The sequence below is a fragment of the Mytilus edulis genome, chromosome 11, assembly GCF_963676685.1.
Source record: "Mytilus edulis chromosome 11, xbMytEdul2.2, whole genome shotgun sequence".
NCBI lineage: Eukaryota > Metazoa > Mollusca > Bivalvia > Mytilida > Mytilidae > Mytilus > Mytilus edulis.
This window is the reverse complement of record NC_092354.1, coordinates 26,430,442-26,718,799: the sequence shown is the minus strand read 5'-3', so window position 1 is coordinate 26,718,799 and position 288,358 is coordinate 26,430,442. Positions and strand designations below refer to the sequence as shown.

Sequence of the window (288,358 nt, the reverse complement as noted above, 5' to 3'; positions counted from 1 at the left end):
ACAAATAAATAGGAGAAGATATTAGACAAAAAACACATGATTAAAAGATAACAAAAAACATCAGGTTAAACTTGATGCAATACATTTTCATCAATCATGATAATCTTAATTGATATTCAAATGAATTCGATTTTTAAAGAAATATTTTTTTTTAACAAATACAATTTCAGTTCAGTTAAAAGACCGTGCTTAGGTTGTAATATATTTACTGCCCACAATTAGCTTACCTGTGATAAATGTAAATATGGACAGTACTGTTCCGTTCATAAAACAATTATAAAAGACCAAAGCTATTGATGGTGATATTTATTTACATAAATATTAGTGGTTAGAATTTTATAAACTGATAACAAATATGAGCATTGTATAATTAAGCAGCTGATAATTCTTTTTAACAACGCGATAATGTAGCTGGTAAAACCCCTCCAGTCCTTTATATACCCACTGTCTATATATGTCTCTGATATATAATACCCATGTATAGCAGTAGTGAAGACTTGTATCATGTCTGGATTTGGGCAACTCATTATTACAGAATATTCAGTGAATATTCAATTATCAATAACTTGAATATATCTGCTAATGTCAGTAATTGGATAGTTTGTGCCAAGTTTCGGGAATCTAATTTGCATAAATCTACTGTTTATTGGATAAAAAATGTTAACTTTATATAATTCATTGTTATTGCAGCAAACTCTGAATTTGTGAGGCATACTAGGGCTAGCAGGTCAGTTTTGCTGGCTAATAGTTCTTCCAACAGGGTTAGTAAAATCATGCTACCAATTAGCCGTGGGCTAGTGAGCTAATACAAAATTTCTTAACCCCTGTTAACATTAAAGAATCCAAAATCATCAACAACGAGTACACGGACAGCGAGTGTGGAATCAACACACATGGACTGGTGTTAATGGAGATTCGTCAAGAACCTGACAGAAATGTATATCAATATAATTATGAAGTCCGTACTGTACTTCAATCAATTTTTGATTATTTCGACCTGTATTACATTGAATAATAATATGTTAACTTAATCTTAGCCGGTGGGAGAAAAACCATGTAGAAACCGATTCGTAAAAAAGTAATCACAATCCAAACATTGTACTCGGAGGTAATTCAACTCATAATGTCCCTTATTTATAATGCCAAAATCAAAAGATCTAACGAATGGACTTCATCTCTAGTACACACATAGAAGTTATTAAAACTTCACCTCTTCTTACTCTGAACGACTAATTTATTTCTGTTACCTGTGTGACGTTTCAAAAAATTATTGTCATTTTTGTCACAAAAATCCGGTTAATAAAACCTTTCTGTACAGTTACCACTCCTTGTTTATTGTGACCAATCAATTAACTAAAAAATGATTTATATCATAAATATTCTTGTTCAAACATATTAGCTTTACATGCACATTTATACAAAGATATATAGTGTATGTAATTTTACAGGCATCACCTGTAGAAAAGAAAGGAATCAGAGCTAGGGGAAAAGAAGTGCCCTTCAAGAAACGAAAATTGAGGGACCTTAAATGTGATATTGAAGTCTGCTTATGGCGTGACCTGGCACAGACAGTAGTAGCAAAGGTGATTGTGTAACTGTTCGCAATTTCATGGTGACTGACAACAAAAACAAACCCTTTCCAGCAATCATAAATAAAAATGCATCAGTAACAATTCAGGTAAGTACCATGGCATATATAAATATAACACATAGTGTATTAAAATAAAATAAAGCAACCACATGTCTCATCTGACACAAAGTTAAAATATATGAAAATATATATCCTACATATCTATTTAAATGTAGATTAACTATCAATATAAACAAAATCTTGTACAAATATCTTTATACCATGTCTACATAACATGATGCCCTGCAGTATACTAATGAAAACAATATAGACAATCTATAATCATGTATCAGGTCAAAAGCAGTTATCGCATAGTGAGCTGTAAAAGGCCCGTCAATGACTAATTCAAATGAGAAAACTTAAGGCATATTAATGTACAAAGTGATGAACAAAAAACAATATGTGACACAACAAAAGACATGCAATATGATTTACGGTCAGTCGACTTTTAATTATAATATCATGTTATATCAACGAGTGAAATGATTTTAAAATATCTTTAGATCGCAAATAGTACTCGAAATTGAACGGACCTCTTTCCACACGGAATTCGAATAATGATAGTTTGTAATCAGATTGACTGCTTATAATGCAAAAGACACATTAATAAACAGATTTTTAAAACGAACAATACACACTGATCGTTTCTTTATTTCCCAATGTAAATGAAAGGAACAAAAACCAATACATACCACAAAAAGTAGAGGAGAAATTTAAACATTTCCGTATCTATTTCTTGCAAAATGACCCCCAGCAAAGATTTGCGTAAGGAAAGATGAACCTCATGACTTGAAAGTCAGGCCTTAAAGCACTGCCTTAAAAACCATATTGATATCAGTGTTATGGTCAGTGTTAGGAAATATTTTGATAAATTCTGCGTTAATTATTACCCTAACCCAGATACAAATGAAATACTTCATACTAAACAATATATTTATCAAGTCAGATTTCTAGTATCAAAATTTTTAGTCAATCAACATCTTTATAAAACATAAGATGTGGGTTATAAGTGCATCTGCCAATGGGACAACTCTTCATGTAAGTCACAATTTGAATAAAGGTCAAAGAATAGCCTTCAACACTGAACCTACATGTAGCATGAATATGGCTTTAAAATAAGCATGTGACGTCCAATTTGCAGAGGTATATGTATGTTGTATTGATAAGAAGAAATGAAATTAAAGCTGCACATGGTTTTGTTTTATTTGTTATAATTGTATAGAGGTAATTCTTTAAAAAATATTGGTAAGTTGAATGCTGTGCTTGATATATATTATACCAGCTTTTTACCGTAAGATTAATCAACTTACACAACACAAGTGCATCCACCACTTCTGAAATGGCCCTCTGTTCCAACAATAACCCAGGGGTTGTAAGGGTTTTCTGACTGCCTTGTCTCGGGAACACATGCTGCTCTAACATAGAAATATTCAGTGTTGATGAGTCTGTGCAACACCTTTTTTAGCTCACCTGGCCCACAGGGCCAAGTGAGCTTTTCCCATCACTTTGCGTCCGGCGTCCGTCGTCGTTAACTTTTACAAAAATCTTCTCCTCTGAAACTACAGGGCCAAATTAAACCAAACTTGGCCACAATCATCATTGGGGTATCTAGTTTAAAAAATGTGTCCGGTGACCCGGCTTACCAACCAATATGGCCGCCATGGCTAAAAATAGAACATAGGGGTAAAATGCAGTTTTTGGCTTATAACTCAAAAACCAAAGTATTTAGAGCAAATCTGACATAGGGTAAAATTGTTTATCCGGTCAAGATCTATCTACCCTGAAATTTTCAGATTTAGGCCATTCCGTAAGTCGGGGGAAAATTGCTGACCACATTAACGAGATTGACAAGATGCTCGCCGGTGATAAGGATACCATGGTCCGATCCATAATAAGAGAAAATGGGAAGGCACCGTGCCTGATACTTTATTCAGATTCTCAACTAGAAGATCTCAAACACCTGTGTTGTTCCGGGCTACCGATCATTGGAGTAGACAAGACCTTCAACCTCTGTGATATGCATGTGACAGTGACTTGTTACAAGCAGATGGCCGTTGTGATGGAGAAGACCAAAGAACCGCCGATATTTATGGGTCCGATTTATATACACGACAACAGCGACTTCGACATCTTTAGCAATTTCTTCAATCATCTTAGAGTGAAATTAATTGACGCCGAAACGGAACAACTATTTTTTGGTACGGACGAAGAACCAGGAGTAGTAAAATCGATGAAAACAACATTCCCCGAATCTGGTCACATCCTGTGTATTCGACATTTAAAAGGTAATATAAAGCAGATAATGATAGATGATGGAATCGACAAGAAAGATAAGAGAGTCCGTACTAGACAGCATCTTCGGTGACCAAGGATTAGTTCGTTCCGATGATGACATTTGTTTCGATGTGAAGTGTGAACAAATTCAGGAACGAACAAAGGAACTGTTAGCTTCGTTCCACCGATATTTCTCCAATCGTGCAGCACGTACAATTCGTGAGTTATGGGAGGGACCGACACCACCAGGTTACTTTGACCAAGGCTGGACCAACAATAACAGCGAATCACTGAACCATGTGCTGAAATCAGCCAAAAACTGGCAATCAAAACCGTTACTAGACTTGATAGTGACCATTCAGGAAATCGTCGAAGCACAATGCAAGGACTTGCAGCGTGCTTTGGTGTCCAGGGGCCAGTACCGTGTGGCTGATTCACATAAACATTTTGGGATAACAGCAACTTCAGGGGTGAATAAAACTGTACCAGAAAGAGAAAGATTGACCAAGAGATTCAAGAGCTACATTCCTCCAGATAAGCGTGTAATTACATCAACAGATGGCAGGATGAATGTCATAAAGCCGAGAGCATTGGGCAAGAAAATCGGCCAACGCAAAAGAAAGATCAACGAGAGAACAACAACCTTCAAAAAGAAAAAGGACTGATTGGGTATTTAATACTATACATGTATTACATTATTATTACAGCAGTGGGTAAATTGTGATTTAAATTGTTTAAAAGAAGTTGTGTTATCTAATTGTATTTTATTTATACTGCAATTACTTTGTTTGATTAATTCTGTTTTACTTATTGGTAAGTATATTGTGTGCTCAAACTGTTCATTTGAATTCTGTTTTTTAACCATTGCATGTTGATAACTTACTTTTGTTTTCTTTCTTCTTCAGATGTTCATTATTGTGTTCATTTTTCTATATTGTTCATGTTCAATTTCATTGTGTACATTTCTTATGTAGTTATACTGGTAAGTACATGTTTACGTTACAACCAATGCAGGTTCTATTATCTTTTTTCAATTATTTTAGTGTTTAAGTAAGTATACAGTTTTGTTTATGCAATTGAGTTGTATTGTGTTTAACGCATTTTTCTTTTCTTGTTTCCCATTGCTGTTTTATACACTTGATACATAATGCATGCATAGTATTGTTGCGCAAGTTTTCAGATTGAACTGGGTGAATATATTTTTTAACAATTCTAAATAAAGTATTTTCGCGGACTATAACAGATAAGACCGTGCCTTGTGCAGGATATCTTAGTAGTTATAATTTTTTTACAATAAATTCTAAATAAAGTATTTTCACGGACTGGCAAGGCTATTTTTTTTTTTTATCTGGGACGCCTTCCAACAAAAGGAAGGCAACCGCTAAAACAATTTAATAGCCTTACCAGACATCGTCCTAGAAAAAAATTAAAATAGCCTTGCCAGACGTCATTAATTATTTGGACATCTATGAAATTGATTCAATTTGGCCCAGCAGTTTCAGAGTAGAAGATTTTTGTAAAAGTTAACAACAACGACGACGGACGCCGGACGCAAAGTGATGGGAAAAGCTCACTTGGCCCTTCGGGCCAGGTGAGCTAAAAATTACATTTATTTCAGAATATTTTTGCTTGATTCTGGGAACGGAAATCCACCTAAGCAGGCAATAACTGTGGGAGTTCTGAATGACATTTTTACATTGAAAAAAAAAACACAGTAAAGATATTTATAGAACTTCAAATCGCCAAGGTATAAATATTTATTGATAGTTTTCGCATTTATTATCATATGTCACATTAATATATGAATATGTTTTATGATAAATATCGCGGGAAACAAATGAAAGGACAAACCATGAAAACCGTCTCCTAATTTTTAAGATCATATAACAAAGACATTATCAGGGAGAGTTTTATTACATTGTGATATTTTGTCTTCAAATCAGATTTTTTTTTTTAAAAAGAACCCCCTTTGAATGAATTTGTAAAGAGTTGTGTAGACATTGTTCAGATTTTTTCCTTCACTTCTTGTTACAGAAAAAGAATACTTGGTCCAGCTTAATAACTGTCATTAGTGATTGATGCCTGCGTTTCCAGCTATATAGTACTTCCATAATGTTTTCATTGTCTTCCAGTTGTTAATAATTTGAGTTTGGGTTTTTTTTACCCATTTTTTTTGTGCATTATTTCTTGTGTATTTTATTGTGGTTCTTTGTTGAATTGACGCAATTGTTTTTCTCCTAGTCGTAGTTCTAGTAACAATTTCTTTCCAAATGAAATCTAAAGAATTGAAAGAAATCGGTAATGAAGTCTTTATTCTTCGTAAGATGCCTTCAATTTAAGCACTTAGCCTGCAATCGCTTAAATATTCAGATTTAAGATGCATAAGGAAGGAGAATCAATAGAGAAGACAAGCCTGTGATTGATGATTGTCTAGTTTGCATAGACTATTAAAAGGCAGTTGTTAATAGTTTCTCTGTTGTGTATATAATAATGCGTTATCATAATGTTATACCCAAGTTTTTAAAGAATTCCATTGATAAATTTAGCAATTATAATAGTTGTTTAATTTTATATATTTTATAAACTATAACCGAGGCTTAATCAGAATGCAGAATACCTACTATAAAGCTTTTGAAATAAACATTTGTTTCCAAAAAATAAACGAGTGTGGACTTTTTTTCCATCAGAACATACAGTTTGTAGTTTATACATTCAACTACAATGTTTTGTAAAAACAGAATTTTATATTACTTAGACAAAAGCTTATGCATTAGGAATATATATAGTTATCAAAGTATCGGGATTATAATTGTGTACGCCAGACGTGCGTTTCGTCTACACAAGACTGATCAGTGACGCTCGTATCAAAATATTTAGAAAAATATAACATCTGATAAAACATTTAGAGTTTTAATTTAATAACTGATTTTATAACAGCAAAATGCAATAAATACATGCAAGACAAATATTTTGAAGTTACAAGCATGCCATGCATATTTTCAGACGATAAAAACGGCAGACAGATGTTAAGTGTACAACAAGATAACTTTACACATTTTAATGTGTCGTTGGTAACTTCTGTATCCTTTTGTTAATTAATAATCAATAGCACAAACTACCTAATACAGAATTTGTCCAGTGAGTGGGGAAAACTGGAGGAGATAGACAAGATTGTTGTTGGGGAAGGCGTACAAAAAATACCTGCAATTTTTAAGTTTCCACCATTATACATATGAAAAAGCCTGCAACATATTTGTTTACCATTTACATAAATGAAGATTGTTTTACACTGTAGTATTATTATTCCGTTAACCGTGTTCCTTATAAAACAACTGATCAATTTATTTGTAGAATTACTTGTAGACAGAAATGTTTCAATCAGATAATTGCAGATCTATCATGTCTGAAAATATACATTTTGCTGCTGTAATAATTGACTATAACAACAATTTGAAATATTCTTGATACGTATGTCAATGTAGGTCAAGTGTCGTATATAAAAGTGTTTTTATGTTACCCGATCGACAATGTCGGGTGACATATTGCTTTTCCTCTGTTTCTTTTTCTGTATTATGATTAATATACTTCCACCTATTTTGTACGGCAGTTTTTCTCGGAGCCATGTAACCAATCTTAATGATAGTTAAGAAAAATGAGGAACACAAACTTTCGAGTTGCAGTAGGTCTTAAAACCAATAAAAATGGCTGCCGTTACCATGGAAACAGAACAAATGTAAAAAAAATCCAGTTTTTTAATTTTGGTGAGTTATTTGGAGATGCTTTAACTTAGAATATTTTGATACAATGAAGGTGCCCAATATATACTGGTTTTTGGATGATTTTGACAATCATTGGAACTAGCATGTTGCCATGGAAACTACACATGTTACACCAAAAATTTCCAATATATCAAAATGCTCCAAACTTAACAAAACTTCACAGTAACGATGAGCAACATTGGTAGATGTGTAATTTGGAGTTGGAATTTAAAAATGTCTGCTGTTACCATGGAAACAATGCAAAAATGATGGTTAAAATGCTTCAAAAACCTTAAAGTGGCATTTACTTTCTTAAAATGGCAGGTCGAATCCATTGAAACTTCGATGGTATGTTTCCTCTCATGTACCAATGCGGCATCTGTCATTAAAATTTTGGAATGATCACTGTTACCATAGAAACCAGCCAAAATGTCAAAAATTTCAAAATGCTACACAATTGATCAAACACAATATGATTGTTGACTGGAGAGTGCACTAGACTTTAGAAGTTGGAATTTCCAAAATGGCCACCGTTGCCATGGAAACTGGAAAAGAGTCAAATAGTTCCATAATGCTCCAAACTTAATATTATTGTTAGCTGGCATGTAAAGATGAGATTTTTGACTCTGAAATTTTCAAAATGGCTGTCGTTGCCATGGAAACAGCAGAAATGTGAAACTTTTTACAATACTCTAAATGCACTGAAAATTTACAGAAAGAAATATAACGCAATGCATTGATCAGTTGGAAGGCAAACGCCTGAATCTGACAGATAGAGGTCAATTTGTCGACAAAAAAAGAACCCGTATGTAAAATGTTTAAGCCAAAAACAGCGCCACCTATATTTTTTTCTACAGCATCTTTGAGAACGATGTCCCATTCTGCAGTAAATTAAAACATTAAATTAACTAAAACATAGAAAAGTAAGTTTTAAACACAAATTGAAAGATATATTAGCAGATGACTGTTTATGCATGATACACTGGCAATGTGCGCAATGTCCTTTAATCCAAGACTGAAAATTATTTTGTTTCCTACGTCAAGATGGCGGATTTCAATGTTTACATTTTTTCACCTATTTATAATCTGACACAAATTCGTATCCAATCATTTATTAGCAATTGTATTATTGATCTTTGAAGTTCATCCAATTACATTTGCCGTTAGAAAGTGGCTACATGTTATCAGCCGTCGTTACAAAGTAGCCATGTGTTTTGTGGGGATACCTTGGGAATGTTGTGTATTCAAAAGTTACGGTAAAAACCAATGTTATCTTCCTTATATTTCCATGCATACACAATTTATAACAGCAAATCCATTCTTAACAGACCCCATAAGGTAAACGTATATATTTAACTGTCTGCTTGAGCAAAAATTTGTGAAAATAAGCCTGATGGGTCGTTTTGAATTCAAGCACAGCAGACAAACACGTGGTAGATTGTTTATGTTTGACAGTTTGTTTACCTGAATTACACGTTGGTGTTACTATAAACTTACCAATAACCTTTATCGTGTTGTACTTTCAAGAGTTATATAATAAATCTTACCCAAGAAATACGTCTAGGTATGTGCAGGGACTTCCTTTACTTGGTCCTTAACTAATGAGGGTGTAATGATACATTACAGCATTTTTTGCATTTTATATATATTTATGTACATGTACATTTTATGTACACAAAGAACAATAAAGTAAATGAACGTACATGGGTTTAATTCCCACCCTAGGTATACATTTTGACTCTCATAAAAGGTTGGAACAAATAGAGCAGATAGCAATTGACAAAAATGTAATGCTAAAATGCTGATTGACGGGGTCAAATCATCAACATCATTTTTTCTAGTATACAGCAGCTCCTCTGATATTAATAGGCATGTTTATTTGAAAGAAAAAGTAAGTAGCAGCACAATATAGCATTTATACTAGTTATATGAAATTTAGGCATTAGCATAGTAAAACATATTTTTTTAGGAAGACAGCCTAAACAGCATCCAGCTTTGCAAATGTGAACCAGAAGCTGTAACACTGGTGACGTACAGACTTTGGCCGTCAACCACAAAGTTTCCTAAACTGGCATTTGATATGGGACTACTGAAGTGGTTATATGGACTTCTCATAGAGAGCCATGTGTCTTGCAAAGGTTTTTGTGAGGCTTTGAAATTTAGAAGTTCTAAATATTAGAGAAATTATGTCAACTTTCAGGTTTGTTTTTAAACGTGTACCGCTTTTTACTCTATGATACCGGATCTTGACTTGACAATGGTGAAACGTGGACAGGAAACATATACATAAAATCTGTGTACATCTACAAAGCTCAATTGAGTGAAGAGGCTCTTTCTACGTTATTACTTCAACAAAACACTTAAAATGAATGTAAGATACAGGTTTCAATGATAATTTTAGCATTTTTGAAGAAATGTGGGATGCACAATAAAATTTTCCATCTTCGTACATGAGCACACATATTCTAGCTATAGTTCATACAACATAGTTTTTGATTTAAAACGTTTCTTAAATTTACATCAAATCATGATAAATAAAAATGTATTTCTTATTATTTAAATCTTTTAGATTAAATTACTTAGATACAAATCACTAAAATTTAGGAAAATAATTTGAATAAACCAATCAATCTATACAATGTCTGGTTGTTGCGGTACTGAAAATAGTTTACCTGAACAGGTGGATTTCAGCTGTCCAACAACTTATTAGCCTTGATTAAAATTAGAAAGTATTGAATTAAGGGTTGTTTTGATAGAAATTAATCAACATGTTACTTTTGTTTAAAAACTTTAATATTGTGTTATTTTTAGGTATCAGACATCTACAAATCTTTAATAGCAGAGACTGTCAATGAATTCATGAATTTCTTTCAAAGAACTGTGAATTTCCAGAGAACCTTGATAACGGAACTGAATGTCCAGCTTGTTTTTCAGTAACCCAAAGGGTGACTGGGGTATAGAAATATGTTCACTTGGTTTTCTCCCGACCGGCAATAAAACGCTTGCCGAAGTGGGGCGTCCGTTTGGCTGTGCGGGATGTATCAAGTTCGCAGTCACGTCCGGTCAGAACGGGGACGTTAAATCCGAAGCCTCGTGTAAAGAGAGTGCCACGCTTTTGCAAGTTAAGAACCCATGCAACAACTCTTTTAGGGGTCCGTAGGTGGCCTCTTGCAAGTCAAAATTTCTGTTCCTATCCAATATACCCTCAGTTTCCAGTGGCAGTCCAAATTTCCCCCGACAGGCATCGGATTTATCGTCCCCCTTCTGACCGGACGGGACTGCGGACTTGATACATCGCGCACTGCCAGACGGACGCCCATAATTCACCAAGTGGACAGAGTGTATACCACTACCGTCTCAAACGGCTGAAGTGACGGCTCAGGCTTCCATCAATGAGTTTTTTTTCTCAAGATTTGGCTATACGTTCCAGCTATTTTCAGATCAGGGAAGTAACTTTGAGAGCACACTCTTTAAAGCAGTATGTGATTTGCTGCAAATTCAAAAGGCTAGAACGACCCCTTACCGTCCTCAGTCCAATGGACAAGTTGAGAGACAGAACCGCAGTCTCATGGATGCAGTAAGTTGATTCACAACAAGAAAACTGGGATCAACACATTGCTCAACTAGGGGGAGCCATGAGATCTAGTGTCAACAGGAGTACAGGGTACACACCAAACAAGCTCATGCTAGGCATGGAGACCAACCAGCCAGCAGACCTTATGTTCGGCAGTCAAAGCGAAAAAAAGTATGAGGGTGCTGATAGTTATATCATAGACCTAGAAAAAGCTACCAAAAGTGCACACACCATTGCTCGTGATAAGCTTAAGACCTCCCAAGAGAAAATGAAAAGAGACTATGACCTTAGGGTTTTAGAAAAATCATACCAGCCGGGGGATCTTGTCTATGTTTTGGACACTGCTCAGATTAAGGGTAAATGTAAGAAATTAGGGTCACTATGGAAAGTGCCAGGTATCATAATTAGTAAGGTTACCTGGTATGTGTACAAGGTAAAACTCCAACGGTGGTTTTCATTACTAACCATGACAGACTCGAGCCATGTGGGGATAGGAAGATTCCTGCTTGGTTAGAAACATGTAGGGACCAATTCAAAAAAGGTGCTGATGTCTTGGCAGGCAATACGACCAAGCCTACTTCGCCTCAGTACTGTGTGTGTCGAGGCCCAGACACGGGTGAGACAATGGTCCAATGCGATAACTGTAGGGAATGGTTCCACTTAACCTGTATAGGTATGTCCATCCAAGAGGCAAATGAAATAGATCCCTACAATTGCCCAAACTGTCAACTTGTCTGTCCTACTCCACCCTCAAAAGATAAAAGAGGAGGAGAAAACGAGTAGGTTACCACATTGTTTAAATAGTCAGTTTAATTAGTGTGTATTAAATACGTAAATTGTCAGTTTAACTAATGTTTGTTTATTTTTTTCATATTTTTCAGAATGTCTGATTCTGAGTCCTTCAGGTCGTGCTCCAGCGAGGGCAGGGATGAGGAGAGTAGAGATTATGGTGATTCAGCCCTTTGATTTGTCCTTATTGGATCAAGCCACCCACAGGAGAAGGGTCAGGATGGGAGAACCTGGCCAGGAAGGACCTGTGGTGGATTCTACAGTATTGCTGGAAGAAGATAGCGTTGAAAATATATATCAACTATATGTATGTACCAATCAGAATGGAAATATGTTCAAACATTAGCGGAGATATTTTGGAAACGTTGGAATAGGGAATATCTGCAAACATTACAATAAAGACAAAAGTGAAAAAGGAAGTGACAAATTTGGAACAGGGCGACATTATTCTTATGCGAGAAAAAGACATGGTTGGGACCGAATGGCCAATTGGAACAATATTAAGAACATTCGCCAGCGAAAATGACAATCTTATAAGGAAATAGAAAGTTATTAAACAAGGAAAACCAGTTATTTATATTCGTCCGATAACAGAGATTGTGAAGCTATTGTCTGAGTGATACTATTGGACAATATTTAAACTGTTGATATGTACATTGACTTTATTAGTGACATTTTAGATAGTAGTTACAAACATGTGCCTTAAATTTAAGTCGTCTAGTTAATTTTCTTTTTTGATTTTTGTTAACGAAGTTTTTTAGCTCTTACTTGAAGTCTTAAGAATCTTTTTTGTTTAAAACCTAGGGCGATATTATTATATCAGACGGGGAGTGTGATGTCACCAGAACCATTTTTTTAATATACTTATTTTTGATGATTCAAATTTCCCTCATTTTTGCACGTGCTTTTACTGTAAAACACGAATTATTTCTGATTTTTTTCATTGAGATTCCTACGTGGCATTGTGAAGAAAGGTTGTGTTTCGCTTTCGATATTTTCGACATTCGTGCAATCTTTGGTAAACTACAGTGTGAGTTAATTTTTATGTTATTTTATTTTATAACTTTAAGCAAATATTTCATATGAATATTAGGCACAATCCTTCCCGTTAGGGGTTAAGTATCATACCATCATGACATATATGAGAAGAACATAACCCGTGTCATGCCAACAACTGGTATTTGAATAAATGTGTTTAGTTCCGATGCAAGTACTCTGTAAGTGAATCAATATTAACGCCAAAATATGCAATCTTTACTGACCTGACAACAGAATCGTTACTACATACCTTTCTGACTAAATATCAAACAATAATTTCTATGCACTCAACATCAGGGCGGCATGATAAGAGTAAAGAAGGAGATCATTTAAGGGCAATCACTCCAATGAAGAATGGCAATCTTCATATTAAAACCTTTTTTTTTTCAATACATTTACCCTTAGTGGTAAAGCATTAAGTGTTAAACTATAGCTGCATTACCACATGTTTATGGTTTTGATACTTTTTATAAATTTTAATAACTTAGCTGTGGCATGTTTTGCATGACTTTTCATGACTTCTCCTTTTTTCTTAATTTAGGTGGAATATTGTTGTTCATGGTGGTATTGATGGCTACAGTCGCCTTGTTACTGTTTTACATGCGAGCAATAATAACCAGCCAACCACAGAGTTATGATCTTTTTATAGAGGCCACTACACAACATGGAGTTCCTTCCCGTATCAGAGTGGATCATGGTGGTGAAAATGTAGATATTTGCACATTCATGGAAGGTTGTCGTGGTACGAATAGAGGAAGTGTAATAAAAGGCAAAAAAGCCCATAACCAAGGAATTCAAAGATTAAGGGTTGATCGTTAAGAGTCTGTATCTAATGAATACTATGATTTATTTTCATATATGGAAGATATGTACATGTTAGAAAAATAACAAATAATAGCTCTAGATGCAAGACAAAATCGATTATGCCTTGTGACCTCCATATTTATGTAAAAGGAAAAATAGTATTAAAAAACAATATCCAGAAAGATGCTACATTCAGATTTTGTCCAGATTCGAAATGCTTGAAAAATATTCCAACATGGAGCAACTTAAAGGCATTCGCTGGTGCATTTGTGGAATCAAAAGGAAAAGTATCCGAAAACGACATTTCAAAAATATCTTCAGAAGGCAGCAGAATCCTAATCAAATTTGTGTAAACAATAACCTTAGATTTCGTTTGTAATTGGATAGTCATTATTTTTATAAAACCAAATGGCTGAAGGAAATCAAGTTTCAATTTTTTTTCTTAGAAGTTCATGTTTAGTCCTATGCCTCATGTTTAGAATGAGTGGTTTCTTGTCAAATACATGTAGACTACAATTCTATTTAATGAAATTTCAATTTGATTAACAGGGGCATACTAATCCCTGTCGACTGCAGTGTTGCTTTATTTATTGTAAATAACACCTTCATCGGAATAAGTGTGTTCATTCATTTCACTTGTGCATTAGAAAGCATGTCTAAAATGCTTTTGACGGGACACAGTAATCCTCTTTCTATGAGGTTGAGGATACTCATCATTGATGCTTAACAATCCATAGTTATATATAATATGTTACTCAACTAAAATCCAAACTCATGGTAACGCTATTAATTTTTCTTCAGCAATTATATACATTTTCAATCACTTTGATGACTGCAGAGTTTGTCACGAAAAAGTACAACAGATATCACCCGCTTTCATTTCATTATTTTCTTAATATTTGATTGATTTGATTTATAAATCTCTTAAAATTAAATACAACAACACAATTAAATTGAATACAAATGACAAAAGTACCAAATAGATCATAATCATGTGATAGAACAAGATAAGAGAAGAGCTTTTGTACAAACAGTCAATGAGTGTGGGTAAGTTAAACATGTTACATAGGTTCAATCAATTGAGGATCCTCACAGGAAATGTCTTAAATATAATCAAATTTTCAATTGATATATACAATTGTATGGAAGTCATAACTTACAAAACCAGATAAGAATATGTTAACGGTTTTAAATCCTCAATGTATGAAGTGAAGAGGAACCTGAAGTAACTACAAATAACACTATACATGTCATAAGTTAACCTATTCTTATGTATGATTGTCTACTATTTTTTTTCTTCAGACAAACTGTTCAGCTGCTTTTGTGATGTTTTGTTAACACTGGCCATATATGTTATATCAAACGGCGTATATGTGGCTTAGACTTCACCCCACATCTTAGATTTAGGACATGAAGAATTTAATATGCAAAAGTTCAAGGGACATTTTGATGGTCATATCCGTATAAGTGTAAGATCTTTATACAGCACTGAACACCTTTAACATCAGCTTCAAAAATTTAAAACTTTGGGGTAAAGGAGGAGGTTAAATGTGTCACAATAAATCAATAAAGTGTTAGATTAACCGTTATGACAGTTTTTACTAGTTTTTGCTAATTGCATCTTTAGGCTTCATGTTGCGTAATGAGTGCAATGTAACTGTGGCAAAGGAACAATATGTTGAAAAGTATAAGGACAACCATCTTTACGATTGTGGTTTAGTGGTCAATCCTGGATTTAGTTTTCTTGGTGCTACACCTGATGGAAAATTGTGCTCAAATGGTACCACAGAAATTATAGAAATAAAATGCCCGTATGCTGTTAGAGACCTCTACATTGAAGAGGCAGTTGTCACAGCTATATGGAGCCAACGCAGATATTGCGGCACCATCGTTACAGAGAAATATTATTGAGGGTCAGGACATTAATTTAGGAGCTCTCGTCATTCCTAATTTTGAAACTCCTCTAACCCATCAATAATAGCCGATGGGTTGCACGTAAACATGGCCAACAAACCCGATCCTAGATTAAATAGGCACTTTTTCATCCAAGCTTTATGAAATTCAAAAGTATAATATGTAATGCATATCCAGACCGTAGGGAGGAACTAGATGCTTACGAAGATAACATAATCAACATCCATAACTTATATGGCCTTACATTTTATGATTACCATAAAATATTTTCCGCTAAAGCAGCAGCTCTCTTGAGAGAGAAACAGGTTAAAGTTGATTGGAGTCTCCGCGACCGTGATATCCTTTCATTGATTACAGCAGGATCCCCAGTAAATGTGTGTGCCTTGCCAATATGACATGGTGGCAACGGTTTAAAAAAAAATGAATTACTAGTTTACCGGACAATTCTTTGCTAGAAACGTGGACCAAATGGACCCAACGATTTGCTAGCTTCAGATCAGTTTCGGGTTTGAAGGAAAGAGCAGGAAACAGGTTAACTCTTTAATCTACACAAAAGGGTCCGGAAGCAGATGATATTTTTGCATCATTTGATATTTCTGAGAAAAAGGGAATTGAATCCATCAAGAAGTAAAAATGATAATTTAGAATCTTAGAAAACTGAAGTAAAATCATCAGTCGGTGACAAACGTTTACGGAATCTCTCAGAACAAGAAAGCCAACCCATGAACAATTTAAAGATCCGTGATGATATTGTCATTAAGCAAGCCGACACAAAAAGTGCAGATGTTCTGATGATTACAACGATATCATATTGACGATATATTGGATGATTATTTAATGAACCCTTTTAGGAGAATCACCGTATATCAATTGGAGTTTAGGAACATCCCTGCTAAATCACAACTTTCCAGATACAAGTGAATCGTTTCGTTTTGAATACAATCAAGTGCCGACTACAAATACACTATTAAAACAAAAGCTACCGAAAAAAGATTTGAAAACTACTAACAGTGAATGGTCATCCATGAGATCAGACCATGTGTATTGGATTAAAGCAGCATAATATATTCAGATGATAGATGGTTTCACTCGCAATGGTAGGTTAAAGTAGAATTTAAATTATTTTGAAATATCTCTACACTGTGTACATCATGCGGTTTTTTTTACGTTCAATGTCACCTAGGGATGACAGAGACTGAGAGAGAGACTACAATTGTGTTTATTTGGCCTTGCTTTGAAAACAAAGTACCATGTTGTTCATGAAAGTTTGTACCTAACCAGTAGCATTAATAGTATGTTAGACATGTTAGAAACATGTAGTTGTGTAAATATTTTAAAAGTGATACATGTAAATGTATTATATCAAATACTATATGTTGATAATTTCATCCTGTTGAAGGGCAACATTATCCCCAGATAATTAACTGGATGCCATGTTATAGCAAATGTTGCTTGAAGTGGTGTTAAATACCCCCCCCCCCCCCCCCCCTAAAAAAAGTAACAAAACAAAACTGACCTATCATTAACTTTATTGACTCTTAACATTAAACTTAACTATATATGTTTTTATTCTAATTTTACAGCTACATCATTCAGATCCAGGATAGTTAATCAACTCAGATCAACATATTCAACAATTTCAGAAGATGAAGATGTTTACAGTTGTGATTATGAGGACATCAGGGAGGTCAGTAATGACTCTGGATTCCTGAAACCTGAGCCTATAACAAGTTTATCACCTGCAAGTGACGTCATTAAAAAGTGTTACTCAAGTCTCTCCAAAGATTAGATGTTGGAAAATCAACAGAATATGTTAAACAATTCTTTCAGTAGAATTCTGAGATTTATAAGAAAACTTTGCTTAACTCATTAATACAAGAGGACAACTTATTAGACATCTACCACATATTTGATAGTAGTGATTACATTACGGCAATGTCAGAGAAATGAGATGGTACTCACAAACTTTGATAAAATATCAAGTTCAGACAAACTTTGTCTTCTAGACACACTTTTAATCAATTGTGAAATGAAGTATATTAACAAGTAAATACAAAATATTTTTGTCACTATGCTTGGAAACAATAACAGAACATATTTTGATGAGAAACTTTCTTTTCGGTATCAAAAGGGTTTTATCCTGTAACACATTTTCCCTCCTGTAATGTAGCACTTTTATTAATTATTGTCAAGCTTGTGATCTTAGAACAAAAAAGTATTCTATGTTTGCCACTACATGTGCTTTGATGTCATGTCATAAATGGTGTTGTGTTTCAGATATTAAATTTTTGACAAGTTTGAATAGGACAGTTTGTTTTTTCAATAATGTTTGTCTTGAAATAACTTTTCAAAGGCATTTTCATAACCATAGACAACTTTTGACATTTGTCTTATCTGAATATGAACAATGGAATTTTGAAGAAATTAACAATATATTCAGACATGTATAAATGTATTACATGAAGGACAGAAAGTCAGAGGACACAAGTCACAATTCATTTTTTCCGATTATTATCTTTGAATAAAAACCGCCTATTTCTACAAAATATTTTTGTATTTTTCTTGAACTAATATCTATAAACCAACTTCGTAAACAAAATTTTTCAAAAAAATATCAAAGGATTCTCAAATAATTGTTTTGTTAACACTGGCCATATATGTTATATCAAACGGCGTATATGTGGCTTAGACTTCACCCCACATCTTAGATTTAGGACATGAAGAATTTAATATGCAAAAGTTCAAGGGACATTTTGATGGTCATATCCGTATAAGTGTAAGATCTTTATACAGCACTGAACACCTTTAACATCAGCTTCAAAAATTTAAAACTTTGGGGTAAAGGAGGAGGTTAAATGTGTCACAATAAATCAATAAAGTGTTAGGAAAGACCCACAATTACCGTTATGACAGTTTTTACTAGTTTTTGCTAATTGCATCTTTAGGCTTCATGTTGCGTAATGAGTGCAATGTAACTGTGGCAAAGGAACAATATGTTGAAAAGTATAAGGACAACCATCTTTACGATTGTGGTTTAGTGGTCAATCCTGGATTTAGTTTTCTTGGTGCTACACCTGATGGAAAATTGTGCTCAAATGGTACCACAGAAATTATAGAAATAAAATGCCCGTATGCTGTTAGAGACCTCTACATTGAAGAGGCAGTTGTCACAGCTATATGGAGCCAACGCAGATATTGCGGCACCATCGTTACAGAGAAATATTATTGAGGGTCAGGACATTAATTTTGGAGCTCTCGTCATTCCTAATTTTGAAACTCCTCTAACCCATCAATAATAGCCGATGGGTTGCACGTAAACATGGCCAACAAACCCGATCCTAGATTAAATAGGCACTTTTTCATCCAAGCTTTATGAAATTCAAAAGTATAATATGTAATGCATATCCAGACCTTAGGGAGGAACTAGATGCTTACGAAGATAACATAATCAACATCCATAACTTATATGGCCTTACATTTTATGATTACCATAAAATATTTTCCGCTAAAGCAGCAGCTCTCTTGAGAGAGAAACAGGTTAAAGTTGATTGGAGTCTCCGCGACCGTGATATCCTTTCATTGATTACAGCAGGATCCCCAGTAAATGTGTGTGCCTTGCCAATATGACATGGTGGCAACGGTTTAAAAAAAAAATGAATTACTAGTTTACCGGACAATTCTTTGCTAGAAACGTGGACCAAATGGACCCAACGATTTGATAGCTTCAGATCAGTTTCGGGTGTGAAGGAAAGAGCAGGAAACAGGTTAACTCTTTAATCTACACAAAAGGGTCCGGAAGCAGATGATATTTTTGCATCATTTGATATTTCTGAGAAAAAGGGAATTGAATCCATCAAGAAGTAAAAATGATAATTTAGAATCTTAGAAAACTGAAGTAAAATCATCAGTCGGTGACAAACGTTTACGGAATCTCTCAGAACAAGAAAGCCAACCCATGAACAATTTAAAGATCCGTGATGATATTGTCATTAAGCAAGCCGACACAAAAAGTGCAGATGTTCTGATGATTACAACGATATCATATTGACGATATATTGGATGATTATTTAATGAACCCTTTTAGGAGAATCACCGTATATCAATTGGAGTTTAGGAACATCCCTGCTAAATCACAACTTTCCAGATACAAGTGAATCGTTTCGTTTTGAATACAATCAAGTGCCGACTACAAATACACTATTAAAACAAAAGCTACCGAAAAAAAGATTTGAAAACTACTAACAGTTAATGGTCAGACCATGTGTATTGGATTAAAGCAGCATAATATATTCAGATGATAGATGGTTTCACTCGCAATGGTAGGTTAAAGTAGAATTTAAATTATTTTGAAATATCTCTACACTGTGTACATCATGCGGGTTTTTTTACGTTCAATGTCACCTAGGGATGACAGACTGAGAGAGAGACTACAATTGTGTTTATTTGGCCTTGCTTTGAAAACAAAGTACCATGTTGTTCATGAAAGTTTGTACCTAACCAGTAGCATATATAGTATGTTAGACATGTTAGAAACATGTAGTTGTGTAAATATTTTAAAAGTGATACATGTAAATGTATTATATCAAATACTATATGTTGATAATTTCATCCTGTTGAAGGGCAACATTATCCCCAGATAATTAACTGGATGCCATGTTATAGCAAATGTTGCTTGAAGTGGTGTTAAATACCCCCCCCCCCCTAAAAAAAATTAAAGTAACAAAACAAAACTGACCTATCATTAACTTTATTGACTCTTAACATTAAACTTAACTATATATGTTTTTATTCTAATTTTACAGCTACATCATTCAGATCCAGGATAGTTAATCAACTCAGATCAACATATTCAACAATTTCAGAAGATGAAGATGTTTACAGTTGTGATTATGAGGACATCAGGGAGGTCAGTAATGACTCTGGATTCCTGAAACCTGAGCCTATAACAAGTTTATCACCTGCAAGTGACGTCATTAAAAAGTGTTACTCAAGTCTCTCCAAAGATTAGATGTTGGAAAATCAACAGAATATGTTAAACAATTCTTTCAGTAGAATTCTGAGATTTATAAGAAAACTTTGCTTAACTCATTAATACAAGAGGACAACTTATTAGACATCTACCACATATTTGATAGTAGTGATTACATTACGGCAATGTCAGAGAAATGAGATGGTACTCACAAACTTTGATAAAATATCAAGTTCAGACAAACTTTGTCTTCTAGACACACTTTTAATCAATTGTGAAATGAAGTATATTAACAAGTAAATACAAAATATTTTTGTCACTATGCTTGAAAACAATAACAGAACATTTTGATGAGAAACTTTCTTTTCAGTATCAAAAGGGTTTTATCCTGTAACACATTTTCCCTCCTGTAATGTAGCACTTTTATTAATTATTGTCAAGCTTGTGATCTTAGAACAAAAAAGTATTCTATGTTTGCCACTACATGTGCTTTGATGTCATGTCATAAATGGTGTTGTGTTTCAGATATTAAATTTTTGACAAGTTTGAATAGGACAGTTTGTTTTTTCAATAATGTTTGTCTTGAAATAACTTTTCAAAGGCATTTTCATAACCATAGACAACTTTTGACATTTGTCTTATCTGAATATGAACAATGGAATTTTGAAGAAATTAACAATATATTCAGACATGTATAAATGTATTACATGAAGGACAGAAAGTCAGAGGACACAAGTCACAATTCATTTATTCCGATTATTATCTTTGAATAAAAACCGCCTATTTCTACAAAATATTTTTGTATTTTTCTTGAACTAATATCTATAAACCAACTTCGTAAACAAAATTTTTCAAAAAAATATCAAAGGATTCTCAAATAATTGTTAATTAACCAACTTCAAAGTAGCTTGGCACAAAAATGGCTTCGTGGTGCCAAAAAAATATATCTTTTGCATGATAAAAAGTAAATAAATCTTGATTTTTCAAGTATAATGATACATTTCCTTACCTAAAATATGAAGATGTGAATAAATATTTAAAGACATTTCTCTTGTATATATACAATTATCAATAATTTATTTGTGACTTTTTGTCTACCAAATTTGTGACTTACTGCCCTGCCCTGTGACTTCTTATCCGTTTACCTTTTTTTTTTTAACCTGATCAGTTTTGATTAATTGTCAACTAATTCTTGGTACAACACTTTTTTTTAAAGCAAAAATATTTATGGTTTTGTATTTTACAAATGTTTAGAGTTACCATGTCATCAATAAAAGTTCAACCAAACAAATAAATGTTTTCTTCCTTATTAATTTGAATTTTGACTGTTTTTGAAAATTACTCATAACTGGATCTCTTCATACTGAAAGCAACAAGTATATTTTCCATAACCTTTTGAAAACTATTGGTAAGTAACCAAGTGCAACGATCAGCAACTTTTCAGTTTATTTTCGATTTATGATTGATTGATTGTTGGTTGCTTAACGTCCAGTGGCAAATATTTCATGCATATTCAGGACGAGAACAAGTTCACAATAAATACAATAGGTAGGTTGTTGTAATAGAGGCCATCTAGGATGATGGTCGGGGAAATTTGGACTGCCACAGGAAAATGAGGGTATATTGGATAGGGACAGAAATTTTGCCTTGCAACAGGCCACCTACGGACCCCTCAAAGAGTTGTTGCAAGGGTTCTTAACGTGCAAAGAGCGTGGCACTCTCTTTACACGAGGCATCGGATTTAACGTCCCCTTCTGACGGACGTGACTGCGAACTTGATACATCCCGCACAGCCAAACGGACGCCCCACTTCGGCAAGCGTTTTACTGCCGGTCGGGAGAAGACCAAGTGACCATATTTCTATACCCCAGTCACCCTTGGGGTTTAGATTTATGAGTTTGACTGTCCCTTTGGTATCTTTCGACCCTCTTTTAAGGATAAATTTCAATAAAATTTTTAAGCTGTCAAATAGCAAACTCACTTTCACCGACAAGAAATCTTCATGATGTTGGATGTTTAAGTAAGTAAATTCTTTGTTATGAGTGAATGCGGCAAAAATATCAGCAACTTTTAAAACTTTAGGGACGTGTCTCTAACGATCGTCTTTTAAGATGATCGTGTTAAAATATCTGACGAATGCAAGCAAGTTAAATAGAAGACACGAAGTGACTATTTTTTGTTTTTTTACGTCACACAGGTAATGGAAAATAATTTTGTAGTTTACAGTATGAAGAAATGCATACAACCTGTGTCGGAAGTATATACTAGAAGTTATATCGCACAGCCACTATGGGTAAATGAACTAGTTAATAGCATTCAACATTGAAAAATCAAATATTGTATTTTATTTACGTGTACTTTTTGTTTTAAACATATCGGTTCCTTGTTTCAGACATGCACTTAAATATGCTAACATTGTTGGATACAGACCTCGGGTTATGGGTCAAGGGGAAAACTGCATGGCTCCCCCTTTCTACCACTTTCTAAGAGTGCAGGCAGTGATTAAAGATAAAGCACTAAAATGTGTACACGAATCAATGCTACATTTTTGATGCGTTTTGTTATTTGATTTTGCCATGTGATTATGGACTTTCCGAATTCATTTTCCTCTGAGTTCAATATTTTTGTGATTTAACTTTTTTCTTTCTTTTCCAAGGTCATGTACATAATGATTAAAGAAATGTGAGTTATGAAAGTGGACAAAAATTTACTTTTCAAATAAATAATAAGTTGACCGCAAAATAATACTATTGTGATGTGTTTATTTCATAATAATAGCATGATTCTTGTTTAATTCAGCAGTTAGTCACAGCTTTGATATTTTATAACGTTATATACATGTATTGTTTTATTCTTTATCGATGAGAGAAATTCACAGGAAATCTTCATTTGGCTTGAAATGCTTATGAGTAGAAACAGAGCAGATGTCTAATTGAAACCAAAACGTCCTCCAATAAATCCAAAATATTGGTCAGATGGATCCTTATAGCCCAAACACAGCAACTTGGAATAACTTGTCTGTTCCCAGCTCCAAGATATCCATGGAACATATTAGCGGTATGCAGTATGCCTGTGGCACCTATTGTAGTCATGGTCTGGACTACCAACCTCCAGAACACAAAGGGTCCAAAACAACACTGAAAATCATAAAAAAATTAAAAAAATGAATACGTGGAAATTGTAAACATATTTGTTTGACTCTTAACTTAACGAATGGGAAATTAATATAATTTGAATTTAAATTCCTTTCCAAAAATGTATGTAATGTTGTTAATGTAAAATGTCTATCATGCTAAAGAAAAATGACCCCTTTTGTAGCCTCTTTTTATGCTTTTATACTGTGGTTCCCATCCACTATATATATATACATCATATTCAGAAAAGCTTTATTCTTTGTAATCGAATTTATCTGTCAATAAGGCCAATTGTAGTTGGAGCATTATCAACACCTACTTACTTTTAAAGTAAATATGTCAAGAATCATATTCAGAAAAGCTTTATTCTTTGCAATCGAATTTATCTGTCAATAAGGCCACTTGTAGTTGGAGCATTATCAACACCTACTTACGTTTAAAGTAAATATGTCAAGAAATTTGAACCCTATTGCCTTTGTGGTGATGCTTTTAATCAACTGTCTTCTGTTCAACCTTACAGACTCATCAGTTGTGCTTTCATTCTAAGATTCTTGAGAAATATTGTCTTCAGCATGTTGAACATCCAAATGTTTTATACTGATAGCTCTTTCTTGTAAAATTTGTGACACTTGTGTAACAAAATGGTTGTCTTCATTTGAAAGGTTATCAATGTTCTGGACCGGCTCATTGTAATACTCATCTTCTCCTCCAGATTGCTCATCGCTAGATGAAGGTTCTTCAACATACCTTCCCTAAAAACATACCCAGATAAATATATATAGAAATCAATTAATGCTGATATACACCTAATATTTATATTTATGGATATCTGTGAAACCGGTAGGAAACCTTTTTTGAACAATTTGATGTTTTAATAGACAACATGTGAATATTCATATTAAATATAAATACTTTATGCATTTTCAGCCTTTTAAGTGCAAAAATCAACCTTTCAGTTACTAGAGCAGCCCCCCCCCCCCCCCCCCCCCTTTAAAAGTTCTGGATCCGCCACTGTTATGTAAAAGATTTAATGACTGGAGAATTTCAGAAAAGGTATCAAAAGTTCACATGAATAATTTGAGCGCTTTAATATCTGTACTATATTACGAACATTCATTACTATATAAATAAAGTGTATTTACTTACAATTCTAAGTTTACTAATTGATCCATGGTGGTCATTGATATAGTATACAGACCCTCTCTATTTAATAATCTGTGACTGCCGTGGATAGTAAACTTGAAAATACACTTTATTCTTAGTATACATGTATGTTCAAAATATACAGAAAAACGCAAACCGGAAGTCTAATCTGACTTAAAATTTCGTCCAATGACGGGACAATATCCGGAGGCCTTTTTTCTCCCAAAATAACTCAATCTGAATAATCATATGAATGGGTGACAAATGCGACTATGCACTGTACCTATAGGACACGGAGGCGTGTTGATTAATTTATTGTGGAAAGAAGAGAAGCGACACACAAAATGAGGTCCAGGTGAAGGTGATCTTTTAGCCAACCAAAGTATTATTTCCACCAACAAATGATAAAAAAAATCAAATGATAGCAGCTGCTCCATTATTAATTGCATAAAAAGTCTTTCAACAAGGCTGAGACATGGACACTGAGACAACAACTGTTATCCATACTATCAAAGGATTAAAGCTTTGATGAAGTGTCCATGCTCCTCCCAGGCTTGACTAATATCGGTAATATATGTCACGGTATCATGAAGAATCTGAAGGATGTGGGATGCCTATATTAGTCAAGGATACCAAAAAACAGAAGATTGATGAAGGAACTTTGGAAAACTTTAAAGGCTTTATTACATCAAGTCACATTGTTAACGATCCCCCATTTGGTGAAAAAACTTTAAAACTTTCCACTGGAGAAATCATAAAAACTCCAAATGTCATCCGAGCCATTGCTCTATCTAGCATAATTCGACAATACAAACAGTACTGTAAGGAAGAAAACATTGTGTCCCTTGGTAAAAAAATTAACACTTTAAATAATTTTGAATACGGTTAAGTGTGACTTAGAATATCAATGTGCCTGTACATCCGTCCATTTCACCAGGTGTCAAGGTGTCTGTATGTCTGTCCGTTATAAAGTTATATAGTTTTTATAAAATGCTGTTAAATGAAATACTTTTTACAGTACTTTACTATTAATGGCCTTACTAACAGGTTTTTGTTTCTAACCAGTTTTTACTGTGGCATGAATGTACTATAAACACATTATGTTAATTTAAAATATATAATAAAATGGCTATTTTTCAGGGTAAAAGAAAAAGTTGGCCAAACTTTCATTAAAAAAAGACTGATATGACCTTCACCCATGGGTAAAAAGTATTGTCAACCATCTTTACTGGACTGCTGCCTCTTCCACAGGACAGGACCAGGTTGTCATTGTTGTTAAGTGGTATTCCATTCTGAACCACATTATAAATGTACATGATGGGCATGGTGATGAATTTCCAGCATGTCAGCATGGGCCTTTAAAGGGCAGACAGAGGCACAAGAAATGGCTTAAACCAGGTTCTGATGATTCTCAATAACGATTTGTAAAATTAAGGGCATTCAACACAAGAGCCTTGATTCATTTTTGTTTTCATGACATTTTTATATGTAATATGTGGCTATTCTCAGCTGTTTATATGCCCCGGCCGTAAGGGAAGGACATTACGTTTGCCCTATTCTGTCTACACTCCAAAATTGGTTTCAGTTTTCAGTTTGCTTCACCGATTGTTATAAAACTCATACAAATTGCTTTTGACACCAAAACACAGATTAAATTTGAATTTTGGTGGGAGTCACTAAGTAGACAAAGGAAGAATTCACCTTTAATGAAATGTCCTGATACACCAAGAACCAAAACAAACAAATTATTACGGAATTGGAACACAGAAAATAGAAAAATGAAGGGAAGTAGACGAAATAGACGAAAAATGAAAAACAAGGCAAAGAAAACTCTTATGTTTCAACTTTCGTTGAGTGATGAACTGAAGACAAAATATGGTCGAGCTAAAAGACAGCAACAGAAGTATCTAGCAGAGTTGACACAGGGAAGACTGCTTAAGAAATATAAGTTAATAGACAAAGCAAGAGAAGAACTTAAAATGAAAGCAGGTACAACTCGTTTTAAGAAAGGGTCCTTGTCATACAGACTCGAACCGAAATTTTTTCAATTCTATGAAAGAGACGACACCAGCAAGATAACACCTGGTATGAAGGACACTGTGACTAAACATGGTGTGAAAAAACAAAGGAGAATATTAAATGACACTGTAGAAAAGTTACATGAGAAAATCCTGATTGAAAATACAAACATAACTCTAAGCTACACAACATTTAGTCGACTTAGACCATTCTGGGTTCAACCCCCAAAAGAATCTGATAGGGACACCTATGGTTGTAAGAAACACGAGAACATGCAGTTTCTTGTAGACTCACTATTCAAATTACAACATGTCGAGTCGAAATCTCTTTCTGATCTGATAAACACTTTCAGTTGTGACATAAAATATTTGGATTGCATGTATGGAAAATGTGAGAAATGCAAAGAAATAAATATCATTACAAACGATCAGGGAGACAATAATGCGGAAACATCCTGGCTGCAATTGAAAACAAAGAAGGAGAAAAGAAATATTAAAGGTGACGAGAAAGATAATGGGCCTAAACGATCAATGTTTTACAGTAAAATAAAGCATAATGAAATATGCGTTTACGTTGTAGTGGCTTTGATGCCGCCACTATTATATACGTAGCTAATTAAATTATATATTTCAGTCAAATTGCTTTATAAAATAATTTTTTAAAATGAACGAAAGAAAACATTTTCATTTTTGTATCGTTTAGAGCTGGCATTTTACTCACTATCAGTTGCAGTATCGCTTGCTTTTGTGCACATAAAAAATGTAGAAGAGCAAACATAAACCGAAATGGCGACAAGTTGAACGTGGTGCAAAAATTAGCCTAGATGTGTCCATAAATAGTGGAAGTGATGAACAAAATGCGGAAGTCGAAGACCTAGAAATGGCAGGTTTCTTGATATCGGAAATGAAATCTGATTGCTGTTGATAATTCAAGTGATGCGGTGCAAGATATGATTCAGGAGAATCGATAAAGCAAGGACAATACAAAATATTTATCAATTCCTGCAAATAAATCACGAATCAAGAATTCATTCAAGTGTAACAAGTGTACATATTGAATAAAATAGTGGATTGAACCAATCTGAAACTAAAACATTTCTCTAACAAAAGTCAAGAAGAAACGGTATTATTTGAGCACCAGTGTAAAGTTGTTGAAATGCATATACCATACCGTTCCTTAAATTCTCTTCAGATAGAATTATTGTAAAACTCGAGTTCATATTTTCAAAAAAATAAATGAAATTGTCCAGAACTTTTTTTATTATCGTGATATGCAAACAAATAACAACATAAATTTCTCCTCTTTAATGTAACACAATGTTCTAACATGTTTACTTATTTTTTTGTGATTTGTTCAAACAGTGTTGTCAATAATGTGAGTGGCATTTTAAACGTCTGTCATAGAGTGAGAGGTTTAATTGGCTAAATTAATTTAATCATGTAAACGATTGATTGATTGTTGGTTGCTTAACGTCCAGTGGCAAATATTCCATGCATATTCAGGACGAGAACAAGTTAACAATAAACACAATAGGTAGGTTGTTATAATAGAGGATGGTGGTCGGGGAAATTTGGACTGCCACATCATGTAAACGAAAAATAATTTTAACGTTAGTGGTGCGGAATGTTAAGCCTTGGGTGACTAAAGCAACTTGAGCAAAATTATCAAAGAGTTTCCAGGTAAATAAAAAAAACACATTTTTTAGTTGATTAACTCAAAATTCTCACTAGCTTTTCAGCTATTTAACGTATCGATCGCTACATTAAAGACCTGTTGATGACCCTCTGCTGTTGTTTTGTATTTGGTCGGGTTGTTGTCTCTTTGACACATTCCCCATTTCCATTCTCAATTTTATTGTCGTAACATAAATTATCGTCAAGCTTGGTAATCCAATTGCAACGTATCGACATGACAGTATGTTCTTACTAGAACTAGGATGACAGATTGAATGAAAAACAATTTTGTCGTTGTGAATACGACGGAAAGCATGTCAGCTCTGAGTCATAGAGACATCCTTTCTCTTGAATATAATTAAACAATGTCTTATCTTAAACTGTCAAGTGAGTGTAATTAAATTTACTGTAATATTCCAAGCTTAATCAATTATAAGAATATAACAGAAATTACGTTTAACATTAATTAACCAAGTAAACTATAACAAAAAAAACCTATCAAAATCGAATGTCTATTTCCTGAATTCACAAACTACAGTACATTCAAGTCATAACAAAACCGATGTATTTTGTTGGTCTCTATTTCGGCGTATCATTTGTCCATTTTCTTTTCTAAAGTCTAAATGCAACCAAACTTGACCACTATCATCAATAGGGTATTTAGTTTAAGAATGTGTCTGATGACCCTGACTATCAACACACATGGCCGACATGTTTAAAATTTAAAAATAGGGGATAAAATGCAGTTAACACATCATATGGTGCCTCTAGTTTTACAACATAGGAAGAAGGTTGCTTTTGCCATCACGCAATGAAAAGCAATTGTTTCGTGAATATTTATAAACATTTTGGGTACTAGTATTTTTGATTCAGCGTGATTTTTAATAGTTCATATTGATATTGAATAATGATTCGAAATATAGTTTCGCTTAAAGTGGCCACTCTAATACCCACCAAACAAATTATGTAGATTCTGACAATGAAAGTGATTAAAAATGATATATATTCAATACAGAATCTAGGGCAGCACTAGGTCAAATAACATATTAATTCAAATTGCAGAAGAGCTATTACACACAAAATGCCGAATAAAACTTGTTTATTTCATCGTCTCTGGGGTTGTCAAACGTCACTGTGTACTAGTAGTTCGCACACATAAAAACGCCATTCTACTTATAGCAGGAAATTTAAAAGCCAATAAGAAGTACAACGTTGCTCATTATTTATATTATTATTTCATAATTATTATTTCATAATGATCGACCAAGGAAGGACCTCACATCAGAAATCTATTAAAGCACTGTCTCCTCTTTTTTTCTCTCAGTGGTCTTCTATTAGGAGGTCGCTGGAATTGATAATAATTGTGATTGCATCTTAATAGCTTTTCAAGCATTTGTATGAACATATATACAACATTCTTGTTTGTCTTTAATGTATTTCATTGTATTTAAAATGTATAATTGATTGTTTGTATTGCAGACCCTTATGGGTGTAATTTTGGTAATAAAGATTATTTAGTAATAAAGGAAATATAAGTGTTGCTGTTTAAGTAGAGGTAAAGATATATCTCAAGTAGTACGATAATTGGACCTTTAAATCAACGGGGAATGGTATTGGTACAGTCATTGAGACGTGTGATGAATATTCGCAAGAAAACAAAATCAAAAGAATGTATGGGCAGTACTTAGAATCAGAAGTCCAGATCCATGTATAAATGTTTCTGAGGATCATTATGATCCAACAAAAACTCAGAACATGCCTCTTTCACAACAATAGAGAAGATTTACTCCAAAATACTAGTAAATTTGATTTAAAATTTGTACCAATAACTCCCCCTTGACCCGACTGCTAAATATTATAAGTGAATTATTTTAGTCTCTGCACAAGAATTCTTTAGAAATTATATGTTTGATGAACAGTAGACGTCAAAAATTAATGTAGAACAATATATCTCTCTACCTATAATTTGTCAGCATAGTGAATGTTGTCTCCTATTTATCATGATCTTTAACATGTATACTATGACTGAAGACTTGTATTGAGTTTCCACCTTGATAGAAATTGTACCATGAAGAATACTCATTTACTTGGTGTGGTATAGGTAGGACTTTTGTCCTCTAAAAGATTTCGACTTCGAGCGTAGAAGGACGCCACGTATCAATGTGTAAGGTTCTATCTACACTGTTACCTCTACCTTTGGGTGTTATTAAATGTTTATAATATTTTGGCCCTCAGGAAGTTATTTTAATTTTGTCGTTGCTAGTACTCAAGCAGATTAATTTTACAAGTAAACAGTTTTTTTGTTGCTGATAGACTGCAATAAATGTGTGGGTATACTGATATAAGACATGCAGCACTCTCGTGCTCATGCTAAGAAATGGCACTAAACGTGCACCTGCAAGCAGGTAAAATATCCGTCGGTTTTCGATTTAATAATTTTAGCGTACTACCAATGACAAAATCACCTTATTGTTATCTGATTGACTTTGACACCGACACATCCTTCGCTCTCTGGATAAGCACAACCCAACCAAAATCGTTGCAATTTAAACATCTACTAAACTCCGACGTCATAAGGCTGGATCCATTATTCTGCTTGGAAAGTGTCGGATACAATGAAAGTGTCAAAATCACGCAGGTAAATATTAAATAATTGTGTCGTTGGTAGTACGCAAATGTTTATTAGTAAACGACAAAAAATATTCAGTTTTCACAGGTAACAGGCTTTTAATCTGTTACGCTCGACGCGTGTTTTGTCTACTTTAAATTGATTGATTGTTGGTTGTTTCTTAACGTCCAGTGGCAAATATTTCATGCAAATTCAGGACGAGAACATGTTAATAAATACAATAGATAGGTCTTGTCTAAATAGAGGCCATTTGGGATAAGGCCTAAAACAAAATATTGTGTGTTTCCCCAATCCCGACCGACTTATTGAATATTGTAATTTCTCTGAAAATGTTTTTGAGACTAATTTGTGAGCTGATATTTCCTGAATGCTTTTTCGACACCTTGAACTCAAAATCCATGTTTTAGTTTGATTTGATCTAAATTTCGGCCGATTTTATATCTATTTAAGCTTCCCTGAAGTTAATTCAAAGATATGTCCTAGCAAAAATATATTACACATTAACACTAAAAACAGAAATTTATCAGTGGTCACCGATGCTATCAATATATATTGCATAAAGAAAGCATGTTCATTTTATTATTTGAAGACTACACTCAATTTGATTGAAATCTCCATGTATATACCATAGTTGACCTATATTTACCTTTTCAGTGACCCAGCTGTTGTTGTAAGAGTGGCAATATCTCCGTAGGTTATATCCGTCCCATATACTTTAGCTATAAAGTAATAGGACCAGGTTGCAAATGGTACTCCCAAATTTTATCTATCTTAACGGCAGCTGAAAAAAAATATTGCTTTCATTACAACAATAAAAAAAAAAGTAAACATCAAAAGAGCATGGCTCCCACACCTAGGATATCAGTAAAACAATGAATAACATGGTAGATATTCATGACAAAAAATCTCTTTTTTGCTGATCTTTAAGTTTGTTTTGTTGATATCTATCTTCTTTAAGTTTGCTGAAGAAACAAAAGAGGCCAAACAAATTATCTTTTAAGGACAAAGAGTTGGTTGTATAAAGAGTCGCATTCTACTAAATTGGACTTGTTTGTAGATCTTGCGTAAGTATTTCTATTGCATTACAGTGAGCAATTCTCCTTTGTTGCCTTTCGTTCAATCTAATTCCTCTCAACTGCAATTTGATGTCACTTTGAGCCACTTTCTTTTCTCATGATCTATCTTTCTTTGTAAGAATGCGTATACTGGCGGATAACGAATTCAGAATTGAGATTGGGTGATCGTGCAAAAATTATAGAGGGATATCCAAACTCATGGATCCAAAATAAACTGACACCGCCATGGCTAAATCATGTTCAACAGACAAATTATAGTACACAATACACACCATAGAAAAATAAAGCCCATATAAGGACTCCTTAAGATAAATATCAGATAGTACTTTTTTCTATTTAGATCAAAATTCTGAAGTTAAAACCACCAATAATCGAGATTTTTTTTTCATTTCCAGTTAATCGGTTCTCGTCTTCACATATATTCAGCCCAAATATTGTTAATGACAACTAAAGCCTTCACAAAATCAACATAATATAGTGTGTTCTTCTTTTTATTTAAATCAAATTTTAAAAATATAAACAATCAACAACGTCTATACAGGTAGTGTGTTTCAATGTGATTTTTTTATAAACTGTGTAAAACTATGTGCTTTTATTTATTCAATAATACCACAACTTTATATTTTCTTAACTATGTATGAATATTTTGTTTTTACCTCCTTTGTTATTTTACCCATTATCGTCGATTATTTTAACAGCCTCAATAAGTCTTTTTACCTCTGAGTTAGTATCATCACTAACAGTGACAGCACTTGTCAAGGACACCACAGTTGACCTGTTTATGACAATTATGTTGTCTGCCTTTTGAATGAAGTGTCTCAGCATGACGCTGTTGTCAAGTTTTAGCATTGACACTTTGGCACTGTCATAGCAGATGGCTGTTATGAATCCGGTACAATCTGCTACAGCAATCTTGGGGAGTTCTTTTCCGTCCCATCTCTCTGGTACAACATTCACCCTGATTGGTACATGGTATGGGGTGTTACCAGGCAATTTCATTAACTGTATTTAAACAATGATATAGAATCAAACGGACATGGTGAGTTACGAGGTCCATCCTTCTTTTCTTCAACTTGTTATTAATGCAAACGACCTTCTGATATGTCTTCATATACCGAGTTGTTATTGTCATCCCAGTCGCTATCACTCTCAATCGCCTCTAGCTTGAATGTTCTTACTTCTATATTCTCTGCCATCTTTGGAAACCAACGAGGGTCTGTTGTTTCAGATTCTGATGACTCAATATTCTCAAACTGAGACAGTACTTTTTATACGACCACAAACATTTTTGGTTGTATATTGGTATCACGTTGGCGTCGTCGTCGTCGTCCGAATACTTTAAGTTTTCGCACTCTAACTTTTGGGAGTTTTGGTTCCAACTGTTTAGGAATAAGGGGCCAAAAAAGGGCCCAAATAAGCATTATTTTCGCACAATAACTTTAGTATAAGTAAGTAGAAAGCAATGACATTTAAACACAAGGTTTATGACCACAAAAGGAAGGTTGGGATTGATTTTGGGAGTTGAGGTCCCTACAGTTTAGGAATTAGGGGCCAAATAAGCATTATTCTTGGTTTTCGCACCATAACGTTAGTATAAGTAAATAGAAATCTATGAAATTTAAACACAAGGTTTATGACCTTAAAAGGTAGGTTGGGTTTGATTTTGGGAGTTTTGGTCCCAACAGTTTAAGAATAAGGGGCCCAAAGGCCCAAAAGGCATCCTTAACAATGCATGTACGCTCCTTTTGAATGATTTGCTCGTACGTCCATATTGGTAATTTAGATTGTGAAACTGACTTGAGAATCAGTTCGTTCACCACAACGTCACCAGTGGTTTCACCATAGCCAATATCTTTTACAAAAATCTTCTAAAACTACTGGCCCAAATTAAACCAAACTTGGCCACAACCATCATTAGGGTATCTTGTTTAACAAAATGTGTGGCATGACCCGCCCAACCAACCAAGATGGCCGCGATGGTTAAACATAGAACATAGTGGTAAAATGTAGATTTTGGCTTATAACTCTGAAACCAAAGCACTTTTATCCAGATTAGAAAAATTGTATGTGTTTCCTTCAAGTGAAAACACCACTATCAATATGCTTTACTCGCAAAATTATTTATATATACAGATGGGTGCAGTCCTAACCTGTACAGCAAGTTAACTTGATAACCAGGCACAACTTTTTGGAATTTTGAATCCTCAATGCAAATTGATATTTAATCTTCAATAATTGGTTCCCTTTATTATGCTCGCAAACATTAATTAATGTCTCCTGCTGTTTAGGCAGGTTAGGAGACTGTTTTGGACATATTATCCACTTTCTTGACTGCCTGAAAAATGTTGTCGCCCACCTAAAATATCTTAAAGTCAATCAGTCACTTGATATTTGGTCCGGAGGATCCACTAGTACATTTGTACGCATACCAATCTATTATACTTCATTATTGCATTCCCCCATATTCGATTGACTAAAATCAATGCAACACCATTTTCCCAGACATTGACATAACATTCGCTAGATTCTTTTATACATATGGAGGGTCAGCATGTGTACTCCGGATTGAGGTATGTCTCTATCCTTATTGTCCACTGTCCCGTTTTCTGGGAAAGATATGGGGCTAGTCTCAATGAATAGAAACTCGCAGATTTCTTGTTAATTATGGTGATTATAGGTTGTTGTCAGGGGTGGATTTCGTTGGTTTCAGCTTGAAACTTTAATTTCTCGCTATTTTACCACACAATAGTTCGAGATATCTACATTGTACCCCCTTTATAAGAATATTTAAATAATTTTAACTCAATTTGTTTTCGATCAATGGGGAAAAAAAACTAACCATGGACCAGGTGTTTGTAAACCAGGAAAGAAAAGATTTTTAAGGCCAATAGAATTTTTAATGACTTGCATGAGATTAAGATTAGCACTTAGACATGAAAATCTTGCAGACATTTTTCGTGTGTCTGAATCTACTGTATCTAGAATAATGAACACCTGGATAATTTGTTTTATATAATCATTGCTTGACACTGATCGATTGGCCAACACGTGAACAAATTGTGTGTTTTGGCAAACCAACTTCATTGAAAGCACAGTGGTTTACTTGGTCTGAGAATAAACATTCAAACACTTTAAAAGTATTGATTGGTCTTGCACCAAATGGAATGGTGACATTTGTGTCTAGACTATGGGGTGGAAATGTGTCAGATCGACATATTTCTCATCATGACGGATTTTTACCGAAGTTATAACTTGGAGATGTTGTCATGGCAGACAAAGGTTTCACAATAGATTATTTGTTACCAGCTGATATTGCTTTACATGTGCCACCTAGAGTATCAACCAAGTGTCAAATGTCCCCCAAAGACTTTTTTAAAACTACAAATATTGCATCCGCAAGGATAGTTGTTGAAATGAAAATGGAACAAATTAAGAACTTTAACATTTTGAATTCTGGCAATCTATTAATTGAAGCCCATTTATCAGATCAAATTGTACTAATATGCACTACTTTGACCAATTTGTTACCTCCACTTCTGAAGTGAAAATATTTAAAGGGGTATAGTAAAGCCCATTTGTTGGTACATTGTAATTTTCTTTATAGCTCGTGAGGATTTTTTCTTTCAATTTTAGTTGTTAAACATTATCAGAACATGACAAAAATCCCTTTTTCACATTTATGAAATATGATAAGAGATTAACTTTAAGTGTCCAGAAGCAAAAATTCAATATTTTATTTTATAATATCCAAAATGCCAAGTTAATGCATGCATGCGATGATGTATAGAATTATCAACAATCCAAATTATCATGCTTAAAGATTTTCACTGTTTTGATAAGAGAAAATTATTTAGTCTTTAATTTTATTCTGTTTCTTAAAAATGATTGACAACATGGAAGTGTTTCTTTTTGTACAGAAAATGAGCTTTACTATTAAATTGATGTTTTCGTTTATATTTGAGATGAAACTTTGTTATATCCATGTGTATCATGTAAAATGATGTATATTTGCTATGTATTCATGTTAAAAGTTTTTTTACTGGTTTTTCTTAATTATTGAAGGCTGTACAATGACCTAGTCTATAGTTATAAACTTTTAAGTCATTTGAAGTCTGGTGAAAATATATACAAAGATTTTTATAGTTTGTTCTTATGTTGTACTGTTATACCACTGTCCTAGGTTAGGGGGAGGGTTGGGATCCCGCGTACATGTTTAACCCCGCCACATTATGTATGTATGTGCCTGTCCCAAGTCAGGAGCCTGTAATTCAGTGGTTGTCATTTCGTGGCCTTTTATAGCTGAATATGCAGTATGGGCTGTGCTCTTTGTTGAAGGCCGTACGATGACCTATCGTTGTTAATTTCTGTGTTATTTTGGTCTCTTGTGGAGAGTTCTTTTTTAAATGATGAAAAAAGACTCTGAACCTTCATGACTTATCATGAATAAGTCATGAAGGTTCAATCAAACATTGAAGGTAAAAAGACGACTTAGGTTTAATATTCTAATAAAGAGACTTTCCTCTCCTTACTCTTCTTGTAAAAAGTTCTGGAACAATTCCACTTACATAGAAGTTTTTTAATTGGGTAACATTTCATCCCAAAGAGTTTGTGAAAAGTTTATTCTTTGAACATTAATCTCTTTCTTTGTCCAAACAACAAAATCTGCCCAATCTAGTTCATACAGTGCTAGTTGACCTTGTACTTGATACATATAATTGTGATTTTCATCAAGATAAAGCTTAAAGTCTCTCTCTGTACAAAATAATTTTTTGTCCTTGCCACATTCAAAGGGAATCATATTTCTGCAAGGTTGGTCATTAACATCAGAGCCATAAGGACACTTCACTTCAACAATGCCAGTTCCACACTTAGAACATACCACTAGTCTATCCACGAGTCGTTTGTTTAAGTGTAACATATTTGTTTTTCGTTCATTTTTTCACATAAATACGGCCGTTAGTTTTCACGTTTGATTTGTTTTCCATTGTCATATCGGGGCCTTTTATAGCCGACTATGCGGTATGGGCTTTACTCATTGTTAAAGGCTGTAGGGTGACCTATAGTTGTTAATATATATATTCCATATATATTGTAGGACACGCGCGTGTTCAGATCATTTGTTCCATGAACGCCTGTTTTCATCAGCGAGTAAGATGATCTTCGCGCCAGACTTATTCTTTCATCAACATTCATCATATTTTCATTTTTGGAAGATCTTGTTAATCCAAGATGAGTAGCTTGATCTGATGTTGTTATTTCCATGTTCCCTAGTTCCCATGCTGATAATGTCTCTTTTCCACTCACACTAGACTGTATCATTATTGCATGATTAAACCGCTTGCATTTGAGTATAAATATCAAGATCAGTTTGATATTTCACGTGCAGGCAAGGCTTATGCAGTAGAAGGTTCCATGATGCTTTCTGTTAACGTCTGTTCTAGGTTGCATTTCTGTAAATATTGACAATGCAATTTCTCATAGGAACTCCTTTTATGGCTAAAACTGTACCACTTTTACTATGAAAAAAATCTTATCCTAGAATTGAAAGTTCATATGCACCACAATTTTTTTCAAAGGTAAAAATATAGGGCTGTGCGGCATATTTTCAACGTTTACATGCCCTGAACTTCTCAGAGTTAAAACTTACACTAATTTTCTTAACTACCTCTACCTCGAATGAAAGGTTACCGCATATTTCAATGTAAACAATATGCACGTGTTTATTTACTGGTAACATTCCCAAGTTCTGTCTCTGCGATATGGAACACAGAAAGCATAACTGGGAACCAGTATGTAAACAAAATTAATTTTCTATTAATATTCAAGTACTCCCCAAAAGAGGCGTGTTTTGAGAAACAGCTGTATTTACATGGGGGTTAAAGTATTTTTCAGGTTAAGATCTATCTGCCCTGAAATTTTCAGATGAATCAGACAACCCGTTGTTAGGTTGCTGCCCCTGAATTGGTAATTTTATGGAAATTTTGCTGATTTTGGTTATTATCTTGAATATTATTATAGATAGAGATAAACTGTTAACAGCAAAAATGTTCAGCAAAGTAAGATCTACAAATAAGTCAACATGATCAAAATGGTCAATTGACCCCCTAAGGAGTTATTGCCGTTTATAGTCAATTTTTTACAATTTTTTGGTAAATCTTGGTAATCTTTTAGAAAAATCTTCTCTGAAACTACTGGGCCGAATTAAACCAAACTTAGCCACAATCATCATTGGGGTATCTAGTTTCAAATTTGTGTCCGGTGACCCGGCATACCAGTCAAGATGGCCGCCACGGCTAAAAATAGAACATAGGGGTAAAATGCAGTTTTTGGCTTATAACTCAAAAACCAAAGCATTTACAGCAAACCTGACAAAGGGGTAAAATTGTTTATCAGGTCAAGATCTATCTGAATTGGTAATTTTATGGAAATTTTGCTGTTTGGGGTTATTATCTTGAATATTATTATAGATAGAGATAAACTGTAAACAGCAAAAATGTTCAGCAAAGTCAGATCTACAAATAAGTCAACATGACCACAATGGTCAATTGACCCCCTAGGGAGTTATTGCCCTTTTAAGTCATTTTTTAACAATTTTCATAAAATTTGTAAATTTTCACCAACATTTTCCACAGAATCTATTGGACCAAGTTCATTATAGATAGAGATAATTGTAAGTACCAAGAATGTTTAGAAAAGTAAGATCTAAAAACACATTCCCATCACCATAAATCCATCTGTGTCCTTTGTTTAATATTCACATAGACCAAGGTGAGCGACACAGGCTCTTTGGAGCCTCTAGTTAAAACATGGAATTATTATTGAATGCTTCCAAGCCAGAGGAAGATCTTGTGAGAACCAAATTCTGTTATATAATAAAAGAAGTACACCAAGTGATTTATTACTAAAACTTTTAAACATATCTTTACCAGGATATGTATCTGATGTATCAGCAATAGCATCCTGTAATTCACTAAGGGTAAATGGTTCATTATAACTCTTGGAGTTTTCTGAAAAATATTGTTTCAAGTTTTCAGCGTCTTTAAGACGCAATATGTTCTTTATGTGATATAAATTCTTCTGAATAGTTACTTGAACTTCTTACATTGGCAAATGCTTCAGCTAATATATTAGCCTTTTCTTTAGTAGATTCATATATTTTATTTTGATAAATCAAAGAAGCCAAACTTAGAGAATTAATTATATTCCATACTTGCCCTATATTATTATTATTATTCATACATAAACAATTGCATATATACTCATATACATATATAACTTATGAGTTTAACTGTCCCTTGTGGTAACAACAATAGAATCCCACCTGATGTAGCAATCAATACATGAAAAGTTGTAAATGAAGGTAGTGCATGCATCTTAATGGAAACCCTACAAAGGTGTAATGAAGTTATTAAAACATTTAACGCTTCAATATTTTGTTATTAATTAAAATATATTGAAAATGACCACTTTTTATAAATTATGAATATGAGTTATTTTACTATCTCGGTGTCGTCCCCTGGGGCTTTCCTCCTCTCTCTTCTCTTCCCTCTTCTCCTCGGCAGTCCAACTTCTTGTGTTGCCTCCAGCACTCTCATCACTAATGCTCCCTGCAAATACAAAAATAGAAGATTTGGGCTGACTCTAGCACTCTCGTCACTGTGCATCACTAATGTTCCCTGCAAATACAAAGAATAGAACATTTTGAGGGCCAAATATTCTGACATCTGGTCTCGTGTAACTAGCTGCCTTTCTATGTTTAGCCTTTGACTAATCTATGTACAATAACCTCCTTATGGACCTCTATTCTAAACACCTCTTACGGGCTGACCTCCGAAGTCCAGTAGAGCTCAGACTAGCTTGCGTTGGGTCTGGTTTACAAACAGGGTATCCCGTACACCTAGGCAGTCGTCTTTTGCCATTGAAGCCACCCTAGAACTTGCAACCCATCTACCCCACGGCATCCCATCCTTTGTACATTTCGTCATGTTATTGTATATTTTACTGGTAAAGCAGCGACATGTTCTAAAATACAAGTACTCCACTGCTCAGGAAGACATTCTATGTGCTGATGCTTCTTAAAACATTTTATTACTTCTTCCGTATTCTTTATTTTTTCGAAGCAAGCATCTTCCTCTACACTGGTGTTCAACAAATCTAAAAAAAAATCACGCGTCTGCTGTATTAAACTCTGGTATCTTTGATAAGTATTTACGCAACTACTATGGAATGTTTATGCCTCGAGGGATCACCAGCCCAGTAGTTGAGGTTTGGCTGCAACAAGTGGTGGTGTGCTGATAGGATTTATTTCATTCCGACTTCTAAGAAGTGAGTCAACGGTTCTCTTGTGACAGCAGGTGAACTTCCACCATTTTCCTCATCATCACTGTCGTGTTTATCTGCTCCTGAAAATAATGTGAAAGAAAATACACAGATCTGTAAAACAACTGGAAAAAGTAAATAGTGCTGCATATATATTTATTGCATCCCAACTTTTTTGCTTTATTGTATTTAGTACATTTTATGTGTGACCAAATTTTTGCAGATATTCAGAAAATTATTCTCGTCTTTATTTCTGTTGAAAAAAAGAATTGTGAACCGACCATTGTTATGTGCAATCCAGTATCAGAATTAGCTTGCTTAATTTCAATAAGCTCTGTTAGCTTATTTTCCATGGACTTCCTGCATTCTTAAAAAAAAGTAATTAGTTCAAACTGATTAAACTACATTGTACATGACTTGTAACTATGTAATGTTCTTTAACATGTTTAAGGGAGCTATTTAACTGACGAACAGACTCACAGACAAGAAAACATAATGCTTCATCTACTACATTTACTAGGTGGGGCATAATAAAATATAAATACAATGTTTTTGTTGTTTAAATGTTTGTTAAAATTATTCCGTCCTCATGTTAGCACTCTCCCACAGTGGAACAAATTATACAATAAATTATTGTCAGTTATCTCTGTGTAAATTTAGCTGAACTAATAAAGATAAATACATGTATATAATGTTACATTGTACATTTAAAGGTACATGTAATTAATGTAACTTGTTTTGTAGTTGAATTCCTTTCATTTTGACTGTACATATCAGTGTGAATCAAATAATTATGATTACTTTGTACAGTGAAGGATAAAACTCGACTGTATGTAGGATTATTGAACAGATATATCATGTTATGGAGGGGTATTTGCGAAAAATACCAGTCGAGGGACTGTGATATTTCCCAAGCCATAACATGATATATCTGTTTAATTACAACAAATAGATTTTGATTGAAACGGTCTATACAGAAAAGGGAAATCATAGTACCGTGGTAATTAAACATGTTCTAATATATGCGTTAGTGCTGTGATTTTTTTATATCTATGTGTAAACGTCATTGTTTTTCCATCATTAAATTGTTCATTTGTATAGACGTCTTTTATTTCATAAACAGTAATATATAATGTCTTAACAAATATTGAAAGGGAATGTTTTAATTTGAATCATGACCATTATATATTTATTTTTGAAAAGTTTTTGGAGAAAAAAAATATTTGTTTTTGTCCCGGAGAAAAAAAAAATTGTTTGTTTTACCCTCAGCTGTCACTATATGTAATGCTAAAATTGAAAGAAAAAAAAATGTTTTTGACTTTTCGTCAAGTCCAGGAAAAAAATCCATAATCGGTGTAAATGAGTTATTATATATAATTCAAAGAGTTGTATTCAAAATGATGGCTATATATCTGATTTTTTTGTAATAGAGAGGGGGTACGGTACGACAAGGGGATACATTGTCTCCCTATCTTTTTATTTTATGTTTGGAACTGCTTAGTGCATCAATAAAATATAACAACAACATTAATGGTATTAAGATTAAAAATTCTGAATTTTTACTCAGCCAGTATGCTGATGATTCGACTTAGATCCTAGAAGATAGTGAATAATCTCTTAATAGACTTATTTTACTCATGCTCTGGTTTGAAAGACTAATTTCGCTATTAATCAATAGAAAACAGTAATTCTGACATATAATATTATCCACTTTAATGATACTAATTTCACACATATATATATATATATATCTCACAAGAAACTTATATTTATTGATTGTTGGTTGGTTGCTTAACGTTCAGTGGCAAATAGTTCATACATATTCAGGACGAGAACAAGTTCACAATATACTATAGGTAGATCTTGTCATAATAGAGGCCATCTGGAATGATGGTCGGGGAAATTTCGACTGCCACTAGAAAATGAAGGTATATTGGATAAGGACAGAAATTTTGCCTTGCAACAGGTCACCTACGGACCCCTCAAAGAGTTGTTGCAAGGGTTCTTAACGTGCAAAGAGCGTGACACTCTCCTTACACGAGGCATCGGATTTAACGTCCCCAATCTGACCGGACGTGACTGCGAACTTGATACATCCCGCACAGCCAAACGGACGCCCCACTTCAGCAAGCGGTTTACTGCCGGTCGGAAGAAGACCAAGTGACCATATTTCTATTCCCCAGTCAACCTTGGGGGCTGAAACTTATATATTTAACGTATATTCAAGAAACAAATTATTTTGACTGTCTATGTTCTTTTATAGCTCGGCATTTTGTCCCTATGTCGCTGTCCATAGCTTTAACAACCTCTGTCCAATCGCAGTTATTCCATGCTGACAAAGGCATTAAAATAAAATTTTCATTTCAAAATGAATATGTTGTTAATGTGTAAATAAACCGTTTTTGGGGGAATCTTTTGTAATTCATGTGATACTTTAGTTTGCTGCTCAGAATGTAAATGTTTAGTTTGCTGCTCAGAATGTAAATGTAAAGTTATATTGGCTGATCCAGAACTTTTTCAGAAATTAAAAAAAAAAACATTTTTTTTCAAATTTGAGTTGTTTTTCAACTAAGAGGCAGTAGCTACGGTTTTCAAAATAAAAAAAAATTCACCAAAAATACGATTTTCTACGCTACTGGTACTTTAACAGCTTGAATATAAATTTTAAAAGACATTAATATTAAGGTAGTACTATATTTCAAAGCTTGACCAACAGGGGTCTTTCAAAACATCATTGCAGTTCATTATTTTAGCTCACCTGACCTGAAAGGTCAAGTGAGCTTTTCTCATCACTTGGCGTCCGTCGTCCTGCGTCTGTCGTCCGTCGTCCGTAAACTTTTACAAAAATCTTCTCCTCTGAAACTACTGGGCCAAATTCTACCAAACTTGGCCACAATCATCCTTGGGGTATCTAGTTTAAAAAATGTGTGGCGTGACCCGTCAAACCAACCAAGATGGCCGCCATGGCTAAAAATAGAACATAGGGGTAAAATGCAGTTTTTGGCTAATAACTCAAAAACCAAAGCATTTAGAGCAAATCTGACATGGGTAAAATGGTTGATCAGGTCAAAATCTATCTGCCTTGAAATTTTCAGACGAATAGGACAACCTGTTGTTGGGTTGCTGCCTGTGAAATGGTTATTTTAAGGAAATTTTGCAGTTTTTGGTTATTATCTTGAATACTATTATAGATAGAGATAAACTGTAAACAGCAATAATGTTCAGCAAAGTAAGACCTACAAATAAGTCAACATGACCAAAATTGTCAGTTGACCCCTTAAGGAGTTATTGCCCTTTATAGTCAATTTTTAACAACTTTTCGTCATTTTTTGTAACTTTTCTAAAAATCTTCTTCTCCAAAACTACTTTGCCAAATTTAACCAAACTTGGCCACAATTATCATTGTGGTTTATAGTTTAAAAAATGTGTCCGATGACCCAGCCTGTCAAACAAAATGGCCGACATGGCTAAAATTAGAACATAGTGGTAAAATGCAGTATTTGCTTTATATCTTTGAAACTAAGACATTTAGGGCAAATCTTTCAAGATTTAAATGTCCATCAGAATAAGATATATCCCCTCACAAATTTTGAGTTGAATCGGACAACCTGTTGTTGGGTTGCTGCCCTAAAATTGGTGATTTTAAGGAAATTTTGCAGTTTTTGGTTATTATCTTGAATACTATTATAGATAGAGATAAACTGTAAACAGCAATAATGTTCAGCAAAGTAAGATCTACAAATAAGTCAGCATGATCAAAATTGTTAGAGGACCCCTTAAGGAGTTATTGCCCTTTATAGTCAATATTGAACAACTTTTCGTCATTTTTGTAACTTGTATAAAAATCTTTTCTAAAACGACTTGGCCAAATTTAACCAAACTTGGCCACAATCATAATACTAGGGTATCTATTTTAAAAAAAAGTGTCTAATGACCCCGCCTACCAACGAAGATGGCCGACATCAGTAAACACATTAACAGGTGAGCGACACAGGCTCTTGAGAGCCTCTAGTTTTTAATTCAGATGGATCATACACCCCATTCATGACAAGCTTCAAACTGTGCGGTTTTGTTTTACCCCTGAAAAACTCTGTTGGCCAGCCACTTTGCCGCTACATATATCAAATGGTCATCTTTCAATTTAATAAATCCCTGTTTTCTTGACTCTGCTATTGCCTGAAATCACAAAAAAAACTTTGAAATTTTAATGTGGATGAAAACAATTAATAATGAAAGCATTTATACTTAATAATTGTATGATCTATAAATTGACTGATGCAAGAAAACAAATCATGATGTCCCTGATTGGTATTTTCAGAAGTTTTTTCTATATAAATTGATTTTGAATAAAAAAAGCATATTAACCATATCAATTGTCATTTTCCGTGATTAAAACAACTCTGCAGAAAAAGACTAGAATAGAAGTACATACACAGAAGACCTACATCTTTGTTTCAGTATACTTGATATGATTCGGTTGGTAATATTATATTTTTGGCAGCCCACCTTTTCGCTGATGAAGGGAATATGTCAGTGGGTACAAATGATTCTTGTAGATCATGAAAACTACTTTTAAAACAAATTAAAAGCCGGGTATAGAAATAACACATTATTAATTGTTTATGCTGCCGAAGCATTTTCTAAGATTTATTTATTTCATAAGGAATCTCGCTTTAGGTTAAACAGTTCTTTTAAAAGGCAAAGCCTATATTATTTTCATCAATATTGAATTATATACAAATAATCATTATTACACTTTCACAGATATAATAATGTTCAGTGGCAAATATTTTATACGATATATGATTAACATAAAAAATAAAGTGAATAAATTTGCCAACCAATTGTTAGCCTGCTTTTGATTTATCGAACCTTTCTTTTAACTGGAGACATGTTTCATTTATAATATGTACACTGTATGTTTTTTTAGTAGCACACATACTTTTCATTTCAGTAATTATATTTTTACATGGTAATATTCCTTTTTCATCTTTTGAATACGTTTTCAAATTTTTAACTTATATTGGATAATTTGTACTAGCAATTTATTTTAGACTTTTTTGGCTATTTATTTTACCAACTTTATTCAGTATAATTTTTTACTCGTTTTTTCATTTTGATTCCTTGATATATATATTCCACTTTTTTGAAAAAATTTCCACATTATTAATCCTTTTAGCTAGAAAAGTTTTAACACTTAAATATTTATTTTGTGGGTTCATGTTTTATATTTTTATCACTGTCTGTGTGTATATTTCGTTTAACATGTGATGTAAAGCGCTTTGAGTAATATTGTTTTAGATTTAGCGCTATAGGAAAATTGTAATAATAATAATAAAATGCTAACAGAATTTTTTACGGTCACTCTAAAATGAGGGTACTAGTATATTGGACAGGGGCAGAAATTTTACCTTGCAACATGTCACAATTAAGTTAATTATTGGCAATATTAATTATATGGAAAACAAAAGGGCCTGGAGTGGTGTAATTTTTAATCTACACCATTGTCCTATATTAGCTAAATATAAAGTTGAATTCTTTGATTTATCGTTTTACCCGATGACGGCTGACAAATTAGACCTCGTTATTTTAGTATTTTAGATACTTCTATTATTAATTGTTATCATCCACATTAAAACTTCAAAGCTTTATGTTGTTTTTTTTGTGATTTTAGGCAAAAGTCTAAAGTCATGAAAAAATCCATAGGGAATTTGTTTAATTCACAAATGGCCATTCGATATATATGTATGAAAAGCGGCTGGCCAACACACAGAGTTAAAACAAAACCGCACTGTTTGAAGCTGGTCTTAAATGGGTTTTATGAACCATCTGACTTAAAGAACTTAAGTGCAATGATGCTGTTTAATCCACTTGTTAATACCTTTCATAGGGTTAATGTAGTTGTTTTTCACATAAATATGAGCTACTTGTTAGGTTAGATTTTAATTATGCAAATGGGCGGTTTGCATTTGACCGTGTTGATTATAAAAATGGATTCTGCATAATAAAAATGATTTTTTTTCACAACGATAACACAATATTGAACATCCAAATATCGTCCGATCGTATTTACAAAATACATCATATTCTTGAAATTTTTTTTTTTAAAAAACAGTAGCAACTGCCTCTAAGGTGAAAAACGGGGTGGGAAGGGTTGGAAGCTTTTGAGGGTCAAATTTGGTTGGTTATATAGACTAAGTTAGAAAAACTGTCGCCATATAGCCTTCAATTGATTGATTGATTGATTGTTGGTTGCTTAACGTCCAGTGGCAAATATTTCATGCATATTCAGGACGAGAACAAGTTCACAATAAATACAAAAGGTAGGTTGTTGTAATAGAGGCCATCTAGGATGATGGTCGGGGAAATTTGGACTGCCACTGGAACATGAGGGTATATTGGATAGGGACAGAAATTTTGCCTAGCAACAGGCCACCTACGGACACACAATAAATTAATCATCATGCCTCTGTGTCCTATAGGTAACATGTATAGTCGCATTTGTCATCCATTCTTATGATCATTTATGAATTTTGGTCATTTGTTATATGAGCAAATACATTGCTTGGCAAATCGTCACCATTGGTCATTTTTAGGTTTCTTATACCTGTCATTTACTGAATTTATTGTTTCGTTGTATTGTCAGTATGCTGTCAGAAGTCCTGGAGCGAAAGCACAGGCCGAACCCTCTCTACCAGTAACGTAAACGGCTGAGCTAGCGGGGTATAATGTCATGAGACAGATTATGAATGAAAAATACGTTTACACACGAAAACCCATTTACGTTGCAATATAAGTACGTCTGAGTCAGTGACAACCCTACAACAGATGTATCCATCCGATCCCCATCAATGATGGTGATACATGGCTGTGTACATAATGTATATACAACTCGTCTAAACATCAACCCAACAATGTTAGATCTGTAAATTTACAGATCTAACATTGTTGGGTTGATGTTTAGACGATTTGTATATATATATATAGTCGTGTGGTCTAGCGGGTACGGCTGCAGTGCAGGCGATTTAGTGTCACGATATCACAGTAGCATGGGTTCGAATCCCGGCGAGGGAAGAACCAAAAATTTGCGAAAGCAAATTTACAGATCTAACATTGTTGGGTTGATGTTTAGACGAGTTGTATATACATTATGTACACAGCCATGTATCACCATCATTGATGGCGATCCGATGGATACATCTGTTGTAGAGTTGTCACTGACTCAGACGTACTTATAAATATAATTATTTTCTGTGACTGTATATTACATTAATTTGTAGGATCCTTCACTATAGATAATTTAGCTGATCTGTAACAATAACATCTTCATGCCTTATATATCATGTACTGTAGTACGCCGCTAGATTAAAACTGACGAGGAAAGGTAACACACGGCCAGCGAAAGCTCTTTTTTTGAGAGCCCAGGTGGTCGTGTGATCTAGCGGGACGGCTGCAGTGCAGGCGATTTGGTGTCGCGATTTCACAGTAGCATGGGTTCGAATCCCGGCGAGGAAGAACCAAAAATTTGCGAAAGCAAATTTACAGATCTAACATTGTTGGGTTGATGTTTAGACGAGTTGTATATATATATAATATATATCTATGTCACTAATTTTAAGTCATATCGAACAGTTACATGCACATCCAAAGCTTGTGGTTTCTGGTTGAGATGATTGGTTCCTGGTTTATCTTATATTCTAACTTGCTTCCCCAAAATGCATTATACAGCTATTAATTTAATTTGCACGTGAATGATAACCCTAAATTAAACAGATTATCATATCATTATGTATATCTCTTTCATATTCATTTGTTAAAATTTACTGTTTGCAATAGCATGAATTGTTCTATATAATAAGGATGTTCTTATCCCGGGCATAAAAACAATGCCGTATTTAGCAAAACCTTTTCAACTTTTGATCTTCAGTGCTGTACAACTTTGTACCTTTTTCACTTTCGAACTTTTATATCTGGGCGTTATGTATTCGGGTTTAGTTTTCTGTAATTAGTTAATACTTCAGTTTCTTTATGTATATCTCTTTCATATTCATTTGATAAAATTTACTGTTTGCAATAGCATGAATTGTTCTATATAATAAGAATGTTCTTATCCCGGGCATAAAAACAATGCCGTATTTGGCGAAACCTTTTCAACTTTTGATCTCCAGTGCTGTACAACTTTGTACTTTTTTCACTTTCGATCTTTTATATCTGGGCGTCACTTGTAAGTCCTGTGTGGACAAGGCGCGTTTTTGGCGTATTGAATTTTAAACCTGATGCTTTTTGTTATCTATTAATCATGTTTTTCTTTGTCTAATATGTTCTCCTATTTCCCTTGGGGTGGCTATATTTAGAGGGGGATATGACCTTTAATGGGACCCTGGGATTTCTGGTATGACCATTTCTGGATACAAGAATTTTTTTTTTTTCGAATTTTGGGATGTCGGGATTAAGTTTATTTAAATTTCGGGACCTCGGGATTTAGTGTCTTAGGCAGCGCAGCAACCATTTGATTTTCTGGGGGGGGGGGGGGGGGGGCTATGGTTTTTTTTGTTTCCAGTTTTAGGAGAAAAAAATAATTTGTTTTTGATTCTGAGAAAAAAAAATGTTTGTTTCACCCTCAGCTGTCACTATATGTAATGCTAAAATTGAAAGAAAAAAATTGTTTTCGACTTGTCGCAGGCGAAAAAAAAAGTTTGTACAGAAAAAAAAACCATAGCCCCCCCCCCCCCCCCAGAAAATCAAATGGTTGCTGCCTTAAAGCCAAGGATTTTGCTACCCTCCCTCATAAGAGATTAATATTGATGAGCTCAAGTGGGAAATTAGTTTGATTTTTATCTGTAGTGTTAACGTTTTTAACACCTGTGTAGTAAAAACTTGGAGCCTTTAGGTAATTATTGACCTTGTATTGATAATATATATACATGACAGCACAAATTTCTGTTCTTTAATTAACACTTTAAGTGATTCCATTTAAATTTTGAGATCCCTTTATTTCTGTATAATTGTGATTTTTTTTTATAATATCACATTATAGTCCTGAATTCATGTTATTGCCTTCCAATGCCTAAAGTCATTTCCGAATTGATTTTCGTATAAGTTCAGTATTTTTGTGATTTTACTTTTTTCTCTAACTTAACTTATATATTCATAACATGTTCAGAACGAGGCTATGTTCGGTCACTAAAGCAAACAATATGGCGGCAAATGACAACGAAAAACTTACAGAGCATACTTCTGACTTGTTTACTGGCCATCAATTTAAGCTTTGTCGAGTCTATTGTAAAATCAGGAAGTAGGAGTCAGGGAGACAAAGAAATATCAAAGGGATATAAGTATTTTAGCGAGAAATACATATTTAATATTTCAGGTATTTGTGAAAAAAGTTTAAAGTTTATTGATGGGTTCTTTGAGCCAGAAGAGTTTATTTATTTATCTGCATCCAAGGCGGTTGCCACAATGCCAGTCATGAAAGCCATTAGATGTAAGTGAATAATCTGCAAGATTATAATTGCAACTTCTTTAAACAACGGAACCAATTGACATTCGTTTTGCCACGGCACCTACACAATCACAAGGACCCTTAACTTGACCTGCTTCGAAGTACTGCCAGCTAGCAGGAACGTTGAACAGTGATGCATGTTCAGCTACTACATTAAAGATATATCTGTTTCGGTATTGGGATGTCGGGCTGTCAGATATATAGTGTACACATGACATATTAGGAACAAGCTCATGTAGTTTAGGAAGCAATGACCGTAGAAAGGCTAACACTGCTGCTGCTGTATGGGATAGTTCATCTGAAATCATAGCAAATGATTTGTGTTCTATTTTGCCGTTTTCAATATTTCGAAAGTAGACAACAATAGGATGTATAGTGACAACTATAGTCTAGATAGGTCAATTTTACACCATTGTATGGCATGCCGAAAAACCATTGTAAAATGATAATTATTGCTTGAAAATGCCAGTATCCCCTTGGATTCAAAACTGACTACTTGTTCTTTTACCCCCAAGGCTGACCGGGGAAACGAAATATGGTCACTTGAATAAAACTGTTAAAACAATGGGTGATGTCAGTCTTTATCATTAATAAATATATGAGAAAAATAAAAACATAATTCAGAGTTGACATGTTTTATACACATAACGGATTGAAGTATATTTCCTTAATTATATGAATTAATGAATTAACTTATCTGACATAAAGTAAGAATTCTCTCTGGTTAAGGCATGTAAACACATGGATGTAGCTAATTGATATTTGAGCTAACGGAAATGTTTCTATGTTTTGTTTGCTTTCGTAATGCCAGTAAATTTTGCACTACCAAGATGAAAATGTTTAATGTTTTCATAAGCTGTTTTGGTGGGAAAACCAAACATTTACCCAAAGAGCATGTGCACTATGACACGTAAGTGTGTATTATAGATGATTTCGAGTAAGCGACAATATGTTTGGCTGAACTATACAATAAATATATATAATTTTTACTCAATTTTTTTTTAACTCTCTTTTTTGCCTTTGTTGTGTGTAGGGGTAACTTCACCATTTGGAACTCTTGGTTTAATAGCTTCCTTGTGAGCAGCAACCCTCTTTCAAGAAAATCATAGGAAATGCAAGCACGGGAATATCGTATCAATTGAGAGATATATACCCCGTATGCAGGTGCTGATGGAAGGTTGCTACTTCGAAAAGGAAAGTTCATAATTGGAAAGCTGCAATCATCTCTTTTGATCTAAAATTTGAATTAAATGTGCTGAAATATACAGTTGGTTTGAATATATGTCACGGTGACAATATTGTTACAATGTTAAACAATATTTTACCAAGTATAATATATGTGTTTTAATGAAAAACAGTAATAATTTTAAGTTATTTAAAATTGAATACCAAAATTTCCAGATTTACAGTAATAAACATGTTGTAATTATGGTTCATTTAAAATTTGTACACAATTAGGAAACTCAGACTGAAGTTTCAAATTAAACTTTGTTTTTTCAAGATAAAAACTTCTTTAGCTAATTTCAAATTTTCTTGTTCTAGTTTTATTCTCTTGGTTTCTTCACGTAACCTTTCGTTGTCCAAAATTAAGTTTTCCTCTTCCAACTCTGCCAAAGTCCTCCTTCCCCTTTTTACGTTTCCTATTGACATGACATATAAAACATATACAGGTTGTTATGAAGTTATACAAATGTACATTCTTTTTGTATTTGATGCTGAATCTGCTTTGTGAGCTGTGTCATAAAATTAGTAAATATCAAACCTTCTTATAAAAAATAGCTGAATCCATTTAAAGACATCAAGAAAATTAATTTGTATTTATTTAATTATGCCCTATATGCAAGTTACAATTGTGCAACGAGGTTGTTAAATTTAGAAAGAGTTAGTTCCCCTTTGAGATCAGTGTTGGTATAGTTTGCAAAAGTCTATAATTAACCTTTTATTAGGTCATAGATATTATAACAAGAGAGTTGCGAAAATGCAAACAAAATTCTGAAGCATGCTGTGTTTGCACTGACAAATCGACATTTTTCCGTATGTAAATCCTGTGCCAAGACCCTATCCAGACTATGAGCGAATTCCAGACCTTTACTATTGACCTTTTGAAAAAACAGTAATACTGTAAGTAAATCTTATAACTATCAGCCACGTGTTCAGTTGAAAAAAATATCTTTTCTATTGAAGAAGGTATATCAGTGAGGGATGGTGACCAAATTGAAGAATTATCATAGAGGTGCATATGGCCCATAATATATGTGATAGAATAAGTTAAGCATATGGCTGTCCTTAAACTCATGAAATAAAAAAAGACAGCTAGCTACTGAGGACCAAAAAAACAACAAGACTCTACTAAAACTGGCCATGCTGTATTTTACCCTTTTCTTAAGTTCCATTAAAGGAATATCATCTTCACCAGAGGAAGATTCGCGTTCGTTTTTATACCTTCATATCAATTTGTCACGAGTTTGCTCTACCCCTTCCATAGAAGAATTTTCGCTATGACTTTCATTTTCTGACTCTTTATCAGATGATTCGGGTGGTACAACATGAGTAGTTTTTCTTAACTGTTTATCTTTGTCAGCTTGACCTAATTTCGGAATAGTCCACTCATTTACGGGTGCAGGTTTAAGATGTTGGGCGTGCACTTTGGTGGTAGTTCCGTTTAGTGGATTTTTATGCCCCACCTACGATAGTAGAGGGGCATTATGTTTTCTGGTCTGTGCGTCCGTTCGTCCGTCCGTCCGTCTGTCCCGCTCCAGGTTAAAGTTTTTGGTCAAGGTAGTTTTGCCCCACCTACGATAGTAGAGGGGCATTATGTTTTCTGGTCTGTGCGTCCGTTCATCCGTCCGTCTGTCCCGCTCCAGGTTAAAGTTTTTGGTCAAGGTAGTTTTTGATGAAGTTGAAGTCCAATCGACTTCAAACTTAGTACACATGTTCCCTATGATATGATCTTTCTAATTTTAATGCCAAATTAGAGTTTTTACCTCAATTTCACGGTCCACTGAACATGGGAAATGATAGTGCGAGTGGGGCATTCGTGTACTGAGGACACATTCTTGTTAATGATAAAACTGACCGGTGACCTTTGTTCAATTATCCTATAAAATGGTTTCCATTTACTGTCTAACTTACTTTTACGGACCGAGGTGATTTCGATAAAATACAGCTTGCCCTACTTTAAATTCAATATCGCGTCTCGACTTATCCGCGTGTTCCTTTTGTTTTCTTTTTGACTTTTTCATATTTTTGTGAACCATGTTAAAAGATTTATGTTGCTGCTCTAATAAAATTTTATGGGGATCGTCACCTGCGTACTTCCGTCTTGGACGCAAAATATTATCGACGGGAAGTACAGGATCTCTGTTGCATAAAAGAAAGAAAGGAGAGAAGTCAGACGACTCGTTTTTGTTAAATCTAATTGCGGCTAACGTTTGATTTAGATAAACGTCCCATGTTGAGGTATCGTCTTGTATTTTCTGTGCTAGAATGCTACCAAAATCGATGTAATCTTTCATCTTTGCCATTGGACCCTGGTGAATAAAATGATGTAGTCACATGGCTTATATTAAGTTCTTGTAAAGTTTCGCGAACCATATAACTTGTGTGTTCACCCCCATTATCTGTCAATATTTGTAAAGGAAAACTATGTTTTGGAATTATTTCTTCTAATAATAAATGAACTACATTTTCAGCGCACTGATCAGGAACAGCAAAACATTCTGGGTATCCGCTATAAAGGTCAATAAAACTTATGATATATTTATTTGCCGACAATGACCTTGGGTATGGACCGGACAAGTCAATTGCAATTTCTACAAATGGAAATGGTGGTATATCAGTTTCCTGGAGCTTTGGTTTCGCATGATAGGAGCTCCGTTTTTGTCACGTTATACAAGAGTTTACATATTCATGGAGTTCTTTGTATAATTTTGGCCAAAAATATTTACCCTTAATAGCGTCATACGTTTTGTCAACACCCAAATGATCTTGACCGTGATATTGTTTCACTACTTCGTCTCTTAATTGTAAAGGGACATACAACCTTAACACAGGTTCAGTATCTGCTTTAGAGATATAATTTACAACAAATCTATGGCTTCCATGAATTATTTCGATTCTAATAGGACAAATACGATCATTAAAAAACTGAAGCGATGATGGGTACACCGTGTGTGTGGCTGTTCTATTTTACCCACTGTTCGATCAATGTAAAACAAATCTAATAAACCTGCATGAATGATTTCTTAACTAACCGCTAGAAAAAAAAATGTGATTACTTTTTTTTACTTCTCAGTAAACCCAACATTTGCAATTTTAAATTTACATTTTTTATCGTAAGCTACCGTCAAATTCACTGTTGACATGTTGTAACCAAGGAGCCGCCATGTTGACTTGCTGAAATCAGTAAATGTGCGAATAATGCAATAGAACAGAAAACAAGCAACACCTACCTCAATACTTTATTTTAATGCAATTGTATCCGAGGTTGGAAGGTAAACGCAATAGAAAAACCTTCAGCTTTGACGTTTTCATTCGTATGACGTCATGTTTTGAAATGACGTTAATGCGCAAAAATCATTACTGGAATTTCGCGGAATTTTAATTTGTTTTGTTTTTGTCCATTTTTACGTTAAAATTCTTTTTGTTATGCATCAGAATCAGAATAAATGTTCTGTAGGGTTTTATTCAATTGTAATTGTTAACACATCGAAATCCACAACCGTTTACACATAGGTTACGATACATGTGGATTTATGTGGGAGGCATATTTAAACAGCCATGTGTGTAGATCTTGGAGTCTGCGCTAAGTATAGATATATCGAGAATTTCATCACGGTGTTGTTTACAAAGCGAAAGACGCACGTCATATTAGAATACATTATTTCATCTATCAGTATATACTTATTTTCAACTGATTTCGAGGCTTTGCCAGTTTTCATTTGGCTAATTATCAAAGCCAATTCTTTGTCGAGTGATTGCTCATATTCATGTCGTAACCCGAAACCACAAAATCTTTAAGGGTCAAAGTATCTGACTCTTTGTAACTACAACTTGCAAATTTCTTTGGGTCAATTTCGTTAGAATTAATGATGTTAATTTCGTAAGCCTTGTCACTAATGTCTATTTCAATGTCTTCGTCGTCTGTCTTTTTACTGTCTGATTCTTTAACTTCTACCCGGTTAGGTCTTCTAGAGAGATAGTCCGCGATAGTGTTTTCTGTCCCAGCCAACCATTCAATTTTACAGTTATACCCTGTTATGCCTAATGCCCATAGTTGAATCTTTTTATTCTGCATAGGGGATTCTAAAATATACTTTAATGGTTTGTGATCGGTCTTAATTGTAAATTCTGCGTTATGCAGATAATGGTGTAATTTTTGAAGTGCATAATGAATGCTAAATGCTTCTTTTTCAATAGTTGACCAACGCTTCTGGGTGTCACTTAATTTGTGTGACAAGAAATAGATTGGTTTTTCATTTTTAACCCCATACAAAACTTCCTCATTATCGTTACACGGTTGAGTCAAACAAGCACCGATTGTGTCGTCTGAGGCGTCCGTGTAAAGCATGTACCGCTTTGTCAAATCTGGGTTTTGCTAACAACGGAATAACTGTCAAACTATCATTAAGATATTCAAAAGCTCTTTGACATTCGTCTGTCCAGTTTAACTTTGCATATTTTTTCGTTAGTTCAACCAAAGGGATCGATATTTTCGAGAAATTTGGGACGAACCGACGATAATAACTAAGCATACCGATAAAACTTCTGACCTCTTTGACATAAATTGGTGCGGGCAACGATCTTATCGTTTCCACCTTTAACGTATCCGGTTTAATTCCATTTCCGGTTGTTTTAAAACCTAAATAATTAGTTTCATTTTTCAAAAATTGACATTTCTTTAGTTTTAATTTAAGCCCGTGTTTTCTAAGGCGGTCAAATACTTGTTGAATGTGGGAAAGGTGTTCATCTAAAGTACTTGAATATATCAAAATGTCATCAATGTACGCTACCGCGAAAGGTAACCCTTCGAGAACGATTTCCATTAATCGCGAAAAAACTGCTGGAGAATTTTGAAGACCAAATGGCATTACATTATACTCGAAAAGGCCTCTAAAGCAACCGAATGCCGTTTTCTCACGGTCCTTATCGGACATCAACACCTGCCAAAATCCTGATTTCATATCGAGCGATGTCATGTATTTGGCTTTATCTAATAAAGCAAGAATGTCATCGATTACTGGTAGAGGATAGCTCATACTTTTCGTAATATTGTTCAACTTTCTAAAGTCTGTGCAAAAGCTATTAGTGTTATTTTTCTTTTTTACTATGACTATTGGTGAGCACCAACTACTTTTTGACCTTTTAATTATACCGGCTTCCAACATTTCATCAATTTTCTTATTAACAATGGACCTTTTATGCAACGGTGTACGATAAGGTTTTAATTTAATTGGCTCATGGTTTCCTGTTTCTATTTCCATTTTAACTGTTTCAGTATGCCCCAATTCAGAGTCTTTTAAAGCAAATACATCCCTATTTTTACTTAACAATGTGTCTACTATTTCCTTGTGTTCAGGGGGAACATTTACTTCTGTTTCAACTTCCTTTTCTAGGTTAGCATTTTTAATCTCTTTTTCAAAACTGACTAAATTTTCTTCAAGAATTGAACCTATCCTAGCAACTGCTGTTCCTCGTTTAAATTAAAAAGTTTTGTTGGTACTATTTACTAAATGAACCGGTATTTTATATAAACATTGAATTTTCGCTACCGCTACTGGTTCTGAACTTAAACTTCCCTTATCCAAAGAGGAAATTTGGTATAACGCCCAATCTCATATAAGTCATGCAATGGGATATATTAAATGCACAAGAAATAAAACCTCAATAGATAGAAACTGTATTCGTTTTTATTTTTGAAATATATTGAATTTTAAAATTGTAAAATATCTTGATCAATCTCAACTACTTTTAAAGATACGAATATCCAAAGACAAGCGCTTTCTGCTAAACTTTTATCATCAGATTCCTCAATAACAACGAAATAACTCACAAGGATGCATTTTTTTCTTTTAAAACAATGAAAAAATGCCTAGCCAATTTCTGATTTTTAAACTTGTATATGTATAGAACTGATCTAAATTGATGACAATGGTAAGCTATGATGTTTATAAAAGTGAAATTTATGAGTTTAATGGATAATTATTTGATTAAATTTGTATTTTTAGATTTTAAAACAAACCTTATATGCCATTATCTGTACACAACTGGTTTAACAGCACAATATAAGATTTTTAACATTATTAAGTTCGGTTATAAACCTCTATCTGATATAAATATAATGTATGCATATTTTAAATATATTTTACTTAAATGATAATCAATAAGTAATCAATGATATTGTTACGGAGGAATTCAGTTTAATCAAGATTTTTGAAAGTGAAATAATATGACATCGTTGTTGTTATATATATGTATTATTGAACATCAAAGATGATGAAGTTCATAAATGTATTTGATGTTTCATGTTTGATAATATCCACTCATTTATTCACACATCAATTTCTGTTACGGAGGAATCTCATATTATTTTTAGCACAAATAATTCATGTCAGTCATATATATTTGCAAGTATACAATAGCAACGTTATAAATTTTCATACTAATAAACATGGACAAACAAAGAAATTTAATAATTGTAAACAATTTGTCAGAAAAAGCAATTTAAATTCATTGTTCTGTTACGGAGGAATTTTCAAGAAAAAGTCTTTCAATTTTAATAACCGTGTCCGGTGAAAGAGAGAAAGCACGTCCACTTTTCCCTATAGGTGATGGTTCGTCTACTGTACAAATAATCTGACTAGAAAAATCCCACATAATGTCTGACTTCGTTGGATGCTTGAAACTATATGCTCCCCGAAGTTTGGTTTTTGTTAAGAAGGATATGTTGTAATCGCCTTCATCAATGTCAATATCAATGACTTGCCCAATATACCAGTCTTTTTGATATACTGCTGCAATCCAGTCACCATTGTGGTTTTGTACATTTGTTGGTTCTGTTTGGACATTTTGTTCAACTGCCGCTGGTGCTGACACAGACTTGATTTCATGTTGTTGCCAACCTCCGCAAACACAATTTGGGCACAACTTGCCATCTACAAAGAATTCCTCGCAAAAGCAGGACTTTTCCCTTGTAATTATAGTAGATTCATTATGTCCAAAAACTGCATGCAACAACATTGTGCCTTTAATAGGTTTTAGTTCAGTAGCTTTAATGTCTATATCAGCTTGAGCAATTGAATCCTTCCCAACCCACATATAATTGATTGATGATTCAGACCGTGAAGCCCATGCAAAAAAGGACTTGGCATCTTGAATGACATGTTTGTCCCTTTTAACTGCATTGTCCGCCATTCGTTTTGCCACGGCACCTACACAATCACAAGGACCCTTAACTTGACCTGCTTCGAAGTACTGCCAGCTAGCAGGAACGTTGAACAGTGATGCATGTTCAGCTACTACATTAAAGATATATCTGTTTCGGTATTGGGATGTCGGGCTGTCAGATATATAGTGTACACATGACATATTAGGAACAAGCTCATGTAGTTTAGGAAGCAATGACCGTAGAAAGGCTAACACTGCTGCTGCTGTATGGGATAGTTCATCTGAAATCATAGCAAATGATTTGTGTTCTATTTTGCCGTTTTCAATATTTCGAAAGTAGACAACAATAGGATGTATAGTGACCATGGTTTTGTTCCAGTATGCTGATTGTACTTCGTCGTATGTGGTACAGGTGTAGTTTTCAGCAAAATCAAGTTGCGCTAATACATGGCCATTTGGCAAATTTCCTTCATTTTGCGTATCTCATCGTATTGATTAGTAACCATGTCAACGTGTTGCCTAAAGATATCAGCACACTTGACTAATTCTTTCTTGAACTCATTAGCTTCAAGCTCAACATTTACCAATCCTATCCTTTTTCGTCCGTCACCAATATCAATTCTCTGCCATTTACTAAACCCTATTTTCTCTTTGTCCAGATCATCAACTATCCTTAGAAGATCTTCATTTGAATTTCTGTAATAACACTTGTCTAGTGCTCTGTCACTTTTACCAAGAGTTTCATTCAGTCCTTTGCTTGTCATCGGGGCCATATTTTGATGCTTTATGCATAAGCACGATCTTTTTGTAGTGAACGAAACTGGCATAATATTACTTGGACGACATCTGTAGAAGGTAGCTCTACTGACCTTGAATGTCTGGTTTTGCAAACGGAACTTATCATATAAATTGTCTATATAATCATTAAGTATTCGTTTTGGATTTTGTTGGTCATTAACTTTTTTGACGTACTTCTTATTCGGCATGGTGGTACTATTATCACTGCGTTCTAAAAATTCGATGATTGCGATCTGATATTTTCCTTGCTATTTAGTGATCTTTTACGTTGATAGTTTTCTTTTATCTTCAGTTTGGCCATTCCTGCTAAAGTATTCCTGGTCAGTCCTGTTTCTTGAGCTGTGCTACTTAACATTCTATATTTTTTCAGGTAACAGACACTGCTAACTGAATAAATTGAACTTTTGGGCTTTGCTTTGAACTTGTACATTTGGTTAGTTTCTTTTAATTCATTTGTCATTGTATGATACAATACTAGTTTTCTTCTAACTTTATTAGCACTGGTCTTCTTTGAGATTAATTCCTGGATATCTTTGTTAGCCTTGCTTCTCTGTGTCTCTTAGTTTCCTGTTTATCCTCTGCTGCTTTCTAGTAAGTGCTTGAAATTTTCTTTTCAGTTTCAAATTTTCTTCTTCTAAACGCTGTAATGCATTAGTCTTTTCCAACAAATTTTTCTTTCTCCTAGATTTACTGCCATTTGCCTTAGCAGGAAAACTTAGTTTAAGCACCAATACTTCCTGATTTGAATTTTGCTTAAGTCACAGGCCTTAAAACATATAATTGAAAACAGATTTCTTAACCAACTCCACTATACAGGACAACCTTCTTTAATAAGTTCGGGTTATCAGATGACCACATAATCCAACAAAACACAAGTCATAATGGCACAAGAGTTCATAAACGACATTAATTAATTTACATTATAAATCAAATTTTCTATGAAAAAAATGTTTTTAAATTTTTACACCCTTGAGCCTTCTGAAAGTCACATGAAACATCAAAATAAAATAAAAAAAGCAATAACCTTCAAATAATAATATCAATAGTCTTGTCTATGATTTAGATGCGTTAACTATGATGGCAGTTAACAATTAGGAGCATCCATATCCAGGATTTCATTCCAAAGCCAAAGAGGTATTTATGTACATATATTTTATTATGGTCATGTATAACTACCGTTCTCATAACTTTCATAAAGCAATTTTAATCGTCCCCCCTTCAAACAAATCTTCATGTTTATCTGGGAGTTAACCTATCACTCCCCCCCCCCCCCAAAAAAAAGACTATATTTGTATTATAATATTCAAGTTTTGCAAACTGTATATATTTAAAAGAGGGACGAAAGATACCAAAGGGACAGTCAAACTCATAAATCTAAAACAAACTGACAACGCCATGGCTAAACATGAAAAAGACAAACAGAAAAACAATAGTACACATGACAAAACATAGAAAACTAAAGAATAAACACGAACCCCACCAAAACCTAGGGGTGATCTCAGGTGCTCCGGAAGGGTAAGCAGATCCTGCTCCACATGTGGCACCCGTCGTGTTGCTTATGTGATTACAAATCCGGTAAATAGTCTAATTCGGTAGGTCACATTCATGAAAGGGAAGGGGATTGTAGTTACGACGTAAGGAATATATATCTGATATCATTTGTGAAACGGTTATTCCATAACGGTCAACCAACTCGTGATGGCGTCCGTAAAATTTACGAAGGGATGATTTCAACTTCACCATTTGGAACTCTTGGTTTAATAGCTTCCTTGTGAGCAGTAACCCTCTATCAAGAAAATCATGATAGGAAACGCAAGCACGGGAATATCGTATCAATTGGGAGATATATACCCCGTATGCAGGTGCTGCTGGAATGTTGCTACTTAGAAATTGAAAGTTCACAATTGGAAAGCTGAAATCATCTCTTTTGTCGTAAAGTTTTGTTTTCAACCGACCCTCATTGTCAATTTCTAGATGAAAGTCAAGATATGAAGCCGACTTAACTTTATCTGTAGTATCCTTTATCTCCAATTCGATGGGATAGATGCGTTCCACATAGTCACCAAATTTTGAATTGTTTAGTGAAAGAACGTCATCTATATAGCGGAAAGTAGAGTTAAAGGATATTGCTAACTTCTTATCTTTCTTCCTAAGAAGTTCCTGCATGAAGTCAGCCTCATAATAATAAAGAAACAAGTCGGCAAGTAGAGGGGCACAGTTTGTTCCCATTGGGATGCCGACAGTCTGTTGAAAAACACGTCCTCCGAACGTTACAAATATGTTGTCAATCAAGAAATCAAGCATCTTGATAATATCGGTTTCAGAGAATTTTTTGTTTGAATCAGAGTGATTCTTTACAAAGTATGATTTATCCCTCCCTAAGACAAGATACTTGTATCTACGTTGGCCATTCTTTTTTATGAAGCAAAGTAATACCAACTCTTTTAATTTGCCTTTTAGTTTGGAATGTGGAATACTTGTATAAAGAGTAGAAAAGTCAAATGTTTTAATACTGTTTCAAATGTTTTAAATGATAGCAATTTCAATAATTACATAATATGCAGAGGGATAATAATCGCAATAGCTTATACATGTTATACTTCCATGTTGTAGTCTGAAATGGCAAATACGCAATTATAAATACACTGAATAATTTCTAAATATACAGCAGAACTCAATAATCGCATGATAAAAATGTCAAATGCCAATCTGACATAATACTCTATCAATACTCCTGATAATTGCAGACAATAGACATCAACAAGATTACGAAGATATTTATGTCCAAACTAGTAGATATGTCAGAAGAAGTAAGACAGACCATCAAAGAAAGCATGCATAAGTCCTATGAAACACTAAGTGCAGCTTTATCGCCCAAAAAACATATGTCGGCCAAATGACTGGGACAGTAGCAAGAATATTAGATCTGACAAAATTATAAAGTGTAAATAATAACAATCAATATGTGGTTTATAAGATTTCTGCCATAGGTTCTACTAACTAAAAAAAGAATGTTTAGTTGTCGTTTGTTTTAGATCGTAGGCAAACTTTGAAAACCGTTTCAATGAATAAAGATGCTTCTAAACTTATAAGTTGATTGATTGATTGCTTAACGTCCAGTGGCAAATATTTCATGCATATTCAGGACGAGCACTATGGTAAGAAGATGAATTACGGGCTCCTGACTTGGGACAGGCACATACATAAATAATGTGGCGGGGTTATATAAGCCATTCGAGTACCAAGATTGAAATATTTCACACTACGTATGATAAATGTATTTTTCAGCTACCTGTGTGACGTCAATAAAAATAATTTGTAGGGATTGAAAGAAAAATGTGCAACATATTTTCGAACATGTTGGCTCTTTAAATTTCAAGGAGGTGAGATTCTCGGGGTTTTACCTCAAAATCTATAGGAAATCTGTGGCACTAAGAACATCATTCCCTTCATTTTTATACCGCTTTATTTATGATTTGATGTGTGATGATTTGCGGTCACATGGCCCTTTTCCATCCTGGGATTCACTAAAATCATAGGAAATTAAACCATTTCCTAACTGCTGATGCAGTGTTATAATACACCTTATCGCTATTTAGTCCATTCCGGGAAAAACAGTCATTTATACAACTTCCTGTTTAGGTCACCGGCCGAAAAATGGAGGTCAACAGAATGGAGCTGAGGGAGAAAAAACTTTAGAAAGTGATCATCAAAAACTTTGATATAGTATGATTCACTTTTTTCGAAATTAAAATTGAAGGAAAAAAATACTTTGTCTCAAGTATTTACAGTAGTTTAAACAGGTCACATTAAAAAGTATCATGCATGGTGAATTGTTTAAACAGTTTCCCAGATAACTTCAACTGGATGAAAAGGTAATTTTAGAACTTATCCGGAATGGAATAAATAGCGATTAGGTGTATTGCATTGCTGCTCTTGTAGCAGCCAGCATTATCAGACCAGAAATGAAACTTGATAGCTTTAGGATGTAATTCAGCAAGCAAATCTTTGGTTACATCTTCTAACACTGCTGATGTTGTAGCTGAATCCTGTGAAGCAGGTGTATAAAAAATATGCACATATGTTGTACTTGTCTTCACCTTTCATATATAAGCAACACTTATATGCCAATTTAAGGGCATACGATACAGTTACAGGAGAGGATATGTGGTTGCTAACGTAATTTGTTATTTTCGCGACGTCAAACTGTGACATATCGGGAAAAGATGCATTTTTCGACTGATTTTTATCATTCAAACTGATTTAATTTGAAAACGAGTTCATGAACCCCTATTTTTCAAAACGGCATTTGGTTTCATTTTACAGGGAGATTATGTGACCAAAATTTTATAAAACTGTAAATAGAGGATTTTTTTAAATTGTGATAAACATGCGGTAAAAAATTATGTTTTTTCCTCAATTCATGAACATTTGATAAATATGAGTTATTTCTGAATAAAAAATTGCACATTTTTTAAGATATTTATAAAATACAGAAATGACCGATTATTTAACAAAAAACAATTTGTTTTTATCTTTTATAACAAAAAAGTTATGTCTTTCTTTCGAAAAAGAAATTACGGCCACAAATCTGAATTTCGAGCAAATATACAAAATTTCGACCTCATTTTACTCGAAAAGTAGCTCATGAAGGTATATTTTTATTACATATTTTATTTAATCAGGTAAAAAATAGGCTATATGCAAATTTTCATGAACTTGTAAATACAGGATCAAAACTGTATCGTATGCCGTTAAGCCACGCTTGGCAAACCAATCAGTTTGTCCTTCTCTATACCTCCGTGGCAGAAATTTCATAGCCCAATCAGCAATAATAAGGCACTCATTATCATCCATGTCCGAAAGAATATTGGTTCTTGCTCTATTCTGGTTTCGGGATCGGATTAAGTGCATTTTCCACTCTGAAACAGCCTTTTCAACCTGTAAAAAGCAGGGCAAAAAAGATAACAATAAAATAGTAGCAGGTGTCCCTCATGTATAAATTAATTTTAGTCAATGACCCAAATAAATGTTAACAATAAAGCTGAAACAATCCTCTCTTTTTGTGCAATGCAAATACTACCTAACATGCCTCAATGACAAAATATAATTCCTATATCACTATATCACTTCATCAGTGGAGATGTGGACCTATAAAAGAACTGCACCATAATTATTTCACTCACAAAAATTACAACTTAAAGGAGCTAATGCGTGAAGATTACTTGATTTTTTTTCACATAGTCAATTTTTAACTATTTTTCGTAAATCTTAGTTAACTTTTACAAAAAAATTCCCCTCTGAAACTACTGGGCCAAATTTTACCAAACATAGCCAGCATCATTATTAGGCTATCTAGTTTAAAAATTGTGTTTTGTGACCGGGCAAACCAACCAAGATGGCCGCTACGGCTAAAAATAGAAAATAGGGGTAAAATGCATTTTTTGGCTTATAACTCAAAAAGCAAAGCATTTAGAACAAATTTGACGAGGGGTTAAATTGTGTATTTGGTCAAGATCTATCTGCCATCAAGTTTTGAGATGAATCGGACAACTCGTTGTTAGGTTGCTGCCCCTAAATTGGTAATTTTAAGGAAATTTTGCTGTTTTGGGTCATTATCTTGAATATTATTATAGATAGAGATAAACTGTAAACAGCAATAAGGTACAGCAATTTAAGACTAAAAAGTAAGTCAAAATGGTCAATTGACGCCCTAAGAAGTTATTGTCCTTTATAATCAATTTTTAACCTGCTGGTGGACGTTTCGTCCCCGAGGGTATCACCAACCCAGTAGTCATCACTTCGGTGTTGACATGAATATCAATTATATGGTCATTTTTATAAATTTTCTGTTTACAAAACTTTGAATTTTTCGAAAAACTAAGGATTTTCTTACCCCAGGAGTAGATTACCTTAGCCGTATTTGGCACAACTATTTGGAATTTTGGGTCCTCAATACTCTTCGACTTTGTATTTGTTTGGCTTTTTAACTATTTTGATCTGAGCGTCACTCATGGGTGTTATGAAGACGAAACGCGCGTCTAGCGTATACAATTATTATTATTTAACAATTTTCATAAAATCTGTAAATTTTTACTAACATTTTCCACTGAAACTACCTTGACAAGTTCATTATAGATAGAGATAATTGTAAGCAGCAAGAATGGTCTGTAAAGTAAGATGTATAAACACATCACAATCACCAAAACACAATTTTGTCATGAACTGTCTGCTTCCTTTGTTTCACATATACCAAGGTGAGCGACACAGGCTCTTTAGAGCCTTTAGTTTTTTTTAAATCGAAAGTCTTGTTTTTATGCAAAAAATTAAAAAGTGAACCCATTGTCCAACTCATCGTCAACTACTTCCAGCAATCTTCCTTTTTACTCCAACTCCCCTTTCTTAAACTCTTGTTTAGTAAAAACACCATAGCCTTGGTTCGACAATGCTTTGAAGTTGTAATTGTGGCAGTTTATTTAGGCGGATAGTCGAGTTGTTATTTTCCCTAAAGTGTTGCTACTGCCAACCAAGTATATCGTAGAAAAAAACCTACACTGACTTGGTTCAACAGAGCTCTGATGATATCATTATGGGAAAAATAACAAACATAGCTGACATAGACTGAATCAAAAAGTTGAGACGAACAAATATCAACTGTTCCAACGTTTAAAATGTTGGGACGAACGTAATACAGCTGCCACAACTTTTGAAAAGACTATAAAAAAAATTCTTTTGTCTGTGACAACCCCGTAAATACACTCATAGATATCATGACTAAATTGGTATATAACAAACAGTACGTGGCTGATTCTGAAACCGTTGTGAGCTGGGTAGGCATGATCCGCAGGGTAACATAAACGGACAGACATACTGGGATTTGGTAGATATAGGAAGATGTGGTGTGAGTGCCAATGAGACAACTCTCCATCCAAATAACAATTTAAAAATTAAACCATTATAGGTTAAAGTACGGCCTTCAACACGGAGCCATGGCTCACACCGAACAACAAGCTATAAAGGGCCCCAAAATTACTAGTGTTAAACCATTCAAACGGGAAAACCAACGGTCTAATCTATATAAACAAAACGAGAAACACGTATATATTACATAAACAAACGACAACTACTGTACATCAGATTCCTGACTTAGGACAGGTGCAAACATTGGTGCCTAGAAACATTGTAATTCCTTATTTTGTTAGTCCCCTCCTTTTGTGTCGACATGGTCAAGACCCTCGTGCATGGACGACAACACAGAGCAAGAATTGTAACTGAGTACATAGAGGAAAAAGCCATTTACCCTATATTTTGGTCTTTCATGTCTCCATACATAAACCCGATCGAGCATGTCTTGGATGCCATTGGCAGGAATTTCGCAGAAAATTTACTTTCACAAAACCTTGTCGATTTAAAAGTTGCTATGACAGACCTGATTTTCTTCCGTTTTTTAGCAGAATTCCGATTTCTGGCTTTGAATTCCGTTTATTTATTTATCACGGTAAAACCGGATATTTTTCCGCTCTTCTTCGAATCCGATAAAAATTATATAAAACTTCCAAAAAGCGGAAATAAGCTCATTTTTGATTGGCCTATGTTTTAATAAAAAGACGAAAGATGAAAGATGGTTTCCCGTGTTGTACTTCAGCAGTTCAGAGGGACTCATACAATTTGGAAGTTGACATATATATCTATATAAAAACAAATCTGCTTTACGTGACAATCCTGGACATCAATCTCTTCACTTGAACTTTAAGCGCGAAATAACGCAGGTAGGTTAATGCTGTAGTGTGGTAATAAGTCAAATTTTTAGTAAAAAAAACGACGGAAATTGAATTTTGCCTTTTCTACTCATGGATAGCAATGGAATGAAAAAATAAGAACAGTCTTGCGATACAGCATTGAAACTTTAATTTGCGGCTGTACTTTTGCGTGTTTATCGCAAATGCAAACACGTACTTGTGCCCACATCTTAAACAGCCTGGCGCACCCCGAAGACCTACACGAAACTTATAAAAAAAAGTTGGGGTTTGTTCATTTAAGTCTCATCTTTCATATGCTTGCTGTTTCTTCGTTAAATTCGAACAGATACGTTTATTATATACAAAAACAAACTGAAGTTGTACCAAAAAAGCAGTAAACATTGAAGTTGTTGAATATTTGCAATGCCTATCGCAAAGATTTAAAATTAGAAACAGCTACATTATTAATTATCATCATCATTAGAAGGGGTGTGCAAAGTTTTAAAAAGGTAACCGAACATTAACGGGGTGCGCCAATGCGTTTTTATACGCGAATCACACAAAAATCCATGTTTGTACACAAATAAAACATTCAATTGATCAAGACTATTTGGATTATTTCCCTTGATGAAGTAAATACGCCATGTTTTTCAAAACTACGATTTTCTTTTATAAATGCTGATATGTCATTTATTTGCTTGCAGATTAATGTTTATGACAAATGGTATCGGGCATTCTGGATACCTTGCTATCCTGCATCCATGAAGACTAAAAATATTGACATGTTCATCGGGTATCTTGATTTGAGAAAAAAAAGGGGGGGTATGTCTTTATAATTATTAAGAAAAACAGCATAAAAGTTCATTTACGAGGGTTCGATTCCCTCCCTAAGCTATATTAATGTTTTGATATGCTGGTGCAAAGTTGGCAGATTGCTTAGTGGCCACACATGAACTTTTATGATGTAATATTTAAAAATTATTTAAACTTTTATGATATATTATTTAGAAAGATTTCTGATATTTACAAGCTCTTTAGCTTATAAAATATTGAAACAAATCAAGATTTCCATTATTTATACATGTCTTTTTAGAATTCTCCACCAAATCCACATGCAATGTCCATTGTTTTCTTTCATTCTAGATACCCACCTTTATAAATATGTTCTTTTTATCCTACCTGTTGCTGTGAAAATCAAAACACCCTGCATGGTCCACTTGTAAATTCTCTCCATATATAGTAAGCTAGTGATTCACTTGTACTTTGCAATAGCAGATATTTGACATTTAGTATTGGAATCATATACCCTTCTGACAGTTTTTTTTTTTATTTTCACTTCCAACACATCATGAAATTGAATACACTCCTTGATAATTAAACCAAATATTTTTCTGACATCTCACTAGGAGTCTTCATAATCTCAGTTACTCATTTGAGTTACTTCTACATAATAATATCCTACTTCTACTATTCCATTTTCTGTTGTCAACATGCCAATACACAATAATAAAAGAAGATGTGTACCCAAGAAAATCCAATATCTTTTGAAGCTTTCTTTCCAAAAAAGTGTGATTAAGATTCCAACACTACCATATTTTTATCGTGTCTTTGGTACTTTTTGTTTCAAATGATGTTTGCCAACTTCTAAGTTTTACTATCAAATGTATTGTATGGAAAATTTAACAAAACATTTTTATTTATCATTTGCACAAGAAGAATGAAACTGCATGGTTTTGAAATAAATACAAAACTGCAAAATATTTTGTCACAATTTTTCGTTCACAGACAAGACTACCAATCTATCAATATAGACCCTTAAACAATGTAAAGTGTTCATGTAAAGTTCTGTTTAAATGTTGTGTCAGTTCATGTTGCACTTCTTTAATGCTGCTTTTTTTTAAGTTTTTTTTTATAATTTTTATTTTTTAATTTTGACCATTTTTGTTTCACAATTGTAGTATAAGAGTCCTGAATGGTTCACATTGTTTTTTTTCCTCCTCCAAAATATACTGTCAAATTGATGTTTCCTAGCCTCTAAATTCTTGTTTAACGATATAAAATACACGAAGAATGCCATTGATCAGTTTTATTTTTATTTCTGTGAGAATGCACAACATTCTATAAACAAATAAAAATAGCTGAAATCATCATGGAGGACACAACATATTTTAAAACTTGACACAATGTTTCAACAATCTTTTGACAAATAACCTGCAATCATGAATATGTGTAACTATGCTAAGGTGATCTTGGCTAGATCAACCAAAGACCCAGATAATCTGAAATGGTGGAACAATAAGCAAGTTGAAAATTCCAAAGAAAACTCAATTTACACAACAGTGCTTAATCACAGTAAAAACCTAAATATATTTCAAAGATATAACAATTATCATGTTATAATGAACAAATACCCCAAAATGTATATACCATTAGCCAAGTTCAAATCTAGAGTCCCTCGGGTGCAAACTTATCTTACAAAGACAAAATATTGGAAAAATTGTAACAAATCAGGAGAAAAAACTCGCTTTATTGAACAATATAACCTGAAAAACTGGTGTAAACTCAGTGAAATTGAAAGAAAAGGTCATCAGCAACAAGATTGCAATAATTGTAAATCCGATGCCTTCCACACGTCTCTGCATGCTGCCAGTGCACCACAAACAACAAATGATATCGACCAATTATGCACTCAACTTACAACAGTTTGCAACACTTCAAAAAACTAACAATGATGGCAAAATGATTAAAGTAGTGAACACAATTGTCCCGTACATAGAAAAGAAAACTGGAACTAATTTTACAGACGTAATTTGCAAAAATTATAAACTAACACCAATGTTGACTTCAGGAGAAAAAGATAAAGAAATAAAATCTTACCTATCAAAACAAAAAGAAGAAATGTCTAACCTACTAAATGCAGATAATAAAATTTAAAACTTTCTAGCATCATCAAAATCATATAGTGAATATGAAAGAGAAAGATTGGGAACTTTTTTTAATAGTAAGTCCAAAGCAAAACAAAACCTAGCTAAAAGATTCAGAGAAGAGACCAAAACAAAAACAGAAAAAGTAAAGGAAAGATAAACAATTATGAATTCGACAAGAAGAAATTATATTAATGAAATCAAATCACTTTCTGTAAATCAAACATAAACTGGACCGAATAATCAAGAAAATATGAGGTCAAAAACTCTTATCATAAATTTCCACTCAATGGAGGTCAGGTTTTACACCTATTTGCAAAATCTGAAGGAGTTGAAGTTAACAAATTTAATGATACAAAAAGAAAAAGCGGCAGGGATTACTTCAGGCGAGTTCGTAGGGCTAAACACATATATTATGTAAACGTCTATCAACACCAAGACCAGCCAAACAACTTAAGAAGTAAGGGAACTATTACAGACTGGCGACTTGGATATAGGTGTTGCAGTTGCTCCTAAAGTCTTTAAATCAAATAATATAACAACCACTGGTGAATTGCTAGAAAAGATTGTGACAGTTTATGGCAGAAAATTTCCCCTACAACAGTTATGTAAGAAGCTGACAAGCGAACAGTCTGAAATGGGTTTTTTTTCAGGGCGTCTGCCAACATCATCCATCGTCATTTGAAATTAGGGCACGACCATTCTGGCATCTAAAGTAGGCCATACTTTTTGATAATGGTAAAAATTAAAATCGCATTCAAGTCTAAAATGACAAAATCGCAATAATAAATGCACGCAATAATTTCTGAATTTACAGTAATGGTTTCCTGTTTGTTCGATGAAAAATACCCGGATCAAAAAGCTTTTGATGTACAAAGCATTGTTGAAAAGCCAAAGCTCTACATATTTGGTCAGTCAAAGAGTACCGATTCTGACCAGATGTCATACAGTACTACAAGGGTGGAGGACCTTAAAGATCTAAGCACTCCATCAATTGCACCCGATGGTTTAAAGGTTAGTGACATAGTTATGATTTTCACTGGGGACAATCCTGCCCGACAATTTGAGTGTGGACAGCAAAGGGGAGGCAATAACCGATGTATCTGTGGCTTAGCTGCAGTGAACCACTCAAATTTTGAAGCGGCTTTTATCCAGAAAACTCAATCTTTACAGCAACGTCTTGATCTTTTTAAAGCTGGTACTCTCTGGAAAACTTTCGACATGCAGAACAACATCAACCCCTTTGTAAATTTAACAAAGGAAACCCTTACTGATGAGCTAGATTACAGAAACCTTGATATTTACAACTTAAAAAAACCTGAACTGAAAACACTTCTTACAGAGACACTTCATGGAATACAGAGACCACCTGCCATGTCCCAATTTTGACAATACATGTACCACCTAGCTAGCTCACTTCACTAATATGAATTACGAAAAATGGTCTTGTTGATGCTGACATTCTGACAATCTGCAACAGCCTTGTAGAAATCATTATTTGTTATAGTCGTTCAAATGAAAGGACACCGTAGCAGGTTTTAAGATTATATAACCAATGCTTTCTCTTTGCCATTTTGATCAAATATGTCATCATCAACCCTTAAAAACTAACAAAAGGTAGATGCTATGGCTCACACTTCCACAGATTCACAGTTTATTTTCTTGAATGTATCGACTCTGTAGTTAAGGCTGGAAGATGAGGAAAATGTTTAGTTTTTCGAGCTTTTGAAGCTATTATATTTTTGACGCTCTCATTTGCCTGTGAAGACCCTTATTTGGATAATTTGTCCGACTGTGCTACCATTTGCTTTATAAATAGCTTTGCTAAGTCTGATTTAAGTGATGCGGAAGATAAATCTTTTCCATTAGGAAGGTTTTAGTGGTTTTGTTTGTTTTCAAATATCCACACCAATTTTCAGTGTAGTATTTCTTGTCACCATACATATGGTTGACTGTGGCATGGAAACCTTTTCAATTACTTCAGGATTACCAATATTCTGTTCCAATACATATAACACATTCTGTACTATTGATTCTGCAACCATCCCTGACAACTCTCTATGCTTTGACTTAAAATCATTTACTTTTTTTATTACATTGTGTTTTAAATGGTTTTTGTCACTGATTTTGACCATTGTGTAATTTGGCATTAATACTTTTGCCCTGTCAAAACCAGTTGAGTCGTCATCACCTACAACCTGTGAATATACTATGTCGTTGTCAACCAGTACTTTTAAGCTTTTCTACCATTATATCTGGCACCATACCCTAAAAAAAATGCAAGAAAGTATACCGGAAATTGTCTCTCTTGATTATATTTATTCAAACAAGACAAAACACCTATGGACAAATAATATGAAGAAATGTATCCATAATCTGGTTTTCTAATGTTTAACATATTTTAATGTACCCATTACATTCCTTTTGTAAACTTCCCCCTAACATCATAAAGGTACACCATTACACCATACACTGTTGCACCATACACCTTGTACCATTACACCATTGCAAACTTATATATAAAATTAAGACTTCCTTGATCATGGTCATATAAACCATACAGATCAAATACATATACATGTATTTGTAAATAAATTACGCATAAAGCTTTGCTTATACTATATATTAAGCCGTGATCTGCCTTTCTGTAGAGGCTGTGGCCTCCGTCAATAAATAACGATATTGGTTTCACTGCTTTTATTATTACGTGTTTCGGTTTTAAAAATGTAGCGTAAATTTTTAAAAAAAATTGGTTTTCAGATAAAAACGACAAACAATGCAAAAAACGTAAGTAATTAGATCATATAAACTATTCATATATAATCATGAAAGCGATATTGGTGTACAGTTAACCGGTCAAGGCACACTTTGAAAATCGAGTATACTCGGTTTTGCGAGTTTACGATCCCGTCGTGCAATAACTAATTATGCTTATGACCAGCGTAATATAAATAATATAAAACCAAGAATAATGCTTATTTGGACCCTTTTTTGGCCCCTAATTTCTAAACTGTTGGGACCAAAACTCGCAAAATCGATCCCAACCTTCCTTTTGTAGTCATAAACCTTGTGTCAAAATTTCAGTTTTCGTCCCTGAGGGTATCACCATCCCAGTAGTTAACACTGCGGTCTTGACATGCATATCAATAATATGGTCGTTTTAATAAATTTCCTATTCACAAAACTTATATTTTTATAAATTTTCTGTTTATTAAACTTTGAATTTTTCGAAAAACTAAGGATTGTCTTATCCCAGGCATAGATTACCTTAGCTGTATTTGTCACAACTTTTGGGAATATTGGATCCTCAATGCTCTTTAACTTTGTACTAGTTTGGCTTTAAACATATTTGTATATGAGCGTCACTGATGAGTCTTGTGTAGACGAAAGGCGCGTCTGGCGAACTAAATTATAATCCTGGTACCTTTGATAACTATATATTCTATTGACTTATTCTAAAAGTACTACAAGAAAGAAAATGCCCTTTTTGCATGACACTCCGTAAATTTTAAGGACACCATCACGAATCGGTGGATCCATACGATGTGACTTTAACCAAACTAGCTAAAACATTTTTACCACATGGTAGATTGTGGTTTGTCATTATGTCGTCCAATCTTTTAATTACAAAACGTGACTTATTCCCGATTGTGACTGTTTTGCTGAATGTGAATTCGCATTACTATAAGACGTGTTTCTGTACTTATTTATCCCAAATTCATGTAGTTAAGTTTAAATGTTTAATGTTATATTTGTAATTCTCATCGGATTTTGTCAAATGTGTTGACCTCTTTTTATTGTATTAAGGTGTTACGGATAGAAAAACTAATCACCGCACTTATTAATTATATTTAATTTTGTACGATTATTTACGTTTGAAGTTGGATTCATAACAAACTGGACATATATTTATATTACAGTTAATTGCTATTAATAAGTATTGCAATATGCATTTTCGTTTAATGTAATATCAGTATTTAGTTCTTATATGATCTGTGACGTCATTTTTAGGTATATTGATCATTTCATACATGTTACTGTCAATTTGACATTTTTTTGATAATTGTATTTGATGTAACCTTACATCGGTCAATTATTCAAGGCAATTTTATAATATGTATTGACATTTGATGTTACCTAAAATCGGTCATTTGATTATGACAAATTTATTATATGTATTGTTAATTGTATTTGATGTTACCTTAAATCGATCATATGTTCAAGATGTTTTCTAAGATGTATTGACAATTGTATTTGAAGTCAACTTGAACTAACGAAATCTTTATTTTAAAATTGTAATATTTTTTAGTAATTGTTTAATAATTGTACATAATGTAACAGTAAACCTTTTTTTGGTATATAGATCATTTTCATGCATTTTACTGTAAATTTGACATTTTTTTCAGAATTGTAGTTGATGTACAGTACTTGCAACCTTAGGCGTTACTGTTTGACTTGAACTTGACTGATCGGTGAATGATCGGTGACGGATGTTTGACTGATCGATGAGTGATCGGTGATCGGTGACCCATAGGATCCGTCAAATAAGTCAAATAACCTATGTGAGAGTTACCCTGACAACTGTCACCGATCGATCAGTCAATTAAATTTATGCACGGATCGGACGGATACGTATATATTTAAAATTCTTATGTAAACTGAACTCGACAGTGTTTACAAACGATGAACGCGGACCTCTACGAAGACACCTTAATTTACACGTTAATTTGTAATAAAATTAGTTGCAATAAAAAAGTGAAAATAGTATAACAGAATAATATGCTTAGAGCGTTAAATTGTTTGTGTTGATTACTAGTTTTGTATTATATATTGTTAACATCAGAGACATATAATACATAATTGTATTATATGACTCTGTTAACATCAACTTATTCCTACGAAAATGGTTATTATTGACCGCCATTGGATTTTTGAACTTTTTATAGTTTCGAATAGGTTGTTTTTTCGTGAAATTAAAAGAATGTCAAAGAAATAATATTAAATTTTTTTCGCATTGTTTAGAATAACCAAAATTATTCTTCTTTTTATCAAAAATGATACTTTTTTATTTTAAATCAGTTATTTTTACCATCTTGAGACAAGTCTTCTAATCAGAATTGAGATATAATGAGAATTAAAATACTTAAACTTTTATTTTTGTGGAATAAGAATGCAGTTATTGATTTATTTTGATACATATTATTAACCGTCATATGATTTGAGTACTTTTTGTACATCAAGATTGGCTGTTCTTCATAAAATATGCTTACTTTAAGGAAAAAGATACTAAATTTTTGTACGCGTTGCCTAAAATGCAAATATTTCTTCATTTTACTGAAAATTATTGACCGCCATTAAATTTTTGTACTTTTTATAGTTTAGAATAGTTTTTTTTCATAAAATTAAAAAAATGTCAGAGAAGTCATACTAAAGTTTTATTCGCATTGTTTCAAATAACCAAAATTATTCTTCTTTTTATTAAAAATGATACTATTTAATTTGAAATCAGTTATTTTACCATCTTGAGACAAGTCTTCAAATCAGAATTGAGATATAATGAGAATTAAAATACTTAAACTTTTATTTTTGTGGAATAAGAATGCAGTTATTGATTTATTTTGATACAAATTATTAACCGTCATATGATTAGAGTACTCTTTGTACATCAAGATTGGCTGTTCTTCATAAAATATGCTTACTTTAAGGAAAAAGATACTAAATTTTTATACGCGTTGCCTAAAATGCAAATATTTCTTCATTTTACTGAAAATTATTGACCGCCATTAAATTTTTGTACTTTTTATAGTTTAGAATAGTTTTTTTTCATAAAATTAAAAGAACATCAGAAAAATCATACTAAAATTTTGTTCACATTGTTTTAAATAACCAAAATTATTCTTCTTTTTATCAAAAATGATACTATTTAATTTAAAATCAGTTATTTTTACCATCTTGAGACAAGTCTTCTAATCAGAATTGAGATATAATGAGAATTAAAATACTTAAACTTTTATTTTTGTGGAATAAGAATGCAGTAATTGATTTATTTTGATACACGTTATTTACTGTCATATGATTTGAGTACTTTTTGTACATAAAGATTGGCTGTTCTTCATTAAATATGCTTACTTTAAGGAAAAAGATGCTAAATTTTTGTACGCGTAGCCTAAAATGCAAATATTTCTTCATTTTACTGAAAATTATTGACCGCCATTAAATTTCTGTACTTTTTATAGTTTAGAATAGTTTTTTTTCATAAAATTAAAAGAATATCAGAAAAATCATACTTAAATTTTGTTCGCATTGTTTAAAATAACCAAAATTATTCTTCTTTTTATCAAAAATGATACTATTTAATTTGAAATCAGTTATTTTTACCATTTTGAGATGAGTCTTCTAATCAGAATTGAGATATAATGAGAATCAAAATACTTAAACTTTTATTTTTGTGGAATAAGAGTGCAGTTATTGATTTATTTTGATACAAATTATTAACCATCATTTGATTTCAGTACTTTTTGTACATCAAGATTAGCTGTTCTTCATTAAATATGCTTACTTTAAGGAAAATGATATTAAATTTTTGTACGCGTTGCCTTAAATGCAAATATTTCTTCATTTTACTGAAAATTATTGACCGCCATTAAATTTTTGTACTTTTTATAGTTTAGAATAGTTTTTTTCATAAAATTAAAAAAATGTCAGAGAAGTCATACTGAAGTTTTATTCGCATTGTTTCAAATAACCAAAATTATTCTTCTTTTTATTAAAAATGATACTATTTAATTTAAAATCAGTTATTTTTACCATCTTGAGACAAGTCTTCTAATCAGAATTGAGATATAATGAGAATTAAAATACTTAAACTTTTATTTTTGTGGAATAAGAATGCAGATATTGATTTATTTTGATAGACATTATTAACTGGCATATGATTTGAGTACTTTTTGTACATCCAGATTGGCTGTTCTTCATAAAATATGCTTACTTTAAGGAAAAAGATACTAAATTTTTGTATGCGTTGCCTAAAATGCAAATATTTCTTCATTTTACTGAAAATTATTGACCGCCATTGGATTTTTGTACTTTTTATAGTGTAGAATAGTTCCTTTTCATAAAATTAAAAGAATGTCCAAGAAATCATACTAAAATTTTATTCGCATTGTTTAAAATAACCAAAATTATTCTTCTTTTTATTAAAAATGATACTATTTTATTTGAAATCAGTTATTTTACCATCTTGAGACAAGTCTGCTGATTAGAATTGAGATATAATGAGACTTGAAATACTTAAACTTTTATTTTTGTGGAATAAGAATGCAGTTATTGCTTTATCATGATATAAATTATTAACCGCCATATGATTTCATTACTTTTTGTTCATCAGGATTGGTTGTTCTTCATAAATTATGTTTACTCTAAGGAAAAAGATATTATTTTTTTGTACGCGTTGCCAAAAATGCAAATATTTCTTCTCATATTGGAAAATATTATAATTTCAATTGCAATCAGTTGTTATAAATGATTTTCATATGTTTTTTGTAGAAAATGTGAATTATTCAAGAATAAATCTGCCTAAAATTATTTCTTTCTTTTTAAGGAATATATTTATGTTTACCACCATTGGATTTTTGTACTTTTTATTGTTTAGGAGTAGTTATTTTTTTATTAAGGTAAAAAAGACTATAAAAAAAAATGTAATGTTGTTTGCATTGTTTAAAATTATTCATATTTCTTGTTAAAAAAACAGCATTTATTTTTGTAATTAGTTATTTTAAAGGCTTCGATTGTGACGAGAATATAGAAAGTCCATGATTATGATAAGTTTGTTTTTTTAAAGAATTTTATGATGATAAGGATACAAAAACTTTAAATATTGAAAAAATAGACTACATTTTTCAATAACTGATCCTTTCATTTTGTTTTTCCCGAGTATGTTCGGAAAATAATAAAATCAATTTCGCGATGTAGACACTCGCCGGGTTTGAAAATATATAACCTAAATAAAACGAAAAAGACCATTCTTTAATGATGATATTTTAATTTAGGTTTTATCTGTACATTTCTTTTCATTTCAATTCATAAAACTTTGCTAAATAATTAATAAATAAAATGTATCATTGAACGTTCGATTTTCACGAGTAGCCATTTTAATTAAATTAAACGAAACTAAGATTCCGTAATTTGTATTAGTTCATCATGTGACGTATTAAAGTTCAATCCGTCATCAAGGTCGATCGGTACTATCCGTCCGATCAGTACGATCAGTCAATTACTTTTACTATAAGTCTGACGGATTGCTGACGTCAGTTTGACGCGAACTTGACTGATCGGTGACTGATCGATGACCGCTGATTGATCGCTGAAATAGTAACGCCTAAGGTTGCAAGTACTGTAACCTTCATCGGTCAATTGATCAAGATATTTTCATAATATGTATTGACATTTGATGTTACCTAAAATGGGTCATTAGATCAAGATAAATTTATATTTAGTAATAATTGTATTTGATGTTACCTTAAATCGGTCATTTGATTAAGACAAATATATTATATGTATTGATAATTGTATTTGATGTTACCTTTAATCGGTCATATGATAAGGATGTTTTCTAAGATGTATTGACAATTGTATTTGAATACAACTTGAACCAACGAAACTTTTATTATAAAAATGTAATTTTTTCAGTAATTGTATAATAATTTTTCATAATGTAACAGCAAACCTGTTTTTGGTATATTGATCATTTTCATGCATTTTACTGTAAATTTGACATTTTTTTGGATAATTGTTTATGATGTTAACTTAAATCGGTCAGTTGATCAAGACAAATTTATTATATGTTTTGATAATTGTATTTGATGTTATCTTAAAACGGTCATATGATCAAGATGTTTTCTAAGATGTATTGACAATTGTATTTGAAGTCAACTTGAACAAACGAAACCTTGTTTATAAAATTGTAACATTTTTTAGTAATTTTATAATAATTATACATAATGTAACAGCAAACCTGTTTTTGGTATATTGATCATGTTCGTGCATTTTACTGTTCAGTTCACATTTTTTTATAATTGTTTTTGATGTAACCTTTATCGGTCAATTTATCAAGATAATTTTATTATATGTATTGATAAGTGTATTTGATATTACCTTTAATCGGTCATATGATCAAGATGTTTTCTAAGATGTATTGATAATTGTATAAAAAAAAATACTTGAAGTCAACTTGAACCAACGAAACCTTTATTATAAAATTGTAATAATTTTTAGTAATTGTATAATAATTATACATAATGTAACAGCAAACGTGTTTTTGGTATATTGATCATTTTCGTGCATTTTACCGTAAATTAGACATTTTTTTTATAACTGTATTTAATGTAACCTTCATCGGTCAATTGATCAAGATAATTTTATAATAAGTATTGACATTTGATGTTACCTAAAATCGGTCATTTGGTCAAGACAAACTATTATATGTATTGATAATTGTATTTGATGTTACCTGAAATCGGTCATTTGATCAAGACAAATTTATTATATGTATTGATAATTGTATTTGATGTTACCTTAAATTAGTCATATGATCAAGATGTTTTCTATGATGTATTGACAATTGTATAAAAAAATACTTGAAGTCAACATGAACCAACGAAACCTTTATTATAAAATTGTAATAATTTTTAGTAATTGTATACTAATTATACATAATGTAACAGCAAACCTGTTTTTGGTATATTGATCATTTTCATGCATTTTACTGTAAATTTGACATTTTCTTTGATAATTGATTAGAATGTTAACTTTAATCTGTCATTTGATCAAGACAAATTTATTTCATGTATTGATAATTGTATTTGATGGTACTACCTTTAATCGGTCATATGATCAATATGTTTTCTAAGATGTATAGACAATTGTATTTGAAGTCGACTTGGACCAACGAAACCTTTACTTTAAAAATGTAATATTTTTCAGTAGTTGTATAATAATTGTACATAATGTAACAGCAAACTTGTTTTGGTATAATGGTCATTGTCATGCATTTTACTGTAAATTTGACATTTTTTTCAAAATTTTATTGGATGTAACCTTCATCGGACAATTGATCAAGATAATTTGATAATATGTATTGACATTTGATGTTACCTTAAATCGGTCATTTGATCAAGACAAATTTATTACATGTATTGATAATTGCATTTGATGTCAACTTGAACCAACGAAACCTTTATTATAAAATTGTAATATTTTTTAGTAATTGTATACTATTTATACATAATGTAACAGTAAACCTGTTTTTGGTATATTGGTGATTTTCATGCATTTTACTGTAAATTTGACATTTTTTTCTCATAATTATATTTGATTTAACCGTCATCGGTCAATTGATTAAAATAATTTGATAATATGTATTGACATTTGATGTTACCTTAAATCGGTCATTTGATCAAGACAAATTTATTATATTTATTGATAATTGTATTTGATGTTACCTGAAATCGGTCATTTGATGAAGACAAATTTATTATATTTATTGATAATAGTATATGATGTTACCTTTAATCGGTCATATGATCTAGATGTTTTCTAGGATGTATTGACAATTGTATTTGAAGTCAACTTGAACCAACAAAATCTTAATTATAAAATTGTAATATTTTTTAGTAATTGTATACTATTTATACATAATGTTATAGCAAACCTGTTTTTGGTATATTGATCATTTTCATGCAATTTACTGTAAATTTGACATCATTTTTTATAGTCATATGATCAAGATGTTTTCTATGATGTATTGACAATTGTATAAAAAAATACTTGAAGTCAACATGAACCAACGAAACCTTTATTATAAAATTGTAATAATTTTTAGTAATTGTATACTAATTATACATAATGTAACAGCAAACCTGTTTTTGGTATATTGATCATTTTCATGCATTTTACTGTAAATTTGACATTTTCTTTGATAATTGATTAGAATGTTAACTTTAATCTGTCATTTGATCAAGACAAATTTATTTCATGTATTGATAATTGTATTTGATGTTACTACCTTTAATCGGTCATATGATCAATATGTTTTCTTAGATGTATTGACAATTGTATTTGAAGTCGACTTGAACCAACGGAACCTTTAAAATAAAAATGTAATATTTTTCAGTAATTGTTTAATAATTGTACACAATGTAGCAGCAAACCTGTTTTTGGTATATTGGTCATTTTCATCCATTTTACTGTAAATTTGACATTTTTTTCATAATTGTATTTGATGTAACCTTCATTGTTACCCAAAATCGGTCATTTGATCAAGACAAATATATGTATTGATAATTGTATTTGATGTTACCTTAAATCGTTCATTTGATCAAGACAAATTTGTTATATATATTGATAATTGTATATGATGTTACCTTTTATCGGTCATATGATCAAGATGTTTTCTAAGATGTATTGACCATTGTATTTGAAGTTAACTTGAACCAACGAAACCTCTATTATAAAAATGTAATATTTTTCAGTAATTGTATAATAATTGTACATAATGTAACAGCAAACCTGTTTTTTGTATATTGGTGATTTTCATGCATTTTACTGTAAATTTGACATTTTCTTTTCTTATAATTGTATTTGATGTAACCTTCATCGGTCAATTGATCAAGATAATTTGATAATATGCATTGACATTTGATGTTACCTTAAATCGGTCATTTGATCAAGACAAATTTATTATATTTATTGATAATTGTATTTGATGTTACCTTTAATCGGTCATTTGATCAAGACAAATTTATTATATTTATTGATAATTGTATTTGATGTTACCTTTAATCGGTCATTTGATCAAGACAAATTTATTATATTTATTGATAATTGTATATGATGTTATTTTTAAATGGTTATATGACCAAGATGTTTTCTAAGATGTATTGACAATTGTATTTGAAGTCAACTTGAACCAACGAAACCTTTATTATAAAATTGTAATATTTTTTAGTATTTGTATACTAATTATACATAATGTAACAGCAAACCTGTTTTTGGTATATTGATCATTTTCATGCATTTTACTGTAAATTTGACATTTTTTTTCATAATTGTATTTGATGTAACCTTCATCGGTCAATTGATCAGGTTAATTTGATAATATGTATTGACATGTGATGTTACCTTAAATCGGTCATTTGATCAAGACAAATTTATTATATGTATTGATAATTGTATGTGATGTTACCTTTAATTGGTCATTTGATCAAGATGTTTTCTAAGATGTATTGACAATTGTATTTGACGTCAACTTGAACCAACGAAACCTTTATTATAAAAATGTAATATTTTCAATAATTGTGTAATAATTGTACATAATGTAACAAAAAACCCGTTTTTGGTATATTGATCATTTTCATGCATTTTACTGTAAATTTGACATTTTTTTGGATAATTGTGTATGATGTTAACTTTATTCGGTCAATTGATCAGGACAAATGTATTATTTGTATTGATAAGTGTATTTGATGTTACCTTAAATCGGTCATATGATCAAGATGTTTTCTAAGATGTATTGACAATTGTATTAAAAGTCAACTTGAACCAACGAAACCTTTATTATAAAATTGTAATATTTTTTAGTAATTGTATAATAAGTAGACATAATGTAACAGCAAACCTGTTTTTGGTATATTGATAATTTTCGTGCATTTTACTGTAAATTTGACATTTTTTTATAATTGTATTTGATGTAACCTTCATCGGTCAATTGATCAAGATAATTTTATAATATGTATTGACATTTTAATTTACCTAAAATCGGTTTTTTGATCAAGACAAATTTATTATATGTATTGATAATTGCATTTCTGATGTTACCTTAAATCGGTCATTTGATCAAGACAAATTTATTACATGTATAGATAGTTGTATTCGATGTTAACTTAAATCGGTCATATGATCAAGATGTTTTCTAAGATGTATTGACAATTATATTTGAAGTCAACTTGAACCAACGGAACCTTCATTATAAAATTGTAATATTTTTCAGTAATTGTATAATAATGGTATATAATGTAACAGCAAACCTGTTTTTGGTCTATTGATCATTCTCATGCATTTTACTGTAAATTTGACCTTTTTTTGGATAGTTGTTTTTGATGTTAACTTAAATCTGTCAATTGAAAAAGACTAATTTATTATATGTATTGATAATTGTATTTGATGTTACCTTAAATCGGTCATTTGATCAAGATTTTATTACATGTATTGATAATTGTATTTGATGTCAACTTGAACCAACGAAACCTTTATTATAAAAATGTAATATTTTTCAGTAATTGTATAATAATTGTACATAATGAAACAGCAAACCTGTTTTTGGTATATTGATCATTTTCATGCATTTAACTGTAAATTTGACATTTTTTGGGATAATTGTATATGGTGTTAACTTAAATCGGTCAATTGATCGAGACAAATTTATAGTATGTATTGATAATTGTATTTGATGTTACCTTAAATCGGTCAAATGATCAAGATGTTTTCTAAGATGTATTGACAATTGTATTTGAAGTCAACTTGAACCAACGAAACCTTTATTATAAAATTGTAATATTTTTTAGTAATTGTATACTAATTATACATAACCTTTTTTTGGTATATTGATCATTTTCATGCATTTTACTGTAAATTTGACATTTTTTTGGATAATTGTTTAGAATGTTAACTTTAATCGGTCAATTGATCAAGACAAATTTATTATATATATTGATAATTGTATTTGATGTTACTTTTAATCGGTCATATGATCCAGATGTTTTCTAAGATGTATAGAGAATTGTATCAGAAGTCGATTTGAACCAACGAAACCTTTAATATAAAAATGTAATATTTTTCAGTAATTGTTTAATAATTGTACACAATGAAGCAGCAAACCTGTTTTGGTATATTGGTCATTTTCCTGCATTTTGCTGTAAATTTGACATTTTTTATCATAATTGTATTTGATGTAACCTTCATTGGTCAATTGATCAACATAATTTGATAATATGTATTGACATTTGATGTTACCTAAAATCGGTCATTTGATCAAGACAAACTTATTATATGTATTGATAATTGTATTTGATGTTACCTTAAATCGGTCATTTGATCAAGACAAATTTGTTATATGTATTGATAATTGTATATGATGTTACCTTTTATCGGTCATATAATCAAGATGTTTTCTAAGATGTATTGACAATTGTATTTGAAGTCAACTTGAACCAACGAAACCTTTATTATAAAAATGTAATATTTTTCAGTAATTGTATAATAATTGTACATAATGTAACAGCAAACCTGTTTTTGGTATATTGGTGATTTTCATGCATTTTACTGTAAATTTGACATCATTTTTTTCATAATTGTATTTGATGTAACTTTCATCGGTCAATTGATCAAGATAATTTGATAATATGTATTGACATTTCATGTTACCTTAAATCGGTCATTTGATCAAGACAAATTTATTATATGTATTGATAATTGTAAATGATGTTACCTTTTATCTGTCATATGATCAAGATGTTTTCTAAGATGTATTGACAATTGTATTTGAAGTCAACTTGAACCAACGAAACCTTTATTATAAAAATGTAATATTTTTCAGTAATTGTATAATAATTGTACATAATGTAACAGCAAACCTGTTTTTTGTATATTGGTGATTTTCATGCATTTTACTGTAAATTTAACATTTTCTTTTCTCATAATTGTATTTGATGTAACCTTCATCGGTCAATTGATCAAGATAATTTGATAATATGCATTGACATTTGATGTTACCTTAAATCGGTCATTTGATCAAGACAAATTTATTATATTTATTGATAATTGTATTTGATGTTACCTTTAATCGGTCATTTGATCAAGACAAATTTATTATATTTATTGATAATTGTATTTGATGTTACCTTTAATCGGTCATTTGATCAAGACAAATTTATTATATTTATTGATAATTGTATTTGATGTTACCTTTAATCGGTCATATGATCCAGATGTTTTCTAGATGTATAGACAATTGTATCTGAGGTCGATTTGAACCAACGAAACCTTTAATATAAAAATGTAATGTTTTTCAGTAATTATTTAATAATTGTACACAATGTAGCAGCAAACCTGTTTTTGGTATATTAGTCATTTTCATGCATTTTGCTGTAAATTTGACATTTTTGTCATAATTGTATTTGATGTAACCTTCATTGGTCAATTGATCAAGATAATTTGATAATGTGTATTGACATTTGATGTTACCTAAAATCGGTCATTTGATTAAGACAAATTTATTATATGTATTGATAATTGTATTTGATGTTACCTTAAATCGTTCATTTGATCAAGACAAATTTGTTATATGTATTGATAATTGTATATGATGTAACCTTTCATCGGTCATATGATCAAGATGTTTTCTAAGATGTATTGACAATTGTATTTGAAGTCAACTTGAACCAACGAAACCTTTATTATAAAAATGTAATATTTTTCAGTAATTGTACAATAATTGTACATAATGTAACAACAAACCTGTTTTTGGTATATTGCTGATTTTCATGCATTTTACTGTAAATTTGACATTTTTTTTTCTCATAATTGTATTTGATGTAACCTTCATCGGTCAATTGATCAAGATAATTTGATATGTATTGACATTTCATGTTACCTTAAATCGGTCATTTGATCAAGACAAATTTATTATATGTATTGATAATTGTATTTGATGTTACCTTTAATCGGTCATATGATCCAGATGTTTTCTAAGATGTTTATTTATCAACGAAACTGTAAATTTGACCTTTTTTGGATAGTTGTAATTGATGTTAACTTAAATCTGTCAATTGAAAAAGACAAATTTATTATATGTATTGATAATTGTATTTGATGTTACCTTAAATCGGTCATTTGATCAAGACAAATTTATTACATGTATTGATAATTGCATTTGAAGTCAACTTGAATCAACGAAACCTTTTTTATAAAATTGTAAAATGTTTTAGTAATTGTATAATAATTATACATAATGTGACAATAGACCTTTTTTTTGGTATATTGATCATTTTCATACATTTTAGTGTAAATTTGACATTTTTTTATAATTGTAATTGATGTAACCTTCAGCGGTCAATTGATCAAGATAATTTTATAATATTTTTTGACATTTTATGTTATCAAAAATCGGTCATTTGATCAAGACAAATTTATTATATGTATTGATAATTGTATTTGATGTTACCTTTAATCGGTCATATGATCAAGACAAATTTATTACATGTATTGATAATTGCATTTGAAGTCAACTTGAACCAACGAAACCTTTATTATAAAAATGTGATATTTTTCAGTAATTGTATAATAATTGTACATAGTGTAATAGCAAACCTGTTTTTGGTATATTGATCATTTTCATGCATTTTACTGTAAATTTGACATTTTTTTATGATGTTAACTTAAATCGGTCATTTGATCAAGACAAATTTATTATATGCATTATACTGTAAATTTGACATTTTTTGGGATAATTGTATATGATGTTAACTTAAATCGGTCAATAGATCATGACAAATGTAATATTTGTATTGATAATTGTATTTGATGTTACCTTAAATCGGTCGAATGATCAAGATGTTTTCTAAGATGTATTGACAATTGTATTTGAAGTCAACTTGAACCAACGAAAGCTTTATTATAAAATTGTAATATTTTTTTAATAATTGTATAATAATTATACATTATTTAACAGCAAACCTGTTTTTTTGATATATTGATCATTTTCATGCATTTTACTATAAATTTGACATTTTTTTATAATTGTATTTGATGTAACCTTCATTGGTCAATTGATCAAGATAATTTCATAATATGTATTGACATTTGATGTTACATGAAATCGGTTATTTGATCAAGACAAATTTATTATATGTATTGATATTTGTAATTGATGTTACCTTAAATCGGTCATTTGACCAAGACAAATTTATTACATTTATTGATAATTGTATTTGATGTTAACTTAAATCCGTCAAATGATCAAGATGTATTCTAAGATGTATTGACAATTATATTTGAAGTCAACTTGAACCAACGAAACCTTTATTATAAAATTGTAATATTTTTCAGTAATTGTATAATAATTGTACATAATGTAACAGCAAACCTGTTTTTGGTCTATTGATCATTTTCATGCATTTTACTGTAAATTTGACCTTTTTTTGGATAGTTGTTTTTGGTGTTAGCTTAAATCTGTCAATTGAAAAAGACAAATCTATTATATGTATTGATAATTGTATTTGATGTTACCTTAAATCGGTCATTTGATCAAGACAAATTTATTACATGTATTGATAATTGCATTAGATGTCAACTTGAACCAACGTAACCTTTATTATCAAATTGTAATATGTTTTAGTAATGGTATTATTATTATACATAATGTGACAAAAGACCTTTTTTTGGTATATTGATCATTTTCATGCATTTTACTGTAAATTTGACATTTTTTTATGATATTAACTTAAATCGGTCATTTGATCAAGACACACAAATTTATTATATGCATTTTACTGTAAATTTGACATTTTTTTGGATAATTGTATATGATGTTAACTTAAATCGGTCAATAGATCATGACAAATGTAATATTTGTATTGATAATTGTATTTGATATTACCTTAAATCGGTCATATAATCAAGATGTTTTCTAAGATGTATTGACAATTGTATTTGAAGTCAACTTGAACCAACGAAAGCTTTATTATAAAATTGTAATATTTTTTAGTAATTGTATAATAATTATACATAATGTAACAGCAAACCTGTTTTTGGTATACTGATCATTTTCGTGCATTTTACTGTAAATTTGACATTTTTTTATTAACGGTATTTAGTGTAACCTTCATCGGTATATTGATCAAGATAATTTTATAATATGTATTGACATTTGACGTTACCTAAAATCGGTCATTTGATCAAGACAAATTTATTATATGTATTGATAATTGTATTTTTGATGTAACCTTAAATCGGTCATTTGATCAAGACAAATGTATTATATGTATTGATAATTGTAATTGATGTTACCTTAAATCGATCATTTAATCAAGACAAATGTATTATATGTATTGATATTTGTAATTGATGTTACCTTAAATCGGTCATTTGATCAAGACAAATTTATTACATTTATTGATAATTGTATTTGATGTTAACTTAAATTGGTCATATGATAAGGATGTTTTCTAAGATGTATTGACAATTATATTTGAAGTCAATTTTGAACCAACGAAACCTTTATTATAAAATTGTAATATTTTTCAGTAATTGTATAATAAATATACATAATTTAACAGCAAACCCGTTTTTTTTGGTATATTGATCATTTTCATGCATTTTACTATAAATTTGGCATTTTTCTATAATTGTATTTGATGTAACCTTCATTGGTCAATTGACCAAGATAATTTCATAATATGTATTGACATTTGATGTTACCTAAAATCGGTTATTTGATCAAGACAAATGTATTATATGTATTGATATTTGTAATTCATGTTACCTTAAATCGGTCATTTGATCAAGACAAATTTATTACATGTATTGATAATTGCATTTGATGTCAACTTGAACCAACGAAACCTTTATTATAAAATTTAATATGTTTTAGTAATTGTATAATAATTATACATAATGTGACGTAGACCTTTTTTTGGTATTTTGATCATTTTCATACATTTTAGTGTAAATTTGACATTTTTTTATAATTGTATTTGATGTAACCTTCAGCGGTCAATTGATCAAGATAATTTTATAATATGTTTTGACATTTGTAAAATCGGTCATTTGATCAAGACAAATTTATTATATGTATCGATAATTGTATTTGATGTTACCTTTAATCGGTCATATGATCAAGACAAATTTATTACATGTATTGATAATTGCATTTGAAGTCAACTTGAACCAACGAAACCTTTATTACAAAAATTTAATATTTTTCAGTAATTGTATAACAATTGTACATAGTGTAACAGCAAATAAAGGCAACAGTAGTATACCGCTGTTCAAACCTGTTTTTGGTATATTGATCATTTTCATGCATTTTACTGTAAATTTGACATTTTTTTGGATAATTGTTTATGATGTTAACTTAAATCGGTCATTTGATCAAGACAAATTTATTATATGCATTTTACTGTAAATTTGACATTTTTTTGGATAGTTGTTTTTGATGTTAACTTAAATCTGTCAATTGAAAAAGACAAATTTATTATATGTATTGATAATTGTATTTGATGTTACCTAAAATCGGTCATTTGATCAAGACAAATGTATTACATGTTTTGATAATTGCATTTGATGTCAACTTGAACCAACGAAACCTTTATTATAAAATTGTAATATGTTTTAGGAATTGTATAATAATTAAACATAATGTAACAATAGACCTTTTTTTGGTATATTGATCATTTTCATTTATTTTAATGTAAATTTGACATTTTTATATAATTGTATTTGATGTAACCTTCAGCGGTCAATTGATCAAGATAATTTTATATGTTTTGACATTTGATGTTACCTAAAATCGGTCATTTGATCAAGACAAATTTATTATATGTATTGATAATTGTATTTGATGTTACCTTTAATCGGTCATATGATCAAGATGTTTTCTGAAGTGTATTGACAATTGTATTTGAAGTCAACTTGAACCAACGAAACCTTTATTATAAAAATGTAATATTTTTCAGTAATTGTATAATAATAGTACATAGTGTAACAGCAAACCTGTTTTTGGTATATTGATCATTTTCATGCATTTAACTGTAAATTTGACATTTTTTTGGATAATTGTTTATGATGTTAACTTAAATCGGTCAATTGATCAAGACAAATTTATTATATGTATTGATAATTGTATTTGATGTTACCTTAAATCGGTCAAATGATCAAGATGTTTTCTAAGATGTATTGACAATTGTATTTGAAGTCAACTTGAACCAACGAAACCTTTATTATAAAATTGTAATATTTTTTAGTAATTGTATACTAATTATACATAACCTGTTTTTGGTATATTGATCATTTTCATGCATTTTACTGTAAATTTGACATTTTTTTGGATAATTGTTTAGAATGTTAACTTTAATCGGTCAATTGATCAAGACAAATTTATTATATATATTGATAATTGTATTTGATGTTACTTTTAATCGGTCATATGATCCAGATGTTTTCTAAGATGTATAGAGAATTGTATCAGAAGTCGATTTGAACCAACGAAACCTTTAATATAAAAATGTAATATTTTTCAGTAATTGTTTAATAATTGTACACAATGAAGCAGCAAACCTGTTTTTGGTATATTGGTCATTTTCATGCATTTTGCTGTAAATTTGACATTTTTTATCATAATTGTATTTGATGTAACCTTCATTGGTCAATTGATCAACATAATTTGATAATATGTATTGACATTTGATGTTACCTAAAATCGGTCATTTGATCAAGACAAACTTATTATATGTATTGATATATGTATTTGATGTTACCTTAAATCGTTCATTTGATCAAGACAAATTTGTTATATGTATTGATAATTGTATATGATGTTACCTTTTATCGGTCATATGATCAAGATGTTTTCTAAGATGTATTGACAATTGTATTTGAAGTCAACTTGAACCAACGAAACCTTTATTATAAAAATGTAATATTTTTCAGTAATTGTATAATAATTGTACATAATGTAACAGCAAACCTGTTTTTGGTATATTGGTGATTTTCATGCATTTTACTGTAAATTTGACATCATTTTTTTCATAATTGTATTTGATGTAACTTTCATCGGTCAATTGATCAAGATAATTTGATAATATGTATTGACATTTCATGTTACCTTAAATCGGTCATTTGATCAAGACAAATTTATTATATGTATTGATAATTGTAAATGATGTTACCTTTTATCTGTCATATGATCAAGATGTTTTCTAAGATGTATTGACAATTGTATTTGAAGTCAACTTGAACCAACGAAACCTTTATTATAAAAATGTAATATTTTTCAGTAATTGTATAATAATTGTACATAATGTAACAGCAAACCTGTTTTTTGTATATTGGTGATTTTCATGCATTTTACTGTAAATTTAACATTTTCTTTTCTCATAATTGTATTTGATGTAACCTTCATCGGTCAATTGATCAAGATAATTTGATAATATGCATTGACATTTGATGTCACCTTAAATCGGTCATTTGATCAAGACAAATTTATTATATTTATTGATAATTGTATTTGATGTTACCTTTAATCGGTCATTTGATCAAGACAAATTTATTATATTTATTGATAATTGTATTTGATGTCACCTTTAATCGGTCATATGATCCAGATGTTTTCTAGATGTATAGACAATTGTATCTGAGGTCGATTTGAACCAACGAAACCTTTAATATAAAAATGTAATGTTTTTCAGTAATTATTTAATAATTGTACACAATGTAGCAGCAAACCTGTTTTTGGTATATTAGTCATTTTCATGCATTTTGCTGTAAATTTGACATTTTTTTCATAATTGTATTTGATGTAACCTTCATTGGTCAATTGATCAAGATAATTTGATAATGTGTATTGACATTTGATGTTACCTAAAATCGGTCATTTGATTAAGACAAATTTATTATATGTATTGATAATTGTATTTGATGTTACCTTAAATCGTTCATTTGATCAAGACAAATTTGTTATATGTATTGATAATTGTATGTGATGTAACCTTTCATCGGTCATATGATCAAGATGTTTTCTAAGATGTATTGACAATTGTATTTGAAGTCAACTTGAACCAACGAAACCTTTATTATAAAAATGTAATATTTTTCAGTAATTGTATAATAATTGTACATAATGTAACAGTAAACCTTTTTTTGGTATATTGATCATTTTCATGCATTTTACTGTAAATTTGACATTTTTTTTATAATTGTATACATGTATGATGTTAACTTAAATCGGTCAATTGATCAAGATACATTTATTATATGTATTGATAATTGTATTTGATGTAACCTTAAATCGGTCATATGATCTAGATGTTTTCTAAGATGTATTGACGATTATATTTAAAGTCAACTTGAACCAACGAAACCTTCATTATAAAATTCTAATTTTTTTCAGTAATTGTATAATAATTGTACATAATGTAACAGTAAACCTTTTTTTGGTATGTTGATCATTTTCGTGCATTTTACTGTAAATTTGACATTTTTTTATAATTGTATTTGATGTAACCTTCATCGGTAAATTGATCAAAATAATTTTACAATATGTATTGACATTTGATGTTACCTAAAATCGGTCATTTGATCAAGACAAATTTATTATATGTATTGATAATTGTATTTGATGTTACCTTTAATCGGTCATATGATCAAAATGTTGTCTAAGATATATTGACAATTGTATTCGAAGTCAACTTGAACCAACGAAACTTTTTTTAATAAAATTGTAATATTCTTCAGTAATTGTAATATAGTCACACATAATGTAACAGCAAACCTGTTTTGGTATATTGATCATTTCCATGCATTTTACTGTAAATTTGACATTTTTTTTACAGTTGTATTTGATGTTATCATAAATCGGTCATTTGATCAAGGCACATTTATTATATGTATTGATAATTGTATTTGATGTTAACTTAAATCGGTCATATCATCAAGATGTTTTTTAAGATATATTGACAATTATATTTTATGTCAACTTGAACCAACGAAACCTTCATTATAAAATTGTAATATTTTTCAGTAATTGTATAATAATTGTACATAATGTAACAGTTAACCTTTTTTTTAGTATAATGATTTTTTTCATGCATTTTACTGTAAATTTGACATTTTTTTTATAATTGTATTTGATGTAACCTTCATCGGTCAATCGGTCAATCGATGAAGATAATTTTATAATATGTATTGACATTTGATGTTACCTAAAATCGGTCATTTGATCAAGACAAATTTATTATATGTATTGATAATTGTATTTGAGGTTAACTTAAATCAGTCATCTAATCAAGATGTTTTCTAAGATGTATTGAAAATTGTATTTGAAGTCAACTTGAACCAACGAAACCTTTATTATAAAATTGAAATATTTTTTTAGTAATTGTGTAATAATTATACATAATGTAACAGCAAACCTGTTTTTGGTATATTGATCATTATCGTGCATTTTTCTGTAAATTTGACATCTTTTTATAATTGTATACATGTATGATGTTAACTTAAATCGGTCTATTGATCAAGACACATTTATTATATGTAGTGATAATTGTATTTGATGAAACCTTAAATCGGTCATGTGATCTAGATGTTTTCTAAGATGCATTGACGATTATATTTAAAGTCAACTTGAACCAACGAAACCTTCATTATAAAATTCTAATATTTTTTAGTAATTGTATAATAATTGTACATAATGTAACAGTAAACCTTTTTTTGGTACATTGATCATTTTCATGCATTTTACTGTAAATTTGACATTTGTTTTATAATTGTATTTGATGTAACCTTCATCGGTAAATTGATCAAGATAATGTTACAATATGTATTGACATTTGATGTTACCTAAAATCGGTCATTTGATCAAGACAAATTTATTATATGTATTGATAATTGTATTTGATGTTACCTTTAATCGGTCATATGATCTAGATGTGTTCTAAGATGTATTGACGATTATATTTAAAGTCAACTTGAACCAACGAAACCTTCATTATAAAATTCTAATATTTTTCAGTAATTGTATACTAATTGTACATAATGTAACAGTAAACCTTTTTTTGGTATATTGATCATTTTCATGCATTTTACTGTAAATTTGACATCTTTTTATAATTGTATTTGATGTAACCTTCATCGGTCAATTGATCAAGATAATTTTATAATATGTATTGACATTTGATGTTACCTAAAATCGGTCATTTGATCAAGACAAATTTATTATATGTATTGATAATTGTATTTGATGTTACCTTTAATCGGTCATATGATCTAGATGTTTTCTAAGATGTATTGACGATTATATTTAAAGTCAACTTGAACCAACGAAACCTTTATTATAAAATTCTAATATTTTTCAGTAATTGTATAATAATTGTACATAATATAACAGTAAACCTTTTTTGGTATATTGATAATTTTCGTGCATTTTACTGTAAATTTGACATTTTTTTTGATAATTGTATACATGTATGATGTTAACTTAAATCGATCAATTGATCAAGACACATTTATTATATGTATTGATAATTGTATTTGATGTAACCTTAAATTGGTCATATGATCTAGATGTTTTCTAAGATGTATTGACGATTATATTTAAAGTCAACTTGAACCAACGAAACCTTCATTATAAAATTCTAATATTTTTCAGTAATTGTATAATAATTGTACATAATGTTACAGTAAACCTTTCTTTAGTATATTGATTTTTTTCATGCATTTTACTGTAAATTTGACATTTTTTTTATAATTGTATTTGATGTAACCTTCATCGGTCAATCGGTCAATCGATGAAGATAATTTTATAATATTTATTGACATTTGATGTTAACTAAAATCGGTCATTTGATCAAGACAAATTTATTATATGTATTGATAATTGTATTTGATGTTACCTTAAATCGGTCATTTGATCAAGGCAAATTATTATATGTATTGATAATTGTATTTGATGTTACCTTTAATCGGTCATATGATCAAGATAATTTCGAAGATGTATTGACAATTGTATTTGAAGTCCACTTGAACCAACGAAACCTTCATTATAAAATTGTAATATTTTGCAGTAATTGTATAATTGTACATAATGTAACAGTAAACCTTCTTTTTAGTATAATGATTTTTTTCATGCATTTTACTGTAAATGTGACATTTTTTTTATAATTGTATTTGATGTAACCTTCATCGGTCAATCGGTCAATCGATGAAGATAATTTTATAATATGTATTGACATTTGATGTTACCTTAAATCGGTCATTTGATCAAGACAAATTTATTATATGTATTGATAATTGTATTTGATGTTAACTTAAATCAGTCATCTAATGAAGATGTTTTCTAAGATGTATTGAAAATTGTATTTGAAGTCAACTTGAACCAACGAAACCTTTATTATAAAATTGTAATATTTTTCAGTAATTGTATAATAATAGTACATAATGTTACAGTAAACCTTTTTTTAGTATATTGATTTTTTTCATGCATTTTACTGTAAATTTGACATTTTTTTTATAATTGTATTTGATGTAACCTTCATCGGTCAATCGGTCAATCAATGAAGATAATTTTATAATATGTATTGACATTTGATGTTACCTAAAATCGGTCATTTGATCAAGACAAATTTATTATATGTATTGATAATTGTATTTGAGGTTAACTTAAATCAGTCATCTAATCAAGATGTTTTCTAAGGTGTATTGAAAATTGTATTTGAAGTCAACTTGAACCAACGAAACCTTTATTATAAAATTGAAATATTTTTTTAGTAATTGTGTAATAATTATACATAATGTAACAGCAAACCTGTTTTTGGTATATTGATCATTTTCATGCATTTTACTGTAAATTTGACATCTTTTTATAATTGTATTTGATGTAACCTTCATCGGTCAATTGATCAAGATAATTTTATATGTATTGACATTTGATGTTACCTAAAATCGGTCATTTGATCAAGACAAATCTATTATATGTATTGATAATTGTATTTGATGTAACCTTAAATCGGTCATATGATCTAGATGTTTTCTAAGATGTATTGACGATTATATTTAAAGTCAACTTGAACCAACGAAACCTTCATTATAAAATTCTAATATTTTTCAATAATTGTATAATAATTGTACATAAAATGTAACAGTAAACCTTTTTTTGGTATATTGATCATTTTCATGCATTTTACTGTAAATTTGACATTTTTTTTGATAATTGTATACATGTATGATGTTAACTTAAATCGGTCTATTGATCAAGACACATTTATTATATGTATTGATAATTGTATTTGATGTAACCTTAAATCGGTCATATGATCTAGATGTTTTCTAAGATGTATTGACGATTATATTTAAAGTCAACTTGAACCAACGAAACCTTCATTATAAAATTCTAATATTTTTCAGTAATTGTATAATAATTGTACATAATGTTACAGTAAACCTTTCTTTAGTATATTGATTTTTTTCATGCATTTTACTGTAAATTTGACATTTTTTTTATAATTGTATTTGATGTAACCTTCATCGGTCAATCGGTCAATCGATGAAGATAATTTTATAATATTTATTGACATTTGATGTTAACTAAAATCGGTCATTTGATCAAGACAAATTTATTATATGTATTGATAATTGTATTTGATGTTACCTTAAATCGGTCATTTGATCAAGGCAAATTATTATATGTATTGATAATTGTATTTGATGTTACCTTTAATCGGTCATATGATCAAGATAATTTCGAAGATGTATTGACAATTGTATTTGAAGTCCACTTGAACCAACGAAACCTTCATTATAAAATTGTAATATTTTGCAGTAATTGTATAATTGTACATAATGTAACAGTAAACCTTCTTTTTAGTATAATGATTTTTTTCATGCATTTTACTGTAAATGTGACATTTTTTTTATAATTGTATTTGATGTAACCTTCATCGGTCAATCGGTCAATCGATGAAGATAATTTTATAATATGTATTGACATTTGATGTTACCTTAAATCGGTCATTTGATCAAGACAAATTTATTATATGTATTGATAATTGTATTTGATGTTAACTTAAATCAGTCATCTAATCAAGATGTTTTCTAAGATGTATTGAAAATTGTATTTGAAGTCAACTTGAACCAACGAAACCTTTATTATAAAATTGTAATATTTTTCAGTAATTGTATAATAATAGTACATAATGTTACAGTAAACCTTTTTTTAGTATATTGATTTTTTTCATGCATTTTACTGTAAATTTGACATTTTTTTTATAATTGTATTTGATGTAACCTTCATCGGTCAATCGGTCAATCGATGAAGATAATTTTATAATATTTATTGACATTTGATGTTAACTAAAATCGGTCATTTGATCAAGACAAATTTATTATATGTATTGATAATTGTATTTGATGTTACCTTAAATCGGTCATTTGATCAAGGCAAATTATTATATGTATTGATAATTGTAGTTGATGTTACCTTTAATCGGTCATATGATCAAGATAATTTCGAAGATGTATTGACAATTGTATTTGAAGTCCACTTGAACCAACGAAACCTTCATTATAAAATTGTAATATTTTGCAGTAATTGTATAATTGTACATAATGTAACAGTAAACCTTCTTTTTAGTATAATGATTTTTTTCATGCATTTTACTGTAAATGTGACATTTTTTTTATAATTGTATTTGATGTAACCTTCATCGGTCAATCGGTCAATCGATGAAGATAATTTTATAATATGTATTGACATTTGATGTTACCTTAAATCGGTCATTTGATCAAGACAAATTTATTATATGTATTGATAATTGTATTTGATGTTAACTTAAATCAGTCATCTAATCAAGATGTTTTCTAAGATGTATTGAAAATTGTATTTGAAGTCAACTTGAACCAACGAAACCTTTATTATAAAATTGTAATATTTTTCAGTAATTGTATAATAATAGTACATAATGTTACAGTAAACCTTTTTTTAGTATATTGATTTTTTTCATGCATTTTACTGTAAATTTGACATTTTTTTTATAATTGTATTTGATGTAACCTTCATCGGTCAATCGGTCAATCAATGAAGATAATTTTATAATATGTATTGACATTTGATGTTACCTAAAATCGGTCATTTGATCAAGACAAATTTATTATATGTATTGATAATTGTATTTGAGGTTAACTTAAATCAGTCATCTAATCAAGATGTTTTCTAAGGTGTATTGAAAATTGTATTTGAAGTCAACTTGAACCAACGAAACCTTTATTATAAAATTGAAATATTTTTTTAGTAATTGTGTAATAATTATACATAATGTAACAGCAAACCTGTTTTTGGTATATTGATCATTTTCATGCATTTTACTGTAAATTTGACATCTTTTTATAATTGTATTTGATGTAACCTTCATCGGTCAATTGATCAAGATAATTTTATATGTATTGACATTTGATGTTACCTAAAATCGGTCATTTGATCAAGACAAATCTATTATATGTATTAATAATTGTATTTGATGTAACCTTAAATCGGTCATATGATCTAGATGTTTTCTAAGATGTATTGACGATTATATTTAAAGTCAACTTGAACCAACGAAACCTTCATTATAAAATTCTAATATTTTTCAATAATTGTATAATAATTGTACATAAAATGTAACAGTAAACCTTTTTTTGGTATATTGATCATTTTCATGCATTTTACTGTAAATTTGACATTTTTTTTGATAATTGTATACATGTATGATGTTAACTTAAATCGGTCTATTGATCAAGACACATTTATTATATGTATTGATAATTGTATTTGATGTAACCTTAAATCGGTCATATGATCTAGATGTTTTCTAAGATGTATTGACGATTATATTTAAAGTCAACTTGAACCAACGAAACCTTCATTATAAAATTCTAATATTTTTCAGTAATTGTATAATAATTGTACATAATGTTACAGTAAACCTTTCTTTAGTATATTGATTTTTTTCATGCATTTTACTGTAAATTTGACATTTTTTTTATAATTGTATTTGATGTAACCTTCATCGGTCAATCGGTCAATCGATGAAGATAATTTTATAATATTTATTGACATTTGATGTTAACTAAAATCGGTCATTTGATCAAGACAAATTTATTATATGTATTGATAATTGTATTTGATGTTACCTTAAATCGGTCATTTGATCAAGGCAAATTATTATATGTATTGATAATTGTATTTGATGTTACCTTTAATCGGTCATATGATCAAGATAATTTCGAAGATGTATTGACAATTGTATTTGAAGTCCACTTGAACCAACGAAACCTTCATTATAAAATTGTAATATTTTGCAGTAATTGTATAATTGTACATAATGTAACAGTAAACCTTCTTTTTAGTATAATGATTTTTTTCATGCATTTTACTGTAAATGTGACATTTTTTTTATAATTGTATTTGATGTAACCTTCATCGGTCAATCGGTCAATCGATGAAGATAATTTTATAATATGTATTGACATTTGATGTTACCTTAAATCGGTCATTTGATCAAGACAAATTTATTATATGTATTGATAATTGTATTTGATGTTAACTTAAATCAGTCATCTAATCAAGATGTTTTCTAAGATGTATTGAAAATTGTATTTGAAGTCAACTTGAACCAACGAAACCTTTATTATAAAATTGTAATATTTTTCAGTAATTGTATAATAATAGTACATAATGTTACAGTAAACCTTTTTTTAGTATATTGATTTTTTTCATGCATTTTACTGTAAATTTGACATTTTTTTTATAATTGTATTTGATGTAACCTTCATCGGTCAATCGGTCAATCAATGAAGATAATTTTATAATATGTATTGACATTTGATGTTACCTAAAATCGGTCATTTGATCAAGACAAATTTATTATATGTATTGATAATTGTATTTGATGTTACCTTTAATCGGTCATATGATCTAGATGTGTTCTAAGATGTATTGACGATTATATTTAAAGTCAACTTGAACCAACGAAACCTTCATTATAAAATTCTAATATTTTTCAGTAATTGTATACTAATTGTACATAATGTAACAGTAAACCTTTTTTTGGTATATTGATCATTTTCATGCATTTTACTGTAAATTTGACATCTTTTTATAATTGTATTTGATGTAACCTTCATCGGTCAATTGATCAAGATAATTTTATAATATGTATTGACATTTGATGTTACCTAAAATCGGTCATTTGATCAAGACAAATTTATTATATGTATTGATAATTGTATTTGATGTTACCTTTAATCGGTCATATGATCTAGATGTTTTCTAAGATGTATTGACGATTATATTTAAAGTCAACTTGAACCAACGAAACCTTTATTATAAAATTCTAATATTTTTCAGTAATTGTATAATAATTGTACATAATATAACAGTAAACCTTTTTTGGTATATTGATAATTTTCGTGCATTTTACTGTAAATTTGACATTTTTTTTGATAATTGTATACATGTATGATGTTAACTTAAATCGATCAATTGATCAAGACACATTTATTATATGTATTGATAATTGTATTTGATGTAACCTTAAATCGGTCATATGATCTAGATGTTTTCTAAGATGTATTGACGATTATATTTAAAGTCAACTTGAACCAACGAAACCTTCATTATAAAATTCTAATATTTTTCAGTAATTGTATAATAATTGTACATAATGTTACAGTAAACCTTTCTTTAGTATATTGATTTTTTTCATGCATTTTACTGTAAATTTGACATTTTTTTTATAATTGTATTTGATGTAACCTTCATCGGTCAATCGGTCAATCGATGAAGATAATTTTATAATATTTATTGACATTTGATGTTAACTAAAATCGGTCATTTGATCAAGACAAATTTATTATATGTATTGATAATTGTATTTGATGTTACCTTAAATCGGTCATTTGATCAAGGCAAATTATTATATGTATTGATAATTGTATTTGATGTTACCTTTAATCGGTCATATGATCAAGATAATTTCGAAGATGTATTGACAATTGTATTTGAAGTCCACTTGAACCAACGAAACCTTCATTATAAAATTGTAATATTTTGCAGTAATTGTATAATTGTACATAATGTAACAGTAAACCTTCTTTTTAGTATAATGATTTTTTTCATGCATTTTACTGTAAATGTGACATTTTTTTTATAATTGTATTTGATGTAACCTTCATCGGTCAATCGGTCAATCGATGAAGATAATTTTATAATATGTATTGACATTTGATGTTACCTTAAATCGGTCATTTGATCAAGACAAATTTATTATATGTATTGATAATTGTATTTGATGTTAACTTAAATCAGTCATCTAATCAAGATGTTTTCTAAGATGTATTGAAAATTGTATTTGAAGTCAACTTGAACCAACGAAACCTTTATTATAAAATTGTAATATTTTTCAGTAATTGTATAATAATAGTACATAATGTTACAGTAAACCTTTTTTTAGTATATTGATTTTTTTCATGCATTTTACTGTAAATTTGACATTTTTTTTATAATTGTATTTGATGTAACCTTCATCGGTCAATCGGTCAATCAATGAAGATAATTTTATAATATGTATTGACATTTGATGTTACCTAAAATCGGTCATTTGATCAAGACAAATTTATTATATGTATTGATAATTGTATTTGAGGTTAACTTAAATCAGTCATCTAATCAAGATGTTTTCTAAGGTGTATTGAAAATTGTATTTGAAGTCAACTTGAACCAACGAAACCTTTATTATAAAATTGAAATATTTTTTTAGTAATTGTGTAATAATTATACATAATGTAACAGCAAACCTGTTTTTGGTATATTGATCATTTTCATGCATTTTACTGTAAATTTGACATCTTTTTATAATTGTATTTGATGTAACCTTCATCGGTCAATTGATCAAGATAATTTTATATGTATTGACATTTGATGTAACCTAAAATCGGTCATTTGATCAAGACAAATCTATTATATGTATTGATAATTGTATTTGATGTAACCTTAAATCGGTCATATGATCTAGATGTTTTCTAAGATGTATTGACGATTATATTTAAAGTCAACTTGAACCAACGAAACCTTCATTATAAAATTCTAATATTTTTCAATAATTGTATAATAATTGTACATAAAATGTAACAGTAAACCTTTTTTTGGTATATTGATCATTTTCATGCATTTTACTGTAAATTTGACATTTTTTTTGATAATTGTATACATGTATGATGTTAACTTAAATCGGTCTATTGATCAAGACACATTTATTATATGTATTGATAATTGTATTTGATGTAACCTTAAATCGGTCATATGATCTAGATGTTTTCTAAGATGTATTGACGATTATATTTAAAGTCAACTTGAACCAACGAAACCTTCATTATAAAATTCTAATATTTTTCAGTAATTGTATAATAATTGTACATAATATAACAGTAAACCTTTTTTTGGTATATTGATCATTTTCGTGCATTTTACTGTAAATTTGACATTTTTTTTGATAATTGTATACATGTATGATGTTAACTTAAATCGGTCTATTGATCAAGACACATTTATTATATGTATTGATAATTGTATTTGATGTAACCTTAAATCGGTCATATGATCTAGATGTTTTCTAAGATGTATTGACGATTATATTTAAAGTCAACTTGAACCAACGAAACCTTCATTATAAAATTCTAATATTTTTCAGTAATTGTATAATAATTGTACATAATGTAACAGTAAACCTTTTTTTGGTATATTGATCATTTTCATGCATTTTACTGTAAATTTGACATTTGTTTTATAATTGTATTTGATGTAACCTTCATCGGTAAATTGATCAAGATAATTTTACAATATGTATTGACATTTGATGTTACCTAAAATCGGTCATTTGATCAAGACAAATTTATTATATGTATTGATAATTGTATTTGATGTTACCTTTAATCGGTCATATGATCTAGATGTTTTATAAGATGTATTGACGATTATATTTAAAGTCAACTTGAACCAACGAAACCTTCATTATAAAATTGTAATATTTTTCAGTAATTGTATAATAATTGTACATAATGTTACAGTAAACCTTTTTTTGGTATATTGATCATTTTCATGCATTTTACTGTAAATTTGACATTTTTTTATAATTGTATTTGATGTAACCTTCATCGGTAAATTGATCAAAATAATTTTACAATATGTATTGACATTTGATGTTACCTAAAATCGGTCATTTGATCAAGACAAATTTATTATATGTATTGATAATTGTATTTGATGTTACCTTTAATCGGTCATATGATCAAAATGTTGTCCAAGATATATTGACAATTGTATTCGAAGTCAACTTGAACCAACGAAACTTTTTTTTAATAAAATTGTAATATTTTTCAGTAATTGTAATATAGTCACACATAATGTAACAGCAAACCTGTTTTTGGTATATTGATCATTTCCATGCATTTTACTGTAAATTTGACATTTTTTTGACAGTTGTATTTGATGTTATCATAAATCGGTCATTTGATCAAGGCACATTTATTATATGTATTGATAATTGTATTTGATGTTAACTTAAATCGGTAATATCATCAAGATGTTTTTTAAGATGTATTGACAATTATATTTTAAGTCAACTTGAACCAACGAAACCTTCATTATAAAATTGTAATATTTTTCAGTAATTGTATAATAATTGTACATAATGTTACAGTAAACCTTTCTTTAGTATATTGATTTTTTTTCATGCATTTTACTGTAAATTTGACATTTTTTATACTTGTATTTGGTGTAACCTTCATTGGTCAATCGGTCAATCGATGAAGATAATTTTATAATATGTATTGACATTTGATGTTACCTAAAATCGGTCATTTGATGAAGACAAATTTATTATATGTATTGATTATTGTATTTGATGTTACCTTAAATCGGTCATTTGATCAAGACAAATTTATTATATGTATTGATAATTGTATTTGAGGTTAACTTAAATCAGTCATCTAATCAAGATGTTTTCTAAGATGTAGGGCCAATAAACGGGCGCAAGACATTTGAGCGAAACAATTAAATTAAATGCACAAAATTATTTACATTGGTAACACAAAAAATGAGATGTAGTTTTTTCATTGTTGAAGGTCTATAACTGCTTCCATCTCGATGATCAATTTTATCAACATCTGGCCTTGCGGTCATAAAACTTTCAAGCACGATTTTTGTACTCAGCCTCAAGAATCAACCAATCAAAATGCTGGATTTCATGTTTCGAGCATGATTTTTGTGATCCGAGCACTGAGCAAAGTTTTATGACTTCAACCCCTGATATTTTGAAATAAATTAAAGACTATTAATAAAAAAGAGCCTGATTTACTTCAAAAGAATGACTTTGAAAAAAGGAAAAAAAATACTAAATTAAGAGTAAGTGACCATATTTTGGAAATTGAAAGGGGTAGATACAAAAAAATTAAAAGGGAAGAACTTTTATTTCAACATTGATGTCCAAATAAAATAGATGATGAAGAACATTTTTTATTTACATGTATTAAAAATAAAGATTTGAGACTTCAGTTTTTGCAGAAAGTTAGAAATATATATTCTGATATAGATAATATGGTAAATCAGTTTTATGTTTTTCGTGTCCGTCAATTATGCAGTATACGGCTTCATTTGTTAAAAAGTTATGGTCACTGAGGAGGGAGGACTCAACAACTGCATGATAGATACTTGTATGCATATAATGTTTTGTTCTTTTGTTGTTATTTTTGTATGATGTATTGTGTTGATTTATATATGCCTTTAACCCCATTGGGGTATAATGTGCATTTATTCAATAAACTAAACATTAACGAAGAAAAAGAATTCATTATACACACAATTTTACAATATATTTACAGACAAAAGACTACAAAACTAGATTAAGGACAGACGAGAAAGCATCTATTATCATAAAGCCACAATCATGAAGCTGATGAACAACATATTAAACGCCATATCCTCCTATTAACAGGAGCTAAACGTAAAGTTGACGATGATATCTCACAAAGACTTCTTAAATCATACGCTCAGATTTACAGAATATGGATGAAAAAAATTGGTGGTCTGCCAATCGTACCCAATTTATGTTTTATGTCATCAGAAAATTTGAAGTCACGTTTTAAAGCAAGTAACACATCGCTTTGCTCATAATGGCAGATCCACTTTCTCTATCAAGTCCAAATCAAGTATTTTTGTGATATTACTTTTTTTCCACCACTCGAATACAGTATAGGGATTTGTAATTAAGTGTTAACAGTTTAAAATGTGTTGCGAATGATATTAACCAAGTTTATTTTTAAATTGAAGATGTTTAATAAAAGATGTTGATAGATTTTTAAACAGTAATTTTATATCTGTTTTTTTCTGATTCAAAGCTAGACCGTTTTAATAATTTGCAAATATTCGAAAAACTTGTCGAGTCAAATATAATATAAAGACGGTGTGAAAAATGGCCTGATGGCTCATAATCTCATTGAAAACCCAATGAATCCAGATGAGATTCTATGTTCTGCTAAATCCGTATTCCTTCCAGAGAAATATCTGTTTGGTGATATTAAACTAATGTTCAGTTAAGTTTTAAACCATGTTAAACTTTTTAAAGCTATCAATCACTGAAACTGAACATGGCAGTGATTCACTCGTCATAAAACTGCCCAAACCAAAAAAACAAAACAATAAACAAGCAAGATGTTAGCGATTTTGGAGAAAGTACTAAGAAGACAGTTTATCAGGCGGATGATGAGCTTGAAAGAGGTGAACCAGTACTGCCACCTAACAGTAATTCTGACTATGAAGAATATAATTCTGCAGTTGATGTTTTCGCAGGTTATTCATGAAGAGTGTTTATAACAAACAACAGAAGAGGAAGATAGAAACACAGCAAAAAAAGTACAAGGGTATGTCAAATTTGTTGGGGCAGATCCTTTTAGCATAATTTGCTACACAGAGGAACAAAAACGATGAATGAAAAGTAAAAAAAAAATGGACCTTTGGTGTTTTATTTAGATGCTACTGGGAAAGTAGTTTGAAAAATCCAGAACCAAACAATAAAACTATGCAGCTTGTGTTAGCGGAAATGATTACAAATTAACATACAATTGTGTCAAATGCCTTGGAGATTGGTTATGCCACATGTTTTAGGTAGGCTTGTTCTTCCAGATCGTGTGGAATGCGGAATAATCTGCTTTGGCTGTGGCCAAATATCAAGCAGTTCTTGAATACAACCCCCAAGGGTGACTGGGGTATAGAAATATGGTCATTTGGTCTACTCCCGACCGGCAGTAAAACGCTTGCCAAAGTGGGACGTCCGTTTGGCTGTGCGGGATGTATCAAGATTGCAGTCACGTTCGGTCAGAAGGGGGACGTTAAATCCGATGCCTCGTGTAAAGAGTGTGTCACGCTCTTTGCACGTTAAGAACCCTTGCCACAACTCTTTTGAGGGGCCCGTGGTGGCCTGTTGCAAGGCAAAATTTCTGTTCCTATCCAATATACTTTTATTTTCCAGTGGCAGTCCAAATTTCCCCGACCATCATCCCAAACGGTCTCTATTGTATCAACATACCTATTGTATTTATTGTGAACGTGTTCTCGTCCTGAATATGCATGAAATATTTGCCACTGGACGTTAAGCAACCAACAATCAATCAATCGATCAATCAATTGAATTCGTGGCCAAAATATCAAGCAGTTCTTGAATGAGGAGTTTGTTAAGCCGAGAAAACAAAAACCAAGAAAGGAACGACACTTGTATATATCATTTATGCTGCAGCCATATACTCAGTTTGAAATGATGTGTCTGAATTAACTAAATACAAGGAGCTGGACAAATTCCTATTTACTGTTTTGCTTTGCTGCAAAGGGCAAAAAAAAAAACAATTCAAGAATATTCTGACATGTATCACACAGACAAAAAGGGAAGAAGTAATTTCGTATACTGATCTAAATACTGATATTTAAATTGAAAGTTAAAATGGTGTTTGTGATATGTGTTTATGTGTTCAAATAAAAGGATACGCGGTTAACATCAATTATACAGAAAACAACAAATTTGACTAAGATTAACATTACAGGGAGTACTGCACAGTCGTTTACTTTATTGTTTATCTCCTTCGCCCGAAGTCCATATCTCAGATACTATAAGCAATAGGGCTTGTATATTTGGTATATGGAAGGACTGTAAGGTGTACACATCCAACTGGCAGGTGTCATCTGACCTTGACCTCCTTTTCATGGTTCAGTGGTTATAGTTAAGTTTTTGTGTTTTGGTGTGTTTTTCTCATACTAAATGCAACAGGTCTACTATATTTGTTGTATGGAATGATTGTAAGGTGTACATGTCTAGCGGGCAGATGTCATGTGACCTTGACCTCATTTTCATGGTTCAGTGGTCAAAGTTAAGTTTTTGAGTTTTGGTCTTTTATCTAATACTATATGCCATATGTCAACTATATTTGGTGTATGGAAATACTTTATGATCTTTATGTCAGTCACGCAGGTTTTATTTGACCGTGACCTCATTTTCACGGTTCATTGCACAGTATTAAGTTTTTGTGTTTTGGTCTATTTTTCTTCAACTATAAGTAATAGGTCAACTATATATGTTGTATAGAAGCATTGTTAGCTGTACATGTCTGCCTGGCATGGTTCATCTGACCTTGACCTCATTTTCAAGGTTCACTGGTCTTTGTTTAGTTATCTTGATTAATGTTAAGTTTATGTGACAGTTGTAATAAAGCTTTATACTTAGGCCTATCAACATAATATCAATGATTAGTAAAGAAGGCGAGACATTTCAGCGTGTGCACTCTTGTTTTACTTATATACATGTACTATGTAACAGTCTAGTATAATGATTTGGCAAACCGCGGCATTGTTCTTGCAGCTGCACTTTTTGGTCTATGCCGTTGACTTGGCTTACGAGCTAGACGCCTCACATTGGGAATGACGAGGTTCCCATTTGACGAGGAAATCATTTTGTCTGTTAAGGTCTTGTGCGCTTTTACAACCTTCTTGTTTGTGTACACATAAGTTTGTTACATATGTAGGACCTAGGTTAAATTTTCTAGCAATGCCAAGTATGGAATCAGGATCGTGTTCGGAATGCAGTTTCATGTCTTGCATCTGCATTTGACTAGCATATTATAGACGGCGGCATGTTATTTTTATGAGTATAAATAACTTCTGCTACAAAATCATGCTTATTGACCATTGCCAAGTCTTCCCAAACCTTATGACAATATGTCATCTGGTGCAAAGGCTGTTGATTGTGTGGCAGTCTTTCAGTCTTTCTAGGGTTAGTCATGGGAGATAATGTGTCTCGAGACTGCTGTCTGATCAATTAAATCTTATTGCTGTTTGTCTCTTTAGAGAATGGGTACTTATAGTCCGGCGGCTACAAGCATATTTCAGACGAATTGTGCACATCCTGTTACAAGCATGAAATTTGACATAGACCTTCCTCAACTATTACTATTTTATTTCAGATAGGGAGGCATTTGAAAAAAAGGTCTCACTTCCGGTAAAATCCAAAATGGCGGACGTCATACTTAAATCAGCCCAATATCGAAGGCTAGCGTATAAAAATGTGTTATTGTCATGCTACTATCAAAATATTTGGTACAGACCTTTGTTTTTTACTACTTTTGGATAAATTAAATAGATTAGATGTCTTCAGAAACCCCACTTCCGGTTAAAATCCAATATGGCTGACATTGTACTTAAATAAGCTTATTTTTTAGGAAGGGTAACTGAAATGTGTTTTAACGTATTGCTACTATCATTACATTGTGTATGAACCTTTCTTTGGTGTTTCTGATGGATACAATGCATAAGACATATGTCTTCAAAACCCTTACTTCCGGTTATATCCAAAATAGCGGACAGAGAAATATCAATTTTTTATTCAAATTTTCATTTTTTTCAATATGTAAAGAAATGATTTTGTTTTGTGCTGGTCATTAAACTTTTGGCTTAAAGTTATCCTCAAAACCACTTATTCTAGCATGTTGTAAATATTTAGATATAAAGTTGACACTTCCGGTTAAAAATATGACGTAAATTTCAAAGATGAGTCCTCAATCTATTTCTTCGATTTAGAGTTTTGGATAGATTAATTAAAACAAAATAAAATCACTATAGTACTAAAAAATATTTAAAATTATTACTATTTGGCCAAGAATACATGTTTATTCACAGTCACCATGACATGCACACATCGCAGTGCACGGGATACCCGATTTTCCACATTAAAAATGACCGCGGAATCCTTTCTTACATCCACAATGTATAAGCTTTTGACAAAATGATGAGGCCTCAAAAAGAGTTTTTCAAAAGTTATCCTCTTTGTCCCCGCCTGGAGTGGGTAGCATAAGAGCCAATCCCAAGCTCGTTTTCCTAAACACCTGCCTAAGTATATTGCATTATTTACATGCTGGAAAAGACTAGACCAAGTTGAGGGAATAGCCTCGAAAAGCCGTCCCTGTTGCGCAAATAGTTATTTTCTTGCTTCGTTAACCATGTTATACCCATCTGCTAAGTTTGTGCGATCTTACAGTAAAACCCCGGTGATTTAGTCTGATTAATCATCATTCTTTTTGTTAAAGTCACATCTTCAAATGCAATCAATGTCTCCCACATAGTCTTTTTCCCCCTTTCAAGCAAAGAGAGAACCATATCACAACAGGTAAAGACACGGATAACAATAAGTGTTTCAGATCACTCAGATCACTCATTGCCTAGTGCATTTGAAAGGCCATTGATAGATATTAAGTCTTTTGCCCTCCCAAACACAACGTCTACCCCTATGTCACGGAATAGCGAAACAGTAGTGACAACATCATCATTAACGACTGTTCGAATCATGACTCGTTTAAGTGTGTGTTTCACTGCATCAGACACATGCACCATGATTTTAGTGTCTGCCTCTAAATGTGAACTTGGTGCTGAACTTAAAATATATTACGTGGTGGATAAGATAGAATATCCTGACCATTTGTTGCTATAACTACCATACGTATCCAAGACTTCATCCACTCGTAATTCAGTTTCAAGGTATTTTATTTAGGTAAGGACATAATACCCAATTAGCATACTCAGTGGGCCGCAATTCACAATCGGAGAGCTGATTTCCAACATTTACAAAGACTGTGGTATTGTTTCTCACATCTTTATAAATTCTGCAAAAACACATATTTTCTTGCCTTGTTAACCTAATCTGTTTTTTTTTTTATCTTCCAACAAAACCAAGTATAGTTTTCAATGACATTAAACATCAAATCCATATGGTGATGTTGGCTGGTCAGTCATCATTCTAAATGCTATAGTCACATCTTCAAACTCCATTAATGTCACCAACGCAGTTCCTTTTCCAGCGAACGTGTTATCTTTTAATGCCTAGTGCATTTGAAAGGTCATTGATTGATATATATCTTATACTTTTCCCCTTCTAAATGCAAAACAAAGTTTGTCTGCCCTATGTCACGGAATAGCAAAACAGCAATGACATCAGTATCGACTGTTTGAGTCATGACTCAGTTAAGTCTATGTTTCACTGCATCAGACACATCTATCGTGATTCTAGTGTCAGTCTCTTCGTGTAAACATGGTGCTAAACTTGAAACATCATCAAGTGGTGGATAACACTAAACATCCTGAGCATTTGTTGCTTCAACTACTTTGTACTCAAAATTGTGAATGAAAACTTAAAAGTTCTTTCTTACTGTCGTCATCTCTCAGAAAACTTTCCCATCTTTGCGGATGTTTTTAATCCTGGGTTCGTCTGTGTATTCCATTTCCCCTAAATGTTGCCCTTGCTTCTTTTAGCAGCTTTCAAACTACTAGTATTTCGCTATTCCGTGACAAAGGGGCAGACGAACTATTGATTGTATTTGGGGAGGCAAAAATCTTTGGATAAAATCTATCAATGGCCTTTCAAATGCACTAGGCAATGAGTGATCACACACTTTTATTTCTGACCCATACCTTATGACGGGTTGTGATACTTTTCTCTCTTTGCATGTGGTGGTGACTGTGAATAAGCATGTATTCTTGGCCAAATAGAAGTAGTTTTAAATATTTTTTAGTACTATAGTGATTTCATTTTGTTTAAATCAATCTATCCAAAACTCTACATCGAAGAAATAGATTGAGAACTCATCTTTGAAATTTACGTCATATTTTTAACCGGAAGTGTCAATTTTATATCTTAGCATTTACAACATACTAGAATAAGTGGTTTTGGGGATAACTTAAAGCCAAAAGTTTAATGACCAGCACAAAATAAAATCATTTTCTTTACATTTTGAAAAAAGTTGAAAATTTGAATAAAAAATTGATATTTCTCTGTCCGCCATTTTGGATACTTCCGGAAGTAAGGGTTTTTAAGACATATGTCTTATACATTGTCTCAATCAGAAGCACCAAAGAAAGGTTCATACACAATGTAATTATAGTAGCAATACGTTAAAACACATTTCAATTACCCTCCCTAAAAAATAAGCTTATTTAAGTACAATGTCCGCCATATTGGATTTTAACCGGAAGTGGGGTTTCTGAAGACATCTAATCTATTTAATTTATCCAAAAGTAGTAAAACACAAAGGTCTGTACCAAATATTATGATAGTAGCATGATAATAGGACATTTTTACACGCTAGCCTTCGATATTGGGCTGATTTAAGTATAACGTCCGCCATTTTGGATTTTACCGGAAGTGAGACATTTTTTTCAAATGCCTCCCTATCTGAAATAAAAGAGTAATAGTTGAGGAAGGTCTATGCCAAATTTCATGCTTGTAACAGGATGAGCACATTTTTTTACAAAGCCGCCGGACTATTAATGATGTATTTGACTATATTTTGTTGATCTGGCTCATTGATATCTATTAGGTCCGGTATACTGTTAGTCAGATTAAGAATGACACTGATATTCCCATCATTCTGTCTTCTTAACATTTCTGTATCTAACAGTTCTTCTCACTTTTTTTCAATTGTAGATGTTGACTCTAGTATGTCTGGTGTCTGGGTAGACATTTCTTTTGTTCCTTTACTAAGCTGACTAAAAATAATAGATGGTTGTGTCTGTGTCTTGGTTGTTGCACACGTTTTTTTTAGTTTATTGGCGTCAGATGGTATTTCTGCTGATGTTGTGTTTGGTGTTGGCTGTTCTTTCATCGCCTGTGAATAGTAGGATAGGAATTCCTGGGTGTTGTTGAAGAGCAGAACATCGTCTGTTTGAATAAAAGCAGAGGTTTGATTGGTATTTTTCACTTGGTTTGCAACTATATCTGTTTGGTCAACTGTCAAGTCTTTAGTGAAACATGGTTTTCTTTTTGGTTCAATAACTTATCCAGGTGTTTCACCACTACCTTGGTACAGTACCGTTATTTTTCTTCCATTTGTTCCCTGAAAAAAATATAACTGATTAGTTTTGTGTTGTTTTCAATTTTTCACATCACTGGGTCAATACCTCTGCTGGTGGTGCATATCAATAAACATTAAAAAGTAACATAACTGAAAAACGGAATAAGTGATGCTATTTGAACTTAATCTGAGTTTTGTGGTAATACAAATTGTTTACAAGTTTCATAATATTTGGTTACGACAAATTTAAATCAAGAATGGAAACAAAAAATTCAACAATTTTTCAATGTAACTCTAACTTTTTTTTACATCATCTAATTGGTGAGACAAATAAAGAAAATGTTATTTTTCAAAAAAATTCTATGGAGTGATTTGTGTGATTTATACAGGAAACCGAAAAATCTAGAAGAAAAACAAGGCTGTTCTACCTCAGGCATAGGCTTGATTTGGCAAACTTTCAGGAATTTTGATCCTAAATGCTCTTCAACTTTTAATTGGCTGTTTTTACCTTTTTTGATTCGAGCGTCATTGATGAGACGTTTGTAGACGAATCGCGCGTCTTGTGTATATACAAAATTTATTTTTACATTTTACACCAGAAAGGTGGAAAGACATAATTATATGCATGTAGATAAGATGTAAGAGCAGAAACTTTACAAGCGATTTAAATTCGTGACCTCTTAAAATTGTTTGTGATTCAAGATTCCAAATTATAAAGCCGGTTCTTTGATTTCGAAAACCTACGGCATAGTATTGGTTGAATATTTATCTTTTTCACGTAAATTTAAAAAAGGAGCAAGTTGATTAATCAGATGTGCATGTAAAATTCTTTGAAAACTACTGTTTATATTCGTTATATATTCTTATAACCTAAGAACACAAACAGTATCAAGGTCTATATAGAGAATGACTACAGTGTAAAGGTTAATTATTCTTAATAGAACAAATACTTGCATACTAATATTACAGTTTTCCCTTAAACCGACGTTATTACATGTTTGCAATTTGTAAACTATATTGCCTATCACAAGACAAGAAAAACCTAATCAATAATGAGTGCAAACAATTATTACCGAATGCACATGTTGAAGGCATACTGGTAACACTACTCATAAATGAGTGCAAAAAATTAAATACTTACCCACACTGTAAGTCGTCAGGAATATCAGAAGATTGATTGATTGATTGATTGCTTAACGTCCAGTGGCAAATATTTCATGCATATTCAGGACGAGAACAAGTTCACAATAAATACAATAGGTAGGTTGATATGATAGAGGCCATCTGGGATGATGGTTGGGGAAATTTAGACTGCCACTGGGAAATGAGGGTATCTTGGATAGGGACAGAAATTTTGCCTTGCAACAGGCCACCTACGGACCCCTCAAAAGAGTTGTTGCAAGGGTTCTTAACGTGCAAAGAGCGTGGCATTCTCTTTACACGAGGCATCGGATTTAACGTCCCCCTTCTGACCGGACGTGACTGCGAACTTGATACATCCCGCACAGCCAAAACGGACGCCCCATTTCGGCAAGCGTTTTACTGCCGGTGCACATGTTGCAGGCATACTGGTAACACTACTCATAAATGAGTGCAAAAAATTAAATACTTACCCACACTGTAAGTAGTCAGGAATATCAGAAGATGGATCAAAACAAAAATTAAATAATTTTATAGAAAATCCACAGCCTTTATCCTTGTTCTATCATATTTGACAATTTAATAACCGATAGATATAGGATTATTGCATGCAATGGTTTCATAAAAAGAAGTTTATTAATGTAGTTATTGGTTAGAACAAATAAAAATATGGACCAAATCGAGTACACCTTTTAGGGTGCGCTTGACTTTAGTTACTCTGCACGAGGTATTTTGAAATTTACAGGTTGGTTACAATTATTGGAAAAAATAAACACTAGCACATCATAGAAAAGCAAGTAAGTAATCTATGTTATAAATTTTATAACAAAAATCACTTTATTAGAGGCTTTGGATTTTCTATAAAAATATTGGTATATGTGCCACAAATTACTCTTTTTCTATTAAATGCAATGCAACAGTAAAGAATAATGCTTTGCATCAAGTTTCCCCCTAGTATACAAAGAAAGAGACTAGTCAGATTATTAAGCATCTTAAGCAAGAAGTTGTTAACAACAATGTAGAATTTGCAAAGTTTTTAATGAAGAAACATTCCTTTTAGTTTTGGAATGAGAAGTGACCTTAAGAGGCATAATAGAAAATTCCATATTGAGGAAAATAAAGTACATCAAGAAGTTCCAGCAGAAAAGTAAAAAATACTTGTAAAAATTCCTGAATATTCTGACATTTTGGATGATGAGATTGACTGGGATGATAACAATAACATTACTAGTGATTATAAGTTTCCTGATAGAAATGGCAACGGAGACGCAACTACAAACCTGATAATTATGTAACATTAGAAAAAGAAACCTTCAACTTAGATGGCTTTTGTGTAGTAGACGATGAAGAATCAACAGACATAAACCCTTTATTTAGTAGTAGAGGGAGACGTGAAAACAGTAACGCTAACATTGATAAAGACTGAACAGAAATTATAGGACGGCTCTGTCCAGGTCAAAATGGAAATGAGATTGAATGGGATGATGACAATAACATTACTAGTGATAATATTTTTCCAGGTCAAAATGGAAACGTGTGTTGGCTACACAGAGAATGTTGACAAAAATAATTAAATGTGCCGGATATTGTAACAGAAGTTACTAATTTAATCAATGATGTTGAAGATTCCAACAACAATGTACCTTAGATGTTTTATAATCTTTAATTTACAATTGATCTTGGAATAGATAATCCAATTCATCAAAGGTTTTTATATAGAACGATGTGATTAATCACCTATATTTTATTCGTCAATGTGTGTTTCTGGAATAAGAATTCCACAGTCCTGGAAAGGAGGTATTGTTGCGTATTTAATTTTATTGACATCCAGTCGGTGCCCAAGAGATCCGTCCATGAATCCGACGAGAATTGGTATATAAAGGGTATATGAAGGCCGGGAATATCGTTTAGAGAGGGTCAGAGAGCGAACATTTGTAGAGAAAGGATTACATCTAGTGCTATAGAGAGTAACGATTCGCAATGACATTATTTGGATAATTTAAGTAACTATACGAGGTTGATGAATATATTAGTTTAGTAGAGGATATGTGCGGGTAATAACATTACTGACAATCATTTGATGTATATTTTGATTTTTGTGATTTTAGTTATAGAACATATCAACTATTTATTTTGTTTGACTCTATTCTGCCTTGCCCATAAAGGTTCACGTTACACATATATATTTAACTTTTTAGAACAGTAATTACACTTTTTTGTACTGTTGCCTTACGGTGGGACATAAGCATATAAAGAAATGAAACTCGTTAATTCTTTGGTTGAAATAAATAGCTATAACAGGACAATCAGTTAAAAGAAGTTATCATTGTGAAAAGTCTATAAACCTTCTGTACATGATTTCTGTATTAAAATTACTCCAGTATTAGAGAAAACATCACCCATTAACAGCACCTGCATCTACATGCTTGCGGGTGACATTGGGACCCTTTCCTGCTGGACATTCACACTTAGAATTAACTGGGCTGCCATACTGGTCAAGTTTGATGTGATAGTTGTAAATTACCTGTAAATAAAAAACATCACCAGGACGGCACATCCTAAGTTCCGGGTGAACTTATTTTCTCAAACTATTAAACTTTCGAGGGAAGTTCTACCTGCGATTTCGGTAAAATGCGTTCAAAGACATCCCAAAGAGCCTCCATCGCATTGCCCTGCATTGCTGTTTTGATAGTTGTTGTTTTAATTTCTTCAATCAATAGTTTCATCACATTGCCTGTAAGAACGTGACATCTTGAATATTTAAAACATTTTTAATTTCATATATGGGTTAGTAGGTACAACATAAAACATTTTATTTATTTACACGTAATATATTTGCCTGTGGGAGGTTCTGGTGCATCAACTATAGGGGTAACTCCATCCATTGTTAAATCTAAATCCACTATCATCTGAATATCATCATCGTCTTCATTGTCATTTTCATATTCCAAATGGACCTGCAGGATGTAGCTATTATAGTACATAAACAAGTATTCTTGCGTATGATCAATGAATTACAAAAATACATGAGATATTTTTTATGGTATATATTTAAAATAGTTAATAACTGTCTCGTTTTATTAATAAAAAAATGTCTAATGGTTATATATTTATATTATGTTCAATTGAGATTGATTGATTGATGGTTGGTTAACGTCCAGTGGCAAATATTTCATGCATATTCAGGACGAGAACAAGTTAACAATAAATACAATAGGTAGGTTGTTATAATAGAGGATGATGGTCGGGGAAATTTGGACTGCCACTGGAAAATGAGGGTGTATTGGATAGAGACAGAAATTTTGCCCTGCAACAGGCCACCTACGGACCCCTCGAAGAGTTGTTGCAAGGGTTCTTAACGTGCAAAGAGCGTGGCACTCTCTTTACACGAGACATCGGATTTAACGTCCCCCTTCTGACCGGACGTGGCTGCGAACTTGATACATCCCGCACAGCCAAACGGACGCCCCACTTCGGCAAGGGTTTTACTGCCGGTCGGGAGAAGACCAAGTGACCATATTTCTATACCCTAGTCACCCTTGGGGGTTGTTCAATTGAGATAAAAAAAAGTTGAGGTTGTATAGTCATTCCAGCCTTTCAATATTTACTGTCGAGTCTTCGGTGAATGTTTATTATCCAATGTGGTTGTCTCACCGTTTGTAAATCGTGTTGTCGGTTATCAATTATCAATCGTTGTTTTAAATCTTTTCTAGTAGGTGTAGAGTTTTTTGATAAGTTGGCAAGACGATACAGTTGGAAATGTTAACGTTGAATGTCTAAGTACAGCTCAAGACGATGTTAAATTTTGCGAGTGTTCTTTTTCGCCCCTTATCCCCTTTCCTCTCATGTATGTATATTAAGGTAACCCCAATTTCATTTTTCCACTTCATCAAGCTATTGTCATATTCTTGTCTCAGTGCCTCTATTCTGGCAACAGTTGTCTTGTGGCTCAGGGAAAGCCCCAGATGGTTAATATCTCTGAAAAGCTGAATAAAGAGACAGCAATATAATTGCAGTACTTAATAAATGTTAGTATCGGATATAAGATCACAACAGGGTTAATAGGTAAACTAAGTGTTGGACTATGTTTTAAATCTGTGATATTTTAGTTTCGCAATATATTGAATAGAGTAGGCCTTTCATGATTAACGTAAGGAGTCATCTGTACTTTCTTTTTTCCCGTCATTCGAAGTATGGTAGATATTTTTGTATATTAAGCATGTATACTATATCTCCGTATGTATAATAACATGAAAAAAATCGTTAAAAGCATATAGTATATAATAAACCATTCTACTATTGTTTCAGTTTATCAGAGATTTCGAGAATGCACTCTATGCTTTTGCTACTCAATATGCATCATGATGGTTAAAACTTCAAATGTTTTATACTTACTAAACAAACATACTGATTGTGAAATACCATGACGCCACAGATGAATGGAGTTCATACTTTGGAACCTTTGAAAGCTTCTGGGGTATCTTTTATGAAAATTGAGAGAGAAGGCGGTCCCTACTGCAGCTGCTTTTTCTCTTAAAAAAACACGAAGTCGTCTTCATTATTTGATTCACGAATGTTAAACCACTTATAGGAATAAAGCTTAATCAATAAAGTAAAAAAAAGTTTGAAAAAATACTAATGTAGTATATTGAACTGATACAAATTGTTGGTTGTAATTGTTATTTATTTTTAGTTTTATTATGTCCATTGTAATGAAATATCAACTTTGAAAACGGTTTGATTCTTGTTTATTTTGTCTAAGAAAACTGATTGTCTGTTTACTTTTAAGCGCATAACATACACTTAGAATTTGAAAAACGCAATACTAAATGTTGACCTTCTGATTGTGTCGTCTTTAATACCAAAACTCCCCTTTATCAAAACAAACATACTTTGTGCCATTTCTTTGATTTCTGTAAGTGCGATCAACCAACTGAAAGCCTTCAAACTGTCAACAGTTGGCATCAGACCATTACCACCTCATCTTTTCTGTTACACATATATTTAATATCCTTGTTAATCTCTGCCATCAAAACTGCTTTAGCTGCTTTACATTTTTTTTATTAAGTTTCTAACGAGTTTATTATGCTTATAGTTCTTTAGCAGTGCTATGTCTTTTCTAGAATTTGATACACCAAAAAAAGAAAAAAAGAAAGATTGGATGTTAACGCATTAATCTTTTTCGTTTATTGATTTGTGCATAATGCCAGCCATTCGTTTGGGTAGCTTGCCTGCCATTAGGTTATAGAAAGTACTTTCCTTTAAGAGTAGACTTCTTTCGTTCTTATGTTGCACTGTTATACCACTGTCCCAGGTTAGGGGTTCGGGTTGGGATCCCGCTAACATGTTTAACCCCGCCACATTATTTATGTATGTGCCTGTCCCATGTCAGGAGCCTGTTATTCAGTGGTTGTCGTATGTTTATGTGTTTTTCGTTCATTTTTTTACATAAATAAGGCCGTTAGTTTCCTTTTTTGAATTGTTTAACGTTGTGTTACCGGGCCTTTTATAGCTGACTATGCGGAATGGGCTTTGCTCATTGTTGAAGGCCGTACGGTGACCTATAGTTGATAATGTTTTGTCATTTTGGTCTTTTTATGGGTAGTTGGTCTCATTGTCATTCATACCACATCTTTTTTATATAGTCCGACTGATAACCAATCGATCTGTTTACAGGACTAGGCTGATTTAATAGAAGGGTCGTATACCTAACCCTATAATAACTTCATTGTTCAGCTAACATACAAGCTAACCACAGATATTAATATTGCTTACACATTCTATAATCGGCTGTAATATTCTTTTACATTACGGTTTTGGATATTAGTAGTTATCAAATGTACCAGGATTATAATTTAGTACGCCAGATGCGCGTTTCGTATATATAAGACTCATCAGTGACGCTCATATCGGAATATTTTACAGAAGTAATACTAAATTACAATTGAGATATAAATTAAATTAAAATATTTCAAGGTGTGAAGGCTTGTCCTAGTTCAAGGGGAAAAGATTCAAACAAAACTATTGGCACTTGTCAATCTGTTTAGGCTTGATAGTGCTTACTTTAATAAAATATAACAAATATGTCCTAGTTCAAAGGGCAATTATTCAAAGAAAAATATTAGTACTGTCTTAGTTCAATGGGAAATATTTCAAACAAAAGTATTGGTACTTGTCAAGGTGTGTAGGCTTGGTAATGCTTACTATAATAATAAAGTATAACAAAAATGTCCTAGTTCAAAGGGCAATAATTCAAACAAAACAATTGGTGCTGTGCTAAAATTCAACCTTGATTGAGGTTATTTTGATTTACAACTATGATAAAAATTCAAATAAAATCTGTCAACATTTGTACGCTTAAAAGAACTTACAATATAAAAAATAATGAAATTTCAGAGGTCAAAGGGAAATAACTCTAGCAAAATTATTGATACAGTGCTGAAATTCAAACTTGACAGAGGTTAAATCAGAATAAAAAAAAACATCAACCCTGATCAGATATTGTCGTCAAATCTGTTTTCTTCTTTAGATTTTGGTTCCTGTTTTTGTTGTCGTTTGAACAACCATTTTCTGTTTGGAAATCTAATTTTACCTTTCATTTCAGCAATCTGGTGTATAACTGAAGACGTTTCTGCTTGTTGTGTAGATAGTTGTTTTACACTAACATCGGAAAAAAATTAACAAATAATCCTTTTTCATATTTAATACTACACTTGAACATCAACATATATATTAAGAATAATACATTGATAATTTGAAATTGCTTTTATAGTCCAAAATAAAACCGGTTGCATGATATTCACATGAAATGCCTAATAATTTTACATTATAATACAATTACCGGAATCAAATTCACAAAAGGACGGAAAAATATCTAAAGACAATTAGAGGAGTAAAAAACAATATAGCGGAGATTAATAAATCCATAAAGTCCATAAATTTCATTACTTAAGTTTTCGCTATTCGCGACACTCCCAACCACTCATGTTACTCGAAATGTTCAAAATAGTCAGTTAACCACATCATATGTGCTCCCTGTTTCCTCTTCATTTATATAGTTGGTTCTTTTCCTCATGAATATCATTATTGTCTGTACATCAGTTTCTGATCGTCCAACGGTAGTGTCTTCACACAACTCTCCATCACTTACTGTGATGACACTAATGTTGTCCTTCTGGTCATTTGCGTCCGTCTCCATATTGTTGATTGTTCTTCTTTTGATGATTAACTATCAGATTCTTTTAGTAGTTACCAATTATTGTCATCTTGTGATTCGTTGTTGTTTACGTCTGGAATAATGTTATCTATATCAAATTTTTGTAAAGTATCACTAAAATCAAGTTCTTCAATCAGGTAAAAAATGGTGTCATCCTCACTAATATCTTCGTAATTGGAAGATAATACACACTGCTCCTTTGATGATTCACTATCTTTACCAGGATTCAAATCTTTTAATGCGATACGACCGAAATCAAATCGCACAAACAAAAGATCAGGAGGGTTATCTATTTTAGTTAAAAATGAAATTTAATCAATTTGATCCCAATGATGATTGTGGTCACGTTTTGTTAAATTTAGCCCAGAAGTTAGAAGTTTTTGTAAAAGTTAACGACAACGGACGATGGACGCCAAGTTTTGGGCCAGGTGAGCTTAAAATAGAAAAAGTCTATTCAATAGGACTGTAGTTTCTGATAGCATTTTCTTGTCTAAGTCAGTATAACTTAAGTTGCTACTAAACCTTGATTTCTCTTGAGCTAATAAAGATGTACCTTCTGACCAAAGTAAGCTTTGACTTTCAAAAATGTCTAGAATGTCATTTGTACTTAAATTATCACTACTAGCTATAGATGTTTCATTACCTTTCTCATTAGCTTTGCAGAAATTACTGCAGTTTTTGTGATTGCCAAATATGTGATGAACTGAATTTCTTATGTCATGTGCCAAAAGTTATATAGCTGCAGATCGATTAGACTCCTTGGACCTCATTCTAATAGCACATCTAACTGCGCTAACAATCTTTACTCTGGTTGTCTTGGTTAGCTTGTTTTGACCCTTATAGATTGAATTGTCATTTACCAGTTTTTCCAAATTTGAACGTTAACATTTGCAAGCATGATTTGATTGTTCCATTTTTGTCACAAATTTACCCCAAACAGGTACCTCTTCCTGAATTTTCGCATATACTGAGGAATCTCCATCTGCTATTAACTGCATATATCGCAAACCATGTACCTTTTCCGCCTGCTTGAATCCTTCAACTAATATGTCGCTTTCCATAGCCTGACTGAAAGCTGACCAATTCTTAAAACATACCTGTTCTGGTGGTTCAGTTTGAGTATTTAATGCCCTGCTGCAGATATAAGAGTATTTGTTTCGGACACCTATACATAACATTTTGCCAGTTTGTTTTCCAACTATAATTGCTACCCCACCTGAAGCATTATACGTGTGTTTGTGGGACCTTTTACTCCACCCACCATCAGCGATTACAGTTATGCTGGGTACACCTTCATTATAGTTGTTATTTTCAATGGCAATACGCCTTTCTTCTGCACCTGCTGCTAGCATTTCTTCCTCTAATACAGTATGCCACATCTGACCTATTTCTTCTTCAATACTACAGAATGTAGCTTTTCTCAAACCTTTAAAAAAAATATAAGCTTTGGATTTTACATATTTTGGACACGAGCATCACTGAAGAGACATTATTTGTCGAAATGCGCATCTGGTGCAGAAAAATTGGTACCGTTAATGTTATTACTACCACTGGGTCGATGCCTCTGCTGGTGGACTGTTAGTCCCCGAGGGTATCACCAGCCCAGTAGCCAGTACTCCGGTACTGGCATGAAAATACGGATTTTTTGTGTTATTAAATTTGCTGTTACAAAATGTTAAAAAATATTATAAATTAAGGAATGTATCTCCCTCGTGCAAAGCTCTGATTCCTTTCAAGGATTTGGCTATACTTTTTTGGAACTTTTGGATTATAGCTCTACATCTTTTATATAAGCTTTGGATTTTACATATTTTGGACACGAGCATCACTGAAGAGACATTATTTGTCGAAATGCGCATCTGGTGCAGAAAAATTGGTACCGTTAATGTTATTACTACCACTGGGTCGATGCCTCTGCTGGTGGACTGTTAGTCCCCGAGGGTATCACCAGCCCAGTAGCCAGTACTCCGGTACTGGCATGAAAATACGGATTTTTTGTGTTATTAAATTTGCTGTTACAAAATGTTAAAAAATATTATAAATTAAGGAATGTATCTCCCTCGTGCAAAGCTCTGATTCCTTTCAAGGATTTGGCTATACTTTTTTGGAACTTTTGGATTATAGCTCTACATCTTTTATATAAGCTTTGGATTTTACATATTTTGGACACCAGCATCACTGAAGAGACATTATTTGTCGAAATGCGCATCTGGTGCAGAAAAATTGGTACCGTTAATGTTATTACTACCACTGGGTCGATGCCTCTGCTGGTGGACTGTTAGTCCCCGAGGGTATCACCAGCCCAGTACTCCGGTACTGGCATGAAAATACGGATTTTTTGTGTTATTAAATTTGCTGTTACAAAATGTTAAAAAATATTATAAATTAAGGAATGTTAAATTAAGGAATGTATCTCCCTCGTGCAAAGCTCTGATTCCTTTCAAGGATTTGGCTATACTTTTTTGGAACTTTTGGATTATAGCTCTACATCTTTTATATAAGCTTTGGATTTTACATATTTTGGACACGAGCATCACTGAAGAGACATTATTTGTCGAAATGCGCATCTGGTGCAGAAAAATTGGTACCGTTAATGTTATTTTTCTCAAACCCGGTGAGTTCATCGTCCCTAACAGCTCATTTAAATGAGATGCCCCATTACCAGTGACCATACTTCCCCACAAAGCTCTTACATTAACATCAAAGATTTTATTTCTGTTAAATCTGTGTATGGTGAAATACCTTTTAATGTAATTTCAACAGCACGTTCACATGATATTGAATGCATTGTAACTTGTGAAATGAATGACTGCATTTGTTGAAGATCAATTAATCGGTAACCATTCTGTGTTGGTAGTTTTTTTCTTTTTCAAAATTGGTTTCAAATAATTTGCATCCCTATATACAATATCATATTCAGAATCAAAACATGGTTTGTGTTTTGCTTTATTGATTTTATAGTTCAATTTGAATCTCGAAATGCAAATTGTAAGTCTGTTTCTGGCTCTACCGTTCAATTTTCTGTTGCTGTTACATGTGAATGAGAACATAGGTCTACCCTTTTTTACAGTACATTTCCCTTTTCTGATACATGTTCTTTTATAACGATGACCACCACCTCCTAAACCAAACTTATTGGTTCTGTTTTGATACTTCATGTCAGTTATAATATATACTTCTAATCTTATTCTTGTAAATAACGTATTTACTTGTGTGTTTAGGACTTTTACATGTGTAAGACTTTTATGACAGATGAGGCCATCCATACATTGTATGATGTTTACATACATGTTTGGAAACAGAAATACAGACTTTAAAGTTGAAATTCTGACTATACTTACCTTTGTAAAAGTGTTTAAAGCAAAATATGCCTTTAAATTCACAAAATAAATTAGTTAAAAAGTTACCTTAGCACCGGAAGTTTTCCCTCATCAACCCGTTGCATGCGATTGTATTTTACTTATTTTCATCAAAACCACTTACCCGATCTATATACAACTTCCGGAAGTAAATGCGTAATAGTATAGTTCTTAAAGAAATATTTTTATATTTTATCTTGTTTCAAAAATTCATGTATCATTTTCGTTAAACAACAATTTAGAAGAATTCAGTATGTGTTTTTTTTCGAAAAACAATGAAAATTAAATGAGATATCAATACCGCGTAGTAATTTATCAATCAGACCGGGAAAGACAAAATGTAAACACTACGAACATGCTCAAGACAAATATTTTTTTTATACTTTGTAAGTAAAACTTTAATGGAATAGTCAGAAGTTCCTGCTGGACATGATTGCCATGAACTGTTTGTGAAAAATTATCAAAAATAACCCATTTCGATTCGAAGGGATGATTTCAACTTCACCATTTGGAACTCTTGGTTTAATAGCTTCCTTGTGAGCAGTAACCCTCTATCAAGAAAATCATGATAGGAAATGCAAGCACGGGAATATCGTATCAATTGGGAGATATATATGTATGCAGGTGCTGCTGGAATTTTGCTACTTAGAAATGGAAAGTTCACAATTGGAAAGCTGAAATGTGTTGGAATCAAAGAGGCTTTAAAGATGTTATTTTATTATTTTTAGCGCAATACAAGAAAAACATAGTTATTGGTCATAACATCAAATCGTATGACATTCCAGTGCTATTTTGTGCTTTAAACAATTGTTCATTTTCCATTCAAAGATTTTTAGACACGCTACAACTATTTAAACCCTTAATACCTAGATTAAACTCATATTCACAATCAAATTTGTACAATACAGTATTAAATGAAACGCATGACGGTCATGATTCAATGGAATACGTTGTCCCTTTGGTCAACGTTGAGGCTACTGGGCTGGTGATACCCTCGGGGATTAATAGTCCACCAGCAGAGGCATCGACCCAGTGGTAGTAATAAAATTAACGGTACCAATTTTCTTGCACCGGATGCGCATGTCGATGGAGTTCTATATATTCTTTCATTATTTTTTCAGGATTTAATATTATTATTGTGAAGAATTTTATCAGAGGAAGCTACATGTCTCATAGATATATAAAGAAAAGAAAATCACAGTTAACTTATATTGTTCATAAAGATGGAAAGAGTCAAAAGATGACACAATCGTTTAAACGTGAATCTCCGGGTATTTCGTGAAACTACAGAAAATATTGATTTAATTATCGATGGTGTCCAAATACAAGTACAGGAGGAGAATGCCAGAAGTTGGTCTGCACAATTAGAAAAAGTACCTTCATGCGACCAAAAAAGTAAGATATCCCCTATTACCAGTAACCAATCCAAATAATTTAGTTTTTCATATATGTATACATAGATATAGTAAGATGTGGTATGAGTGCCAATGAGACAAATCTCCATCCAAGTAACAATTTATCAAAGATAAACCATTATACATGTAGGCCTAGGTATGGCCTTCAACATATTAATGTTGTACCCAAACAATTTTGATGTATTTTTACAATGTACATGTATATCACAGGTTTATATCAGCAATTTATTGAATAAATTTTGAAAATCACTGCTGATCATTTATTTAAGAGAGTTATGCCTCTTGGAAACGTTATTTTAAAACAATTGCATCATAAGGGCACTCATTTCTACAATCCTTGCAAATTTTTTATGAAACTCGCATGAATATTATAAAAAAAAAACAAAGATACGAGTTTTATTTGCGGATACTTCATGGAAATTCTCAGCGACAAACATGAAAGTTGCATGTTTTTTTTTTAAACTGCATTTCTTAATTAGTAAATATAACTGTTTGTTTTAAAATATAAAATATTTGGTCTGTTTTTCTCTTATTAAAGGTGTACTGTGCAATACATAGTTCATGAATATAGATTATTGATACAGCTTTTTCAATGTAAATCTTCATCTTCAATTTACACATATATTTTATTCCATTCACATGTCAATCCCCTATAGTGAATTCATTGCCCTATCAATTTTTCCTTATTTCTTTGTAGGGTTGAAAGCTTTAGACCAGAGTTTATGAAGTTGGGTGAATTAACATGCCTTTTTGAAACAGCAGGACATCTTGCTCTTACAGCCACCGCTACACCGAAGGCACTCAAGGAATTATAAGTAATATTGAACAATAGGGAAACAACTCTTATTATCAGCAATCCAGATCGTCCTAACATATTTCTAGAGGTAAGGAGAAGACTCCCAAATATCCGGAAAGTTGACAAATTGGATGAACTGATCAAACCAATAGCTGAACAACTATATGAGCAGCAAAGCGATTTTCCTCTAACTGTTGTATATGTTGAAAATTTGGAGAGTCTTGGATATTATTTCCGCTATTTGGAGTATGAACTTAAGGAAAATGGGTAAATGGAGTAAATATTCCTGAAAATAGACAGCTTTGACTATCAAGAAACTATGAAGCAACATATTGTGAAGGACCTTTGTCAGAGAAAACCTATATTAAGACTGGTCCTAGCAACAGTTACCCACGGCTTGGAACTAAATGCACCCTCTATTAAGAGAATCATTCATTGCCGACCACCAACAATATGGGAGAATTATTTGCAGGAAATAGGACGAGCTGGTCGTAATGGTGAAAACGCTGAGGCTATTATGTATTTTTACAATAGTGATTTATCAAAAGCACGTGCTGGGTTAACAAGTTCTGTTGTTCAATATTGTAAAAATGAAAATAACTGCTTCAGGAAACTTTTGGTAAAATACTTTGGATTTGAGGATGTATTATATGCTGGTGACAAGAACAGATGTTGCTCATTCTGCAGCTTAAGCAATTGAGTTAGAACAAAGAAAAGACCTTGATTAGCACATGTTACTGTAAATAAATATATGGTATGAGTGCCAGTGACACATTTTCAATCTTTGTTAATATTCAAGTAGTTTCCTGAAGCAGCAACATTATATTATTGTTTCCACATTTGATTTAATCAGGGACTATCTTTACTATAAATAGGACTTGTCTCTGTTGATTTTAATCAATTCACAACACCGCCCCTTGAGAGCTAGCACCTAACAATACACTTAGTTTCATACATGTATCTCTGGTATACATGTAAGATGCTTGTAGTTATTTGCATATTTTACAGTAACGTTACATTGTTGTTACATAATTATTATTATTTGTTAATATGAAATCTGAATAATAGCTATTTACGATGACAAAAAAAATTAAGATTTTAAAAGAATGATGGATTATTAAAATTAGACGTATCCTTTTGAAGAACGTGACGCCCCAGTTGTGTAATACAGTTCACATATCAAACAAGATGGAGAGTACTGAAAATTCAACAAAAAATACCTCTAAGATCAGAGATCAATATTTAAAAAACAATCAGAAATCTTTTGAAAGATAGCATTTTGCAAATGACAAAATGTATCAAATTTCATATAAACGATTGTTTGTTAAACTTGAGCATATATACATGTAGTTATAATATAAAGAAAACACGAAAATGTGGAATGATTTATAAAGTCATGTGACATCAGCTATGGAGGAGATAAGTCTAATAATTTGTATAGATATCGTTAGATGTTCCAGTCCCATTTGTATATAAAGTCCTTGGTTTAATTCAGAAATTGATTAATATACATGTATATTACACTTAAACAAAATCTCTTATTTCAGAATGATATATTAACAAATGTTTTTATGTCTACTCTGATGTATTGAGTGCTTTTATTTGTTAAAAAACATTTAAGGCTCATCACTATCTTCTTCATCTTCATCTCCTTCATTTTGTAATGGTGGAAGGTCTCTTTTCAGTCGATTGATTGTTCTTGTAACACTGGTTTCAAATTCAGTTCGATTAAAGGAAAATGGTGATTTCTTGACATCCTCGAAACAGTACAATTGACGACCTGTTTGTTTTACCATGGTTTCAAAGGTGCAAGTTCTTTAATAATTTGCTTAACATCGTCTTCAACAGATCTTTTTTTATGTCTAGTTTTTTAATCAATCACACCTAGCACAGTATCTACATTTTCACAAATTTATTTCACAACAGGTGCTGCTTTTGATATTTTTATAATTGAATTTTCTATTTTGTTTGACCCTAAACCCCTGTTCAAGTCTTTTAGTACCATTACTTGATTTTCATTTTGCAGGTGAGCTGCTTTGTTCTCCCCTTTTCTACCAGTTATGTTGACAAAGGAACTTGCTCTCACCTTCAATGCCATTTTAAATGACAGCATGATCCCTGTTTTCAAAATGTAGTCGATGCATTCTGTCATGTATTTGGTCGTGTTGCTTACGCGATAACAACGCTGGTAAATAGTCTCAACACAGTAGGTCACATTCATAAAAGGGAAAGGGATGGCAGTTCACTTGTGAAACGGTTATGCTCTAACGGTCAACCAACTCGTGATGGCGTCCGTAAAATTTACGAAGGGATATCATCTTCACCATTTGGAACTCTTGGTTCGATTGCTTTCGTACGAGCAGCAACTCTTTATCAAGACAAATCATAATAGGAAATGCAAGCATGGGAATATCGTATCTATTGGGAGATATATACCCCGTATTTTGCATTTATTGATTCTGGAATCTCACAAGATTGTTTTCTACTTCTGTTTGCTGAAATTTGGTGAATCAAATTTAAATGGTTTCTACAAATGTTTGTTTTAACAATATCATCATGAGGATTGGAGTCACAATGTATAAGCCCTAGCTCTGCAAAAAGTTGTGTTTTAGTCTGTATATTGAAACTGTTCAAATTAAATGTTATTTCCGTATCACAATTGATTGCTGCAAATTTCATAAAGAAAGTACATTTACTCATAATGTATAATTAAAACATGTTTTAGTTGTTGACAAAGTGGAAAGCTTTAATCATCTATTTTGTAGTAAAGTTTTCAAGCGAACCTCGGTGTGTTTTACCACGGATTGTCCCTTTATATCGCTCAGGATAAAATATTTGTCATAAAGGGCCAACCCGTGGTAGAATCACGATATATTCAAGCCTGCATGAATTATCTCTTAATTTTAGCATGGTTTTATGTATTATGTGTCCTGTATGCATCTACCATTACATTGCGATGTCTGTGATGTGAAAAAGGACAATCATATAATATATTAATTTCCGAGGAAAATTCATAACGGAAAGTCCCTAATCAAATGAAAATATCAGATGATAAAGCACTCTTATTAAGAACCCTTGCAACAACTCTTTGTGGGGTCCGTAGGTAGGTGCATTGTTGCAACATGAAACATGATGGTGGAGAAATTAAATGCTTGTTTAACTCAATTTCAACAAAGAAATCTTCCAACAAGCAAATTATTTGCACCTCTAATTTATGGTGGTTGCTCCAAACTTCAGAAACAAATATGCGCGCATTGTTCTGGCTGTGATATTCTGTTCTCTGGCAACAAGAACACTTTCCATAACATCAAGTCTCTCCCTGATTGCTTAAAAAATAAACATGAATGTTTCTTTTCTGATCTCACCATTCGTATGATGTGTACTCAAATAATCCTTGTTTATGCAGTCTGGTATTCCTTTGCACAGAAAACAGTTCATCCAAGTTTGTTTTTTTAAATTTATTTCATCTGGAAATTTATCTTAAGATGTAAGAGAACTCAACTATGTGTACATCTTATATAAATCATCTGCCACAAGAGATATATCTGCTCTTGTAATAACATCTTTAGGCAAACCGGTTTCAAATTCGAATTTAACATCTAGAAATGGCACTGAATTATAAAATGTTTTGAGTTTCTGCTCTGAATTTCCGTTTTTCAGGGAAACATGAAGATGTTCACGATCAGTGGCTTATAGCTATTGATGCAATGCATTTGTCTTATTTACATTATATTTTACAGTTCTTTGTACAAATGGGCGGCTTGGAATGAACAGCTTTCTAGAGTGTCTCAACGAATCATCGAAGCTTAAACCCTTTCCTCTGGATCATAATGACTTGTTTCCATATTCATGGTTCTGCTGTCTAATTCCGTACTAACAAACATGCGTGAGCCATTCTATGCATATTTCATTTATTCTGCCACATTGTGTGGATTTTTCTCGTTTTCTGTTTGTAACCCTATGCCACACTTTGCATAATCAGATAAATTGTTTTTGCTTTTTGCTAAATCATTTATAAAGTCGAGTGGCTTTCAGTGCCCATCTCTAGGCTGTTCTATTTTGTACTTCAATGACATAAGCAGGAGTTGTATGACAATACCTACCTTTTGTATTTATTTTTCTTCCAAAGGGTGACTGGGGTATAGAAATATGGTCACTTGGTCTTCTCCCGACCGGCAGTAAAACGCTTGCTACGTCCGGTCAGAAGGGGGACGTTAAATCCGATGCCTCGTGTAAAGATAGTGTCACGCTCTTTGCACGTTAAGAACCCTTGCAACAACTCTTTGAGGGGTCCGTAGGTGGCCTGTTGCAAGGCAAAATTTCTGTCCCCATCCAATATACCCTCCTTTACCGGTGGCAGTCCAAATTTCTCCGACCATCAACCAAGATGGCCTCTATTGTATCAACCTACCTATTGTTTTTATTGTGAACTTGTTCTCGTCCTGAATATGCAGGAAATATTTGCCACTGGACGTTAAGCAAACAATAATCAATCAATCTTTATTGTTAACTTGTTCTCGTACTGAATATGCATGAAATATGTGCACTGAACGTTTAACAACTAACAACTAATCAACTTATTTACACAAAGCTGCACTTTTATAAATTTGGGATGCTTTTCAGCAATTATAACACACTTGTCAACTAAGTGATGCTACTGAAGCTCTTAAAATGTGCATCTGTTTCACATAAATTCAAAACAGTACCGGACCAACAGCGGTTTTAACTTTAGGGTTTGCCCTTTCAAAGGTATGAAAGTCAACATCGATTGAACAAGCATTGATACTTCAGCTGATAAGAGTTAAGACTGTAATTTTATTAAAAATAAATGATTGATTGTTGGTTGTTTAACGCCGCAATAGGCCAAAATACATTAAGTGTTTCCGGTTTCACGACCCTACCTCCGTTTCCGACACCGACCCTAAACTTTTTATTGATGAGATAGAAATAAAAAATAAAAAAACACGGATTTTTCGGTCTTTCCGGGTCCTATTATTCATTTAGAATATTATCGATCCTCAAAGCGTTTGATAGTGTACTGGTCGTCAGATATGCTAAATGTGAACATATGGAGGCTAAAAATATTATGACATCAATAACCGACAATTATAGTATGATAAACCTTTTTAGGGAAGACCATGATGCAGGACCTTTGGGCGAAAAGAAACACAAAGTTGACATATTTTGTTGTGAAAAACGCCTTGTTGAATGTTATTCAGACTTGTGAACAGGATGCAACAAAAACGGCAATCAATACCTTTGAAGTAATGATGGCTGGGGCAAAACAATGTGTATCCAGAAAGAGAAAAGGGTAGGTTCAAAAGAAAAAAAGCTTTCCCCAGTAGGCAGATATGGTGAAAGATTCATGTTCATTTATAAATGAATCTGCCCCAGCACCATGCCAACTTTTATTCTTTTAACATTTCTCTGGCTGGTCCCAAATAAAACAATCATTTGATATAAAGATACAAGAAAAGGGAAAAAATCATGTCATATTTATATCTGCACATCATGTGTGGCAAGTATTTTTTATAAGAAATTACAAGGACCACTGCTCTGACACACATGTTCCTAATCCAAATTATTATTTTTCTGGGTCCCAGAAAAAAAAATAGCATTGCCAGACGTCATAATTATTCAGAATAACATGTTCGTTATTAGCCTGAAGAGAGGGCAGCTTTTGGTTTTTATCTTGAATATTATTATAAAGAAAGATAAACTGTGAATAGCAATAACGTACAGCAAATTAAGAGCTACAAATAAGTTCACTTGGTCAAAGTGGTCAATTGACTCCTTAATCCAAGAGGCCCCAAGGGTGACTGGGGTATAGAAATATGGATGGAAACAGGAAATCCGATTTGTATTTTTTAAACAAATTTTCTGTTTTACAATATTGTATGAAATAATTTATGAAATAATGTGGTATATGCTCGACTCACTGTTGAAGGCCTGAAATATATTACTCAAACGCTTTCTTCATTTAATAAATATTTTGAAAATGAACCACAGCAAAACGATCTCTGCCCTGAAACTACTATAACAGTGTGTTATGATAGTTCCAGCTCTGCTTAAACAGGTCATATATGAACTTAGTGTGGGTGCATCATGTAGTAAAAATGTATTATCTTATAGATTGATTGATTGATTGTTGGTTGCTTTACGCCGCATTAGCACAAAAAGGCTATATCGCGGCGAGAGCTTATTCGAATATTTTTACAATGTAAAGCATATTTTTAAAATATGACATGTTGTAAAAATGTATTATGTTCTTCTCATATATGTTATGATGGTATGATACTAAACCCCTAACGGGAAGGATTGTGCCTGATGTTCATATGATGAAATCATAATCTTTCAGTCAGTTTAGTTGAAGTCTGGAGCTGGCATGTCAGTTAACTGCTAGTAGTATTTATGTATTATTGTCATTTTGTTTAGTTTCTTTGGTTACATCTTCTGACATCAGACTCGGATTTCTCTTGAACTGAATTTTAATGTGCGTATTGTTATGCGTTTACTTTACTACATTGGTTAGAGGTATAGGGGGAGGGTTGAGATCTCACAAACATGTTTAACCCCGCCGCATTTTTGCGCCTGTCCCAAGTCAGGAGCCTCTGGCCTTTGTTAGTCTTGTATTATTTTAATTTTAGTTTCTTGTGTACAATTTGGAAATTAGTAAGGCGTTCATTATCACTGGACTAGTATATATTTGTTTAGGGGCCAGCTGAAGGACGCCTCCGGGTGCGGGAATTTCTCGCTACATTGAAGACCTGTTGGTGACCCTCTGCTGTTGTTTTTTATTTGGGCGGGTTGTTGTCTCTTTGACACATTCCCCATTTCCATTCTCAATTTTATTATCTTATTGGTTTTGTTTTGTTCAGTGATGCATTGCTTCACGTCTTCATACTTGTGAAAAATACACCATAAACAACAAAATAAAGTGTTCCAGTTCCATACCTGTCTATTGGGCAAAAGCATGTCCGTCGTCGTCTGTCATCACATTATGGCACGCTTGCAAGAAATAATAAACAGTATAAAGATTCGTGTCCAAAACACATTTAAAGATGTGTCCGACCATTTAAATAATAAAAATGGTTCCAACGACAAAGAACGCTACGAAATATTAGATTCAATTTTCTGTTCTACCGGACTTATCACAGCCCAAGATCAAGAAGAGTTGAATGAAAAAGCAACAAACATCTCTGCCGGTTATCCAAACTTCAACACATACTTTCAAACAAAAACAATTATTTCAGTCAATTATTAATATGAACAAGAAATAAAACACCGACATAAGACATAATGCTCTGGTGACAAATTTATTATTTACAATAAATAATTACAAAATACCCTTGGGAAAATACTTCATTCATTCTGAAACAAAAAAATAATAAAATTTCTTAATTTATTCATAGTATCCGACTTGACCAAACTTGTCGATTAAACACAACGGATAGTAGGATTCCCGTGTAATCAGTTATGTTATTTGACAACGTGTCAAACGGTTCATTGATTTTTAGCATATCAAAGGAAAACAGGCATGTGTCTAAATAATGTTGAATATTTCGTTTTTTTTTATAATTATTTCTCTAAAAAAAATGCACAAAATATCAAATTCTACCATAATATGAAAGCAATTACATGTACAACACCCCATCTAGTCTTTAATTGCATGTTTTAATAAAAGTGTTTAAACGCACCCGACAATCTTCTTCTTCTGATATACAGTTACAGCTTCTTTATTATTGAAGATTACGAACTGTTGCATGCGCGGAGTATATGATTAAAAAATATGAACAAAAATTTATCTTTAACTTAGTAGAATACTTGGTGATATTTACATGAAAGAAAACAACAAGTGATTAAAAAATATGTACATTGTTATTTATAGAATTAAATTATGTTGTGGAGAACAGTTGGTGTCAACTGATCTCTGTAAATTTCAATGGTTTGACTTGCTACCACAACTTGTGGCAACATGTTCCATTGAATGATTGTTTGCGGAAAGAATGACCATTTGTAGCTGTCTTTAGAGGTGGATATTTGCCGAAATGTTTGAGTATGTAATTTTCTTGTTCTAGTATCTGATGGTATGAGGACTAGTGATGGGATTGCAATGAGTCCATGGATGACCTTGTAGAACATGATAAGTCTGGTTTTGAGGCGGCGCTCACTGAGTGAGGGCCATTGTAGTTCATTTAACATGGATGTAACACTACTGGTGTTGTGGTAATTGTTACATACATATCGGGCCGCACGCCTCTGTACCATTTCTAGCTTATTTTTATAATCTGCTGTGTGTGGATCCCATAGACTACAGGCATATTCAAGTTTTGGTCTCACTATTGATTGGTAAGCACGGGATTTGATACTGGAGTTAGAAATTTTTAATTTTCGCCTAAGAAAGCCAAGAGATTTATTTGCATTTGATACGATGTTGTTGTAGTGAATGTTCCATTTTAAGTTAGACTGTAGGGTTACGCCAAGATATTTTGCACCAAGACTAGCCGTGACAGGGGACAAGACATAGACAGGGAGACTGAAAATGACACGAGAAAAGCCATAAAGAGGCAGACTGACAGTGGAACTCTCCGTATACGAGGCATAGGATTTAACGTCCCCATTCTGACCGGACGTGACTGCGAACTTGACACATTCCACACAGCCAGACGAACGACCTACTTCGGCAAACGTTTAACTTCCGGTCGGGAGAAAACCAAGAAACCATTTTTGCTTTTCAATGTTTAATGCTAGCTAGCTCAATTTCCGTGCGACAAAAACAATTCTAGTATACTCTTCTATTAACACTGCTTTTTATGATCGTTTAATAGCTACACATCTCCATACTTAAAACGACAATATTTTTTCCAATTACCTGTGTGACGCGAAAAAAAAATTGTCATTTCATGTTGTGTATAAACTACTGACATAAATAATTATGTTGAGTAGATTTACACGACCAACATGAAAGACAATTTTAAGTTCCGTTAAGGATTATGTACCCTTCTGTTGTTTCTGGAAATGTTATAGAAAATGCATAGCCTTTATCCTTGTGCTCTCATAATTGGCAATTTGATGACTGATAGATATAGGATTTAATAGTGCATGCAGTGCTAGCATTGATTTCCTAAAAATAAGTTTATTAATGTAGTTATTGGTTATAACAAATAAAAATATGGACTAAATCAAGTACATCTTTTAGGGTGCAATCGACTTTAGTGACTCAGCACGAGGTATTTTTCAATTTACAGGTTGGTTAGAACTTTTTGTAGAAAATGAACACTAGCACATCATAGAAAATCAAGTGAGTAACTTATGTTTCAAATTTTTTAACAAAAATCTTTGTATTAAAGGCTGTGGATTTTCTATAAAAATCTTGGTTTATTTACCACAAAGTACTCTTTTTCTAGTAAATGCAATGAAACAATAAATAATAATGCTTTGCATCAAGTTTCCCCTTGGTATATGTACTAAATGACCTATCTCTATTATTCTTTTTATCTGTAGTTTTGATACAATTGAAGTTTGAAAAATTCGTACTAAAATGGCTACAGAAGGGTACTTAAACCTTCATTGGAGGATTATACCTTTTTAAATCATAAATATATAACTTAAAGTAAATTACCATCTAAAAAGACAAGGAGTTAATGTTTAAGATTCATTAATTGAGTAGATGACATCATATTCTTTGAGAAAAATTTGGTTAGGAGACAAGAGGTGATCCTTTAAGGCTAAAATAGCCGTATTTTCACCTCAAAATTTACTCTGAGTACAGACAAACCTGCGCATCTGTAAAAGAATTCAGGCAAAGCATGCCCTAGATAAATGAATTTTCAGTATGTTTTATGTTTTAGAAAAATTAAAACTTGCCAGGATTTCGACGTGCACTTTTTTTTATTCCTCCAGAAGGTGCCAAAATAAACTAAGTGGGGAAACAGGTTTGAGAACTTCCCCACTCGTAAAAATGAAAGTGAGCATTTTTAATTGACATGGACATTAGATGGACAATAGTTGGTTATTTAAACTGTGTACCTAAGTTAACTGACATGCCAATATAACTGATTGAAAGATTGTCTTTCATCATATAAATATCAGGTACAAACCCTACCGTTGGGGGTTTAGTATCATTCTGTCAAAAAATATTTGAGAAGATTACATAACCCGTGTCATGTCAACAACTGTTTAAAAATAATGTGCTTAGTTACCCCATAAGTGAATCTACATCAAAGCCAAAATATGCAATATTTAATGACCTGACAACAGTCTCGTAACTATATCCCCTCTTAATAAGTCTGTTTAAAGGTTTTGTAAGCTTTTGAGGTGAATACTGACATTTTGTGCTTTGTAGAGAATAATACTTTAAAAGATTATATATGAAATACCTGAACGTATAAGATGTCTGCATGTTGAGTTATATTTACGAATTATTTCCTCATGCCGATGATAAAATTTAGTAAATGTTATGACTAGTTTGTGATGTCGAAAACCCTGGTGTAATAATTTTCTTAAGAATTACTAATTTAAAGCCGCAAATACATGTTTACTTACAATCACCAACTCATGCAGTGTTTCTCAGCAAACTGAAATAAAAAAAAATAGAATGTTTAAACACGGTTTTGATTCAAATGTCATTAATTTAACAAAAATAAATATCTTATATCTACTTAATTTCCTGCACATTCAATTGTTAACAAGTGTTTTGGTGCTGAGTCCAACTTATATCAATTTATTATTATATACGAGAAAAATACATACAGAAAAATATTTATTGTTGAATAAATCTAAAACAGTTCACAATAAATGATTCTAAATGTGTTTAGTTAATATGCAGTTGAATTGTCTCCTCTTAAATTGAGCATAGTTTGACACGACATCATACATGGTAAAACTGCATTTACCATTAAACAATAAAGTCCACAACTGGACCCATCCAGTTGTTTTGAATGGTCTCGGATATGTAGTGTCCAGTTTATGTGTCCATATTCAGGATACAGCAATTCCAGTTGTCTTATTTATTTTCTAAAAATAATATAAAAACAAGTTGAATTTCTAGTACATGGCTTAAAACTTGACACTCTTTTACTTAGTTTTTTTATATAGTACCTTTTGACAAATAAAAGTAAAAAAATATATGGAATTAAAATATATTCTTAATTGATTTTATTATGTAATTAAGACAATGTCTTCCAGGAAATATTTGTAATGGTTTTACAGATAACCTTAATTTATAAAATGAACCTACCTCTTAGTTTCTCCTAGTGGATTTAGAAAAATGCTCTTCAGTTGTGGTTCAACAATCTAAAATTTAATATAAATTCTGGTTTGGGTATTTGTAATTTTGTATTGTGAAAGTGTGATAAGCAGTTGATACTCTGCATTAACCAATTGAGTCAGGTAGTGTATAAAAAGATAATTTGTTAGCTTCCAAAATGTTATAGACGGCTTTTTTTTACTTATTATAAAAAGTAAAAATTATGATGTGATTGCCAATGAGTAATTTTTTCTAAAGAGACCAACTGACAGAGAATATATCAACCATAGGTCACTGTACAGCCTTAAACAATGAGGAAAGAATGAATAGGGGAGCATAGTTGTAAATACTTTTTGTAAACATTATTTTCAGATAAATGTAAGCAGATTGAACCTCTGTTTTACATTATCAGTTAAATAATTTACAATTGTTTCATTCCAACAGTTCAAGAACACTCTGTGTCATGGTTCTGTATGACTGATTAAATAAACACTGTTCTTTTCTCTTCTAGTCTGTCCATATAAGCATTTGATAATTTGAATTATTATAACATCCATCATTAAGTTAGTCAGAAATTAAGACTGGCTTGTTTATTAAGGCCTCTTGGTGTTTATTTCAATTAACTCTTTTGCTTTAACTCATAATATAACATCTAAATTCTTACCAGCAAATTCCAGTGTCCACGTTGACGATATGCGCCCATGATAACGTCATATGGTTCAAACTTGTTCTGAAATTATACAATTTTTTTTTAATCAACAACAAAAACTTATAAGTAAAACTACATGCAAACTTATGACTCCCCTGTTTTTTATATCTTAGTGGACATGTTGAATTATTTCCAAACGGTTGTTTTTTTACAGTTTGAGTTTTCAGGTAATGTCAAATGTTGTTATCTAATCCAGAGTAAACTAGTTATATCTAGTATATTGTAAATACAAAATCAAAAAACTTTTCTAATTATGAAAAAATAAAATAAACTCTTATTCAAATATTTGTAAATTACCAGCTGGTAAATATCCGGAAAAGTAATAAATACAAAATGTGGAAACGTATATTTTAACTTATAAAGAAACTAAAAAATACCCTAAATCCCTATCGTTGCCATGGTTACCAGCAGTGTAAGGGCTTCGAACTTCAATGACTTTTATATGAGGTCAACCTGAACATGTCAGCAAAGTTTCATCAAATTCAAGCAACTTTGCATGGAGCGCCGTCCGTCAGAGGAAATTTTGCCGTTTTTGCTATTATCTTGAATACTACTATAGATAGATATAAACTGTAAACAGCAATAATGTTCAGCAAAGTAAGATCTACAAATAAGTTACGTGATCAAAATTGTCAAGTGACTTCTAAAGGAGTTCTTGACCTTGAAAGTATTTTTTACAATTTTTACCAAAATTTTTGTAATCTTTTACAACAATCTACTCATCTGAAACTACTGTGACCCAGCCAACCAACCAAGATGGCCACCATGGCTTAAAATAGTACATAGAGGTAAAATATAGATTTTGGCTTATTACTCTGAAACCAACGCATTTAGAGCAAATCTGACAAGAGGATAAATTTGTTAATCAAGTCTATATATATCTGCACTTAAATTTTCAGATGAATCGGACAACGGGTTGTTGAGTTGCTGCCCCTATTTGTAATTTATAAAGACATGTTGCTGTTTTTGGTTATTATCTTGAATATTATTATAGATTGAGATACTAAATAAGTCCACATGACCAAAAAGGTCAGTTGATCCCTTGAGGAGTTATTGCCCTTTATCATGTTTATAGTCAATTTTTAACAATTTTCAAAAATTTGGTATTTTTTTGTAAATTTTTACAAATTATATTCCTCTGTAACTAAAGGGCCAAGTTAATTATAGATAGAGAATATTGCAAGTAGCAAGAATGTTCATTTGAGTAAGATCTACAAACACATCACCAACATCAAAACACAATTTTGCCATGACTCTATCTGTATCTTTTGTTTAATACATTAGCACAAAAACTAAGGTGAGAGACACAGGCTCTTAAGAGTCTATAATTTAAATAATGCATATATCATGTATATTAACATTTAAGTTTTGCTGGAAAGTTGAAGTACATCATCTGAATTTATAGTATTATTCCATAAATTATATAAAGTAGTCCTATGATTTATAGTATCTGAGATATGAACTCATACCACATCTTCTTATTTATTATGATACGAAAAAGTCATCAGTACCTTTTTATCTGTATCAAAAATGGTCTTTGACCATATCTAGTTCTTCAGTGAGGTCCTTGTTTTTTTTCTCCATACTTGATAGGCTGTCTGTCAGATTCTTTATTTGATTCTTCATGCTCTCATTTTGAGTTAATTCCGCTGTGTATTTATTTGCAAGCTCCCGATTATTTTTTTCTAGGTTATCGTGCCTTAATTTCATGTTTTCAGTTGCCATTTCATCTTGCTTTATTTTCTTTTTCAGTTCCAACATTTCTGTTATCAATTATCCCTTAAAATGAAAATAAATAATACATATAAGATATTGTGACTTTTGTCCTCTTTTAGAAAATAACCTACTTATTAAATAAGTAGCACTCAATTGATACTTCCCAAACATAGTTTTAAATAAAACTATTTATCTCCCATAGACCATTGATAGTTCGGAACAGAATAGTATTCCTCGTTTTAGTTGTAAATATTGAGTGTTAAAGGAAAAATCTCTATTGCTAAAAAGAATTTTTTAAAGACTTTGACCTATGGATGAAAATTTGTGGTTATAATGGTATATTGTATTTAATTGTTTGCATGTAAAAAATGAGTGCGTACATTTTTGTCAAATTTTAAATAATTACCGCAGTACGTCATCTTCCGTTAGAGGTGTATTGTCCTTTAGGTTTTTTAATAGAAGTAGATACGGCCATATTTGATAAGTTTATTATATAATTGAAAATGGGGAATATGTCTAAAAGACAAACAGCCCAACGGAAGTGCAGAAAACAGCCGAAGTCCACCAAAGGGTCTTCGACACAGCAGGGTTATTATTGGGTTATATCATGGATGATTCACTATATATATAATATGGTACTATCAACATGATCAAAAGAAAAATATATTAAACAGCTATTAGACTAGAAAAGGTCCGACAAACATGTAAAAGATGATGTAAACAAATCATGAAAAGGGGGAAATTTAAACTGACAAGTAAGTACTAACGAATTGAATATACATATTTCTGATTCAAGTGACAAAAATTGTTTAGAATCCAAATTTGTGTTGTTAATAGCATTCCGTTTGTCCACTTCTTTTTTTTTTTTTATCGAGAACTGGTTGCTTATACAGATTACAATGGCTTGACCCTCTGAAAAATTGAGTTTTATAACCATTATAACCAGGTGGTATAAAGTTGCTCGAGAACTGTTTGCTTATACGAATTCCAATGGCTTAACCCTCTGAAAAATTGAGTTTTTAAAATTAACTGCTATTTACTGACATGGTTTAAGCTTTTCCTTTATTTATCGATCTAATAATTGTGTCATCAACACAAAAATTCATTTAACAATTTAAATATCATCTTCATCTAATTCCTCGTCACTGTCCTTTTCTATATAAATACTGTTCAAATCATTAGTTTGAAACTGCTCAATTTCCTGAAATATTGTTGTCATTTCTTCTTCGGTTGGTAAATTTAAGGATCTTGACAATTCAGTATTCAATTTATCCTGAACTATTATTGGTACAATAGAAACATCTGTAACAGTGTGTTCAAACAATGTGAAACATGAATGAAAAAGAGTTTCAATATTAAAATGTTTCACAAACAGGTAATTAATTTTGCCTAAATGGAACCGGTTTCCTTCTATAGGTAAAAGATTGTCGATTGCGTCAATAATTTCCTTACTCTGTTTACTTAAATAAAGTAACTATTTTTTTTACTTCAATGTCAATATTATTACTTTCTTCTTCTGCATGGTCAATCAAACATTTGGACTGAACAGCTTTTTGTTGGTTTTCAGATATATTTCTCGATTCCAACTGATCATATGTTTCTGATTCAAGTGACAAAAATTGTTTAGAATCCAAATTTGTGTTGTTAATAGCATTCAGTTTGTCCACTTCTTTTTTTATCTTTAGAAAGTTGCTCGAGAACTGTTTGCTTATACGGATTCCAATGGCTTGACCCTCTGAAAAATTGTTAACAAATTGTTTATTGGCTCTCAGAAAAAAGAACATAACACTGATAAAAATAATGGTAACATGTGATTTATGTGTCAAGTAAAACAGTAAATAGAGAGGTGTACAGAAAAATATTTGAGAACAATTCGCAATGAAAAGCATGGTTATATGACACTTGATTCTGAATTTTGAGGGACTCATTTGTAGTTTGAGAAAAATGCAATAAAAAATTCCTATATGGCTATTTACAAATAGTTTTTGAGAAGTAAACCTTAAAATATAACACATTGTATGGCTTGACGTATAAAGCTTGTATCAAAAACTCTTAGAAAGCCATACATAATTACAGAAAAAAATGTTAATTCATTGAAAATTGAATTGAAATTAAAAATTTGACTCTATGGGTGATAATTGAGTTTTGAATTGTCTACCGTTGGTACCATGTAAGTTTAAATGGATCAGCTCTTATGAATATAATACTTGTTATACATTTTCATAGCTGCATATTTCTCCATCAAGCTAGACAAATATTGCCGGTCAGTTGCAAGTTCCTTTACTTTGACTAAACATGCGCTTTTTCTCTTTGACTGAGCTGATTCTAAAAGCACTTGTCCTTGATCTGAAGTAAGCTGAAGCTGGGTGAAATTTTTTTTTTTTTTTCAACTTTGAACAATCTGATATTAGCCTAGAAAAGAAGACATTATAATAGAACAAAAGAATGTTGTTTTGAAGTGGGGTTAAAATTGAAAACTTATCTATACCTTTATATATGTTATGTATTATCATAAAATACAACTTCCATTTCAATATTAAGGATGAACACGAAAACCGTCTAAAATTTAATTAAAACGCTAGAATTGTGAAGACTTTAAGGTGCCAGAACCCGATATATGTTCATTGTATAGTCAAAAATAGCCCATATGTATGTAGCAGAAGCACTCTACTGTTAAATAAATAACTTAAAGTTTACATTTTATCAGTTTTGTAAAACTGCAATATTTTGAGGCCAAAAGGGCTCTTACTAGACCTACTCCTTTTACATACAGTTATGCATTCTGGTCAAATGTCGTTTTAGAGAAGGCAACACACACTACTGGACGAAAAAACGTCTGTCCATACCAGTAACAGTCGTTCTAAGACTGATTATGTTTGTTAAAGTTGTAACAGTTGTTAAATTTCACTGCTGCAGTTTTTTTGTAACTGTCCCAACTTTAAAAGTGTTTGTCTACAACATAAATCGACTGTAACAACGCAAGAAATAACTGTCACCGTTATTAAAGGACTGATACAACTATTTCAAAGTTGTAACAGTTGATTTACAACTGTCCCAACTCGAAAAACGTTGCAACAGTCATAAATAAACTGATTAAACGCCTAAAGGGTTGTCACAGTCGTAATAAAACTGATGCAACCATTTGAAAGTTGTAACAGTCATTTAATTACTGTACCAACACGGAAAACGTTGAAACAGTCATAAATAAACTGTTTAAACGCAGAAAAAGTTGTAACAGTTAAAATATGATAGCTACAACCATTGTATAGGCATAGCTAATTTATAAGCGTAGCAACTTTCAAACATTGATCTTCATGTACACTTAAAAGTCACGGATACAAAATGTCTAACAGTCAGGGATATAGGTGCAATTATTTGTAAAAAAAAATTTACTGTGTGAAATATAAGGTTGTGACAAAGAGAAACAACTATCACTCCAATGTAATACATTAATTTTAGATAGATATTGATTTAAAAAAAAAGTATTTTGAAATATTTGCCGCTGAACACATTTTTGTATTCCTCGGTTATTTAGTGAATGTGCTGAATTTATATATTTTTTTAACACTTCCTCGCCCATATCTCTGCGAACCAATAAAATCGGAACCAGCACTAGATACCTGCAATTTCACTAGATAAAAGATATATCTACTAACAGAAAAATCGAAAAACGTTACCCAATATATTTGTTACCAAATGTATCTTTATAACTGAATTAAAAGTTGACAATTTTCATATCATCTAAATAACAATTTAATTATTTTTCTATTAACTTAGTTAGGTGTAAAATCATTCATGCATACACGGTTGTTTTCAATACCCGTAGTTTTACGAATCACATCACTTCATAATAACGCTGAATATACATGATATACTTTAAACCTAGCCGGGAACTCCTAATACACGCACTTGTCAAACTTATCCCCACATAAAACTGCTTTATATTTTCTTGAGGGCTTATTTCACACACTATTTTTTTTTTTTTGGGGGGGGGGGGGGGGGCTACATTTCTTGTAAAATTATAAATATTGCCGTATAATCATTTTGATTTCTATACATGTAAAAAAAAATCAGACATTTAACACATCTTTTGCAGCTATGGAAAACAAATCTTAAATCTATCTGAATTTAATTTATTTTATTTTACCGTATTTTATTTTTGAATAGGTCGTCAATATTAACTCGACTTTGTATTGTACATTGTACGGAATGGTATATTTGAAGTTCAATTGTAATTGATACACATGATACAGGTAAATAGCACGTCAGCATTCATGATTGAGGTAAACAAATATTATCACTCGCGAGAAAAATTCATATTTTTACCGGATTTTTCGCAAAGAATTTACCATACATTATTTATGTAAATACTAGTAGATGGACGTACTGTTCAAGACCCGACAAAATAACTAGCGCAAGTGAAAGTTCAAATGTTCAAAACATGAAAACTCGCATTGTTTAAGACGGGGAAATCAAATCTTAATTCTTTCATTTTTTTCACATCACTTTTTAGAACTTGATGTATTCTTTAGACTCCGGTCTTATAAAATTCTAAAGACTGACATCGGATTCTCTTGTGTGGTTTCAGTTGATCAGATGTACTAACGTTTATCCAAAATATTTTCCCATTTCAATTGTTCAAATTCAAATTATTTAATCCCATAAATGCTTGTACAATAATGACATATTATTCAATCAGTAAAGAAAACTAACAATGTTACTAGATAGATAATTATGTACAGACAATATTTTGGGTCCCTTTATATTTTTTTGTTCGGTGTGAGCCGAGGCTCCATGTTGAAGGCCAAGGAGCGGATCCAGCCATTTTAAAAAGGAGTTGTTACTAACCCAGGACAAAGGGGGGTTCCAATTACATGTACCCATTCAAATGCCTTGATCGTCCAAAAAAGGGGGGTTCAAACCCCTGGACCCATCCCCCCCCCCCCCTGGATCCGCGCCTGAGGCTATACATTGACCTATAATGGTTTAGTGCGTTATACATGTATGACTTTATAATGCTTATTGTGTTTATGGAAAACAATGGGAAAATGTTGCTTAACATCTTGGGATATATATTAAGAAGGCATTTATTCAAAAGCAGATAGAATTGATTTGTAGAAAAACATGAATATTAAAGGGCAGATGATCAACTATTATAGTACAAGTCTTTGATTAACCACAATATTATATTTGTCATCACTTACGTATCAATGTTGCTTTTGTATACATGGTATAAAAATCCAACTTGGGTTTCTCATCTGAACTTGTTTACACGGTGTTACATTATCTAATATAGCTAGGCCTGTTATAGGTTTTTCATTATCACACTTATGGGGAACTGATTTTGCTCATTGTTGAAGGATGTACAGTTACTAACAATTACATCACTTCACTTGAAGTTCCTCCATCGTTCAATTTTCATCCATGGAGATCCCCGTCTTGGTTTACGGTTGATGGTTGTCTTATTGAAATTCATACCACATCTCCTTATCCTGGTTATCATACAGTATACATGTTATACCAATGTCCCAGGTTAGTGGGAGGGTTGGGAACTCGCTAACATGTTTAACCCCGCCACATTATGTATGTATGTGCCTGTCCCAAGTCAGTAGCCTGTAATTCAGTGGTTGTCGTTTGTTTATGTGTTACATATTTGTTTTTCGTTCATTTTTTTAAATAAGGCCGTTAGTTTTCTCGTTTGAATTGTTTAACATTGTCTTATCAGGGCCTTTTATAGCCGACTATGTGGTATGGGCTTTCCTCATTGTTGAAGGCCGTACGGTTACCTTAAATTGAATGTTTGTGTCATTATGGTCTTTTGTGGATAGTTGTCTCATTGGCAATCATACCACATCTTCTTTTTTTATATGTTATACAAGACTAAAATACCTAGTATTATCAAATGAATTATAACAATTGTTAATAGTTGTCAGATTTTTGTTATCAAAAAGCAGCTACTGTACATGTGTATAATCAAGATGTAGACATGATCACTGGTGTCAGATGTAAACAAGAGTGACTGCAAATGCTGAAATGTCATCTCTGCTTTGCCTACATGTATGAAGGTTTTACTACATGTACAAGTATCACATAAACTTTCAATTTTCATTAACTTTTGAAAATGAAGTTGCAGTCAAATTAACCATGCCAGACAGCTAGATGATGTACACCCTACAAACTGACATTCCATACCCATGATACCCAAAATTTAGTGATTTATACTGTCTGTGAAATAGACTTACATGTAACATTCTTAACATCCAAACCATGAAAACTAACTTATGAATATCCAATAATATGCCAAAAATAGTGATCCTATACATGTCATGCATGTACATGTAGTATAAATACTGTAGCATCTGAGAAACATTTGGAAATACATGTAGATCAAACCACAAAAACTAAGCATTGTTCAATGAACCATGACATTTTCATTGGGGTCAAAGTCTGATGCAAGTCTTGCAATTAGACATATTCACCTTACACTCATTTCATAAACCAAATATAGTTGACCTACTTTTCCTACTGCTTGTAGTATTTTTAAACATGTGTGAGAAACAAACTTGACAAATTACATGTAACTGAAGTAACCTTAATCACTGATCCATGAAATGAAGTCAGGATCAGGCCAACCCTGCCTGACAGACACTGAGACATGTACACCTTTCAAGATACCATAACAATTAATCCAGTAACTCAATTAATATACATACGTTATACATTTAAGACTTCAAGTGTATTTCACTGTGACTGTTCAAACAGTAATATTTTTTTGTAAACAGTTACATGTACATGTAGTGTACCATGAAAACTAGGTGAAGTGCAATGAACAAATCAATAAAAGAAACTTCATAACATTTTAAAGGAAGTATCCAGGCATTTCAGCTTCTAAAATGTATCTGGTGAAGCTTAAATACAAAACGGTACGCTGTAGCCACTGCCAGATTGTAATACATATTTCTTGGCTTGCTTGCATGTACTTCAACTTTTGTTGCAGGAGGGATAAGAAAATTATACTTTAATGTACGTGCATGGTTTATTTGTTTCAAAAACCATGAACACTTGGCCACAAACATGACTAATCATGCTAATTAAGATTTTTATTTAATTCTAATTCAGACTTTAATAATTTAAGTACAGCAAGCAGTCATTTGACTCTAAACAATTGACACGGACTGCACCAGACCCTCATAGTTGGTTAAGATCTTTTTACACACCCTGGACATGCTGGCGGTAGTTAACAATTGCAATGCCAACATAAACTTCAGATGTTATATACATGTACTGTTTTGTTAATTTCACTGAAACTAGAAATTCACATTATCCATATTGTTATTATATTAAAATGACTGATTATCCACTAATTAAAAGTATTCATGAATTCAGATATGATGCACTATTATTAGTAGTATTCACTGAAACTATGCATTTTCATTATTCCAAATTGCTATTTCAAATGAATAGTTATCCTGGGTATTCATGGAATTCAGAAATAATGTACATGTATGATTGCACTATTAATATTCACTGCAACTACGAAATATTGTTATTCCAAATTCACAATTGATCATGATAATCCAAGGTAATTAGTCCTCCTTTAATACAATTTTCTTCTTGTCCAATTTAATCAGAACATCACATTATCATCATGGAATAATGCTGCACGCCATATTCATAATTTCCAAAAACAATAGATAACTAGCATTAAATAATGAATTAATCCATTGTTTCACAATTTGCAGCTATACAGCGACTCAGTGACATCTATATTTTCTATTCATCAAAATGCACATGTACTAGCAGGTGTCATATTCTATTAAAGTGGGAATCATGGTCAAACCAATACATATTCAGTATGATTCTACAAAATAAAATATACATCATGTACATTTAGACTGAAGTACAGTAAATGTTTAACTAATAATAAATATATAATACTACATGTATATACATTGTGCAATAATAAGAAAGTTAATTACAATAACTGTATTTACCTAGATAAAACTAGCACTTCTCATTTGATTGACCAAAAAATTCTAGCACTAATACAATTCTATTTTCAAGTCCCTATTAACAAGAAAAATTAATCTTTTAAGGGGGTCTAAATTCTATATAGTGTTGTCTTTTTTCCTGCATTAATGATTTGTTAAGGGTGATTGTGTACTTTCATTGAAGGGTTACTGTCTCATTGAGGCTCGCACCATACTTTTTTTCATCAACTCTTTAAAGTCAGACATCATGGACATAGTTATTCCTCTCTAAAACACAACAGGTTATTTCTTTTGTTTATTTTAATTATGTTTATGATTTAATATGAAATATATTGATACTACAAACATGACAAAGAAAAGTTTAAGGAACGAAAAAATAAAATAAATAAATGCCCTGTTACTATATACATGTAGATGATATTGACTTTACATTTGTCCAGTGCATATAATGAATAAACCTTTGTGATGTAAAAATATTGTTCCAAGACTTAACCATCCCAGTTAATGTTTTAAATCCTTGAGTTAAATAATTTTTACATCTTTTGTGTTACCCTGAATACTTTTTACTTATTCATTTGTTATAACAGCTTGCATTAAATAATGCTTTGCAGCTCACTTTTCTATTTAATTTAGTTATTTACCCAATTTTATTTTAATATATCAATATTCAGATTACTTTTAAAATTTGCATTTTAATATCCAAAATAATATATATCCTGCTGTTTCATATTTTTCTTAAATTATAATTTGTTTTGAAAAAGTTATCAAAATTTTGAAGAGGACAATTTTAATCATGATAATTTGTGAACATTGTTATAAAATTGTATCATTATACCAATGACAGATTAAATATCATCCCCCAGGGCAATAAACTATTGTGTCTTTATTTGTATATTAGCTAGATCATGTATATAAGAATTTCTGATTATTACCTATCGCATATCCAGTGTTAACATCCTGATTATTACCTATTTTAATGTCACATTTGCATGGTCATATTCAGTAAATACAAATATTTTAATTGTTAATTTTGAATTTGAATTAAAAAAAATTGTTTTAGACTAAATTAGTAGATACAACACATGTGCAGTTAACACAGTAAATTTTATGAGAACATACTGGATAATACTATATCTATAAAAAATACTTTAAAAAAGTTTATACCATGTTAACATAAAAAAATATGCATACAGATAGATTTTTTTGTTATGTTTTCCTGACATATTGAATGTTTACATAAAATAATTATCATGATTATGTAAAAAATGCAAAAAATCTGCAGTCGTATGTGAATGCACATGATCAAAGGAGATGTGGGATATATCAATGATGCATCAACCCAACAGTTTAATAGGCAACAATAAAGTAACCAAAACACAATTGAATGCGTGTCGAAAAATATATATGACTTATGATTAGAAGGTCCTTAATCATTGCGGAATAAATATAATGACCATTGAAAGTTACTACTTGTAAGTTAGATAACATGTATGGCACAAATGAATTTTGAAAAACAATGCTAACAGGGCACAATTTATATAAAAATTTCACATGAAAATATATAGTTTGGGTTCAAAGTATTAACAAATTATAGTGATTTAATATAAATTCTATGTTCAATCTAAAAAGAATAAAATTATGATGCTAGCTTTGCTCTTTTAATATGTGTTTTTTAAACAATGAAGTACATGATAAAACAATTACTAATTAAATTAGCACAATTTGTTTAATCAACTGTGTTTAAATGGCAACTGTTTATGACTCTGTGTCTTGTTTCAGGAACATTAATTTAATACTATTGTTTTATTTTGATGATTAATGCTATTTAAAACCATTTTTAAAATATTTATTCACTTTCAATGCCTGGCATATGCATGCTATTATCAAATATATCAATGTTTTGTTGTCCATGATTTGAGAATTATTTAAAATCTAAATGAAAATGGACACTTGCTAAATAAGTCACTATTTAATCTTAAAGTTAATAATTTTCTTAACATTTTATGATCAAATCATATGTGTTTGTACTATGCATGTTTTTTTGATCGAAATCGTGACGTCACAATGCATTCTAAATAGAACAAAAACTATCAGCTGTTAAAGCAAAACTAGGGAAATACTAGTAATCCAGCATAAGCATGATAAGAAACACATTTATATGGATACGTACATGAAAAGATCGGTTGGTTGTTGGTTATAAAATGTCCAGTGACAAGTATTTCATGCAATTTTATGACCCGAGTTATCAATACATTAACAAAAATTTTGTACACTACATGATGTATAGGTCAGCATGGTCAGTGGCAGATCCAGAACTTTTCATAAGGGACAGGGCCCCTGACTGCCCTTAGGGGCACGGATCCAGTCATGCTTGAGTGATTCCCTATATAATCGACCAAATTATTCCCACAAAAAAGGGGAAGATATAGAGTAACCTTTTATGTTTTCCACTCAGGGTGATGTATGCAAAATAATTAAGGGAATAAATGACATACACATGATAATAGGGGGGGGGGACGGTGTCCTTCATGACTTTCAATGATTTATTATGAAGCACAACTTTAACATTGAAGCTTAAAGGTGGCTCAAAGCTTATATTTTCCCTGGAACATGCAACTGTGCACGAGTGTGGTAATATAGAACGTCGATTCATAGCTATATATAGCCTATCGGAGTATCTCAATATAGATTCCGTAGGATCAGTGGCGGATCCAGCCATTCTAAAAAGGGGGTCCAACCCAGAACGAAACAGGGGGAGGGGGGGGGGGTCCAACTATATGTCCCCATTTAAATGCATTGAGCGGCCAAAACAAAGGAGGTTCGAACCCTTGGAACCACCCCCCTTTTGGATCCGTCAATGAGAACACATTGTAAGGTCTGTAAGCCGACAAATGTGCACATTTTCCCCTTCAAAATTATGAATCCATGATTATTCGATAAACATGCTTTAAAATATTGATAATTTCTACTCACCGATTGTATTTTCCAGCTCAGATTATTGAACATGTGGTCTTAACATCTGTAGTTACCTGTGTAAAAATATAGTTTGCCGACCTGAGGTCCCGTTTTTTTGTTTTTTTGCCGACAAAAAATTAAAGTGGGTAAATCGTTTCCGGTGAAGAATTGCTTTCCGTTTTTAATGAAACTTAACAGATTTTACTAATTATTTTTTTAATCATCGGAAATGTCCCTCTTGGTGTAATTCGAATTAAAACGGGTTTATTATGCTGTACAATATTGGTAACTTAGTCATAATCTTTAAATTATTTCAGGTACACCCTTGTACATTTTTCTATTGCGCAGAATTTATCAAATATGAATTTGAATGAATCCAATATCATCTTCTCATTCTTCTGCAATAATATTAAAACTCTATTTTAAACGAAAGCTTCTGGTTTTTAAAACCAGTTATGAACGAAAATGTTATAAAACAGATATTATAAAATAAAAAGTAAGGATATCAAAAGGATTATTTAAAGTCAAACGCACATGACTGTCAAAAATGAACGGACAATATGCTACGGCAATAAATGGAAAACGACAAAAGACAAACAACGATCGCAAAATAGGTGAATAAACAGCAAAACAAGTTTACAATCGCACAATAGACGATAATAGTATAAGTAATGGACTATTTCACAACAAAATCAAATCTTGAGAGCCGGGTGCGACGTGATTTTTTTTTTACACTGATGGACTACCGTTACGCTAAAATATTTGTTTTAAAACATTTACCGACTGTATCAACCTATGAAGTGTTTGTTTTAAACATTTACGACTGTGTCAACCTTTTATAAGTTGTAATAAACATTTAATGACTGTGCCAACCTTTAGAAATTTGTAACAAACATTTAACGACTGTCCCAACTCTAAAAACGTTGTGACAAACATTTTTTGACTGCATCAACGTCTGAAAAGTTGACACAAACAAATTTTAACTGTCCCAACTATTAAAAGGTTGGGACGGACATTATGCAACTGCCACAACTATTAGAAAGACTGTAATAAATAGATTTTGACTGTGACAACACCGTAAACCACTGCAACAGTTCTGAAATGACTGATGGTAGCATTTTTTGACTTTCACAACCCGTAGAAAAGTTAGAGACAGACATAAATGAACTGTTGCAACGAAATATGACAGATTTGACAGTCATTACTTGTCTTTTACAGACTAAGACAGTCGTACAACGACTGTTACTGGTATGGACAGTTGTTTTTTCGTTCAGTAGTGACATTTGCTTTCCAAAACACTCTTTCGGAACACAATAATTTTTTGAATCGATGTGCAGTGTTCTTGAAATTCCTCCTTCAACTTCTTCAGACATGACTTCAAATCGTCTCCACTGGTACTTCTGGTCCATACTTGCCACAACCGTTCAATGTTCAACCTCTGCGGTCGAATAAAGCCGCGCCCTGCGGAGCATCTGGTTATCTCTCTATGTTTTCTTTTTTTCTTGTTATCACGTCTTTTGTTCGCTCTAAATTATACTTTTAAACATCACATTCCTCGGATGGCATTGACAATCAGCAGAGATAATTGGTATGTCCTATTAAAGATAGGTGTGTCTTTAGATTTTGATATATAAATAAGAAATCATTTTATCCCTCATGGGGTAGTTTATAAGGAATCAAGGAACCATTATGATACATTTTATAACAAACAATAGCTATTGTAACATAAATCGGATTTTTTCCTTTGATGTTTTTATGAAATAATTTGCTTAAAAAGTGTGGTGAGGGAAAACCATGGTATATTATATGCAAATTTATGTTGTACCATACTTTGCTAATTCTTCAGCCATGGTATAACATATTCATTTTCATGTTATTCCATGGCTGAAGCTCCACCTTTCTTTTTTTTTTTTAAATGTATCCGCCTCTAAAATATTTAGGAAACTGTAAAACATACTAAAAGGTCAAGATCTTCATTTGTTTTCATTTTATAAGAAAAAGCAATAAATTATGTGTACCACATTTCAAAAAACCCTTTTCAAACTATATAGAATTGTTACGAATTTCCTTAATTTTGGAAACAATTACTAAATGTTTCTTCTTTCAGTTTTGAAAAAAATTAAATGTAAAACTATCATTTCCTTTGCGAAAATTCAATTAAATTTCGATTTAAAAAGGAGGGTATCTGTACAAAAAGGAATAAATATCGGCTACAAATATCTGTGAAAAACATGATAAGGGGACGTACACTATCTACGCCCCTAGATCCGCCAATGTTAAAATATTGTTTTATCATTAAAATTGTGTTTTAATAAATAATCTAATAAAATAACGGAAGAAAAGCATTTTTCAATTAGATGAAAATTCTGTAAAATATGATTAATTAGTATGATACATTGAAAACAAAAATAAAACAATTCTTACCGTCATTAGAATAATTATTTAATCCTTGTCGCTGGAATCCGACATTTTTGTTAACCTGTTACCTCAGTCTGATGAAATTATGAAATTACCTGTGCCTACAATCATACACGGTGTGCAAAACTAAAAAAAACAATCGGGAAAATTTTCTTTACTTTCTGCAAATTCAGGGGTTCTATTTCATGAAATATACAGACGATCATACACGAAGCGCAAAAGTGACTTGCGCGAACTTCCATTTCATTGGATAAAAATGTAACGTGATCAATTTCCAATATTAGTTGAAGGTCTTGAAGCTGTCAATCATTTTAATTATATTACAAATTTTATATACCATGTGTCTTACTCATTAACATATTTAAACAAACTCATCCTTCGGATTCGTTTGTTTAAATATGTTAACTCGTAAAAACCATGGTATATATAGTACATGTAGTAATAGGGGTTTCAAGTCACGAGACCTTTATCGGTAATCGATAGACATTTTGACAGAAAAAATACAAATTTAAATCCCTTTTAAAAGTTATTTCTCATTTTAATTGATTATTGTATACAATTATATAAAATCGACTCATGTTTGATACTGCTTAAAGATTTTGTACCATATAATTACCTGATGCACTGTTCTCTCGTGTCGTCGTAGAGCATCTCTTGACTTGTAGGTTTTTGTGCATATTCCACACCCTAGTTGGTTTTCTGTGTGAAACAATCTTTTATGTCTTGAAAGACCTGATCCGGATTTAAATTCCTTTTTACAGATATTAACACAAATGTAAGTCTGAAATATTAAAACAAAGGATTTAAAATATATGATCACATTTTTAGGGGACAATTATAAATATAATAATTATATTAAATACGATAAAAAGTGACAATAATTTTTTTATTTTATTAATATTCCTGAAATTGCTTCATATTTGGTTATTTTTTTTTTCACAGAATGATTTTTAAAAATATAGGTAAAAAAAAAAGAAATTCGTCTCCTCATGTTAGCATCAAATGTACATGTTTACAGAGGTTGGTAAAGGGTTATTTTCGTGCACCTTTTGTTTTTTTCACGTTCAACGTGTTTTTAGCTTATGCCATCACTTCACTGGTGGTAAGCGGATGGTCGTAACTAAAAGTTATGACCATCCGGAGATGGGAGACAATTCTAGGGATAAGTTTTTCTTTTCCGATTTTCGTGAACTAAAAGGTTCATTTGAACCAAACCGCTTGTCTCGTACATACTATTCGGCAGTCCGGTGATATTAAAACCAAATTTGATGCATTAAATCATTCCAATTTTCGTAAAATAGTCATTCAAAAATTCAAGCATGATGGTCGTAACTTTAAATGTGTGATGGTCGTATCTTCAACTATAGTATTTCGGATGATGGTCGTAACTTTGAAAGATGATCATAACTCGAGTATTTAGACAAATGTATTTTAATTGTAAAGGTAATAGACTCAGATGTAATATATGATTTGCTTCAAACAATATTATTTGCTACTCTGGTAATGATATGCAGAAATTAAGCTAGAGAGATTTTAAACATACACATTTCTGATGGATTTCAAACGCTCATCATTTTGGAGCAACAGTGAAAACTAATCAACTCGCATTAAGCCAAAAAGTATGTTAGGGTTGAGAATTAATAAAAAAAATTGCTGTACGTTAAGGCATGAAATTATTAAATGTACGTGTATTCCCTTATATTTGTTTTTAGTGTTTTTTTATTTACGACTTTTTTTTTATCTGCAATCATGTCGGGAGATGAAATTATTAAACGTACAATTCTGAACAATCATCTTTAAATCATCTATTGCAGTTCTTATAAGTCTTTGAGTCTTTGATTACTCTTTGGCTTTAAATTGTTATTGTCTTATACACTATTGGCCTTCAAATATTCGTCTTTTGGTCGTTCATGAGGAAATAGAATCCACTAAAGCACTTCTGAGTCAGGGTTGAGTTCAATATCGTAGCTGCTACGTAGTGCTACGTAGATTTTGACTATTGAACATGTAGCTATAGACTAATTGTTACATAGATATTGATAGCGGCTACGTAGTTGCTACGATTTTGAACTCAACCCAGGATTTCATTACGTGTTGTCGTTATTTGTTATCGATTACATAACGATTATATATTGCTGTATATCATTGATATGAGTTCTCAGTATTGGTACGGAATGAAAACATAATCCATGGTGTCGCAATGAACAGTGTGTTAACCTCGAAAGAAGGAATATTGTTGATATATATTTTACACTGCACTTGCACTGAATTTAAGAGTAAAATAAAATACTAGTTTGTAGCCAGGCTTAAGCTTGTATCCAGCATAATGTTACAAGGACTTAGGTGAAACTAAATGTACTGCGGCAACTATTACATACAAATCCTGGTATGCAGGTTGAAAATCATGTGTAAGTTAAATGTTTACATTGTATGAATGGCTACAAGCTACTCATGGACTTCGTCATTGAACATTACTGTGCACCTGATTATCAGCTTGATTTCACCAAACAACAATAAGACGTCTAAGCATCCAGGCTAAAAAAAAAGCGTATGTTCTTTAACTCAGGTACGGACCTGCGAATTCGCGGGTATGCTCTAGTCTCGATAACGACCTTCATAACCTATCAATATTCTAAGCTTATTTTGACTCCTTATTAATGCCCTTTCGACTTCTTAAATTGAAGATTTAAAAAAAAAACTAGTAGGTACATCATCAAAAAGTTTATGTTTTCAATAGATGCGAATTCCAAAGAAAAAAAATCAGGATACTGTTATTTCATGTGATGTCCAATTTGTAAAAAAATGCCTTTTCTTAAACTCATTTATTTGTAATTAAAACAATTATTTGATACATTTCGTGCTTTTTATTTCTAACTAAGAATTATCATAACCAGAGCTGTGTTTCTTGTTTTAAAATGAATTCTCCACTTTTGAGAAATTTACATTGTTAATGAAATTAACCGCTTACATTTATTCAACTATTTGCCTCTTTGTTAATTTTATACATATTTTCAGAATATATGACTGTTCATGCATTTCATTATGTATTGTTTCGTTCGATTCGTTCTATTTTTTTTTTTTTTTTACAGGTATTCCTCTCTCCATTTAGTTTTTATTATTTGGTTAAAACAACTTCACAAATATATAATATGATATATGATATATTCATATAACAAAAGACACGTTTAGAACTCTTGACTGGTTTGGTCAAGCACAATATTTGAAAACTTTTAAATTTTTGAATTGATAAGTGTTACAAGAATTGAAATTGCTTTATTTTACATTGTATGTAAAAAATGAAAAAAAAAATCTTCAGAAACGCATCATATAAAATACTAGTATGCAGATAATAAAAGACACGTTTAAAATTCTCGACTTGCCTTATTCGGTCTTAATTAAAACAGAGTTACGACCATCACAAATTTACGTTACGACCATCCTCAATATTATTGTTTTTTTAGTTATGACCATCATGCTTGAATTTTTGAATGACTATTTTACGAAAATTGGAATGTTTTAATGCATCAAATTTGGTTTTAATATCACCGGAGTGCCGAATAGTATGTACGAGACAAGCGGTTTGGTTCAAATGAACCTTTTAGTGCACGAAAATCGGAAAAGAAAAACTTATCTCTAGAGTTGTCTCCCATCCGCTTACCACCAGTGATCACTTGGCGTCTGTCGTCGTAAACTATTTCACGAATCTACTCCTCTGAAACTAGGCCAAATACTTCCAAACTTTAATTGAATGTTCCTTAGGGTATCTAGTTTATAAATTGTATCCGAAGTTATGATCTATCAACAAACATGGTCGCCATTGCTAAAAATAGAACATAGGGGTCAAATGCAGTTTTTGGCATATATCTCAAAAACGAAAGCATTTAGAGCAAATCTGACATGGGATAAAAATGTTCATTAGGTCAAGATATATCAGCCCTGAAATTTTCAGATGAATCAAACAACCCATTGTTGGGTTGCTGCCACTTAGTTGGTAATTTTAAGGAAATTTTGCAGTTTTTGGACATTATCTTGAATATTATCATAGATAAAGATAAACGGTACACAGCAAAAATGATCAGCAAAGTAAGATCTACAAAAAAGTTAATATGAAAAAGATTGTCAATTGACCCCTTAAGGGGTTATTCTCCTTTAATGACAATTTTTCACAATTTGTTCATCATATTTGCTAACTTTAAAAAATCTTCTCCCCTAAACCTACTCAACCAAATTCAACCAAACTTCAACTGAATGATCAGGAGGGCGTATAAAATAAAGTTTGTGTTTTATTTTCTATTTCGTCAAAAAAACATGGCCGTCATGGCTAAAAATAGAACACAGGGTAAAATGCAGTTTTTGGCTTATATCTCAAAAACTCCAGCATTTAGAGCAAATAAGACAAGAAGTTAAAGTATTTATGAGGTCAAGCTCTACCTTTCCTTAACTTTTCAGCCGAATTGGGTAACTGATTTTTCAAGTATAATGCCCCTGAATATCTTGAATATTATTATATACAGATAAAAAAAATGGAAAACAACACGTTTTATAATTTATTGCGTCCGAAGCGCTTTTCTGGATTTACCTCCATCAGGAACGCTCAAAGCCAAACATTTGAAATCCGAAGATGTATAAGTACCGAAAATCGTTGAAGAGCTATATGTAAAAAATACCAACAATATATAGCCAAATCAGATAAACTGTTAAACGCCTTCTTTCTTGAACGACAGTGTAGAGAAAAGAAATTTCAAGATTTTTAGTGAAAAAAAAATAGAGCGTACTTTTTTTCATGTCTATGCTGTTACCAACCATTTTGATTAATTACACTAACAGTATGGTTGTAAAAAGTGCAATAACGTGTTAGAAACCAAATTCACAATAGAAAACCATAATCACTTCACCAAAGGAAGTAGTTATTTCACAGCAATCAAAAACGAAAAAAATTGTCTATCCTGTTATGTCTATCCTGTTACTATGGTTGCTATGGTTACAGTAACAGGATAGACAATTATAGACAAAACATGTAGGTGTAAAACGAATGAAATATTTCATTGTTTGAACTCATCTTAAGGTTATAACGTCTTAATCTTCCCAATTAAGCATTTGCAGGTGCAATACTGATATCGGTAAGCCAAGCATAAGACAGAGAATGGTTCGTTTGGATGTTGGGTTACCGTCTGTACCAGAAAACCTGCAGCATTTACATTTACGATAGATGTAAATGTATATATAAATACACTTCATATTTGTGCGAGGTCCCCAACAATTCATCTATCTTGACTGTGGTCTTCATCAGTAAATTAATTGTCTGTGATTTTATTGGAAATAATGTATACATGTATGTTTTCAATTCAAGAATAGTTACATGGTCTTATTTTTATATTGATGCATTATTTATGAACAGATGAAAATATATCATCCCTTTTATGTTTAAAAAAGTTATTATTCATGAAAATGTTATCCTTTGGTTGAACAATGTCTTCCAGCAGTGAGTTATATGTTATATACATGTATGTTCTCCATATTTGTTAAATGATAGCTGGCTATTTGTAGTGTCTGTTTAATTTTATAGCAGAAAAAATACACACCCTCAAATTTAAAACACTTTGTTTCTGTTGTCAAGTGTAATTTAATATTTATATTTCATATACCTAAACAGTTAATTAAGTGGAAGATTTTTTGAACTGTGATGTCATGAATGTATATTTCTATGAAGTTTGTGATCTATTTTTGTCGGTGTATTTTTTCTTCTTCTGTATACTGCTAATACATGGAGTTATTGTTATCCTATTTGACTGCTCATATACATGTAAATGTATATGTATATACATATTATTTTAAAGCAATAAATTTTATCTCTTCATATGTCATATATTTTTTAAAAGTTCAATTTGATATGAAAAAAAAAAAAAATACATTTGGTACATAATAACATTATAATAACTGTGGACTATTTATCGACACTGTTCTAAGATTAGTCCTATGAGATATTGTTAGGACAGAAATTATGATATAGTTAAGATCGACTTACAACATTTCTCAGCATGATGCATATCGAAGCTATCTGAGGATTGTTTTAGCTGGGATGTCCCAAGTATTGGCGTAAAAGAAAATAGCAAATAATAAAAAAAAGTATTGTATCAAATTCAACCAAAAATTTTAATTATTAGATTTAAATAAAAAGTTATAAATAAAGATCTAAACTCTTTAAAACAAAATATAAGTAAAAACATATGACTACGTTAGAATTGAACAAAATAATTGTAAATAGTTAAAATGAAATATATAATCGGTAAAATCATTTTATGTTTTGAGGGACCTGAATTCGAAACGTCACGGTTTCGTACTTAAAAGATCATAGAAAAATCTCGTGCATCTTTCATATACATACTGAATACTTCAACTATTTTAGTGAGGCAGAGATCAACATTTTACGTATAATTTAAAAGTAGTAGGTATGTTGATCTTATTTCACTGCGAACATTTTTTTTTTCGACGCTATCTATCGAACTTATAATTACCAATTTAATGTAATGAGAAAATTGTTATTCAGAATATTTGTTTTTTCATCTGTTGACCATATTTTTTTTCCACAAGCTGGAGGTAAGAATACTAGTTTTGTTTAAATCAAAAACATAACCTCTATTGGACTTGAATGAATGGTTCATTGGAGGTATTTGTGGTATACCTAAAGTAACTAAAGTATTAAATAGTGATGAAATTGCTTCTGTACAGATCACACCAAAAACATTTTATGATGATGAGCTCTTTGTTATCGAGCTGCAATGAAAACAGAAGAAATGAACGAGTAAATCATTGGATTCAACATGAACATGAGCAAGACCAATTTAAAATGCAGGCAACGGTCAATTCCTCAAAAATAAAATAAGAAAGAGTCCGAATAGTCGTTTAAAAGCAAGCGTTGAATTGGTTATGTTCGTCATCGAATATCCTTATATGGACATTCGTTTTGCTAGACGTGCATCAATGAGATGAAATTTGAAAAACAATAGGCAGGACAGGAGTTTTGAGTAAAAAAAAAGGCAGGATCAGACACTTTGCCAAAAAAAAAGGCAGGATGACAATTTAGGTAAAAAAAAGTCAGGATAAACTAATAAAAGAAAAAGGCAGGACCGAATAGAGTGAAAAATAAAAATGCAGGACAAATTTTTTCATCCTAGCCCCCCGTCATAAAAATCAAATGGTAGCTCCCTAATGATAGAATTGTTACTGTACAGAAACCAGCAAAACTATATAATGATCATAATCTCTTTGTTAACAGTAATTAAAGCAGCAGACATCTATAAATCTTTCTGATTGAATTTAGGAAGTAACCGATTTAATAAAAATGCAGGCAATAGTAAATTATTCTAGTTCAAAAATTAGCATTATCGCAAACGACGCCAATATGAAAGGAATCTGACATTGAATTAGTTATGTTCATCGAATCTCCTCATAAGGACACTCGCTATGCAAGTTGTTGTATATCTTTCGTTTGAGTTATCATTGACTCTCTTAATTCATTGACCCCCAAGGGTGACTAGGGAATAAAAATATGGTCACTTGGTCTTCTTCCGACCGGCAGTAACACGCTTGCCGAAGTGGGGCGTCCGTTTGGCTGTGCGGGATGTATCAAGTCGGTCTCTATTTGAGAGATTATTTAGTTTTTGCTATTCTATTAATAGCAGTATCTATCTGAGAGATTATTATATGTTGTTCTATTTGGTTTTATCAATCTATTTGAAAGATGATTATTACTGGGTTTTTTTACAAAAACAAGACACACCAGTCCTTTACTTCCTATGTTATAGCGTTGAAATAGATCCTGTACTGTGTGATAAATAATTAAGTATTGGTATTTTATCCGTCACATATTTGTATCAAATCGCTTGCACGTGCTTACAGGATCTCGTATGCTGATTTGTTGATTCTATATACATCACAGATACATGCACGCATATTTTTGACCTCACCTAACTCTTAAAATAGTCCAGGAGTGCCCGTTGTTTTCTTCTTCTGTCTCATTGGCAATTACATCACATCTTTTTTTATATGTAACATACCACTTTCACATTCTATTTTTCTAGGGTATATATCCACCTGATCTCCTACTGCAAATCTCATCTTCTCCAGTCTCCACTTTTACCATCCTCTTCCTGATTAGGTTGTAATGGAGAACTTAACTCCTGGTCAGAATTAAATCGGACAACAAACCATTTGATGAAAATAAATATAGTATATATATTGTCAAAACACACACATCCAAGAGTGACTACAATTAAAAAACGTGGATGATAACTTTGTAAAATAAAACTAAGAATAGAAATGGGGAATGTGTCAAAGAGACAACAACCCGACCATAGAAAAAAAACAGCAGAAGGCCTCTAACAGGTCTTCAATGTAGCGAGAAATTCCCGCACCCGGAGGCGTCCTTCAGCTGGCCCTTAAACTTCTCTACATCTCCTGTATCGTTTTTCAATTCTTCTTTACTGCTTGGTTTTAGCGCTGCCTCTTCATATTTTTCAACCCACTTTTCTTTGATTTCTTGCACTTGGTTATTGAGTTTAGCAATGTTTTTTTCCCGTTTTTAATCTTTGTGCAGGCTTCCTTTCATATCTGCTCGCTATTAGTTGGCATTTTTTTGGAATGCTCCGTTGCTGCTTGTAACATAGTTTCCCGGAAACTGGTTCTGATGCTTTTATTGAAGTCTTGAATTTTGTCTCGAAAGTAAAGTTCAGTATCACTAGATCCTAGTTGTGGAATGAATGGTGCTTTTTTGGGATTCTTGCATAGTCTGGCATTTCGTCTCCTGTAAAGCGTGTGAAGTCCCTTATCAATGTGACGGTGTTGTGTCTTCTCGATAGCTGTTGTCAGCATTCATTTCAAAGTGTGCAACCCAAAAACGGTTGGCGCTGTGGCGCACCCAAATATGGTCAAGCCCCGCCCCCTTATCTAAACGTACTCTCCGGCTGACCTAATATGGTCAGCATTCAAACTTCAGATAAGACTAGGACGACACAACATGACTCATAAGTCCATTCATATTGACCAAAAGAAAGAATTATATATTTCAAAATACAATAGCAAAGCAGTCAAAACATAAGTGTCCTTACAAACAACGGTATATTGCTGGGTCTTCCAAGTGCTCCACGAAACCTCTTTCTAAATTATTAACATCTATTTTATCAGCAATCAAAGACGGGCTTCAAAGTTATTGTGAAACTGCCTATTCTAGAGGTGGCGTGAATCAGATGTGGATACTTAAAAATTCCAAAAATCTTTTAGAGTACATACAATCTAACTCTCTTTCATATTGTAACAGTATTAAAACATTTGACTTTTCTACTCTTTATACAAGTATTCTTCATTCCAAACTAAAAGACAAATTGAAAGAGTTGGTATTACTTTGTTTCATAAAAAAGAATGGCCAACGTAGATACAAGTATCTTGTCTTAGGGAGTGATAAATCATACTTTGTAAAGAATCACTCTGATTCAAACAAAAAATTCTCTGAAACAGATATTATCAAGATGCTTGATTTCTTGATTGACAACATATTTGTAACGTTCGAAGGACGTTTTTTTCAACAGACTGTCGGCATCCCAATGGGAACAAACTGTGCCCCTCTACTTGCCGACTTGTTTCTTTATTATTATGAGGCTGACTTCATGCAGAAACTTCTTAGGAAGAAAGATAAGAAGTTAGCAATATCCTTTAACTCTACTTTCCACTATATAGATGACGTTCTTTCACTAAACAATTCAAAATTCGGTGACTATGTGGAACGCATCTATCCCATCGAATTGGAGATAAAGGATACTACAGATACAGTTAAGTCGGCTTCATATCTTGACTTACATTTAGAAATTGACAATGAGGGTCGGTTGAAAACAAAACTTTACGACAAAAGAGATGATTTCAGCTTTCCAATTGTGAACTTTCCATTTCTAAGTAGCAACATTCCAGCAGCACCTGCATACGGGGTATATATCTCCCAATTGATACGATATTCCCGTGCTTGCGTTTCCTATCATGATTTTCTTGATAGAGGGTTACTGCTCACAAGGAAGCTATTAAACCAAGAGTTCCAAATGGTGAAGTTGAAATCATCCCTTTGTAAATTTTACGGACGCCATCACGAGTTGGTTGACCGTTATGGAATAACCGTTTCACAAATAATATCGGATATGTTCCTTACGTCGTAACTACAATCCCCTTCCCTTTCATGAATGTGACCTACCGAATTAGACTATTTACCGGATTTGTAATCACATAAGCAACACGACGGGTGCCACATGTGGAGCAGGATCTGCTTACCCTTCCGGAGCACCTGAGATCACCCCTACCCTAGTTTTTGGTGGGGTTCGTGTTGTTTATTCTTTAGTTTTCTATGTTGTGTCATGTGTACTATTGTTTTTCTGTTTGTCTTTTTCATTTTTATCCATGGCGTTGTCAGTTTGTTTTAGATTTATGAGTTTGACTGTCCCTTTGGTATCTTTCGTCCCTCTTTTCTGATTCCTTTCTTTGAGTTTGCAAATAAAAAGCATTTTTTTCTTCGAAATTGAGTGATACATTCGCAAACTGAGATTTAAGATCTTTAGAAAAAGTTTTTTTATTTTTGTTTTTGTCTTGTGAGTTTTGAAGCTTTGATAACATTATTGCCAATTTCAATTTTCCCTGTCTGTGTTCAAACCCACTCAACAAATCTGTTATTTCTGTATTAAAATTGGTTTCACTTAACTTGTTAACTTGAGCGATTTCTAGCTGTATATTTTCTTATTTGTCCTCCGACCCCCAAGGGTGATTGGGGAATAGAAAAAAGTAAAATCACAAAAATACTGGTCACTTGGTCTTCTCCCGACCGGCAGTAAAACGCTTGCCGAAGGGGGGCGTCCGTTTGGCTGTGCGGGATGTATCAAGTGGCAGTCACGTCCGGTCAGAATGGGGACGTTAAATCCAATGTCTCGTGTAGAGAGAGTGCCACGCTCTTTGCACATTAAGAACCCTTGCAACAACTCTTTGAGGGATCCGTAGGTGGTCTGTTGCAAGGCAAAATTTCTGTCCCTATCCAATAATCCCTTATTTTTCAGTGGCATTCCAAATTTCCCCGACCATCATCCCAGATGGCCTCTATTGTGACAAGACCTACCTATTGTATTTCTTGTAAACTTGTTCTCATCCTGAATATGCATGAAATATTTCACATGGACGTTAAGCAACCAACAATCAATCAATCTTATTTGTCCTCGAGATTTTGAACTATATATTCGACATCTTTTTTGTCATATTCTTCTTTTGTACCGGTAAGTTTGGACGAATCATCTTCTAACATGGATGTCTGAATTTTTTCTTCCTCTCTATGAACCATGTCCAGAACACCATCAGAAAAGGTAGATTCGATATCATCATTAATGTAAGCGTTTAACTTCTTATTCATTAACGTTATGTCAAGTTCGGCTACAAGAGGGACTTGTAGGTTGTTTGATATCAATGGCATTCCCATTTGTTTGCATTCAGAAGCAGACTTCGTACAGGGTTTACAATCAATAATAGTGACTATCGTCAACAAAATAATTATCAACACGAAAAACAAAAACTTTCCCGTCACCTTAGGGAACATATATTTATTCTAGTGAGCTTCCCCCAAGCATGCTCGGGGGATGCCTGGAGCCTTTTAGAGAAGCTTCTTCCATTAAGAAGCGATCAAAATCCAATAAATGTCAATCAAAAAGCAAATCAACTGTGAGTTTACTATTAAGAGCTTTTATAAGAGCTTTTATAAGCTCATAAAAAAGCTTGTTATTTATAGTATTAAGTAAACATAAGCTGCATATGAATTGTTTTGAAATTGCAAATGTTCATTTTTACAAAGAATATTTTATGATTCGTACACTCCAAAATGTAATGCTAGTGCACAATCAAGTTATATTTATTACAAAAACAAAGATTTGATAACTAATTCAATAAGTTTAAAATGCGCTTTTATTGTTACATGCAAGTAGAATTTTTTTATAATAGTTTTTATATTCTTTAATCATTTCATGTATATATATACCATTTAATAATGTTTTGATTAGTTATGAAGTAGCAGCTGATTTTACATTTAACACATCTAAACCACATAAGCAATAAAAGTAATTCATCAACTAGCTGCGATGCATACAGGATTGAACTTTGCTTGACCGCAGTAAATGATCGAGATACAATTTAAGTAAACTGTTTACCTAGACATGTATTAATTCATGTCAAAAATTAGCAGACGATGATTTGATCAAAGATCACAACAGGATAAATTTGTAAAAGTTACTTGCAATTAAAAATAGTGTGCAAACGATCTCTACTCTATTTAATACTAATTAAAAGATTGTTATAGTTCTAACAATTTAACTTAACATATGGCCTTCTCGACAATCATACATATAAATAAATAATCATATTAGAATGGAATTAAATTAGGGAAAATGCTAGAAAACAAATTGTTTGATAACGAAATATTTTAAACATTTCTTATAAGTAGATAATGAAGAAGAAGCAAATACAAATGTAAACTGCAGTATGTGAATTTGATAGAGAGTAGACGTCACCCATAAAAAACAAAATAAACAGCTGCGCCAAGAGCGCATGATACGCCCGTAGTCTTGTGAAAAACCGTAATAAATGTGTTTGGCATAACACGGGGTTGTACAAGATGTCATGCTTAATATATCCAGACTCATTCCTTATTCCAGCTCAATAGGAAGTTTTAAAATATAAGATGTATATGGAAACCAGTCGCAACATAAACGTGTTAAGTTTTAAGCAATAGAGATACGGCACGAAATTTGAAAAAAAACACCCCCTTTTTTACCAAAAAAAATTATGACATACATTAATCCTTTAAATTTGTAGCCAGGACTCATTAAACAGGTATACCCCGGGGTCAATGTGATTATGATATTGTGTATATAACAAGAGTCTTATGATAACATGCCACTTTGTTAATTAGCTTAATTTATACAAAGTTTGAAGGAAATCGATATTGAACAAAGATTGTACAGTAAGTTCACAAATTTTTGGTCAAAACATTTTTACGATTTCCAAGCGGGGGGGTTTTCCCGAACCCCCCTAAATCCGCTAGTGATACATGTGCCTGTCCCAAGTCAGGAGCCTGTAAATCAGTGGTTGTCGTTTGATGCTGTGTTACATATTATTTGTTTTTCGTTCATATTTTTGTACATTAATTAAGCCGTTAGTTTTCTCATTTGAATTGTTTTACATTTGTCATTTCAGGCCTTTTATAGCTGACTATATATGCGGTATGGGCTTGGCTCATTGTTGAAGGCCGTTCGGTGACCTATAGTTGTTAATTTCTGTGTCATTTGGTCTCTAGTGAAGAGTTGTCTCATTGGCAATTACACCAAATCTTCTTTTTTATACAAACTGCTTTTTTTTTTTTTTTTTCAATGGTTAATAAAAAACTGATATTCATGTTCATATTCATTGTTTATTTCCAAGATACAATCATAGCATATACATGTTCATTTTTTAACTTCAGCTTTTTCATATCACATGCAGTTCTATAATAATACATGTTGTACAGCTTACCTATATTCTTCACAATTAACTTTTAAACTCCATGTACAAACCATTAGATTAATCAATATATTTCTTGTAAATTTGTATTTGGGTAGCAGGTTGCAAAAACCATTTTTACAACATTTCACCATCAAAATTACTTTTTAATATTCTGTACTCTATAGAGAAGATACAATCTAACCAGTTGTCATTTTAATACATACTGATTATAATTAGTAACACCAAGATATTATGGTTGATGCAAAGTTATATATTTCTAATAATTAAGGGGGTCTTTCAGGAATCTGACCTTATCATATGGTGAAGCATGATAAATGAAGGATATCTGATTACATTTAATGGCTTCTTGGTGTTAAAGATAAAAACATGTGGACAGTGCTTTACATTTTATTAATGGGATAATTTGCCAGTTTTATGACTACTGACCTCAACTGACCTCCACTGATGTTAATGATATTAGTGATAAGAAATGGTTTTTAAATAGGGACATTGAAAAGTTTTACATTATAAACATTTGACAATTTATAAAAAAACAAAACTGCAAAATCAGAAATTAATGCAATGTTTTTATCATTGTGAAAATTGCAACATCACAAAAAAATAGCAGCATTATTGAAAATTAACATTTTCTGAAATCACTATTTGCTTCAATGTTTGTTGTCAGTAAGAAATTTTCACAAAATTTTATAAATTTATGTTAGTATTTATTTGATATTTATACCCTTGAATCATTTCAAGAGCAGTTCCATCAAATACAATGTATAATGGCATAATAATGCAGACATATAGCAGAGATTTTCACATTCAAAAAACTTGAAAAAATTACAGTAAAAAGTGGTCAAATTTACAGTACAATGTGGAAAAATTAAAAATACACTGACGGCAGGTTAAGTGTATATTTTATATAAATATTTTAAAATTATGGTTCATTTAAGATTTCATCTAATACAATTAACCAGAAAGTGGCTAAATCAACTGAAAAATATTAAAAAATTGTCTTGATCAAATGACCGATTTAAGGTAACATCATATCATTACCTTAAATTGACCATATTTTATAGATAATTGTATATAATGTAAAACCGAACCTGCCATCGGTTAATTGATAATTATTCGACATTTTACTGTAAATTTGACCACTTTTTTAATAATTGTATTTGATGTTACCTAAAATCGGTCATTTGTTTCAGATAATTTTCTTAAATGTATTTACAGTTGTATAAGATGTAAACTTATTAGTGATTCAACCACTTTTTGGACAGTTGTATTAGTTGTTAAGTTTGACCAACGAGACCTTACTGAAAATTCTACAGCATTTTTCAGTAAATTTTGACCACTTTTTGGATAACATGTTTTAGATGTAACCTTCAATCGGCCATATTTTATAGATAATTACACAAAACCTGCTATCGATTTATTGATATTTTTTTTACATTTTACTGTTTACTTAACCACTTTTTCGATAATTGTATTTGATGTTGCCTTAAATCGGTCATTTGTTCCAGATAATTTTCTTAGATGTATTTACAGTTGTATTAAATGTAAACTTCAACCTAACAGAGCTTCATTGAAAATTTCACAACATTTTCCAGTAAATTCTCCCATTTTTTGGATAATTCATTCGATGTTACCTTAAATCGACAATATTTTAAAGATAATTGTATAGAATGTAACAACAGACGTTTTATCGGTTTATTGATAGTTTTTCCACATTTCACTGTAAATTTGACTACGTTTTCGATAATTGTATTCGATGTTAGCTTAAATCGGTCATGTGTCCCAGATAATTTTCTTAAATGTATTTATAGTTGTATTAGATGTAAATTGATTGATTGATTGTTGGTTGCTTAACGTCCAGTGGCAAATATTTCATGCATATTCAGGACGAGAACAAGTTCACAATAAATACAATAGGTAGGTTGTTGTAATAGAGGCCATCTAGGATGATGGTCGGGGAAATTTGGACTGCCACTGGAAAATGAGGGTATATTGGATAGGGACAGAAATTTTGCCTTGCAACAGGCCACCTACGGACCCCTCAAAGAGTTGTTCTTAACGTGCAAAGAGCGTGGCACTCTCTTTACACGAGGCATCGGATTTAACGTCCCCTTCTGACGAACGTGACTGCGAACTTGATACATCCCGCACAGCCAAACGGACGCCCCACTTCGGCAAGCGTTTTACTGCCGGTCGGGAGAAGACCAAGTGACCATATTTCTATACCCCAGTCACCCTTGGGGTGTAACTTCAACCTTTTTTTGTATTAGTTGTCATGTTTGACCAACGAGACCTTAATGAAAATTTAACATCATTTTTTTAGTAAAATTGACCACTTTTTGGATAATATGTTTTAGATGTAACCTTCAATTGGCCATATTTTATAGATAATTGTATATAAATAACTTGGCAAAGAAGGGAACAAGTATGATGCTCTGTTATTTTTCTCCTGGATAAAATGCAGCTCAAAACTATTAATTGGATTCTCAAAAGTCAATAATAGCAGTCCATGTTTCAAATTGAAATCAACAAATGCATTATGTTTTTTTGTGTATATTTCACGTCATTGTGAATTATTTATAAAAGCTAAAAACTTGCAGACTGTTTGATTATATTGGTTTGTTTCAGTGCCAATTATTTACTAATTACTATGGACTGTACTGCCTTAGTAATGCGTAGGGCATTGCAGATATTCGTTGTTATCACAGTTTAAGAAATTGACACCATATCCGATCAAATTTGGATGTCAATGTTAACTTACTTAGCCCAAGGACTAACAGTAGTAGCATTATAACCAATGAGAGTAAAAGAAGGGATTTATTCCCTCAAAGTCTTACACTGGATGCTGAAAGTTATAGGATATGAAATGCATAAACTGACTGCAGCCTCAATCAAACCATCAACACCAACAGAGACGGGAAATAGCCAAACCATTACTGTTAAGGATCATCATTGATTTTCTATACGACTTTCCTATCGATATAACTTACACCAATGTTATTGATATTCTACATGCATCTACAGCCCTTGGATGGTGTAAACTTCCCCAAAAAAACGTGTATGGTGTAATGGTGTAATGTGCTATGGTGCATGCGGAATGGTGTAATGGTGTTTGAGGAATGGTGTGATTGTGTTACGTGTGATCGGGAATGGTGTGAATGAACGGTGTACAACGTTTCATTGGTTGAAAACGAAGTTCTTTTTATTCTAATTTTTCGGATTGTAAACATAAACAATAATAATAATCTTAATATTTGAAATTTAATTGCGTTAAGGGTAATTTCGGATCGTGTAGATAGAATGGAGAATGGTGTATTGTGTAATGTGTATGGTGCAAAGGGGTAACGTGTATGGTGTAATGGTAAAAGGTGTATAGTGTAATGGTGTATGGTGTTAGTGGGAAGTTTACACCATTCAAGGACTACATACTACTTGTTTGACGATTAACGAGCACCTTGCCAGTCATTTTTGAAAAAGTCAGTTTGTGATGCCAATGTTTTTAATATACTGACAATTTCGGATCAGTTCAATATAAATAGTGTTAAGGACAAAAGTTTCAACTACATAGATGCCAAATGTATATACATTGGTGCCAACTTTGTAGAGGATTTTTATGCTCTTCCTATAGAACTTATGTTCCAGGTTGTAAGCAGAGACTCGTTGATTGTAAGCGAGGAATTTCTATTAAATATAACATCTGTTTTTGTAGTAATAATGAGGCACCTGATATTTGGGACTATTTTACACCCCATACCAGATTCTACTTTATGAGCGTTTCTTTTTTACCCGTAAATGTGTGTTCAACTACATTCTTCATACATTAAATGTAACAAAAAAGTTCCAGTACATTAGTAGCACTGAGGACTTTTTTTTTCACTGAGGATAATAAATAAAAAAAGATTTTTTTATGAAATACACATGTGATGTGTTGATTGATGGTCGCTGGAAAAGCACAAAAGATGGTCAGAAATTTTCTTAGTCTTATTGATAATAACTGGGGAACCGCTATTTTTACAACAAGGCAAGCATTTCGGTGTCTTGGCCAATGCAGTGACCTTTATCTAGATGGTACATTCAAGTCTATCCCACGTCCATACAAACAGATTTTACCTATACATGATTTTACCAAGATAGAGTTATACCTTTTGTTTTTGCACTATGACTCGCCAAGTGGGACATTATAGACAATATTTAAATTCCCTATTAAACTATTCATGTCTGGGTCTCCTTCTCTTCAATCTAAGTAAGATTTATTGGGGGGTTTTCCACACTATAAAAACAAAATGAATGATGTGAGGGAATGTCACTCTGGTCAACCCCATAGCGGATTGACGGCTTCAAGCCGTCTTTCCCCAAAAATAAGCTAACACTGTTTGTTAAGATTTCAATTTCACAATTAATAAGTTATGTGGTTGGGATGCACAACGTTATGTATTCTTTACAATTAATTATCAGCGTTCAAAGACCGTCTTTAAAAACAATAACATTGTTGAAAAAACAATTATATGTATTAATTAATTAATTAATTCAAACATTCAAAGCTATACAAATTCAACATGAATCACTCTCAATACAACTATGTGTCAAGTCTATCTAGACTTTAACAGGTATACTTTTTTCAAGTTTGTTTAAAATAAAGTTTATAATTTGAAAGCAATTTATAAATTTTAAATTAAATATTTTATTTTCATCAGCATTGATTTAAGAAAACTGAACTCCTTCTTAATTTTTTCCTATCTTTAGAATTACTGCCATACCGTTCCCTTTCGTCATAGAAATATATTATTCGTCAAGTAAGAAATTATCGGTAAATACTTTGTCGATGAAGTGCTACAAATTTTGCCAATGGTGAATGATCATGACTTTGTAAAGAGGTTGTATATACACAGGATAACAGTAAGCCACCATCCATGAAATGGTACACGTCTGAGCAGATAGCCGACATATATAAGCACCATCCATCAAATGGTACACGTCTGAGCAGATAGCCGACATATATACACACTTGCAAGCATACACAAGAATTGCGGACAGCTCAGCTGGATGGCCTTATCAACTATCCCACAGAGAGCAGTTATCATTGAATTTTTTTTTAACGTTATTGTCTATTGGGAATTTCTAAAGTGAAAAGAAAGTATGCAAGAATCACAAATAATCAGTTTGCACTTCTCCGAATTATTTCGGATTTCGAAGTAGCTACGACGTCAGCTGCTGAAACAGAATTCCATGTGGCTGTTTATTTCATTGATGCCAAGCCATATGGGGAAACGTACAGAAATTAGGTCTCACTCGGCAATACGACCGAAATCCAAATCTTTGCAAATGTAAAAGAAAGGTGATGGCAATCGCCTACTTACAGTTTTTCTACTTGTAAGAGTTAATTTTGACCAGCTATGTCCGAAAAAACTTACCAACACGACTGACGTCGATATCCAGCGTTGCAAGATCTCCTGAATTATTTCAGACGGAATTATATGGAATGGGCAATATGATGTTCTTACATGGAATGTTTATGAGCGTGATATGGATACTAGAACAAATATTCACCTCGAATGTAAGTATACAAAATATACAGTGGACTTGAAGCTGTTGAATTATAACTGCTGAGAGTGTTGCTTCTATTTCCTTGACACAACTTACCAAAGTAATTTTTAAAACAAAATGATGGAAGTGATTTCTTTGATTTCCATGTTAATTTGTTGAAAAATGAATATATACCACATGTGGCAACTTTGGGATTTTAGTTAATTTAAGTTTCAAAATATTTTTTTCAGCCATTAATAATTTAAAGTTACAGGTCATAACCTCAAGTATACATGTTTTAATCTCAAGACAATTTTTTTAGATTGTAAATAAAAAATGAACAGCTCCAACTTTGTGAAAACAATCATAACAAGGGCAACTAAAGACCTCACAGAGAAAAGAAAGAAAACAAACATGCTCCAAAATACACAAATCATCTCAGTATCATGAAAACTTTATGTTTAAATATCCAAAAATGAATATAGATTTTAAAGATTATGGCATTAAGCTGAAGAGACTTCAGAAATACGTCACCGATAAAAAAATACTGGCAAAATAGTAATAAGGATGAACAAGAAAACAAATTTGTGGACTATTTCTGACGTAAGAATTTGGAAAAGCTGTCAAATGAAGAAAAATAAATCCTTTAAAAGACTGCAAAAGATTCAACACCACACATATTTTATATTCATCTCTACATGTGTGGTCATCCAGTGATGCAAACAAAAGAGGGACGAAAGATAACTGAGGGACAGTCAAACTCATAAATCGAAAATAAACTGACAACGCCATGGCATAAAATGAAAAAGACAGACATACAAACAATAGAACACATGACACAACATAGAAAACCAAAGAATAAGCAACACGAACCCCAACAAAACTAGGGGTGATCTCAGGTGCTCCGGAAGGGCAAGCAGATCCTGCTCCACATGTGGCCACCATCGTGTTGCTTATGTGATAACAAATCCGGTAAATAGTCTAATTCGGTAGGTAACATTCATGAAAGGGAACGGGATCGTAGTTACGACGTAAGGAACATATCCGATATCATTTGTGAAACGGTTATTCCATAACGTAAACCAATTCGCGCTGGCATCCGTATAATACATTTTGTTTTATTATACGTGGAAGATGCACAATATTATATCCCACATTAAATTATCATGTTCCAAGAAACAAAAAAGTATTATTATTTTTTGTTTATTTTATAGGCTTTTGATATAGAAGAGTCCACAGGGGCCGAATATAGTCTAATCATACAAGCGCCAGGGGAAATGTCTATTAGCAAAAATTTGTATTATCATTTTGATAGAAATATTTTATTTCAATCAACAAGATCATCAGCTCGGTCCAACACATCACAGTCAAAGAGAAGTGAATAAATAAAACAGAAAAAATGCAATGAGAGGACATGGACACATGTGTTTGCAATGTTGAAAGTTGAAAACTAATGTTGGTTGCTTAGCGTCCAGTGGCAATTATTTCATGCATATTTAGGACTAGAACAAGTTCACAATAAATACAATAGGTAGGTCTTATCATAATAGAGGCCATAAGGGATCATGTTGAATGTGGAAACCAAATGTTGAATGTTGAAACTAAAAAATAAATAAATAAAAAAACACATTTAAAAAAAAAACGTTTACAACGCGTATTGAGAACTGTCAAGTTAGCTTGGATGTTTTTTATGTTGCAAAATGTAAGTTTTTAATATAAAGGTAATTTAAGAAATCTCTGGAGATGTAGTTTCCGTATTTTGTGTCACTGTCGAGGTATTGGAAATAACAAGGAAAATGAAATTGACTTAGTTAATTAAGGAGTTTAAGAGCATTTTTTTTGGTTAAGTGTGTCTTTAAGTGTACAAGTTATTTGTAGCCTTAATTTACGGCTAAGACAGTCCGCATAGCACGATCTTTAATTGCTGTTGTAATTTTCAAAACTTCTTTCACTTTAGCGATGGCTCATGTGTTGAAGCATTATTACTCCCAAGTAGGGAAATGTTTAATCCCATCATTTTAAGATAGAAACCGCAGATGCTGAAGCGATTTTAGAATTTCCAAGACTTAAAAAAACATAAACCACTAGAACGTCTGATAAAATTTGGATTGAAAGCTCAATGTGAAAGGCTGACTGGTTATAAATAATAAATAACATTGTGATGCTCCGAAAAGCTTATTATTACAGCAGCCAAGCAACATGTTTCAGCTGAAATTAAAGTACTTTGCGAACACAACGATGCTAGGTCTACTTATGTGAACATATTTAACGAATTTGTGTATACTCAAAAAATACTGGTACATGACTGAAGAATAAACGTAATCATTAAGTTCATACTTAATAAAACTGATTGTGGTGGCTTTAGCCCACACATTGTGTGGTCTGGTAAAAATGTCTAGGTAAGTTGTACAGTAAAATTACCAGTGAGTGACTACAGGCCTCTAATAGGTTTTTTTTAATATCTGCTATCAGAACGATATAAGTTTAACTTTCAGTCCTTTGCTAGTGTGCATCATTTTCGCAAATTGTGGTTCTTATCATGTGAACTTCAAAGTTGGACAAATTCCCTTTATGTAAAATTGTGCTATCCGCTCCCACACCAAGGGCAGATAGTTGTTCACTAAATAGTCAAGGTAATCTCTCCTTCAAAGGAAAGGCAATTCAAAGATTCTTAACTAAGGATCAATTCCATCTATCTTCGCAAGGTGTAAATGTGTTACAGTGGGAAAGCCACGGATCGGTTCTGCGCCTCCTTCCATATGACGTAACGGCCAAAACATCAAGGGCGACAATCGCGATTTTTACATAGACGGCGACAGTATCGCGCCATCTCGGTAATTTGTTTACATCGTGTACGTGTGATTTTTCAAGAAATTTATTATTAAAGACAATTAAACTTGTGTCATTTCATAATTAATTAGTTATATAGGTAAGTTTTACAGGTGACTATGCTATTTTGTCTTCTCAGGAGATTTTATTTTACAAGAAACGAGCTTCTGAAAATGACAAGTGACTACGTTGTTTTGGAAGATAAAAATATGGCGGGTGTTTTCCCCTTCTGAAAATAACTGACACATTTGCATCCTAATCTATATTTGAAAATAAAATGACCAAAAATAGCATCAATGATGATGGATGTCCCCAATTATTTGCATAATTACCCATCACTCCTTGTCAAACTGCAACTGAGGCTTTGAAAAGGAAGCGCATCATTCAGCGCCATTTTCAACAGACATTCATCTAAATAGCAGGTTTCTAAGCTCACAAAATCCCATTATTTTCATCATAATTATTGATTCAAATTTAGAAAGGTCTGAACAATATTCCTTACATCATTTCTATAGATCAGATCGGTATACAGCGAGATATTGACCCTTTTTCGAAGCTAAAATCCGAGCATTTTAATTTTTATAGACCGCATGGTAATTCAACGCCCCCGTCCTGCCATTAAATTTTAATTTTGTCAACACAAACTTTTGCTTCGTCATAATTTCATCTACATTTTAATTTGTTTATTGAGCTCGTGTGATGATAGTGTTTAGTTGTCTTGCATAGAAAAAAAGTTCAACCTGTACTAAAACATTTTTTTTCTAATGGAAATAGTTATGTGAAACAGAACCCACACAACTACCCACTGTTGTTTGTCAACAGCATTGCAATTTTGTTAAATATTGGTCCATTCTGGTAAAATATTTTTAACATATTTCAGGTTTTCCAGATTATTGACATTCTTATTGTATTCTTTGTTTTGTGTTTTATTTATGTTGTTTGTTAATGTTTGCAACTTTTGCATTTTAGTAACCATACTTGAATATACATGAATCCAGGGCTACATGAGAAAGTTCTTCAAGTTCATCATGTTCTAGCATTACATTTTAGAATTTAGTACCCATTTCAGTATTTAAATGAAAAGAATTATTTCATTGTTTATAGTTTAAAATGTTGTGTATTCCTTTTCAGCATATATGTCACATAGCTTGTTTGTGGGTTTTATATGGCTTGCTATGAAATAAAATAAAATGTGAATACACATGTAGCAAACACAACATTTTTGTTTATATTCAGGTCCTTCATCAGGAACGCTTACAATTGTAGGTCCTTCATTAGGTACGCTCTGGTCCTTTATCAGAAAAGCTTACAATTATGTAGGTCCTTCATCAGATACGCTCAGGTCCTTTATCAGAAAAGCTAACAATTATGTAGGTCCTTCATTAGGTACGCTCAGGTCCTTCATCAGAAAAGCTTACAATTACGTAGGTCCTTCATCAGGTACGCTCAAGTCCTTCATCAGGAACGCTCGAACTTAAACCTTACCGAGATTATTTTGATAAATTAAAAAATATGTCTAAAAAGACCAACTGTTTTAAGATACATCCTGAAAGAGAGTCTGGACCTTGCATTCACTGTGAACGTCACAATGATAGGTATATTCATCTTATCCAGAAAAAAACTGATAATTATGATTTTTTTCAGTTTATTGTTCAGATGTATAATTATTCTGAAAGCGCTTGTATTTGCAGAACATGTGAAATGAAATTTAAACGTGCATTTTCAAAAGTTACTGAGGAAAATGAAATTGGAGTTTCATCATAAAAAAAAACTTGTTCAAATATAGATGGAGCAAATGAAAGTAAAAGTCCATGTTTTCTCCATAATTTTAATTTATGCTCAGAAAAAGGTGATCACTTAACATCTATTGATCCAAATTTACTAGAAAGAAAATTTGATATAAACTTTTTAGATAAATTTTCAGACAAATGTAATGTAAATGATATTTTATGTCATATTCATTATAATGCTTTAAGTAATTTTAAAAGAGAAATATCTCAGCATTTTGAGTGTGTCATATGTGAAAAGTCCTCCAGTAAGAGGTTTATTTCTATAGTTAAAGAGAATGTTGATATTTTCACAAAATATTTAACATTAGAATTACAACATGACACTGATGTAGATTCTAGAGAAAAAATATTTTGCTGTTCATTATGTTACAAAAATTTCAATGCATTTTGTAGGTCTGATGCTGGGGAAGATTTAAAATATCAAACTTCCCAATATATGTGTGAACAAGTTCATAAATTTAAGTTTGATGAGTCTGTTAGCCAAGAAAATATAGATCTTTATACTTTTGAGCAAATTAAAGATATTGTTTTAGAATCCTTTTTGAAGGAAGAATCTTTGTTGCTTCCAAATATATATGAAAAGTTCAAACAATATTTACTTATTAATATAGCAAAATTTCAATATGTTATATCTGAAACTGATCTAAAAAAATTACAGCACAACAATAAATGGATTTTTAGAATGTTGAAAATTAGATTCAGTAGGTGTTTACAGGTTTTTGTGCCTAAAAGAAAACAGGATGGACGTTTAATATATAGAAACGGGATAAATTTTATAAATTGTTTACATAGTCTAACTGTTAAAAATAACCAGCTTACATCTGAGAAAAATGATATCAGTGAACAGTTGATAGAAAAAAATTCTACCATTATAGCTATGAAAAATAAAATTACACCAAAACATGAAATTTTGAGTGAAGCACTCCAAATATTGAGGTCTTTTGTTAAATCATATACTGCAGGTAAGACCGCAAACTCATGTTTGCCTGATATACATGCTTTTGATGCTAAGCATGAAATAAATCAGATTCCCCAGTTCTGTGGAACTTTTTATATAGGTTGAGTGCAACTGACAAAGAGGACAAAGAATTTGTAAAAACTGTTGCATCATGGGATCATCATTATATTGAGACCCCGTTTAATGTAAATAGAGCATTTCCAAGATTGTATATGTGTAGCTGTATATTTAATTGTCAAAATGCTCAGTGTGTACAACCTTTACATCTTCTCGTGACTGATATTTGTGACAAGTTCTCTAATGCATCGTCTACATTTCTATCAATAAATGCTAGACTAGGTCTTGGAGTGTCAAAAGATTCCTTAAGAAGGTACATTACCAACAGATGTAGGCAGTTAGAACAGCAGCAAAGGTTTCTTACTTCAAACAGTTTCGTTGTAGCTAGTTTTGATAACTTAGATAAAAATCAGTCTTATTCTGTTGTTGGTGTAGGTAAAGATAAGAGTGGTTTTCATGGAACAACCATACAGGCAGTAACTCCTTGTCCTTCTTTACTTACTAGTATCAGCAGTTCTGAGTCTTGTGGTACTGATTTAGATTGTTAGTGCTGTTCCTTTGCTTGTTAATGGTATTTTATCTGAAGCTAATATTATTACATGTACTTCAGACATTAAAAGCAGTTCATGTGAGGTAGACTTAATTTCAAGTGCTGTTGCTATTGTTGATAAAGTTTCAACTTGCACAGCGTTATCTAGAGATCGTTCCCTAACATGCGACTTTATTCAGTCTATTGTAAATCCAGATGATAAAATTGGACCCTCCCGATCCAGGCAGGGGAATCAATTTGAAAACTTGACTGATTCATTTTTGGATGGTACCCCTAGAGAAGCTGCCTCCTTTACTGAATTCACTGACTTGGTACATAGGTATGGGTTTACCAAATGTTTGCTACATGACAAACAGATACAGATACCTGGAATTAAAACTTTTCTTTCCATTCCATCAGAAAAAAACTGAGAAGTCTGATTTTACATCTGTTGCTGTTCTAGATGATCCTGCCGACAAAAAAGAAACAGTTCTTAAGGTGCTTAACATTTTGCACGATAAATTTGAAATTGGTAAATCGTGCAAATATATTGTTGTAGTAGGGGATGACAAAAGTTATGACCATTTGATTAAGTTAAAGAGTGAGTATGGTGCAAACTTGTCCTGGGTTCTTCCATACCCAGGGGATTGGCACATACTCAAAAATCTATTGCCAATATTTATGAAAGTGTATTTGGATGCTGGTCTGAAACAACTTGCATCCAAATTACATCATGGCTCAACATACAGAATTTTAACTGATTGTACTAAATTTGCTGTAACCCATAGATTTTTATTACAAGTATGGGAAGCTATGTTGAGGTACCAGGTTAGTTCTTTTCTTTCAGTTTCAGATAAAATCATAGATTGTAAAACCTCTTTTGAACACATATTAGATGATATTTGTTCGTCTATGAATATAAATTCTGTTGATGAGGCAGATAATTGTGATATCGATTCTTTGTGGACTAAAATATGTTCTCAGAAAATAGAGATTTTTTCAGCTTTTTCAAATGATCTATCAGAATTTACAAATTGGAGATCTGACCAGAGTTCCAAAAGTGACACGTTCTCTTTTTGGGATTCTTTTATTCATACTGATTTTTTGAATTATCTTGGTTTTTATATGGCTATTAGAACCAGAAACTGGGAACTGAGAAATGCATGTTTGAAACAATTGGCTTGCTTGTTTCATGCCTTTGACAAGCATAACTATTTAAGGATGATACCTTATCACCTTGCAGATTTGCAAAACTTCCCGCCTGATGTTTTGGACTTTTTTCAAAAAGGGTGTTTCTCAGTTTCCATTTCTGGGGAAAATTATTTCTCTGTAGCTCTTGATGAAGCTCATGAGATGCAAATTAATTTGAAAACAAAGAATGCTTTAAATTCATTCAGCCAGTCTTCACTGGCAACATTAACATATTATCTGCCATACAGAGCAGAAACACTCGATAATTTAAAAACCCAATTATGGTTTAACAGAGATTCTCCCCATCATACTGAAATGACTGTCCCATATGTACAATTACAAGAGAAAAATATAAATGAATACTTTTCTCAGTTGGAGCAGTCCACATTATTTATTTCAGATGATAAAAAAAATCTTCACCACATTTTTTTGGACATTAATGCAACAGACGAACAGTCAGACAGCCTATTGAATTACAGACGGTATGGACATGAGGACCTTATAAATTATGTACAGTGTTTTTTGGTAGCTTCTTCTTCTAAAAAAGCTCCCCCAAGAAGAAGAAACCTTATTACATTTTCTGCTCCCAAGGTCACTGTTACTAAACAGAAGAAGGAAATAAAAGATCACAAGACAGTTATTTCCTGCCTGAGAAAAAAAATAGCTTTTTCCAAATTTACGAACAAAGCTGTTTCAGATTTAGACCAGTTTCTGCAATTACCCAGGGCAATATGTGATGCAGATGGAATACCAGAAAAAGGTCAGAAATCTTGGGCTACTTCTGTATTTAAGAAGATGTATCCAGTATCCTTCATTTCAAGTTTACCCCCACCCCCACTTAATACTGATATAGCCTATGTAATAGATGGAATGTTTATTATTAACACCATCCCCCTCCCCTGTCTGTGCATAAAACATTTTTAGATTATGCACGGTTTATGTTTGATAAGTGGGTTGTACGACCCCACTTTCAGTTTAAGGCAACTGAGGTTCATTTGGTATTTGATCACCCAAACAGACAGGGTACCAGTCCTAAAGACATTGAAAGATCCAGAAGAGATATATCTGATCAAACTGTGGAATTTGATCAATTATCCCCTGCTACTGATTTACCCTCTAACTGGAGATCCTTTCTGTCAGTCCGTAAACAGAAAAGGCTTTTACCTCAACTACTCACATCCTGTTGAAAGATCATTTGACATCATACTGATGAAGGATATCGGTTATCCGAAATATTTATATTATTGATAACATTTGTTTTTAATTCGGTGTTCTTTTTCTTAGACGTATATATATTATATATAATGACTGTTAATAACATAAATAAATGTGACACTATTATGTTAGACTCTATGAAAAAAGCTCATGAACTGTTTAATTCAGCTATCGCTAAACTGGATATTACGGACCCAGAATCTGGAAAGATCAGAACTATTTAAAAAGTTTGACACTCTGACAACTAGCTTCAAGCGCGCAACGTATGCCGCCAAACTTAGAGCTAAAAAAGAAACTGTGGAGGTCGATAAGGACCACTCCGCTTCAAAATATTTCACAAAAGAGGGCCGCGAACGATTCGCAAAACAGAAAAAAAAATGGAGGGAAAATATTAACCCTTTTTTTCGTAACTGTTGAAATCCTGTAACATTGTACCATCGTGTGTTCGATAAAGATAACAATAAACTATTAATAAGTGAAATGTGTAGTAAACATTGGAATAATCATATAATACTCTACTTGAGTTGCCCTAAGAAAAATGCTGTTATGACTGTTCCATGATTTTGGAACCAATGACGAAACTGAATCTTCACAATCATCATCTAATTTATTTGTAGTGATGAAATTAAAGTGTAGAGTGCGCATTTTCCCCCTGTCATAATTTGCTTCAACAGTTTCATATTCATTTACGTCTGTCAAGTTAACATCTGTTCATTTCACATTGAAATTGGATAATGGACCCCTTGTAGAGTTTCCATTAGGGAAATATAAATTTGTGACAATATTTTGGACTTCTTTCAGTGTTGCACATTTAGCTGGCCCAATAACTTAAGGACCACCAGCCTTGTCCTTTCTTACTTGCTTATAGTAGTTTGTCTTTCACGTAATGAAAATATCCAATATCTATAGTACGAGTATTTTTTGGTACTTTTCCTTAACCTCTAGTGGCTCTACTGTATTTGTCTTCTAAAGAATCGGATTCATCAGATGATTCTTTTACTTCGTTTTTACTACCTGTACCTTTTTATAGTCTGTAGACTTTGCAAGTTGCCTTACTTTTTTTCTCAATCTGTCTTTTATAGATAATATTGATTTCCCCTTTTGAAGCACCATGCATCCCTGAATTACGACAAAATTCCTTTGCAGCAAGGCTGTCACCATAAGTAGGAATATACATGGTCATCATTCATCAGCAACAGAACACTACAATCAATATACAAAAGAAAATACATATGTATTACAGTATTTCTGTCTTAACGGTTAACCAAAGGCCAGACAGAATTTACTTTAATACAGGCCATAATAATGCAGTTTTTTTGGAAAATTTATAAAATAAATTTGGAAATGGGCAATTAATTTCCCATATAACACTGTCCACACTAAGACTATTTGAAAAAAGCAACTGGAGCAGATGGCATACCAGCAAAAACAATTAAAGCTAGTAAATCTGTCGTTGCACCTCAGCTGACCAGTCTTATAAATTTGACTGTAGACCCGGGCATATTTCTTGACAAACTTAAAGAAGCCCAAGTTAAACCCTTACATAAAAAGAGCGACCCACTACTGAAATCAAAGACACATTTGGTTTCAAGACAATAACTGCTGTTCGAGCCAATGAATCTCTATGATTTTTTTTTTAAAGTTCAATAGATTTGTAACATCTTTGATCACATTTTGTTTGTGTCAGAAATATATTTAGTTAAGTAAACATTTTATCACAATCAAAATTTGACCCAACTGTTCAGAGTTCAACCTCTGATGTTGTAGCAGGCTGCACTTAGCAAAGCATTTTATTTATTTGGCCCAACTCCTTCAAAAAAATCCTGAAACTACTGGGCCTATTGTAACCAAACTTGGCCACATTCATCAAGGTTTTAATGTTTGATGATACTTTTTTAATATCATAAGTTGAACACTTGTTGTAAATAATCCAGATATACCTTTTCTTTGTCTTTTGCCAATGATTCCTCATATTCTTGTCTACAATGAATGCTTTGACCTTCATTTACTGTGCGATGGCATTTTGGATACTACAAAAATGTAACAAAAATTACATTTCTTGTACCCAACGCAAAAAACTTGCGGAGGGTATAATGTTTTCGACCCATCCAATTGTCTGTCTGTCAGTCGGCCAGGTCGTCAGTCTTTTCTAGTAATTGCAACTGCTCACAAACCACACAACAGAACTTCATGATACTTTCTTACGAAGCGCCTTTCCTTTCTCTTTTTGAGAAAAGTTAAATAATCCCTTCTAAATTGACTGAAAGAAACCTTCAAAAACAGATGCACAGCTGAATTGTAAATGTCTATGTATATTTCACTAGAAAGGGTTATGGATTGAATAATATTATGAATATTGTCTGAGGATGTGTACTGGATGTTTTAATTACTAGTAAGTGTTTGAACCCATAAATCAAATAAACATTTGTCATTGAAAATTTCATTTGTGACATAGCTGAATATTTTTTTTTCCATGCTCAGCAAAATTTATATGAGAACGTTTTTGTCTACATAAAGTTTCAAGTTTACTGAATAAATCAAAAGTTAAATCAGTAATGTTGGTTAAACTTTCACGCTCATTCTGTTTTCTTTTAGTCTCTTGTGACTGATGCAGAGGGTTCTTCAGCTTGTGATGATCTTGCAGAGCTAGTAAAACAAAGGCTAAACTGTGAAATTCAACCAAGTAGTCGCAGCTTAAACAAAACCGACAAAATAATTCGTTTGAAGTCGTCCTTAATTCACTAAGACTTTTCTTTGTAATGATTACAAATTAATTTGATATCAAGTTATAAAAAAAGGAAAAACGAGAAGCAATTGTTAAATAATTCAAATATAGGTAATATTTATGTATCTTCAACTTATAACTATAATAAATTGTAGTATGCAAGTATGGTAAAAGTTGAGTATCTATGGTGTTTAATTGGATCTTGTACCAAAAATGGATCTTCATTTGCCATCAACCAAAGAAATTTAGATTTGTCATTTAAAGTTTTAAAATTAGTAAATTTTAATTTTTAAAATTAAACTGGACCGTTCAATTTAAAGTGATGGACATTGGTGTAACGGCTTCTAAATTCGATGTATTTGAATCTTTCATCAGAGACACTCATGAGCAAAAAGCATTTAGGTCTTGGAATAATCATATATACAAATATACGGTCAGCCTTACAAGCAAATTGAGACACTTGGTTTTTATGGTCAACTAGCGTCAAGAACGGACATGTTGTATATGCTATACGTGCAACAGGTACTAGGATATTATTATTAAACAGTATTATTTTAGCGATTTGTGATTCGTTAAGACTTGATGGCTACTCAGGATGCACGCTAATTCTGCTATATTCGTTTCGAAGGTCAAAAACAGCATATTGCACATAGCATACAGCATGTTACTCACATTACATTTAAAAAATCCCCAATTGTTGTCATATGTTTTTCTTGGCCAATAAAAACGACTTCTTGTGTAGACAGTTGCAGACGATCATGGCTGAAGGTAGATTCGCGTCCCTGGAACATGATGAAAGGGATAATATAACGGAAAATATAGAAACAAAAATACAAAAAGGCAGAACACCTAATCGAACAGTACACTGTGAAGCAACTGGACGATACATTGAACTCATTTTATTTTGAAATGAGAAGTAAGGAAAGAAACATTATAAAAAGACAACTATGCACTTCTGTAGACAATGTTTTAAACAGACATATACCGTAATAGGGACATAGACATTTGTAATGCAGATATATTCAATAAATCCTATATATCCTTCAAGGGTAAATGACTAAGAAACTCAAGCGCCTTGGGTTTGTTGCAATTGAACACCACCCTTCCACAAATCTAGGGTGCTCGCATAATGCAGCTTTACTGCTTAAAATGACTGGTACAGTTGTCAAATTGCTGCCTATAGTGAGTTGGTAAAATTTGGCATCTGCAAGTATATGTTTGGCTACTTTTTTCTTTGTTTACCTCTATTTATGTCAGTACAAGTCTTGTGGTGTTGGTGTCCAGTATTATCAGGTCATTGATGGAGTCGCATAAGATTATTGGCACCATGGTTATAGAGTATATAGTGTTTGGAACTGACAGAACAAATGACTTTGGATTTGTCTGTTTTCTGCTTGATGGTTCCTGGCTTATTATAATGACGTAATAATTTTTGACCTTTTTGAACGGGACAAAATCATTTCTTAACAAATATTCAGCGCCCAATTAAATACTAAAGACCTCAAAGTAAAGGATTTGTCTAAAATAAGCTGTTATATGTTTCGTGTGCAATATTTCTTCTCAGTACTGTTTTTGTTCACCATACACAATATATTATGTCGGAAGATATGTAAATTAATACTACATTTTAAATTTCAGCTGATGGTGAAAAAATATGATTGGACAGTATGTTGGTGTCGCTTATTCAGACTAAAATGCTTTTGGGCCAGATCATTAGAAAGGAAAGGAAGGTCTGTTGTATGCAATAAAATATAATGAAATACAATACAATATAATAGAACATGTTTTAAGAGTTCAAATTATAAATTGATCTATAAAACTAAATCAATTTCTCGTGGGGCAACTGATTTTGTAGCAGTTCAACTCCACGTACAACAGTGAATGATACATGTTTCACTTCGTTTAAGTATTCACCACATCATAGCTTTCTCCGATATTCAATGTTTTGATCAGTTGAATAAGAAAATTGCGATTACGAAATGTACATACGCCACTCAAATTCTCTCACGGTTTTTTTTCCAGAACATTTGTTTGCATGTGTAGATTACCAGCTCAATTAATTATAAGACACACCAGAATATCAAACAACAACAACAAATATTTTATTTGCCAATCACGGCGCCCAGAATGAGCAGAATAATTATAATATAATTTTTAAACATAATGTAGAGTAAATTCAAAATAGGTTAAACAAAGTACATAATATGATTGATTTTGATTTGGTTGATTGATATAATATTAAAGAAAATGAAGTAGGCAATTTGTAAATAATAAACCTATATAATACAATATGACCAATAGTCTGTTATTCTGGTCCCTTTATTGGACAGCACACCTCGTAGTATAAAATATTTATCAAATGTAAAAGAAATAACTTATGTAAATGCATATTTGATCATACATAATTTTATATAGAGAAATCTAATTTAATATTGTATTTCTGTTTATTTAAAACCTCTAATAACTGACAAATTATTATCAAAATGTTTTTATCTTCATTTCCCATTAGCCAAATAAAAAGAGATTTGTTATCAAGTTTTGAAATATTTTTATTTTTACTATATATTTTGCTTAGAAAGGGATTTCTAACATTATCCAGAGTTTTACATGTTAGAAGACAATGCATTTCATCTTCTATTTCCTCATTACAGATAAAATTGACAATGGAAATGGGGAATGTGTCAAAGAGACAACAACCCGACCAAAAAAAAAAACAACAGCAGAGGGTCACCAACAGGTCTTCAATGTAGCGAGAAATTCCCGCACCCGGAGGCGTCCTTCAGCTGGCCCCTAAACAAATATATACTAGTCCAGTGATAATGAACGCCATACTAATTTCCAAATTGTACACAAGAAACTAAAATTAAAATAATACAAGACTAACAAAGGCCAGAGGCTCCTGACTTGGGACAGGCGCTAAAATGCGGCGGTGTTAAACATGTTTGTGAGATCTCAACCCTCCCCCTATACCTCTAACCAATGTAGTAAAGTAAACGTAACAATACGCACATTAAAATTCAGTTCAAGAGAAATCCGAGTCTGATGTCAGAAGATGTAACCAAAGAAAATAAACAAAATGACAATAATACATAAATAACAACAGACTACTAGCAGTTAACTGACATGCCAGCTCCAGACTTCAATTAAACTGACTGAAAGATTATGATTTCATCATATGAACATCAGGCACAATCCTTCCCGTTAGGGGTTTAGTATCATACCATCATAACATATATGAGAAGAACATAACCCGTGTCATGCCAGCAACTGTTTTTAAAAAAATAATGTGTTTAGTTCCGATGCAAAGACCTTATCAGTGACTCAATATTAACGCCAAAATATGCAATCTTTAATGACTTGACAACAGTATCGTAATTATATCCCTTCTTAATAAGTCTATTCAAAGGTTTTGTAAGTTTCTGAGGTGAATACCGACACCTTTGTGCTTTATAAAGAATATTACCATAAAAAAATGGATGTGACATACCTGAACGTATAAGAAGTCTGCATGTTGAGCTATATTTACGAATGATGTCTTTATACCGATGATAAAATTTAATAAATGTTTTGACTAGTTTGTGATATCGAAAACCCTGGTGTAATAATTTTCAGTAATATATAAATTTCTCTCGTTAAAATCTAAAACATTGTTACATACACGAGCGAATCGTACAAGTTGAGATATATAAACACCGTAAGATGGTGACAAGGGAAGAGTTTGCATATTCTATTTTCTAGTTTAATATTAAAATAACGACCTTTTTTATTTCAAGTTTGTGAGCTCCAATTCTAAATCTTGTTAAAACACATCTTTAAATATATGGTAATTTCATTAAGTAAGGCTCAAAATTAAAATTTGGTTTAAATAATCGATAAGTTCTAAGTTTATTTCCAGAGGTCTTATTCTGTCTGTTATCATTAAATAATTCTTATATGCTGCAATACTTTAAATATAATTTCTTTTTCACCATATTTCTAATGTTTATTTTAGATGAGAGCACCTGATACTCTTTTAAATCAAGTAATTTTAAGATAGCATCAATACTACTAGCCCAACAATTCTTCCCAGCTTTAGATAATGTATTTGAGAGAGAGTATGCATTTGTTAATAAAATATTATTTTTAATATGAATTCTTTTCCAATATTTAATCATGTTTGTTAAAATATCTATCATTAGAGGATAACGACCTAATTCGCCAAATATGGCTAAATTTGTTTCGTGCTTATTCACTCCTAATGTAAATTTGCAGAATTTTAGATGCACTTTTTCATTTTTTAGATCTTTACATAATCTATAGAAATAATTAAGTTCTGTGTCATTATTTAACTTTTTTGAATTAAAACAGCCCCATATTTCTGAACCATATAATAATACAGGTTTCACTGTGTGATCAAAAATGTGCATTAGAGTGGAGATATTAGGTTTATAATTAGTAAAATATTTTGTATATTTAAAGAATGCTTTTAAGCCTTTTTTATATAACATGTTTTTGGCTTCTGAAAAGCTGCCAGATGCACTAAAAGTTACGCCAAGATAAGTATTATGTTGGGTACTTTGGATGTACGTGTCTTTATATGAAAGCTGTGCATCTTTAATACGGCCAGATGTATTAAAAACTACAGACTTTGTTTTTTTTAAATTAACTTCTAACCCCCAATTTTGACAATAAATTTCCAGCTTATTTAATGCATTCTGTAAGCCTTTTTTAGATTCAGAAAGCAGTACAAGATCGTCAGCATAAAGAAGACAATTTAATGAAACATTTGATAGCAATACTGGGTCACAGGTTTCATCTAATAAAGATTTAAACAACTTTAATTCACATGTTTGACGTCACTTTATGTCATGGGTTAGTAACTTTAGATTGGCTCTAATTGTGTAAATGACTGTTCAATAGATAAGACCAAAATCAATTCGAGTAAGAAGAGGACAAAGGATTAAGAACCCAACAAGGAAGACTCCCGGTTTTATCTCTACGTTTCGACATTTGATTCTTGGGGAAAGTGGCATTTTATTTCTCGATCAGCAAACTCACTCTCAAACAAAGCAGAATATTCAGACATACTAAAGGATGTAGACAAACCGCCCGATAGATACCACAGCTTAGTATAACAAAAGAAGGAAAAGAATGTCGGATCCAATATTAAGACTTGTAACAAAGAATGCAGCTTTGATACCAAACATTGAAATTGAAATGCTGATTCTTTATAAAGCACAAAGGTGTCAGTATTCACCTCAGAAACTTACAAAACCTTTGAATAGACTTATTAAGAAGGGATATAATTACGATACTGTTGTCAAGTCATTAAAGATTGCATATTTTGGCGTTAATATTGAGTCACTGATAAGGTCTTTGCATCGGAACTAAACACATTTATTCTAAAAACAGTTGTTGGCATGACACGGGTTATGTTCTTCTCATATATGTTATGATGGTATGATACTAAACCCCTAACGGGAAGGATTGTGCCTGATGTTCATATGATGAAATCATAATCTTTCAGTCAGTTTAGTTGAAGTCTGGAGCTGGCATGTCAGTTAACTGCTAGTAGTCTGTTGTTATTTATGTATTATTGTCATTTTGTTTATTTTCTTTGGTTACATCTTCTGACATCAGACTCGGATTTCTCTTGAACTGAATTTTAATGTGCGTATTGTTACGTTTACTTTACTACATTGGTTAGAGGTATAGGGGGAGGGTTGAGATCTCACAAACATGTTTAACCCCGCCGCATTTTTGCGCCTGTCCCAAGTCAGGAGCCTCTGGCCTTTGTTAGTCTTGTATTATTTTAATTTTAGTTTCTTGTGTACAATTTGGAAATTAGTATGGCGTTCATTATCACTGGACTAGTATATATTTGTTTAGGGGCCAGCTGAAGGACGCCTCCGGGTGCGGGAATTTCTCGCTACATTGAAGACCTATGGTGACCCTCTGCTGTTGTTTTTTATTTGGGCGGGTTGTTGTCTCTTTGACACATTCCCCATTTCCATTGTCAATTTTATGATCTTGAAATTACAGTATCAAAAGTAATGAAACTAACATATATATATTTGAAAAAAAGAACAATTAAAACATCAGACAACAAGAATAACAACATCAACAGTATGAAACAAATAGCTTCAAATGATGCTGATATGAAGATTTTTTTTGTCATCGGATAAATCTTACAATCAATATGACAGGAACAGATTCTCGGCCTGCCATGATAGTTGCGAGGAGGCAGAATTTTTGAATTGTAGGTTGGAGTTCTGGAGCCAAAGAATCAGTTGATGTAGAGGCTACATTACTAAGTCTAACTCCTCATCAGATGAACTTGGACACTGAAAAAAATATAAATACATGAATCTCATTGACATAACAAAAGCAGAAACATAAATTTAATATGCTAAATGTATTAAATTAAATGAAAGTGCTACATAGCATACATGTAGCATCAGTATAATAAAATACTCCAAATCTGGGTATCCCGCTAACATGTTTAACCCCGCCACATTATTTATGTATGTGCCTGTCCCAAGTCAGGAGCCTGTAATTCAGTGGTTGTCGTTTGTTTATGTGTCACATATTTGTTTTTCGTTCATTTTTTTACATAAATAAGGCTGTTAGTTTTCTCGTTTGAATTGTTTTACATTGTCTTATCGGGGCATATTATAGCTGACTATGCGGTATGGGCTTTGCTCATTGTTGAAGGCCGTACGGTTACCTATAGTTGTTAATGTCTGTGTCATTTTGGTCTTGTGGATAGTTGTCTCATTGGCAATCATACCATATCTTCTTTTTTATACATCCTTAAACGTACATTATTGTAGATTTGATTTTGTTTAGATGTTAACAATCAATATACTGCTGCACTTGTTCAGTATGATGGTAAAAACTGTCTATTATATAATAGTTATAAAATGCATGTAACACATTTATCCCTTGAAAAATACTGCTGGCGCTGCAAGTGTGTCAATTAAATGAAAGCTACAATGTATGATATAAATTGTAAACATATATTTTAACATGACAAAATTGACTTATTTAAAAAAAATTATTTTGCAATGTTCTAACAGTATATATTATAAGTACCTCCACTCGCTTTCTTTTAAGATCTTTTGACATTGGATTGTATGTAATGATACCATAAATTCTGATAATGATAAACAAACTGTGTAAAATGTAAAGAATATATAAAGGCAACAGTAGTATACCGCTGTTCAAAACTCATAAATCCATGGACAAAAAACAAAATCGGGATAACAAACTAAAACCGAGGGAAACGCATTAAATATAAGAGGAGAACAACGACATAACACTAAAATGTTACACACATAGACAAAATCCCACGAGAATAACAAATATAACATATATATATAACATCAAAACCAAATACATGAATTTGGGATAGACAAGTACCGTGACACGTCTTATCGCAATGTGAATTTACACTAAAAAAATAAGAGAAAACAAACGACACAACGTTATAATGTAATACACACAGAAACGAACTATAATATAACAATGACCATATTCCTGACTTGGTACAGGGCATTTTTAAAGGCATTTATTATGTTATTGCACCACGGGTAAATATCACATTTTGATTGGTTTATAGCTATCATGTGGTGAACCCTTATGGATGTGTAGGGGGTTAGTAAATAAGGGGTTCATGAAGTCAAGTTTACTGTTAATGGTAGAGTCATCTATTAATGTTGTTTTTTTTCATTGTTTATTTTTCCACAAAACACAGCAGGGAAGGAACAGTGTGCAATAAATTCATTATAGGGTTAAATACTGACCCCCTAAGGAGGTGAATAAAATTCCTATTCTTATTATTATTAACTGTCATTTTTTATAAGAATTAAAATTTCTCTTCCGTCCACTCAGACAGTCTTTTTTATTTAAAACATTGTAATTTACAGTCAAAACTAAATTTTATACTTTGACTATGAGTTAATGATGATTTATTGATGACCAGTTAACTTTACAAAAATTGTGAGTAGACTGTACAATTTGTCTAGCATTACTAGCATTCGATGTCCATGATTGGTCTAATGTTGTCCCCCCCTTTTTTATGTACCTTACAACCAACTCGACTATTGGACCTAGAGCACTTATTTGAAATCATGAGATGACTGAACAACTATTCATCTTCAATATTCATTACGATCTACAAACTTTTTGGACACTATTAAATTGCTGTTGTGAAAAGTTTGCTGTATTTTCTGTGAATAGGGAAACCGGAAGTGACCAAAACATGAGCAGATAACTGTAGTTTGCATTTTTACCGTAGTCATTGAGGAACATCATATCAAAGATTATCTCTATTTTTAAGCTGAGAACGGAAAATGTATGTATGTGCAATAGAATATATCAACTCAGTATGAAATATGCTTCAAAATGAACAGAAATATAAAGGGGGACTATAGTTATTAAATAATATCCTTCATTTTTATTGCTTCATTGTTAACATGCCGCCTTACCATAGAAATTGTATGGGAAAATACCTTTGGTATTTATAGATCATTACCTCATTCTTCAAACAAAGTCATCTGAGTGTTTGAAAGAAACGTGAGGGATGAGAACACAAGCGTCCTTTTGAAGCTGTGAACTGGGTACGTGTTTGGAATGTGGTAAATATTGAGCAGTGAGTTATTTCCCCTTTGCATTGAGCATTGCTACATTCAGATACTTATTCCAATTTTTCTGTGTGGTCATATGGCCTACAATTATTCTTGGAACATTTCAATTTTGAATAGTTTATGAACAAATTGTCACATAGACGTAAAAGATTAGTTTTGTTACAATATCTATCAGGGGTTTATTGGTTCGTACATGTTTTTTTTTGTCTGTCTTGTATGCCATGCATGCCAAAAATATTATGCCACTTTCAATATGAAAGAAAATTTTTGGCAATCATCAATTTTGATTAATATGTTCTATTTCAGTATTGTATATTAATTGATGTATTTGTTATTGGTTCTGATATATATATGTAAATATTACAGTTACAGATGAAATTAATCTGTATAATAAATTATTTATAATTTTAACTTTTTTTATTTTATTATTTTATCATGTTTATTTGCTGTTGACTTGCGGTTTTTAAGAGTAAGTTGTTTCTTTGTCACAATTGTGGCTGTTGGTTTCTTTTGGAAAGATCATTCTTGTTTCTTTGTCACAATTGGGGCTGTTGCTTTCCTTTGGAAAGGTCATTTTTATCCTTCATTAATCTCATACAGCATATATGGATTCATAGTAAAGGAGGGGCAGGGGGTAGTAGGGGTCCTAATCCTGATGTCCAGAATTTAAATAAAGGAGTTAGGTAGGGGCGAATTTTGGATATAAATTCAGAGGTACTATTTAAATTTGGACAGTGCCAATACATGTATTGAAACTGGCATTATGCAATTTCAAAGAAAAAAAGTCATGAGTACATACCAGAACAACATCTTATAAGCTGTAGTTTAATGTAGAAATAACATTTACTTGATATCAAATATATTCCAAACATTTCTCAACAATTTAAAAATAAGTATTTAACAGCAATAGGTAACAGTACAGCCTTTAACAATGAGCATTGAGTCCCTATAATGCATACCCAGGTATTAAAATTACAAAAAATCAACAATGAAAAATAATTCAAACAGGAAAAGCAACTTCATAACTTATAAACAAGAATTGGATAAAGTCATTTCAGCAGAGTAAGACATTTACTCTTCAAATCAAGTGGGATATTATAATTCAAATTCAAAATCAATTCAAAGTTTTATTGCCATATAAACTTTTCAGGTTGTGACATATATCTACAACAAAAACAAATAAAGACAACAACTATATAACTCAATGTATATATATATAAATTCAGGTAAATATTAAAGATAAAAAAGAAGATGTGGTGTGATTGCCAATGAGACAACTGTCCGCAAGAGACAAAAATGACACAGACATTAACAACTGTAGGAATTTTTTAACATGAAATCAGATCAAAGGTACACAATGCAAAAGATACATGTGGATGTTAGTATTACTATGCCTGATGAAGAATGTCAATAGAAAGTGTGAAGTTAGACAGTCGAATCACTTTGTATACTCACTTCAATATTATAAATCTAAAATTAATGTAAGAATATTTGTATACAGTATTTTATAAATAAAGTAAAGTTACTTACCTTCTTGTAAGAAAACTGTTTTTTTCATCAGAAATAATTTTGAGACTTTATCAACACCACATTCACTATGTGAACATAGTCTGTATCTTTCTGTAACTTGGACCATCAATCTTAACACATATGTGTCACTGTTGTATACCTCGTTCTGTATATTAACTGAATTCCGACTGCTTTGAAATGGGCGCGATTTACTTATTATAATCCATTTCATAAGCAGAGATAACCTAGTCAATTAAAGTATGACGTTTTGCAATGCTATTTCCAATTCTTTGTGGGACACCTTCCCAGAAAAAAATTAAAAGTAGCCTTGGCAGACTAGAGAAAACCATGTCTGTAATTCTTATCATGCGCACAATTTCCTGCAAGTAGGAACTATAGAGACATTGCATGATTACCAAAAATTGTGTTCATTGTTAGGGGGCTACCATTTCATTTTTATGACTTTTTTTTTGCAAGTGTCTCATTCCCCCCCCTTAAAAAAATCAAATGGTAGCTCCCTTATACAGGTTTGCAGTGCTTGAAACCAAATTATAATTTGCTTTATAGTTATTTCATATATTTTGAATTAAAAAATGGTTTTACAACCATGAATTTATAGTGTATTCGATCAATGCAACTTGATGATGTATAAAATCCTAATGAAAATTTAGGCACACTATGACAGACTTGGGATAATTGTAATTGTAATCGTTAATCAGCTGTTCGCGTCATTCCTGAAAATCTTAATTTAGCGAAAGGTGCGTGAAGTTTGGAATAACTAACTTTGATACAGAGCTGTCCATTTTAGAAAAACAAGACCGTAAACTTGTTGTTATAAACAACAATTCATCATTCAAGCATGCTGTTAAACTGCTTCTTAAGGAAGAGGCTGATCTTTATGGTAATTAAACTTTTATGAAATCACACATTTGTGACATCTGTATTTCTTAACTATGTCTATGATCTACTATGAAATTGAGAAGACCATTGTCAGTTAATTGCCTAGTTTGTAAAACTGGGGCTGTTTTAACAGAGAGAGATTCCTTTACAGTTTTGGCAAATAGCCTTTAGATATCACAGTCGGTAAACGGCCAAATGACAAAGGTTTAATTTGATTTCAATTACTTGTGGGTCGGTCGACACACTTATAGTTAGTTATGTTACATGTTTTCTCATTGGTTCAAATGATAATTTTTATTTACGACAGCAAAACAGCAAAATTACAGCTTATTTAGTCTCCATTTTTTTCTGTATCCTTTAAACATCAAACACATTACTTATCCTGATCCAGCCATGCATAGTTTTTTAGTGACACCTTGCTTAAATGTGTTCTGAAGATATTTAACGAAAACGTTATTTCTTCAGTGGACAGCCACGAAAGCTCCAGGAGCAACGTGTGCACATACATTCGATAAATCTAAAAAAACAAGAAATCTTTCCACATATTTGGAGAGGACAATGTTTTAAATAGATATGACAATCAAATCTTTTCATGCTATGTACTATTAAAGATAGGTGTGTCTTTAGATTTTGATATATAAATAAGAAATCATTTAATTCCTCATGGGGTAGTTTATAAGGAATCAAGGAACCATTATGATACATTTTATTACAAACAACAGCTAATCTAGTAATAGGGGTTTCAAGTCACGTGACCTTTATCGGTAATCGATAGACATTTTGACAGAAAAAAATACAAATTTAAATCCCTTTTAAAAGTTATTTCTCATTTTAATTGATTATTATATACAATATAAAATAGACTCATGTTTGATACTGCTTAAAGATTTTGTACCATATAATTACCTGATGCACTGTTCTCTCGTGTCGTCGTATAGCATCTCTTGACTTAAAGGTTTTTGTGCATATTCCACACCCTAGTTGGTTTTCTGTGTGAAAAAATCTATTATGTCTTGAAAGACCTGGTCTGAAAATGCAAGTTTTGTTTTCATAATTTTTTGACAATATTTTCGTCTCAAAGCAAAATGTATAAATTCCGTGTAAGTTTCTAGGGACAACACCAAAAGACCAATGTGCATGATAAAGCAAAAATGGAATTCACGTAGTTAAGTCTGTGGCTGTGTTTGGTTTTTTAAACTCATGATGAAGTTCATAACAAAATTTATACTAGATTACAAAAGGAATGTAACACTAACAGAATGGCAATCAATGAACAAAAGACAAATAAATAAGAAACATTGATCCCGAAAAATCAGGGCTTCGTCCGAGGGAAAACAGAACTTGCTTCTTGCAAGGCACTCGCCGTGAACACAATTTGATATGGAGACTAGAGTTTGGTTTTAAAATTTCCTACATGAGGCAATTGTCTCAATGTAGTTACGGCCCTGTTAAAATAAAAGTGAGGTAAGGTTTCCTGAGACAATATACCTCAAGTTAAATGAAACCAATTTTCAGACATTTCAAGTATATCTAAATAATATTTATTATTTTATTACTAAAAAAAATGGGAAGTGTTTCCCGATTTTTTTGGGCAAAAAAGATGAATTTACGAAAAATCTGGTGCCATCTCATACTTTCGATTAGACCCGCTGAGTTATTTATTTTCAATACATTGCAAGTCAGGTAATTTATTTTCAAACTACCACAGAACAAACCATTTATTTTTGTGATTATCAAAGCTTTTTTTTCAAAATCCTCCTGCCCCCTCCAGAATATCAAATTGTCGTCGCCATAGTAAACATCAACACAACTGGGCACATGTCGGTCAAAAGTGCAAGGAAGCACAAAAGGCCTGCTGACGATATGCTTAAAAATATTTCAAATGTTTTGAAACTGGAGACGATGCCCGTCAAAAAATTAATGAGATGTAAAACCATGACCTCTCCATCTATTCCTTATGCGAATGAAACCGATCACATTAAATGTTCCATGTGGTTCGCACAGTACCTTTAGTGGATTTGTGGTTCATTTTTTAGCACAAAAGTGAATGAATTGCATATAGTGGGATTATAATGTGTTTGGGCTTACATATATACATGTTTTGTGTTGCAGATGTCTTCAGACGAGGATATCGTCCAAGATTCACCCCTAACCCTAACAAACTAAATGTTGTTATGTTTAGAACTATAAAAAAGGAAAGTACAACAAACGATAGAAATTGATTCATACGGTAGTGCAGACGACAGTGAACACTCAATTTAAGAAGAAAAGAAGAAAAGCACACAACAAAAAACACGTGTACACAACTTAAAATCACAAGTGCCTGGTAAACTTTAAGTCCCACCACAGTTTCTATTTCATTGTTATATTCAGATAAATTTAAGTTGACGGGGTAGAAGAATCATCGGGTCAGTCTATGTCCGTACAGATAACTTGTAAGCACCAATAAACAGATGCATGGATTTTAATGAATCTTTAGAAAACAATATCATATATTATACTATGTGTAGGTTTGCACGAAGAAATATTAATTCGGAGAAAGAAGCGATCCGGGTTCTAATTTGTTACTCTTTTAGTTTGAAGAAGGGTGAGGTATACGTAAACACAACTGTTTACAAAACTTTCAATTGGTCATGGAATTTCTTTGCTTTACCTTTGGAAGCATTTGAATTTTACAATGTTCGATTTAACCAAACAACGACATGTTTCTTCTCGAAATGGCAGGAAAGATTAAGACAAATAAAAAAACAATGAACACCTAGATTATTTATCTTTCTTCTGGAAATTGTTGTTGTTTATGATTTAACAATTTTACTTCAGTATTCTTTAAAAATAAATGCAACAGTATTCTAACAAATTAAAGAAAATACCTTATTAGTTTCCAAAGGTGTCTATTGCCGGAAGTTTGAGAGCGCGTGGTTTCAAAGTTAAGCAACCAGATCTGTGCAGCTAGGTGAAAAACGATGATTTTTCAGTGTTATTTTTCAACATTTTCAGATGCATTGTGCTTTACATATAGGAATATTTGGAAATGCCCTTATATTGTATGAAGTTCCAGAATAACTGTATTTACCAATTTAGTTCACAAATTATTTTTTAGAACGAATTTGTTATGAAATTTGTCTACCGAGTCAGCAGTGGGGTATTCGATGCAAATTTGGTAACGTCATTTGCTATTTACGACAAATATTTTTCTAAAGCTGAATAATCGATAGATAATTTAAGACCTTAAAATTCCATGAGGTATTTAGGTAATTTAAAATCGTTAACTAAGCGACTTTTTCAACATTCGCCGCTCCACTTTAGTTTTGATATGTTTGTGGTATAATTGGCAAAATCAAACTAAAATCTAGCTGAGACATATCAAGCTGACGTACAGCGGCTTGGTGTTATCAAAGGCATGCCTTTAAAACAGGATTTGTAGATGTTACTGATAGAATCACATTATGAAGTTGTGAATCACCATGACTTTTGCTGGAATAAAAAAAAATCCATTGCATTGCCAGCCAGCTTTTTCAAAAGCGTCTGAATTTTCTTTTTTCTGCACGGATTTCTGACTTTTTTTGTTCAGCTTTTAATTTAACTACTGGCTTTGAACTGCTAGTCACACTTCGGCTCTCTGCTTTGTTCTTTTCTTCTTCTTTTGATACACCTTCCTGCTTTTCGGTCCTTGTCACAATGAATATACCATTCTCTTTGTTTTGTTTTTCTTACGACTCATCTCCTCATCTTGCTTTTCACTTTCTAGGATTTTTTCACTCCTCTTAGTTCGTTTTTATCTGACTGTCGTTTCATCTGAGTTGACAGTCGGTTCAAACTTGTACAAGTCATCCAAAATATTGATGTCAGGTTTATGCAAGCTTTGAAAAAAATACAATTATTTTATCTATGTATGTCGTGTATATTCTATAAAAAAAAAGATGTGGTATGATTGCCAATGAGATAACTCTCCACAAGAGACAAAATGACCTAAAACACCAATAGGTCACTGTACGGCCTTCAACAATGAGCAAAGCCCATACAGCATAATCTACCAGTAACCTTATTTTTCTGTCAGGAGACAGCAAACAAGTGTTTACATATTTTTGGCTTCATTGGTCAATAATGTTGTTACAACCCATAACCAAATATTGATTAAATCCTTCATACTGCAGGTTATTTTTATACTTGCATGCACGAAATCTCGTCAAAGATAAATGAATATTTGGAGTTTCAGTAATTCATAAATTGTCTTCTTGACAGCTCATTCAAAATTGGAATCTTAAGTTATGACTGGTTATTTCATTTTGATCTTAAAAACTGTAGAATATAATCTTGACCTTATTTCATTTTATGAACTATTATTCATTCATTGACCTATATTTAAATGGAAAGCTTAAAGCATAGAGATCTAAAAAAAAAGTTAAGATTTCCAGATGAATGGTTATTATCTTGAATATTATTATAGATAGAGATAAACTGTAAACAGGAATAATGTTCAGCAAATTAAGATTTACAAATAAGTCAACATGACGGAAATGGTCAGTTGACCCCTTTAGGAGTTATTGCCCTTTATAGTCAATTTTTAACCATTTTTCGTAAATCTTAGTAATCTTTTACAAAAATCTTCTCCTCTGAAACTACTGGGCCAAATACTTCCAAACTTTAATTGAATGTTCCTTAGGGTATCTAGTTTGTAAATTGTATCCGAAGTTATGATCTATCAACAAACATGGTCGCCATTGCTAAAAATAGAACATAGGGGTCAAATGCAGTTTTTGGCTTATAACTCAAAAACCAAAGCATTTAGAGCAAATCTGACAGGGGTAATATTGTTTATCAGGTCAAGATCTATCTGCCCTGAAATTTTCAGATGAATCAGACAACCCGTTGTTGGGTTGCTGCCCCTGAATTGGTAATTTTAAGGAAATTTTGCTGTTTTTGGTTATTATCTTGAATATTATTATAGATAGAGATAAACTGTAAACAGGAATAATGTTCAGCAAATTAAGATTTACAAATAAGTCAACATGACGGAAATGGTCAGTTGACCCCTTTAGGAGTTATTGCCCTTTATAGTCAATTTTTAACCATTTTTCGTAAATCTTAGTAATCTTTTACAAAAATCTTCTCCTCTGAAACTACTGGGCCAAATACTTCCAAACTTTAACTGAATGTTCCTTAGGGTATCTAGTTTTTAAATTGTATCCGAAGTTGTGATCTATCAACAAACATGGTCGCCATTGCTAAAAATAGAACATAGGGGTCAAATGCAGTTTTTGGCTTATAACTCAAAAACCAAAGCATTTAGAGCAAATCTGACAGGGGTATTGTTGTTTATCAGGTCAAGATCTATCTGCCCTGAAATTTTCAGATGAATCAGACAACCTGTTGTTGGGTTACTGCCCCTGAATTGGTAATTTTAAATAAATTTTGCTGTTTTTGGTTATTATCTTGAATATTATTATAGATAGAGATAAACTGTAAACAGCAATAATGTTCAGCAAAGTAAGATTTACAAATAAGTCAACATGAAAGAAATGGTCAGTTGACCCCTTTAGGAGTTATTGCCCTTTATAGTCAATTTTTAACCATTTTTCGTAAATCTTAGTAATCTTTTACAAAAATCTTCTCCTCTGAAACTACGGCCAAATACTTCCAAACTTTAACTGAATGTTCCTTAGGGTATCTAGTTTGTAAATTGTATCCGAAGTTATGATCTATCAACAAACATGGTCGCCATTGCTAAAAATAGAACATAGGGGTCAAATGCAGTTTTTGGCTTATAACTCAAAAACCAAAGCATTTAGAGCAAATCTGACGTTGGGTAATATTGTTTATCAGGTCAAGATCTATCTGCCCTGAAATTTTCAGATGAATCAGACAACCCGTTGTTGGGTTGCTGCCCCTGAATTGATAATTTTAAGGAAATTTTGCTGTTTTAGTTTATTATCTTGAATATAATTATAGATAGAAATAAACTGTAAACAGCAATAATGTTCAGCAAAGTAAGATCTTCAATTAAGTCAAATTGACCAAAATTGTCAATTGACCAATTAAGGAGTTATTGCCCTTTAAAGACTTTTTTCACAATTTGTTCATCATGTTGACTTACTTTAAAAAATAAGTTCTCCTTTGAAACTGCTGTATCAATTTCAGCCAAACTTAGGCTAAATGAGTTTCAGAGTATCTAGTATAAATTTTATATTTTATTTCCTTGTATGTCAAGAAACATAGCTCCTATGGCTAAAATAGAACATAGGAGAAAATGATTATTTTTTTTTGGCTTTTGAAGAAAATAGGACGATCCAAAAAACATTTAAATAAATTGAAAAGCCTAAATAATCATTGATGAGAGATTTAACCAAAAGAATTAAGGTGAGCGATTCAGGCTCTTGAGAGCCTCTTGTTTTTTAATTAACAGCTTCATAGTAAAACAGATGCTAGGCAACACCTTCACTATTCAAGTCAGACTATAAAAGGAAGCTTTTTGTTGATAGCTGAACTTGTAAGTAATCATATCTTATTTGTATATTGTACATATCAAAGAAGGAAAGAAGAAATAAGAAATAATTTTCAGAATCTAAAGGATTATGGGTAATCTTATTGTTTGTATACCAAAATGAAAATAATATTATGTCATTGTTTGAATTTCTATTGTTTTAGAATATTTTAAACCAACCGCAACGATTTTGTGTACGCTTTGAAAATATAATACAAAACGCACTTATTTATATTCTGAAAAGTTGAATTAAACAGGCAATAATAGAAATGATTAAAATGAGGGATAAGGTATGATTGCCAATGAGACAACTATCCACCAAAGTTCAAATAAAGTGGATGTAAGCAATTATGGGCTACAGAAACGAACTAAGCATTAGACAAAATCCGATGCGAATAACAAATATAACATCAAAACTAAATACATGAATTTGGGATAAAAAAAAAAGTAACTAAACACTCTTCCAGTTCTGTAAAGTAGGCACACTCTTTCTTCTTACCATTACCACTCTTTATATTGTGGTCTTCAGTATCTCTGTATGCCTTTGTAATGTTTTTCCACTTTTGTTCACACTGTAAACTGGCAAACTAAAAATTAGATTTGCTCATGTCATTGCCAACCTCTTTCTTCTTAATAGAGGTTTTTTTGAAGAGATTTTGGTATTTTACATGAAGCTCAATCAAAGTATTGGTTGCTAGTTTGGACCATAAACTTGTCTTTGGTGTTTTTATCTCTAAGTCTGACCTAAATTGGTCCGCACTCTGGTCAACATCTGAAATTAGTTGTTTTTCAAATATAGAGAAAAGGAAGTATATATCTAGGTTATTTAATCATTAGCAAAAATAGAGACCACATTCATCATGTTCATTTACCTAAAATTTGACCTCACTGAAAGCCAAATATTATATTTTTTAATTAAATTGATAATAATACTTTGATGATGTTTTTACTTGCGGTGGTGATCATGAAATTTTGTTTAAGTGCCATGTCAACATAATCATGATAAAGTCCAATGGTCAGGGAAAGTTAAAATGTAAGCAGCATAAATGGAATATGAGGTTGAACAAACAAAAATGAACCTACTAAAAATAAAATCAAGGCTTAAGCATAATTTTCCAGTGGTAGTCCAAATTTCCCCGACCATCATCCCAGATGGCCTCTATTGTATTTATTGTGAACTTGTTCTCGTCCTGAATATGCATGAAGTATTTGCCACTGGACGTTAAGCAAACAACAATCAATCAATCAATGGTACAATTTCCAACAACGTCATTGGACCTAAGAAATAGCGAATATCCTGTCGAAGAGTTACCAAAGTTAGAATGATATCAATTTTAAGGCAGCAGTGTTTTATTTGGATTAATGTGAACAAAGCAAGCGGCACACAGCTAGATTCATCAGAATCTTTAAAAATACCATGATTCATCTGATCTTTGAATATTTTACCGTCAGTATAGTCACTAAGTTGAACGTGTATTCTCACCTTATTTGCATGTATAAGTTTTGCTAGATTTGTTGTACCGTATTAGCGGTTGATCTTAGGGACAACAAGCACGTAGTTGAATGTTTTCTTACACCTATTACTGTCTTTGTAATTAGCAATTCATTACACACTGAACAGTTGCGGACATTGTCATTTATTGGAAAGCATTTACAGTCATTAATGCAGCATTTGTACTGTATAGTTAGCATCAGAAGTGGCTTGATGATACTAAGTGCTTCTTTATAGGAAGGATATGTAAGAGCTGCTTTTGACATGCCATTTTTAGTTGAAAAATAATAGCAAATGTTATGCTGTTTCGTCAAATATTGTTCTTGAAGATCCATCAAAAAGTTGTGTCTGATAAAAATCTTTCTTATGGCTTTTCTGCAAGTTGTAAAGGTGGTCTACACCAGAGAAGTTCTGACAACTAGAAAAGTGTTGATGTGCATTCTTGCAGTCTCTTATGTTAACAAATTTTCCATTGCAAGTGTTGCACATGCAACAATGTCTGTTACTGTCTGATGACATGATGGAGTAAAATATGCCTGCCGGAGACAGCACAACCTCACTGAATTATAAATAGAAATTGTTAATAAAATAAATCTTTCGAGATTTTTTTTCGCAAATCAATCACTGTAATATGTGCATCTACATTCTGGTAGCTTGGTACCCGCTCGACATTTGTTTACTTAACTTGTGTTTTAGATATGTTTACCTTACGTTAGTACTTTATTGGATTTAATAACCATAATGTTTGACTTAATTTTCTTTTAAAACATGTGTATAAAAGAACTTTAGACTAGTCTTTTCTTATAAAAGAGGGACGATTATTATAATAAGAGTATTCATTGCTATAAATAAAAAATGTACTGCAACAGTTTGTTATTGCAACTCCTCTGAAACCACACAACAGAATTTCATGAAACTTTGTAGATAATAAGGACATACTATGTTTATGTGGATATTGACAGGAAATTATGATTCATCTTACACTTATTTAATTTCTTCAATGACAATGTGGGGACGTGGGATATGTGAGCGCGCTCACTAAGGTTCTTTAATTTACTAACAAATTCCCTCTTAACAATGTCATAAAGTATTCCCCCTTCAAAACTATTATTTTTGGGGGGTTATCTCACAATTAGATTTCATACTGAAAATGATATATTACAGTCATTTTGAATTTTAACGTAATATCTTTGTTCTCCAACAATGATAGTGCATACTGATATTTTGTTACAATTTTTAATAAACACATAACAGTTGTCATTTTAAAGTTTAACGAAAAACAGTTGTCGATTACAAAATCTCTCAATATATTATCAAATACAACCGCTATGTTCCGATATCAGCTCTAATAGATCAATGCCATGTCTCGAACAGTTTAGTACTATTATCTCTAATAATAACACAATTGTACAAGAAAGAGAATGCACTGTTTAATGTTTATTTCTCACTGGGAATTTATTGCAATCATAATTTCGGGGCTCAATAGCAAAAAAAAAAATAGACAACAGTAATCAAATTATATACATAATATATATGGGTCATTTAAAAAAAAAATGTCGAATTTTCAGTACACCCATGCTAATTTTTTTTTTTTTTTTCTAATGTAAATTTCAGTTGTAATGGTTTAAATGAAAGCTTGTCGGATTTTTGATTCAGAACATTAATAATAAAAACACCTTACATCTATTTTGATAAGATTAAACTGCATTTAAGACCGACTTAGGGGGTATTTGTTTGCGTACAGTGTCAGAAAAACACATTTCAAATGATTTTTTTGCGATTTTCTGATCGCCTTGATATCTGCAAAAGGGACATTTTAAGAACGTTAAATATTACTCTAACGAAAAATCGCAGCTTCTTTATCATTGTATGTAACATATTATCTACAAACTAAATTGAATCAGCGTACGGGAGGTTCATGTCTTTCCTGTTACCGCTACTTAAATCACGTACTAGACTGATATTTAATCTAAAACTTTGTAACATTGTTATTACTCATAACGCTTATTAATTTTGAAGGAATAATTGGGCCCACAGAGCCCTCTAATGACACTTCTCTTTTACAGATCTAACATTGTTGGGTTGATGTTTAGACGAGTTGTTTATATACTAAATAGATATACTATTTTATACATGTATGCTCATACATATATTTTTGTAATATATTGCTATAAATGTTGAATGGAGAATACTTCATGTTGAATGGAGAATACTTCATAAGTCTGTTTGACTTGTGTCTTATCCAATTTGTATTTGAACACATAAAATATGTTGAAACTAGTATCTGAGAAATAGATCTTGACACAAAAACTTAACCAAGAGTTGGACAATAGGACATACTGGTGGACGGACTAATAAGTATAAATCAACTTGCTCAAAAAGTGAAGGGAGCATAAAATTGATTGATTGATTGTTGGTGGTTGCTATACGCCGCATTAGAACAAAAAGGCTATATCGAGGCGAGAGCTAATTCGAATATTTTTACAATTTAAATAGATATAGGAAGATGTGGTGTGAGTGCCAATGAGAGGAAGATGTGGTGTGAGTGCCAATGAGACAACTCTCCATACAAATAACAATTTAAAAAGTAAACCATTATAGATTAAAGTACGGCCTTCAACACGGAGCCTTAGCTCACACCGAACAACAAGCTATAAAGGGCCCCAAAATTACTAGTGTAAAACCATTCAAACGGGAAAACCAACGGTCTAATCTATATAAACATACATTAATACATAAATATATTACATAAACAAACGACAACTACTGTACATCAGATTCCTGACTTAGGACAGGTGCAAACATTTGCAGCGTGATTAAACGTTTTAATGGATCCAAACCTTCTCCCTTTTTCTGAAACAATAGCATAACATCACAACAAAGAAAAACATACGATAAAATATCAATTGGCAGACTTAACTCAATCAAAAAACGTATGATTAAACAATGAACGAATAAATTTGATCTGCGATATCTGAATACAAATGCACAGTTAATTAAATATTAGAGACAAACATTCATGACCAAAAAGCTAACAAACAAAAAGCATATTTTTAAAATGGGACAATTAGTCTTTCAATATACTAAAATTCTAGACTAAAGCAAATTGATTATTTACAAATAAAAATAGTAAGATAACGTGATAAAAATTAAAAACGACTTAAATATAATACCATATTTTCTATAATACATTCCAATTTCTTTTAAAAATGCAACAAGGAGCATGAAAATAAATGCAATAAGGTAAGGACAATAAATAACTTTTTCTCCTTCATCAATCAGTGTTGCATCCAGATCCTTCTGTATGGGTCGGATGAAGCAGGTGGTTTGTCCCAAATAACAATTTGAGAGGTACTCCACAGTTTACCCATGCAGTACAGGATTTATAAGCTGGAGTGTTGATCTTGATGTGGATGATGTCCGCAGAAGTTCGATTCCGTCACATCCCTTCAGTTTAAGAAAATTTATCCTCTAGCTGTTGGAGGAAATCAGGAGCATCGGAAGTTTTAACTAAGGTCAATTTCCTTTCTCCCAGTCCAGCCTCATATAAAGTCCTGATCTTTGCTGGGAACGTTTCCTAAAAGTAATGTAAAGTATATTATTTTCACTAATGCAAAATATTAGATAAATGTGTTTGATGCTACATGTATGTTGTAAATTCTATGGATGGTGGATGAGGAAACACGAGCTATTCGCTGTTCATACCATGTCATGGAACTGCCCTGTGTTTTGGTACAGTCATAAATGTAGGTTTTATCAATGTCTGAAATTGTCATTCGGTCATTGATCCCTTTACATTTTGAATACAAGTCATCTATTGTCAAGTTGTGGTTGTCTGAGGAATACAAACTGTTCAATGGTAAAGGCATTTTGGCAATAGTTGGAGCTGGTCGTGTCCAAAAGAATTTGTCGGAAACACCATCAAAGGTAGACGAGGCGACTGGCCTGGTTTAACAGGAATAGCGTGCACTAAAAAGTTCTTGCTGCTGGTCAATTGAGGATGCTGCAAACTTCTTTACTTTTCTTCTTTTAGTTTCTTCACTCTGGCTGCTTTATAGCAATTTATTTTACTTATTGTTGCCGGGACTACCTTTTTGACAAAGTCGGCATTCCAGCTGAATTGTTCGTTTCGGGAAAAAAAACCATGAAAGCTTAGATTCATTTTTATCTCATGTAAATAGTTTTATTTTAAGATATATGTGCAAGAAAACATGGTTATTATATTTTGTTATTTTTTTTCAATTGTATGTACACACATTTGACACTCATCTTAAAGTCATTTCTATCCAGGAAAAGGATTTCCTCATTTATTGTTTAAATGACATTTTATGCTTTATTTTATTTCTTCATGAGGGTTAAGGAATGCCTATTATTTTATTGTTTACGTCATACACTAACCAGACCATGAGAAGGCAGTAAAAGCCTTTCGTCAAAAAGTCTAAACTTCTTAATCAGCTTGAAGTCACCCATACTAAATTTGTTGTCGTATTGGAGCTCCAAGATCCTCCCTAATTCAGTAATGATGTAATTCACTTTGTATATTAGTAATTAGTAGACTTTGAATAGGATGGATTGCCCTTTTTTTTGTTTGTGTTATTTTGCAAAAACTAAAGCAGATAGGGGTAAACATAATGAAGTACGAAGATCTTTAGAAAATAGATTTTTATCATGAATTCGATTCTAGTGTACAATGTTGGAATAGTGTCCATTGTTAGAGATGCACACATACCTATCGACTCAGTCTTTTAGAGTTATTAATTTGTAAAGTTTAGCGAATTCTAGTCCGAATTTCAACTTTTTAAAATTATTTCATTCACGTGTATTGCGGTGCATACCAATGAAAGGGGGTAGCGATACTTGACAACCCTAACTTATTATTTTCTATCAATTTTCTATAAATTACGATTTGCATTACTTATATTAGATTATATCCAATGTGAAACATTTTGATTGAAGACTTTTAAGTTAAATAATTAATTGGCAACTAATAATTACCTATAATTAATGGTTTTTAGCTTCATCCCCCTACAAGGTATAGCTAGTTTCTCTTCTTTTGTAGGGAAGACCTTTTTAAGAAACATTTCCTTATACCTTTTTAGTGCAGATTTCATTTCTGATACGTCTTTTAAAGAAAGAAAAAAATAATGATTCCAAGTTAAATATTGAACAAATAAATATTGAATAGCATTCATTTCTCATCTACTTTTATGTTTTGATTACGTTGGAATGTAACATATAAATCGGTAGGACTCATTTGCCCCCAGCACAACTAGATAGCCTTCGTTGTAAGTATCAACAATCTTTTTCCACACTGCCTCTTTAAAAGACACCTGGTAGGCAATACGCATCTTTCTTTACATTTTTGTTGGTTGGTAAATATACCTGAAATTTAGAAATTAAGAATAAGTAAGGTTGTCATAACAATTAACTTGGTAAACAAAACTAGTTGACCAATAGAAGGAACACAAGATGGCAAATTGGAAACATTAGCAGTAAAATTTATATGGTCGAATAACGCTTCATGACGGAAAGTAATCAACATCAGGGTCCGGATAAAACCGCGTATGATACCCGTTCGGGCCGTCGGGTTGAAACCTTGTTGATCCACGACCCGATATTACCTATGCCACTTCTGTTGGAGATTTATTTCCCCGAGGGTATGACCAGCCCAGTAGTCAGCACTTAGTGTTGACTTGAGTTATCATTCTTCATCATTATTAATTAACTGTTAACAAAACTGATTTTTTTTTAAACTAAGGCTTTTCCACCCAAAGAATAGATTAGCTATATTTTACAAAACTGTTAGGGAGTGTTGGTCCTAAATAATCGTCAACTTCGTACTCCATTTGGCCTTTCAAACATTGTTTTTCTTCTGCTGTTACTGATGAGTCTGGCGTAAATACAACATTATAATCCTGGTATCTACTATCTATGATGATTTAATTGATTATGTCGTAAAGGATACGTTGGACATCTCCTAGTTCTCTTGTTGATAAGCTTGTATAGCCTGTTATGGGAGATATCTTTAGAAAAAGAGAAAGAAGAAAACCATTCGTACATATTCTCTACAGTTAACTTTAAATTGCTTTACTAGTATATAAGCTGTTCAAATATTGCGTTAATAAGGACATATTCATAACACTAGAATTAATTATATCTACTTTATTTTACATCTATCACACTTTAAAAAACGACATTAAAAATAATTGATGTCTGCTATGAGAGGTACTAACATAAATATGAAAATACTAAAAATGTGCCAGCTTGAGAGAGGACGTATACAACTTAATCAGAGTCCTCGGGATTAGGCGGAAGCGTCCATCCTACCAATGTCCTCAACATGAAATATCTGACATATCAAAATCAAGAACCTTATCCGTCATTAACATTGTTCTTTGAGCATCGTCGAAAAATATCTTACTTTTTTCCCTGTCAAAGATTGAATTTACTGCTTGTGTGAATGTATTATTTACGAAGCAATATTTGTCTTCACTGAGAAGTGCGATGAACATGTATAAGATTTGTTCAGGAAGATCGAAGACAACTCTGTCTTGAAATGTTGCAATTTCCAAACTTTTGACCCCCAAGGGTGACTGGGGAATAGAAATATGGTCACTTGGTCTTCTCCCGACCGACAGTGAAACTCTTGCTGAAGTGGGGCGTCGGTTTAGTTGTGCTGGATGTATCAAATGCGCAGTCCTGTCTGGTCAGAATGTGGACGTTAAATATGATGTCTCGTGTAGAGAGAGTGCCACGCTTTTTGTATGTTAAGAACCCTTGCCACAACTCTTTGAGGGGTACGTGACCTGTTGCAAGGCAAAATTTCTATCCCTATCCAATATACCCTTATTTTCAAGTGGCAGTCCAAATTTCCCCGACCAAATTTGAATTTATTATGATGTTGTTCTCGTCCTGAATATGCATGAAATATTTGCCACTGGACGTTAAGCAACCAATAATCAATCGATCCAATCTTTTGAATAAATCTTATCACCTATTTTGTGTAAAAACCAAAGTGTGAAATTTGTTCAGAACCAGACCCCGGTTCTTCGTTACATTTGGATCGAAAAGATTCAACGACTCATTGGTAGGGTTATGCCCTTATTAAAATTAACCGGTGTCGGTTGGCCACCAAAACTCAGAAACCGTAAGTCGTAGACACCATTCATAATCAATTCATGTTACTTTGAAAAATACCCCAAGGTCAAATGTGTATGTTGACCTTGACCTTGTTATGGGATAATCTCAGCAACCTAAATACTTTCAGAAGTGTTGTATAGTGGAAAATGTTTGGGTCATTAATGCGCAACTTTGTTACATTTTGACCGAAGATATTTGACCTTTCTGTAAGGGGCATAACCCCTGTTTTAGGTTTCTGAAAAGAGAAAATCAGCTTTTACTACATAACCAAAGGTCCTAGACCCATGGGGTCTTCAGCAATGACATTGGGGACTAATGACCTTGACAAAGGTCAAAAGGTCAAAGTCAAGTCCCATATAGCGAATTATGTGTTTTTGACCTTATTTAAAGGATTTTCAGTGTGTTTTAAAGCTTCAATACATTTTACGTCTATTGGAACATGTATTTTACATTACAAAAGGAAAGACCTCTCCATTGTTCAAGAACAATTCACATTTTAATTTTGTTTATTTTCTTTGGTTACATCTTCTGACATCAGACTCAGACTTCTCTTGAACTGAATTTTAATGTGCGTATTGTTATGCGTTTACTTTTCTACATTGGTTAGAGTTATAGGGGGAGGGTTGAGATCTCACAAACATGTTTAACCCTGCCGCATTTTTGCGCCTGTCCCAAGTCAGGAGCCTCTGGCCTTTGTTAGTCTTGCATTATTTTAGTTTTAGTTTCTTGTGTACAATTTGGAAATTAGTATGGCGTTAATTATCACTGAACTAGTATATATTTGTTTAGGGACCAGCTCAAGGACGCCTCCGGGTGCGGAAATTTCTCGCTACATTGAAGACTTGTTGGTGACCTTCTGCTGTTGTTTTTTTATTTGGTCGGGTTGTTGTCTCTTTGAAACATTCCCCATTTCCATTCTCAATTTTATTGTAAAATAGATAAGGAGTCCACTTATTCAACAGGTCACTAACTGCTGGCACGAAACTAACGTTTTAACTGGGACGCCTTTCTCATGTTCCCATCTATGAGTCATATTAGTCTAATGTTATTGCTTCTTTCAATTTAATTTAGTTAATCATAAAAATATACATTAAGACGAGCAAAAATTAGCAACATGCGTATCATGGGTTCATTTAATTTGCATTATAAACAAACTTGTGTGGCATTTCAACTAAGCAATCAGTAGGTGGATTTTTAAGAGATCGAGAGTCCCAAACTTCTCTACATGCTTCAATACCATCCGCATGGGGATTATTCGTATAGAGAGAGGTGACATCCATAGTGACAAGAGTAGTATTGGCAGGTAGAGGGTTTAAATCCTGAATCTTTAGTAAGTAATCTGTAGAATCTTTAATAAAAGATGGCAAGTTTTCTTCATGTGGTCGAAGATAGTAATCAACGAATTCGGATATTTTTTCGGTGGGGTGACCATTAGCTGGATATATGTTAAAATATTACAGTCAGCAGGTTCTCTGCATGCACTCAGTATCGTATTGTACAGAATGGACTTATTCACATCATTCAGGAATATTTGCCACTATACAACATTCACTGGAGTTCTATGAGAGTTGCATGAGACTTGTATTATCCAGTTAAATATGGAGCAACAAGACGGAAGTTTAAAAATGAAGTTGTTTGTGTGTGTTTTGTGTTTGACAAACATTTCCTCTGCAATATTTATTTTGTGTGCCCTTTTAGAGTGTTTTATTCCAATATTAATAATTTGTTCATTTTAAGGAACTATTTCTTTACAGCCAAAATTGCAGATGGCAATGTTGATACTGAGGAACAATGATGTCTTTATGTCGCCCACTAAGAGAGCAGCTGCAACAATGAGTGACCTCACAAAAAAACCGTATATTCCATTTCAGGTTACCAGATCACAATCTTTCACATGAAGATCCTTGTGATCGAACAAGATTGTACATGGCAAAATAGGCAAAGAGAAAATCTGGTGTTTATATTATTATATTCAGGATTTTGGATTAAAATCAATCGACCAAAACTTACCTGTATTATAAGTGATCTATGTTTACAGCTTATACATTATATCTCATTATTGTTAAAACTTTTGTCACCGAAGAAGGCCATTTGTTGAGCCGAAATATTTGCAATTATTGTATAATTTATATCATCTGTTCAGTTTTTCCATCTTTGTGCAATGAAATTCAACACTTTTTAGTGTTTTGTTTTCCATCTATTTATCGGTATTGTTACACAATCTTTCAGACTCATATATATATATATATATATTTTATTTGTTTTTTTTTAAAAGTCCAAAATAAATTGCAAAATGTCCAAAACAATAACAGTCCAAAATGTCTTTCACCATCCAGGTTTCTTTTTTAACTGCAATACCTGCCCTCCCTTCATATTCGGCATCTGTAAAATATATGCTTCATGGTCTCTGGGAACGATAACAGCTCCATGTAGATTCGGAAATAATTCCTTCTTATTTATTTGCTCACTAAAAATGCGTCTTTCCTTCTTAGCTGCTTCCCTTGCCTGTACATTTATCTTTGGTTTTATAACACGTTTAATTATCTTGCCGGGGTCAATAAAATTCATATTATCTACCAGCTGGGGGATGGTGTTCAGCACTTCTTCTGTGCGGGCTTTAATAGTTAGCTTATGGAAGTCCCTCAAATGCTGAAGAAGGTAACATATTCTTCCTACCTTCCTCTGACATAGACGGCATATAAGTATTGAGGTTTTCTTGGTATGAAAACGGAGCCAGTGTTTACAATACATCCCTATCCTCTTGATAGCAGGGGTTTCACACCCCTTTACCTCACAGGACAACCCTTCATCCGGCCAATACTCTGGAATTTCATCCTCGGAAGGTATAACAAATTTGGCTACTGAAATTTAAGACATGCTGAAAAAGGTAAAATAACTGTTGCAGTACGTTCTGCCGCAATATCTTTCTCTAAAAGGTGGCTCGTTCTATAATGTCGGCCTAGTTCACATCTGTATTTAAATTTTCTGTTGCACAAAGTACATTTATACATAGGAATATTTTCTAAATGTACAAGTTTCCAATGTTTTATGTAACGTGAGTAGTTCCGGAAAAGTACGGTGTTACACCCGGTTACATCACAATGCAAGCCATTTTGTGGAAATGTTTCTCTCAAATAATCATCTAGACGATGTATTTCTCTATCTTCCATTATTATCATTGACATCATTTCGTCTGCTTCAGCCATTATGAGTAATGTCTGAAAAATATTTGTGTTTCTGTATTGAATTATATGTGTGTATGCTTCAAAATCTGCAAGACTTCAATAATTATTTCTTTGAATGCATACAAGGGTAGATCTTACTTTCTATAACATAAATATATATATATATATATATATACATATAATTGCACGAGTCTATATTGAAAACTACGTTCAAATCTATGATTGCGTTGGATAAAAACAGCAATTTTTATACGAGTGCATGTAACACAAATTTCGTTGTAGAAGGTTGATTTTCTAGGCACTTTCTATATATATACAATACATATAAACATCATACACAGAATATTTGTTCTTTTATGCAAAGAATAGGTGTTGTATCTTTCGTAAATAGAATATATAATGTCCCCTTTAAGCAAAGAATAGGTTTTGTTTCTTTCGAAATTTTTTAACTTTTACTTGAACTCTAGATTCCCGTCATGTCATTCGGAACTTAAATTTTCATCTTTAAATATTACTTTATACAACTTACAACTGTGTCCGGCCTAATCGTATAGCCGTATGTTGGGTCAATAAATAGTTTAATAAATTTGAGTTGGTCATCGCTGTTAACCTGGTGGGCCTTTTTTCTCTGAATCTGAAAATCCGACATATTTTGTTGTCCACAATTGCCCACACTGTATATTTAAGGGATTTCCCGTCAGAGGAGAATCTATTCCTGATGGGAAATGAAATTACCTCTTCTAGGATATATGCTTTGACATTCTGAAATAAAGAAAAGTTTTCCTAAAACTTAATAGAATGGGGCTCAGTAAAACACGACACAATTATATGTTAAATAGAAATAGTTTATGGCTTGAGATAGATTATTTTTAACTTATTCTACATAAACTGAAGATTAAAGAAGCAAAAAAAATAAAAAAATAGAGAATGCTGAGATTGGAACACTCCCACATACCGTGTGTTTTTGAAAATTATATAAAGATTAATAAGCCATCAGAATGGACCAGCACTATGAGGACAATATCAACATTATTGGGATACGGAGACCAACACATATCATACGAAACCAATAGATAAGGTATATCTGACATTAATAAATCCGAAAAATTGTGATTAAACCATGGCAGCTTTGGTCGTTGTGCCAAATGGACATATGAACCTACCAGCCCTGGATACAATCCGTAAAATGGGATTAATAACTGTCAATGATGACCGTTTCATTGCAAAAGTTGAAACAGAAAATTGGCGATTTAGGAGAGATAACTCTGAAAGATGATGAAAATGTACCAGCAAAACCATTTTACAAGTAGGAAACTGTTGCTCTCTTTGCGTTGTTAAGAAGGAAACTGACAGGTTAGTTGAGAGACAAGTTTTTATCCAGTGACCAAAGCGTCTAAATGGGCTAGTTAAATTGCAGTCGTGTGAGAACACCAAATGGGAAACTAAGAATTTGCATTGATCCGCAACCGCTTAATACTGCTTTAATGAGTGCACATTTTAAACTACCAACTCAATTGATATACTTCCGAAATTCGCAAATGCTAAGATATTTAGCAGACTTTATGTTCGAGAGGTATATCCTTCGGGAGCACCTGATTTCACTCCCGGTTTTAAGTGGAGTTCGTGTTGTTTTTTTATTATTATTTATAACTTCATGTAAATGCCTTTGGTTTTGTGAGTCTTTGTTTACTCTTTCGTTTCGATTGTTATTGTCTTGAATAGGATTGTCAGTTTCCCTGGTTTTCTTTGTGTACTCCGGCTTCCTCCATAAAAAAAACTAAACCTACCAACGGTTTTATTACTAGCAATGATTTTGCTATATTTTAGTATAAATTTGACAACTTTTTGATTATATGTTACCTTAAATCGGTCATTTGATCAAGATAATTTTATAATGTGTATTGACAATTGCATCAGATTTAAACTTGAAATAAATTTTTATTAAAAATATTTAATTTTTCAGTAAATTTTACTTCTTTTATTTCAATTCATTCTGTTATTTCCTTAAATCGACCACATTCCAATGATAGTTGTATAGACTTGTACACAAAACTTGCCAATAGTTTTAATACTAGTGATGATTTTTCTACATTTTACTTTTGAACTAAATTTTACCTATTTTGGATAATTCATTAAGATGTTAAAATAAATCGACCATATTCTACAGGTAGTTGTATAGAATGTAACACCAATCCTGCAAACGGTTTTAACAATGATTTTTCTACATTTTACTGTAAATTTGATTCTTTTTTGATAATGTACATAAAACTTATATATTTCAATCTTGGACGCTTTTGAACTTACATTTTTAATTTTTTTCTACAGCTGACTTGAATTCTATTGCTGTTATTGCCTTCATTTACACATCTTCTTATGCATGCTTTGACATGCCAGCCTTTCTGTCACAAATTGACTTTCCACCTTGTAGATCCGAAAAGTCAATCCTATTTACTGTTATATTGTATGGATTGTCATTCAAAGCAGCAATATGCCATATGATGAATGGTAACATCCAGCAATGTCGGATCTTAAAAACAGAGTGTCAACATTGTTGCTAGTGGAATTGACATGGTGTAGTAGGTCTTACATCATAGCCTTAGTAACGCGGAGGGATCTACTTTTTTTTTTATCATCCAATGAAAATGAATAAGCGAAACTAGATTTATCGGGTCAATGTCAGCGGTTGTAGTGAAAGGTCAATAGCATGTATGTTTTATTATAAAATGATTATATATATATATATATTTAATAACAAAAAGCTACTACACTGAAAGCACTAAATGAAAACAGCACGTTGAATAATTGCAATGCGTCCGAAGCGCTTTCCTTGATTTACTTTAAAGATGATAGTTGAGAAATCAAACTGTCTCCACCTTGGGGGAGGGATCTATATAGAAGCCAAATTATGTATGTTTGCTGATGAAACCCAGGTATGTAATATAAATGAAAAAATCTGTAGAAAATACTTTTAAAATATTGTCCTTATACAAAAAAGCTTCGGGTTCTAAAATTAACTATGACAAAACAAAAGGCTTACTATTAGGGGCTTCTAAAAGAAAACGATTTAAATTTGATAAAATCAAATGGATCACAGGCAATGTTTAAACATTAGGGGTGTGCCATGGTTATGAAATAGATGACGATGATATTTGGAGAAAAATAATAGAAGAAGTTAAAAATTGTATACATGTATGGAAAAGTAGGAAGCTTACATTTAAAGGTAAAACACTTATAGTAAAAAATATGATACTTTCTCTTTGTTCTTACGAGATCGAAATACGAGGAATTCCGGATTAATATACTAAAGAGCTGAAGAATATAATTTGGAACTTTATATGTGACGGAAACAGTAAGATAGAAATGTCTGTTGTTTGGACGAACTAAAAGGGGGGATGGGAATGGTAAGTATAGATACGTTTATAAAAAGTAAACAAACAAAACTTCTATATTGTTTAATTCATGAGCCATTGGAAAGCTGGAATGCGATCGGTAAGTATTGGCTTCGGAAATTTGACGAAAAATATAATGATGCTTTTTTTGTATGTAAATGTTCAAGTTTAAATGGTTTATATATGAACCAACTACCACAAATTTATCAGAAAATTATAAATACGTGGTCAGGATGTATTCAAAATGTTGAAATAACTCCATATGACAGTGCTATTTTAAATATGAGGATATTTGGAAACTCTTCTATTCGTTTCAAAAATAAACCATTGTTCTACTCTTCTTTTTTAAAAAGCGGTATCACAACCATCCAGGACATTTGGAATTTAGAAACTACGGATTTCATAAGCTGTAATGAAATTTATAGGAAGCTGATTGACCGGAGAAATTGTATTTCCGAATTTCAAAAATTAAACAGGCAACTCCTAAAGATTTCGTGCAAATTTTGAAATCTTGCGGAAACCAGAATTTGCATTATGAAAGTAAATTAAACATATCAAATGACCTTGAGATCATTAACTTAAACTACCAAAAAATCAAGCCATCGAAGTTAAAACTCAATTATATTCGTAAGGTTTTAAATAAAGATGTATCTCAAAAAGTCACATTAAGTGGGAGGAAATATTGGAACAAATATACCTTGGGAAAATATGTGTTCGGGATTAAAATATTTGAAAATTAAAAATAAAGTAAAAGAATTCCAACGGAAATCCGTCCATGTTAAGTTTTGAATACTGTTGTTGATTAAATGCTTATTTTATTTTGATATTCTATAACTTGAGTAAACAGTCTTCATCTAGGAAATTTACTATAACCGCATGATTATAATTTAAAAATACCGCTGGATCCCCAATTAACATTTAAGCCAATGCGCATGCGAAATACAACTTCCTGTTTACATTTGGTTTATCTTGTGTTATCGATAGGTTTGCTGTTAGAGCAAACACTGTCATTAAGAAACTCGAGGCACATGGGGCAGCTTCACCAATTACACATGAAAGTTTGTTTGAAATGTCGATAAAAGAGGAAAAGATTGGCAAGAGAAAGCCGAAGCCAACAGAAAAAAAATAACGTAAATTTCGAACAAAAGAGGGACGAAAGATACCAAAGGGACAGTCAAACTCATAAATCTAAAACAAACTGACAACGCCAAGGCCAAACATGAAAAGGACAAACAGAAAAACAATAGTACACATGACACAACATAGAAAACTAATGAATAAACCACACGAACCCCACCAAAAATAGGGGTAATCTCAGGTGCTCCGGAAGGGTAAGTAGATTCTGCTCCATATGTGGCACCCGTCGTGATGCTTATGTGATTACAAATCCGGTAGGTCACATTCAGGAAAGGGAAAATGATTGTAGTTACGACGTAATGAACATATCCGATATCATTTGTGAAACGGTTATTCAATAACGGTCAACCAACTCGTGATGGCGTCCGTAAAATTTACGAAGGGATGATTTCAACTTCACAATTTGAAACTCTTGGTTTAATAGCTTCCATGTGTGCAGTAACCCTCTTTTAAGAAAATCATGATAGGAAATGCAAGCACGGGAATATTGTATCAATTCGGAGATATATACCCCGTATACAGGTGCTGCTGGAGTGTTGCTACTTAGAAATGGAAAGTTCACAATTGGAAAGCTGAAATCATCTCTTTTGTCGTAAAGTTTTGTTTTCAACCGACCCTCATTGTCAACTTTTATTTGCAAGTCAAGATATGAAGCCGACTTAACTGTATCTGTAGTTTCAATTATCTCCAATTTGATGGGACAGATACGTTCCAAATAGTCACCAGGGGTCTGTTGTTCAACTTGTCGTTAAACTAATCATATGATTAATTTTAACGAGTCGTTAAAAATTAATCGCATGATTAGTAAATACAATGATTAAATTTTGTTGCTGAACTTATTTTAATCATGGTATTTATTAATCACTGTATTAATTTTTAATCATATGAATAGTTTTTAATCAAATGATTAATTTTGGGTAATTACCAAGTGCCTCCCACAATGCATTGTAAGTCAGGGCCTCTACAACTTCCTGTTCTGCAATAATAATAATGGCTGACCAGACCATTGATAATCCCTGCCCTGCAAAGCTCCCTCGACTTAGGAAAACCAAGTATTCAGTTGCTGAAGAGAACCTGATTCAGGAGGAAGCAAGCAAATATCATTAAATCTTACAAGAGAAGCATAGTAATGAGATTACAAATAAAAAAAAAGAAAAAGATTTGGGATGAGATTGCAGTAAAAGTAAACTCCCTGGGTGTTGCCTTCAGAACTGGAATTTAGATTAGGGACAAGTGGAGGAACACTGTTTCAAAAGTTTCACTGTATAAAATGTACACTTAACCTGCAATCAGTGTATTGTTAATTTGTCCACATTTGACTAAATATTTGTTACCTTTTTTTGATAATTGTATTTGATGTTACATTAAATCGGTCAGATAAGTTTTTAATATGTATTGACAATTGTATTAGAAGTAAAAATTTGTTTTCAGTTGTTGGGCCTTTGTTGTTGAAGTCTGTAATCGGCCTTGCATCATTGGCTTATACCGGTTTAACAGATTGCCATCTTTATCGTGTGTTGCCCTGCAAAATCTTGCAATGTGGTTTGGCATCTTACATCTCCTGCATATAAGTGGTATATCCTTGTTGTAATTTGTATTTGGTGTAAAGTTCGGATTGTTGAGCCTTGGTTGAAATCCTCTATTTTAACCTCTATTATTGCCTCTATATCCTCTTCTATATGGATGACTACCTCTAGCACCAGAATTTCCCGACGGATTATTAAATCTTGAAGCACTTGTGTACATGTATCTCGAAGTATCGGAGTATCTCTAAACACCTTAGTATCCTTGAGCATCTGAGTTTTCTGGAGAACCTGTTTATGTCGGGACACCTTTCTCTATCTTTTCTAAACTAGTGTTTATCTGCTGTACAAGTATTTTCAAATCTGGCATTGTTTCCTCATCTTCAGTTTTTGTTGATTTCTTACATATGTTTTTAGTTTTGGTTTTCAATGATGGGTTATCTACTATATGTTTTCGTTCAATTTCCGAAGTATTACTCTAAATTTATCAAAGGTCTTATATTTTACTTAAATAATCTGCTCTCATAAATGTCATGATACTCTGCAATTTTGTAACAAGCAAAGAGTATTTGGAAAGAAATCCTACCATGAAAGATATAGATATACAGAACATTGTTAAAAGGTCACAACTGTATATTTAAGGACAATCAGGTAAAAAAAGAACTTCATGACAACAAAGAGATAAAGTATAAGGGGAAATATTGTATGGAAAGAGTTTGCAACTGATCAAATTATATTTAAAAATAAAATGGGGTACGACTACAAATTTAACGGTTGAATTATGGATTAAACATTTGGTATTGCAGTTTTAATTTAGTATGACGTTATAAAAAGACACGAAATACCGAAGAAAAATATATAATTATTACAAAATTGACAAAAGAAAATTTGACCAAAAACATCGACCGCCATCTACTGACATATGTAACTGCATTTACGGAGATCACATTTACCCCAGTGATTAAGAGATAATGTCTTAAGTAGAATTTAGATTTGTTTTTCTTTTTTTCAGTATTTCTTTCCAATAGATACAGTTTGGAGTAAAAGTTTTTAGACATCTACAAATTTGTTAAAATTTTATGGAATAAATTGAATCTTTCAAAAAAGCTTTTCTTTGATTGATTGATTGCTTAACGTCCAGTGGCAAATATTTCATGCAGATTCAGGACGGGAACAAGTTCACAATAAATACAATAGAGAGGTTGATACAATAGAGGCCATCTGGGAAGATTGAATGATGGTCTGGAAAATTTGGACTGCCACTGGAAAATGAGGGTTTATTGGATAGGGGCAGAAATTTTGCCTTGCAACAGGCCACCTACGGACCACTCAAAGAGTTGTAGCAAGGGTTCTTAACGTGCAAAGAGCGTGGCACTCTCTTTACACGAGGCATTCCGTATTTGAATGCAAATGAACTAAGTTTTCTGACAACAGTAATCATTTACCATTTGTATGCCCCACCTACGATAGTTGAGGGAGATTTTGTTTTCTGGTCTTTGCGTCAGTCTATCTGTTCGTTCGTCCGTCCGTTTGGCTTCAGGTTAGTTTTTGGTCAAGGTAGTCTTTAATGAAGTTCAAGTATAATCAACTTGAAACTCAGTACACATGTTCCCTATGGTCATGATGGTATAATCGTTCTACTTTTAATGCCAAAGTAGATTTTTTACCCAATTTCACGATCCATTGAATATTAAAACTGATAGTGCGAGTGGAGCATCCGTGTACTTGGACACATTCTTATTTTCTTTTTAGATTTAAGCATACACAAGATTTAAATTTTAAAGCTTTTTGGTTACATCATTTTGCTGACAATATATTAGAATGCGATACTCACAAGTAAACAGAGCAGGGAAGATTCATTGATGTAAGAACACATGAAAATAAATACAATAAGAATCATTAAAGAAAAATAGTGAATTATACAATTAAACACCAGGTTATATTTTTTATATCAGCCTAAAAATATATTTATTCTTTCCTTTTTTTCCAGCTGTTTGGAATAAAAGAAAACGAATTGGCAGAAGTAGCTCGTCATATGGGGCACGAATTTGCCGTTCATAGGCAGTATTATAGGCTGCAATTTGATGTTATAAAATTAGCTAAAGTGTCAAAGCTTCTGTTAGCGGAAGAAAGTGGAAAAGCAAACTCAAGGAGGGGGATGTTGATAACGACATATATATTGATGGTATATAATGTAACATAATGTTTTTGTAATGCCTTTACATACTTATATTAGTTGTTTTCAGGTAGACATAAATTAGTTCATTCTAAAAAAAAAAAAATTATGCAAAAGTTGATTGATTTTCAGTACTAGTTAAAAAGGCTCATCCTTCAGTAGGATTTTCCATTGGACATAATAACTGGTTAAACTTTGAATTGCTGGTCCTTCATGAAACCAGTTGGTCTGTTTAAATAGATTGAACAGCTGGAAAAAATGGCAGACACAAAGAGCATGCTATATTATAAATTATTTAGTGACCATATTATAGATTTTCCTGCTTTGGTCTGACAGGTAGATGGGGGCCTCAATGTGGTCTAAGTTGCTCATCTACAGTTATCACTAGCCTGCCAACACTGAGGTTGTGATTTTAAACCCTACTTGTGGCAGGTACTTCTGACTCGTATCTTAATCAACCAGGATTGCTAGTTTTCCTGCAGAAATGTGGCTTTCATCACCAACTATAAGGTGTACCAAAACATTTTAAATAAAATTGAGGGAATATGTCAATCAATCTGACAGGCACATGATTCTTTCCAACAGTCATATAACTAGTCAACAACATAACTCAAGGTGTACCAAAACATTTTAAATAAAATTGAGAATGGAAATTGGGAATATGTAAAAGAGACAACAACCTGGCCATAGAAAAAAACAGCCAAAGGCCACCAATGGGTTTTCAACGCAGCGAGAAAATATCGCACCCGTAGGTGGTCCTCAGCTGGCCCCTAAATAAAATTGTGTACCAGTTCAGTAAAAATGGACGTCACGCTAAACTCCAAAACATATAAATGAACTAAAATTAAAAACCATACAAACTATCAAAGGCCAGAGACTTGGGACAGGCACAAAAATGTGGCAAGTTTTTTTTCTCTCTCACTAATGCCAAAAGACTGGACATAGGAATTGATTTTCCACTGGTAGCAGCAATGTCAGTATTAACTTTTATGTAAACATGAATATTTCAGCTACCATTTCACTAAGGACTACCTTATTTGGTACAAAAAATATGATCTCACAATTACAATTTTTTTTTATATCAGATTTGCGAGTACTTTTTATTACAATACTCACACAGTCACATTATTCGCCAAAAAAATAAACTTGCAGTAATTTCTAAATTTACAGTGTGCATATATGACTTCAGTATTGAAACACCATTAACTATGTTTGTAATTACAATAAAGTAGTTCATTTGAGTAAGAACTAACGGAAAAATATCATAAACTCTTATATCATTTGTAGGAGGAAAATATGGGATGGGTGGCATATTTTTTTTTTTACCTTATATGTTTTTGTTTCAGGTCTACCCAATAATGATGATGATGAAGAAATAGAGAGTACATTTCGTATGATAAATTTTATAGGGTATTCACATTTTAAGTTCAAATATTTTATTAAAGGAAAATCGCGATTCAGGTCAAGATGAAAAAGAGTAATAAAAACACTGTTCCTTTGATGTAATGGTTATATCCAAATATTTCATGCGATTTGTTTGCAGAATACGACTGCATAACATGCAGTAAGCCACGTCGGATAGTGACCGCAAGTACAAACAAGGTAGTCTGAGCTTCCGATGCATTCAGAATACAAACCATGAATACTCAGAATTCCCATATTCTTACTTCAGCAAATCACGTGCTGACTGTCGGGATGTTTTACAATTTGGAAAAGGGAAAAAAAGGGGGGGGGGTGTAATCTTGAAAGAAATTCATTACAGCTGTGTTGTGTTAACACCGGTATATCTTATAATGCTACTGCACTGTTTTGGGCAAAACAGTTCAGACAACTTTTACTCAATATGTCCCTGATAACATGTTTTCTATGAAATTTGATGGAGAGGTGGAATTGGATGAGTCACGTTTTGGTAGAAAATGTGAATACCACAAGGGAAATGACACCGGGTGTTAAGTTAAGATATGCTGGAGAGATCTACCTACCAGATGATATTGTATTCGGTACACAGAACAAAAAAGCAAACGGATTTTCTTTTGATCAAGAAGTATGGTATTTTCGGACGGATGGGCAGCATATTACACTCTTTATGATGAAGGGTTTACCCATTTCACTATGTCACTCGAGACAACATTTCGACAGGTGTTACTTTAAATGCATATGGCCGTCAATGTTCAAGAATTTGAACTACTTCATATGGATTTTTTTTTTCAATAGAGAAATACATACCATGTAACAACCTTGCAAATGTTTTACACAATATATGTGAAGCAATTTAAAAATTGAATCGAACGGTCTAATATTAAAGCATTAAATGAGGACCATATATTTAAGATTTTCACAAGACAACTTCCTTAGATTCTAATACTAGTATTGGGATATGCACAAAGAACAAGCATGTTACTGCTCATAAAGTTCTAATTTGAAACAGTAGATTCCAAGTCATAGTCAAGTTTGACACACAAAAAAAAATGCTGATGAGACTTTATTAATGCATGTTCAGTAATGTTTCTTTTTTCCACTTTAAAGTGTTTACAATTACAATGTATTTGAATTAGGCCAAGAAGTGATAAGTTTAAAATACAGACCAAAATTAGACAATCCTCAAGTCAAGAACTATATGCCATGTATATATTTTTATAAAAGGGACGACCTATGAAGGAACCAGAAAACTTGTAATGGGAAAAAAGGGCAACTGCAAGGTAAAGCATTGAAAATTGGTGCAATTAAAAGTGGAACATTCTTACTGCCCACTAAAGATGAATATAAAAACTTCCAGGACAATGTCATTTCTCAAATGATAGAAAATGACATTAAAACTGTAGTGTTAGGTGATCCAGTTGTTATGAATTTTGGTAATAAATTGTATGAGCAGATGGGGCATATCGCCCACCGACAAGTTTATATTTCTCAAAAAATGGGAGAGTTGGGAAGACTTTCAATGAAAGTAACGGAAAACAATATGTCCTCAATTGCTGAAGGCCTCATTTGTAGTAACTGGAACATATTTATCCAGTGTGTAAAAAGTATGTCTTTGTCTTATTCTGAAACTAAAGAATTCAAGATACCACCACTTGCATTGAAAATTGGACTTTCTATTAAGAAATGTGCGCAAGATATGTACTTTAAATCCAAAGTTAAAGGGAATAATGAAGAGGCAAATGTTGCGGACACTTTTTTAAAATGTATAAAATAGCGTGGATGGTTGAAATTTCTTCAAAAGCTCTAGCTACATTAGAAAAAAATAGATATAACAAATCTCAATTACTACCTTTGGCAGAAGATGTCGTGACTTTGAGTAATTACTTAAAATTAATTTCTGAAAAGATAAAAAAAAACCACAGGTATCTTTCATCAAGAACAATATGTTGAATTTTCAAAAATGTGTTTAGCAGAAATCATACTTTTCAATCGAAGAAGAAGTGGATAAGAAGCAAGAATTACATTATAAGACTATAATAAAACGATTGAGAGAGGCTCTATACACCCAGTTATAATGAGTACGCTCTCACTTTTTGAGCAAAAGCTTTGTCAGTCACACCTATCCATCCGAGTCCTAATGTTTAATTCACCTTGGGAGGATACCACATCCACGCCCGGAAATTAGGTACAAATTTCGGACTTGTATTATACCTCTATCTTTTATGATTTCTTACGTTGTGCTGCTTGACCCGAATGGTCATAAACATGTATAAATGTTTACCTCAGGGTATTTTTATATGGACTGTGAATTGGGTAAAAATATCTAATTTGGCTTTAAAAATTAAAAGATCAACCAATAGGGAACATGTGTACTAAGTTTCAAGTTGATTGGACTTTTAACTTCATCAAAAACTACTATCGTACATTGGTCATACATTCTTTTAAAATATTGAAAACTTTAAATGAATTAAGTACATTTTTTTGATTTTATTCAGATTACATATACCAGTTGGTGATCAGAGTATGGTTTTCATATAAGTTATTTACCTTATAAGTTTATGGTTGCCATTAATGTGCTAGGGAGCATTTGGTCCCGACACCCTATATAATAGCCTTTGATTGATTGATTGATTGTTGGTTGCTTAACTTCTTGTGGCAAATATTTCATGCATATTCCGTACGAAAGATATTGGGCTTTCAAAAAAAAGGTGTTCAATGGTTTCTTCACAAAGTGTACAAAAAGAACACATATTGGTGTCTTTTAATTTGATTTTGTATAAAAAGGTATTAATTGCAATGATTCTATGCAGACATTTGTATTGAAAGGTTCTTAGATTAACATCTCTACAGGATTTTTTGGTTATTCTGAAATATTCAGCTGTTGAGACGAAAATGGTACTCCTTTGTATTCATGCCTAAAGTCGTCGTGCTGTTTTCATGAATTTCCCTATTCGATATGGGCTTGCTATTGGCTTCTTTTATATTTTCTCCTCTGTTTGTGTACTAATTTGTTTCTCTTTTCCTGATCACTTAGTCTTTCATTTATTTGAGATGATTCCTTGCTCTGATCATATAAAGCGTTATAAGAAGACGTTTCATTAAATGTTTGATGTTGCTGGCAGTTTCCTTTTTTGTCGTCAGCTTTTGAATTTTGCTAGTAGCTGTTTGTTTTATCATCCTTCAGTTGGTTATTAGGATTTCGTACGATTTCTTCTTTCATGGTATAGTTATGGGGGACAGGTTCTTGCTTTATTAACTGCTGTGGATTTATCCGTATCTCATCTCTGTTCTGTGACATACGATGAGGGTTTTGTTGTCTGTTGATCGTGACTGGTCTGCTGGATTCAGGGGGATGAGGCAAGGTGGCATGTGTATTCTGCGTTGCAGCATTCATTGCACTAAGGGGATTGCAAGTTCCTGTTGGTATTCCATACATTGTGGGGAGATGATATGCTGATGGTATATTCATTTGCCAATGCAATGTGGCTGGGTTTGGTGCTATATGCATAGAACTGTGCGTAGGATTTAGATGCACATTCTGCCCTCGACTTGGTGGTATATGCATAAAGTTTTGTGATGGATTGGATGATGTATACATGCCTGTTTGCACTGGATTTGATTGATTGATTGTTGGTTGCTTAACGTCCAATGGCAAATATTTCATGCATATTCAGGACGAGAACAAGTTCACAATAAATACAATAGGTAGGTTGACACGATAAAGGCCATCTGGGATGATGGTCGGGGAAATTTGAACTGCCACTTGGAAATGAGGGTATCTTGGATAGGGACAAAGATTTTGCCTTGCAACAGGCCACCTAAGGACCCCTCTTTACACGAGGCATTGGATTTAACGTCCCCCTTCTGACCGGACGTGACTGCGAACTTGATACATCCCGCACATCCAAACGGACGCCCCACTTCGGCAAGCGTTTTACTGCCGGTTGGGAGAACACCAAGTGACCATATTTCTATACTCCAGTCACCCTTGGGGTAGCACTGGATTTGATGGTAACTTTCTAATAAGTATTGATAATTGTATTAGAAGTCAACTTGAACCAACCAAACCTTTACTATAAAATTGTAAAAATTTTCAATATATTTTACAACTTTTTGGATAATTTATTCAGATGTTACCTTAAATTGACCATATTATGAGGATAATTGTAAACAATACAACAGGAAATCTGATAATGGTATTTTGATGATTTTTCGACATTTTACTGTAAATTTGACAATTTTTTTGATAAAGGTAATTGATGTTACCTTAAATCGGTCATTTGACGAAGACAATTTTCTATTATGTATTGATAATTGTAATTGATGTAACCTTAAATTGGTCATGTGACCGATATACTTTTTAATATGTATTGACAGTTGTATATAAATTCAATTTGAACCAATCAAACCTTCATTATAAAATTTTACCACTTTTTGTATAATTTATTCAGATGTTATCTTAAATTGACCATATTCTGAGGATAGTTGTAAATAATACAAAAGCAAATCTGATATTGGTATTTTGATGATTTCTCGACATTTTACTGTAAATTTGACATTTTTTTTGATAATTGGAATTGAAGTTACCTTAAATCGGTCATTTGACCAAGACAACTTTATCGGACATTTGACCAAGACAACTTTCTTATATGCATTGATAATTGTATTTGTAGTTACCTCAAATCGGTAATCTGACAGAGATACTTTCTAATATATATTGACAATTGTATTTGAGATCAATTTGAACCAACCAAACCTTTATTATGAACATAGAATATTAGAGTGTGTATTAATATTAAGTGATAATTGTAAACTATAAGCTATAATTGTATTCAATTACTGTACATAATTAACTACAAAGAAAAAGAGGAATATAAGGATTATAAATGGAAATAAGTACAGATATAAAAGAGCTAGAAAACTACTATATGCAAATATGACTGAGTACCCAAAGCGATGTGTTACATTACCAATGCAACCTGACGAATACTGGAAAAATAAATATTAAACATATATTTATATATTATTTATATAAAATGTGCATGATAATTAGTACAGACATAAAAACAAATAGTTACTTTTATAAATATATATATATATATCTCATTTTTAACAGTTTTGGTTTCACAGGTGTTAATCGAGTACTTCCGAAGGTGACAATATATTATTCATGTTGAAATACATCATAAATAAGGACAAAAACAATGAAGAAATTGCAATCAGATTGAAGATCAAATTCAAACCCAGCTCCAGTTTATCCTGAAATTTATATTCTAACCCTTATAATCATGTATTTCATGTAATTAATGGTCATTGTTCTACAGTGTCTTTTTTTTAAATTGCCGAAACAATGTATTTTTAGACGAGATAAAAAATGTGAAGACTACCATTACAGAGGGTCCATCTTTTGACTTAAAATGTTTACCTGTGATGTAGATATTATTACCTGGATAATGGTAAGGCCACACCTTAAAATAGTCGTGACAAATTCCATCACTGTACTCCGAAAGGTAAAAACTATATATATATAAGTGGAATTTGTCACTATAGGACTGTATATGGGGAGGTGACCTTATTATTATTAATTTCCCCAAGGGTGACTGGGGTATAGAAATATGGTCACTTGGTCTTCTCCCGACCGGCAGTAAAACGCTTGCCGAAGTGGGGCGTCCGTTTGGCTGTGCGGGATGTATCAAGTTCGCAGTCACGTCCGGTCAGAAGGGGGACGTTAAATCCGATGCCTCGTGTAAAGAGAATGCCACGTTCTTTGAACGTTAAGAACCCTTGCAACAACTCTTTGAGGGGTCCGTAGGTGGCCGGTTGCAAGGCCAAATTTCTGTCCCTATCCAATATACCCTCATTTTCCGGTGGCAGTCCAACTTTCTCCGAGCATCATCCCAGATGGCCTCTTTTGTATCCACCTACCTATTGTATTTATTGAGAACTTGTTCTCGTCCTGAATATGCATGAAATATTTGCCACTGGACGTTAAGCAACCATCAATCAATCAATATTATTATTAATTATCTGCTGGAGTGTTCTCTGTAGTTTCTTGTACACCAAGGTAGTTTTTCTCAGGAAAAAAAATGACAAAGCTGCCAACTTTTCTTCATTATGAAACTCTTACTGATTATATGCCCTTTATGATATTTTGTTTGAAATGACTGTTCCATGAGTCAGGACCATTGCAGTATCCATATATCAACCTCGTATTTGATGATCTATTTGATCATTTTATTTGGACTAGGAATTTTTATTTTGAATCAGATCACTGTAAGGTAATTTTGTTATTACAGTTATCATATGCATATCTGCATGAATATTTAGACATAAAAACATTACAAATTCTCTATCAATGTTGACTTATTATACCCCACGCAACGAGTTGCAGAGGGTATGTTTTTGACCTGTCCGTCCGTCAGTCAGTCCTGTTTCTTGTCATCGCAACTCCTCTCAAACCACACAACAGAATTTCACGAAACCTTTTCGGATAATAAGGACGTACTATGTAGTTGTGTATATCGACGGAAAATTGTGATTCATTTTTTTTCTAGGAGTTACGCCCCTTTGAACTTATTTACTTTAATGTACTACTGCAATAGTTTGTCATCGCAACTCCTCTCAAACCACACAACAGAATTTCACGAAACCTTTTCAGATAATAAGGACATACTATGTAGTAGTGCATATCGACGGGAAATTGCGATTCAATTTTTTTTCGAGGAGTTACGCCCCTTTGAACTTATTTACTTTAATGTACTACTGCAACAGTTTGTCATCGCAAGTCCTCTCAAACCACACAACAGAATTTCACGAAACCTTTTTCAGATAATAAGGACATACTATGTAGTTGTGCATATCGACGGGAAATTGTGATTCAGTTTTTTTTCTAAGAGTTACGCCCCTTTGAACTTATTTGCTTCAATGTACTTCTGCAACAGTTTTTAATCTCAACTCCCCTGAAACCGCACAACAGACTTTCATGAAATTTTGTAGATAATAAGGACATACTATTTAGATGTGCATAATGGCAGGAAATTAATTGTTCTGATACAATTTTTGTTTCTTACACTTATTTAATTCCCCCAATGACAATGTAGGGACGTGGGGTATGTGAGCGTGCTCACTAAGGTTCTTTAATTGTTTAAGTGATTATGTCACAGAATCATATTTTTCCCTCTTATAACTTGATTTACATTATGATTAAGGGTAAGAACATCAAACTTACCTTTCACAGAAAGTATGGTAGCTGTGACATTTTTCTTCCTTGCTGCTTTCTTTTTCTTTCTTTGTGGTAATGTTCGAACAGTAGAGGTTAATGTTGATGATTTACCATTGTGGAGAGGAAGACTGTCAATTTTTTCAACCGTGGATTTTAATTTGGTAATTAGTTCTTCCAAAACAATGTTTATATTATTTAGCACATCTGAGCTTTGTGAGAGAAAACTCAGGTCGTCCATTTTCTTTAAATTCTCACGAAACTTAGAAAGTAATGAGGTAGATCACTTTCAGAATAATCCGGTTGAACTTCTAGCAACTCCAACATTTCACTTTGATCTATATTTTCAGTAGACACCTCTAATGCTCCTGATGACAGAAATTCTGTATCAAGTTGTAGATATGGGCTTTGAATATAACTAGAGCTTAAGTAATTCCAACAATATTGGGTGTTACGCAGCACAGCAAAAAAAATTTTACATGGCAAAAAGTACTTTTGGAAGTCATCACATGAACATGATGGTAATTTATCATCTGAACCAAAGTCGACTGCATAATGACGTTCGGGTTCATTTTCACTCTTTACTAAAAGAACAGCAATGAAAATTTCATCAATATCACAGGGTTAACACTGCTAAATTCAATCATTGTCACATTATTCCCCATTATAGTATTTTAATCAGGTGATATATTTTTTATTATCATAAGCGGTAAATAGGTAAAAGTTCAAATTGTACCATAGTCTCTGATGTTTGATTTAAATGTTCAATTGATTAAATTTCAAGATTGTATAATCAAAATAGATTGACATGATTCATTACACATCGTGATACTGTTATGAAATATTAACATATTGTTTTTTTATATTGTTATAGTTGGTGATGTTGTACCCTTTTAGACTTGTTATATATTAAATTTTGAAGTGAACTGTATCATAATTATATGATCCATCGCATGAAGGATTTATCGTTGGCTATTATTCAGTCATTTATGCATATATAAGTACTATGTCTAGCCCAATCACATTAGCTCTTATTATACATTTGTTCATCTAGCTTTTCACATTATGCATTTGTAATATTAGCTCAACATTGTACAACATTGGGATTTATGTAATTTTAGAATTTTGAAGATGCCAAGAATTATCGTAAGAATTTCTCTATCACAAAATACGCATGATAAATAAAATGCGATCGATATTACTGCACTATTCGGATTAAAGGATGCAAACTTTTAAAGAAAAACAGCGAGGTGTTCCGATAGAAGGAACTTTGACTTCTAAATTCCCGCCATTTACTGAGCAAACATGGCTAAACGAAACGCAGAAACGTTAAACGATGATGAAATCAGCGGTAATCTTTTAGAAGTGTCAATCAACCATCAATGCTTCTCAACAAAACAACAATTACTTTGATGGTATTAATAGCTCAAATAGAAAAACTTTTCAACAGTTTGTCTGCTTCGACGTTGGAAACCATTCTCAATTCCGATCAGACAGCACCCAGAAGTTGCCAGTTAAATTGCCAGTTAAATTGCCGCGAATTTCTCAAGTACCGAGTGAAAGAGACACTTCACAAAATGATGTATTGGAAAAGAGAACATCCTCATTGAATGTGCTGCGGTCTTTAGATTTCACATGCAAAGAACAACCAAACGAAACAAGTAAACAATGTACACTTGACAAGATTCAAAATCTCCCAGAAAAATCAAAGGTAATTAAACTAGCAATGCATGACTATTCACGATTTTTTTTTGTGGAACAGGGACTTACGTTAGTATAAAAACTCAATGGGTGCGGGTAGTAGGACTAACGTGAGGGCGCCTCGGAGGTAAAAAAAGAGACTAGGATGACGATGTTTAAGATTTAATTTTTTTTCTTGTACCTTATGAATCATTGTTAGCTATCGAATGAGAATTAAGCACAAAAGGCTATATCGCGGCGAGAGCTAATTCAAATATTTTTACAATTTATAGCATATTTTTCAAATAAGACAAACAAAAAAAATTAGTATACTAAAATTCTTGACTTAAGCAAATTGATTATTTACAAATAAAAATCAACAGTAAAATAACGTGATAAAAATTAAAAACGATTTAAATATAATAACATTTTTATATTCTATAATAAATTCAAATTTCTTTTAAAAATGCAACAATATTTGTTAATGGAACATTATTGAATAAATCATACATATTATCGACATTGAAATGCTTCTTACGAAATCAGCAAAGTCAATACAATTAATTAAAACATGTGTAATAGTATACTTGCAGTTGCAAGGTACACATTGTGGTTCATCTTCATTTTTTAAAAGATACTCGTGTGTTATTCTAGTATGACCAATACACTTAAATAGTCATCTATCCTTAACCATATTTCAAACATCTCCAAAAATCCCTTTAGTGACATCCATTCATAAATAAACTTCTTAAAAAAATATTCTTTTTTTCAAACAGTTTAATGTGTATTTTGTGCACATACATGAGAAGTAAAGGGATCTATATTTCAGTGTGATTTAGAACAAATTCAAATCTTTCAAAAAAGTACTTAGAAAGAAATAGTTATAAAGAAAACCAAAATTCTCCCAAAAAAGAAGAAACGAACAGCAAATTTAGATCTTGAAACTATGTGAATATTGTAGTAAGACTGACCATATCAACTCTAGATGATCTAAACAAAAAGATGATGAAATGACACATCTCAAAGATAAAGATGTGATAACCAGATTACAGCCTAAGGAGTAATAGAGTGAGCTGGTTCGAAGGCCGTGGAGTCAGCCATTTTTTTTTAATTAAAAGTGGGGGCTAACAATGAAATTGAAAATTTGAAAAGAAGTCATACAAATGACAATGCTACTAAAAAAAAGACTTGTTAATAAACACTGGTTCCCTATGTTATTCGTGAGAAAGTAGATTCGGAAACACCAGGTCCGTCCCGAGTTTAATCGACTCTTATCAGATAACATTTTATAGGTACAACATGTGTCAAAATCGAATTAAGTGAAAGTAGAGGGTATATATATATAATTTCTTGTTACAATAACTTTTATAATCAAGGCAAAATTGTAATTTTCGGACATTTATCAACATGTTTGTTATGATAATGAATACTGCAATTGTTTTAGTATTTTGGAAGTACTTCACATTTTAATTTTAATAATAATGATTTTATGACTTCAGACTTAATGTCCTGTCAAATTGAAAAATTATCATTTATTAGATATAAGATTTTGTATGAAAACCAGTGAGACTTGTATAAAGTGAACTATTCATGTTAATAAAGACCAAAGTACGGCCCTTAACAAGGAGCCTTTGCTCACTCCGAACAGCATTCAATGAAAGGCCCCATAAATTACTAGTGTAACACTACTGCAAAAGGGAAACAGAACAGTATAAGTCATGCAAAACAATTAATATTCTTGAACCACACCAGCTAATGACAACTACTGAAAATGAAAATGTATATATGTAGGACTCTAAAGTGCGATGGTCACGCTAAAATGCGATGGAATGTCATATTAAGTAGAACACGCTTAAGCCATCGAATTGGAGATAAAGGATACTACAGATACAGTTAAGTCGGCTTCATATCTTGACTTGCATCTAGAAATTAACAATGAGGGTCGGTTGAAGACAAAACTTTACGACAGAAGAGATGATTTCAGCTTTCCAATTGTGAACTTTCCAATTCTAAGTAGCAGCACCTGAATACGGGGTATATATCTCCCAATTGATACGATATTCCCGTGCTTGCTTTTCCTATCATGATTTTCTTGATATAGGGTTACTGCTCACAAGGAAGTTATCAAACCAAGAGTTCCAAATGGTGAAGTTGAAATCATCCCTTCGTAAATTTTACGGACGCCATCACGAGTTGGTTGACCGTTATGGAATAACCGTTTCACAAATGATATCGAATATGTTCCTTACGTCGTAACTACAATCCCCTTCCCTTTCATGAATTTGACCTACCGAATTAGACTATTTACCGGATTTGTAATCACATAAGCAACACAACGGGTGCCGCATGTGGAGCAGGATCTGTTTACCCTTCCGGAGCACCTTAGATCACCCCTAGTTTTTGGTGGGGTTCGTGTTGTTTATTCTTTAGTTTTATATGTTGTGTCATGTGTACTATTGTTTTTGTGTTTGTCTTTTTCATGCTTAGCCATGACGTTGTCAGTTTGTTTTACATTTATGAGTTTGACTGTACCTTTGGTATCTTTCGTCCCTCTTTTAAGCTCGATGCCTTAATACGCTAAAGTGCGTTTTTCCGTGAAATTGTTTATGTTCGGAACGTTAACTATCATGACGTTATAAGCCATTTATATAAACAAAAATATAGAAGTGCCGTTGCCGTTAAACCTAATAATTATCCAGATGAAGGATTTATACTTGACAAAACAAGAAAGAAAAGAGAAACAAATGATCCGAATCTGGAACACTTTTGGTCGTTCAGAAGAGGTGAATTTAATTTGTAAACAGAAATTGGATGAAAACAGCTGGGGTGCTATAAAAACAAAAGAGCAGATAAGTTTACAAATGAGTGAGACAAGTGTAAGAAAATATTTGGCCAACTTTCTTTATGATGCTGATACCTGTGCATTGTACCACAGAATAACTAATCACAAAAGGGTTTTATCCAAAGAAGAAATGAAAACTGAAATTAATGCTAACCATAAAATTGATCACCGCAAAAGTGACGCGGTATTTTCCCGTAGTTCGGAACTCATAACGGCAAGGAATCTAATAATGCTGATCTTTGTGTAGTACTTGATGAGTTTAAGACAAGAACAATTAATAGTCGTCCATACCACCCCTAATCACAAGGTTAGTTAAACAAAAACTGTATTGTGCTCATTAATAAATGATAATTAAGTTTCACTTATTTATTACAAAAGAAATAGAAATGAAATATAATTGTATTAACTTCTTAAATCGTTTTTTTAACACAATTTTTATACCTTTTATGAAGACAAACAACAAGTCAATAAATTACTTAGTCTGAAAACAATACTACACTTAAAATGACCTCTGCCATACATTGTCTGACCCCATGAGGAAGTTTGGCCGACAAGCATTCAGGATTCTCTGCAAAATTCGATGCCCGATACATCACCTACCGAGGACTGTCGAAATTTGTTTAGCGGAAGGTTTGAGTAATTTGGCAATGAAAATCATCTCCTTCGACTAGGATTAACGCCAAATATTAAGTTGAAAACAAATCAAGTTGAACTTTTGAAATTACTTCAAGCGACAAACCTAGAGATTCTTGCAATTTTGCCAACAGGCTATGGCAAGAGTTTAATTTATCAATTAGCCCCGTTGACCCTGGATGGCACTGTGGTTGTGTTTTTCTCCACTCCAGGGAGAACAAATCTAGAAATTAAGAACATCGGGACTAAAGTGTTGCATTTTTAATACCAGAGTATATTATTAAAAAATGTTATGTGCATGAACACATTCAAATGCGATTAGCTCTCTATTTCTAATGTACTACTGCAACAGTTTGTCCTCTCAAACCACACAACAGAATTTCACGAAACCTTTTCAGATAATAAGGACATTCTATGTAGTTTTGCATATCGACGTGAAATTGCCACTCAATTTTTTGTCTAGGAGTTACGCCTCTTTGAACTTATTTACTTTAATGTACTACTGCAACAGTTTGTCATCGCTACTCCTCTCAAACCACACAACAGAATTTCACGAAACCTTTTCACATAATAAGGACATACTTTGTAGTTGTGCATATTGACGGAAAATTGCGATTCAATTTTTTTTTCTAGGAGTTACGCACCATCTTCTGAGCACTTCCGACAATTCTTTTTTTTTCGTGTAGATATTGTTAGCTGCACCTCTTCACACTGTAAACGACAACTTTACTTTTCATTACCTGTGTGACATACCAAAAAAATAATTGTCACTTTATCTCCTGAATAAAGCTGTCTAACATATTATCGTCAGACTTTTAAACACGAAAAAAGTGAAGGCAGGATTAAGCCCATCTAAAACTAAAGCCCTGTGTCATTCAATGATAATGACAAACAAAGTCTGATAGGAAGTCAAATACAGTCACATTGCAGACTTATGTCATTGTCTTACATTGTAGCATTTGTCAAGACCTTCAACTGTCTTTGTCTCAGAATATTTTAGGACAAAACTTCAAAGATGGTTGGTTACCTTTAATAAATATCTGAAATTCAACAAATGTTCAGTTTTTTGTTTTTTTTTAAATTTCAAAGTTTTGTGATTTTCCCAAATTTTACCTTTCCTCCTAAGCTATTATAGATAAGTACAATGTATATAGTAGCTTGATGCAAGGTGTAGTAAGATTAAATAAATAAGAAAGATGGAAACTACACACCCTTAAGATATCATAACAATGTGACTATCTTTTGAATTATGGTATATGAAATGTGAATTTTGATATTTTTGTTTTGCCTCAAGTTTAGCTATTTAGGCTGTGGACCTCCAATTTAAAATCTTTCAACTACTCACACCCTAGAAAACAACTGATTTTTTGTGTTGCCATTAACTTATAATTCTAACAAAGTTTATGATCTTTTGGATTATGGCATATGGAATGTTAATTATAAAAAAGTGATTTTTTTAATTTTTTGCCTCAAGTTGAGCTATTTAGGCTGTGGTCCTCTAGTTTTTAATCTTTCCAATACTCACACCGTAGAAAAAAAATGATTGTTTGTGTTGCCATTAACTAACTAACCAAGTTCATGTTCTTTTGCTGGTCTTCATTGAATGAAGCATTGTATTGACATTGTAAAAAGGCAAAAAAAGAGTTCGGATGTTCCAATTTTTTCTGAAATTTTAGCAGTTAGGCAATATGTTGAAGGTCATTATATTAAGGTCAAGGTCATCAAAAGTTAAAAACAATTAACAGAATTGATAACTGAAGTATTTGATTGACAAATGTTTTGATTCAGTTTACTAAAGTAAATATTTTTTTAATTGTCAATTTCAAGGTCAAAATGGTTATTTGGTGTACTGCGAAGTTTGATGTTATTTTGATAAACTTTCCCCCCGTAAAAAATAAAAAAACACGATTTTATTTTTTCATCGAAATATTCAGAAACAACATTTTTTTTAAATAACAATAAATGAAATGTTCCTGAGTGTGAATGTGTTTGTTCTTGAAACTGTTGCTCAAAAATGTCAAAAAACACCCTTCTTGGACAATTTCGCTTTCTCTGATTATATGTTCAATAGAAAACGTTGGTATTAACATAAAAAGTAAGATAGGAGAGGTTCATGTACAGAAATGCATTCTTAAATGTAAATATTTAACATAAAATTAAGTTGTTGTTGCCATTTCTTAACTGTATTTGATTATATTGCATTAAACATATGATCAAATTAGTGTATTTTTATGGTTTTATTGACCTTTCAAGCAGTATTACCTTATCTTGCGTTACCATGGAAACGGTGAAAAATAAAAAAAGATTTGGACAATGAAAAATAATGATATGGGTAAGGTGTTATTAAAAGATAACTTAAGATGCAATTTTGTGATATCAATGTACCATGCTCTGCCTGCCCCTTAGATGGAACAGTACTTAAAATGTAAAGTTTCAGTTATTTATTGGAAAGTAGAATGCTTCTGATACATACATTTGGGCTGTGTTTGACAATACAATGAATATATATATATATCGGGATCTAGCATAGTTTAAGTCATGCTAAATTACTGAAATCTTCACAATTAATGTAAAATTTTAGACGGTCTCCGTCTTAAATGAAAGTGGTTGCATTCGTGTTCATTCTTAATTTTGAAATATAAGTTGTGTTTGTTAATAATACAAAGTGAAAACACAAAAAATGATGAACTCTTAGGAAAATTCAAAAAAAGGAAAGTCCAAAACCAAAAGTCCAAACACATCAAACGAATGGATAACAACTGTCATATTCTTGACTTGATACAAGCGTTTTCTATTTAAACTATTTGCACCACTGGGTCGATGCCACTGCTGGTGGACGTTTCGTCCCCGAGGGTATCACCAGCCCAGTAGTCAGCACTCCGGTGTTAACATGAATATCAATTATATGGTCATTTTTATAAATTTTCTGTTTACAAAACTTTGAATTTTTCGAAAAACTACCCCAGGAGTAGATTATCTGAGCCGTATTTGGCACAACTTTTTGGAATTTTGGGTCCTCAATGCTCTTCAACTTTGTATTTATTTGGCTTTTTAACTATTTTGATCTGAGCGTCACTGATGAGTCTTATGTAGACGAAACGCGCGTCTGGCGTATAAAATTATAATCTTGGTACTTTTGATTACCACCAATAATAGAAAAAAAAAACATTTACCTTTATCAAATGCTTAGCTAGTCATAAATACAGGAAAGGTAAAGTTCCCACAGGTGGATCTCTGAAAAAACAACAACATAAGAACATATATATATATCATTAAGGAATGAATCTCCCTCATGCAAAGCTCTGATTCCTTTCACAGATTTGGCACACCTTTTTTAACTTTGATCTTCAGTGCTGTACAACTTTGTACTTTTTTTCACCATCGATCTTGTATATCTGGGCGTCACTGGTGAGTCTTGTGTTGACGAGGCGCGTTTTTGACGTAATGAATTTTAAACCTGATTCTTTTTGATATCTATTAATCATGTGTTTCTTTGTCTATTATGTTCTCCTATTTATTTGTATTGTCTTTTCAATGTTATATTTAACTTTACCATTAAAGTGCGAGGTTTGGCATGCCACAAAACCAGGTTCAACCCACCATTTTTATTCCCCTTTAACAATGTCCTGTACCAACTCAGGAAGATAGCCATTGTTATATAATTGTTCGTTTATGTGTGTGTTGCATTTAAATGCTGTGTCGTTTGTTTTCTCTTATTTTTGAGATATTTAAGATAAGACGTGGCACGGTACTTGTTTATCCCAAATTCATGTATTGGGTTTAGATCTTGTATGTGTTATTCTCGTAGGATTTTGTCTAATGCTTGGTCCGTTTCTGTGAGTTTTGGTGTTGTTTCGTTGTTTTCCTCTTATATTTAATGCGTTTCCCTCGGTTTTAGTTTGTTACCCCGATTTTGTTTTTTGTTCATGGATTTATGAGTTTTGAACAGCGGTATACTACTGTTGCCTTTATCTAGACACAAAGCCCTTACATAAGAGTACAAACAATGAATATTCAGATGAACGTTTATCATTAAAATCATCAACATTATAAAATAGTCATTTTATTGCTCTCTTCATTGATATTTGTTTTAGTTTTGAGTATTAGTAGGTCAGACATCTCAATTTTCATGGTCATCATTCAACAGATCAATACTAAACAGAAAACTTTAATTAAGGTTGATATTTTTCTCCATAGTGCGACTTTTTTTTATTAATTTGAAATGGAACGTTTTTTTCCAAAATTTAATAGAAAAGGGAAATTTCAACATAATGAATATATGCAAAAAGGAGTCATATCATCACAATCTTTGATGCACAAGAACTTGATCATATAAATGCAACAATGTAAATAATGTAATTATCAAATGAAAAAAGGAACGAATGAAAAAAAATATAAGAATTTGGTTGTCCAATTAAACTTGCTTAATCTTCTAATTTGAATCGCTCCATCCAATAAAGATGTACGGATGAAGATCTTTGAAGAACAGATTGAAAAAATTGCAGAAATATTCTAGTGGATAACTTGACTTTTATATAGTGGACTGAATAATTGTACAGAGCAAGTCGTAAAAAAAGAAAACAAAAACTTTAACAGAAATTGTTTATATTATAAATTTGCGAATATAAGCATACTGCTATCTATGTACACCACAAAGGTATACAATTCAATTGTTTGCATATACAAGTATTAGAATGAAACTATAACTTTCTATTTTTCATAATAGAATAAACAAAACAAGTTTTTCATTTATTTAGACATTTCATCATTTTGTTTCAGTGAAAGGACTTTACTCTTTTACTGTAAATATTATTATACTTTCCAAAATGAGAATACTCTTTGTTGTCATATAAATAAACAAGAAGTAATCGTAACAGGATGCTGTTACGAAGTCTCCCAAACAAAGCTCCCGTTACTCGCCAATCATATGGTTCCATACTCATTTGATTTGATATTTTTTCCCATACAAGAAAATATATGGCTTAGGGGTGGGGATCTCCACCATTTACAAGTATTCAAACAGGAGGGGTTGGTGCTGACCCCCAGAGAATTTACCTACATTTCATTTGATTTGTTTTATTGCCCCTACAAGAATATATATGGTTTAGGGGTGGGGATCTAAACCGTTTACAATATAATAGCACATTCTGAAATTGAACAGGGTGGGTGTGACCCAAGGATTTTCCCTTTAATTTCATTGGATTAGTGGTATTGTCCCATTGAAGAATATATATGGTTAAGGGGTAGGGATGTTGACCGTTTACAAGTTTTCAAACAAGAGTGGGTGTGTTGACCCCCTAGTGACTTCCCTATTATTTTATTTCATTTGTTTTATTGTCCCTTCCAACAAAATATGTGGTTTAGGGTGGGAATCTGGACCGTTTACAAAATAATAGCACATTCTCAAATTAAACGGAGTGGGGATGACCCCTTGGGACTTATTCGCAGTTCATCGCATCGTTCGGTCAGATTGGGGACGTTAAATCCGATGCCTCGTGTAAAGAGAGTGTCACGCTCTTTGAATGTTCAGAACCCTTGCAACAACTCTTTGAGGGGTCCGTAGGTGGCCTTGTTGCAAGACAAAATTTCTGTCCCTATCCAGTATACCTTCATTTTCCAGTGGCAGTCCAAATTTCCCCGAACATCTTCCTAGATGACCTCTATTATTTCAAGACCTACTTATAGTATTTATTGTGAACTTGTTCTCGTCCTGAATATGCATGAAAAATTTGCCACTGGACGTAAAGCAACAAACAATCAATCAATCAATCTAGATATAGTTCCTTCGACCATGTTTTTTTAAGTCATCCAATTCTCTTTTTAATCTCTGCATCTCCCTATCACCTTGTGTTTGTTCTTGCTGTTTTCTTTGTCTTGTTCGTTCTTTTTCTGATTCTTTCTTGACATCTTTCATTTTTGTTTTACTTTCCCGTACTGGTTCATTACTTGCTCTACTGTATTTTTCTGCCCATTCTTTTGTTAATTGTCTAATCCTCTTGTTGAGTTTTACTATTGTCCTGGAACTGTCTTTGTTTCGGCTTTGTGTCTCTTCTGTTGTTTCTTGCCAAATTGTGTGTATTTCTTCTGTGGCACTATCTACATATATCTATGATTCAGTTGTTATGAATTCCCTATATGATCTTCTTATTTCTGTGATGAATTGTTTTATTTTTTCGCTGAAAAAAGTTTTTGCCTCGTCCTGGCCAAATATTGGTGTAAAGGATGCATCCTTTAGAGCTGCATATACTGTCAGTTCATCATTTTGAAATCTTCTTAAAAGTCTCTAACACACCCCAAGGGTGACTGGGGTATATACATATGGTAACTTGGTCTTGTCCCGACCGGCAATTAAACGCTTGCCGAAGTGGGGCGTCCGTTTGGCTATGCGGAATGTATCAAGTTCGCAGTCACGTCCGGTCAGAAGGGGGACCTTAAATCCGATGCCTCGTTTAAAGAGAGTGCCACGCTCTTTGCACGTTAAGAACCCTTGCAACAACTCTTCGAGGGGTCCGTAGGTGGCCTGTTGCAAGGCAAAATTGATGTCCCTATCCAATATACCCTCATTTTCTAGTGGCAGTCCAAATTTCCCCGACAATCATCCCTTATGGCCTCTATTGTATTTATTGTGAACATGTTCTCGTCCAGAATATGCATGAAATATTTGTCACTGGACGTTAAGCAACTAACAATCAATCAATAAGTCTCTAACTAGGGTTGATATGTGATGCCTTTTAGATAACAAGTTATGAATTTTTTCCACACAGCTAACAATAAGTGTTTCACCTTCATTGTCCCAGCTATCCATGTCAAAGTTAATGGGTATTACAGTTATAATTGGAGGTTGTGCACTTGAAATATCTTTAAATGCTTTGGCCATTTCTGAATCAGAGTATTTTTGTGATTAGAATATTAGAAACTTTACAAAAACTGCATATGCAAAGGAACAGGAATGAATTTGCAAACATGTAATTGTGAAAAATATTACTTGTGACAGCAAGTGTCACCTTGGGCGAGAGTACCAAATAGGATTCAGATATACAATTAAAATTAATTTCTCACCCTGAGCATTAGAAACATCGAAATTACTGTTTTGACAAAATAATAGAGCATCTGTGAATTCAAAATTTGATAAAAAAAAAAACAGACAAAACCATAAGGAGATTCAAACGTAGGCATAATTTAGAAAATAAAAATATCAATTTATTAAAAAAAGAAAGAAAGTGAGAAAATGACATCCACTGAAGATCTTTTTTATTCTGAAAAAAATATAACAGTTATTAAAGATTAGAAAGATTATACCATAGGGAACATAAGTTCTAATTTTCAAATGGATTGGACTTTAACTTTTACATTTACTCAACCCCTCTTAAAATTTCTAGACTTATACTCACTTGTACGGTTTCTCAAATACGCATCACCACCCCACCAGTGACTGGTTAAGGTAGTTAGTTAAAAAGTTAAATGTATATTTTTTTCTTGTAGGAAATTTTTTAAACAATAATAAGATTCAACGGAATAAAGAAGCAAATTATTCCTACCAGAAACATAACTTAATTTAAAACTTTTTAGTGTACAAAAATCGAAGGCCGAAAAGTAATCTACCGAATTTGCAAAACTAAAAAAAAAACAAAGGAAAATAATTCATGACACAAAAATATAAATAAGTAACAAACAAAAAATGGTGGGGTGATTCTGAATATCTTTAATTCCTTTTTATTCTGAAAAAAATATAACAGTTTTTAAAAATTAGAAAGATTATACCATAGGGAAGACTCGTCTCCTTATAACTCTGTTCACAACTATTCTTATCTGACATTTCTTCACAACAGTTTTCCTCCTCTGAGCTAATTTCGATTATTTCCTCCTTTTCAATTTTAATGCTCAGTGTGCTCGTCTCTTCTTTCTTTACCTTGACGGTCTCGTCCTCCAAGCTAATTGGTATGTGTTCTATTTTGTCCTCTTTTTTATGGCTTTCTTAATGTTCTGCCTTTTTCCAGATACGTCACACGATAAGGGTACACTCTCTGCTTTCATCAGCAGTCTTTTAATTTGTAACGATTTTCTAACAAGGTTGTGTTTTCCGACAAGGTGGTCTGTTAACCTGTCCACTACAGCCACGCAGCCTTTATACGGGCACCCTTTGATTATGTATCCCTTCTTGCTTCTAATCGCGTCTAGTTTATGTATATTGGGAACTTTATGTACAATTTTCATATGTCGCCATATGTTAATGACTGCTTTTCTACATATCTGACAACTTCGTGCTTCCCGCACTCGTTTTGGTAGTTTGTATTTCGTCGAATTTTTTGCGAGTGGTGTGTTGGTGTTGGTCTTTGTCTTCTTAATTGGAATTACATCCTCCCCGTCTGTATCTGTTTCTCTAACTATTTTTCTCTTTTTCTGCTTCCTCTTGCAGAAGGGAAAAAACACATTCAGTTTTGGCGCTGGATTCGACCTTGTCGATCTAGTTGGGGCACTTACGATGTTTTCCAAATCTGATGAAGAATCACGCACTCGCTTTACTGACGTAGAATTCTTCTTCCTCTTGGACAGTGCAACAGGAACATTCAGTTTGGTCTTGGAGCGCTTTGATGTGCCAGGTACATCACTTTCAGTACTATCTGAGATGCAGTCTGAACCCGATGAGGAATCACTTTCCTGCAATTGCAAACATGTTACTTTTATTTTAACCTGCGATCATCAAATATGGTGTTAATACATAAAGTTGGACACCAGATACTAAATTAAGCCTAATTGTAAAAGTTTTTGTTATCTTTTTAGCGGTAGTAGGCAGACTTGGGGTCAATTACATTGGAATGTAATTAATTAAATTACACATTACATTGCAAAAATGGTCAATTACATCAATTACACATTGCACTGTTTTTGAAATGTAATTAATTAAATTACAATTACTTTAATAAAGTAATTAATTAAATAACACATTACATTTCGTCATGGTATTTTTTAACAATATTATACATGTGTAAAATGTTCATGTAAGCATAGTTTAAGCGTTGCATTATTGATAATCATTAGCTATTTTAATGTTTTGTCATTTAGTCTGCATCTCTCTGGTCTGAACACTTTGATAGCATTCGAAATAGCTTTACGACAGGAGCTAATGTGGCAGATATTGCTTGATCAGAACATGGAAGTTCTATGATCAGAAGATCATCATATTGATAGAATCATTGTCTAATCGGAGCCTTTTATAGCTGACTATGCGGTATGGGCTTTGCTCATTGTTGAAGGCCGTACGGTGATCTATAGTTGTTAAAGTTTGTGTCATTTTTTGTCTTTTGTGGCTAGTTGTCTCATTGGCAATCATACCACATCTTCTTTTTGATATAACATGCATTATGGTAACATAAATCTATGATATAAATTTTTAAAAATACTATCAACCTTGTAATGAGAAATAACTGATTTAAAATAACCTACCGCTGTCTTCAAAAAACATTTTGAAATCTGTTGGAGACATCAAATGTTCCTCTTTATTTACTTTAAGTCTAACCTTGCTCCCAATAAGTGTTTTTTGTCCAAATGAAACTTTCATTACATCATCCGAAATTTTAAAATTCAATGTTGTTTTCTGAAAAAAAATGTCAGAAAAAATATCGAAATTTGAAGAAAACTTGTGTTCTACATAATGTTTTTACTGGGTAAATGCTTTTGGATTTACAAGGGGAAAAGTCTATCCATAAAGTTGTCTTTACAAATCCCTAGGGAAGACCGTGGTAGACTGTAATCATTTTTTAAATTAGCAGAGCAGTTACCTGATTTGTGATATTATTAGTTTACAAAAAAATATTTGATAGCACACTTACCAGTACTCAATAAATGATAAATTGTGTCAATCAATGTTTGTAGATCTAAGAGAATTTGTAATCAAAAGAGTAAGGGTGTCACTCAAAATAATTGATTACAAAAAACTGGACCTCACATATTAGTTACTCAAACCTATAATGCTAGTAAAGTTATATATATTTTTAAAGAACCTATCAAATTTCTCCGCACTTTTCAGAACATGCGTAATATAAAGATTTGAAAACTAACAAAGAAAAATTACATCCGAAATTTTCTTTTCTATGCAGAAGTGTTTCATTTTTGAAACATCATCGGTGTCTTTTAGGACTTCTAAACATCTGAAGGCTGTCTCTTCGACCAGTCCTGTCAGGCAGTTGAATGTTGATGCCTTGAGATTTTTGTTGCCATCTAATTTCTTCTCCACAATTTCCCAACACCTTCCACTCAATTTTGTAATGTTGGTAATTGGCTGAAAAGCCAGTTTTTCTTTCCTCTGAAATAGATTACACACATTTAATAAATTGATTTTTCTTGTTGCATCAGACATTTTCTTAAAATATACGAAAGAAACTGCATATTTCGTTGATTTATTGTTATGATAAACAGGAATGTGTTTACCAGTAGATATTTTATACCATGGTACTCTCTAAATAAAAAAATACACAACTTTATCTCAGTAAAATAATAATAAAGGTGTTTAATTTCTTTTTATAATAACTTAATGCTTACTATGTCAAGTCGTTTTACTATTTATTCGAATTTCAAGATATCTCCTATAATATATAAGATATCTCCTTCAATATATGAGATATCTTATATAATTTCGTTTTTATAAGATATCTCATAAAGTTTATAAGATATCTTATATAAAGTATATAAGATATCTTATATAAAGTATATGAGATATAATAATTATAAATATTATAAATTAATCTTGATCAAATGACCGATTTAAGGTATTATCTATGACAATTATCTAATCAAGTGATAAACAGACAGTACCTAAAACTAAAGTAACGACAAGTCAACCTCTCCCTAATCATCCTGGTCCGTCAGGATAATCACCAACTTATCACACTGCTCAATCACCCTGTTCCAGTGAAGCTGTAAATTCTGCAGGATAAGCGAATATTGTACATTTCATTTGTCATTTATTTATATATTTTTTTTATTTAGAGAGGAAAAGGGGATCAAAAGGAAAATTTGAGTTGAAAACCCCCGGATACCCACAACAGATGGAAAGGAGGCGAGACCGGGATAAATTGACGAAGGCATCAATTGCTGAGGAAGGCCTTTCATACGTGTGTGTTATGCAGACATACTGTCATACAATACTGCTTAAATGTTATGCAACGTCGCTGTTTTTATCCTTGGAACAAAAACCTGGAGGTCACAGTTAAGAATAAAATGTAAGGGTAAATGATCAGTAAACTTATGTTGCTATCGTAATTTAAATTGAACAAATATTGTAATATCCAGTGTATATAATGTATATATTTTAATGGATGTCTCAACATTTGTGAACTCATATTTGAAAAAGATGCATTATATTTACATATACTTTTGAGTGATACCTTTATATTTAAAAAGCCTATTGTGACAGAAGCTACCAGACAATGGGATATAACATCAAGAATGAAAGAAAATTTGAAGGTTCAATGAACTTAATCATAGGGACCAATCCAAAAGCAGTTGGAAGTTTTATACATTGAGAGTTTAGGAACCTGGACAAAATAAAATTCTTGATAATACAAATAATGCGTCATTGGATGACCTTCAAGTCGAAGTTAGAAACAACGCATGCAAGATTAAGTCAAAGAACAATTCACAATCAAACATAATGTAAATCTACAAATCTTGTTATCTTTTAGTTCAGTTTAGCTTTAAAAATACATTTTGATCGGGCATTTTAACAAATTGTACTCCTTTAATATGTTGCATGGTTGATCATGGTTTCCCAAATTTAACATTTGACCCGAAGGAATGCATCCCTGGTCAGTCTGCAAAATGTCGACGTTATTTTTGTATAGTCAATAGTCAATAAAGATTGGAATGTTTATAAGCAAGTAAGATGGTATAAACGTGAAAAATTATTTCAAAGGAAGTTTCAACAGACTGACCACATCATGTTGATAGCGAAACGTAAATAACCACATTGTTTAAGTAAACATGTCAAACATGCAGCTTTCTATTCACACTACATTCATAATCGTGAATGGAATAGATATGCAAGATCCTCGGCAGAATGCTAAAACAATTTAAAACTAACGTACCTCAAAATATAAGCAACCCACAGCTATATTAACGTGTTGTTGTCGAACTGAAGACACTGACTTCTATCATAACAAGGTGCCCGATCAGTGGTGACAAGCTGTTGGTGACAAGCTCAAATCTGACGTCGACGAAACGTTCTAGCCAATCACGTGTCGAATAGTTGGGAAAATGACGTCAAATTTTGATTGCGATGCAAACACCGAAAATCATTGCTATTTTTTTTTAAACTGCATTAACCTGCCTGCGCAGGTCATGTGGTCAATGTAAGTGTGTAAACATGAGAATTGTGCTTGCTGTGGATAGCATTTTAGTAAACGAAAAGACAGAAAGGGTTATGAAAAAACAAATATTCATACAAACCATAAAACATTTGGAAGTGTTGCAAATACAATAGAGGGACTTTACGGGGTCAGTGTAACTCCGTCTAAAGATGTTTATATATGCAACAACTGCACCTGTCTGATAACAACGGCAAACAAAAAAGCTAAACAATTAGGGGAGACAGAAAGCAGACTAAGAAAGGTGAAATTAGCAGGGGGATATTTGAGCAAAAAAAATACCAGCCACACTTTTTCATTCAACTTTCTCTAAGAGGAGTAGGACTGTGAAATCCACCCCATCCCCCAGAAACAGAAAGAAATCACTGAACTGACATGTAAACCAACAGCTCTTTCTTCAAAAATAGTAAGTATATTTGTTTTATTACTTTATTTCTTTCTTAAATAGAAACCACACGTTTTTAAATATATCCATCAACTATGGAAAAGGTTTGTTTTTTTGTTGTTTTTTGCTTTATACAGTATTTGAGATATGATCATAATGACTTCACCAAAATTTATTTTTCATGATCCATGAAATGGGGTCAGGGTCAAGTGTTTAAGAGTAATCACTCTTGGAAGTCCTAATGCCATGCAACCTCTTCTTTTCTGGTGTCAATTTTTGCCACAGTAACTGGTGAAATTTGATGACATTGGCATATTTATTGAAAACTACAATAAACAGTCAATTAAACAGATGTGGTATGATTGCTTTTGCTAATGAAACAACTCTTGTTGTGCTGCCCAAACCAATAGAAATAAATAAGAGTGACATGAAAAGACTGCGTAAACGATTAATTAATATCAAAAAGTTACCTGGTGCAGAAAATGCACCCGTCGTATGTCTTCAAGGAGACGGCGCATACAATAACCCACTGTATTCGGTGCTGTTCGTACACCATTCCAGCATGCAACCCAAGTGGGGTATATACTGTTGTTGCAAAAAATAAACTGTGCTCCCAGTTAATACAAACAGAGGATAATTTGAAGTGTACAGAAAACTAATAAGAATCGGCGATGAATATTCTTGGGCCAAGGAGGCCCTGGCGGATTTAAATGCAGATGAAATTGAGGCAAAACATTTTTCAACTGACCCCGACAGCTCTGCATTTAAAGCTGCGGATGATTTATATCAAGAAAACACAACACAAACTAAGCCGGAACATAACTTGGACACCCGACATTTGGCAGATAATCACAGGAAAAAACAAAGAAAAATCCCCAAATTCTCCATTTACATTTTTTCTTTTAGATTTATCTTAATTTACAGAGGCAAGGGATCTTCTCACTTGGATTTACGCGAGGCCATACAATTTGCAGATATTACCCACATTAAGATGAATATTTCCATAAAATAAAGACATAGAAGTGTTGAGTATTCATGTTAGTAGTTTTGTTTTTTTTACAGTTCTGGAGTTACCAAACAGTCAACATGTCTGCTGAAATGAAGTTTCGTCAACTCAGAGTTTACAGAAGTTAATAAACACTTGAAGATGTTGGTGTATATGTAAATATATTTTGTTACAAAAGTTCTGGAGGAACTGGGACTAACTATATCAATATAAAATTGCAAACCTTGTATGTGTATTTTATTTCCATCACAACCGTTAATGTGAATGCGCTAGTGTGTAAGTGATAAAATTGAGAAAGGAAATTGGGAATGTGTCAAAGAGACAACAACCCGACCATAGAAAAACAACAGCAAAAGGTCACCAACAGGTCTTCAATGTAGCGAGAAGAGTAAAAAGAAGACAGCGAAACCTGGAAAGACCCTGATAACTACAAACAACAGGTTCACTACAAACAAGACTGCATTTGAAGGCCTTGATATATTTGCAAACCGGCAGGAAGACATTATTAGTTTCAAAAAAAGCTATCCGATTGAACTATCCGGTTAATACTCCAACGCAACAGCATGACGCTCAGCAGCCAGAGGTGAAACACTATGATGGAAACAAGCAACTTGTTCTATACAAACATGTGGAGAATCTACCAAGAAAACTGAAGCACCACTGCTGGGTGTACCATTGTCATATATTTTGAAGGACTTGCCACTGGACAAATTTGAGAAGGAGCCCAGTTTCCAGAAATTAAAGGGAGAAGCCATCCAAAAGTTGGCTTGGTGGATTGTTGGCCAACGGCCAACAGTGTACGACTTGGTACCATATGTAAATTCCAATAAAATTCTGCTAAGAAACTGCACGATGATGCAGAGCTGCCAAGACCAGATGCGAAATGTTACAGCCGTGATGAACTGGTATCCACCAGCTTAGGATATTTACACGATGTACCCAGTTAATTCGCCAGCAGTATTGATGCAGTGGCGCATCTTGATAACACTGCTGTCACAGTTGTCACCAGCAAGGAGGGCAGAGTTCCGCATAATTGGGTCTGAATTCGTCTTACCTCCACTTGCACGACAACAGCCTTCAGTGAAGAGGAAGGCTGAGACAGCTGTACAGGTACCAGTGGCAAAATCGTACAAAAGCAGTCGTCCAACTGAGGGACGTAATCTTGTCGGTCAATCTCCCGTTTCTCCTGGATTAAAATCCTCAGGCCAAATATGTTCTTCGATCCCCTCTGAGATTATTTGTTTAACAAGCGTTGCGGTCAGTTTGATGCCTTTGTTCTCATGGAGAAAATTCGCCTTTGATTTAACACAAGCGCGCTGTATGTCATTTAACAGGTCGTGGGATGCAAGACGGTCCTTCTTATAGAATGGTTTTATTAGCTTCTTCAAGAGGTTCGGACAATCTGTCGAAGTCACTAATCAATCTGAAACATGATCGTGTACTTTATAATACATTTGGTTTCAGTTGCGTTCATGTGTGTTGCGATTGCGTGTATTTTTTTCGTCTGCTTTCCATTTGACACAAGAAAATGTTTTGGACATCGTGAAAGGTCTCGGCTTTGATAGCAAAAACAGTTGTCCATGGCACGTGCTGGTTCGATTTAAGGAAAAAATTCTTTACACAGTTATATATTGATAATGTTCGGTAAACACACTTCATATATCACATACATGGCACATTCATATAGTAATAATTCTGAATTCAGATACACTACTATTACTATATGAATGTACCATGCATTGATATATGTAGCGTGTTTACCGAACATTTTCAATATATAGGTGTGTATATCAAGTGTAGAAGATACCGAACCAACAATGCCAGAAAGGAAATTCGAAATCACAATCCAGATGAAAATACCCGAACGAAACAAACTAAAAAGGGACAAGACTGGCAAACAAACAGACAAAGACGAACTCCAACAAAAAACCTGGAGTGATATCAGGTTCTCCGAAAGGGTAAGCATATCATGCTTCGGATGCGACACCCGTCGTATTACCCAGTGGTCAAAGCCGGTAATAGGTCTAATTCGGTGAAATGTCAAATTTGGTAAGAGACCTAAAATCACACAAGGAATATGTCAATGATCGTTTGTGACGCAGTCACCTGATAACGATCGACCAGATCATGATGTCGACCGTAAAACTTTTTAAGCGATGATGTTAGTCGAGGTTGAATGTATCCTTGACTGGGCAGTTTATTTGTCAGTGTCCTTGCTCGCTCAATAAAGTCCCTGTAGTGGACACACGCTCTAGAATAGCGGATCAACTGAGTATAGGTAATAGTTAGATTTTATGTATAGCATTATTATGTCCGCGCAATAGTCACATAACAGTTGTGTCTTATTTATTTAAAAGCTTAAACAAAATCAATGATGCCCAAGGTTTTTGAACCAGTGGTGGCTGCTTTTAACACTATGTTTCAATGCGTGAACGGCCTTCAGAAATCCGTCGATACCCTGATGACAGAGAGGTTGTATGATAATAGCAAACCATATAATCAACATCAGTGTTACAAATCCAGCAATACGGCACCGTCGATACAATCATAGTTTATACAGGATTACAGAAAAAAAATACAGGGTTAGGACATTAACTTCTTTCTTTCTTCCTAGTTTCGAGAGTCCCCAGTCACATACCATTTTGGCAGACGGTATGGAAGAAATTAACGTGGGTAATAAGTCAGACCTACGCTTCAATCGACAACTAACGACATGTGCACCATTTAGTTGTGTTGCTGTAGATGTTTTTGGAACATGGACCAAAGTAACCAGACGCACTAGAGGAGGTGCAGCAAATACTAAGAGATAGGCAGTCTTATTTACATGCTTAGCATCTAGAGCAGTCCACATAGAGTTAATAAAAGAAATGAGTTCGTCTTCTTTTATCAACGCTATACGCCGATTTTATGCACTTCTAGGCAAGTGCAAGAATTCCGTTCTAACAGAGGTTCGAACTTCGTTGGGTGTACCGATGCCCTGCAAAACTGTTACCACATATTCTTTTGACGACATCGATATTTCATTTCTAAGTACTCCCTTTTCCGAATCCAATGATATATAATATAGCCACATAGTATGTTTGACAATTAAATCTGAAAAATATTGTTTCTGGTCACTGTACTATAGGTACCACCTTAAAATAATAACAGAACATTACAGTCAGAGAGTCGAGGGAGCTCAACCAAAAGTAAAGCAAATAGCAAAGCGAATGTTAATACAAGGAGAATTGATGAACAAAATAACTATTTCATTGATTGCTTTCGCTATTTCATTGATTGCTTTCGTTCATTAAAATATCGTTCCGAAATATTCTAATTTTAGCATGAGAATAATTGACTGTTGCGTGCAGATCAATTTGATCGTGAACATCTTGAACCTATGTTTCATAACATTATTCTGCAAACAAACAGCTTATTATCATACAATAGTTTTGATGTGATCTGTGTAGTACATGTAATTCCGTCTAAGTTTAATATGTTTGTTGTTTAGTGTATTTGTATGGCGTACCAAGAGGATCAAAAGTATTTGTTTCATACATAAGCACTAATTAAATGCAAATGCTATATAATTGTAGCTTTTGCGCTTCTTGTAATATTTCGTAGCAAATCCGATCGGCTAACATACCATTAGGGTGATAAATTCATTTGGGACATTTGCGGTATTTGATGTTGCATTCAGGAATTTGCATTATTCTGTATTTATTTTATATTAATTTATTAGAAAGGTAGATTGAAACTGTGGCTGATGTGGAAATATTAAACCAGGACGAGGCAGTTCAAAATATACTCGAGTCTGAGGATTTCATCAACGTCAAAGCGTACTATATCTAAGGCATTGATAGCTTATTTTTCGCGGGTGACTTTCAAGAAAGTCATATTAGACCAGTTCTTGCAAAAAGCAGAACAGGTTGGACTACAAACTCTGTTAGAATCAAATACAGGTGATTAATGAAACAATACATATTGGAAATAGTTCCAGTCCACAAGGTCTAATGTTTCTGACAGAAGCTGTTTGTGGACTTGATGAAATTTGTCAATTCATAATAAAAATTGTTCCGTTGATGAATTACCTCTCCAACGCTCAATCCGATAATTGGTCAGTTGAGAATGAACCTTGTGGACTTTACTTTCCAAAAACAGTCAACAGATATATATGTCTTTTAGGGCAAATTTTAAATTGAATTGAAAAATTTCATTTCATTGATCTATGGGTTTATATAGTCCCTACCGAATAATTCTATGAGACCTTAGATATGCTTTCTGTCTGGCAAATCAATGTTCGATACCTATTTGTTCATCACAAATTGTTTGGGCAGATGTCAGGTATCAATCGGGACCTATAAAAGATAAATGATAAGGTTCGCGCTTACATCATTTTCCTACCAGCAAAACTGAGTTCTCGTTGTTAATTCTTTACAAAGGTAAGGAAGTTTTATTTATTTATATTTAGATATACACATTTAAGATTAAAATGAAATAATACTTAAAAAAATATTTTACGATATAATTCAAGAAATATAATATATCAATTTGATTCTTTATTTAATAGGATTGATCATAAGTATTGATTGATTGTTGGTTGCTTTACGCCGCATTAGCACAAAAAGGCTATATCGCGGCGAGAGCTAATTCGAATATTTTTACAATTTAAAGCATATTTTTAAAATAAGACAAAAAGTCCTTCAATATACTAAAATTCTTGACTAAAGCAAATTGAGTATATACAAATAAAAATCAACAGTAAAATAACGTGATAAAAATTAAAATCGATTTAAATATAATAACATTTTTATATTCTATAATAAATTCCAATTTCTTTTAAAAAAGCAACAATATTTGTAAATGGAACATTATTAAATAAATCATACATATTATTGACATTGAAATGCTTATTACGAATATCAGCAAAGTCGATACAATTAATTAAAACATGTTTAATAGTATACTTGCAGTTGCAAGGAACACATTGTGGTTCATCTTCATTTTTTAAAAGATACTCGTGTGTTATTCTAGTATGACCAATACGACATCTAGTAATAACACACTGATCTTTTCTGCACATAATATTATCAAAAGGTTTGCCTAAACTAGGTTTAATTTCATGCAATTTATAATCATCATTTTAACTCCATTTATTTTTCAATATATTAAAAACATATTCTCTAATATTAGATTTAAAATCAGTATATGGTATATCACAGTTAGATAGAGGGTCACCCAGGGCATTCTTTGCCTCAAGGTCTACAGCTGTGTTTCCAAGGATTCCAACATGACTCGGAACCCATAGAAATATTATTTCTTTGAGAAGAATTTTTAAATTCCTCATTACATATAAAATTTTCAGGATTGTTGGGTTTTTAATTTTAGTATTTCGTATAGCTTGTAAACATGAAAGTGAATCCGAACATATAATAAATTTGGATTTATCTGAAGAAGCAATACATTTCAAAGCCAAATTTATTGCTTCTGCTTCAGCAGTAAAGATGGATGCATCAGATGGCAAACGGAGGGTTGCAGCTCTGTCCCTGAAGACAGCAGCAGATGCAACTCCATCACCATCTTTTGATCCATCAGTATTGACAGTTGAAAAATCTAGATAATCGGCTTTAATTTTAGCATAGTGTTGCTGAATTAAAAGAGGATTTGTTTTATTTTTATTGTGTTCACGGAGATCAAATATCATTTTTGGTTTGGGAAGTTCCCATGGAGGACATTTGCAAGTTTGAACTTGAGCAACAGATTTTAAATCAAAAGAAGCTAAATGTGGTTTTAAACGTAAACCTAACGGAGGAATTTTATTTTCATGTTTTGCAAAAATATCTTCATAAATCGGATTAAAAACACAGCTGTAGGCAGGATTATCTGAATGGGCTTTTAGTTTGACAGCATATTGAAGTCCAAGCTTCAAACGTCTGTCAGTGAGTGAGTGCTCATCAGCCTCTACATACAGACTCTCAACTGGTGAGGTTTTAAATGCGCCAAGACAGAGACGCAAACCTTGGTGATGCACAGCATCGAGAATCTGTATGTAGGACTTCCTTGCAGAGCCATACACTATAGAGCCATAATCTAGTTGAGATCTAACAAGAGATCTATATAAATTGAGTAAAATGTTGCGATCAGCACCCCAGTCAGTGCTGCCGACAACTTTTAAAATATCTAAAGCTTTTAAACATCTCGCTTTTAACATTTTGATATGGGGTAGAAAGGTTAACTTTTTATCGAAAAGTAAACCAAGAAATTTGGTTTCATCAACCATTTTAATTGGGTTGCCGTACAAAGTTAGTTCTGGATCAAGATGCAATTTTCTTTTGTTACAAAAATGCATCCCGACCGTTTTTGAAGTGGAAAATTTAAAACCATTTTCCGAGGCCCATTTTTCAATTCTTCCAAGACATAATTGTAATTGTCTTTCAATGTTATTCATATTTTTGCCTCTGTAACATATTAAAAAATCATCAACGTACAATGAACCTTCAATATTACTTTTTTAAAACTTCAACAAGGCTGTTGATTTTAAGACTAAATAATGTAACAGATAAAATACTGCCCTGAGGGACACCCATCTCTTGATCATAAAGATCATAAGTAAGTCAACAAGCAGTACGTACTGCATAGATCCATATAAATAGCATAGTTAATTAAAATAGAATTCACGAATTAATTTCAGCAATTTAAGAAACAGGAATACTTGTACTTTGTCCAGAGATCATATTATGTATTGTAATTGTGTCTAATTAGTGTATTGTAAATTATTTTGATCAAAGAAAATAGAAAAGAAAGTGAAATTTAAAACATCATTTTCCTACCAGTAAAACAGAGTTCTCGTTGTTTATTATTTTACAAAGGGTCGTTAGGCAGATCCCAACCTAGCACTACTGAATTATTCAACCCTTTTCTCTGTAATGCTGTTAACTTTTGAGGAGAGAATAAAAGAGCTCACACACATCTGGGACAATCTATCTGATAAAGAAAGACGTGCTGTGTCACTGAACATGGACTATGTTACAAACGTTCTTTTTAAATGTCCGTCGGAGAGAAGACTGTCAGAAGAAGCTAGCGTTTTTGTAGCTGGATCCTTCATACAATGGTAGGGGAATACTTATTACTGTGGATGGATAGCTGATATGGATCATATAGCAGATGAACTCTGGTTGATTATGGCTGAAGATCCTTAAATTCCGCTTACTTTCCTCATACCGGCACTTCGTGACAGAGAGGGATTTTATAGTGGAGAAGTCATCATCCAAACTATCGAAACCGGTCATATGTTGCGACGAGGGACACAAAGTTCCGTCACAACAATATGGTGGAGGACCCAGGCATGTATAAAAAATAGGATGAAAGTACTTCATAAGTTAACATAAGCAATATTTGAAATATAAATGCATGTGTTAAAGTCAATTGATAATGTTATATATTATTAATCTGTATGATTTATGCACTGTGATATTTTATGATACGAAAGGAAAAGAATAACATTTCAATCCTTGTTCCTAACAGCAAATTGAGTTGTCTTATTTATTTCATTAAAAAAGATAAGAAGGCGCGAGTCCCACTCTCGCCGTCAAACCAGTTCATAACAACGATATGTAGTCCCCAGATGTAAAGACATATATCTACCTACAAGAACCGTAGGAGGACTGAGCAAATGAGAGAAGGGAAATACACACCCTCCCTGTAAACAACAAAAACCGTAAAATCCCCGTCACAACAATATGGTGGACGCAGAAAAATAGTCTCAAATGGAGATTATTCCAAGTATACACATGATACTATATAATTAAAACAAAAAACGATGCAATATTTGTAACAGATTGATGTAAGACAATTTCTTAAAGACTTTCATTTTTGTTTTACCTACAAATCTGAAAATACACCAACAGAACAGTTAACAATCAACACAAACATAGAAATGTGGAATGAGGTATTTAGAGAGCATTATAATGTACCCCCACACTATAGTGGCATTCTTGAATGGGACTTTTCAATGGAAGACAGAGTGCGCAAAATGTACAAAATGTACATACAAATCTAAAATACTAATTGGAAGTTTAACGTTAAGGTAGCGGCAGAGTGTCACAATAAATCTAGAAAGTGATCAACTGAGAATGTGAACCTTTATGGAAAGATTGATTGTTGGTTGCTTAACGTCCAGTGGCAAATATTTCATGCATATTCAGGACGAGAACACGTTAACAATAAATACAATAGGTAGATTGTTATAATAGAGGATGATGGTCGGGGAAATTTGGACTGCCACTGGAAAATGAGGGTATATTGGATAGAGACAGAAATTTTGCCTTGCAACAGGCCACCTACGGACCCCTCAAAGAGTTGTTGCAAGGGTTCTTAACGTGCAAAGAGTGTGGCACTCTCTTTACACGAGGCATCGGATTTAACGTCCCCCTTCTGACTGGACGTGACTGCAAACTTGATACATCCCGCACAGCCAAACGGACGCCCCACTTCGGCTAGCGTTTTACTGCCGGTCGGGAGAAGACCAAATGACCATATTTCTATACCCCAGTCACCCTTGGGGGATTTATGGAAAGATAAAAAGAAGATGTGGTATGATTGCCAATGAGACAGCTATCCACAAAAGACCGAAATGACACAAGCATTAACAATTATAGGTCACCGTACGGCCTTCAACAATGAGCAAAGCCCATACCGCATAGTCAGCTATAAATGGCCCCGATAAGACAATGTAAAACAATTCAAACGAGAAAACTAACGGCCTTATTAGGGTCAAAAAAATGAACGAAAAACAAATATGTAACACATAAACAAACGACAACCACTGAATTACAGGCTGCCCATTAGCCATTGCTAGATTCTAATCCAAAACCACAACATGTCGAAATTCTTTCTACGAAAAAGCTATGCAGAAGCTGTAAGAGGAGTATCAGAAGAAAAGGATCAGGTGAAAAATGAGCAAAACTAAATACAGCTGTACATGTCAGCCCGAGTTGGACACTTGGTAATATGCAGGCACCAGCAGCAACTTTTGTAGTGGTAAGAATGAAGCTGTTCGAGGATCAGCATCTAACAGCTATAAAAGGGGCAACAGTTTTGTTGCTGACTGGTAATGACCAGAAGAAGGTCACATTGTTTAGACCCCAAATTAAGAAGTTATTTGAGTCAAGAGGATTATACTCTAAAATTGAATGGGACAAAACCAAAATGCTTACTTAATTCATGGATGTTATTCCGATTGAGGTAAACTACAGTTTAAGGAACAACACAGTTTCCAAACTTGTGTGTAAGCGCACATGTCAGTAACTTTCATATTGTATTTTGTTACTTGAAGGGACACACCATTATAATGAATATTATTTCCTGGTTGTATTTTACCAATTAATTAATTAATATTTTGTTTAAAAGGTACAACAGTTAATTTTTCAATGCAATTTTAGAATAATTCTAACTGTTTATTGACTATAAGAGAATTATTGCATCCATACAAAGTTGATTTATATTAACTTATAAATTAAAATTATTTTAGTAAGTTTGGATGCAAAACTGAGAAATTATCATAGATGTTTTATAGTTGTGAATCAAGTTTTAATTATGAACCTAGAACTAAAATCCTAATATAAAAATGTATTCCAAATTATAAATATTTCTTTTCTTAAAATTGAATCTTAAAGATAAGTGATGCAATAAATTCCATTTTTCACTTAACAATTGATTTCTATGAAACATCAAAGATTCTTTCTATGCTAGTGTTATATGTCTGTGTTTCAAAAGTAAGCAGCTCATGTTTATCGCATACGAGGTGCACAAAACTATCATATCCAAACCTTAAATGTGACTTTCCAGGGATGTGGGTGCAGAAACCCGCATTCATACAAAAAGTGCTATGTGTTTCTGGAACAATTGTGGACGCACGAAACCAAGGACTTCAGATCCACGGTTGTAAGGGTAAGTTGTGAATGTGAGAGATATTGCGTTTCTGAGTGCTCCTGATAAAAAGATTATCTGTTATTGCCATTTCTTTACTCTACAGGTTTACTGCTGTGAAATCAGTGTTTTGTTCTTTTCTTATGTCGATACTATTTAATGGCAATAAATAATCAAGTGAAAATAATTCAGAAAATGAAAGTTTTTAATTGGATTTATCGGATGAAGTGTGCCAGACTTTTTACAAATATCACCACAGGAGAACAGTGTAACAATTTATGTAGTACGACATATGCTACAATATGTACAAAGAATATTGATTAGAGATCTTAACTCTATAAAAGTCTTTTTCAGTTTAGAAATATATACATATATAGGAGAGTATTTACTTGATAAATTTAATTGTATCATTTTATATAGCTTTCAGTACTTTAATTTTTTTATGTTCAAGATATAAGATTTTGCATATGTAGATTTTAGTATCAGTAGTTCTAGAGAGTAATAAATTGTAATTTACTGTTTATTGACCACTGCTAAAAGACATCAAGAATTCTAATATAAATACATTCTGTCTAATTTAGAATTTTTATTAAGTAATTAAACGATCAGAGGTTTGATGCATAAGTAAAATTTAGAATATTGAATAATAAGCTGAAAATTCAGTTAATTTGATTAAAGAGTTTAGTTTGATAATTTGGGATCACTAGAGAATAGCATTTGTCATATAAACATCTATTGCTGGAATTTGATATAATTGTGAATCTGTCTTATATGAAATAAGTCGTATGCTTAATAAACAGTTATAATTAAATAATGGATTACCTAATATGAGAGTTAGCTATAGTGAACCAAGGCAGTACCCCCGTCTCATAGCTTCTTAGTAATGGTAGAAAAAAACGTTGCTACACATAACTGTCAATAACTTAGTAACGTTGACATTATATGTAAGTACTGGTACAATTAATGTTCAAGGTCGCAACATTTATACTTGGATTGACACTTTTGTTGAAACATGTGAATCCCTTGAAAAATAAATCATTTCATCCCAACCAAGATCATGCACACCAGTTGAATTTTAAATAAGAAATGTTCAACAGTTCCCTTGAATTTTAACACCCCTTCAGTCATGGTCTATTGACTTTGAACTTTTTTCATAGCTTACATGTTAAAGTTTCTGATCAGTCAGTTTAAGGGGAACCATTAATATTTGGCCAATAATATTTTTGTGCAGTTGTAAAAGCAATGGCACATCTTATTTCCATAGAGATAATTTGGTCCTGCCCCTTCAGTTATGGTCTATTGACTTTTAATTCTTTCCATAGCATAGATGTTAAAATTTCTGATAAGGTCAGTGTTTTGGGAGCCACCTATGGTAAGTCAATGGTATTTGGCATGTTATTGTATACGCGTCTGCAAATCTCATTTCTGTGGAGATTTTGTACCTAAACTAACCCCTCAGTCATGGTTTATTAACTTTGGAATTTTTTCATATGATACTTATTGTTTATTGTTAGGTTATTGTAAGTGGAAACCAATACTGTCAAGTCAATGATATTTGGTATGTAGTTGTCTTAGCATTGGAATATATAACGTTTCCACAAAGAATAGTGCATAAATATTTTTTGCAAAACCACGATTCAAGTATCCATGAAAACACAATTTTTCTTCAAACCTTCTGAAGCTATGCAGGAAGGAATTAAAAACATTTGTCAGGACCACAACAGTTCAATAGACAATTGTCCTGCCAAATTTCGATGTTATGGCACAAGAAATTGTGTCTTATATTTCATTTTAATAGAACTCCGCGAGACCTGCATAACAGATACAAAATCATTTTAACTTGAGCAAAAGTCAACAGAGGATGTGTTGATACAGCTAAGAACATTGTGTCAACGCTTTAATACAAGCGAGTTGAAATACCAGCCGAGTGGTATACTCAAATGCTATTTGAAGCAACTGGGCTCTTACACTGAAGAGGAAAGATTCAACACTTTAAAGACGGTAGTATGTTACAGCATAGGGTATATTATGGTCAAGGGGTGGCGGTATATTATTGATTAATAATACCATTGCACCAAATTACGATTGAGATATAAATTATTAAATATATAGCTGCACCCTCCCCAAACTGAACGTCTGAAGTTTTTTTTTTAAACAATTACTAATTTCGATATCATACAGTCATAAATTAATACCCCCTCTCCAAATTTTTAATGAGTACCTTTTTCACTGGTTCTGACATTATGTCAAATTCAGAATAATTAATATTTAATATAATTGATATGATCTGCCCTGTATCTATTCCACAGTGTCTGTTCCATGGGCGCAGCCATTTTTTATTTTTTGAGCATGCGCAGACCATTATTATGGCTCTGAGGTCACTGTTCTATGTATTCCGTTTTGACTTCTTTTTTGTCACATAATATACCTCCCCTTTTTCTGAAACAATAGCATAACATAACAACATAGAAAAAAACACGATAAATATCAATTGACAGATTCAACTCGGTCAAAAACGTAAATTATTAAAAAAATATTAAAGTCATATGAAACCTCAAATTAAAAAAAAATATGCATCTGTTTTTTATAACTAAATGGATAGTTTTCATTATAAAACTTTTGTACATATACTTTTTTCTGAGGAAAATTCTTTAATTTGTCCACATTTAGAAGAAGTTTACTTATTTTTAATTGCTTGCTTCCAGGAAGCAATTTGCCGACATATTTTCCGTATGCATAGTGACCTGAGCGTAACCCTCCTCGTAAAAATCCGGTGATCGCAATACGCATGAATCTGTCATAAAAATAAACAATTATCTGATTGTACATGTTAAACACGTGCTCAATACCCATGCTTTTTGTTATTTATTTACTATAAGGTGACAATCGGTAAACTTCGGCTTCAAAACACGGCATTTAATGAGCAGCCATATTTGTTAAATCATAACAGACAGAGAGAAAAAAAATTGACGATTATACGATATATTTGCGTAAATAATGATAAAATCGTGCACAGAGGACTTAGTTTGTGATATATACATGCATTGGTTCAAGAATTGGAAAAACATTATTTTTCTCCACTCACTCGTTTCATGTGACTTTAATAAATGAAGTAAATAAAGACCATCTTTACACAGGTAAATTGAAAATAGCTTTGTCGTTGTTATTATTGAACATTGGAATATAAGACCACGTGACACAGGTAGATTGAAAATAATTTTGACGTTGTTGGTCTAACAGTAATGTCGGGTGGCTTTTTTTTTCTTCTTCCGAATACGGGAGTAGACTCCTAGGTAGGAGTGTAAAACTTCCCGGAACTTGTGTGCTATGTACATATGGACTTAATTTAAAAATAATATGACAAAGAAAAATCGTTTTCAATAACATATATACATTATGTACAGTGGCTTTAAAGTTTAATAAGTTGCTGTGGATCCTTCAAGTGTTAGAGTGGATATGCCACTTTTCAAGGATTCCAGGGTGTCAGACATACCTATTGCTTCAGGTAGTGAGTTCCAGTCCGAAATAGTGCGAGGATAAAATGAAAATTTATAGAAATCTTTATTTGTGGATATTTGCCTAAATTTATGTTTCCCCCTAGTGCGTCTATCAGAAATTGTTAAGTTGTCCTTAGGAACTTCAACTAAACCCCAATTTATTTTATACAGCATAGTTAATCTAGCATTTTTCCTTCTTAATTCTAAATTTTCCCATTCCAATGATTTTATTAAATTTGAAACTGCTCCAGGTGATCTGTCTTTATAATCATTGAAGACAAACCTGGCTGCCTTACGCTGTACCTGCTCAACCTGAGTGATGTGTTGTTTTTTGTACGGAAGAGTATTCGACGACCGGACGGACAAGTGATGTGTACGTAAGGTCAGTTTTTTAAGTTCCTACGAAGAAAACCTTAGGTTTTATTTGCCTTACAAGTAATATTGTTAATATGGGTAATGAAATCTTACGCAGCCTCATATTGTAATATATCATGATGAGATCCAGATAAGGTCATGGTATCTTTAACAACAAGGGGAAGGGGGTGGTGGTCCTGTCGAAAAAAATCATACAGGGGATGATGAAATCCTACACAGCCTCATCTGGTAATACTTCATGATAAGATCTACTGATGGTCCAATTTTTTTTTCAAATTTGGTACTGATAACTGCAATAGAAGCAGTAGGAGGGCGTTTAATTGGAAATTGTAATGGATGACTTGTTTACTGAACTATAAACTTTTTATAAATTTAAAATTCTGGAAGGCTATATGGATTTAAAACTGGTGATTTTATATAATTATATTATTTAAACAGAAAAATCAATACAGTTACTCCTGTCAGTCATTTTTTTCTTTGTCATTCTAGTGTTGTTTTTTTTTGGGGTTGTGATATTGCAGGCAATATTGAATTAGTCGTATTCCAAATGAGAAAAAAGTTGCATACGATGTTAATATATATCTTTATTGCAAATTTACACCCATTAGCTAGAGCTCGTCTCCGGCAATGACACCCTGGTTGTGGACTGGGCCACGACGGGCTCTGCCACAACCGTGTATTCATCCATGGCAATGGTAATTCGGTTTGCCTGGCTGAGGTGTCTAAGAAGGCATAACATCACCCTCCAATACAGAACAACCACTGGACTGTTGAATGGGTGGATTGTATACACCCTACGCTGTGGCAATTTCATGGCTGAACAGACAGCCTTGAGCGGGGGCATATCAACTCCCTGGATTCTAACTCCTTCTGGGATACAGGCATTTCGCTGGAGCCATAATACAAAATCAGTAGCAGTAACATCCTCTCTCCCCGTCAAACATCTGGCAAGGAGAATGACCATCTGGCCTCTGAAATGTTGGAACTCTCTGTCCTGCAAGATTTGTTGGGAAAACTTACTACCGAACATCCCTGACAAGTGGTCAGCTAGGGCATGCTCTGAAGTCTGGAGCTGGCATGTCAGTTAACTGCTAGTAGTCTGTTGTTATTTATGTATTATTGTCATTTTGTTTATTTTCTGTGGTTACTTCTTCTGACATCAGACTCGGACTTCTCTTGAACTGAATTTTAATGTGCGTATTGTTATGCATTTACTTTTCTACATTGGTTACATGTTTAACCCCGCCGCATTTTGGCGCCTGTCCGAAGTCAGGAGCCTATGGCCTTAGTTAGTCTTGTATTATTTTAATTTTAGTTTCTTGTGTACAATTTAGAAATTAGTACGGCGTTCATTATCACTGAACTAGTATATATTTGTTTAGGGGCTAGCTGAAGGACGCCTCCGGGTGCGGGAATTTCTCGCTACATTGAAGACCTGTTGGTGACCTTCTGCTCTGGTTTTTTTATTTGGTCGGGTTGTTGTCTCTTTGACACATTCCCCATTTCCATTCTCAATTTTATCTCTCAAGTGCCTTGTTATCACCGGACAGTCTAGGGCAGGGCACGCGACATCCTTGTCACTAAGTATCCAGGTTCTTTCCTTGAACCCACTGTATGGTCCTGTCCATACCAGGTGCTCCTCCCAAGCATCTGGAATGACCTTTTTGAAAGCCAAAGGGTCGACTTCCTTGACTGCTCCCTCCTGAGCGGCTGCAGGCTCCTTTGGAGTAGGAATCGACTCTACTACAGGTTTCTGTACAGGTTCCTTTTGTTCCCCTGAAGCACTTACTTGTGGTATTGCTGGTACCTCCAGCAATACTGTGGGATCCTCCACAGGTCCTTTCCTCCTGACCCTTCACCTGTGGTTGGCTTCATCCAGGATTGAGATGTCGAATGGCTGAATGCCCATTCCTGGCTGATTCGAACATTAACTTATCATTTCCTCAAACATTTGTGATCAGGGTGATTACTTGCTGTTGATCCTGACGGATACTATTAATTCTATAACGGTACATTGATAATTCTGCACCTGTTCCGAAATGAACAAAGAAATAACAAGACGGGTGATAAACTGTTTATTTCCATACATATTGTCAGCTCCAGTTTCACAGTCTAGTTATTGACAATTCAATGGGATATCATACTATAAATAATTGCTTTACAGCAAAATCTTTTTCACATTGGTGCATTTATACAATTTTAAACAGTTCAAATAATTTTGGACCTACATTCATATATATAGCTGAAAGAATAACTGATGTAACAATTATTAAATCATAATAAAAAATAAAATCACAAAAATACTGAACTCAGAGGAAAATCAATACAGAAAGTCCATAATCACATGGCAAAATCAAATAACAAAACGCATCAAAAACGAATAGACAAGAACTGTCTTATTCCTGACTTGGTACAGGTATTTCCAAATGTAGAAAATGGTGGATTAAACCTGGTTCTATAGGGCTAACCCTCTCTCTTTAATAACAGTCTCATCAAATTCCGTTATATTTACATGATGCGTTAAATAAACAGTCACAATTAATAAAATAGTCAAAATATGGGTACATCAGTCATCATCGCATAACAATTTTTAAAGGGGTCAATTTAACAGAACACAAAAACATCTATCTACGAACACATGGATTGACTTGAGTGTCTGACGTCGATAAACAATTCTTGTATCTTTTTGCTGCCATGTTATTTGGACTAAGAGAGGTTTTGCGAAGTGCTTAAGACAGCTGCAGAGATGTCAATGGCAGAATGGGTGGAAAAGGAAAATAAAAACTTTTGACAATAGGTCCGAGTACACTGTTATTTCGTAGTGCATTTCTTTTAGACAATAAATGTAAATAAAAAAAATCCCACCTGCGCTTTCTCAATAACATTTTTATAGTGTGTTGTACTACTTTTGGGACAAATTATATCAAAATTATAGAAAACTTCATCAGCTCTAACTCAAAATATGGACAATTTTGTGTTAAGGGGGTCTTGAAATCTTTTGACAGCTTCCGAAGTCCTAATTTTTGACCCTTTTCAGCTGGACCTAATCACTACTTTACCTAAATATTTATGACCCAATTTTTTTTACAGTGTCATTTCACCCCCAACTTGCTATATGAGGCATAAAACATGGAGAATTAAATTTGGAAGGGGTATAACAAAAATTGGCAAGTAACACACTGTCCACATTAAGGACTATATTCGTGAACAACGAAAATCAAAGGACGATAACTGTGTACTCGGACCTAATAGGATAGAAAAAGTTGACCAATCTTTATAAAACTTGGTATGACACAAGCCTAATATATTATAAGACTGCTTACAAAGTTTCATAGCAATAGGATATATATTATAGACACTATGATTTATTCTATATTCAACTTTACGTGTTAAATTTGGACGTTAAAATTGAGAAATTTCAACTATCAACATTTGGGGCTTTTAAAATTAAAATATTGCAAAAAAATACTTTTACAATGCCTTAATATATAATACATAATGTATTCAAAGCAATAGAGTACTCATTTTATATATCAGACTTAGCATAATTTTTCAAAAGTCAAATTTATATGAGCCTGTGCCTAAAAATGGAGGTTTTCCAATGAAGGGGAGCCTTACATGAAGATGTAATATTTTCCAGCAATTTTAAATTTGTGAAGCTTTTTGATTATAAATGATCCTTACATATGTACTTAATGTACTTTAAATGGAAAGAAAACTTACAAATAACATATCATATTAGTTTAAAAGGGTCTTAGGCCAAGTATGACTAAAAATAATTTAGGGTCAATTTAGGCCCTAGCACATATTTACATTTAAAAATGCATATTGAAGCTATAGGAAATAAAAAATTGTGTCTTTTCTATCATTTCTATACTCAAGTGACATGATACAATGAATCTGAGCACAAAAAGCCTCTTACATTCAACTTTTTGAGCAGACAGTATGGTCTGATACAAATATTTTTCACTTTTTAGTGAAATACTTGCATGCAATTTTAGTCTCAACAGGCTTATATTTGAACCACATGGTATCCTACAGAGGTAAAGAAAGATATTATGTGAAATGAAACAGGTACAAAAGACATTGTTAAGTGCTTTTTATACAAATTTAGTGAGGTCTTTATTATGGACTTCAACTTTTATGTACCATGCTCCTCACATTTAACTTGATCCAAACAGGGCGTTAGATGAGGGTCATTTATACAACACACTTTGCTCATATTGTCTGAGATAATCTTCTTTTCTGTAAATTCAGAGTTCACAAATGAGTAATACAACTGGATTAAATCATAGAAACACCAAAATTGGCACATGAAAACATGTCAGATAGAAAGTCAAAATGCCACTTATGCATCAAAATTGAAAAAGCTATGAAATGCTTATTTTGACCATATAATGCCAAAATTGGTCATTTTTGCAGAAATTCTATCAAATAAAAGTTTAAATCCTTTAGTTTTATGCTATTTGACAAATTGACACCATCAAATCATTCAGGGAAGTTGCCAAAGTACAGATTCTATATTTCCTGATTTCACCTCTTAGGTCCGAGTACACAGTTATTTCGTAGTGCATTTCTTTTAGACAATAAATGTAAATAAAAAAAATCCCACCTGCGCTTTCTCAATAACATTTTTACAGTGTGTTGTACTACTTTTGGGACAAATTATATCAAAATTATAGAAAACTTCATCAGCTCTAACTCAAAATATGGACAATTTTGTGTTAAGGGGGTCTTGAAATCTTTTGACAGCTTCCGAAGTCCTAATTTTTGACCTTTTTCAGCTGGACCTAATCACTACTTTACCTAAATATTTATGACCCAAATTTTTTTACAGTGTCATTTCACCCCCCAACTTGCTATATGAGGCATAAAACATGGAGAATTAAATTTGGAAGGGGTATAACAAAAATTGGCAAGTAACACACTGTCCACATTAAGGACTATATTCGTGAACAACGAAAACAACGAAAATCAAAGGACGATAACTGTGTACTCGGACCAATAGAGTGTTTAAATGATATTTATTTCTCTACATTGTATGTTATTTTTCTTAAATAGTGAAAAAAAACAGGGAACTCTTTAATTTATATTAACTCTCTAAAGTAAAAAAAAAGATGAAGTATGCACCATTTGTAACATATATAAACAAAGCAATATTATCAAGATGGACACAGCTTTAAATGTAGATTGTGATGACATATTTTATGCTCTTCAACTGTGTACTTGTTTGAATTTCTATGTTCTCCTTTTGTAACATACATAAAAAAACAGTATTATCAAGATGGACACAGCTTTAAATGTAGATTGTGATGACATATGTTATGCTCCTCAACTGTGTACTTGTTTGGCTTTTTAACTATTTTGATTTGAGCGTCACTGATGAGTCTTGTGTAGACGAAACGCGCGTCTGGCGTTTAACATTTTAATCCTGGTACTTTTGATTTGAGCGTCACTGATGATTAACTATCAACATACTATATGTATCTGATACAGGCCAAGGAACACCAGTTAATAAAAAATGGAAATTGATTAATATATGAAATCGGAAGAAATGTTTAATAATCTTCTTACTTTCTCAAGTTTTTCAACTTGTCTCTTAATTGGGACAAGGTGAATTCACCAAATTAAACACCTTTTCTTTTAAGCCCATGTTCCCCAAGGGTGACTGGGGTATAGAAATATGGTCACTTGGTCTTCTCCCGACCGGCAGTAAAACGCTTGCCGAAGTGGGGCGTCCGTTTGGCTGTGCGGGATGTATCAAGTTCGCAGTCACGTCCGGTCAGAAGGGAGACGTTAAATCTGATGCCTCGTGTAAAGAGAGTGCCACGCTCTTTGCACGTTAAGAACCCTTGCAACAACTCTCTGAGGGGTCCGTAGGTAGCCTGTTGCAAGGCTAAATTTCTGTCCCTATCCAATATACCCTCCTTTTCCGGTGGCAGTCCAAATTTCTCCGACCATCATTCCAGATGGCCTCTATTGTATCAACCTACCTATTGTATTTATTGTGAACTTGTTCTCGTCCTGAATATGCATGAAATATTTGCCACTGGACGTTAAGCAACCAACAATCAATCAATTTTCAGCCCATGTCTTGTAAAACGTGACTGGCCGTTTAACCTACTGTAAAGTTTTGCTTTGAGGCATATGCCTCGCCTAAATTAGATTGACTCTCATTGAAAGATACTGAAATAAGATGCAGATGAAAAGGTTTTAATTTCGACCAACTCGTGTACCGTCTCCTGATATTTTGATATTTAATGTCTCTGATGGCACTGTTTCAAATTTCCAATAAATTTCTTTTAACATTTTTCCATCTCTGACTTTAGACTGACATATGCAGCTGATGCCTGTTCTATTGCGAACGTACTATTTGTAATCTCGTCAAACGCAGGATTGCATGAAGCCATGGCTGATTTATGTTTTCCTTACTATTTCGTGGTTAGCCTTGTCACTGAATTTAAACTAGCCTAAAATGAATAATACTGCCTTCATTTTCTCCAGATCCATGCTCCTACGGGTTGCATCATCCTTATTCGATAGATGTAACTGTTTGGTTTTTCTAATACAGTGGTTAGTTTTTCAAATTTGAAGGTTTCAGTCAGAAAGATACGAAAAACCGCAAAGCCTTGTCGACTTTTTGAGTGTTTTGTTTTTTCCGTAGCGTTGAGTATTACGATCTTCTTGAAAGTTCTCTCCATGATTAATCATCAAAATAGCATATATTTAATGAGGTTTTGAGATATTTGCTACTAAATTATATAATTTTCATTGCTCCTCGGATTCTTTGATAGAATCCTTCATTAATCGGCAAGTGATACGTTTTCTTCTGCACTTTTTCTAACGACGAAGTCAGCTCTTGTGATATTCATTAATCCCCAAGGGTGACTGGGGTATAGAAATATGGTCACTTGGTCTTCTCCCGACCGGCAGTAAAACGCTTGCCGAAGTGGGGCGTCCGCTTGGCTGTGCGGGATGTATCAAGTTCGCAGTCACGTCCGGTCAGAAGGGGGACGTTAAATCCGATGCCTCGTGTAAAGAGAGTGCCACGCTCTTTGCACGTTAAGAACCCTTGCAACAACTCTTTGAGGGGTCCGTAGGTGGCCTGTTGCAAGGCAAAATTTCTGTCCCTATCCAATATACCTTAATTTTCCAGTGGCAGTCCAAATTTTCCCGACCATCATCCTAGATGGCCTCTATTGTATCAACCTACCTATTGTAATTATTTTGAAATTGTTCTCGTCCTGAATATGCATGAAATATTTGCCACTGGACGTTAAGCAACTAACAATCAATCAATCAATGATATTCATTAAATAGCAATAACTGAATAAAAGTAACAAGTTATTTATTTTTGAAAGATAGTTTTCTTACCATGAACAGTTGATAGTATCTCTTTCAAAGCCAGGTCACTGTTTTCCTTCATTTTCTTTGCTCTTTGGAATTGCATAACCAAATTAACTCATCATAGATACCAGGACTAAATTTAGTATACGCCAGACCCGCGTTTCGTCTACAAAAGACGCTAGAATCCAAAAAAGTTTAAAAGGGCCAAATAAAGTACGAAGTTGAAGAGCATTGAGGACCAACATTCCTAAAAGTTTTGCCAAATACAGCTAAGATGATATATACCCGAGATAGAAAAGCCTAGTTTTATGAAAATAAACGGCAAACATATGTAAATGGTAACTATTGATCAGATGGAAGGACAAGCAGAATTTCTATCTTCTCTTTAATTGTAAAATAACATTTTCTAAATCAAGTGAGCAAAACTGATTTAGTATTTTTGTTTGACTTGATAAAGATTTGCAATAAAGAGATATCTAATCTGCCTTTTATAAAAATGAAATCATTTGCTGCTATAGTTGATGTACCTTGACCTATAAAGGTTTACTTTTTTAATTTGTTACTTAGGTGGAGAGTTGTCTCATTGGCACTCAATTTACACCTTCCTGTATCTATATACAAGTCACGAGCAGGCTATTCCACCGTTACACGTTTTGCAATTTTCTGTAATTACCTTGTTTATTTCTGATTTTCTGACCAAAGTAAATCAGGCCATCTGTCAAAAGGTCTGTTCTATTTTCAGGCGTCATCTCTTTTGTGATGGAAGAAAATCCACCCACATCAGACCATAGCCTTTCAATACCTTCACCGTTAGTAAGACCATGATTTTCTGTCTTCCTAGGTCCATACAAAATCTACAAGTATATAAGTATTGATTTCTTAACTTTAAATAAAGATATATTGTGTAAACATTTGTTTATCATCATAATTGCGACACGTAAACTTAAATAAACTAAAGACACATGTCTAACAGTAATAAAAATCTGTGTCATTTATTTATGAATACCATTTTTTTTTTGTATAAAAAAATCCCCAAATTTGAAATGTTGCTAAGAAAAGAGAAAATCTTATCTAATACAACATATCTGGTCTTAAAACTTGCTATAGTTTTTTTTAGCAGGTTAACATATACTGGAAAACTGTCTAAGCCATTCTACTATAAATATTAAGGGGTCATCCATTTTTCAAAGTGCACAAAACGTACACTTGGGGGAAGGGGGTTAAAAAAATTCAACATTTTTAATGCGCACTTAAAAAAAAAGTAAGGTATGTTTCTGTTTAATTTCCATGCAAATTTTCATTTTAAACCAAACTATAAAAGGGAGGGATTTCCTTTTATTAAGAATGAATGATTCTAGTATTGTAATCTAAAAAAAGTCGACATGTACTTTTTCCAATCCCCACCCTTCCTCAAAAAGTTTTGAGGGTTATGGTTCCATTGCATTGTATAACAATTACATATACAAAACATTTGAAATTATATTATCATACTTGACCCCATGCAATACTGTGGCCATAGCAGAGGGTAATTGGTATCGAAAATGTTATTTTTTCTTAAATGTCGTTTCGCCCTGCTTTCTGAAGAAAAAAAATGTTTTGAATGGCAATAAGACTCCTGTAAACGTTTGTATTAAGTTTACTTTAAACAAAAAATATTATTAAAATTAAAACAGAAAGAAACATCAGTTACCCAGAAGCTAAACAGATAGCATCTATTTCGAATGATCTCCTTGTTCCAAACAGACCATCGTACGCCAGCAAAGTTGTCCGCTCATTCAGTCACGAGAATAAACAAACTCGCATGACTTGGCCAATTGATGCAGACAATTTTACAATGCTGCCTGAAAAAATCAATTTGAAAGTTTAGTAAACAGGAACATTATAAGAAAAAACACATTATTGATGTTAATGTTATTAATGTTAACACCAAAGTGTTGACTACTGTGCTGGGGTCGGGGACGAAACGTCCACCAGCAGTGGCATCGACCCAGTAGTTTAAATAGTTATCAAAAGTTCCAAGATTATAATCTTTAAATAGGATACATTAGAGTTGTATCAGCAGATCGTGGTAATGATTGTTTGGAACTTAAAGACAAACTGGAAGATGTAGCAAAACTATCCGAAGAAGTACGTCCCTCGTTTACAACAAAAAGAAAAAATGAAGATTAATATGACAAAAAAGTGTCATGTCGTTCAACAAAGGAAAATTCCATTCCAGCAGTGTTATCATTACATAGCCAAAGACTGTTAAATTTTATCTATTTTTTGTTTGTCTTATTTTGAAAACAGAGTTGGTTGATTGAAGTTTATTGTTGATTTAATTTTCGAAAAAATCTCAGTTGCAATATTGAGTGCTATTTGACCCATTACAAAGTAAACTACAATAACCTCCGATTTGTATTAGTAACAGCATGCGGTTCTATTATTTAAAAAAAAGCCTAGGAATGTGTCGAAATTATCTTAAGTATCATAGCTCTTGATCAATAGAATTTTCTTCTCGAAAGTCTTTAGAAGAAATTCTCCGAGACTCAAAAAATTGCTGAAATTGATCAAACTAAAACAATTATTAATGCATACAACAATGTAACAGACAGTAGAACTCGGATTCAAATATTACCTTTAATTGTCAATAGCGTCACAAAGGCCGAGCTATAGAAACTTTATTTCTAGCGTATCTCTGTTTAAGATAGGTCGTGCACGTCAACACTGGTCCTCGACATATTATAAATGAACCAAAAGTTTATGGAATAAAGCTGTCATAAAGCGACTTCAAAAACAAGCTCTTAACGCTATTCTGAGAAAACGTAAAATTAGTTTGTCAACTGGTTCAAATTTAAAGAACAAGAAAGAGAGAGCAGACATATGATAATATTCCATTGGTTCATGTTACAAAAAAACATATTGAACGTTGGAAATAAAATAGAAAAAACATTTAAATAAAAAACAAAAGTAAGTACTCCGTTCTGATTGGTTGAATTTGTTTTTTTCACAGCAGCTTGATATTGTCCTGCTAGTACCAGCACCCAAATGTCCGTGGGTCCACATACTATATTGTCTATGTGCGGCATATCTGTGACATTTGTTATAATCCTCATCGCCTTTTTGTTGAGCCATAAAATTGTTCCTATAACGGATTGCAACCTCCAAAACGAGAGCATAAAGCACCACATTACTAAAATCATGAGAAAAAAAAACATTTTAAAACTTTAACCCCTATAAAAGTAATACTCGAGTAAGATGATTTTTCAAATAAATGATTATTAATTTAATGTTGACATTACTTTTTAAATGAATAAATATAATAAAGAATGAATTTTCGCTAAATGACGATAACATGAATTAGTTTACATCCTCTATATATGGACTCAAGTGGATATTTGACTCATATGCAATCATACCACATTTCTTTATTTCTATATTAATGTCTAGGTAAATAACTAAAAGTACTTACTGGTAAACGTGAATGGCAGTTGTTTGGGAGTTGTCTCTTGCTCTGTGGGTATATCCCTACAAAAAACTACATCTACATCAGGTAGGTTTGTTGCTAATATTTTCTTCAGGATGTACTTGGTCCCGATATATTCATGTTATGATAATAAACAATGGAGAATGCAACATTGCCATCTCTATCTGTCCCACCACTCTCCTGCATAAAACCACTCAGACTTCTAGGCGCTCCCAAGTGAATTACATATCGGATATCTGGAACATTAATGCCCATTCCAAATGCTGTTGTGGCTATACTTGCCCATGTTTTACAATCTGATTTAAAAATTGTCCAAGACATTTCTCTTGTTTTTGTCCATTCTAGCATGATGAAACAGCAAATAAACATTTTTTGGAGGATGATTCTCCACATTAGCAATGGTTAGTACCAAGCTTATTTAAAAATAGTGCATAAATTTGAGAACAAGCTTTAACATTTCGGCAGTATATAACTATGTTTGGTGTACTATCTCCTTTCAGTTGAATTACTGTGATGAGCCAAGTAAAAGTTTCGGTCACGGAATATGGAGCCTCTTGGCAAAAGTAGAAGATATTACTTCTGTAACATGATGAGAGTACTAATCTTTAGTCCTGCATTTGTAAATAACATACAATTTCTTTTCTGGATTGCTGTGGCAGATGGTGTCAGGGCAAGCATAACTGCATTTGGTAAAATGCTTCAAAGTCTAGAATAGTATTTCCTGAACTTTTTACCCCTGTCAATTAATTGTATATATTTATATATCAATCTATAATACTCAAATGACGAGATCCAATTTGTCAGCCGTCATCAGGTAAAAACGGCATATCAAAGAATACAACTTTATATATAGCTAATATAGGACATACATTACACCACTCGAGACCCTTTTGTTGTCCACATAATTAATATTGCCAATGATTAACAAGTTCCGGGCCGAATTCGATACCGACACCAATAGTATATTCACCTGTTACCTTTGACATTATCTGTGCGTTCCGCATCTAACAGGCGCACGGTGCATATATTTAGGATTTTCCTCTATACACGGGTCATAACCACAGGGTTGACACTACTTAATTCAACCATTGTCACATTGATCCCTATTGTAGTATTGTAATCAGCATGTTTACCTATTACCTTATCGGTACGTTCCGCATTTAACAGGCGCACCACCATACGGTGTATTTTAGATTTTGCTATACACACGGGTCATAACCACAGGGTTGACACTACATTGTTCCCTATTTCAGTATTTGTATAATCAGTATAACTTTTTATGATGACAATACGAATACAAAAAAAACTGGACATAAATTAAAGCGTATAGTTAGTTTTCAATTTGTTAGATTGATATAATTTCTTATCATTAACAGCTGCTATCTGAGTAACATCACTTACTTTACTTAAACCTGTTGTTTCAAGATAAAAAAATATATATGATTCTGTGCCGTCCAATTTCAATGGTGATGGTACAGTTATGGCCTCAGTATCTGATAATCCTATTGTCGCAACTTCAGATTGATAGGAAACAGATTCATGGATATTAGGTCGCCTTTCTTTCTTATTCCGTTTTTTCTTTAGTTCAGTCCTTTTTTTCTTGAACTCCCGACTTAGTCTCTTAATCCTTCTCTTGAGTTTTTCTGTATCCAATACATTGAGGGCAGATTTGGTGTACATTTTCTACAAATGTCTATATTCTTCTGAAATGCCAAGTTCACCTTGCCAATTTTTTTTTTGACGTGTTTCATGTGATAGTGTAACATAATTCCTGTCATTTCCATCTTTTTGGAACGTGAACGATGCAAGATTCAATTGCTGGTGGAATTCTAGACCCCCCGTGAGACAAAATGCATATTAAACTAAGTTGTACCAAACCCTATAGCGAAGAAGGACTAGGTTTCCAGCAGAATACAGTTATTTACTAACTTTGTAGAGATCTGACAGCAAAATAACTTCCTTGTACTTTGTAGGTCTAGATAAACCTATAGATTATATTGACAGTAAAAACTGACTTGTCAATTGTTTAATATTATTTTTGCATTTGCCTATAAATTTGATAACTTTTTGGATAATTTTATAAATAGACCATCTTTTACAGAGAATTATATTGACAGTAAAAACAGACCTCCCATTGGGTTACTAATTTTGTTTCTACATTAACCCATAAATTTTATACCTTTTTTGATAATTTTAGAAATCGCCCATATTCAATAGATAATTATATTGACAGTAAAAACAGACCCGTCATTGATTTAATAATAATTTTTTTCCACATTTGTCTAAAAAATTGACAACGTGTTTGATACTTTGAGAAATCGACCATATTTAATAGATAATTATATTGACAGTAAAAACAGACCTGTCATTGGTTTACTAATATTTTTTTCTACATTTGCCTATACATTTTATACCTTTTTTGATAATTTTAGAAAGCAACCATATTTAATAGATAATTATATTGACAGTAAAAACAGACCTGTCATTTGTTTAATAATATTTTTGCTACATTTGCCTAAAATTTTATACCTTTTTTGATAATTTTAGAAATCGCCCATATTCAATAGATAATTATATTGACAGTAAAAACAGACATGTCATTGGTTTGAGAATATTTTTCCTAAATTGCCTAAAATTTTATACCTCCTTTGATAATTTTAGAAATCTACCATTTTTTAAAGAGAATTATATTGACAGTAAAAACAGACCTGTCATTGGTTTTATAATATTTTTTTCTACATTTGCCTATACATTTTATCCCTTTTTTGATAATTAAGAAATCGCCCATATTCAATAGATAATTATATTGACAGTTAAAACAGACCTGTCATTGGTTTAATAATATTTTTTCTACACTTGCCTAAATTTTTTACCTTTTTTGATAATTTTAGAAATCTACCATATTCTGTAGGTCATCATATCGACAGTAAAAACAGACCTGTCATTGGTTTAATAATATTTTTTCTATACTTGGCTAAAATTTTATACCTTTTTTGATAATTTTAGAAATCTACCATTTTCTACAGAGAATTATATTGACAGTAAAAACAGACCTGTCATTGGTTTAATAATATTTTTTTCTACATTTGCCTATACATTTTATACCTTTTTTGATAATTAAGAAATCGCCCATATTCAATAGATAATTATATTAACAGTTAAAACAGACCTGTCATTGGTTTAATAATATTTTTTTCTACACTTGCCTAAATTTTATACCTTTTTTAATAATTTCAGAAATCTACCATATTCTGTAGGTCATTATATCGACAGTAAAAACAGACCTGTCATTGGTTAAATAATATATTTTTCTACATTTGCCTATAAACTTGATAACCTTTTTTTTATAATTTTAGAAAGCGACCGTATTCAATAGAGAATTATATTGACAAGGAAAACAGACCTGTCATTGGTTTCATTATATTTTATCTACATTTGCCTATAAATTTTGGAACTTTTTCGATAATTATAGAAATCGACCATATTCTATAGAGAATTATATTGACACTAAAAACCGACCTGTCATTGGTTTCATAATATTTTTTCTACATTTGCCTATAAATTTGATAACTTTTTTTTATAATTTTAGAAATCTACCATCTTCTATAGATAATTATATTGAAAGTAAAAACCGACCTGTCATTGGTTTCATTATATTTTTTCTACATTTGCCTATCAATTTGATAATTTTAGAAATCGACCATATTCTATAGAGAATTATATTGACAAGGAAAACAGACCTGTCATTGGTTTCATTATATTTTATCTACATTTGCCTATAAATTTTGGAACTTTTTCGATAATTATAGAAATCGACCATATTCTATAGAGAATTATATTGACAGTAAAAACCGACCTGTCATTGGTTTCATAATATTTTTTCTACATTTGCCTATAAATTTGATAACTTTTTTTTATAATTTTAGAAATCTACCATTTTCTATAGATAATTATATTGAAAGTAAAAACAGACCCGTCATTGGTTTAATAATTTTTTTCTACATTTGCCTAAAAATTTGATAACGTTTTTCATAATTTGAGAAATCGACCATCTTCTATAGATAATTATATTGAAAGTAAAAACAGACCCGTCATTGGTTTAATAATATTTTTTCTACATTTGCCTAAAAATTTGATAACGTTTTTGATAATTTGAGAAATCGACCATATTCTATAGATAATTATATAGACAGTAAACACAGACCTGTCATTGGTTTAATAATATTTTTGTCTACATTTTCCTATACATTTTATACCTTTTTCAATAATTTTAGAAAGCAACCATATTTAATAGATAATTATATTGACAGTAAAAACAGACCTGTCATTTGTTTAATAATATTTTTTCTACATTTGCCTAAAATTTTATACCTTTTTTGATTATTTTAGAAATCGACCATATTCTATAGATAATTATATTGACAGTAAAAACTGACTTGTCAATTGTGTAATATTATTTTTACATTTGCCTCTAAATTTGATAACTTTTTGGATAATTTTATAAATAGACCATCTTCTACTGAGAATTATATTGCCAGTAAAAACAGACCTCCCATTGGGTTACTAATTTTGTTTCTACATTTACCTATGAATTTTATACCTTTTTTGATAATTTTAGAAATCGCCCATATTCAATAGATAATTATATTGACAGTAAAAACAGACCTGTCATTGGTTTACTAATATTTTTTTCTACATTTGCCTATATATTTTATACCTTTTTAGATAATTTTAGAAAGCAACCATATTTAATAGATAATTATATTGACAGTAAAAACAGACCTGTCATTGGTTTAATAATATTTTTTCTACTTTTGCCTAAAATTTTATACCTTTTTTGATTATTTTAGAAATCGACCATATTCTATAGATAATTATATTGACAGTAAAAACTGACTTGTCAATTGTTTAATATTATTTTTGCATTTGCCTATAAATTTGATAACTTTTTGGATAATTTTATAAATAGACCATCTTTTACAGAGAATTATATTGACAGTAAAAACAGACCTCCCATTGGGTTACTAATTTTGTTTCTACATTTACCCATAAATTTTATACCTTTTTTGATAATTTTAGAAATCGCCCATATTCAATAGATAATTGTATTGACAGTAAAAACAGACCTGTCATTGGTTTAATAATATTTTTTCTATACTTGCCTAAAATTTTATACCTTTTTTGATAATTTTAGAAATCTACCATTTTCTACAGAGAATTATATTGACAGTAAAAACAGACCTGTCATTGGTTTAATAATATTTTTTTCTACATTTGCCTATACATTTTATACCTTTTTTGATAATTAAGAAATCGCCCATATTCAATAGATAATTATATTAACAGTTAAAACAGACGTGTCAATTTGATAACTTTTTTTAATAATTTTAGAAATAGACCATCTTCTATTGGTAATTATATTGACAGTAAAAACAGACCTGTCATTGGTTAAATAATATATTTTTCTACATTTGCCTATAAATTTGATAACCTTTTTTTTATAATTTTAGAAAGCGACCGTATTCAATAGATTATTATATTGACAGTAAAAACAGACCTTTCATTTGTTTGATAATATTTTTTCTACATTTGTCTATAAATTTTATAACTTTTTTTTATAATTTTAGAAATCTACCATCTTCTATAGATAATTATATTGAAAGTAAAAACAGACCCGTCATTGGTTTAATAATTTTTATTTCTACATTTGCCTAAAAATTTGATAACGTTTTTGATACTTTGAGAAATCGACCATATTCAATAGATAATTATATTCACAGTTAAAACAGACCTGTCATTGGTTTAATAATATTTTTTCTACATTTGCCTTAACATTTGATAACGTTTTTCATAATTTGAGAAATCGACCATCTTCTATAGATAATTATATTGAAAGTAAAAACAGATCCGTCATTGGTTTAATAATATTTTTTCTACATTTTCCTATACATTTTATACCTTTTTTAATAATTTTAGAAATCGACCATATTCTATTGGTAATTATATTGACAGTAAAAACAGACCTCCCATTGGGTTACTAATTTTGTTTCTACATTTACCCATAAATTTTATACCTTTTTTGATAATTTTAGAAATCGCCCATATTCAATAGATAATTGTATTGACAGTAAAAACAGACCTGTCATTGGTTTAATAATATTTTTTCTATACTTGCCTAAAATTTTATACCTTTTTTGATAATTTTAGAAATCTACCATTTTCTACAGAGAATTATATTGACAGTAAAAACAGACCTGTCATTGGTTTAATAATATTTTTTTCTACATTTGCCTATACATTTTATACCTTTTTTGATAATTTAAGAAATCGCCCATATTCAATAGATAATTATTTAGAAATCGACCATATTCTATTGGTAATTATATTGTCAGTAAAAACAGACCTGTCATTGGTTTAATAATATTGTTTTCTACATTTTCCTATACATTTTATACCTTTTTTGATAGTTTTAGAAATCGACAATATTCTATAGACAATAACATTGACAGTAAAAACTGACTTGTCAATGGTTTAATATTATTTCTACATTTGCCTATAAATTTGATAATTTTTTTAATAATTTTAGAAATAGACCATCTTCTATTGGTAATTATATTGACAGTAAAAACAGACCTGTCATTGAATTAATAATACATTTTTTTACATTTGCCTAAAATTTGTGACCTTTTTTATAATTTTAGAAATCGACCATATTCTATGGATAATTATATTGACAGTAAAAACAGACCTGTCATTGGTTTAATAATATTGTTTTCTACATTTGCTTATAAATTTAATAACTTTTTTGATAGTTTTAGAAATCGACCGTATTGTACAGAGAATTATATTGACAGTAAAACAGACCTTTCTTGGTTTAATAATATTTTTTCTTCATTGGTCTATAAATTTCATACCTTTTTAGATAGTTTAAGAATTCTACCATATTGTATCGAGAATGATATTGACAGTAAAAACAGACATGTCATTGGTTCAACATTATTTTTTATACATTTGCATAAAAAATTGATAACGTTTTTGATAATTTTAGAAATCGCCCATATTCTATAGATACCTATATTGACAACAAAAACCGACCTGCCATTGGTTCAATAGTATTTTTTCTACATTTGCCTATAAATTTGATAACTTTTTTGATGATTTAAGAAATCGTCCATATTCAATAGATAATTATATTGACAGTAAAAACAGACCCGTCATTGGTTTAATAATATTTTTTTCTACATTTGCCTAACATTTTATACCTTTTTTGATAATTTTATAAATCGACAATATTCTATAGATAATTAAATTGACAGTAAAAACAGACTTGTTATTGGTTTGATAATATTTTTTTCTACATTTGCCTATAAATTTGATAACTATTTTGATAATTTAAGAAATCGACCGTATTCAATAAATAATTATATATAGACTGTAAAAACAGACCTGTCATTGGTTTAATAATATTTTTTGTACATTTGTCTATAAATTTTTTAACTTTTTTTTTATAATTTTAGAAAGCGACCGCATTCAATAGATTATTATATTGACAGTAAAAACAGACCTTTCATTGGTTTGATAATATTTTTTCTACATTTGTCTATAAATTTTATAACTTTTTTTATAATTTTAAAAATCTACCATCTTCTATAGATAATTATATTGAAAGTAAAAACAGACCCGTCATTGGTTTAATAATATTTTTTCTACATTTGCCTAAAAATTTGATAACGTTTTTCATAATTTGAGAAATCGACCATCTTCTATAGATAATTATATTGAAAGTAAAAACAGACCCGTCATTGGTTTAATAATATTTTTTCTACATTTTCCTATACATTTTATACCTTTTTTAATAATTTTAGAAATCGACCATATTCTATTGGTAATTATATTGACAGTAAAAACAGACCTGTCATTGATTAATTAATATTTTTTCTACATTTACCTGAAATTTGATACCTTTTTTGATAATTTTAGAAATCGACAATATTCTATAAATAATTTTATTGACAGTACAAACTGACTTGTCAATGGTTTAATATTATTTCTACATTTGCCTATAAATTTGATAACTTTTTTAATAATTTTAGAAATAGACCATCTTCTATTGGTAATTATATTGACAGTAAAAACAGACCTGTCATTGAATTAATAATATATTTTTTTACATTTGCCTAAAATTTGTGACCTTTTTTATAATTTTAGAAATCGACCATATTCTATAGATAATTATATTGACAGTAAAAACAGACCTGTCATTGGTTTAATAATATTGTTTTCTACATTTGCTTATAAATTTAATAACTTTTTTGATAGTTTTAGATATCGACCGTATTCTACAGAGAATTATATTGACAGTAAAACAGACCTTTCTTGGTTTAATAATATTTTTTCTTCATTGGTCTATAAATTTCATACCTTTTTAGATAGTTTAAGAATTCGACCATATTGTATCGAGAATGATATTGACAGTAAAAACAGACATGTCATTGGTTCAACATTATTTTTTATACATTTGCATAAAAATTTGATAACGTTTTTGATAATTTTAGAAATCGCCCATATTCTATAGATACCTATATTGACAACAAAAACCGACCTGCCATTGGTTCAATAGTATTTTTTCTACATTTGCCTATAAATTTGATAACTTTTTTGATGATTTAAGAAATCGTCCATATTCAATAGATAATTTTATTGACAGTAAAAACAGACCCGTCATTGGTTTAATAATATTTTTTTCTACATTTGCCTAACATTTTATACCTTTTTTGATAATTTTATAAATCGACAATATTCTATAGATAATTAAATTGACAGTAAAAACAGACCTGTCATTGGTTTAATAATATTTTTTTCTACATTTGCCTATAAATTTGATAACTATTTTGATAATTTAAGAAATCGACCGTATTCAATAAATAATTATATATAGACTGTAAAAACAGACCTGTCATTGGTTTAATAATATTTTTTGTACATTTGTCTATAAATTTTATAACTTTTTTTTTATGATTTTAGAAAGCGACCGAATTCAATAGATTATTATATTGACAGTAAAAAAAGACCTTTCATTTGTTTGATAATATTTTTTCTACATTTGTCTATAAATTTTATAACTTTTTTTATAATTTTAAAAATCTACCATCTTCTATAGATAATTATATTGACAGTAAAAACAGACCCGTCATTGGTTTAATAATATTTTTTTTCTACATTTGCCTTAACATTTGATAACGTTTTTGATACTTTGAGAAATCGACCATATTCAATAGATAATTATATTGACAGTTAAAACAGACCTTTCATTGGTTTAATATTATTGTTTTCTACATTAACCTGTTAATTTTATACCTTTTTTGATAATTAAGAAATCGCCCATATTCTATTGGTAATTATATTGACAGTTAAAACAGACCTGTCATTGGTTTAATAATATTTTTTCTACACTTGGCTAAATTTTATACCTTTTTTGATAATTTTAGAAATCTACCATATTCTATAGGTAATTATATTAACAGTAAAAACAAGCCTGTCATTAGTTTAACAATATTTTTTTCTACATTTGCCTATAAATTTTATACCTTTTTGGATAATTTTAGAAATAGACCATCTTCTATAGAGAATTATATTGACAGTAAAGACAGACCTGTCATTGGTTTAATAATATTTTTTCTATACTTGCCAAAAATTGTATGCCTTCTTTGATAATTTTAAAAATCGACCATCTTCTACAGAGAATTATAATGACAGTAAAAACAGACCTGTCATTGGTTAAATAATATTTTTTTCTACATTTGCCTATACATTTTATACCCTTTCTGATAATTTTAGAAATCGACCATATTCTATTGGTAATTATGTTGACAGTAAAAACAGACCTGTCATTTGTTTAATAATATTGTTTTCTACATTTTCCTATACATTTTATACCTTTTTTGATAGTTTTAGAAATCGACCATATTCTATAGACAATTACATTGAAAGTGAAAGCTAACTTGTCAATGGTTTATTATTATTTCTACATTTGCCTATAAATTTGATAACTTTTTAAATGATTTTAGAAATAGACCATCTTCTATTGGTAATTATATTGGCAGTAAAAACAGACCTGTCATTTATTTAATAATATTTTTTCCACATTTGCTTAAATTTTGATACCTTTTTTGATAATTTTAGAAATCGACCATACTCTATAGATAATTATATTGACAGTAAAAACAGACCTGTCATTTGTTTAATAATATTGTTTTTTACATTTTCCTATACATTTTATACCTTTTATAATAATTTTAGAAATCGACCGTATTCTAATGGTAATTATATTGAAAGTAAAAACAGACCTGTCATTGGTTTAATAATATTGTTTTCTACATCTGTCATTGGTTTAATAATATTATTTTCTATATTTTCCTATACATTTTATACCTTTTTTGATAGTTTTAGAAATCGACCATATTCTACAGAGAATCATATTGACAGTAAAAACAGACCTGCCATTGTGTTACTAAATTTTTTTTCTACATTTGCCTATAAATTTTATACCTTTTTTAATAATTTAAGAAATCGCCCATATTCAATAGATAATTATATTGACAGGAAAAACAGACCTGTCATTGGTTCAACATTATTTTTTCTACATTTGCATATAATTTGATAACGTTTTTGATAATTTTAGAAATCGAACATATTCTAAAAAGAAGTATATTGACAGTAAAAACAAACCTGTTATTGGTTCAATAATATTTTTTCTACATTTCACTATAAATTTAATAACATTTTTGATAAATTTAGAAATCGACGATATTCAATAGATAATTATACTGACAGTAAAAACAGACCTGTCATTGGTTTAATAATATTTTTTCTACACTTGCCTAAAATTTGATATTTTTTTTCATAATTTAAGAAATCGACCATATTCTGTAGATATTTATATATACAGTAAAAACTGACCTGCCATTGGTTTAATAATATTTTTTTTCTACATTTGCCTATAAATTTGATAACGTTTTTGATAATTTTAGAAATCGACCATATTCTATAGATAGTTATATTGGCAGTTACAACAGACCTGTCATTGGTTCAACATTATTTTTTCTACGTTTGCCTATGAATTTGATAACGTTTTTGATAATTTTAGAAATCGACCATATTCTATAAAGAAGTATATTGACAGTAAAAACAAGCCTGTCATTAGTTTAATAATACTGTTTTCTACATTTTCCTATACATTTTATACCTTTTTTAATATTTTAGAAATCGATCATATTCTATTGGTAATCATATTGACAGTAAAAATAGACCTGTAATTGGTTTAATAATATTGTATTCTCGTTTTCCTATACAGTTTATACCTTTTTTAATAATTTTAGAAATCGACCATATTCTATTGGTAATTATATTGACAGTAAAAACAGACCTCTCATTGGTTTAATAATATTGTTTTCTACATTTTCCTATACATTTTATACCTTTTTTGATAGTTTTAGAAATCGACAATATTCTATAGAGAATTACATTGACAGTAAAAACTGACTTGTCAATGGTTTAATATTATTTCTACATTTGCCTATAAATTTGATAATTTTTTGGCTAATTTTAGAAATAGACCATCTTCTATTGGTAATTATATTGACAGTAAAAACAGACCTGTCATTGGTTTAATAATAGTTTTTCTATATTTGCTTAAAATTTGATACCTTTTCTGATAATTTTAGAAATCGACCATATTCTATAGATAATTATATTGACAGTAAAAATAGACCTGTCATTGGTTTAATAATATTGTTCTCTACATTTTCCTATAAATTTTTATACCTTTTTAATAATTTTAGAAATCGACCATATGCTATTGGTAATTATATTGACAGTAAAAACAGACCTGTCATTGGTTAAATAATATTGTTTTCTACATTTTCCTATACATTTTATACCTTTACTACCTTTTTTGATAGTTTTATAATTCTACCATATTCTATATGTAATTATATTGACAGTAAAAACAGATCTGTAATTGGTTTATTAATATTTTTTCTACATTTACCTATACATTTAATAACTTGTTTGATAATTTTAAAAATAGACCATATTCAATTGATAATTATTATTAACAGTAAAAACAAACCTGTCACTGGATTATTATTATTTTTTGTACACTTGCCTAAAATTTTATACCTTTTTTGATAATTTTAGAAATCGACCATATTCTATAGATACTTATATATTGACAGTAAAAATAGACCTGTCATTGGTTTATTAATATTTTTTCTATATTAGCCTATAAATTTGATAACGTTTTTGATACTTTGAGAAATCGACCATATTCAATAGATAATTATATTGACAGTTAAAACAGACCTTTCATTGGTTTAATATTATTGTTTTCTACATTAACCTGTTAATTTTATACCTTTTTTGATAATTAAGAAATCGCCCATATTCTATTGGTAATTATATTGACAGTTAAAACAGACCTGTCATTGGTTTAATAATATTTTTTCTACACTTGGCTAAATTTTATACCTTTTTTGATAATTTTAGAAATCTACCATATTCTATAGGTAATTATATTGACAGTAAAAACAAGCCTGTCATTAGTTTAACAATATTTTTTTCTACATTTGCCTATAAATTTTATACCTTTTTGGATAATTTTAGAAATAGACCATCTTCTATAGAAAATTATATTGACAGTAAAAACAGACCTGTCATTGGTTTAATAATATTTTTTCTATACTTGCCAAAAATTGTATGCCTTCTTTGATAATTTTAAAAATCGACCATCTTCTACAGAGAATTATAATGACAGTAAAAACAGACCTGTCATTGGTTAAATAATATTTTTTTTCTACATTTGCCTGTACATTTTATACCCTTTCTGATAATTTTAGAAATCGACCATATTCTATTGGTAATTATGTTGACAGTAAAAACAGACCTGTCATTTGTTTAATAATATTGTTTTCTACATTTTCCTATACATTTTATACCTTTTTTGATAGTTTTAGAAATCGACCATATTCTATAGACAATTACATTGAAAGTGAAAGCTAACTTGTCAATGGTTTATTATTATTTCTACATTTGCCTATAAATTTGATAACTTTTTAAATGATTTTAGAAATAGACCATCTTCTATTGGTAATTATATTGGCAGTAAAAACAGACCTGTCATTTATTTAATAATATTTTTTCCACATTTGCTTAAATTTTGATACCTTTTTTGATAATTTTAGAAATCGACCATACTCTATAGATAATTATATTGACAGTAAAAACAGACCTGTCATTGGTTTAATAATATTGTTTTTTACATTTTCCTATACATTTTATACCTTTTATAATAATTTTAGAAATCGACCGTATTCTAATGGTAATTATACTGAAAGTAAAAACAGACCTGTCATTGGTTTAATAATATTGTTTTCTACATCTGTCATTGGTTTAATAATATTATTTTCTATATTTTCCTATACATTTTATACCTTTTTTGATAGTTTTAGAAATCGACCATATTCTACAGAGAATCATATTGACAGTAAAAACAGACCTGCCATTGGGTTTCTAATTTTTTTTTCTACATTTGCCTATAAATTTTATACCTTTTTTAATAATTTAAGAAATCGCCCATATTCAATAGATAATTATATTGACAGGAAAAACAGACCTGTCATTGGTTCAAAATTATTTTTTCTACATTTGCCTATAATTTGATAACGTTTTTGATAATTTTAGAAATCGAACATATTCTAAAAAGAGGTATATTGACAGTAAAAACAAACCTGTTATTGGTTCAATAATATTTTTTCTACATTTCACTATAAATTTAATAACATTTTTGATAAATTTAGAAATCGACGATATTCAATAGATAATTATACTGACAGTAAAAACAGACCTGTCATTGGTTTAATAATATTTTTTCTACACTTGCCTAAAATTTGATATTTTTTTTCATAATTTAAGAAATCGACCATATTCTGTAGATATTTATATATACAGTAAAAACTGACCTGCCATTGGTTTAATAATATTTTTTTTCTACATTTGCCTATAAATTTGATAACGTTTTTGATAATTTTAGAAATCGACCATATTCTATAGATAGTTATATTGGCAGTTAAAACAGACCTGTCATTGGTTCAACATTATTTTTTCTACGTTTGCCTATGAATTTGATAACGTTTTTGATAATTTTAGAAATCGACCATATTCTATAAAGAAGTATATTGACAGTAAAAACAAGCCTGTCATTAGTTTAATAATATTGTTTTCTACATTTTCCTATACATTTTATACCTTTTTTAATATTTTAGAAATCGATCATATTCTATTGGTAATCATATTGACAGTAAAAATAGACCTGTAATTGGTTTAATAATATTGTATTCTCGTTTTCCTATACATTTTATACCTTTTTTAAATAATTTTAGAAATCGACCATATTCTATTGGTAATTATATTGACAGTAAAAACAGACCTCTCATTGGTTTAATAATATTGTTTTCTACATTTGCCTATACATTTTATACCTTTTTTGATAGTTTTAGAAATCGACCATATTCTATAGACAATTACATTGAAAGTGAAAGCTAACTTGTCAATGGTTTATTATTATTTCTACATTTGCCTATAAATTTGATAACTTTTTGGATAATTTAAGAAATAGACCATCTTCTATTGGTAATTATATTGACAGTAAAAACAGACCTGTCATTGGTTTAATAATAGTTTTTCTACATTTGCTTAAAATTTGATACCTTTTCTGATAATTTTAGAAATCGACCATATTCTATAGAAAATTATATTGACAGTAAAAATAGACCTGTCATTGGTTTAATAATATTGTTCTCTACATTTTCCTATAAATTTTTATACCTTTTTAATAATTTTAGAAATCGACCATATGCTATTGGTAATTATATTGATAGTAAAAACAGACCTGTCATTGGTTAAATAATATTGTTTTCTACATTTTCCTAT

General features: G+C 32.1%; 1 protein-coding gene and 1 long non-coding RNA gene across 2 annotated transcripts; one reads left to right on the top strand and one right to left on the bottom strand.

Moving 5' to 3' along the window:
* The first annotated feature begins 125,424 nt into the window (after positions 1–125,424).
* Positions 125,425–126,954, top strand: LOC139494120 (uncharacterized). Its single transcript, XM_071282294.1, has 3 exons — positions 125,425–125,438; positions 126,312–126,521; positions 126,555–126,954. Exons 1-3 carry the CDS (start codon positions 125,425–125,427, stop codon positions 126,952–126,954), a joined length of 624 nt encoding a protein of 207 aa, XP_071138395.1.
* Positions 126,955–189,962: 63,008 nt separating this feature from the next.
* On the bottom strand, positions 189,963–192,301 carry LOC139494788 (uncharacterized). The gene is made up of 3 exons (XR_011657149.1): positions 191,838–192,301; positions 190,749–190,809; positions 189,963–189,997 (listed from the first exon to the last, which is right to left on the bottom strand). It is a non-coding gene; the product is annotated as an uncharacterized lncRNA (long non-coding RNA).
* Positions 192,302–288,358: the final 96,057 nt, after the last annotated feature.

Bases quoted from the DNA above. Each gene is read 5' to 3' on its own strand.
- LOC139494120 (XM_071282294.1), top strand. The intron at 126,522-126,554 runs GTAAATGGAGTA...GAAAATAGACAG, and splicing joins TATGAACTTAAGGAAAATGG to CTTTGACTATCAAGAAACTA.